Source organism: Ranitomeya variabilis, chromosome 1 (assembly GCF_051348905.1).
Source record: "Ranitomeya variabilis isolate aRanVar5 chromosome 1, aRanVar5.hap1, whole genome shotgun sequence".
NCBI lineage: Eukaryota > Metazoa > Chordata > Amphibia > Anura > Dendrobatidae > Ranitomeya > Ranitomeya variabilis.
In genome coordinates, this window is record NC_135232.1 from 969,770,175 (window position 1) to 970,058,532 (window position 288,358).

At 45.5% G+C, this 288,358-nt stretch overlaps 3 protein-coding genes and 2 long non-coding RNA genes across 12 annotated transcripts in view; 4 read left to right on the top strand and 1 right to left on the bottom strand.

The window, feature by feature from the left end:
- The window catches only part of ERCC8 (ERCC excision repair 8, CSA ubiquitin ligase complex subunit), a 2,104-nt gene extending 1,295 nt beyond the window's left edge, over positions 1-809 (top strand). The window contains exon 2 of the mRNA XM_077279336.1: positions 1-809. This exon is cut by the window's left edge and continues 617 nt beyond it. Coding sequence (XP_077135451.1) covers positions 1-681 — 681 coding nt within the window. The 3' untranslated portion in view covers positions 682-809.
- Positions 810-54,210: 53,401 nt separating this feature from the next.
- On the bottom strand, positions 54,211-135,827 carry TMEM154 (transmembrane protein 154). Its single transcript, XM_077279354.1, has 6 exons — positions 135,636-135,827; positions 116,435-116,702; positions 95,989-96,016; positions 89,935-90,017; positions 77,723-77,768; positions 54,211-56,587 (listed from the first exon to the last, which is right to left on the bottom strand). The coding sequence occupies exons 1-6, from the start codon at positions 135,648-135,650 to the stop codon at positions 56,575-56,577; spliced, it is 453 nt and encodes a 150-aa protein (XP_077135469.1). The 5' UTR covers positions 135,651-135,827; the 3' UTR covers positions 54,211-56,574.
- On the top strand, positions 130,685-227,624 carry LOC143792882 (uncharacterized). Its single transcript, XR_013219982.1, has 3 exons — positions 130,685-130,774; positions 208,958-209,047; positions 227,219-227,624. It is a non-coding gene; the product is annotated as an uncharacterized LOC143792882 (long non-coding RNA).
- On the top strand, positions 144,947-150,329 carry LOC143792866 (uncharacterized). 2 transcript variants are annotated; one of them, XR_013219965.1, is made up of 3 exons: positions 144,947-145,425; positions 146,494-146,737; positions 150,274-150,329. It is a non-coding gene; the product is annotated as an uncharacterized LOC143792866 (long non-coding RNA). The 2 variants fall into 2 exon arrangements; XR_013219971.1 differs by having other exon boundaries at positions 144,953-145,425; positions 146,591-146,737.
- A 5,614-nt stretch (positions 227,625-233,238) lies between the features above and the next one.
- The window catches only part of ARFIP1 (ARF interacting protein 1), a 145,486-nt gene continuing 90,366 nt past the window's right edge, over positions 233,239-288,358 (top strand). For 2 of the 7 annotated variants that reach the window (XM_077279321.1, XM_077279326.1), the window contains exons 1-3: positions 233,295-233,450; positions 262,262-262,341; positions 276,527-276,628. In XM_077279321.1, coding sequence (XP_077135436.1) covers positions 262,264-262,341; positions 276,527-276,628 — 180 coding nt within the window. In that variant the 5' untranslated portion in view covers positions 233,295-233,450; positions 262,262-262,263. Of the gene's footprint in view, positions 233,451-262,261; positions 262,342-276,526; positions 276,629-288,358 lie in introns of all 7 variants that reach the window. The other 5 variants (XM_077279323.1, XM_077279328.1, XM_077279325.1 and 2 more) reach the window with 4 other exon arrangements.

A 288,358-nucleotide genomic window follows, 5' to 3' on the forward strand; every position in this document is an offset into this window, starting at 1 on the left:
AAATCTGGCTCCAGTACACACATATTACAGGGTCATAGGGGGGAAGTCCTGTCAGTCTGCTGGTCTCCACGATATGATAATATCTTAGCCACTGCAAGCGCCGACAGCAAAGTTAAACTATGGGATGTCCGCAAGGCGACTGGCTGCCTCACAACGTTGGACCAACACAATGGAGAAAAGTCTAAATCTTCATCAGAAGCTACCAACACTGCCCACAATGGAAGAGTGAATGGGTTATGCTTTACAAGTGATGGTCTCCATCTCCTGACTGTTGGCACCGATGACAGGATGCGCCTCTGGAACAGCGCTACTGGGGAAAACACTTTGGTCAATTATGGCAAAGTTTCAAATGGCAGCAGAAAAGGTGTCAAGTTTACAGTTTCTTTAGGTTGTAGCCCAGAGTTTGTGTTTGTACCGTATGACAGTACAATTGTTGTGTATACCATTTTCTCTGGGGAAAAAATAAGTGTATTGAGGGGCCATTATAATGATGTGAGCTGTTGTGTTTTCCAGCCTCACTTCCAGGATCTTTACAGTGGCAGCAAAGACTGTAACATTTTAGCATGGGTTCCAGCAGTAAGGGAACCGCTGCCCAACGATGACAGTGAAAAGTTAAGGTCACAGGCACATCTGCATCCTGCCTTTCAAGATGCCTGGAGCAGTAGCGATGAGGATGCGTGAAGCAATCGTTTACATGAAAATAAAAGATGGAAAATGTTTTATGGTGAAATTTATTAGAAGGAAATATTATTTGTATTGATTAGAGTTGCCCTCTAAGAATAGTGATAGATCACACTTGCCTTACCCCCAGCACAGGACCTAAACACTCTTGCTGTATTTGTCTAAGGCCATGTTCACACAGTGCGTTTTTACTGCAGAACCGCAGCGGTTTAGCAGCTTTTTTCCATGCAGGGTACAGTACATTGTACCCTATGGAAAACAGGAACCGCTGTGCACACGATCCTGAATTAAAAAAAAAAAGCGGCGCTGAATAGCTGCGGGAAAAAAGAAGGAGCATGTCACTTCTTTGCCCGAAACAGCAGCGTTTCTGCACCCATAGACCTCCATTGTGAGGTCAAACCCGCAGTAAAACCCGCAGATCAAAAATATATCTGCGGGTTTTATTGCGGTTTGTGGTGCAGAACCGCTGCAGCCGGAAGTGCGGGGAAGCGGCCGGAAGTGCGGGGAAGCGGCCGGAAGTGCGTGGGCGGAAGTGCTTGGGCGGAGAGACATGGAGGCGTACCGTCGCATGGGGATCGTGATTGATTTGGTATGTGTGTGTGTGCGTGTGCGTGTCCCCATGCGACGCTAGTGCCACCATTGTGCTAAGTCGCCGTATGGGACTACTACTCCCATCCGGTATTAGGATGGGAGAGTTGTCCCTGTGTCCGGCGACTTAGCACAGTTGTAAAGTTACACAAAACACCTACACACAATACACATACATGACACACAGTACAGTACATACAATACATAACATAGAGTATATACTCACCAACAGCACACTTGTAGGCGAAGCCCTCGATCCTCCAGGAAAAAATCACAAAATAAAAAATCAAATTCATACTCCCTGTCCGCAGAATCCATAAAACGAGTGTCCCACGCCGATCGGCTGCTCTCCGGCGATACACTACCAGGAGCGAAAGCTCCTAGCAGTGTATCGCGTACTGTCCCGGAGTTCAATGACTCCGGCGTCTCGGTTAACAGCAGTACAGCTGCGTTGAACTTTCCCACGCAGCACTGCCGTTAAGCGAGAGTGCCGGGGTCAATGACCGCCGGTAAACTCGCTCGCGCATGCGCAGTGACACACCGACAGGAACTATGGCTCCTGTCAGTGTGTTGCTGCAGCCGTGGAGAGCAGACAAATCTCTGGATGTGTCTTCTCCATGGAAAATCTTCGTGGGATACGTGGCACTTAAATACGTGGCACTGAAATACGTGATACGTGGCACTTTGATACGTGGCACGTGTCACTTAAATACGTGGCACTGAAATACGTGGCACTGAAATACGTGATACGTGGCACTTTGATACGTGGCACTTAAATACGTGGCACTGAAATACGTTGCACGTGGCACTGAAATACGTGATACATGGCACTGAAATACGTGGCACTGAAATATGTGGCACTGAAATACGTGATACGTGGCACTTTGATACGTGGCACGTGGCACTGAAATACGTGGCACTGAAATACGTGATACGTGGCAAATACGTGGCACTTAAATACGTGGCACTTAAATACGTGGCACTTAAATACGTGGCACTTAAATACGTGATACGTGGCACTTAAATACGTGGCACTTAGGCTATGTTCACATTTGCGTTGTGCGCCGCATGCGTCCTTTTTTTGATTGATTTTGGACGCAGCAAAAATGCAACTTGCTGCGTCCTCTGCGCCCGGATGCGTGCGCTGCAGTGACGCTTGCGGCGCAAAACGCAAGTGCGATGCATGTCCATGCGCCCCCATGTTAAATATAGGGGCGCATGACGTAGACTTAAATAGCTGGATAGAGCTGGATCCACGGGCTGTGATTTGGCCTACGCTCAGCACTCTGCGGAGCGCTGTCATTCAAAACACGTCCACTCATTTTGGTGTTTAGTCCCAAAATGGAGGATGGAAGAAGAAAAGGGTTGGACAAGGAAATGACATCATTTCTTTTTTTTTTTTCCCCCACTGCAGTTAAAGCTTTATTTGTGTCAAACACAGACAATCTGCAGAGAAAACTGCATAAAAAACCGCATCAAAAAACGCACCAAAAACGCACCTGCGTTTTCTGCCAAGAGCTGCGGTTTTTGTCCTGAAAAAAAAGGATTGAAATCAGGATCGTGTGAACATACCCTAATAGTAGTTGCATTTTTTCTATTTCCCAAATAGCTAACTCTAATAACAGAGGTAATAGGATATGCTGGTATCCTGTGCTGCTGGTTGTAGAATCAAGAAAATCCCTGCGCATTTCAAAGTACTATTTACTCCTTCATCTGGAGAACCACAAAAAAATCTTTGGTTCTTCTGATGAAGAAGTCAAAGTACTTAGAAAAACAAAGGGATTAGACCGCACTGTACCTCATGTCATGTAGTGGATTTTCTTAATTCTACAACCAGCAGCACAGGATACCCTCATCCCCTGTTAACTCAATACTACCTAGGATCCTCCAACTTGGGGATCTGCAGCAGTTGGATATCATATCCTCAAACCCCATCAGTGTTGTCTCACAACCGCATCAGGTGAGCAGCACCACTTTACTCACCACATTGGTGTCTGGATAACACCCTATTGTGCAGATTTGTCCCCGCAGCCTCCTCAAAATTTTAATAAGCTGTTTGTTGCCACATTTTTTAGATCCCTTCTATATGTAAAAGGTAGTTTCCTTCTTTGTGATCAGCTCATTGAATGGAGATCCAGCTGACGAATCCCCATGAATCAGTAGTTACTTCTAGAGCAGGCTCCTGGCAAATGCTCATTTTCGCTGCATTAATCTTTTATTTCCAATATAGTATTACCTAACACCGTTTCAGTTTTAACACGCCACAATATAACAACTGGGCTGTTGAGAAAAATATCATATTAGCAGGTATTAAGAACATTAGTGCACATTAAGGCTTATATAATCCTAGTGCATTATGGTGGTGGTATTAAGTAAAGGACAACCATTAGTGTTGGGCCATGATAAAGACTTATGAGTTTGCCACAACTAAAGTTGAAAGAATTAAAAAGGTCATGAAGGAATTCTATATTGCTGGATCTGAGAATGGCCAGGAAGACATGACACAGTATTCTAGATATTCCAGTTAGCACTGCAACCTTTCAAAGGGGTTTCCCACTAACAAAGTACATTTTAATCAATAGATCTTGGAATAAGAAGAATTCCATAATTGGATGTGTTAATGTTCCTGTGCTGAAATAATCTTATAAATGTGCCCCTGCTGTGTACTGTGTAATAGCTGTGTCTGACAGTTCAGGGACATGGTCTGATCATACCACAGCTCCTGGGCAGGGGAGGAAGAATTAGGCCGGGATCACACATGCGAGAAATGCAGCTGAGTCTCACATGTTAATACCCGGCATTGCCGTCGCTCAGGAGCGGAGCGTGCGGCTACATGTATTGCTATGCGGCTGCACGTTCCGCTCCTGATATATATAATTTTTTTTTTATCTCATCCAGTTGTGGAATTTATTATTCCAAGATCTGTACTTTGTTCATGTGATAACCCCGTTTAGTATCCTGTCCTGCATTAATTAGCATATGATCACACCATAATTCTTGCTGGGCAGCGTATGCTTGCTTTGGCAAATGTACTTCCCAATGAGCAGAGGTGATTCCACGCCCTATGTCAGTTTGGGTGTGAGTACACCTGTACAACTCCTTTTAAGAGGCTTTTGAAAATAGGGCACTTGTCGTTTTTTCTGGATCAGCAGGGGTGCAGCTACTCTCTAGCAGTGCGCTGTGGAGAGGGTTGTTTTTGCATAGCTATGTCATGGATCACTCCCTGCTGCACCAAATTCTCCTCTATATTTTTTAGGGTTTTGATTTAATGAATTCAGATTGATGGATTCGCCTCAAAGCTTTCCCAATTTTTTCAAGTATTGTACACATTCAGAACAACAAGAAATTGCCTGTATAATAACACCATACTATTATTGTACGCATAAACTAATGCTGCAATATCTGAACCTTTTTTTTGTCTGTAATTTTATTTATTTTATATTTATTTTCCTAATTGTTTCTTCTTAAAGTGTACTTATTACTTAAAAAAAGCATGACGCACCCTTCAGCATTAAATCCATGGGGGTCTGGGTTCAGAGACCGCTACCAATTGCTTAAAAAACAGTACCTAACTCAGCAAGCAGAAGTCCTCAGTGCTTTAAGCCACTTCACCAACATCCCCTGCTGGGAAATGCACACATTTATATTATACCAATGTTTATTCTAACTTTCAGGTATAGCAATGTTAGTGATTCTACAAAATTGAATATTTTCAAATCGCCATCTACACCACTGTTCACATACATAGCTGGCAGGCTGCATTTCTAGCTACTTACATAAGGAAATAATTAATATGTAAGAGAATTAAAATAGTAGTGGTGTCAGTATAGTCACTGCAGCAGCTCCGATTTCACCAGTCAAACATTAAGGCCTCTTTGACATTTCCGTCGGTACGGGGCCGTCGCAAACCGTTGGCCCGACGGACGTTGTGCAAATAGTGCATAACGTGGGCAGCGGATGCAGTTTTCAGACGCATCCGCTGCCCATTATGAATTCCGGGGAGGAGGGGGCGGAGTTCCGGCCGCGCATGCGCGGTCGGAAATGGCGGTTCCGACGGACGAAAAAAGTTACATGGAACGTTTTTTCGTCACGACCGACCTCAAAAACACAATGCATCCGTTGCACGACGGATGCGACGTGTGGCCATACGTTGCAATGCGTCGCTAGTGCAAGTCTATGGAGAAAAAAAACGCATCCTGCGGGCAACTTTGCAGGATGCGATTTTTCTCCAAAGCGATGTTGTCCAAACGACGGAAGTGTGAAAGAGGCCTAAGTGAGCAGTAAAGGCCACCTCTTTTACTACCTATAGTACTAGGAGAATTTAAGGGGGTTGTCCAGGATTGGTCAGACATGGTGGATTTCTAAAGAAACCTGTCTACACATTGTGTGTGGTATTGAACTGAATAAGACTGAGCTGCAGCACCATACACAACCTGTGCATGGGTGAGGTAATGTTTTGGAAAGTTACCATGTTTTAATTCTGGTGATAAAATTGTTGCCAAGTTTAGAAACCTATGTTCACATACCTTATTGGGAAATTCTGAATATTGTATGGTGCTGGACCTGGCCTGTTCCACATTATATACACAGACATTTAATACAAATAGTCATGACATAATTTATTTCTGCAGTAAAATCTGCATCTATCTGATCTAAATTGATTTTGTGCTGATTTTGTCACTGCTAATTTTCCACTTTGGCATAAAAAGAGATGGACGTTTCTGCTGCTGGTAAAGTAGTTGTTCCACGCTATGGTAGTATTTAATTGCTTTATTACACGCTTTAAGTTCTTACTGAACGCTTTCAATAATACACGACAAGGGTTTTCTTTTACTTTCCAGTATATTTACTGCTCGATTCAGGAACTGAAGCAGTATCTCATTTATGTTCTCTGAGTCAGTCCAGGTCTTTGATGTATACTTAGTAAAATAGGAAATGTTCTCTGGCATATTGTTTTTTGTGTAGGCCTCTTAGGACTTTTCGTTACTGTTACTTTTTCAGTAAAAGTCACAAGGCTTCCATCCATGGAGTCTCTCTGTTTCTTAATCTGTTGACAATCAACATTTTGGGCAGCACCAACCACAGCCTCCCAGACGTTGGTTAAAGGTTCTCTGTCAGCACAGAATGATTGATCAAAAGCAAGTTCCACCACTTAGTGTTCCATTTCAGGGCCAATCATTTGAATACACCGTCCCACCTGCTTGGTTTTTATCAGCCCTTTTCTTGCTCTATGAAGCCATAGCTGTTAAAGAAGGAGGTGGCAATAGAGAGCAAGCAGATGAGAAGGTGTATTTTAAAATGATTGGCCCTGCAATGGTGCACCGAACGCCTGTACTTTGTTGAACAGTCATTTTGTGCTGACAGTCCCTTTAACCCTTTCCCGACATGTGCCATATATGTACGGCGGTGCAGGAGATACGTTCATGCAAACCGCCATATAGATAGGGCGCTGTGATCGTGCGGACTCACGTGGAGCGCGATCGTGTGGGTTCTATGTGAGAGCTGCGCACAATTAGTGTTAACACCGATCGCGGATGTTTAACCCTTGTGATGCCGCTGTCAATAGTGACAGTGACATCGTGGGGCATCGCAAAGTGAGTGAGCTTCCTCTGTGCTCCTATCAGCACATAACAATGTTATCGCCTTGGTCGATGGAAACCGTGTGCGCAAATATGGCCGCGAGGCTACCATCCCTGGGTGACCCACCAGCTCATGCTGAGAGCATGAGCTGACACTCCTCCTTCCTGCATGTCAGACGCTGCTCTAGTTAATAAAAAAGTTACCGAAAATTGTAAAAATATTTTTTCTACATCACAAAATGAAAAATATTAATCAAATTATTATTTATGAAAAAAAAGTACACATATTTGGTATTGCCACGTCCAGAATAACCCGACCTATAACACTGTTCCAGTAGATAACCCCCTTCAGTGAACACTGTTAAAGCCCTTTTTTTTGTCTTTTTTAGTCCGGTTTCACACGTCCTGATATTTCCAGTACCAGAGATGTCTGTGTGTGTACTACATGTGGCAACCGTGTGCCACCCGTATGCTGCATCAGTGCCACACGGACGGCTGCCGGGGAAGAAGCACTACAGTAAGCGCTGTTCCCCAGCGGCTGGTGCTGAAGATGACTGTCACAATTCGCCCCTGCTCTGCCGGCGATCATCGCAAGCAGAGGAGAATGATGAGTTATAATAAAGTCTGAAAGATGACAGAAGGTGGGGGCTTTTGGGACAATTACTCCCAGTATCCGACACCTGCTGCCGCTAATAACAGTGACAGCAGGAGCGGATGATCGGGTTATTCCACAGCTGCCGCCTGAGATCTAACGAAATGAATGAAAAACCCGACGTGGGTTCCCCCCTATTTTCTTGAATCAACCAGACAAAACTCACAGCTGGGAGCTACAACTCTCAGCTCCAGCAAGTTTGGTTATCAAGAATAGAGGGGTCCCTACACTGTTTTTTAAATGATATAAATACATTTTAAAAAATGGTGTGGGCTTCTCCCATTTTTGACAACCAGCTTTGCCAAAGGTCACAGCTGGGGGCTCCTATTCTCTGGCTGGTAAGGGGCTAGAAGAACCGAAGATAACTATACATAAATAAACACTAAATACAAAAATTAGATGATTTGTTTTTTGGAAGCGTCAGGATGTGTGCACACGTTGCGGATTTGCCTGTGGAATTTTCTGCGCAGATTCCTCTCTTGGCAAAAAACGCAGTTGAAAATACGCGCGGATTTGATTCGGGTTTTCATGCGGAATTGTATGCATTTTTGTAAGCTAAATAAAGATCTATTATTTAACAAAAAAACAAAAAAAAAAGAATTGTGATGTCATTTCTTTTTCCAACCTCTTCTTTTACATACTCCATTGAAGAATACTGTTTATACACACACAGATAGATAGATGGATGGATAGATAGATCTAAAGATAGATCTATAGATAGATAATACCAAGCACGATGTTTAGTAATGAACATAATAAAATGGTACATAAAGAGTTAAATACACACAAAATCTGCGTTAAGCCGGGGTCACACTTGCGAGAAACTCACACGAGTCTCGCACCTCAATTCCCGGCACTGCCGCCAGCACTTGGGACCGGAGCGTTCAGCTGCATAGAAATGCATGCAGCCGCACACTCCGGTCCCATGTGCAGACGGTAGTGCCAGGTATTGAGGTGCGAGACTCGAGCGAGTTTCTCGCAAGTGTAACCCCAGCCTTAAATGCAATATCTGTTTAATTTTAAAAAATGGGGGAAAAAAAATGACGTGGGCTCCCTCACAATTTTCAAAACCAGAGAGGGAAAGCCAGCGACTGGGGGCCGATGTTTATAGCCTTGGAAGGGGTTAATACCCATGGAGCTTCGCAGACTATTAATAGTTCACAGCTGTGTATGTAGCCTTTACTGGCTATTAAAATACCGGAGCCCCTTAAAAAATGTGGGGTCCCCTTATAATTAATAACCAGAAAAGGCTATGCATATAGCTGTGGGCTGATATCAATAGCCTAGGAAGGGGCCATGGATATTGCCCCCCCCAGGCTACAAACACCAGCCTCAGCCGCCCCAGAAATGGCGCATCTCTAACATGCGCCAAATCCGGCATTAGCCTCTCTCTTCCCACTTGCCCTGTAGTGGTGGCAAGTGGGGTAATAGTTGTGGGGTTGATGTCACTTTTTTATTGTAAAGTGACATCAAGGCGACTTAGTAATGGAGAGGTGTCTATAAGACACCTATCCATTACTAATCCTATAGTTGTTATAGGTTAAATAAAGACAAAGCCAGAATAAAATATTTTAATGAAATAAAACACACAGCTTCCCATATTTATTATACAGCTAATCCATGTGACGCCCTCGATCTGCAAAAAAAATAAAATGATAAACCAACACAAATACTCCCTATTCCGATGTAGTCCATTTAATAACAAGTGTCCCACGACGATCCCCCCCCCCCCCCCCATAGAACAGTGACATCGCGAGATTTCACTGTTCTACAGGACTTCCGGCGATGCACTGACAGGAGGTAATGGCTCCTGCAGTGCCTCACTGAAGAGGTCACCGGAGTTCATGCTCTCACTTTTCAGCTCTGCTGCGTGAGAATTTTCTCACACAGCATTGCCGGTGACAGAATGAACTCAAGTGACCTCTCTCCTGGCAGCGGAGGGATACGCCTCCTGTCAGTTAATCGCTGGAGGCCCTGCAGAACATTGACATCTCCCGATGTCACTGTTCTACACGGGAGATCGCCGTGGAACAATCGTTATTAAATGGATTACATCGAAACAGGGAGTATACTGTTGGTTTATTATTTTAATTTTTTTGCAGGCGATCGAGGTTTTCGGGGATTAGCTGTTTGGTGAGCATGTACTGTATGTGTATCTGTATGTACTGTATTTGTATATGTATGTACCGTTGTACATACCATAACAGTTGTTCAACACTTTTAACTCCCTCCTCTGCCCACCACTGCCCCCTCCGAGTTCCCTAATCTTTGCCGAGGACTGCCACGCTCTTCAAAAATAAGATAGACCAAACAAGGCAAGTCTTTGTTGACAAACCACAACAACCCCTTTGTATACCAGACCAATGCCCTAACCGCATAACTTCCCTCTCCAAAATCACTTAAGGGGAGCTTGCTCATCTTCTCTCCAAATCACACCTCACCACCTGACCCCATCCCATCTCCTCCCCAACCTCACCACCACACTAATCCCATCCCTAACCCATCTCTTCAACCTATCAATAACTTTTAGTACCTTCCCTTCTGCTTTCAAACATGTCAAAACCTGTCACCCCCGCCCATCATTTTTTTCTCAAAATTGAGTGATTCCACATTTTTTTCCCTATACTTGGTAAAAAAAGTAACCATTACTGACTACCAGATTTTTTGTTCTTGATTTGTTTGTGTTTCTTAAAGCCAGAAAGTTGCCATTTGAAATGACTTTAGTTTTGTGCCATGTCTGTGATCTGCCTTTTTTCTACAAAATTAAACAACTGAATGAACATCCTCCAAGGCCGGTGATTCAATAATTTTTGCCAGGGGTTGTATACACTTGGCCTTGGGCAACTTATAAAGTCCTATGGCTTCCAGTACCATCTATATGCTGATGACACTCAGATCTAACTCTCTGGCCCAGATGTCTCCTCTCTGCTCTCCAGAATCCCAGAGTGTCTATCAGCCATATGCTCCTCCTCTCGCTTCCTCAAGCTCAATGAGGACAAATGTGAACTAATTATCTTTCCTCCATCTCGCATATCTTCCCTACCTGATCTATCTATCAAAATAAATGAAATCACACTTTCCCCTGTCCCCAAAATCCGCTGCCTCGGAGTAACCCTTGACTCTGCACTGTTCTTCAAACCGCACATCCAAGCTCTCCCCACCTCCTGTCGCCTACAGCTCAAAAATATTTCCAGAATCCGTCCTTTCCTCAACCCTCACTCTACCAAAATGCTTGTGCATGCCCTAATCATCTCCTGCCTCGACTAGTGCAACATCCTCCTCTGTGGCCTACCTTCTAACACTCTCGCACCCCTGCAGTCCGTCCTTAACTCTGCTGCCCGACTAATTAAACTCTCCTCGCTACACTCCTGCTTCCCCTCTTTGCAAATCCCTTCACTGGCTCCCAATTTCCAAGCATATCCAGTTTAAACTACTAACACTGACCTACAAAGCATCCATAACTTTTCTCCTCCGTATATTTCCGAACTAATCTCTCAATATCTTCCCTCACGTAATCTCCGGTCCTCCCAAGACCTCCTCCTCTCCTCCACGCTTATTCGCTCCTCGCCCAATCGCCTCCAAGACTTCTCCCGAATATCCCCCATCCTCTGGAATTCTGTGCCCCAACAAGTCCGGTTATCCACCACATTTGGATCCTTCTAAAGAAACCTGAAAACCCACCTCTTCAAGAAAGCTTACAACCTGTAATGACCACACGGCCACCTCAACACCATCGGAGCTACTGCAACCCCCGACCTAATGTATTCTTCCCCACAATCCTGTAGAATGTAAGCCCGCAAGGGAAGGGTCCTCTCCCCTCTGTATCAGTCTGTAATTGTTAGTTTCGTTTACTGTAAGTGATATTTGTATTTTGATGTAACCACATCTAGTGTACAGCACCATGGAATTAATGGTGCTATATAAAAATAATACTGTATGTACTGTATGTGTATGTGTTTTTTTTTCTATTTCTATTCAACAGAGTAGCCGGATGATGGAACTACTACTGTCCCCTCATCGGCTAATGCTGTCACTGTAGCAGACATAGCCGGATGGGACTAGTAGTCCCATCGGACGATGCCTGCCTACACACAGACCCGCACACATACACACAGTCGCGCACACAGACACCCACAGACATACGCACATCTCCGCACACACACAGTCTCCGCCCACACACTCTTCCTCCTATCTACAGCGTTTTTTGCACGGAACTCCGCAGCAAAACCGCAAATCTTTTTACAATGGCGGTTTTGCTGCGGATTTGACTAACTCAATGGAAGTCAATGAGTGCAGAAACACTGCAGATCCGCAAAAAGAATTGATATGCACACCAGTTCTGGATTTCCCATTGACTAACATTGGTTGTGCACTACACTGTTGATTTGATGCAATTCTGCGAGTCCAAAAACGCTGCGGATCCACATCAAAATCCGCAACGTGTGCACATAGCCTCAAAATGACCACATGGCCCATGCGCCTGAGGATGACAGACCGTCTGCGTGTGCTGCCTTTGCAGGACTCTCAGGTTTGTAATGGGGCAAAGTCAGTATTAATGTCTAAGCATAGATATGAAAAACTGTTTAGGGACAAAACCGCGCACACAGAGCAGTATCACCTGGTAAGGATAGTGAAAGGTGGGAGAATGCACACACCTGGCAGTGTTGTGTGAAGACTGCTGCTGCGTCCCTGTGGCTGGAGGTGAAAAACTTCCATGTACAATAGTAGAGGAAAGCGATATCACATTGAACAAGCTGGCTGCAGAAAATGAGAAGCCCTTTGTGTTCCAAAATGGTTCTTTATCATCCCAAGAGTTTTGGCGCCTTTCTTAAGGTAAAAAATAATGCACAATAAGGTAACAACAGGATTTTAAAAATCAATGAAAAGCACCAATAAAGGGAGTAACGCTGGTGGGTGAGGACCCACTGTACCATGGGCTGTTCTCAACCTGTGTGGACGTGTTTACCGGGTCTTCAGTAAGGCCTCTGATGGTGAGGATAGGCTAGGATGTCAGTAGACACCAGGTACCACTCCAGGGCAGTCCACGGGAATGCAGCAGAGGCACACGTACGAGGTACACAGGGCGAGACAGAAGCATAATCAGATGGTCCGAGGTCAGGGCAAGCGGCATTGGTTCACAATTCAAAGCCGGAGTCAGGGATGGAGAAGAAATATTAATGTAATAATAAGGCAGGAGTCACACTAGCGAGGAATACGGAAGAGTGCTATGCAAGAAAAAAATCGCACAGCACTCGGACCGCTGTTAATCTATGGGGCAGCTCTCATCACCGTTATTTTTCTCGGCCATATTATACGTGCAAGTGTGCAATGTAAGACAATGGATGCAAGAAAAAAATGGCTCAGCACTCACACTATGCGAGTGCTGTCCGATTTTTACGAATCGGGGACCTTTGAAAAGCCGGTAATTCATGTGCGGTGTACAGTATAATCACACTAACAGGTTAGAATAGAGTAGATAGAATAGAAATATATACACATAGAATACATATATACATGTAATTAACACAAACATATATATATTGATATTGCACAGAGAGATAGAAGAAAAGCCGGTAATTCATCTGCCGACTTCTGTAAAATCTCTACAGGAGCCAACAGGGGCGAGAGGGGACAGCTTAACCACCCATAACTCTGCCGTCTACCATTTGATGTACTTGCTCCTCGGCAAGAGGTAATATAATGTATACCTGATGTGCAATAATGTTATACAGGGTTTACATCAAGGAATGTTATTATTCAAGGATGCCATAGGCACTAGTTATTACACTAATATATAATACCCTGTATGACTGTTTGCAAGTGCAATATAGCTTAATGCAATATGGTGTTTTTTTAGGCACCAGGTCCGTGTAAGTTTACATTGTAGGGAGCCATTATGTATTTATTTAATTAATTTTTCTTGGGGTTGGTTTGCTTGGTCCCCTCTGTGGGTATTTCTGTGTTATGATGTATTATGTCTTTTAACATCTATATATATATAATTGTCTAAGGGGTACTTCCGTCTTTCTGTTGGCAACTTCCGTCACGGAAATCCCGCGTCGCTGATTGGTCTCGCCAGCTGCCTGTCATGGCTGCCACGACCAATCAGCGACGGGCACAGTCCGATTAGTCCCTCCCTACTCCCCTGCAGTCAGTGCCCGCCGCCCACTCCATAATCCCCTCCAGTCACCGCTCACACAGGGTTAATGCCAGCAGTAACGGGCCGCGTTATGCTGCAGTGTAACGCACTCCGGTACCGCTGCTATTAACCCTGTGTGTCCCCAACTTTTTACTATTGATGCTGCCTATGCAGCATCAATAGTAAAAAGATGTAATGTTAAAAATAATAAAAAACAAAAAAACGGCTATTCTCACCTTCCGTCGTCCGACGATGCGCTCACGCCAGCCGCCATCTTCCATTCCCAGAGATGCATTGCGAAATTACCCAGAAGACTTAGCGGTCTCGCAAGACCGCTAAGTCATCTGGGTAATTTCGCAATGCATCCTGGGAACGGAAGATGGCTGCAACCACGCTCGCATCACCAGAGCTTTGCTGGATCCCAGCAGGTGAGTATATAACTATTTTTTATTTTAATTATTTTTTTTTAACAGGGATATGGTGCCCACACTGCTAAATACAGCGTGGGCTGTGTTATATACCACGTGCCTGCTATATACTACATGGGCAGTGTTATATACTGTGTGGCCTGTGTGATATACTGCGTGGGCTGTGCTATATACTATGTGCCTTGTGTTATATACTGCGTGGCCTGTGTTATATACTACGTCGCCTGTGTTATATACTGCGTGGCTGCTATATACTGCGTGGGCTGTTATATAGTACGTGGGCTGTGTTATATACTGCGTGGCCTGTATTAATGCATCGGGTATTTTACAATATGTATGTATGTATGTCTATAGCAGCCACATAGTATATAGCACAGGCCACATAGTATTTGTCTGCTATATACTACATGGCTCCTATATACTACGTGGCCTGTGCTATATACTATGTGGCTGCTATATACATACATGCATGAAATATCAGAGTACCCGAAAGCATAATAAGCCGGACCCGGGAACAAACACTAGTGTGATAAATAATAATAACCCGGGCGCTTAATTCATCGCTCCAACAATATATTAAAAGGAGAAACAGGAGCCTAGAGTACAAATATGACAAATACTTTATTTATGAAAAAGTTAAAATATGGGACAAGAACTGTGCAAAAATTGAGCGTACCACAACAATACATGGAGGGGAACAAAAGAAAGGACAACTCTACCTATCCGCCCCCCTGCACTGAAAGGAGTAGACATGAATTGGCACCAATAAGTGATGGGAAATAATGGGTGCCAATATGGTACATATTACTAGAGGGGTGGGAAGCACAAAACACATAATGTAAAGAGCTGCCGCGTGACTGTGCAGCGCATGGTCTCAGGGCCAGTGCCCTGTATATTTACATACAAAGACCTGACACACAGCAGCGGTGAGCAAATGTAATATGCTTACCTAAGTGAGGGGAGATGGACAGGAGAGGGTCCCACCGGTGGAGAGGCCCCAACGCACGTTTCGCAGCGCTCAAACGCTGCTTTTTCAAGGGGATGTAGTGTCTAAGGGTACAGGACCTGCCTTTAACCTCCCTAACCCCGATCACATGACCGGCGGCCACCAATCATGTTGGCGCTGTCGGCGCATGCGCACTGCGGCGGAACAGCGCCGCACAAGGACCTGGCGTCAAGCCAGATGCGCAGACCAGGAGAAGAATCTCCGGGCCCGCGTAGCAGGCCTGTAAGACACCCCTCCCAGCGCGGCAGCCGCCCGCACACAGGGCGACGCGCACGGCCACATGGGGGCCCACGCAATAGTGGGGGTGGTGAAAATGACTTTGTGTGATATATAAACCAAAACCCACATTATAATTGGAACAGAAGTGGTAAATACAAGACTGTAAATATAACTGGGCATCAAGAGAAAACTTATAATGGCAATCCCATACAGACATTGCTGGCGATAATATACAATAAAGTCCATCTTCGTGTGGTAATACACGTCAGCAGCAAAGGAGGAAACATGACTGTCTTCTTTTGTAGAGCAGATGTCCAAAGAGCCATACGGGAGTTCATAGATGTAGTGAGATCAGCGATCACACCAAGGTCAGATGACATAGGACGGGGAGGGAGGGACCAAGGCAGGGCCCAGAGAAGGGTACTAATAATGAAAGGAAAAAATTAAAAAAGGTTAAAAGCAATAAAAACACCAACACAAAAACCACCGGAGGGCATGGAGAAGACCACTAATGACAAAAAAGAAGAAGCGACAGAATACAGTCGCTTTCTGGGGGCCTCCGACCTGGACGGTCCTTTGTGTGGGCTGATCCTCGAGCTGGTGGGATACATCCTCTCCCACAATTTCTTTGTCTTCAAAGACAATTTTTACCTTCAGAAGCGCGGCACAGCCATGGGCGTGGCGTGTGCGCCCTCGTACGCCAACCTCTTCCTGGGCGCCTGGGAGAGGGAGCTTTTTGGCGACGGGGGCCCACCGCTTGCTGCCCATGTGCTGTGCTGGCATCGCTACATCGATGACATTCTGTTTTTGTGGGGTGGATCTGCCCGCCAGCTCGAGGAATTTATGAGGTATCTTAATGAAAACTCACTCAATATACGTTTTACCCATCAGTGCAGTATGACTGCGGTCGACTTCTTGGATGTCCGCCTGGAGGTCGATTCCGACCGGCGCATTCAGACGGACGTCTACCGGAAGCCGACCGCCGTCAACTCTCTACTGCATGCCTCATCTGCCCATTATCCAGCCACCATTAGGGCCGTCTCGGTCGGACAGTTCCTCAGGGTGCGGCGGATTTGCTCCACTTAGGCCAGTTTTGAGTCACAGGCCCTGGACCTAAAGGACAGATTTGCTGTCCGTGGGTACAGTCGTAGATCTATCAAGGCCGGGTACGATCGGGCACGTTTTACACAACGCAGTGATTTGTTGCATTCAAGGGCCCGTCGCCGTACTATGGGTGGAGATGGACATATCAGATTCATCTCCACAACCATGAATGGGAGAGTATGCGGTCCATCTTGAAAAAACACTGGCCGGTTCTTCAGGCCGAGCCATCCCTGTGTGCCACCCTGGGCACCTCTCCCCTCATGACTCCCAGAAGAGGCACTAATCTCAGTAATATGCTTGTGAGGAGTCACTATATTCCAGCTCCGGCACGGAATTTTTTCGGCACAGGTGGCCCCCGCGTGGGCTGCACCCCCTGTGGGCACTGTCTTGCCTGCGCCAATGTCCTGCGCTGCTCTGATTTTATTTCCAGTGATGGTACCAAAACATTCCAGATCAAAGAACGTATATCCTGTGGCACCACGAACGTGATATATTATGCCACCTGTCCGTGCTCCAGGATATACGTCGGTCTTACCACCCGAGAACTTAGGGTTCGGGTCAGGGAGCATGTGCGGGACATTGGCGCGGCCAGGACGGTTTCCCCGGGGGTAGACATTAATACAATCCCCCGTCACTTTAAGGCACACCATCATTGCGATGAGAGATTGCTTAAAGTGAGGGGGATTGATGTGCTTCATCTGGGGATCAGGGGTGGGGATAACAAAAAGCGATTAGCACAGATCGAAACTAAGTGGATCGTTTTGCTCGATACAATTACTCCCAAGGGCCTTAACGAATCCCTTAGTTTCGCTCCCTACCTCTGAATTGTTGGCCTTGCTGTATTCTGTCGCTTCTTCTTTTTTGTCATTAGTGGTCTTCTCCATGCCCTCCGGTGGTTTTTGTGTTGGTGTTTTTATTGCTTTTAACCTTTTTTAATTTTTTCCTTTCATTATTAGTACCCTTCTCTGGGCCCTGCCTTGGTCCCTCCCTCCCCGTCCTATGTCATCTGACCTTGGTGTGATCGCTGATCTCACTACATCTATGAACTCCCGTATGGCTCTTTGGACATCTGCTCTTTGGACATCTGCTCTACAAAAGAAGACAGTCATGTTTCCTCCTTTGCTGCTGACGTGTATTACCACACGAAGATGGACTTTATTGTATATTATCGCCAGCAATGTCTGTATGGGATTGCCATTATAAGTTTTCTCTTGATGCCCAGTTATATTTACAGTCTTGTATTTACCACTTCTGTTCCAATTATAATGTGGGTTTTGGTTTATATATCACACAAAGTCATTTTCACCACCCCCACTATTGCGTGGGCCCCCATGTGGCCGTGCGCGTCGCCCTGTGTGCGGGCGGCTGCCGCGCTGGGACGGGTGTCTTACAGGCCTGCTACGTGGGCCCGGAGATTCTTCTCCTGGTCTGCGCATCTGGCTTGACGCCAGGTCCTTGTGCGGCGCTGTTCCGCCGCAGTGCGCATGCGCCGACAGCGCCAACATGATTGGTGGCCGCCGGTCATGTGATCGGGGTTAGGGAGGTTAAAGGCAGGTCCTGTACCCTTAGACACCTATCCATTAATAATCCTATAGTTGTTACAAGTTAAATAATGACACAGCCAGAATAAAGTATTTTAGGTAAATAAAACACTACAGTTTCTCGTCTTTATTATACTCCTAATTCCTGCGACACCCTCATTCTCCTGTAATAAAAATAAAATAAAAAATATACCCATACCTGTCCGTCACTGTGTCCCACGCAGTAATCCATGTCTGGGGGATATACAGTTTACAACCAGGATGGTGCTAAGATGCGACCGCCCCGGCTGTAAACCACTGGTGAATGAGATGCTGCCAGCGCAGCATCAGTGACTGGCGGTGCCGTTACTGATGCTGCGTACCCTCACAGCCTGACCTGCGCTGAACTCTGGAGCGTGGGAAAATGCCAGTTAAGAGTCCTTGGTTTAAGTTTGCTGAGATTCCATCTGGTTTTTGGTCTTGGCTGCTGCTTATTGGTACACTCCAGCTTCACTATTTAGACTCATTTCTGGCTTCCTCCCATACCAGCATACCAGCAATAGGTTTTACTATCCTGAGCCTTACTAACCTAGAACAGCTGTAGTGTTCCTGTAGAAGTCAAAGTGTTCCTGGAGAAGTTGTGTTCCTTTCGATTCCTGTGGATGTCCTTTGTTGTGTGCTTTCCCCTCTCTGTCTCTTTCCCTGTGTTGTCTTATTGTAGGAGTAAGACTAGCATCTTGCTGCCCAGCTCACTAACTAGGGTTAAGACCCAGGGTCTGCCACGGCTTAGGCACATGACGGCGCATAAGGGGACAGATGATAATGTGTGCAAACTGTAAAGTGCTGCGGAATATGTTAGCGCTATATAAAAAATAAAGATTATTATTATCCTGCCCCATTATGTTTTCACATCCTGGCCCCTTATGTCTCCATCCTGCCCCCATATGTTCTCCCATCCTAGCCCGATGTGTCTCTTTCCTTGCCCCATGTGTCTTCATCCTGCCCCCATATGTCCGAACCACCTCTTCTTGCTCATCGGGCGCCATACACCAGTTATGGGCCCCTCTGACGGTCCTGATTCCGTGCATGGGCATGCCAGGTCTGTATATGTCAGAGTTGAGTCCTATCTGTACATATAGACAGAAGCAGGGCTGCTGCTGATTCTTTGACAATCCTCTCCTTTTTGCTACCATTTAGAGTATCATGTAATTTACTGATGCATTTATGGTAATCAGCTTCAAGGGAATGAGCTCCCATCTCCAATATGGCACCATTGGAGGATAGTGCAGCCTGCACAGTATTTCTGGAAACGTTGATCAGTCTTTTAAACTTGTCCGAACCCTGAGCCTATACCGGAATTGAATTCAAAAGAGAGAAGTAGAAGGGAAACGGATTCTTCAAATAACATAGTAAAACAACATCACATTGTGAGTTATGGCTAATTTAGTGACAAAACGTACAATTAGTGGAGAAACTTGACGGACCAAGGTCTTTTTTCACCTATGTAACAAGTATTTTAACCATGGTCTTCTATGGGATAGTTAGTGTGGCCTCCTGTTATACCACTGTCGGTCAGAGTAGTAATTGTGGTCAGTTATTCATTGTAGATGCAGGCATAGATGAATTTTACACTTCTACGGAGCCTAGAGCTGAAGCAGTGTGCCCTACTCAGAAATAGCAGAGGAGATGCTACGAGGTTACGTAACAAGAATTCTACAGAGAGTTCAACTTATTACACTTTCTAGAGATCATCTTACTCACCATCATCTGATTTACCGTCTTCTATTTATAGCCACATGCTTCATATTTATAGGTTTCATAGCAACTCGAACAAGTCATTCTCTGCTTGTAGAAGACAAATGGGCTTTCTAGTAGCGTACTACAAATGACAAACAAGAGAGGCCATTGATTGCTTTATGTAACGAGTCTTCAAATGGTTTAGGCCCAAACACGTGAACCTACTATAAAATTGTGCTTTGTAGCAATCTTCAAAAATTCAGAAATATACAGTATTAATTCTCATTTTTTTGTTGCTGCTTAGAATTGGCAACGTGAATCAGAGTCTGGCTGCTCGATTGCTTCCAGGTATATTTTTTTCTGGAATGTTCTGGCGTTTCAGAAAAACCATAGTTTTAAGCTTCCTGGACGACTCTTCCCAACGCTGCTTTCAGGTAATTTACATGTCTTTCCCATGTAGGGAGCCACCTGCCAACCACCTCTGGAAAAAGCCAGCCGGAGGCAGCGCTGGACTAGTCCTACAGCCCATGCTCCTCAGCTGGATCTTCAAACTATGTGTGAAAAGCGCCGGTAATCCTGCAGCCTGGCTCTGACTTATGCTGCCCTTGGTTTGGGCAGCATGAAGCCAGTGACAGGTTTCCTTTAGAAACGGATTAAAAATTAATGACATCCATTTTCCATTAGTTTTTAAGGGATCCAGTGACAATGAAAAAAATAAAGCTGCCACAAGGAGGGGCTCACTACATACATATTTATACAGCTGCCATAGTAGTCTGCATAGAATACATATATATTTGACAAGCACCCCTGATAATGGCCTAGTCTTACCCGATGTACTGCACTTTCCTAGATTTCTGCAGACTCCAGAACAATCCAGAGGGTGGGCTCCTCTGATACTATGTCACAATGCAACTGTCCATGACAGAGGCTCCGTACCTGGTTAGTAAGCATCACTGGCACACATGTCGCTGAGCTGTGAAATCTTTATATGCTGCTATTAATTATTAAACATATGACAAACGTTTAGTAATATTGTGAAAGAAGTGGTTGCTATGGTAACTGCCAGCAAAATGACCACCACAAAGAGAGGTAAAAGGCTGCTGGTGGGAATTCATCTACAACTGGTATGCAGCAGACCTGAATTATGTTAACCCCTTTACCCCCGAGGGTGGTTTGCACGTTAATGACAAAGCCAATTTTTGTAATTCTGACCACTGTCCCTTTCTGCGATTTTTTTCGTGACATATTGCACTTCATGACGGTGGTAAAATTTCTTTGATATGACTTGCGTTTATTTGTGAACAAAACGGAAATTTGGTGAAGATTTGGAAAATTTTGCCATTTTCATGCCCTTATATCACAGAGATATGTCACAGAAAATAGTTAATAAATAACATTTCCCACATGTCTACTTTACATCAGCACAATTTTGGAACCCAAATTATTATTTTTTTTTAGGAAGTTTAAAGGTTAAAAGTTGACCAGAGATTTTTAATTGATCCAGCAAAATTTACAAAACCATTTTTTTAGGAACCACCTCACATTTGAAGTCACTTTGAGGGGGTCTATATGAAAGAAGATAGCAAAAAGTGACACAATTGTAAAAACTGCTCCCCTCAAGGTGCTCAAAGCCACATTGAAGACGTATATTAACCATTCAGGTGCTTCACGGGACATTTTTTGGGGAAAAAAAGTTAACATTTAACTTTTTCACCAAAAAATTGACTTCAGATCAAATTTTTTATTTTTACAAGGGTAACAGGAAAAATTGGACCCCAAAATTTGTTGTTTAATTTCTCCTGATTATGCCGATACCACATATGAGGGAGAAAACCACTGTTTGGGCGCACGGCAGAGCTCGGAAGGGTTTGACTTTTTGAATGCAAAATTTCCTTGAACAATTGGATGCCATGTCGCATTTGGAGAGCCTCTGATGTGCCTAAACAGTGAAAATCCCCCACAAGTGACACCATTTTGAAAACTAGAGCCCTCAGGGAACTTATCTAGATGTGTGGTGAGCATATTGAACCATCAGGTGCTTCGTAGAAGTTTATAAAGTTGAACCGTAAAAATAAAAAAATATCTAATTTTCCTCACAAATATGTTTTTAACAGAAAATATTACAATTTCATAAGGGTAAGAGGAGAAATCGTACCATACAATTTGTTATGCAATTTCTCCTGAGTACGCCAATACCCCATATGTGGGATAATACAACTTTTGAGGCACAGTGCAAAGCTTAGAAGGGAAGAGGCGCCATATTCGGGCTCATACATACGAGAAACTCGGATGAGTCTCGCACGTCAATACCCGGCACTCAGAAGTAGAACGTGCGGCTGTAAATATTGCTATGCGGCCGGATGCTCCGATCTGAGTGCCGGGTGCAGTGCCGGGTATTGACGTGCGAGACTCATCCGAGTTTCTCGCATGTGAGTATGAGCCCTTAGAGTTCAGATTTTGCTGGAATGGTTTGAGGGTGCCATGTCACATTGGCAGAACCCCTGAGGTGCCAGAACAACAGAAACCCCCTATATGTGAACTCATTTTACAAGCTACACTCCCCAATGGATTAAATTAGGGATGCAGTGATGATATTCACACCATATGTGCTTCACAGAGTTTTATACTATTGAGCAGTGAAGAAAGAATAAATTACATTTTTACCACTAAAATGTTATTTAGCCCCAAGTTTTGAATTTTTCTAAGGGCTAATAGGAAACTCTTTTTAGAACAAACTGAGGTCCATTTTTTTCTGAGTGAGTCAATACCTTTCATGTAATCGGGAAATATTTTTCAGACACAGTGCAAAGCTCAGAAGGCAAGGAATGCCAGATTTTACTTTTATGGTTTGCAGGTGCCATGACCCACTGGGAGAGCCCATGAGGTGCCAGAACAGCAAAACCCCATAAGTGACCCCATTTTACAAACTAGACCTCTCAATGAATTCATCTAGGGGTGCAGTGATCATATTGACACCATGGGTGTGTCACAGAATTTTATACCATTGGGTAGTGAAGACAAAAGAACTACATTTTTACCACCAAAATTTAGTTTTAAACCAAGATTTTACATTTTCACACAAGAAGTAGGTAAAAATGACACCAAAATTAGTCCCACAATTTCTTCTGAACCTGGCAATACATCATATGTGGCTGTACAGTACTACTTAGCAGCGCTCTATGCCTCCTGGAGCTTAGATTTTCCTAGGACAGCTTGCAGACTTCATATACAGAGCCCCTAATTGCTAGAAGACCAGAATCCCCCCTGAAGTGACCCCATTTGGGAAACTATACCCCTTGGGGAATTTACCTACAGGTGTAGTGACGATTTTGACTCCATGGGTATTTTCCAGAAACAAGCAGCAATGAATATTGCCAAGTGAAAATCGCAAACTACTGTTGTAGTGACCAGTACGTTGCAGTCACCAGTACGTTATGTCCAGCCCGAGCTTCTGGAGGCATGCACCAATAAGTTAGGCGGGCTCTCATCGCTCATCATTTTGCTTTTTCAGAGCCTTTGTGCTACCAGTAAAGTGGAAGCCCCCTATATTTCCTTTAACAGATGACGGACCTGAGACAGGGCTTGCTTTGTTTGTGGATTGAGTTGAAGCTTTTATTGGGAACAATTTACATAATGATTGGGATCACATTTATCTGGCGCTCTATGCTGATGGCTTACTTTGGGGTTTCCATCTAAATCTCCGAGTGACATGATTCACATGAAACTCCCAAGGGATCCATTCACTATAATGAGGCAGCAGCATTACTCTGGACTCCGTCTGGCCTCTGTTCAGAGGTGTCCTTCTTTTCAGAAGTGCACAAAACTGTGGCTGACAGCACTTTTATGCAATATTAAAAAAACGGACACCGCCAGATCACAGGTCTTATAGCGCACACAGTGCCTCCATCTGTCTCATTATAGGGAATCTTCAGCCAGAGTTTTCATCTGAATCACGTATTTCAGAGATTTACATGGAAACTCCGGTGTAAGAGCTCAACGCAGTGCGCGGCATAAATGTGCTTCGAGCCTTACGGCGATCTTTGGGAGGCAGAATGAAAAAATCAACAGCATGTGAAGAATTGGTTTTATTTATTTTTAACGCCATTCCTCAAGTGGTATAAGTGATTAGGCGACTTTATTCTGCAGGTCGGTACAATTATAGCGATACAAGATTTATATCAGGTTTTTATGTTTAGCTGCCGTCACACACTAAAAGACGCTTTTTATTGCAAAAATAGTTTTTGCATCACTACATTTTCAGAGATAATTTTTCCATATTTTGGCCCACAGAGTCATATGTGGTCTTGTTTTTTGCGGGATGAGTTTTTATTGGTACCATTTTCAGGCACATGTCATTTTTGGATCTCTTTCGATTACGATTTTTGTGAGACACAGCAAACAAAAACCAGCAATTCAGGAATTCTTTTGGGGGAGAAGGGTTCATTACATTTCGCGTGTGGTAAAATTGATAAGGCAGTTTTATTCTTTGGGTCAGTACGATTACAGCGATACCTCATTTATAAAAAATTATGTTTTAACGCTTTTATACAATAAAAACAATTATATAGAAAAAAAATTATTTTGCAATGCTTTATTCTGAGAGCTATAACTCTTTTATTTTTCCGCTGATGGAACTTTATGATGGCTTGTTTTCTGTGGGACAAAATGACGTTTTCAGCGGTACCATGTTTATTTATAACCGTCTTTTTGATCGCGTTTTATTCCGCTTTTTGTTCGGCGGAATGATGATAAAGCATTGTTTTTTGCCTTGTCTTTTATTTATTTTTTAAGGTGTTCACTAAAGGGGTTAACTAGTGGGACAGTTTTATAGGTCGTGTCGTTGTGCACGTGGTGATACCAAATATGTGTACTTTTATTGTATTTTTTATCCAATTTTCTATTTAGACATACAATATCTTTTGATTTTTTTATTATTTTTTTTTGTATATTTTTAATTGTTTATTTTTTTTCACTTTTTTCTGACTTTTTTACTTTGTCCCAACATAGGACAATCATTTTTTGCATGCTGATCACTTCTACAGCATGGAGATGAGGAAGCATCTCCATGTTATAGAAACTGTCTGCTCTGCACTGGCAAGAGAGACTTGCTGATCATGCACTGGGCATGATCATCAGCAAGTTTGTTAAGTCTGGTAACCCAGATATCGTTGGAACGCCTGCCAGGGCCGTAGGGTACTCAGTACCGGGTCCGGTCGTTGTTAAAGGGGTGGTCACGGTGGCAGCGACCCGGTCCGTGGCCCTGGGCGCCCAAGTAAAAGGGATAGTCTTTAAAGGAATTTGTAAAGTAATAAAAAGTTTGTGACACCACCTGTAGTACTCGGTGAGGAGTGACCGACGCTGCTTAAAGGGGTTCTCTGGGAGTGATGGTACTGCAGCAAAGATGGTATCGCTTCCCACAGGTGAAGCAGGGTCCCCAGGGCTCCCAGTGTGTTTGGCTAGAGTGGTGTGGTGCCAGAATAAACAGAGGACACAGGGTTGAAGTCTCTTTCCCTGGTTTACTGAAGGGTTCAGGCAGCCACAGTCCAGGGTACCGAATCACAGGTGCAGGTATGGTCCGGCCGGCTTGGAAGCGAACCTGGAATGCTCTTTACCAGGTGGGGTTGGAATTCTTCCTACTAGCTCTGCGTTGTACTCCCTTGCTGCCTTAGGCCTCTCACAAGGTCCTCAAGTTTCTTCTCTGTCCCCCTTGTTGGTAGGCCACTAACCTGTACGACGGGTAGCTTGAACCTTTTTACAGGATCCAGAGGCGTAGCTAGGGTTTTGGTTCAGGGGGGGGTGAAACTTCTGAGTGGGCCCCTAACCAGGTAACCTTCATTACAACTGGGTGACGCACGCTAATAGTGGAGGAGAACCTCAGCAGATGACCGCGCTGTTACTGAAGATAATCTCTATATAAAGACCAACATGGATATTATTGCCATATGGTCAGTGGTAAATTACTAAATACAGTACCAGCCCTACAGAACATATAAAAGATCACTGCACAGTTACAGATAGTGACTTACCGCTGATGTTCTTTCTGATGGAATCATTCACTTTTCCCGCCTTTTCCATCTGGCCCAGACCGACATGACAACTTCTTCCAGCAACGACTCGGCTGCAGAGTTTACAACAAAGACACGTTTCATTTCTCATATTCCAGTCCCATCACCATCTATTCCCAACCTGCAACTCCTCATCCTGCCATACCCCAATGCTGAGCCGCTGCTGCCGTATGTGTCCCTATTACTGCACCTGATACCCCAATACTGAGCCGCTGCTGCCGTATGTGTCCCTATTACTGCACCTGATACCCCAATACTGAGCCGCTGCTGCCGTATGTGTCCCTATTACTGCACCTGATACCCCAATACTGAGCCGCTGCTGCCGTATGTGTCCCTATTACTGCACCTGATACCACAATACTGAGCCGCTGCTGCCGTATGAGTCCCTATTACTGCCCCTGATACCCCAATACTAAGCTGCTTCTGCCATATGTGACCCTATTACTCCACCTGATACCCCAATTCTGAGCTGCTGCTGCCGTATGTGACCCTATTACTGCCCCTGATACCCCAATACTGAGCCGCTGCTGCCGTATGTGTCCCTATTACTGCCCCTGATACCCCAATACTGAGCCGCTGCTGCCGTATGCGTCCCTATTACTGCCCCTGATACCCCAATACTGAGCCGCTGCTGCCGTATGTGTCCCTATTACTGAACCTGATACCCCAATACTGAGCCGCTGCTGCCGTATGTCCCTATTACTGCCCTGATACCCCAATACTGAGCCGCTGCTGCCATATGTGTTCCTATTACTGCCCCTGATACCCCAATACTGAGCCGCTGCTGATGTATGTGTCCCTATTACTGCCCGATACCCCAATACTGAGCCGCTGCTGCCATATGTGACACTATTACTGCACCTGATACCCCAATACTGAGCCGCTGCTGCCATATGTGTCCCTATTACTACCCCTGATACCACAATACTGAGCCGCTGCTGCCTTATGTGTCCCTATTACTGGCCCTAATACACCAATACTGAGCCACTGCAGCCGTATGTGTCCCAATTACTCCACCTGATACCCCAATACTGAGCCGCTGGCGCAGTATGTGTCCCTATTACTGCACCTGATACCCCAATACTGAGCCGCTGCTGCCGTATGTGTCCCAATTACTCCACCTGATACCCCAATACTGAGCCGCTGGCACAGTATGTGTCCCTATTACTGCACCTGATACCCCAATACTGAGCCGCTGCTGCCGTATGTGTCCCTATTACTGCCCCTGATACCCCAATACTGAGCCGCTTCTGCCGTATGTGTCCCTATTACTGCCCCTGATACCCCAATACTGAGCCGCTGCTGCCGTATGTGTCCCCATTACTGCACCTGATACCCCAATACTGAGCCGCTGCTGATGTATGTGTCCCTATTACTGCCCCTGATACCCCAATACTGAGCCGCTGCTGCCATATGTGACACTATTACTGCACCTGATACCCCAATACTGAGCCGCTGCAGCCATATGTGTCCCTATTACTACCCCTGATACCCCAATACTGAGCCGCTGCTGCCTTATGTGTCACTATTACTGCACCTGATACCCCAATACTGAGCTGCTGCTGCCGTATGTGTCCCAATTACTCCACCTGATACCCCAATACTGAGCCGCTGGTGCAGTATGTGTCCCTATTACTGCACCTGATACCCCAATACTGAGCCGCTGCTGCCGTATGTGTCCCTATTACTGCCCCTGATACCCCAATACTGAGCCGCTTCTGCCATATGTGTCCCTATTACTGGCCCTAATACACCAATACTGAGCCGCTGCTGCCGTATGTGTCCCAATTACTCCACCTGATACCCCAATACTGAGCCGCTGGCGCAGTATGTGTCCCTATTACTGCACCTGATACCCCAATACTGAGCCGCTGCTGCCGTATGTGTCCCTATTACTGCCCCTGATACCCCAATACTGAGCCGCTTCTGCCATATGTGTCCCTATTACTGGCCCTAATACACCAATACTGAGCCACTGCTGCCGTATGTGTCCCAATTACTCCACCTGATACCCCAATAATGAGCCACTGCTGCCTTATGTGTCCCTATTACTGCACCTGATACCTCAATACTGAGCCGCTGCTGCCGTATGTGTCCCCATTACTGCACCTGATACCCCAATACTGAGTCGATGCTGATGTATGTGTCCCTATTACTGCACCTGATACTCCAATACTGAGCTGCTGCTGCCGTATGTGTCCCTATTACTGCACCTGATACCCCAATACTGAGCCTCTGCTGCCGTATGTGTCCCAATTACTCCACCTGATACCCCAATACTGAGCCGCTGGCGCAGTATGTGTCCCTATTACTGCACCTGATACCACAATACTGAGCCGCTTCTGCCATATGTGTCCCTATTACTGGCTCTAATACACCAATACTGAGCCGCTGCTGCCTTATGTGTCCCAATTACTCCACCTGATACCCCAATACTGAGCCGCTGGCGCAGTATGTGACACTATTACTGCACCTGATACCCCAATACTGAGCTGCTGTTGCCGTATGTGTCCCTATTACTGCACCTGATACCCCAATACTGAGCTGCTGCTGCCGTATGTGTCCCAATTACTCCACCTGATACCCCAATACTGAGCCGCTGCTGATGTATGTGTCCCTATTACTGCCCCTGATACCCCAATACTGAGCCGCTGCTGCCATATGTGACACTATTACTGCACCTGATACCCCAATACTGAGCTGCTGCTGCTGCCGTATGTGTCCCTATTACTGCACCTGATACCCCATTACTGAGCCGCTGCTGCCGTATGTGTCCCTATTACTGCACCTGATACCCCAATACTGAGCCGCTGCTGCCGTATGTGTCCCTATTACTGCCCCTGATACTCCAATACTGAGCCGCTGCTGCCGTATGTGTCCCTATTACTACACCTGATACCCCAATACTGAGCCACTGCTGCCACATGTGTCCCTATTACTACACCTGATACCCCAATACTGAGCCGCTACTGCCGTATGTGTCCCTATTACGGCACCTGATACCCCAATACTGAGCCGCTGCTGCCGTATGTGTCCCTATTACTACCCCTGATACCCCAATACTGAGCCGCTGCTGCCTTATGTGTCACTATTACTGCACCTGATACCCCAATACTGAGCCGCTGCTGCCGTATGTGTCCCTATTACTGCCCCTGATACCCCAATACTGAGCCACTTCTGCCATATGTGTCCCTATTACTGGCCCTAATACACCAATACTGAGCCGCTGCTGCCGTATGTGTCCCAATTACTCCACCTGATACCCCAATACTGAGCCGCTGGCGCAGTATGTGTCCCTATTACTGCACCTGATACCCCAATTCTGAGCCGCTGCTGCCGTATGTGACCCTATTACTGCACCTGCTGTGTGATTCTCTGTGCCCTCTAAATTCTTAAGCACCCCTCTATAATACAGGTCCTTCTCAAAAAATTAGCATATAGTGTTAAATTTCATTATTTACCATAATGTAATGATTACAATTAAACTTTCATATATTATAGATTCATTATCCACCAACTGAAATTTGTCAGGTCTTTTATTGTTTTAATACTGATGATTTTGGCATACAACTCCTGATAACCCAAAAAACCTGTCTCAATAAATTAGCATATTTCACCCGTCCAATCAAATAAAAGTGTTTTTTAATAACAAACAAAAAAACCATCAAATAATAATGTTCAGTTATGCACTCAATACTTGGTCGGGAATCCTTTGGCAGAAATGACTGCTTCAATGCGGCGTGGCATAGAGGCAATCAGCCTGTGACACTGCTGAGATGTTATGGAGGCCCAGGATGCTTCAATAGCGGCCTTAAGCTCATCCAGAGTGTTGGGTCTTGCATCTCTCAACTTTCTCTTCACAATATCCCACAGATTCTCTATGGGGTTCAGGTCAGGAGAGTTGGCAGGCCAATTGAGCACAGTAATACCATGGTCAGTAAACCATTTACCAGTGGTTTTGGCACTGTGAGCAGGTGCCAGGTCGTGCTGAAAAATGAAATCTTCATCTCCATAAAGCATTTCAGCCGATGGAAGCATGAAGTGCTCCAAAATCTCATGATAGCTAGCTGCATTGACCCTGCCCTTGATGAAACACAGTGGACCAACACCAGCAGCTGACATGGCACCCCACACCATCACTGACTGTGGGTACTTGACACTGGACTTCAGGCATTTTGGCATTTCCTTCTCCCCAGTCTTCCTCCAGACTCTGGCACCTTGATTTCCGAATGACATGCAAAATTTGCTTTCATCAGAAAAAAGTACTTGGGACCACTTAGCAACAGTCCAGTGCTGCTTCTCTGTAGCCCAGGTCAGGCGCTTCTGCCGCTGTTTATGGTTCAAAAGTGGCTTTACCTGGGGAATGCGGCACCTGTAGCCCATTTCCTGCACACGCCTGTGCACGGTGGCTCTGGATGTTTCCACACCAGACTCAGTCCACTGCTTCCTTAGGTTCCCCAAGGTCTGGAATCGGTCCTTCTCCACAATCTTCCTCAGGGTCCGGTCACCTCTTCTCGTTGTACAGCGTTTTCTGCCACATTGTTTCCTTCCAACAGACTTACCATTGAGGTGCCTTGATACAGCACTCTGGGAACAGCCTATTTGTTGAGAAATTTCTTTCTGGGTCTTACCCTCTTGCTTGAGGGTGTCAATGATGGCCTTCTTGACATCTGTCAGGTCGCTAGTCTTACCCATGATGGGGGTTTTGAGTAATGAACCAGGCAGGGAGTTTTTAAAAGCCTCAGGTATCTTTTGCATGTGTTTAGAGTTAATTAGTTGATTCAGAAGATTAGGGTAATAGGTCATTTAGAGAACCTTTTCTTGATATGCTAATTTATTGAGACAGGTTTTTTGGGTTATCAGGATTTGTATGCCAAAATCATCAGTATTAAAACAATAAAAGACCTGACAAATTTCAGTTGGTGGATAATGAATCTATAATATATGAAAGTTTAATTGTAATCATTACATTATGGTAAATAATGAAATTTAACACTATATGCTAATTTTTTGAGAAGGACCTGTATAGTACCACCCACACAGTATACTGACCCCTTAGTAGCCTCCAAACTGTTTGATGGCTCCAGCACTGTATGATCGCCCCTTCACTGTAATCCCCACATTGTACGATGGCCTCCATATAGTATAATGCACCACATAGTTCTCAATATAGTATAATGCACTCCCCATAGGCAGACTCTATAGCACAAGGCAGCACACATAGGCAGACTCTCTAGTATAAGACAGCACCCCCATAGGCAGACCCTGTAGTATAAGACAGCACCCCATAGGCAGACCCTGTATTATAGGGCAGCACCCCATAGGCAGACCCTGTAGTATAACGAAGTACCCCATAGGCAGATCCTGTAGTGTAGTATAAGGCAGCACCCCCATAGGCAGATCCTGTAGTATAAGGCAGCACCCCCATAGGCAGATCCTGTAGTATAAGGCAGCACCCCATAGGAGGACCTTGTAGTATAAGACAGTACCCCTATAGGCAGACCCTGTAAGTAAAAGACACTACCCCATAGGCAGATCCTGTAGTATAAGACAGTACCCCCATAGGCAGACCCTGTAAGTATAAGACAGTACCCCCATAGGCAGATCCTGTAGTATAAGACAGTAATAATAATAATAATAATCTTTATTTTTATATAGCGGTAACATATTCCGCAGCGCTTTACAGTTTTTGCACACATTATCATTGCTGTCCCCAATGGGGCTCACAATCTAAATTCCCTATCAGTATGTCTTTGGAATGTGGCAGGAAACCGGAGTGCCTGGAGGAAACCCACGCAAACACGGAGAGAACATACAAACTCTTTGCAGATGTAGTCCTTGGTGGGGTTTGAACCCAGGACTCCAGGCTCTGCAAGGCTGCAGTGCTATCCACTGAGCCACCGTGCTGCCCAGTACCCCCATAGGCAGACCCTGTAACATAAGACAGTACCCCTATAGGCAGACCCTGTAGCATAAGACAGTTGCCCCATAGGCAGACCCTGTGGTATAAGACAGTACCCCTATAGGCAGACCCTGTAAGTATATGACAGTACCCCCATAGGCAGATCCTGTAGCATAAGACAGTACCCCCATAGGAAGACCCTGTAGCATAAGCAAGTCCCTCTGTAGGCAGACCCTGTATTATAGGGCAGCACCCCATAGGCAGACCCTGTAGTATAAGGAAGCACCCCATAGGCAGATCCTGTAGTATAAGGCAGCACCCCATAGGCAGATCCTGTAGTATAAGGCAGCACCCCATGGGCAGAACTTGTAGTATAAGACAGTACCCCTATAGGCAAACCCTGTAGTATAAGACAGTTGCCAGATAGGCAGACCCTGTGGTATAAGACAGTACCCCATAGGCAGATCCTGCAGTATAAGACAGTACCCCCATAGGCAGACCCTGTAGTATAAGACAGTTGCCCCATAGGCAGACCCTATCGTATAAGACAGTACCCCTATAGGCAGACCCTGTAAGTATAGGCAGACCCTGTAGTATAAGACATTTTCCCCATAGGCAGACCCTGTAGCATAAGACAGTACCCCTAGGCAGACCCTGTACTTTAAGACAGTACCCCTATAGGCAGACCCTGTAGCATAAGACAGTACCCCTAGGCAGACCCTGTACTATAAGACAGTACCCCAGTACCCCTATAGGCAGACCCTGTAACATAAGACAGTACCCCTATAGGCAGACCCTGTACTATAAGACAGTACCCCTATAGGCAGACCCTGTAAGTATAAGACAGTACCCCTATAGGCAGACCCTGTAAGTATAAGACAGTACCCCCATAGGCAGACCCAGTAGCATAAGACAGAAACCCCCATAGGCAGACCCTGTAGCATAAGACAGTACCCTCATAGGCAGATCCTGTAGTATAAGGCAGCCCCCATTAGAAAAACAAAACAATAAATACTCACCTCTCTTCCTTCTTGTTCCAGCGGTGCTCCGAGCTCCCGCTCATCTTCTAACAGCGGGTGCTGGGCAGTGACATCACCACGCCCACTGTCAGTGTCGTCCTGCGCACTCCTTCCCTCATCAATGCGGTCAGCTGTATCGGCTAAATGCCGATACAGCTGACCTTGTGGTGATGGGCGGGGGCCCCAGTGCTGGCACTGGGCCCCCCCGCCTGCCCAGGGGCCCGTAGCGGTCGGGCGGCATAGCAGGGAGACTGATTCTCCCTGCTCTGCCACAGAATGTAACTGTATCGGCGCGCTGTGCAGGCCGATACAGTTACATTAGCGTAGCTACGGGTGGGCCCCCTCTGAGCTCCGGGCCCGGGCTACTGACAGGATCTCTACCACGACCTGGGCTCTATTCTGCTACTGTGTCCTCAAGTGTCAATGGTGGACAGGTAACTTGCAATCTGCTGTCCACCGGTTTCTGCCGTGGGGCATAGAGTTATCCCCACAACCTCAGTCTTCCGGCTACCGGTATCTGCGCTCAGTGTGGAGGAAGCCCAGTCTCCAGCTCTTCACTCTCCTGCGCTCTACTTCCCCTCTCAGTCTCTTTACAGACTGCTCTGCTTTCTCTTTGCTCTTCCCAGGAGCTGTAGCACCTCTCATGGCTGCACGGCCCCAGTCTCCTTCCTTACTCTCCTCTCACTGACTGGCTAACTCCTCCTCCAGACCAGAATATATATCAATATCTAGGGAAGCTCCCCTAAAACTGGGTTCAGAGCTCCCCCTTCTGGCCATGAGTCAGAACAGTGGTGTATGTGCTGAATACCTGACAAAAGGGATCCTTCCTTGCTTCCAAATGTGACATCACTCTCCCCGTGAGGAAAGCAATACCACTGTAACAACCAGGAATCTGGGGTGTTACATCGTCATGATGACATCAGGTCACAATGGCAATGATTGTGACCCCGCGTCGTGACCGATCCAGAAGCAGAGGGGCTGCCAACACTCTGCCAGCTTCCAGAATGCTGCAATCATGTTCGATCTCAGGGTTAAAGTGCTGAGAGCCGTCTGGGTGTCAGCTATTTCTGACAGCTGACACCCAGCGGCGATCGCCCACATACTTCCCCCCCCCGTGTTTGCGGGCGATCGCTCGGACATAATATTCCATCCCTGGCCAAATAGGCCCAGGACACATGGACAGAATATTACATCCAATGTCAGAAAGGGGTTAAAAAGGACAACAAGTTAATTTTTTAAGCAAGAAAAGGAGTGATGTGATAAGTAGGTAAGTTTTCACTCTGAAGTTGGGGACATGCAAGTTTCAACAGCACCGCTGCCGAGCCTCCAATTGTACCAATCTGGGCTGCTACACAGGATGATTCACTCACTATTTTACCCAGAAACGTTACTGTAACTTCTAAAAGAGATCGTACTGAAATTTGGATTGTCCATACTTTGGTTCATGAGACGTGAGAGTCCAATGAACCTCAGCAACAGCGACGAGAAACATCATCTTGCCAAGTGGTCTCACAGCCCCGCCAGTGGTCTCCACTACGAGACAGATTTGCGGCATGCCTTTCTGAGCATCTGTAGGTTATGTGTGGTGATTGCATTTCACTCCTGCCAAATTCCTTCTTCATTTGTTAAAAATGTACAGATACAGTTTGGAGGAGCGTGTTTCCATTCTGAAAACTTATTGAAGCACTGAGTCCTTAAAGAGAAGGTGCCATCAAATAAAATAATTTTTCAACAATTGAAAAAATGTAAAGTACTGTAGCATAGCGACTGGTCATGTGAATGATGGATGGTATGTATCGCAGAGGTGGGTGGCCCTGAGATGGAAGCCTGGGTATGTTTTGCTCAAGCAGATCTACTGCTGAGGGGTTTGTTTACATTGGGAAGGCTTCCAGGTGATTGGAGAGATGGGTGGGTTCAGTCACCTACAAACCCAGCCAAAGAGGCGTGTCTGAACACGTAAGGCTACGTTCACATTTGCGTTGTGCGCCGCAGCGTCGGCGACGCAACGCACAACGCAAACAAAAACGCAGCAAAACGCATGCACAACGCTGCGTTTTGCGACGCATGCGTCCTTTTTTTGCTTGATTTTGGACGCACAAAAAATGCAACTTGTAGCGTCCTCTGCGCCATGACGCGTGCGCCGCAGGGACGCATGCGTCGCAAAACGGAAGTGTAACGCATGTCCATGCGCCCCCATGTTAAATATAGGGGCGCATGACGCATGCGGCGACGCTGCGGCTCAGAACGCTAATGTGAACGTAGACTTAGATGGTTTTGTGTGAAAGGACCTGTGGTGATGTCACGCTCACCTGACTAGCCATGTGACAGGTACCTGGGTGTGGTTACACCTATGTAAAGGAGGTGTGTGTAGCACATGGAGAAAAGAGAGAGAAGGGAGAGTGAGTGTGTGAGTGTCTGTCAGGGTGGACACACTTCCGTGTGTCCTGGCAGGACACTGCAGAATGGCCTGTGTGTTGGACGGTTCCAAGTGATCCTCAGACTTGTGGGAGGAGGGGGTTCCTCTACAGCTGGAGGATGGAAGTCTCATTACTGTTGCAGGGGCATACGTTAAGTCAGTAATGGGTCCCAAAATTGACGGGTCAGACATCGGGGTGACCAGTGTGAAGGGTTCGTCTGCCCAACTTACTGACATGATGTCACCAAATGTGTACACCGAAATGACTGACAGTGATCTGGTAAATAGAACCTGTGAAGCTGACACCGTGTTAGAAAGGAACTTGAGGGTTCACCGTACTGTGGGGTATGACACAGACTCCGGGGGGGTGACTGTGACGTGTCATTACCAGTAGCAACCCTAGAACTGAGTACGAGGTTGTGTGGCACTGACACAGGGGAAGGATAGTGCTCCCCAAGGTAAAGTCAGGATGGCAGGGGTAGCCATAACAGAAATTGTGACCTGTGTAAGGGGCTACTGCAGGTTACAGATTGACGATTGGGTGGTGGTGACTCCCATTCAGATGTTGACGCCAGATGGAAGAGTTAGAGGCAGTGACTCCTCCCTTGGCTCAGGGCTCAGTGACCTAAGCGGGAGATTCTTTAGCAGAAGAAATGACAAGGGGTCGTCCTTATCAAAGCGTGTGACGGAAATGGTTGACAAACGGTTTGACTGTCAGGGACGACAGAGAAGGGTCTCTGGTCGGGTAATAGAAAGTGCCAAAGCCCCACGGCTTTAGGCAGAGGGGGGGAATATGTAGCATAGCGACTGGTCATGTGAATGATGGATGGTATGTATCGCAGAGGTGGGTGGCCCTGTGATGGCCTGGGTATGTTTTGCTCAAGCAGATCTACTGCTGAGGGGTTTGTTTACATTGGGAAGGCTTCCAGGTGATTGGAGAGATGGGTGGGTTCAGTCACCTACAAACCCAGCCAAAGAGGCGTGTCTGAACACGTAAGATGGTTTTGTGTGAAAGGACCTGTGGTGATGTCACGCTCACCTGACTAGCCATGTGATAGGTACCTGGGTGTGGTTACACCTATGTAAAGGAGGTGTGTGTAGCACATGGAGAAAAGAGAGAGAAGGGAGAGTGAGTGTGTGAGTGTCTGTCAGGGTGGACACACTTCCGTGTGTCCTGACAGGACACTGCAGAATGGCCTGTGTGTTGGACGGTTCCAAGTGGGGACGTCCTGGAAGCACACAGAGACCATTCCAGGCTGGAGAGCCTGCGTGCTGGACATAGCACGGAGGGTTGGTTTTGGAGACTCCTGGGAGTGGAGTCGTCCTGGAAGCACCTGGAGACCGTAGACCTGGACGGTCTGTGTTGAGGACCTGGGACTGACCTGAAGTCAGTGTGAGGACTGGAAGTTCTGAGAGGTAACCCCGAACAACGGGATTATAATATACAGCAGAGAAGCTTATCTGCTACGTGAACTGTCTAATGTTTCATGGCTGTAATTAAACGGACTGTACCCTGTCTGGTTTATGCGGAGTTTGAATAAACCATATGGACTGATATGTGTGAGATATCGTGCCTGAAGTGTTTATCCTGCTGCCAAGCGAGTATCCCCAAGACCCGTAGCGGGTGAAACGCTACAGTATCAACATTTTATTTTTTGAAAAAAAAATTATGGTTTGTTTTTACTGAAGTAAAATATGAAAAATAATTTTAAAACATTTTGATATTTCTACTTTTGAACTCTAGGGGGAGCAGCTGCTGAAATTTGTCATGAAAACCTGGTGTACGACTAGCTCACATTACGACTGCAGTAAATGTGGGCGGGATCTGATCATATGTGTGTGATGTCACTAATCTCCTCCCCTTCTGGATGTTTGTAAAAAGATAAAGGATAAAGTTTAGGATCACAGTGCAGAGCCATTTCGCAGGTGACTTCCAGTGATACTGACAAGTAGACATATCACCAAGGACAGCGGTCTGCACTGATTCTGTTAGTAATGCTCTCTGTATCATAAGCTGGGGTTAGATACGTGGAGTGTACAGTATAATGTGCACGATTAGATACACTTAGAGTAACACGCTGGGATTAGATACAGGGCGTAGTGTAGTTTATCACATGATGGGATTAGATATTGAGCTCAGTGGAGTATATCATACAAGATGGGATTCGATACACAGTATCTAATGTATGTAATGTGTGAACCCTCTCTGTCCATTGTTATGGGAGCAGTGCTGCAATGTGTGACACCCAGTAGAGTAGCTACCAAGTGGGCAGAGGGGGCCCTGCGCTCTAAGGGGCCCACCCGGAGCTAAGCAACTGTAAACTGTATTGGTGTGCAGCGATACAGTTATACTCTGCTGCAGAGCAGGAAGGCATGATCTCCCTGTACTGCCACGTGGCTGCTCTGGCGCCTGTGAGCCAGGTGAGGAGAGGGGCCCAGCATCAGGCCACCGCCCGTCACCACAAGTTCAGCTGTATCTGTGGATGGATTCCGATGCTGTTGAAAGAAATGATGATTGTCACGGCGCAACCTGCCGCCGCTCCTGCCGCCGTGCCTGCAGCTCACTCTGCGCGCCAACATACTTACCCGTCCCGGCACGCTCCAGCGGTGTACGCACGCCTTCCGGTCTCTTCTCCTGACTCGCCGCCGGTCCCCGGTTCTTGTCGGGTGCTCGTGCACGCCTCTCACTGCGCACGCACACTTCCTCTCTCTGGTCTGCAGACGCTCCGTTCCTGCACTCTATGATTCTGAAGGATCTTGACCCGGAAGTTCTGCAGCACTCGGTCTATTTAAGGTAACTCCTTCCTCTGCTCCTTGCCTGATTGTCATTTGTCCTCATTTGACCTAGGTCCCTCTGTGCCTTGCTCTGTCCTGTGCGTCCGCCATATCCTGCCTGTCCTGTGTTTCTGCCATACCCTGCCTGTCCTGTGTTTCCGCCATACCCTGCCTGTCCTGTGTTTCTGCCATACCCTGCCTGTCCTGTGTTCCCGCCATATCCATTCTGTCCTGGGCATCTGCCATATCCTGCCCATTCTGTGTCTCAGTCATTGCCAGTCTGTTCTGTGTCTCCGCCATATCCAGTCTGTCCTGGGCGTCCGCCATATCCTGCCCTTTCTGTGTCTCAGTCATTGCCAGTCTGTCCTGTGTTTCCGCCATATCCAGTCTGTCCTGGGCGTCCGCCATATCCTGCCTATTCTTAGTCTCAGTCATTGCCAGTCTGTCCTATGTCTCCGTTATAGCCAGTTCTGCGTCTTTTCCGCTCCTACTTCCTGTCCCCGGGTATCAGCTTCTGCGGCAATAGTCTCCTTCGGGCCTGCCCCTAACACTTCCTGTATTGAGGGTGCTCCACCAGGCCAGCTCACCCTTGGGAGGTTCGTTATTGTGGTTCTGCAGGTTCACTTTAGGAGTTCCAAAAGATCTGACAGTGATGAGTGAGCAGGATGCATCAATTACCCTCTGCATCTGACGTCACTGACACAAACACTGAAAACGGGCGCAATGATGTCACTAGATGGATGGAGTCCGCTGTGCTGAGATGTGTAGGTGCCCACTTAAGAGAATGGAGAAGCGGAGGAACGAGAAGGAGAGGTGAGTATTGTATATATTTATTTATTTTTAATGGGGGAAGCATTATACTATTTGGAGGACTACGGACAGAGCATTATATTGGACTAGATGGTGGCCCGATCCTAACGTATTGTATTGTAGAATATGTAGGTAGTATATAGCACAGGCTACGTACTATATTTCACAGTGACGTAGTATATAACACAACCGACGTAGTATATAACATAGCTACATAGTATATAACAGAGCTACATAGTATATAACACAGCCACATAGTATATAACATAGCCACGCAGTGTATTGCACAGGTATGTAGTATATTGGTCAGCCACGTAGTATATAGCAGAGTCACGTAGTATATAACATAGCCACGTAGTATATTGTAGAGCCACGTAGTATATTGCACAGCCACGTAGTATATAACACAGTCACGCAGTGTATTGCACAGCTATGTAGTATATTGGTCAGCGACGTAGTATATAGCAGAGACACATAGTATATTGTAGGGGCACGTAGTATATTGCATAGCTACGTAGCATATTGCACAGTCGACGTAGTATATAAGAGAACCGACACAGCCACAAAGTATATTGCACAGCTATGTAGTATATAACACAGAGCACGTAGTATATTGCACAGCCAAGTAGTATATTGGACAGTCACATTGTATATTGCACAGTCACGTTGTATATTGCCCAGCCACATAGTATATAGCACAGAGATGTAGTATATAACAGAGCCCACGCAGTATGTAACACAGCCCACGTAGTATATAGCAATGTGAGCACTATATGCGTGGTAAAAAAAGACTTAAAATAAAAAATAAACATATACTCACCTTCCGAAGGCCCCTTGAAGTCCTGGCGCCTGTGTGCGGTGCACGCGGCAGCTTCCGGTCCCAGGGTTGGTATGAGCGCAGGACCTGTGATGACGTCGCGGTCATATAACCGTGATGTCATGGCAGGTCCTTCTCGCTTAGCATCCTTGGCACCGGAACCTACCGCTTGCACTGCCAAGGACAGCCGTGACGTCGGAAGGTGAGAATAACCTTTTTTTTTTATTATTATTATTTGCAACATTAGATCTTATTACTATTGATGCTGCATACGCAGCAACAATAGTAAAAAGTTGGAGACACACAGGGTTAATAGCAGCGTTAATGGAGTGCGTTACCTGCGGCATAACGTGGTCCGTTACCGCTGGCATTAACCCTGTGCGAGCGATGACTGGAGGGGAGTATGCGGTCGCCGGGCACTGACTGTAGGGGAGTAGGGAGGGACTAATCGGACTGTACCCATGACAGGCAGCTGGCAAGACCAATCAGCGACGAGGGATTTCCGTGACGGAAGTTGCAGACAGAAAGACAGAAGGGCAGACAGAAGTACCCCTTAGACAATTATATATATAGATGGAGGCTTATGAGGAATGCATTATACTATATGGAGGCCTATGGGGAGAGTGTTATACTATAAAGAGGCCTATGGGGAGTGCATTACACTATTTGGAGGCCTATAGGGAGTACATTATACTATATAGAGGCCTATGGGGAGTGCGTTACATTATTTGGAGGCCTATGGGGAGTGCATGATATTATATAGAGGCCTATGGGAAGTGCATTATATTATGTGCTAAGAGAGGAATGGCATTGTTAGGTCTTGGAAAAGATAAACGCCTTACCGTGGCTTCCAGGTACACATGAATTGGCCAATTTATGCACTAAGCTTTCTCAATTTTTCAAATTTCTAGTGCAGTAATGCAATTCAATTTTCATATTTCATATTTGCATGCTATGGCGCTACAGAGTACTGCCTTTTTGTTTGAGTGTTTATGAGTTGGTGACTCTAGGTTAGCACCTGTTCACACTTAGTTTATGTTTGGATGTGACAGTCAGTTTTTTGAAAATTATACTATATAGGGGCCTATGAGGAGTGCATTATACTACATAGAGGCCTATGAGGAGTGCATTATACTACAGTATATAGAGGCATTTGGGGTAGTGCATTGTACTATATGGAGGTATATGGGGAGTACATTATACTTTATGGAGGCCTATGGGGAGTTCATTATGCTATGTAGACGTCTATGGGGAATTCATTATACTATATGGAGGCTTATGGGGAGTGCATCTTACTAGATGGAGGCCTATGGGGAGTGCATTCTATTGTATAGAGGCTTATGTTAAGACCATCATATTGTACATAGGCCCATGGGGAGTGCATTATACTATATAGAAGCCTATGGGAGTGCATTATACTCTATGGAGGCCTATGGGGAGTGTATTATACTATACGGAGGCCTATGGGGAGTGCATTCTACTGTATAGAGGCTTATGTTGAGATCATTATACTGTACAGAGGCCTATGGGGAGTGTGTTATACTATAGAGAGGCCTATGGAGAGTGCATTATACTATATGGAGGCCCATGGGGAGTGCATTATACTATATAGAGGCCTATGGGGAGTGCATCATACTAGATGGAGGCCTATGGGGAGTGCATTCTATTGTATAGAGGCTTATGTTAAGACCATCATATTGTACATAGGCCCATGGGGAGTGCATTATAATATATAGAGGCCTATGGAGAGTGCATTATACTATATGGAGGCCTATGGGGAGTGCATTATACTATATGGAGGCCTATGGGGAGTGCATCTTACTAGATGGAGGCCTCTGGGGAGTGCATTCTATTGTATAGAGACTTATGTTAAGACCATCATATTGTGCATAGGCCATGGGGAGTGCATTATACTATATAGAGGCCTATGGGGAGTGCATTATACTATTTGGATGCCTATGGGGAGTGCATTATACCATATTAAAGCCTATGGGAGTGTATTATACTATATGGAGGCCTATGGGGAGTGCATTCTACTGTGTAGAGGCTTATGTTGAGATCATTACACTGTACAGAGGCCTATGGGGAGTGTGTTATACTATATAGAGGCCTATGGAGAGTACATTATACTATATGGAGGCCTATGGAGAGTGTATTATACTATATGGAGGCCTATAGGGAGTGCTTTATACTATATGGAGGCCTATGGGAGTTCATTATACTATATAGAGGCCTATGGAAAGTGCATTATACTATATGGAGGCCTATGGGTAGTGGATTATATTAAACAAATAGAGGTCTATGGGGAGTTCATTATACTATATTGAGGCCTATCGGTAGTGCTTTATACTATATATTGGCCTATTGGTATTGCATTAAACTATATAGAGGCCTATGGGGAGATCATTATACTATATGGAGGCCTATGGGGAGTGCATTATACTATGTGGAGGCCTATGTGGAGTGCATTATACTATATGGAAGCCTATGGGAGTGCATTATACTATATGGAGGCCTATGGGGAGTGCATTATACTATATGGAGGCCTATGGGGAGTGTGTTATGACCCCAATGGCGAGGGTCTCAGAGGAACGTGGAAGTCTGCAGAATACAAAAATCCAGCTCATAGGGCAGTGGTAACTGGGTTGACCATATATCTACTCCTAACGCCAACACTAGAAGTAGTCGGGGATCATTCCTACGTTGATTCTAGATGACACGCGCCAGCCGGAGAATCTAGCTACCCCTAGTAGAGGAAAACAAAGACCTTTCTTGCCTCCAGAGAAGGGGACCCCAAAGCTGGATAGAAGCCCCCCACAAATAATGACGGTGAGGTAAGAGGAAATGACAAACACAGAAATGAACCAGGTTTAGCACAGAGAGGCCCGCTTACTAATAGCAGAATAAAGAAAGGTAACTTATATGGTCAACAAAAACCCTATCAAAATCCACACTGGAAATTCAAGAACCCCCGAACCGTCTAACGGTCCGGGGGGAGAACACCAGCCCCCCTAGAGCTTCCAGCAAAGGTCAGGATATAGATTTGGAACAAGCTGGACAAAAATACAAAACCAAAACAAATAGCAAAAAGCAAAAGGCAGACTTAGCTGATATAACTGGAACCAGGATCAGTAGACAAGAGCACAGCAGACTAGCTCTGATAACTACGTTGCCAGGCATAGAACTGAAGGTCCAGGGAGCTTATATAGCAACACCCCTAACTAACGACCCAGGTGCGGATAAAAGGAATGACAGAAAAACCAGAGTCAAAAAACTAGTAACCACTAGAGGGAGCAAAAAGCAAATTCACAACAGTACCCCCCCCTTAGTGAGGGGTCACCGAACCCTCACCACGACCACCAGGGCGATCAGGATGAGCGGCATGAAAGGCACGAACTAAATCGGCCGCATGAACATCAGAGGCGACCACCCAGGAATTATCCTCCTGACCATAGCCCTTCCACTTGACCAGGTACTGAAGCCTCCGCCTGGAGAGGCGAGAATCCAAGATCTTCTCCACCACGTACTCCAACTCGCCCTCAACCAACACCGGAGCAGGAGGCTCAGCAGAAGGAACTACAGGCACAATGTACCGCCGCAACAAGGACCTATGAAATACATTGTGAATAGCAAACGACACAGGAAGATCCAGACGAAAAGATACAGGATTAAGGATTTCCAATATCTTGTAAGGCCCAATAAAACGAGGTTTAAATTTGGGAGAGGAGACCTTCATAGGAACAAAGCGGGAAGAAAGCCATACCAAATCCCCAACGCGTAGTCGGGGACCCACACCGCGGCGGCGGTTGGCAAAGCGCTGAGCCTTCTCCTGTGACAACTTCAAGTTGTCCACCACATGATTCCAGATCTGCTGCAACCTATCCACCACAGAATCCACCCCAGGACAGTCAGAAGGCTCCACATGACCCGAAGAAAAACGAGGATGGAAACCAGAGTTGCAGAAAAAAGGCGAAACCAAGGTGGCGGAACTAGCCCGATTATTAAGGGCAAACTCAGCCAACGGCAAGAATGTCACCCAATCGTCCTGATCAGCAGAGACAAAACACCTCAAATAAGCCTCCAAAGTCTGATTAGTTCGCTCCGTCTGTCCATTAGTCTGAGGATGGAAAGCAGACGAAAACGACAAATCAATGCCCATCCTACTACAAAAGGATCGCCAGAACCTGGAAACGAACTGGGATCCTCTGTCTGACACAATATTCTCAGGGATGCCGTGCAAACGAACCACGTTCTGAAAAAACACAGGAACCAGATCGGAAGAGGAAGGCAGCTTAGGCAAAGGAACCAAATGGACCATCTTGGAGAAGCGATCACATATCACCCAGATAACGGACATGCCCTGAGATAGCGGAAGATCAGAAATGAAATCCATGGAGATATGTGTCCAAGGTCTCTTCGGGACAGGCAAGGGCAAGAGCAAACCGCTGGCACGAGAACAGCAAGGCTTAGCTCGAGCACAAGTCCCACAGGACTGCACAAATGACCGCACATCCCTTGACAAGGAAGGCCACCAAAAGGACCTGGCCACCAGATCTCTGGTGCCAAAAATTCCCGGGTGACCTGCCAACACCGAGGAATGAACCTCGGAAATGACTCTGCTGGTCCACTTATCCGGGACAAACAGTCTGTCAGGTGGACAAGACTCAGGCCTATCAGCCTGAAATCTCTGCAACACACGTCGCAGATCCGGAGAAATAGCTGACAAGATAACTCCATCTTTAAGAATACCAACAGGATCAGCGACTCCAGGAGCATCAGGCACAAAGCTCCTAGAAAGAGCATCGGCCTTCACATTCTTTGAACCTGGTAAATACGAGACAACAAAATCAAAGCGGGAGAAAAACAATGACCAGCGGGCCTGTCTCGGATTAAGGCGTTTAGCAGACTCGAGATACATCAGATTTTTGTGATCAGTCAAGACCACCACACGATGCTTAGCACCCTCGAGCCAATGACGCCACTCCTCAAATGCCCATTTCATGGCCAACAACTCCCGATTGCCCACATCATAATTTCGCTCGGCAGGCGAAAACTTCCTAGAGAAAAAGGCACAAGGTTTCATAACAGAGCAACCAGGGCCTCTCTGCGACAAAACGGCCCCTGCCCCAATCTCCGAAGCATCCACCTCAACCTGAAAGGGAAGTGAGACGTCAGGCTGGCACAAAACAGGCGCCGAAGTAAACCGGCGTTTCAACTCCTGGAAAGCCTCCACGGCAGCAGGAGCCCAGTTAGCTACATCGGAGCCCTTCTTGGTCATATCCGTCAAAGGTTTCACAATGCTAGAAAAATTAGCGATAAAACGACGGTAGAAGTTAGCGAAGCCCAAGAACTTCTGAAGACTCTTAACTGACGAGGGCTGAGTCCAATCAAGAATAGCTCGGACCTTGACTGGGTCCATCTCCACAGCAGAAGGGGAAAAAATGAACCCCAAAAAGGGAACCTTCTGTACACCAAAGAGACACTTTGAGCCCTTGACAAACAAAGAATTTTCACGCAAAATTTTAAAGACCAACCTGACCTGCTCCACATGCGAATCCCAATTATCAGAAAAAACCAAAATATCATCCAGATAAACAATCAAAAATTTATCCAGATACTTCCGGAAAATGTCATGCATAAAGGACTGAAAAACTGAAGGCGCATTGGAGAGCCCAAAAGGCATCACCAAGTACTCAAAATGACCTTCGGGCGTATTGAATGCGGTTTTCCATTCATCACCTTGCTTAATGCGCACAAGGTTGTACGCACCACGAAGGTCTATCTTGGTGAACCACTTGGCACCCTTAATCCGGGCAAACAAGTCAGACAACAGCGGTAAAGGATACTGAAACTTGACAGTGATCTTATTTAAAAGCCGATAATCAATACAAGGTCTCAAAGATCCGTCCTTTTTTGCCACAAAAAAGAATCCCGCACCAAGAGGGGAAGAAGACGGACGAATATGTCCTTTCTCCAGAGACTCCTTGATATATGAACGCATAGCGGTATGTTCAGGTACCGACATATTAAACAGTCTTCCCTTAGGAAATTTACTGCCTGGGATCAAATCTATAGCACAGTCACAGTCCCTATGAGGAGGCAGTGCACTGGACTCAGACTCACTGAAGACATCCTGATAATCAGACAAATACTCCGGAACTTCCGAAGGCGTAGAGGAAGCAATAGACACAGGCAGGGAATCCCCATGAATACCACGACAGCCCCAACTTGAGACTGACATAGCCTTCCAGTCCAGGACTGGATTATGGGTCTGTAACCATGGCAGCCCTAAAACAACCAAATCATGCATTTTATGTAAAACCAGGAAACGTATCACCTCGCGGTGTTCAGGAGTCATGCACATGGTAACCTGTGTCCAATACTGCGGTTTATTTGCTGCCAATGGTGTAGCATCAATACCCCTAAGAGGAATAGGATTTTCTAATGGTTCAAGAGTAAAACCACAGCGCTTAGCAAATGAGAGATCCATGAGACTCAGGGCAGCACCTGAATCTACAAACGCCATGACAGGATAAGATGACAGTGAGCAAATCAAAGTTACAGACAGAATAAATTTAGGTTGCAAATTACCAACGGTGACAGGACTAACAACCTTAGCTATACGTTTAGAGCATGCTGAGATAACATGTGTAGAATCACCACAGTAGTAGCACAAGCCATTCCGGCGTCTATGAATTTTCCGCTCATTTCTAGTCAGGATTCTATCACATTGCATTAAATCAGGTGTCTGTTCAGACAACACCATGAGGGAATTTGCGGTTTTTCTATCACATTGCACCGAATTAGGTGTCTGTTCAGACAACACCATGAGGGAATTTGCGGTTTTGCGCTCCCGCAACCGCCGGTCAATTTGAATAGCCAGTGCCATAGTATCATTCAGACCTGTGGGAATGGGAAAACCCACCATAACATTCTTAATGGCTTCAGAAAGGCCATTTCTAAAATTAGCGGCCAGTGCACACTCGTTCCAATGTGTCAGCACGGACCATTTCCGAAATTTTTGGCAATACACTTCAGCCTCGTCCTGCCCCTGAGACATAGCCAGCAAGGCCTTTTCTGCCTGAATCTCAAGATTGGGTTCCTCATAAAGTAAACCGAGCGCCAGAAAAAACGCATCAAGATCAGCCAATGCCGGATCTCCTGGCGCCAGCGAAAAAGCCCAATCCTGAGGGTCGCCCCGTAAGAACGAAATAACAATTTTTACTTGCTGAGCAGAATCTCCAGATGAACAGGGTCTCAGGGACAAAAACAATTTACAATTATTCACGAAATTCCTAAACTTAAACCTGTCTCCGGAAAACAGTTCAGGAATCGGTATTTTAGGTTCTGACCTAGGATTTCTGATAACATAATCTTGTATGCCCTGCACACGAGTAGCCAGCTGGTCCACACTTGTAATCAAGGTCTGGACATTCATGTCTGCAGCAAGCATAGCCACTCTGAGGTAAAGGGGAAAAAGAAAAAAAAAACTCAGAATCTTCTTTCTTATAATCCCTCTTCTGCAATGCATTAAACATTTAATACTGGCCTGGCAAACTGTTATGACCCCAATGGCGAGGGTCTCAGAGGAACGTGGAAGTCTGCAGAATACAAAAATCCAGCTCATAGGGCAGTGGTAACTGGGTTGACCATATATCTACTCCTAACGCCAACACTAGAAGTAGCCGGGGATCATTCCTACGTTGATTCTAGATGACACGCGCCAGCCGGAGAATCTAGCTACCCCTAGTAGAGGAAAACAAAGACGTTTCTTGCCTCCAGAGAAGGGGACCCCAAAGCTGGATAGAAGCCCCCCACAAATAATGACGGTGAGGTAAGAGGAAATGACAAACACAGAAATGAACCAGGTTTAGCACAGAGAGGCCCGCTTACTAATAGCAGAATAAAGAAAGGTAACTTATATGGTCAACAAAAACCCTATCAAAATCCACACTGGAAATTCAAGAACCCCCGAACCGTCTAACGGTCCGGGGGGAGAACACCAGCCCCCCTAGAGCTTCCAGCAAAGGTCAGGATATAGATTTGGAACAAGCTGGACAAAAATACAAAACCAAAACAAATAGCAAAAAGCAAAAGGCAGACTTAGCTGATATAACTGGAACCAGGATCAGTAGACAAGAGCACAGCAGACTAGCTCTGATAACTACGTTGCCAGGCATAGAACTGAAGGTCCAGGGAGCTTATATAGCAACACCCCTAACTAACGACCCAGGTGCGGATAAAAGGAATGACAGAAAAACCAGAGTCAAAAAACTAGTAACCACTAGAGGGAGCAAAAAGCAAATTCACAACAGGAGTGCATTATACTATATGGAGGCCTATGGGGAGTGCATTATACTATATGGAGGCCTATGAGGAGTGCATTCTACTGTATAGAGGCCTATGTTGAGATCATTTTACTGTACAGAGGCCTGTGGGGAGTGCATTATACTATATGGAGGCCTATGGGGAATGCATTCTACTGTATAGAGGCCTATGTTGAGAACATTATACTGTGCAAAGGTCTATGGGAAGTGCGTTATACTATATAGAGGCCCATGAGGAGTGCATTATACTAAATGGAGGCCTATGGGGAGTGCATTATACTATATGGAGGCCTATGAGGAGTGCATTATAGTATTTGGAAGTTTGGAAGTGCATTGAACAGCAAGGTGGATTGCTGCTGAGGGAAAAAATCTCTTTAAATCTTCAGCTTAGTGAGTGTGAATGAGCTGAGAGTGAAGCATAAGTGCGAACGGCGGTAAGTGTGTGACTTGGGATTCAAAGAAGAGGTATTTGGAAAACCTTTAACAAATACCTGTGTGAGTTGCTGAATTGGGAATAGCTATATTCACAAGGGGTTAATTTAGGGTGGGGGCTCATAATTAAGGGTTTATAAGGGGCAGCTGGTTGGGGCTCCAGTCCTTTTGGAGGTGCATTGAACAGCAAGGTGGATTGCTGCTGAGGGGAAAAAAAAATCTCTTTAAATCTTCAGCTTAGCGAATGTGAATGAGCTGAGTGTGACCTGAGCGTAAGTGCAAACGGCGGTAAGTGTGTGACTTGGGATTCAGTGACTTGGGATTCAGTGACTTGGGATTCAGTGACTTGGGATTCAGGGAGTTTCCAAGGGAGGAATTACTAAATTGCTAGCTGTATTTTATTAGTACTTTGTATTTATTTTTGTTTAACGTTTCTGTGTGGTGCAATCCCCATTAGGAAATGTGCTCCACTATTGTTAATGCCATTCAGTGTACATCTTGCCACATGTATGCAATCCTTGAGCAGCCGGTCAAGGGGGCATACCGATGTGCGAGATGTGAGCACGTTGTGCATTTGGAAGCCCAGATTCTGGATCTAAATGTGCAGCTGGCAACACTGAGATCCATAGACAATATGGAAAGGAGTCTTCTGCTCACTGAGCCGATGCTCAATGGGATAGATGGGGGGGGAAGGTAGGATGGAGCTGCAGGACAGTGAGGCAGCAAGCTGGGTGACAGTTAGAAGGCCGGGTAGAGGGAAGAGTGCCAGGGAGGCTAGTCCTGATCTGGCACACCCCAATAAGTTTGCTAAGTTGGCAGATGAGGGGGGTGTCAGTGCAGGGGTAGCACTGCTGCAGCCAGGCATGTCCTCTGAAAGCCGGAGGAGTGACTGCTACAGTAAGGAGAGAAATAGGAGAGCAGGGCAGGCCAGGCGGTGCTGGTAGTGGGGGATTCAAGTGCCTTACGCTACTGGTGGGTAAATTACATAATGAATAAAATATAAATAACATTAGCGTCGCCACGTGTTTGGTTTAGAGCTGCATAACCCAATACACCTTTTGCCTTGGTGCGCAATAGACTATGTTCACTAGAATAAACACAAAAATTGAGCTTGACCTAAGTTGGTGCACATGCAGCACATAAACGCATGTTCACATTGGCCATAAAACATACAAAAACCTACAAGAGAAAAAATGAGCAAAAACTCTGCTGTAAATAAGTAAAAAGCAAAAAGGGCATCTAAATAGCACTGAGTTTTTAGTAATACTGTTTTTGATCAAAAATAGCACAAAAGCCATCCCACCGTGACAAGGTAACTCTGACTGGGACAGTCCTACACTGTCTAATAGTAAAAACCTTACCATGTGTCAATGTTGACCTTAGTGTGAATAAGGGCAGACAACAGGACTGGGCCCAACCAATAGAACACCAGCCTGGGCGAGCTTTATATACAATCTCCAGCTCAGAATGTGGCCACACCCCAGCTTGCACAGAATGCAATAATACAAAGAAAAAACACAAAAAATGAACACAAATAAAATTGAACACAAAAATAACAGAGGAGCCAGAAGACTGCAGCGTCTGATTTCTCCTACTCCTGCACGGATTAGAATCACTTCACCTTCTTATTAAACTATGTAAATTTCTTTTGGCAGTGCAGGGGTTAATCTGCTCTGTTGGAGCATTTAGGCTATCAGCTGTGCACTGTTAGTCACTCCCATCTCCTATATAAACTAGACCCTGGCTAGCACCCATTGTCACAGTAGCTTATGCTGCAAGGCAGAAGGTTGTTGTTCGTTATTATAGGAGACAGCTTTTGGTGGGTTTATCTGTGACTTGTTAGGTTTTCAGAGTGTGGTAGTTCCCTATCTTCTCCTACTTTGGTTTAACCCCATCCTCCTCTCCCCAGTGCATTCTGAAGTTATATGTGTGAGTATATTTGTATGTTTGGTATTTTTCGCTACCCCTGTTCATATTACCTTGTTAGTGTGGTTGGTGTATTAAGGTTTACTACTACTCCCCCCTTTCCATGGGTGAGGGAAGGGTACAGACTGAGGGCGGATTCATGAACTAAGGCAAGATACGTGGCCCCAGTATCTTCACAGTCAGAAGTAATCCGGGGAACAGGGCAAGCTAGGGCGCCCCTAGCATTAGGGACAGGGAAGTAGCCCTGGTCCTGGGACACCCGGCAACAGAGTCGTGACCCCCACACTGGCCCTCTTATGGTATATGGCCTTCTCCCTGTCCTCGCTTATAAAATATTTCCTCCACACTGTCCACCCTTACGAATTATAACCACCAGTGTTCGTCATTAATGCTAGACCTGCAACATTGTCCGACTATAAGTATAGCCTCCTCATTGTCTGCCCTGATTAGCTATAGCCACCATACTGTGAACATCTTAACTATTCAAAAACTGGCCTTTTTGATGAAGATGAACTGGTTGTAGGTGTCTCTTCAAAAGAAAAATAGATTTCAAGATTTTTGTTAAGCTGATCCTCTAAGTCTCAGGTCCATTGATGGGCGTTGATGAAGCAAGCAGGAAGGCACATGGGAAGCGATGACTTTGCACATTTTGGAATTTCAGGAACAACAGAACGGATGAAGTGGAAACTAGCAAGGATGGAACTAAGTTAAAGCACAGTATGAATAGAAGGTGGAGCACACCAAGCATACAAGTGTAGAGTCTCAATTCTAAGACACACATGTGTGTCTTAATAAGCCTTAAAGGTAGTCTGTCATGTAAAATAACTCTATTAACCTGCAGATTTTGGGTTAGTCTGCAGGTTAATAGCGTGCTGAGACTGCCCAGAGCCCACACAAAAAATAACTTTATTCCCCTGGCAGCGTTCAGCTTCCTGTCATAGGGGTGGTGCCAACACGGTTTCAGTGTATACAGAACGGAGGCTGTAACCACACTCCTAGCACTGACTGACAACAGGCTCTCCATTAGGGCCAGCTGTCAGTCAGTGTCAGGTGCCTGGTTACAGTTGCCCCTCCCTATACACAGAGTGGGGACTGAATCTGTGCTGGCGCCACCCTTATGACAAGACCGATGCTGCCAGGGGCTCTCAGTTCTGGCACCGCATGGTGTCAGAGCGCTATTAACCTGCAGATTAAACCCATATATGTAAGTTAATATCATTATTTTACATGATAGGTTTCCTTTAAGTTGGTCTAGACCAGTGGTCCCCAACTCCGGTCCTCAAGAGCCACCAACAGGTCTTGTTTTCAGGATTTCCTTAGTATTGCCCAGGTGATGGAATTATTGCCTGTGCAGGTGATGCAAATATCACCTGAAAACATGACCTGTTGGTGGCTTTTGAGGACCGGAGTTGGGGAACACTGGTCTAGACAGATGATGTCATTGATCCATGCTGGGAAACTTTGAAAACTCAATGTGGGGCACAGAGGGTAGAGGACCCAGGGGAAGGATACTCAGGACAGGTATGTAACAATTTCTTTGACATTTGGGAGAGTTTTATAGAACTTCTATCTTATTACATTCATTACTCCTAGCAAGATGGTTTCAACAAAGGCTGTTTGATGGCAGCTTCTCCAATAATGTTATCTTAGTTTTCCACTATAAGTTATATCTGTGGTATGGAAATACAAAGCCATGAGGATGAGGTCCCCTGCTACTATTTCCCTTACAATCACTACAATTTTCAATGATGGGAGAGATGAGAAAACATGGGTAATTGTTGTTTTTGTTTTTTATTTGATGCTACCGTTAAAGCTTATTTTATAGTTAGCTGAAGAGCTCGGCGTTGCCTGGGCATAGTAACTAACTGTGGTTAGTTATAACAAATTATAATGATTATCCTCCATCCCATAGTCCAGTGCCCATATACCCATCATACACATCCTCCATCCCATAGTCCCGTGCCCATATACCCATCATACACATCCTCCATCCCATAGTCCCATGCCCATATACCCATCATACACATCCTCCATCCCATAGTCCTTGCCCATATACCCATCATACATATCATGAGTAAGACTTCATAGTTGAAACGCGTTGATCCTCCTCACTGGTGTGCCAGGTGTTTGCTATGCAAAGATTTTTTTGAAGAACGATGTATCGTTTTAGTTGTTAAATAAAGTCTCACAAAGTCACAACTGCCTCCACCTCCAGCTGGATCATTTTTTTTTTTTTTTTTTCTTTCATCATACATATCCTCCATCCCATAGTCCCGCGCCCACATACCCATCACACATCCTCCATCCCATAGTCCCGTGCCCATATTCCCATCATACATATCCTCCATCCCATAGTCCCGTGCCCATATTCACATCATACATATCCTCCATCCCATAGTCCCGTGCCCATATACCCATCACACATCCTTCATCCCATAGTTCTATGCCCATATACCCATTATGACATCATCTTCGCCAAGGCAATCATTCTGACATCATTGTCGCCATGGCAACCTATTATGACATAATCGTCACCATGGCAACCATTATGACATAACCGTCACCATTGCAACCTATTATTACATCATCATTGCCATGGCAACCATTATGACATAACCGTCACCATTGCAACCTAATATGACATCATCATTGCCATGGCAACCATTATGACATCATCTTCGCCATGGCAACCTTTATGACATCATCGTCGCCATGGAAACCATTATGACATCATCATCGATACACACATACATACACAAATACACTTGTTGTTATATATATATATATATATATATATATATATAGAAGATTAACCTATTGCACAGCAATTTATATTGCTACATTGACTTATATCGGAAATATTATATATAGAATGGTTTCTTTTTTAGTCAAATCATCCATTTATTACTCTATTTCATTGGCTTGTATACTTTACAGGTTTTTGTAATCCTAAAAATGTTAAAATAAACATTCTTTAAAAAATAAATGATAGTTAAGATTTTTTACGGACACACTTCCTAACGTTAAGGAACCATAAAGATTATAAGTGATACATATCTAGAGCTCACACACGTCATATTAATATATTCTTAGAATTTACTGTGGGCTGTATGGTAATAAATGCAGTCCCAATAACCTGTACACGTTTCTTTAGCTTCCAAAATATCACTCACATTTTCAATTTTTTTTTTCAAGTGAAGGCTGTCTTTGCAATTCAGAACAGGATAAGTGCCCAAATTCCTCAGTAGGGTAAATGAAATTGGGCTTTCTAACATACCCTTGAACCATCATGAAGCTGTGATGAACTCTCACCCACGAAATAAACTGTTTCCAGTACAATTATTTGTTGGTAAATCCATTGATGGTGGAAATCATCTTGCCGGGCCCTCAGTAGTTGACTTCAAGTTCTCCATCATACTTAACCTAATATGGTGATTAGGGTCTGTATCTTATAACCCCTTGCCTATCCCTTTCTGTTATCAGAAGCTCCATTTAGGACCTAAGCACCATCAAAACCTGATAAAATAGATCCAATTTATCACACCGCCATTTATGCCATTTATTATAATATTGTTCTCATTCTATGTGCGATGAGACGAAATGTTTTGAGGAAGACACTGTGACATCTTCATGATGACTCGAATGGAAGCATGGGGGTGAATCTGACAAAGACATTTATCAGATAATACTTTTTTTCCCTTGTTATAAACAAGCACATTATCAACATCCTGGAACAGGGAAATTCATGTACTGCATCAAAGGAGCAATGGATCATACCATAAGTGGATGACGTGTGTAGGCCTGTAGCATATGGGATGTCATTTATCACTGCCAGCGTGGAAGGAATGAGCCAAACACATTTTCTACCTAATTTGTCAACCCATAATACTGTAATGAGATAGATCCTTGTAGCAGTGTCAGCCGAAGCTTCAGAACAGCAGCTTTCAGATTTTCTTTTTGTGTCACATCATATAATTTTTCTTTGTCTTGTTGAGAGGTGTAACTTTTTTTCAGCTAGTATTAATTGCAAATAAAAACTATACAGTAATATGTTAAAATAAACATCAATTTGCACTATAAAAATGTAGAAATTTTATTACTTTCCATCAATTTTCCAACACTTACAAACTGGCCTGTTTTTTTTTCCAGAACTAAAAAAAAAAAAAAAACTTTGTCCCACAGGTTTATTAAAGCTGTATAAAATGATTGTAAGTTATGTAAAAAGTTTATCATGTATGTTTCACTAGTTGTAATGAAATATCTTTATTTATTACTTTTATTACTCTTATTTTATGTCTCAAACTTTTGGTTTTGTGATCTCCAATTTTAATAGCTATATATTATTATATAAAAGCCATACACATATGATAGCTGAAGGCAAAGTGTCCATTCAGCCATTGGCTATATGTCACAACTCGCCATACACACTGTCATTCAGCTTGGTGGAGAAAGCCGCTGCCGAGCAACACTGGCTGCAGCTTATGTCATGACAAAAGAGTCAGGCATTAAAATTCAAAATGGCCAACCCTTTTCTCTCTCAACATCATCTCAACATCATGTGTCTGGCGAGATTTGGGAGGCTGCTATAAACATTAGGCCATCTAACCCTACCGAGATAGGCTTGTTTGGCTGACTTTAGTTTAATGTGTATGGGGACCTTTAAAGAGAACCTGTCATGTAAAATAACCCGCCTTGCTGCTGGAAGGAAATAAACTTTAAACACCCTCGGCAGCATTTGCCGGGAGGAAATTTACTTTATTCCCCCAAGCAGGCTCACTCTTTCAGTCATAGTGGTGGCATCGGCACGGTTTCAGTCACCATTCTGTATATAGAGAGCAGTGGCTGTAACCGCACCCCAGCACTGACTGACAGCCGGGCCTAATGATGAGCTGCTGTCAGTCAGTGCTGGGGGTGTGAATACAGACGTCGCTCTCTATGCACAGAATGGCAACTGAAACCGTGCCCATGCCACCACTATGACTGAAAGAATGAGCCTGTTGGGGGAAATAAAGTTAATTTCCTCTTGGCAGTGGGGCTCTCGGTGCTGGCACCGCACAGTGTCAGAATGCCATTATCTGCAGATTAACCCTATATCTGCAGGTTAATCAAATTATTTTACAAGAAAGTTCCCTTTAAACTCAGTGTTTCTCATTAATTTTAATCCTACTTTAATATTTTACATTTTGAAGATTATAATGGCAGTGTCCATGATCAGCTATTGAAGAACCTACATATTGTCTTTGCCTGGGGGTCTTCAGATGTCTCTGACTACCCCAGGTGCCAGTCAATTTGGGTGCATGAGTGTGGGGAAGGTCTAAAAGGAGTTGGTTCACAGAAAGTAACGATAGTCCTAACACATAATGTTCTATTAAATATTCCTGGTTGACAATGTAAGTATAAGCATGTCATCAGTGCACTAGGTTATGCAGTGGTGAACATTGGCATAAGACTACAGGGTAGATTATGTGAGTAGCACTTGGCACTGGAACATCGGTGACCACGTACATGACTACTGAAGTGTGTTGCCTTGTAAGTGCTTTGGTTTGACATATTACAGAATGGATAGATATACTGGTAGGTGGGACTGGAAATCAGTGACCGATAACTTTACCAAAGGCGCAGATGGAATGTTCTCCAGACATGTTGAAGCTTTCCTTTACCTAGGGAAAAGATTCATTTAGCTGCTCTAACATCTAAATTATCTTCACATTGGCTCGTTTGTAGGCCCTTGGCATCGGGCACTCTGGGCAACTAATGCATCTTTACAGCTCCATAACTTCATTGTAAAGTTTGTGAGAGACCGGAGTGGGTTGAAAGATGAGTAAATTGTGACAGACAACACTGTACAGTCTATAACATCATTGTACAGGATTTATATACAGGGGACAAGAGACTGCATTATTATAGTATGTGGCCTGTGGCCAGAGTAGACAACTCCAAGCAGAAGTCATCACCCGCGGAGAAATAGATTTATGATCTGTAGCTGAAATTAAAGGTAAAGCTCTGACTATTAAACACTATTTATCATTTCCTCTGTCACTCATATAATTCCTGCAAGATTATTGTCCACAGTGGTTACTTAACTCTTTTCCCTTTTATACTTTCTTGTTCATTTTTCATAAAGGGATGATGTACGACAGCTCATGATATATGAATTGTTTCTAGAGACATTCCTTGATCGTTCTAGCTGGAGCGGAGTCAGTTTTCCATGAAGAACTGTATTTTTCTTTTCTTTCGTACATCTGTTTTGGAGATTCTCAGTCTTTTTTCTGAATTGTCAAATTCATGTGGCATGATTTGTACAAATATTACAAAAGTTATTTTTTTTTTAAAAATGTAAAACGTTGTACTGATATTTTCTGAGGTTTCATATCGTGAGATAATATCCACTTGCAGGATGGAGAGATGAAGGCTAGGCTCTATAAATAAGCATCATGTATCCGTTCTGCAAAACAAATAGACATACATTGATTGGTAACAGTAATGCAAATGTTTGTTAGATGTGGTCAGATCTATTGCAAAGACACAACACAGGTGTACTTAGAAAACTAGAGAAATGTCAGTCCAAACTATGTAACATGGAACATCAAACCTAAATTTTACATACAGTTGTGTGAAAAAGTGTCTGCCCCCTTCCTGATTTCCCATTCTTTTGCATGTTTGTCACATTTAAATGTTTCAGATCATCACAAACAAATTTAAATATTAGACAAATATAACACAAGTAACCACAAAATGCAGTTTTTAAATGAAGACCTTTATTATTAAGGGAAAATTAAATCCAAACCTACAGGGCCCTGCAAAGATGAGTGGGCCACAATTCCTCCAGAGCGTTGGTAAAGACTCCTTGCCAGTTATCGTAAATGTTTGATTGCAGTTGTTGCTCCTCAGGGTGACCCAACCAGGTATTAGATTTAGAGGGAAATCACTTTTTCACACAGGACCCTCTAGGTTTGGATTTTTTTTCTCTTAATAATAAAGACCTTCATTTAAAAACTTCCTTTTGTGTTTACTTGTGTTATCTTTGTCTAATATTTATATTTGTTTGGTGATCTGAAAGTGTGTCAAACATGCAAAAGAATAGGAAATCAGGAAGGGGGCAAACACTTTTTCACACAACTGTAGTTATTACTTTATTTGAAGAACATTTCTCTCTTTGAATAGAATTATAAGGCCACGTGCACACGCTTAGTATCTTACCTCAGCATTTGTAAGCCAAAACCAGGAGGGGAACAATCAGAAGAAAAGTAACACATCGCCAGAAGAAAAGAAACACGTCACCACTCCTGCATTTTTCACCCACTTTTGGTTTTGGCTTACAAATATTGACCAAATACTGAACATGTCCTAATAATTCTATTAACTGCCAATTTTTGGAATTTGTTAAATGGGTTGTCCAGTCCAAATTGATAAGTCTGCAGTCACTCTTGTCTGTGTGACTGCACACTTATGAATCCCCCCCAGCACATGAACGGTGCGTTGCGAGGATTCGCCGGTGTCTGAACAGGGACAGGAGGGTATGTGTGAGTTATACATTATCCCGGCCAGAGCCCATCTACTGTGCGCAGCCTTGCGTGGTCGACTGGAGGCATACTCTCAGAAGCATATTCAACTGAAGTGGATTGCGGTGCACAGACCCGTCGGGTTCGTCCTCGGCAATACACGCTGCGGTCAATCAGAAGCCATCAGCTGACATCAGCGTGCACGTAACTGGGGGCACATGGCAGTAACATCATTCGCTCCTGTCGATTGCACTCTGAAGTCAGCTGCTGGCTTTAGAAGAAGACATCGTGTGGCGCGGGAACAGAGGGAAGGTGAGTATAATGTTTTTTTTTTCTATACATTAAAGAACAGTGGCAGAACAGGGTACATATACCAGGATGGAGGATATATTCGGGTTCTTCTCACAAAATTAGAATATCATCAAAAAGTTAATTTATTTCAGTTCTTCAATGCAAAAAGTGAAACTCATTTATTATATAGAGTCATTATAAACAGAGTGATCTATTTCATGTGTTTATTTCTGTTAATGTTGATGATTATGGCTTACAGCCAATGAAAGCTCAAAAGTCATTATCTAAGTAAATTAGAATACTTGATAACATCAGCTTGAAAAATTATTTTAAAATCCAAAATATTGGCCTACTGAAATGTATGTTCAGGAAATGCACTTGGTCGGGGCTCCTTTTGCATCAATTAGGCCTTTTTCACATATCAGTAATTTTGCAGTCAGTCACAATCCGTTGGCTTGACAGATCGACGGATCCGTTGCATATTGTGAAAAACTGATGCGACCGATCCGTTTTTTGGACGGCTCCGACTAGCAGATCAGGCTAATCGGATCGGAGCATGCTCAGTTAAAAAAATGGAATCCGTCAATGGATTCCGTCATTTGGCTTCCATTTTAGAAAACGACGTACACAAAAAAGGTTACTTTGTCTGTTGTCTCCGGCCACCGGACAAACAATTGTCGACGTATCCGGCAAACTACAGATGAAACGTGAGGCCAAATTTATTACAAAATTCAACGGATTGAGACTGATGGCAAAAAACTGATGTGTGAAAGGGGCCTTAGTGCAACAATGTGGCGTGGCATGAAGGCAATCAGCCTGTGGCACTGCTGAGGTGTTATGGAAGCCCAGGTTGCTTTGATAGCAGCCTTCAGCTCGTCTGCATTGTTGGGTCTGGTGTCTCTTATCTTCCTCTTGACAATACCCTATAGATTCTCTATGGGGGTAAGGTCAGGTGAGTTTGCTGGCCAATCAAGCACAGTGATACTGTTGTTTTTAAACCATTTCAATCTGGCAATGACAACCACAGAGGTCTGCTGCAGACCCCTGGTTGTCATGCCGACCTGCAATCATGTGATGGTGTTACCGATGGGCGGAGCAAGTGACACGCTTCCTGTAAGCACGAGTTAAATACTGCTGTCAGAGATTGACAGCAGCATTTAACTAGTTAACAGCAGCGGATGTATCGCGGGTGTATCACGATTCCACCCGTGGCTGTTGCAGGTACATATTAGCTGTATAGATCTGCTGTTATGTGCCCAGAAAGGTACGGGCTCAGCGCCGGAGCCCACACCAAACGGGGAATTCGACATGTGTGTGCACTGCTAGAATTTGTATGTAGGGAGCCAGATGTGATTGGGGGAAGCTTTCTCAGCTCTGCTACATGCTATATCTAAGAGCTCTGATTGTGTCAAGCCCCCGTCTCACATAGCGAGATCGCTGCTGAGTCACAAGTTTTGTGACGCAACAGCGACCTCAGTAGCGATCTCGCTATGTTTGACACGTACCAGCGATCAGGCCCCTGCTGTGAGATCGCTGGTCGTGTCGGAATGGCCTGGACCTTTTTTTGGTCGTTGAGGTCCCGCTGACATCGCTGAATCGGTGTGTGTGACACGGATTCAGCGATGTCTTCGCTGGTAACCAGGGTAAACATCGGGTTACTAAGCGCAGGGCCGCGCTTAGTAACCTGATGTTTACCCTGGTTACCATCGTAAATGTAAAAAAAACAAACAGTACATACTCACCATCTGATGTCCGTCAGGTCCCTCGCCGTCCGCTTCCCGCACTGACTGAGTGCCGCCGTACAGTGAGAGCAGAGCGCAGCGGTGACGTCACCGCTGCGCTCTGCTCTCACTGTACGGCGGCACTCAGTCAGAGCGGGAAGCAGACGGCAAGGGACCTGACGGACATCAGATGGTGAATATGTACTGTTTGTTTTTTTTGGTAACCAGGGTAAATATCGGGTTACTAAGCGCGGCCCTGCGCTTAGTAACCCGATGTTTACCCTGGTTAACCGGGTGCTGCAGGGGGACTTCGGCAACGTTGAAGACAGTTTCAACGATGCCGAAGTCGTTCGCCTGATCGTTGGTTGCTGGAGAGAGCTGTCTGTGTGACAGCTCCCCAGCGACCACACAACGACTTACCAACGATCACGGCCAGGTCGTATCGCTGGTCGTGATCATTGGTAAATCGTTTTGTGAGACGGTACCTTCAGAACGGCTGCACCCAGTAATTTAAGTGATACATCGTTGGATTCAGCTACTCTTTGCCTATCAGGCTGCTCTCAGATGAGGTAGTAAAAACCTGCTGACAGATTTCCCTACCCTTTCTTGTAATAATCATGCCGGCATCTACATCATTAATGTTTATATTAATATATTTTTTTATTAAAGAGAATCTTTAAATCGATGGTCTGTTATGCACCACTATCATTTATCTTTCCTTTACCTTTGCTCAAACTCCAATACAGTAAAAAATACATCTGTGCTATTCTTATCTGTTCCTTGGCTTTCTTGTAAGCTAATCTATTTCCATCAGCACAATGACCTTGCGGCTAGACAACAAGGTTATATATGTATATCTTTTTTATGGGCAAGTTTGAATTTGATGTTCGTGCCTGTGTTTGCATCCTGTGTAATACATGTGTCGATCACTCTGGAGAAAGAAGCTAGTACATCAGAAATGCTGAACTAATAGTGCAAGTAAAAGAATTGTGTTACTGACTCATGTTTGAGACTGGAGTAGTAAATATGTCTCCAAATCCAGAAGCAAGATTTAAATTAAAGCTTGACACTAAAGATGCACTGATTGAACTTCTTTTTAGGTTTAATGATCCTTACGATGATTGTATCAGTTACATTTCAAAGAGAAATTGAAGATAAGCTGATAAATACTAAGTGTTCAAATCGATGACAAATGTCGATGTCACACCATAATGGGTCCATAGGGTATAAAAAAAAGAACCTGACCAGTGAGACCCACACTGCTACAGAGATTGGAACATTTTTATTTTCCTTCTTCACTGCTGTCACTTTCCCTAGCTGCCATAGTTTTGAAAAAAGCCAAGTGCAGCAGCTTTCACTCATCTGGTGGCCAAGATAAATTTGGGATTGTGAGCGTCACAAGCATGAGACCTAAAGCAATGAGATGCCCTCTGGACTAGAATCAGTATTATGGGGAGGAAGAATCAGTGGCCACCCAGTGCACCATTGAGAGGGGGAGTAATTTAGGATTTTATTCTGCCACTTTTTACCAATGTAAAATTATGCTGCATGACCACCTTACTGAAAGTGTGGCTCCTGTGAGAAAATGAAGTTATCTCCTCCCATGAGCCGCCGACTTTCAGTCATGTAGCGGTGCAGGAGTGATTACAGTCATGTCGTACAGCACTGATCACTATACTGTGAGCTGTAGATGTAAGTATAGTGAGTGCTGCTGCAAGCTGTGAATGTGGCCGAACAGTTCATGCCCTCAAGACTGAAAGCTAGCATCTCTTGGTAGCTTTGCAATGCTATTTGCCCGCCGGTTAACCTTATACTTACAGGAAAATAGCATTTTCCAATGTGACAATCAGTTAAGCTATGCCATAACAAGTGGGGTTAATTCCAGTACGCTGCTGTGAGCTGTTGTGTGACATCTCAAGTGGGATAGCGTGAGGTAAACTTCTGTATTATTACAAATGGGTTTCTGTCAATTTTACTTCTGTGACCAGTCAAGTAATATTTAGTCATGGGGCTGCTGTGACATCATAAGTGAGGAAGGTATACTATTGTGAAAGACATTACTACTAGGGTAGCCTTGGACCCAGTAGATAGCTCTGGAGAGAAAATAAACTTTATTCCCCAGGCAGCTTTCTGATTTCAGTCAGAGGGGCGGTGCCGGCGCTGGTTCAGTCAGCGCTCTGAATATAAAGAGCCGAGTATAAACAGCCCTGACTGATAGCCGGCCGCAATGCAGAGCCAGTGTCAGTCAGGGCCTGGGGTGCGACAGGTTCCCTAAAAAAAAACACATCACTTTCCATAAATATGATATGAACCCTCTTCCTATTTGCACATTGTATGTAAATCTATTTTTTTTTTTACCCAGTTGGCTAAAAGAAAAAAAAAAATTAGATTTTTTTATATAGGGAAGAAGATGTCACATCTTAGGAACAAATAATAACGTCACATTCAGGAGAATAGTGGCAATTACTGTATATTTTAATATAATACAGTATATGGCAAGTGATGGCCAGGCTTGCTACTAAGGTTTACTACCCTTCTTTAGTTATTAATCTGTAAGATGACTTTAATTCACCATATCACAAGAGATGAGCACATTTTTGGGGAGATTTCACCAATTTGCGTGTTGCCAGGATGTATTGGATAAATCCGATTACCAGGCGTGGGATTCGTATGGTCGAACACATCTGCTTACTAGGCGATTTTGGTGGGAGGAATGGGCTAAAAGTCCGCGAAGCCGATGTGCAGGATTAATCAACAATGACCAGAAATGTTTAGATGCAATTATTGCTGCACAAAGGGGTCACCCCAGATTCAGGAAACAAAGGGTCACATATTTTTGCTATTCACAGATGTGTGATTAATTTTTTTACTTTAATAATCCAATAATAAAGTGTAATATTTTTTACACAATTGTGACATTCGGTTCTCTTTCTACTTTTAGGACTTCTGTGAAAATCTGATCTAATTTTAGGTCAAATTTATACAGAATTGTGAAAAATGATGACGGTTTCACATACCGTACTTCAAAGCACTGTTGTATGTTTGTACAGTTGTTTTTTTAATTTAGTTTTTTTTTTTTAGATTTTACTGTATTTCTCTTATTCTAATTGAGCACGAAGGTTCTAGATAAAAATGGAAATTTAAGGACACGGACAAGCAGGTAGTGCAGCATTAGTGACAGATGACCTTCATGCCCCAGATGGATTATGTACAGTATTACCTATGTAACACATCAATCAGGAGTTCCTATTAATGTATTGATTTGAGTGAACCAAACCGTAGAATAGACTAGAGATCTATCTGGGCCATTAAACCGTCCTAACAGAACTGCCGAGTGTGGATTGCATCTTCCTGCATAAGATATATGGCTGAGGAGGCTGCCAGGACGGGGGATTTTACTACAGAAATATTCTGTGCGTGCAGGGTGTTTGTGACTGATGTGGAAAACAAACCTAAACGCTGCATGTATGCGAGACGCTGTGCCCTTATTGGCATCTCTGGCCAGACCAGAGACAGCCGCACAATGCTAATGGAAGGATGCTATACAGGATGCAATTGACCCTGCGCCAGCAATCTTTATAAAATAATTGCCTAGCAACAGGGGTGAGCGCTAGATGGAAGGATTGATTTTGTCTTTAATGAATCCCATGGAGGAGGCAGGAGGTTTGAAAATTGGCTGGAAATACGTTGTGGGTGCCAGTCTCTGGCTGCTGTTTTTCACACACATGATAAGGCCTTTTACCGACACCTTTGAAAGCGGCCTTAAAAATATTGGCTGAGACATTGTTTTCCTTCACACGTTAAACATTTGGAAGGATACTAAAGATATTATCATCCATCTCCACTTTTTGCTCAAAAAAGAGATAGTAAAGGACATTCATGAGCGGAAAGAATACGGGTTCAAGCGGGCAAACTTGCATGTATGCAGAAATGTCGAAGAGATCTGCAGCGCTAAAGCAATTCCCTTATCTATAGCCGGGAGTGGATTGATGCTGTGGCAATAAGGAGACCAGAAGAACGCCATCGTCTATAGTCTATAATCATCCTTTTTTACTGAGGCAGTAAGACTGGAATGGTGTAAATACATATATATTTTAGACACGTGTTCATGGCAGAAAGAATGAATTTTTGCAATTGGAGAAGTCATGATGTGCTAATGTAGGGAGCATTAAAAGTTCTCTGTTTCTAACATTTACATCTGAAGATTATTATTGCTCTGGATTATAATATAGAGATAATAAAGTTACCAGTTTGCCACATTATTTTGTAATATAACAGAAATTACAGAGGATCTGTCACTTGTCATAAATGTGTAATTTTTGTTTACTTGGTGTAACTGCCTGAAAGGGACAGTCATTATTTTTTTTGTTCCTGCACCTCTCTGTTCCTCAGATATGGCCCCCGCTTCCCTGTATGTGTAACCAGGCACAGTAGATGTGTAACACTATGGCCAGCGTCCCTACATGGTTCCCCTTCACCCTACATGCAGGGATGCTGACATACTCACCGCGCCAGCCATGCAAAATGGTCTCCTGCATGCTTCTTGTCTTCCTGGTGTAGTGCACGCTGCACTTACCAGCGGCTCCCCTGCATGCTCCCCTGCTCTTGAAGGTACAGCGGGCGCACATATTAAAATGCCACTAGCCAGTGATTGGAAGGCATTTAGCATAGCGTACACCTGCAAGATAGCTCCCTGGCAATAGCTGGGAGGTATCTTGTTTAAAAGGCACCCTCCTCAATTGGGAGGTGCTAAGCAACACCTGTCACCAGGATTTTGCTAAGTAATCTACAGTCATTGTCAGGTTGGTGTTGTTATACTGATTAAAATGATACCTGGGGGGAAGAAATCCATCTTGTAGTTGTTGTGCAATCAGTGTTTGAAGTTTTCAGTTAATGAGATCCCCATGCTGCAGGGCAGGACTGTAGGCAGAGTCTTATCTTCCTGCTCTAGGCCAGAGAAACCAAGAAGAGACCTTCCCACAGGCCTCCCCGAAGCACAGTCTTTCGCTCTTTGTCTCTATGATGAGGAAGATGTTTGTGCTTCGGGGCGGGCCTGTGGGCAAGTCTCTTCTTGGTTTCTCTGGCTTAGCTATGTCTTTCCTAGGTTAGCCCGACCCTGTAGCACCATGGGTCCTCGAACAACCTGCGTGCGTAACAAGATGGTAGCATGGAGAGGCTTTGCACAAGACATTCAACTTAGCAAGTCCGAGGGGAAACCTGGCCTTCACCCTTTAAGCTCTATACATGTATCTGGACTTATGAAGGGTTCCCAAAAGTTACACCCAAAGAGTGGTTGAAGGCCGGTGGAGATGGCTGGCAGAGAATTGTCCTGATGCCATATCTAAACCAGGAGGTCAAAGTTAAGGGCACAATAGTAAGAGAGTTAGCTTGTCAAATACTAAAAAGGTCAGAAACTAAACAGGAAATTTGTGACTATAACTGATAATCTCCAACCTGCAATAAGACACAGACACTCTGTTTGGCCAGGATCACAAGTCCCAGCCGGAATAATGTATAACAGGATCGTGCCAATGTCACCAACGTCATCAGAAGGGCAAGCACGGCACTACCCAGCAGCAGAAGCAATTCTTGTCTTATTATCCAATTGGGTGTGCTCCTCAAGAAGATGTCTGCAGAGATGAGTTAAGTACTATGCCCATTTGGCTAAAAAGGCTAGAGTTACATAGAGGGAAGAAGGGCATATCTCAGAAATCAGAAAGGTGCAGTAACAAAACAAAAATAACTATAATAAAACAAAAATAGGTATTAAGCTTACCGTTAATTATGTTTCCAGGAGTCCATCCTGACAGCACTATGGAGGACGTCCTCCTCCCCCTTGCTGGGACAGGAAACACACGAGAGTTCAAAAGGTCCGGTCCCACCCCCATTCCTCAGTGTTGTAACAAGAACCGCCTCAAGGGAGATGCAAAAAAATAATATTTAATGGTAAAGAACATAACACCATATATTAGGAACATATTACATCATATGTTATAAACATACTACAGACATGTCAGGTTCATATTACAAAGCATAATTATATTAACAGGGAGGGAATTACCCGTGCTGTCAGGATGGACTCCTGGAAACATAATTAACGGTAAGCTTAATACCTATTTTCCAGGACGTCATCCTGACAGCACTATGGACAGTACCAAAGCACCTCCTCAGGGTGGGATTACCGCTTGGAGAACCTTTCTCCCAAATGCAGTCTGCTTACCGGACAGGACATCTAGTTTATAATGCCTACAAAATGTATTTGCACTAGCCCATGTAGCGGCCTTACAAATCTGCTCTAGAGAGGCGCCTGCCCTCTCAGCCCAAGAAGTAGCCATCCCTCTAGTAGAGTGTGCACTAAGACCCTTTGGAGGAGGGATGCCCTCTGACTGATAGACCTCGGAGATCGCAGATGTGATCCATCGAGCAATGGAGGCCTTAGAGGCCTTTTTTCCTTTATTTTTACCGCCAAACAAAATAAACAGATTTGGGTCAATGCGCCATGAGTTGGTGGCTGACAGGCAGTCGATGACTGCCTGTCTGACATCAAGGGAATGCAGAGCTTCCTCTTTAGAATTAGAAGGGTTACAGCAAAAAGATGGTAACACTATCTCCTGGTTTCTATTTTTTAGAGTTCCCACTTTTGGAATGAACGAGGGATCTAGTTTAAGGATCATGCTATCGTCTCTAATCTGGAGGTACGGGTCCCTTGTACACAGGGCTTGGATTTCCCCCACCCTTTTAGCCGTGGTGATCGCCACTAGGAATGCCGTTTTACGTGTCAGGGCCGAAATGGACATGTTATCTGCCGATGCGTAGTTATTTTTGCAGAGGAATCTCAGGACAAGGTTAAGGTCCCAGGGAGGAGATAACTGTCTAATGGTGGGGCGCAATCTTTGGGTGGCTCTGACAAATCTAACTATCCAAGGGTGTGTTGCCAGGGGATAGTCTAGGAAGGAGCTAAGTGCCGAGATCTGCACCTTCAAGGTGCTCGGCCTAAGCCCTTTATGGAACCCAGCCTGCAGAAAATCCAGAATTCTGGGTAAGTCGGGAGTGCCTGCCGCAACCTCAGACCTGCCACCCTCCAGACAGAAACGCCTCCAGATCTTCAGGTAGATTGTTGACGTGACCGGCTTCCTGCTAGCCTTGATAGTGGTTACGACTTGGTCAGACAGGCCTCTTGCCTTCAGAATGTTCCTTTCAGGATCCAGGCTGAGAGATGTAGTTTCTCTGGGTCCGGATGGAACACTGGGCCCTGGTGGATTACATCTGGTCTGTGAGGGAGCTCCACTGGACTCTCTATCGCCAGGTCTACCAGAAGGGAGAACCAACTCCTTCTTGGCCAGTATGGAACTACCAAAATTACTCAAGCCTGTTCTTCCTTGATCTTCCTGAGAACAGCCGGGATTAATGCTAGAGGAGGGAATGCATATGAGAGGGGCTCCGTCCATCTTTGACTTAGACCATCTATCCCTTCCGGCAGATCCTGAGGGTTCAGCGAGAAGAACCTTGAGACCTTCGAGTTTCTCCTGTTTGCGAAGAGGTCTATGCTGGGAGTGCCCCAACGCCGGCACAGCTCCTGGAAGATGTCCTGGTTGAGCTCCCACTCTGTTGCAAACACTCTTCTTCTGCTCAAGTAGTCTGCTACGACATTCTGGGAGCCTTCAAGATGGACTGCAGAGATGGAAAGGACCGACCTTTCTGCCCAGCGAAATATTCTCCCCGCCAGCTCCTGGAGAAGATGGTGCCTTGGGCCTCCTTGGTGTTTTAGGAATGAAACAGTTGTCACGTTGTCGGACAATATCCTGACATGACGATTCTCCAGAGTGCGACGATTTCTTCTCAGGGCTTCCCAGACAGCATACAGCTCTCTGAAGTTGGATGAGTTGCTTGCTACGTCTGGAGGCCATCGTCCCTGGAGGATCCTTCCTTCTAAGTGAGCTCCCCAGCCCCAGGCGCTGGCGTCTGTAGTAACCACTACGTAGGGATCGGTAGCCCATAGTACCCCGATTCTTAGATTCTTTGGGTCTGTCCACGAAAGGAGAGATCTTCGTACTGGATCTGGTAGATATAAAATACTGTCCAGAGAAGACTGACGACGGTCCCACCTGTAGAGGATTAAGCTCTGTAGAGGTCTTGAATGGAACTGTGCCCATCTTACGCATGGTATGCATGCCGTCATTAGGCCTAGCACTCTCATGGCCATCCTTATTGAAACTCTGCGTTCTAGTAGGAGTCTGATCTGAGTCTGTATTGTCTCCAGCTTGGATTCGGGCAGTAGGGATATTCTGTTTGCAGAATCCAGACAGACACCCAGGAAGACCTTTTTGTGTTCTGGAATCAGGTCTGATTTCTGCCAGTTGACGATCCATCCTAAGTGTTCCATTACCGCGATGGTCCGGTTCCTGTGATCCGATAGGATCTCTGGTGTTCTTGCTATCAGAAGGAAGTCGTCGAGATAAGGGACTATTGTAATCCCCTGGTTTCTCAGGAAAGCCACTATCTCTGACACCAGCTTTGTAAACACACGAGGTGCTGAGGCGAGTCCAAACGGCAGGCACTGGAACTGGTAGTGACAGGTCCCGGATGGCAGAACTACTGCGAACCTCAGAAGCCTCTGAGATAGATGATGGACAGGGACCTGATAATAGGCACTCTTCAAATCGAGAGTGCACATTACCGCGTTCTGATCTATGAGAAGGATTGCAGAACGGATGGACTCCATGCGAAACCTCTTGTACCTGACCCAGACATTCAGGGGTTTCAAATTTACGATTGTACGTGAGTCGCCTGACGGTTTTGTTATGGAGAACAGGGAGGAGTACTAACCCTGGCCTACTTCTAGCGGTGGTACTGGTATTATGACTCTTGAGGAAAGCATGTCCATTAAGTCTTTTAACATGGGAGAGTCCTGCATAACCACCGTGGGTACGATGTACCTGCCTGGTGGAGGGGAGTAGAACTCTATACTGTAGCCGTCTGACACAGTGCGAAGGACCCATTGATTCTGTGTGACTCTGCTCCAGTTTACCGCGAAATGGCGAAGCCTTCCCCCTATAAGAGTGGCGTCATTGTGATTTAGACTTAGAGGAGGGGCTGAAGAAGAAACTTCTGTTCTTACTGCCGTGGCCACGGGAACCCCTATTAAAGCCTCTATTGGGCCTTCCTCCTCGGAAGTCGGACCTGTAGTCGGACTGTTTTCTAAAGGGGAACCCCCTCCGAAAGGACTGAGGCCTCTTAGGCTTGTCCTCTGGGAACCCTTTTTTCTTGTCCGAAGCCGACTCTAATATAGTGTCGAGGGAAGGACCAAACACTCTCGCGCCTGAGAAGGGGATTGAGCATAATTTAGTTTTGGACGCGTTATCGCCGGACCAAGACCTCAGCCAGACCGCTCTTCTAGCCGCGTTGGACAATGATCCATTTCTGGCTGAAAATCTGACTGACTCAGCCGTCATGTCAGATAGAAAAGCGGTAGCTGACTTCATTATGGGGAGAGAATTTAGGATCTCTGCCCTAGGGGTCTAATTAGAGAGATGCTCCTCTAATTGACCCATCCAGAGGTGCATAGACCGGGCTACCGAGGTAGCTGCAATATTAGTTTTAATTAGAGCTGCGGATGACTCCCAGGCTCTTTTTAGCAATATGTCTGCTTTACGATCCATTGGATCGCGCAAGGTCGATGAGTCCTCAAATGGGATAGCTGTCTTTTTGGCGACCTTCGCCACCGGGACATCCACTTTGGGAATCTCGTCCCACAGCTTAACGTCATCAGGCTCGGAGGGTATGATTAGATTACCGTGTGCACAACCGAGTTTGGTGCACGGGTAGGTTCCCAGACCGTGATCAATTAATAATACAAAACCCGGCACTCAACTTAATGGTGTGAAGAAACAACAGATTTATTGTGTCCCAAATCCAACAAAACGTTTCGGTCTCACAACGGGACCTTCATCAGTAACTGAAACAAGTGTATATATACAATCAAAAATTGGGAAAATACAAGACATATAAGTAACAACAAAACCAAAGTATATACAACATATGCAATGCACATGATTATGGCAGTTTATGGTAATAAGTGAGGTCTATTAGTGTGGAAGAGTGACCTATATCGTGGCACAGTGGTAGTACAGTGATGGAAAAATACATACCGTAATTTGGGATGATGTTAGGAGAAGGTGACTATATGACCTGTCTGGGAGTAGATGTGGACCGGGGTGAAAAGATGTAACAGAAGGTATCCCACAAAGGGGTAAGAACATGTTTTAGTACCTACCAGTAAGCTAGGACAATATAGTGCGGAATCCCCAATAAAGGGAGAGAGGTTTTGGCCTAAAAAAAGGAGAGGGGAAAAGGGAAATCTATTGCACTGGCCCTGGAAAATAGTTTACAGATGGAGGAAGATAAAAGTAGTATAAAAAGTAATTACCTATACGCAGGCCCTCGTCGCGGCGTCCACCGCTGTATGGTTGGTGTAAAGGGGAGGGCCCGGAGGCTCAATTTATAGTGGATGCGCTAGGGGGGCATAAAAGGTATGGGCTAGTAAAGCGCATTGCCGCTCTGTGTGCGGGCGAGGATGGGCGGAAGTGACGCTCCGGAAGTAGCCGGTCACATGAGTGGTGGCCTGAAATCGCCATCTTGGAGGTGGAAGAGTAGTGATAAATGTCGTACTGCGCATGTCAGTGGGCGCAAGTATGTGAGCTGCATCAATATACTAAAAGCGCATGACGGTTGTCATGGTTTTGATATAGACTAATGAATACGGCCCTGGTGCACATGACTATAGTGATGTTATAATGTGAGCGGTTGTAGTGTATACAACATGAAGGTCCTCTATAATATGAAGGGTAATGTGTGTGCTAACCAGGGAGGGACATCTGGAGGGAGGATAGTTGGAAAGTAGTTTGAACAGATACTTAATAAGTGTTCGTTTGATTTGATAACACTCACCCTAGAACACCTCCACAAAGCCATTGAAAAGAACGCGGCAAATATCAGGAGCATCGAAACTCAACTAACTGCCACTGGTACCACAGAGGAACTGAACACCTTAAGGACCCAGATCCAGGAACGCGTGGACCTACATAAAAGAGACACGGAAAATCGGAAACGCAGCAAATTTTCCCGTGATACCATCGACTACGAGACAAACCAAGTATATCGATGGCACGACAACTCGACATTCAGACGACAATCCTCACGCAACCAGAGATCCACTACAGACTATTCCACCTCTGGTTCGGATCAAGAGAGGAATTCCCTCCCTTCTACTTCAGTTCCTTTTTTATGGCAGCGAAGACGTTTTCCAAAAAGAAAACAAGACACACAGAGCGGCAATGCGCTTTACTAGCCCATACCTTTTACGCCCCCCTAGCGCATCCACTATAAATTGAGCCTCCGGGCCCTCCCCTTTACACCAACCATACAGCGGTGGACGCCGCGATGAGGGCCTGCGTATAGGTAATTACTTTTTATACTACTTTTATCTTCCTCCATCTGTAAACTATTTTCCAGGGCCAGTGCAATAGATTTCCCTTTTCCCCTCTCCTTTTTTTAGGCCAAAACCTCTCTCCCTTTATTGGGGATTCCGCACTATATTGTCCTAGCTTACTGGTAGGTACTAAAACATGTTCTTACCCCTTTGTGGGATACCTTCTGTTACATCTTTTCACCCCGGTCCACATCTACTCCCAGACAGGTCATATAGTCACCTTCTCCTAACATCATCCCAAATTACGGTATGTATTTTTCCATCACTGTACTACCACTGTGCCACGATATAGGTCACTCTTCCACACTAATAGACCTCACTTATTACCATAAACTGCCATAATCATGTGCATTGCATATGTTGTACAGTATATACTTTGGTTTTGTTGTTACTTATATGTCTTGTATTTTCCCAATTTTTGATTGTATATATACACTTGTTTCAGTTACTGATGAAGGTCCGTTGTGAGACCGAAACGTTTTGTTGGATTTGGGACACAATAAATCTGTTGTTTCTTCACACCATTAAGTTGAGTGCCGGGTTTTGTATTATTAACAGGCTCGAAGGGTAGGCGCGCCTTAAAGTCTTTAGACAGTGTCAGCCAACGTTCCGCCTCCTTCCACTCTTCGAGTACCATGGCCTTGATATGCTCACTAACCGGGAAGACTGTCTGCCGACGTGACATAAGTCCCCCAAACATCAGGTCCTGCCTGGATTGCGGCTTGGATGTTTCTTCTACTTGCATGGTGCATCGCACCGCTTGCACCAGCTCATTTGTGTCCTCCGCCTGGAAAAGGTACTTTCTCTGACGGTCCTGGCTTCCGGAAGGAAGCTCTCCCTCTTCCTCAGAGACGAGGTCTTCAGAGTCAGACCTGTCATCGGAAGTATACTCCAACTCCCGCCTGGCCCTTTTGCGACTGGGCATAGGGCTGGGCTTTTCCACCATGGTAGCTAGGGAAGCCTGGACCTCTTCTCTGATTAAGGACCTCATCTCAGATAATAAGGTGGGCTGCTCCTCTCTCATAACCTTGGATGTGCAATCTGCACATAAGGTTTTGCCATGGGTGTCCGGGAGTTTTGCATTACATAGTGGACATCTGCTGGACTTCCCAGAGGCCTTTCCAGATCTCTTAGCTTGACCAGGGGGGACGGCTGGGGTTCCCTTATCCTTAAACGATATAAGATAGGGAAGGTAACAGGGTGGCTTCTTTCCAAGGGGTGCTAGGGGAGTTTGCGCTCTGCGCACTTACCCCATCCTCAGGTGGCATGCTCTCCATGATTTCCAAAGTGTCACCGCTGCAGCGACTGCCAAAGCGCCACGATACCAGAGACACCTGCTGGAACGCACGCCTTCCCTGTACATCCAGTGTTACCGGAAGTGACGGTAACAGATGCCGCAAACCGGAAGTGACGCGGTCCCCGGAACTTCCGCCGGAAGAGTCAGAGCCCGGCGTTCACGCTGCTGGATGCTGCTGACCTCGGGAACCGCGTCCGCAGCCGAGAGCCCCCCCGCCGGGAGGAGCGGCTGCTGGTCTTTGGAGCAGAGGGACCCCCCTCTGGAGGGTTTCTGCCCTGAGCGTCTTGACAGGGGGAAGGATCTGGCAAGCCGCACGATCCCCCTGAGCTCCGGTAAGCTGCGCAGCTTCTCTCATGTGTCCCTTGCAGGGACAGGAAAAACACTGAGGAATGGGGGTGGGACCGGACCTTTTGAACTCTCGTGTGTTTCCTGTCCCAGCAAGGGGGAGGAGGACGTCCTCCATAGTGCTGTCAGGATGACGTCCTGGAAAATAACTATAGATTTCGGAGAACAGCAGCATTTACACCAGGTAAAAAAATGATATGTTTATGGAACGTGATAGGTCTTCTTTAACTAATTTCGGGCTGCCTATAGAATTTAATTCTCCAGGCGGTCTGTATTTTATTGTGCTATGACATTCTAAACGTTATTGCACAGCAAGCAGCGATCAGGCTATCGTCGGGTGCCAGAAAGAACTGCTAGGATCTAGAAAACCCAGATTAGTGCTGCTGTTCAAGCAGGCGGTTGAATTTGCCCTGTAAGGGGGCTATTATACTAGCCCCATCTACAGATAAAATCAGAAATGTAAGAATGTATTTCAATGTTAAAATTCCTCAACATGTAAAATAAATAAATAAAAATAAATAAATAAAACAAAATTAAGAAACCAAAGCCACAGCCAGTTCAAATTTCTATTTCTAATTAACTGATAGCATTTTATAGAACAATTAAAACTACATTTATGAAACAAACAAATCTGAAAATGTGTCCGGTCATAAAAAGGTAGAAATGGCCAAATCCTGAACTGGTAAAGAATATATATCTTTATGACAGAAGTTAGTAAATTAAAGCAACCTATAATATGAACTAATAGATTAGTAAGCTGCAGCTTGCAGGTAACCAAACAGCAAGAATGTGGAATTCATGTACAGTTGTGCTCAAAAGTTTACATACCCCGACAGAATTTTTGCTTTCTTGGCCTCAAGGCTTATGATGAAAATAATACCATTCCTACTGTAAAGCATGGTGGTGGATCACTCATGTTTTGGGGATATGTGAGCTATAGAGGCACAAGAAACTTGGTCAAAGTTGAAGGACAGATGAATGCACCATGTTATCAACAAATACTGGAGGCATATTTACAATTATCAGCCCATAAGCTGCGCATGGGACGTACTTGGACATTCCAACATGACAACAATCCAAAACACAAGGCTAAGTCGACCTGTCATCGGCTACAGAAGAACAAATTAAAGGTTCTGGAGTGGCCATCTCAGTCTCCTGACCTCAACATCATTGAGTCACTCTGGGGAGATCTCAAGTGCACCGTTCATGCTAGACAGCCCAGGAATTTACAGGAACTGGAGGCTTTTTGCCAAGAAGAGTGGGCAGCTTTACCATCTGAGAAAATAAAGAACCTCATCCACAACTACCACAAAAGACTTCAAGCTGTCATTGATGTTAGAGGGGGCAATACACAGTATTAAGAAATGGGTTATGTGAACTTTTGATCAGGGTCATTTGGATGTTTTGAGTTGTCATTATGATTTAAAAAGAGAAAACCCAGTGGCTTGACAATAAATGGCTTCACCTAACCACTAACCATGAGTGGAGAAAAAGTTTTGGTGTTATCATTCATACTCTCTGAATCAAAAGCCAAGAAAGCAAAAATTCTGCCAGGGTATGTAAACTTTTGAGCACAAATGTATGAAAAAAAAAAAGCCAAATTAGTTCTCCTGCTTTGCGCTTCAGCTTTTTATCATGTCACTTGGTAATGCTTGTTAAAGAGTCGATATTGACTTTTTGGGATGCTACCTCCAATATGTGGCACTAGAGTTGTAGTTCTCTTCTGAAGAGTCGATTTACATATTTAAATTCCCAAGGAAGCTTTGCATGGTCTATAATTATGCCAACTTGATCTTTTTTTATTGACAATGAGCAATATCCATATTTCAATCGCCAGTAAAATAGCAAAATATTTTTTAGCTCATATAAAAAAGAGGACAGGGCCCGTTCACATGTTCTCCTTCCTATCAGTTAGTTTCATGCATTCGTGAGGCTACGTTCACATTTGCGTTGCGTCGGGCGCAGGTTCGGCGACCCATAGCGATGTATGCGTCATGCGCCCCTATATTTAACATGGGGGCGCATGGACATGCGTTGTCTAGCGTTTTGTGACACATGCGTCATTTTTGGCGCAAGCGTCAGGGCGCAGAGGACGCTGCATGATGCAGTTTTTTTGCGCCGAAAATCATGCCAAAATTGGATGCATGCGTCACAAAAAGCTGCGTTGTGCATGTGTTTTGCATGCGTTTTGCGTTGCGGCGCCGACGCTGCGCCCAACAACGCAAATGTGAACGTAGCCTGAGTCAAACGCATAAAACTGAGATGAAGAAACAAGAGGAGATGTAGGTGTTAGGGTATGTTTCCACGGTCAGGAAACGCTGCTTGTTTGACGCTGCGCAGAGCTGCAGCGTCAAACAAGCAGCGTCCAGATGTTCCAGCATAGTGGAGGGGATTTTATGAAATCCCGTCTCCACTATGCGTGGAAACCCGCATCAGTCTTCCCTGCGACCCCGGACATGCTGCGCGTCTTTTCAGATCGCAGCATGTCCGTACACCTTGCGGGGACGCAGCGTCCCCGCAAGGCATATCACAGGGCCCTATGGGACAGAGCGATCATCCCGGATGTGAAGAGTTAACACATCCGGCATGATCGCGTCCCAGAAAGGGGGCGGGGCTTAGCGCCGAGCGGCTTCGCCGCTGCGGCGATACCGCCGGCCATCCTGAACGTGGAGACATAGCCTTAGGTGGAAGCCAATGGGGAAAATTGTGTGTATTGTGAATGGGATTGGTGGGAAAACCTGGGGTAAAGTAAGGTCGGAACAGAGAGCAATTACTGGAATGATTGTCTAGTTGACAGATATCATACCGTGGAGAGGCGTGCATTGTGAAACCCTTGTCCCAAGCACCAAGAGATTTTATTCTTTTATTCACAGCCACTTGGTTAAAATCAGTCTATTGTCTGACAATATTTGCTTTAATGTTAAAAATCAGGAAAAAGAACTATTACAGACTTCATGTGTATTCTTCATTCCTATGTTGGCAATAGGAGAGTTAGTAATTATACAATGTAGGACTATTTGCCCTTCTCTATAGTGTCCACAATCTAACCATACTAATCTGTGACTATGATCGCTGCCGCCTGTGAGGGTATCTTTCCACGGTAAGTAAACGCTGCTTGTTTGACGCTGCAGCGTCAAACAAGCAGCGTCCAGATGTTCCAGCATAGTGGAGGGGATTTTATGAAATCCCGTCTCCACTATGCGTGGAAACCCGCACGCGGCGGCCCTGCGACTCCGGACATGCTGCGCGTCTTTTCAGATCGCAGCATGTCCGTACACCTTGCGGGGATGCAGCGTCCCCGCAAGGCATATCACAGGGCCCTATGGCGAGGGGTGCGATGATCCCGGATGTGTACTGTACACATCCGGCACCATCGCGTCCCAGAAAGGGGGCGGGGCTTAGCGCCGAGCGGCTTCGCCGCTGCGGCGATACCGCCGCCCCTCCGGACCGTGGAGCCATACCCTAAGGGTATGTGTCCACGTTCAGGATTACATCAGGATTTGGTCAGGATTTTTCATCAGTATTTGTAAGCCAAAACCAGGAGTGGGTGATAAATGCAGAAGTGGTGCATATGTTTCTATTATACTTTTTCTCTAATTGTTCCACTCCTGGTTTTAGCTTACAAATACTGATGAAAAATCCTGACCAAATCCTGATGCAATCCTGAACGTGGACACATACCCTTAGGCCTTGTTCACACCATCCTTTTTTGTCTGCGGATTTTTCAGGTCCTGATTTGAGAAAACCCGCAGTGCAAAACTGCGGTGGATTTCCCTGCGGTTTTCTGCGCGGTTTCTACTGCGGATTCCACTGCGGGTTTCCAACTGCACTTTCCTATTGGTGCAGGTGGAAAACAGTTGCGGAATCCGCAGAAAGAAGTGACATGCTACTTCTTTTTTTCCGCAGAAAATCAGCGCGGATTTTCAGGCGGAAAAAAGGAAAGTGGGCACAGCGGATTTGGTTTTCCATAGGGAAACCCTGCATGGAAAACGTCTGCGGATCCGCAGCTGCAAATCCGCTGCGGATCCGCAGCAAAAACCGCAGCGTGTGAACATAGCCTTAGGCCACGTTCACACTCTGCGGGTTAATCCCGCAGCGGAATTGAAAATCTGCAGGGCAAAACCGCTGCGGTTATCCCTGCAGATTTATCGCGGTTTGTTCTGCGGTTTCCGCTGCGGGATTACTCCTGTACTATTGATGCTGCATATGCAGCAATATGCAGCATCAATAGTAATGTAAAAAATAATAAAAATTGGCTATACTCACCCTCTGACGTCGCGATCTCCCCGGCGCTGCAAGCGGCTGTGCCGACAAGGACCTTCGTGACGTCACGGTCATGTGACTGCGACGTCACCACAGGTCCTGTTCGGCACAGCAACTGAGACCGGACGCCGCGGGCAGCGCTGAGAGGTGAGTATAGCATTATTTTTTTATTTTAATTCTTTTTTTTTACACCCAAATATGGTTCCCAGGGCCTGGAGGAGAGTCTCCTCTCCTCCACCCCGGGTACCATCGGCACATTATCCGCTTAACTTCCCGCAACGTGGGCACAGCCCCATGCGGGAAGTTAGCGGTTCAATGCATTCCTATGGGTGCAGAATCGCTGCGATTCTGCACCAAGAAGTGACATGGTCCTTCTTTTTTTCTGCAGAAAATCCGCGCGGATTTTCCACAGAAAAAAAGGATCGTCGGCACAGCGGGTTTTGTTTTCCATTAGGTTACATTGTACTGTAACCTACATGGAAAAAGGATGCGGACCCGCAGCTGCAAAACAGCTGCGGGTCCGCAGCAAAACCCGCAGCGTGTGAACATAGCCTTAAGCAGTTTTATGCTCATCACACTTTCTCCTGGTCAGTATATGAATGAATTACTTGCTAGCTGAAATCTTCTTTCAGTTGGAGCCACCTAGTGGCTACATGATGAAAGTGTCTCTTACCTTGTGTGAAATTTGTTCTCTTCTTCCAGGGTTGACAAGCGACAACCTGCAAATGCAGAGCAATGTATAAAGTAATTCAGTAAGGTCTTTATGTAGAGATACAGCGAGGAGTAAATATTGCATGTCACAATGCAAGCAGAGAACTGATAAATTCATAGAACAGTTTCTTCTATAGTTGAAATCTGTCTTGTAGACCGTGTTTTTGTGGTGTACTATACAATTCCTTCAAAAGGTGTTTATATGGATATCTTTGTATTTGCAGAGAATACAGTAGGAAAAACGTATTTGAAATGATTATCAGTTTGACATACAATTTTTCACATATCCAGCATGCAAAAAATACAGTCAACTGCGCTTTATGCTTTAAACAGAATCTGTCACATTTGAGTGATCTAACCTATTACTATGGACATACAGGTAGTAGATTCCTGAAAAAAGTCATCCCTGTAGGTCTCATGTCAGATGCCTTGTTGTTGAGAAATCCTCTTTTATCCAATTAAGTAAATGACGTCTTCCAGGCAATGGGGCCGATGTTTCTCCACCTCCGCACTCTATAATGCTATGTATCGCCTCCCATAGTGTCACTCTGTTTCTGTGACGTTGGGTACTCAGCTGGAAATCTCACACCTAAGCATTCCCAGTGCTGTCGTTTCTCTTTAGTGTTCCACCCTCCTACGGGCAGGGACAGAACCATAGCAGATGTTGCGACCAGGCCCATGCGGGTGAGCAGTCCGCCATTGCCAAAAAACCCTACTGGAAGTGTGTCCTCAAACGCACATCCAGATGAGGTGTATTGCGGCACGCAGACCCATCGCGTCCACTGGCGGCAATACATGCTGTCGGCCAATCCAATTCCAGCAGCTGGCATCGGCGTACATGTAACTGGGGCGCATGGCAGTGATGTCATACACTCTCATCGCTTGCAGGCTGAAGTCAGCTGCCGGCTTCAGAAGAGTACGCCGTGCAGTGGGGGAGCGAAGGGTATAATGTTTTGGCTTCTTTTTTTTCCATACATTAAAAAACAGTGGCAGAATGGGGACATATTACCAGCATGGAGGATATATACACGATGATGGGGCCCAGGATAAGGAACATTTACCAGTATAAGGGACATATTACCAGCATAGGGGCCAGGATAAGGGATATATACCAGGATAAGGGACATTACCAGGACAAGGGACATACAGTGGGTACGGAAAGTATTAGATTTAGTAAGATTTTAAATTTTACATTTTTCACTCTTTGTTTCATTGCAGCCATTTGGTAAATTCAAAAAAGTTCATTTTTTTCAAATTAACCCCTTTCTGACATTAGACGTACTATCTCGTCAAGGTGGGCCCGTATGACCACCGACGGGATAGTACGTCATATGCGATCGGCCGTGCTCACGGGGGGAGCGCGGCCGATCATGGCTGGGTGTCAGCTGACTATCGCAGCTGACATCCGGCACTATGTGCCAGGAGCGGTCACGGACCGCCCCAGGCACATTAACCCCCCGGCACACTGCGATCAAACATGATCGCAGTGTTCCGGCGGTATAGGTAAGCATCGCGCAGGTAGGGGGCTCCCTGCGGGCTTCCCTGAGACCCTCGGAGCAACGCGATGTGATCGCGTTGCTCCGAGGGTCTCCTACTGTCTTCTCCCTGCAGGCCCCGGATCCAAAATGGCCACGGGGCTGCATCCGGGTCCTGCAGGGAGGTGACTTAACAGCGCCTGCTCAGAGCAGGTGCGGGAAGCCTCCAGGAGTGCACGTCAGATCACTGATCTGACACAGAGCACAGCAAAGTTATAGTGTAAAAAAATATATATATATTTACATGTGTAAAAAAAAATGTAAAAAAAATTGATTTAAAAAAAAATTAAAAAATTGTTCCCATAAATACATTTCTTTATCTAAATAAAAAAAAAACAATAAAAGTACACATATTTAGTATCGCCGAGTCCGTAACGACCCAACCTATAAAACTCTCCCACTAGTTAACCCCTTCAGTGAACACCCTAAAAAAAAAAAAAAAAACGAGGCAAAAAGCAACGCTTTATTATCATCCCACGAACAAAAAGTGGAATAACACTCGATCAAAAAAACATATAAATAACCATGGTACTGCTGAAAACGTCATCTTGTCCCGCAAAAAACGAGCCATGATACAGCATCATCAGCGAAAAAATAAAAATGTTATAGTCCTCAGAATAAAGCGAAGCAAAAATAATTATTTTTTCTATAAAATAGTTTTTATCGTATAAAAGCTCCAAAACATAAAAAAAATTATATAAATGAGGTATTGCTGTAATCGTACTGACCCGAAGAATAAAACTGCTTTATCTGTTTTACCAAACGCGGAACGGTATAAACACCCCCCCCAAAAGAAATTCATGAATAGCTGGTTTTCAGTCATTCTGCCTCACAAAAATCGGAATAAAAAGCGATCAAAAAATCACGTGCCCGAAAATGTTACCAATAAAAACGTCAACTCGTCCCGCAAAAAACAAGACCTCACATGACTCTGTGGACCAAAATATGGAAAAATTATAGCTCTCAAAATGTGGTAACGCAAAAAATATTTTTTGCAATAAAAAGCGTCTTTTAGTGTGTGACAGCTGCCAATCATAAAAATCTGCTAGAAAACCCACTATAAAAGTAAATCAAATAATTTTTTTTTATTTATTTCCATTTTCCCACTAGGGTTAGGGTTACATTTACGGTTGGGATTAGGGTTAGGGGTGTTAGGAGTCGAGTTCCCGCTGCTTCACAGGAGGAATTTCGAGCCATGTCTGCTGCGGTCTCCCATTCTGCATAGGCCGCAGTGGAGTATGCTCAGCGGAGACGTCAGTCCCAGTGTCTCACTGGGTCTGATACTGTGCAAAGGGTTACTGCTGTCTCTCCAGGCTCTGCTATTGTACCCTGCACCGATCTGCGGCGAGCAGGCTTTTCTGGGACTAAGTCCTGCTTTGCACACACTGAGCATGCCCAGGGTAAGATCTCTCAGTGGAGATCAAGGGTCACATGCTCAGGTACTGCAGCAACTTCCATTGGTCCTCCAGGAAGGTCCTATACCTGATCAAGTTCTGTGGCAGCCTTCCATTGGTCCTTCTTGGAAGGTCCTGTAGGTGCTGCAGCTATATAAGGTTCTCATGACCGCACGGCCATGCGCTAGTGTCAAATATGTACGAGCTCAGCGCCAGTGTGGTCGTGTGTGTGGTCAGGGACCCAGCTGAAATAAGCCCCTAGAATGCTGGCACCTCCGGCGAGGAGTTTTGTGTATGCAGTCAGGGACCCGGCTGAAATAAGCTCCTAGAATGCTGGCACCTCCGGTGAGGAGTTTATGTGTGAATTCAGGGCTGGCTAATAGCCGATAGAATTCCGGCTCCACCGGAGAGGAGCTGCATGTTGGTTGGACTGCATGACCACTGTCAGCTCTACACAGTAGCTGTGTCCCCTGTGAGCTAAACAGGGCACAGCGTTCTCTTTACTACGGGCTCTGTGAAGTAACAGAGTTTGTTTATTCTAATTTGCTTCGCTGCCTTACTGGGTTCTTCTTCGTACAGAAGAAGAGTGGAGACTTACGTCCATGCACAGACTACAGGGGTCTTAACGCCATCACCGTTAAGAACAAGTACCCATTACCCCTGATATCTGAGCTTTTTGATAGGCTACGGGGAGCAAGGGTATTTACAAAATTAGATCTGCGGGGTGCTTACAACCTGATTCGCATCCGTGAGGGGGACGAATGGAAGACGGCTTTTAACACCAGGGATGGGCACTATGAATATCTGGTGATGCCCTTCGGGCTCTGTAATGCCCCAGCCGTTTTCCAAGACTTTGTGAACGACATCTTCCGGGATATGCTCACCACCTCGGTCGTAGTCTATCTGGATGATATTCTCATCTACTCTCTAGACTCCCATCGGAGAGATGTTCGCAAAGTCTTTGACCTCTTACGGGCAAACTCCCTCTACGCCAAGTTGGAGAAGTGTGTGTTTGAGCAGGAGTCCTTGCCTTTCCTTGGTTATATCATCTCTGCCCAGGGTTTGGCTATGGATCCTGCCAAGCTACAGGCTATGATGGACTGGCAGGAACCCCATTCACTTAAAGCGGTGCAGCGCTTTATGGGGTTCATTAATTACTATCGTCAGTTCATCCCACACTTCTCAACTTTGGTAGCTCCCTTGGTTGCCCTCACCAAGAAGGGAGCAAATCCCAAGTTGTGGTCAGAGGATGTCTCCAAGGCCTTCCTCTCGGTTAAGTCACACTTCGCTAGCGCTCCCATTCTACATCGCCCCGATGTAGATAAACCATTTATCATGGAGGTGGATGCCTCATCCATTGGTGCTGGAGCAGTCCTTTTCCAAAAGGATGCTCAAGGTCGGAAGCATCCATGCTTCTTCTTCTCCAAGACCTTCACACCGGCGGAGAGGAATTATTCCATCGGGGACAGGGAGTTGCTAGCCATGAAGTTGGCTTTCTCAGAGTGGAGACATTTCTTGGAGGGAGCTCGCTTTCCCTTCCAGGTTTTCACTGACCACAAAAACTTGGTATATCTACAGACGGCCCAGCGGCTGAATTCTCGCCAGGCTAGATGGTCCCTGTTCTTCTCCCGGTTTCATTTTACTCTTCATTTTCTCTCCGGGGAGAAGAACATTCGCGCCGATGCTCTCTCCCGCTCTGTAGTGTCATCTGAGGAGGAGGAGGAGGAGCCTCGGCTTATTGTCCCTTCTGAGAGCCTGAAAACTGTAGCTCCGGTTTCGCTAAAGTCTGTGCCCCCGGGCAAGACTTTCGTGCCAGCGATTTTGCGACCGGAGGTTCTCTCTTGGGCTCACTCGTCCAGAGTGGGTGGGCATTTTGGGACCAAAATGACATCCAAGCTTTTGGCGAGAACGTACTGGTGGCCTCATATGGCCCGTGATGTCGGGGACTATATTTGGGCGTGCGTTTCCTGCGCCCAGAATCGGTCTCCTTGGCAACGGACTGCTGGGTTGCTTTACCCCCTACTGATGGCAGACAGGCCTTGGGAAATGGTCGGGATGGACTTCGTGGTGGGCTTACCCAAGTCGCGTAGCTGCACCGTTATCTGGGTTGTCACCGATCATTTCTCTAAGATGGTGCTCTTGGTGCCGCTTCCACGGTTACCTTCTGCACGGGCCTTGGCGGCGTTATTCATAAAGCACATTTTCCGTTTAGATGGAATGCATGATAAAATTGTCAGCGACCGGGGTCCCCAGTTCGCGTCTCGGTTTTGGAGAGAGCTCTGCCGTTTACTCAGCATAGAGTTGAATCTCTCCTCTGCATACCATCCCGAGACGAATGGGTTGGTAGAGAGGACCAACCAGACTCTGGTGACATACTTGCGACATTTTGTCTCTGCTAGGCAGGATGATTGGGCATCTTTGCTACCCTGGGCGGAATTTGCCTTGAACAACGCCGTAGCCAATTCCACTGGGCAGACTCCTTTTCTCCTTAATTACGGCCAGCATCCGCGTGTCCCTGTGCCCATGCCCGTGTCATCCACCGATTCTAGGGTGGCAACCTGGGCGGTGGAGGCATGTGACATCTGGGACCGCACACAGGATGCCATCCGGGCCTCCAAGGAGAGAATGAGGGTTTCTGCTGATACACACCGGCGCCCCGCTCTGACCTTTGCTCCTGGCGACTTAGTGTGGCTCTCCGCCCGTAACATCAGGCTGCGAGTTGAGTCCACTAAGTTTGTGCCTCGCTACATTGGCCCGTTCAAGGTTCTGGAACAGGTCAACCCTGTGGTCTACCGTTTGGCTGTGCCTCCACGCCTTGGTATCACCGACACTTTTCACGTTTCCCTCTTAAAGCCCGTTCATTTGTCTCGGTTTTCTGAGTCATCTGCCGGGACATCGGGTTCATCCTTGGATAAGTTTGAGGTGAATGCTATCGTGGGGTGCAAGGTGGTACGTGGCAAGAAATTTTATCTGGTGGACTGGAAGGGTCACGGTCCAGAAGATAGAACCTGGGAACCTGTGGAGCACATTCGGGCTCTGCTGCTCATTGCAGCTTTTGAGCGTAGCGAGGCTCAAGGAGGGGGGGCCCTATGAGGGGGGGTAATGTTAGGAGTCGAGTTCCCGCTGCTGCTTAGAGGGAATCTCGAGCCGTGTCTGCTGCGGTCTCCCATTCTGCATAGGCCGCAGTGGAGCCTGCTCAGCGGAGACGTCGGTCCCAGCGTCTGACTGGGTCTGATACTGTGCAAAGGGTTACTGCTGTCTCTCCAGGCTCCTATTGTACCCTGCACTGATCTGTGGCGAGCAGGCTTTTCTGGGACTAAGTCCTGCTTTGCACACACTGAGCATGCCCAGGGTAAGATCTCTCAGTGGAGATCAAGGGTCACATGCTCAGGTACTGCAGCAACTTCCATTGGTCCTCCAGGAAGGTCCTATACCTGATCAAGTTCTGTGGCAGCCTTCCATTGGTCCTTCTTGGAAGGCCCTGTAGGTGCTGCAGCTATATAAGGTTCTCATGACCGCACGGCCATGCGCTAGTGTCAAATATGTACGAGCTCAGCGCCAGTGTGGTCTTGTGTGTGGTCAGGGACCCGGCTGAAATAAGCCCCTAGAATGCTGGCACCTCCGGCGAGGAGTTTATGTGTGAATTCAGGGCTGGCTAATAGCCGATAGAATTCCGGTTCCACCGGAGAGGAGCTGCGTGTTGGTTGGACTGCGTGACCACTGTCGGCTCTACACAATAGCTGTGTCCCCTGTGAGCTAAACAGGGCACAGAGTTCTCTTTACTACGGGCTCTGTGAAGTAACAGAGTTCGTTTATTCTAATTTGCTTCGCCGCCTTACTTAGCAGCAGGTTCTTTCCTGCACGGTGGATCCCGGGTTGCGAATGCACCTATCCCATCTAATAAATATATTCGGTGCGTTCCGCCAACCCTAACAAGGGGTGTGTCAGGGTTAAGGGTGTGGTTAGGGTTATGGTTGGGATTAGGGTTAGGGGTGTGGTTAGGGTTGGAATTAGGGTTAGGGGAGTATTGGGGTTAGGGGTGTGGTTGGGGTTAGGGGTGTGTTTGGGATTAGGGTTAGGGGTGTGTTTGGGTTAGGGTTTCAGTTAGAATTGGGGGTTTCCACTGTTTAGGCACATCAGGGGCTCTCCAAATGCAACATGGTGTCCCATCTCAATTCCAGTCAATTTTGCATTGAAAAGTCAAACGGCGCTCCTTCCCTTCCGAGCTCTGACATGCGCCCAAACAGTGGTTTACCCCCACGTATGGGGTATCAGCGTACTCAGGGCAAATTGCACAACAACTTTTGGGGTCCAATTTCTTCTCTTACCCTTGGGAAAATAAAAAATTGGGGGCAAAAAGATCATTTTTGTGAAAAAATATGATTTTTTATTTTTACGGCTCTGCATTATAAACTTCTGTGAAGCACTTGGTGGGTCAAAGTGCTCACTACACATCTAGATAAGTTCCTTAGGGGGTCTAGTTTCCAAAATGGTGTCACTTGTGGGGGGTTTCAATGTTTAGGCACATCAGGGGCTTTCCAAACGCAACATGGCGTCTCATCTCAATTGCAGTCAGTTTTGCATTGAAAAAGTCAAATGGCACTCCTTCCTTTCCGAGCTCTGCCATGCGCCCAAACAGTGGTTTACCCCCACATATGGGGTATCGGCGTACTCAGGACAAATTTTACAACAACTTTTGGGGTTCAATTTCTCCTGTTACGCTTGGTAAAATAAAACAAATTGGAGCTGAAGTAAATTTTTTGTGAAAAAAAGTTAAATTTTTTTTAAATACTCCAAAAATTCCTGTGAAACACCTGAAGGGTTAATAAACTTCTTGAATGTGGTTTTGAGCACCTTGAGGAGTGCAGTTTTTAGAATGGTGTCACACTTGGTTATTTTCTATCATATAGACCCCTCACAATGACTTCAAATGTGATGTGGTCCCTAAGAAAAAAATTATATTGTAAAATTGAGAAATTGCTGGTCAACTTTTAACCCTTAATACTAACAAAAAAAAATTTTGCTCCAAAATTGTGCTGATGTAAAGTAGACATGTGGGAAATGTTACTTATTAAGTATTTTGTGTGACATATCTCTGTGATTTAAGGGCATAAAAATTCAAATTTGGAAAATTGCAAAATTTTCAAAATTTTCGCCAAATTTCCATTTTTTCACAAATAAACACAAGTAATATAAAATAAATTTTACCACTATCATGAAGTACAATATGTCTCAAGAAAACAGTGTCAGAATTACCAGGATCCGTTGAAGCGTTCCAGAGTTATAACCTCATAAAGGGACAGTGGTCAGAATTGTAAAAATTGGCCCGGTCATTAACGTGCAAACCACCCTTGGGGGTAAAGGGGTTAATGTACACTCTGCACCCAATCTTGACAGGAAGAAAAAAAATGTAGAAATTTTTGCAAATTTATTAAAAAAGAAAAACTGAAATATCACATGGTCAGAAGTATCCAGATCCTTTGCTCAGACACATTTAAGTCACATGCTATCCATTTCCTTGTGATCCTCCTTGAGATGGTTCTACTCCTTCATTGGAGTCCAGCTATGTTTAATTAAACTGATAGGACTTGATTTGGAAAGGCAGACACAGTGCATGTCAGACCAAATCAGAATCATGAGGTCAAAGGAACTTGCCAAAGAGCTCAGAGACAAAACTGTGGCAAGGCACAGTTCTGGCCAAGGTTAGAGAGAGATAAAGAAGAACCCCCAGATCACTGTGGCTGAGCTCTAGAGATGTAGTAGGGAGTTGGGAGAAAGCTCCACAAAGTCAACTATCACTGATCTCATAGGGACAGAGTGATGCTGTGGGAGGCGATGCATAGCATAATGAAGTGAGGAGGCAGAATTATTTTCCGGGTACCGTCCTCCCCAGAGCCTGAAAGATGTCATTTACATGAACAGATAAAAGACGATTTCTCCACAGCAAGACATCTGATATGAGACATACAGGTAGGCCTTTTTCAGCAACCTGTATGCCCATATTAATAGGTTAGATAGCTCAAATGTGGTGACAAATTCCCTTTAAAAAAGGATGAAAAAATGTATCCGTTTTTATAACACTGCAGACAATGAAAGACATGCTGTCATACATTTGCATCCATTTCTCAGCTGTTTTTTGTTGTTGTTATGGGACATCTACACTCACCGGCCACTTTATTAGGTACACCATGCTAGTAACAGGTTGGACCCCCTTTTGCCTTCAGAACTGCCTCAATTCTTCGTGGCATAGATTCAACAAGGTGCTGGAAGCATTCCTCAGAGATTTTGGTCCATATTGACATGATGGCATCACACAGTTGCCGCAGATTTGTCGGCTGCACATCCCAAAGATGCTCCATACAAGGCAGGATGGATCCATGCTTTCATGTTGTTTACGCCAAATTCTGACCCTACCATCCGAATGTCGCAGCAGAAATCGAGACTCATCAGACCAAGCAACGTTTTTCCAATCTTCTACTGTCCAATTTCGATGAGCTTGTACAAATTGTAGCCTCAGTTTCCTGTTCTTAGCTGAAAGGAGTGGTACCCGGTGTGGTCTTCTGCTGCTGTAGCCCATCTGCCTCAAAGTTCGACGCACTGTGCGTTCAGAGATGCTCTTAGGCCTACCTTGGTTGTAACGGGTGGCGATTTGAGTCACTGTTGCCTTTCTATCAGCTCGAACCAGTCTGCCCATTCTCCTCTGACCTCTGGCATCAACAAGGCATTTCCGCCCACAGAACTGCCGCTCACTGGATTTTTTTTCTTTTTCGGACCATTCTCTGTAAACCCTAGAGATGGTTGTGCGTGAAAATCCCAGTAGATCAGCAGTTTCTGAAATACTCAGACCAGCCCTTCTGGCACCAACAACCATGCCACGTTCAAAGGCACTCAAATCACCTTTCTTCCCCATACTGATGCTCAGTTTGAACTGCAGGAGATTGTCTTGACCATGTCTACATGCCTAAATGCACTGAGTTACCGCCATGTGATTGGCTGATTAGAAATTAAGTGTTAACAAGAAGTTGGACAGGTGTACCTAATAAAGTGGCCGGTGAGTGTATATTGACTACTAATGCCCATATTTTATGCTTGATATACTCGGTATCCATTTTTTGGAGAAATTTCTCTTGTTTTATGTGGGTAGGTTTGACACAGCATGGAGGGTTTATCTTTTTATGGATTTCCCCTTGTTTTTTCATGCTTTCTTGTGTTTTTTATTTTTTGGTATTTTGGGGCATTTGATATAAATAAAAGTATTTATTCACCCCATATATGCTCCCACTGTTGCTAGCTTTTCTCTGTATATGTATTGCATGCATATATGCGCATGTGGTGGGCTAATCCTTCAACTTTGGTAATGCCCACTCATCCATTTTTTCTTAACACATTCATAGCCACAAGGAATAGATCCTAATCTTATCTTTTGTACTGAAACATCTAATGGTTATTGTGAAGGGAGCGGGAACAGGGTCAGCTGTAACATTGCCTATTAAACTTGGATCAGTTTTATTAGTTGTGTATAGAGCTGTGACCTAAGGGTATGTGCACACGTCCGGATTTCTTGCAGAAATTTCCTGAAGAAAACCGGAAATTTTCTGCAAGAAATCCGCATTTTTTTTTTTTGCGTTTTTTTTGCGTTTTTTTCGCGTTTTTTTTAGCATTCTGCAAGCGTAATTAGCTTGCAGAATGCTAAAGTTTTCCAAGCGATCTGTAGCATCGCTTGGAAAACTGACTGACAGGTTGGTCACACTTGTCAAACATAGCGTTTGACAAGTGTGACCAACTTTTTACTATAGATGCTGCTTTTGCAGCATCTATAGTAAAAGATAGAATGTTTAAAAATAATAAAAAAAAATAAAAAAAATGCTTATACTCACCCGCAGACAGCTGATCTCCTCACCGGCGTCCGTTCCGTATAGCTGGTGTGTGCGCGCAGGACCTTCCATGACGTCGCGGTCACGTGAGCGGTCACATGACCGGTCTCGACCAATCACAAGACGGCGACATCATCGGCAGGTCCTTCACCGCACACCAGCTACAGGAACCGAAGCGACAGCGTGCAGTGGAGAGGCGGGAAGACATTGAAGGTGAGTATAGGACTATTTTTTATTTTAATTCTTTTTTTTTGACCACTTATATGGTGCCCAGTCCGTGGAGGAGAGTCTCCTCTCCTCCACCCTGGGTACCAACCGCACATAATCTGCTTACTTCCCGCATGGTGGGCACAGCCCCGTGCGGGAAGTAAGCAGATCAATGGACTCCTAGGTGTGCGGAATCCCCTGCAATTCCGCATTTTAATGAACATGTTGCTTTTTTTTTTCCGCGATGCGATTTTTTCGCGGAAAAAAAGGCTACATTTGCACAAAAAATGCGGAATACACTGTAAATAATAGGAGGCATAGGTTAGCGTTTTTTTCGCGTTTTTATCACGTTTTTATAGCGAAAAAACGCGAAAAATACGCGAAAAATACTGAACGTGTGCACATGGCCTATCATTCTGATCCTGCCTCTGCTGATAAGAAGCCTGCTGAAAGCTCTTCCTGAAAAGGACAGGCAGTATGAGGCTAAAATAGCTCCAGTGGTCAATGTGAGAATTGCAAGATTACCAATTTAGTTTTTAATAGATATTTTCTTAAATACATGTAACACAAAATCATGATTTAAATAATAAGTAAGATGATAGCTTCCCTTTAACTGTACAAAATGTACCTGCAATATGGACATAAATTCTGCAGATTGTCAGTTTATGACAATGAATTTGTAGAATTCACCAGTCACAATGCAAGGTTGAAAGTCATGGTGCATCTGCAACAGTTCCACAACAAAATATGCTAGATCTGGTGCATATATTGTCATTTTGGATTTTGCTGCAGATTAAACCTGTGTGGTTGTAACCAAAATGTGATGATATATTGTAAAAAAAAAAAAAAAGTAAAAACTATCAATGTTGGAAGCTTTTGTCTATTTTTGTGATAAATATCACATTTTTCTGAATGTGAACTAGTCAATATGTTGTCTCCAGTAAGAGGATACATTAATATTTTTAGCTTATATGGTAAGAGTCAGAATTATCCTTCAACAAGTGATCATTTGGGAACACAATAAAGACGAGTTCCTTCTCACAGCATAGTAATCTACTATCTAACAAAAGCAAAATTACGGGTGCCTATAGAAATAAGTGATATAAAAACATGAAGCAAACACAGACATAATGTATCATACAGAAATGTGTATGAAGTGCTTACTGTTCTTCATGTCGTTCATCCATTTGTCAAGATCATCCATCTCAATCTCCATTACTGATGGAGTGTCCTCTTCAAAGATAGGACTGGAAAAGATGCAGAGAACAGCTGCTCATTAATAGTAAGAACTGAGAATTAGGAAGTCAGATCTTATCGGCTGGTATTCTCTAGGAATGGGAATATGATAGAGAGCCACACACTTAAGGCCTCATGCACACTGTGTTAAAGCACGTGTGTGAAAACAATGGTGCCGGTGTCATAAATGTCTTGCATCAGTGTTTGATCCGTGTGTGTCCTGAGAATGTTACGTCCCCTTGGAAGACTTAAAGTTAGAAGGTCACGTCGGGTAATAAATCTCAGGTCATCTTTAGAGATGGTGTGAATTGTGTCCCATATTAAAAGGAGTCTGTCACCCGATTTTTCGCCTGTAAGCTAAAGCCACCGCCATTAGGGGCTTATCTACAGCATTCTGTAATGCTGTAGATGAGCCCCCGATGTAACCTGAAAGATAAGAAAAAAAAGTTAGATTATACTAACCCAAGGGTGGTCCCGGTTCGGGTCCAACGCCTCTTATCTTCATGCGATGACGTCCTCTTTGCTTCCTGTCGCGGCTCTTGCGAAGGAGTACTGATTTGCCCTGTTGAGGGCAGAGCAAAGTACTGCAGTGTGCAGGCGCTGGGAAAGGTCAGAGAGGCCCGGCGCCTGCGCACTGCAGTACTTTACGCTGCCCTCAACAGGGCAAATCAGTATGCCTGCGCAGGACCCGCGACAGGAAGCAAAGAAGTGGACGTCATCACATGAAGATGGGAGGCACTGGACCCGGACCACGACGCCCATCGGACCCGAACCGGGACCACCCTTGGGTTAGTATAATCTAAATCGTTTTTCTTATCTTTCAGGTTACATCGGGGGCTTATCTACAGCATTACAGAATGCTGCTGTAGATAAGCCCCTGATGGTGGTGGCCTTAAGGTACCTTCACACATAACGATTTCGTTAACGATATCGTTGCAACGTCACGCTTTTTTGTGACGTAGCAACGATCCCGCTAACGATCTCGTTATGTGTGACAGCGACCAACGATCAGGCCCCTGCTGGGAGATCGTTGGTCGTAGGGAATGATCAGGACCTTTATTTGGTCGCTGATCACCCGCTGTCACCGCTGGATCGGCTGGATCAGCTGGATCGCAGGGCCGCGCTTAGTAACCCGATATTTACCCTGGTTACCATTGTAAAAGTAAAAAAAAACAAAACACTACATACTCACATTCCGATGTCTGTCACGTCCCCCGCCGTCAGCTTCCAGCGGCCGGGATCCAGACGGGACCTTCATTCCAATCCACATGGGTAATTAAATTTTTGTATTTTGCATTGTGCACATTGGCTTATGGCTATTATGATAGCACGAATTCATGCGCTGATATTATTAAGCCAGGCCGTTTTGATGCCAGCAAATATTCTCATGTGCACGTGTTGACAGCACATTTGCTGCATGTTCATGAGTTAACAATCTATTGTGTTACTGTCCCGGACTGTGTTTTCAGGTCACCATTGTACCAATGGATTTAGTCACAAATTTGTCACTTCTTCTTATATGGTAATACTATGTATATGCAAATTATGTGTTTTCAATAAATTTTGTACTCTTGATTTACTCTTTCGGCTATTTTCTGACTCATGGTTCTCTTATTCTTATAATGGGTACGTGTTGTATCTGTTAAAAAACGGATACAGGGGTTTGCCAAAAAGAGCCATGGTCTAACATGTGGCACCCCGGCTCCAATTCAGGACTGGATTCTTTCACACCAATCTTTATGAGGAGGCAGGGTATATTGCGAGGCGCCTGATTCACTAATGTGGCACACACCACTTAATAAATCAGGTTAGGGACCAAGTGTCTGGCACCTCCATGTGTGCTTCCCAACAAATCTTACTCCAGTCAGGGACTGGACTAAGATTTGTGATGTAAGGAATGTCACTGCTTGTCATGAACTTGACGAAAGGCAGGTCAATTCGCCCTATCACACCTTTTTTGGAGCTGGGCAAAAATGTCGTGAACACTCTCAATCAAGGCCAATGCTCATTCCGAGCATTCCCACAACAATATGGTCCACAACCTGGTGTGTATAGGTAGGGCAATATTCCACACATGCCAGAATATTAGTCACCTTAACGTGAAATTGATTGACAGCAGCCCTAGACCAGTACGGTGACTGCAGGCAGGGAGAGCAGGGACAATCAATGTTAGCTTTTAAACAGAAAGGAGAAGAAGGAGGAGAAGAAATGAGAAAAATAAATTAATACATATAAAAAACAAAAAGAGGACATTAAAATCAAAGCTACCAAGTTCACTTCACATCAACACTATGAGGATAAGTATTAAGAGACAATTTGCACAATTTTGAAAAATTTATCATGCAAGTTAAAAAAAAAAGGAAATTTCAGACTGATACTTTTCATTATAAAAATAATAAAGCATATGAGTAGAAAATAGCATTTGGAAGGAGAAATGTATCAAAATCAAGTTTTTAGAAATCAAAAAAGAAACCAAGGACAAGGTCAAGATTCTTCTAAAAGCAGGAAAAGTTATGTCTACAATGATAATGAGCCATTCAAAAATGGAAAAGGAAGAGGGGACGAAAGAATGGAAAAACGGATGGAAAAAGAAACTGGAAAGGATGACTTTAATATGGACAAAAATGTAGTGGTTCTTAATCCTACCATGTTATCTAAGGAACAATATGAGGCACTTTCCAAAGGGCTAAATTTTGTTCCAGATCAAACTTTTGACTTATTTCAGATTTATTTGATGTTAACAAATTTTCAAGAAATTTTACAACCAAGAGACATTTTTTTCAGAGAACAACAATTGTGTTACAAGAATTAGAATAGTAAAATAATGGTGAAGGAAATAGGATTTGATTAGTGTCAATTTAAAAAATCCCTATTATTAACCGCTCTAAAAAAAAATCAAGGAGTACTGCAATTGATATACTACAAATGATAGTTGAAAAGTAACATTAATTTATACAGTAAAGTTAATAAAAAAACAAAACTAGTAGTGATCATGAATAAAGAAATGTGTGCAAGACAGGTATATAAAATTCTTGATAATAACAGGACATACAAAAAGTTAACTGAAAATCCTACATGTAAAAAAACTCTTCACAACCTAATAGAAAAAGGAGGGAAATTACATATCTTTAGTATACAAGAAAAATAATTGATTATAACGGAATATCCAGCAACTTCCTGTCTTCCATGGACAACCCAAAATTCACAAATAGATGTTTCCTCCACCACCACATCCCATTATAGCATGGATTGGGTCCCTTAATGAAGGGTTAAGCTCGTGGGTAGGTGATCACTTGTGTTTGTTGGTACAAATAACTCCCAGTTTCATAAAAGATACAACTGTGTTGAGAACTATGAACCACATCAAGTGGGATAAATAATGTGTATTTATAGCCTGTGACGTCATTAATCTGTACTCGTGTATGCCTCACCATCTTGCACTGCAGGCAGTGGAGTATCATTTAAACAGTTTTAGTACTTATAAGATTTAAAATATTTTATTGTAATGGCAGTGGGGTATTTATTGACACCCATTTTCTTTTAGTCTGATAGGGAATATTTTTTACAAACAAAGGGAGCCCCAGTGAGGTCTATAGTCACGCCTTCCTTAGCTAAATTGTTTCCTGGTGGGAAAAATGTCATGTTTATTCTGATGTAAACCCATTTGGAGATCAGTTGATGTGGCATGGCCGCTATGTTGATGACATCCTTTTTATATGGAGAGGGACATAGTGGCCATACCTAAATTCATTAATTATCTGAATATGAATTATGTTAATTTTAAATTCACTGCTTCCTACTCTGATAAAACTATGCTACTTCTAGACATTGAATTGTCAGGAGATGTAGATTTGGGAGTTGTTCATACATCCATGTTCAGAAAATCAGTCAGTGGTAACTTCCTGCTGCAAGCAGACATCGGCCACCCAGCTCATACAATGAGAGCAATCCCCGATAGGAAATTTTTGTGAGCAAAATGGATTTGTTCAGGGAAGAAACATTTTGGAAAGGAAAGTGTCCTCCGGTCACTGAAGCTGCGTCCCTGCAGGGCTAAACTACCTGACCTCAGCACCATGGGAAAATGTCAGTGATGAGGTCAGTGCAGGTCAAGCTCAGTAACTTCACCACCGATCACGGTGAGAAATTCTCACGGCAGCAGCTCATTCACCAGTGGTTCTCAGCCTCTGGTGCATCTTGGCACCGTCCAGGTTGAAAATTATTAATCCTCCAGACATGGATTGTGGCGTGGGACAGAACGACCGACAGGTGAGGGATATTTTTGTTTTTTTATTTTAGTTTTATTACAGGAGAACGAGGTGAGTATAACTGTGTTTGTTATTTTTAATTAAAATGGAAAACTGTGTTTAGTCTTCTTTCTACTAAAGGACTTTATTCTGGCTGTGTATTTACCATATAACTATAGGATTAGTAATCGATAGGTGTCTTATAGACGCCTCTCCATTAGTAATCTGTGGTCTTTCTTGATGTCACCTGACAATACAAAGGTGACATCAACCCTACAAATATGAACCCCATCTGCCAGCGATACAGGGCAAGGAGGAAGATCTGGGTAAGGCACCAGATGCGCATTTTCTGGGCTATATCCATGGCCCCTTACTAGCCTAAGAACACCAGCCCTCAGCTGTCTGCTTTAGCAAGGCTGGTTGTCAAAAATGGGGGTGACCCCACACCGTTTTTTTAAAGGATTAATTTAAATAATTAAAAATAAGGTGTGGGGACCCCTCTATTCTTAATAACCAGCCTTGCTGAAGCTGACGGTTGCAGCCCCCAGCTGTGAGTTTTGCCTGGCTGGTTATCAAAAATACAGGGCAACACAGGCAGGTTTTTTTAATTATTTATTTACAGCTCAGGAGAGGCTGATGAATACTCCCATACGCAGCTCCTGCTCTCACTGTTATTAGCGGCAGCAGGTGTCAGTTGATGGGAGCTGTAGTCCCATCAAGCCGACACCAGTGACCGGAGGTAAGCTTCATACCTCCGGTCACAGCTGAGCGCTCACGCTGCCTTTTGACAGCGTGGGAACCGCGGCTCTCTGACTGGTGGGGATAATTTCTCCGCCGATCAGAAGCGCTATGCAGGTGGTTCCCACACTGTCACACAGGGTGGGAAACACAGGCTTTTGTGCTGTGTGTGTTCGGCTATATTCGGCAATTAAATGGGCAAATATTGCAAATTTGGCAATCGTGAGCTGAACTCAATATCGAAATATTCGCTCATCTCTAGTCATAAATAAAAAGATCAAAAAGAATTGGTCCCAACACAGGTCACTGATGTCACATCGACAGCCCTGCAGACAATGACAGACACCAGGTGCAGTGGCGGAGACTCAGCACTGGACCCGGGGAGGGTGAATAAAGGTTAGTTTGTTTTTTAAGGTTGAGGTTTTTTGTAACTAGAAAACCCGTTTAAGTAATTCTGAAAGATTCATGAGAAATAGGACAGTAAAGTAATAACAGTAGCAGTAGGCAGTGACAGACCACTCATGTGCTATGGGGCCTGAGAGGTGAAGAGCCCATTATCCTACCTTAGCTTTTGTTTTCTCTTACACCATTGATTACATATTTTTTCAAAAAACATTAAAAGCTAAACTACAAGGTTAGATTTGTATCCTTTTTTGGAACATTGCTTTGTCTATGATATTTATTTTTATGTTTATTCGCTTGCTTTAATTTACAGCATACATTTATGGTTTATGTTCTGATTATATTAGCTACAATCATTGTTTTTAATTTTTTGGGGGGTGGAGAGGTTACAATTGAAACTTTTGCAATGGGACCCTATAATGTCTATGTCCTCCCCTGAACAATGCTACTACAAAAATGTGAACTCTGCAGCCCAACATAAGTCTCCTGGCCATGGGATCAATTCCAGTTCTGTCTTATAGAATATATGCGGGTGGATTACACAATGCGGCAGTGCAGACAATCACTACATCCTCCAGAGTTGTTTATAAAAGCTTACCTTTTTACATCTTCATCTCCTGGCAAATCTAAAAATGTTAACAAAGAAAATTAATAATTAAAGGGAGACCAAAAAGATACATTTGAAAATGTACATATTTATATTGTGTATATATATCTTAATTGAACTTATACAGAAAAGCAGCAGAAGGGGAAAAAAAACAACTTAGAATGAAACAATGAAGTAAATGGCGACAGTGAGCATTAGGCCGGAGTCACACGAGTGTCATGTGAGTACAATCCGATTTTTTGCACTCCTAGCATTGACATCCGAATGCAGTGCGATTGCTATCCAATTACAATGCGATTTTAACATACAGCAATTCTCTATGTCATTTACACATAGTTTTCAAAGGAAATATTCATCAAAACACATACACACATAAACTCTTAGGCTTGGCGGATTGCACTAAATAAAATAAATAATAAAGTGCAATCGCAACCCGGGGTCCACTGTGCAGAGATGTTAAACTGCTGCTACTGAGGAATGACGGAACACACGGCGAGCGATTACTTGTATACACTGGGTTAACGCCACTCAGTGTGAACAGGAAGCTGAGTTCCAAGCTCTGTTACTCCACAGGAAGGAATACCACAAACGAGGACTAAGTGCTCTGTCCTGTTAAACGTCACAAGACAAGCACATGAACTGAACTCGCACTGCACCTGAGCTGTGTCAATCGCACACAGAATCAAAACAGATGCTGAGCTTAATACCCTGACTAGTGTTGAGCTTGTTCTGAAACTCTACTGTGCTAACCGCACACATGTAGGTAAATGCTAAGCCAAGCGGCTAATTGCCCCCACTGATGCTAGCTGCCTGCCGACGTGTACAGTCCCAAAGCTAGACAGACATACGACACTTGTATACAGAGTGGTAGGGTCTATACTCACATAGCCACACACAAAAGATACTAGGGTGCCATTGGGGGTCTTTTATGCAAAAGGCTCCACCCCAAACACTCACGCCCAGTCGGCTGAGTCATCGACCGCGGACCAATCCGAACCTGCCACAGCACCAGAGCCGGAGACGTCCAACCACCAATAGGAAGACGCCCCACCTCAGACATGCTCAGTAAGGTGATTTCTGGATTTATAATCCAGACCGTCAGGTCACCGCTGCCTATCACTGGTTATGCAATGGGAATGTGGGAAACCACATAAGAAACGACCAAACTGGGTATTAATGCAACAAAATCTTTATTGAAAATAACCACAAATAAGTAAAACGCTTAATAAGGCTCAGGACAGAGAATGGAACAAGGTGCTAAAATGGTGGCTGTACACCTATAGAATGGCCACCATGTATAGAAACCGTGCGGACCCGAGCCCAACAGCTACCCACTCCAATTACCATCCAGTCAATATCCTATACATTATAACCCCATGGTCATCTAAGACCGTGCAACTCCAACTATCTATGCCTGGAAACCAGGACTAATCACCGCAATAGCGGTCGGGAGTGTACCTGTAAGCAGGGGGATGTGGAGGAGGAAGCCAGGACCGGTCACCGCACGGACACCCGACGCGCGTTTCGGAGCGGAAGCTCCTTCGTCAGGGGGCGTGTCGGCTCACTCCGGAAGCGGGGTTTAAATATGTGTGTCTCCTTGATTGCCGGGACGAAGGCCGGATGTGACGCAGGCGTCGCCATGGACACGGCGGCGCCGGGCGGCGGCGGCGTCATGTGGGAGGCCGCCACACCATGGCAACCATCACAACATGGAGACGCCGCAAGCCGCCCAGAGCAGCCGAAGCCAGGCGCGCACGCGTGCAGACCACGCCAGGGCAATCAAGGGGCACCTTCATAAGATATACAGTAACAATACTTAAAGGGACCTCCCTATCTTTAGATGTATGCATGTAGCCTCAGAAAACAGAAAGAAAAGGGAAAATAAATGTGGGGAAGAAGAAGCTAAAACCTAGTGGCCTGCACCATTAGGAATGTATATATAAATACAAAAGAAAAAAATATAAAACAAAGAACCATACCACATAAATACCCATGCTAAAAGTGACTCTAGACTGATGACACATATGTATGCTAACTCTAATAGTATAACCGTTTACAATTATATATTGTGAAACATTACAAAATATGTGTCAAACACGAGGCAAAAAAATACAAAACAAACCCCATAACAGAGAAATGCAACATATATAAATATATACATATATATAAGAGATACTATAGCACTATTTCTTAAGGCCACTGTTTCCATCAAATAGCGGTCTTCATTCGCTTGACTCTCAAATTCAACGAAGACCAAGGACGCAACGTCCCTTTGCAGCGACATCACGCATGGCCAAATGCTAACGTATCTAAATAATAAAAAATTAAAAAGTTAAAATCAAACATAGTGGCCATAAAACAGGGGACAAACCACCCCAATTAGAGTACTGATTAAATGAGAGATCACAGAAAAGGTGCAAAGCTGATAGTTTCATTTAACCCATGGGGGTGGATGGTATTCAAGGTCCACATCCATCGTGTTTCGAGTTGTGCCAAACGTTGGGAGATGTTGCCCCCCCTGATGCCCGGTTCAAGCATGTCTATCCCTTTCACCCGTAGGCCCTTACTGTCACAACCGTGATGGGACCTAAAGTGCCTGGGTATTGTTTTTAATGTGCTAGGATCAAGTGCAGTAACAGCTGCTTCTATACCAAGCACATGTTCCCGCACCCTTATTTTAAGCTGACGAGTTGTCAGCCCCACATATATCAGGGGACAGGGGCAAACCGCGTAATAGATCACATTTTTGGATACACAGGTAATAGACTTCGTAATTTTAAAGCTCTTTTGTCCTGATGAATCGGTGAACGTGTCGTCTCGAGAGATATTGCAGCATGCAACACAATGCCCACACGTTCGACAGCCACCCCTGGGTAAATGACGTGGATCATTCAAAAATGTCCTTGGAGAATACTCAACAAAGTGGCTGCGGACTAAGTGGTCACGCATGTTTTTAGACCTCCTAAATGTAATGGACGGTCGGCTGGGCAATAGTTTTAACAGTGTTGCATCTGTTCTAAGTATCTTTCTAGACAAGAGAGACAGTGGCTAAAACAGCTTCGGGACCTTCCTGGGGTTGTGATCAAGCCGGCGGACAAGGGGGGTAACATTGTATTATGGCCGCAAGCCATGTATGTGAAAGAGGCTATGCGTCAGCTACTGAACCCTACGTGCTACAAAAAATTGACGTTCAACCCCTTGTCCGCCTACTGCTCACAACTCAGGGGGATACTTGATAAAGGTGTAGAGGATCGTGTCATTTCTAGAGAATTATACACAGCACTTGTGGTGACTGAACCAACAGTACCAACTTTTTATCTACTTCCTAAGACACATAAGGATATGGTTACACCACCAGGACGCCCCATTGTGTCAGGTAATGGTAGTTACTTAGAAAGGGTAAACAAGTGGATTGACTCGGTCTTACAACCGTTGGTGGAGGAGCTCCCCTCGTTTTTGAAGGACACAAATCAATTATTAAAAAGGGTGGATGATCTACACTTGGGGGCGGACACGGTGATGGGGGCGATAGATGTGGAATCATTGTACACGAGTATCCGCCACTGTGATGGTCTGGCTGCCACCCGGTTCTTTCTGTCCACATCTAGTTTGTCCCCTGATTTTGTTTCCTTTTTTTTAGAGGTACTCAGTTTCGCTCTTACGCACAATTTTTTCACCTTTAGGGGGTCCTTCTTCCTGCAGCTCCAGGGAGCAGCCATGGGGGCGGCCTTTGCGCCCTCCTATGCCAATCTGTTCCTGGGGCTGTGGGAGAGGGACCTCCTTTTGTCAGAGGGTCTGTCGTCTATGGAGCGCGTCCTTCTATGGGCGCGCTACATCGACGACATTCTCATTATCTGGCAGGGTGACAGTCAGTCCTTTTTTGAATTGGTGACCACTTTAAATAAGAATTCTTGTAATATAAGGCTGACAGCGACATGTGATAGATCAAACATTGAGTTCCTAGATGTGAAATTACAAAGAGATAGTTCGGATACAGTGCAAACTACTATCTATCGAAAACCTACTGCTTCAAATATGCTGCTCCATGCGACCTCTTCACACCCCACTCATATGGTACGTGCTGTCCCTATTGGGCAGTTTTTACGCCTACGCCGTTTATGTTCTACTGATTCGGATTTTGAATCACAGGCAAGGGACCTTTGGTCACGTTTCAAAGACAGGGGTTACAGCAATCGGTCCATTAAGCGAGCATATTTAAGGGCTAAACATAGCAAAAGGAGTGTCTTGCTTTATGGTGGCCAGATTTGTGGTAGCACTTCTGAAGCAGTAAGATTTGTCACCAAATACAATTCAAGGGCGGGAGCAATTAGACAGGCATTGGAACGAGCATGGCCGATACTTAGAACAGATGCAACACTGTTAAAACTATTGCCCAGCCGACCGTCCATTACATTTAGGAGGTCTAAAAACATGCGTGACCACTTAGTCCGCAGCCACTTTGTTGAGTATTCTCCAAGGACATTTTTGAATGATCCACGTCATTTACCCAGGGGTGGCTGTCGAACGTGTGGGCATTGTGTTGCATGCTGCAATATCTCTCGAGACGACACGTTCACCGATTCATCAGGACAAAAGAGCTTTAAAATTACGAAGTCTATTACCTGTGTATCCAAAAATGTGATCTATTACGCGGTTTGCCCCTGTCCCCTGATATATGTGGGGCTGACAACTCGTCAGCTTAAAATAAGGGTGCGGGAACATGTGCTTGGTATAGAAGCAGCTGTTACTGCACTTGATCCTAGCACATTAAAAACAATACCCAGGCACTTTAGGTCCCATCACGGTTGTGACAGTAAGGGCCTACGGGTGAAAGGGATAGACATGCTTGAACCGGGCATCAGGGGGGGCAACATCTCCCAACGTTTGGCACAACTCGAAACACGATGGATGTGGACCTTGAATACCATCCACCCCCATTGGGTTAAATGAAACTATCAGCTTTGCACCTTTTCTGTGATCTCTCATTTAATCAGTACTCTAATTGGGGTGGTTTGTCCCCTGTTTTATGGCCACTATGTTTGATTTTAACTTTTTAATTTTTTATTATTTAGATACGTTAGCATTTGGCCATGCGTGATGTCGCTGCAAAGGGACGTTGCGTCCTTGGTCTTCGTTGAATTTGAGAGTCAAGCGAATGAAGACCGCTATTTGATGGAAACAGTGGCCTTAAGAAATAGTGCTATAGTATCTCTTATATATATGTATATATTTATATATGTTGCATTTCTCTGTTATGGGGTTTGTTTTGTATTTTTTTGCCTCGTGTTTGACACATATTTTGTAATGTTTCACAATATATAATTGTAAACGGTTATACTATTAGAGTTAGCATACATATGTGTCATCAGTCTAGAGTCACTTTTAGCATGGGTATTTATGTGGTATGGTTCTTTGTTTTATATTTTTTTCTTTTGTATTTATATATACATTCCTAATGGTGCAGGCCACTAGGTTTTAGCTTCTTCTTCCCCACATTTATTTTCCCTTTTCTTTCTGTTTTCTGAGGCTACATGCATACATCTAAAGATAGGGAGGTCCCTTTAAGTATTGTTACTGTATATCTTATGAAGGTGCCCCTTGATTGCCCTGGCGTGGTCTGCACGCGTGCGCGCCTGGCTTCGGCTGCTCTGGGCGGCTTGCGGCGTCTCCATGTTGTGATGGTTGCCATGGTGTGGCGGCCTCCCACATGACGCCGCCGCCGCCCGGCGCCGCCGTGTCCATGGCGACGCCTGCGTCACATCCGGCCTTCGTCCCGGCAATCAAGGAGACACACATATTTAAACCCCGCTTCCGGAGTGAGCCGACACGCCCCCTGACGAAGGAGCTTCCGCTCCGAAACGCGCGTCGGGTGTCCGTGCGGTGACCGGTCCTGGCTTCCTCCTCCACATCCCCCTGCTTACAGGTACACTCCCGACCGCTATTGCGGTGATTAGTCCTGGTTTCCAGGCATAGATAGTTGGAGTTGCACGGTCTTAGATGACCATGGGGTTATAATGTATAGGATATTGACTGGATGGTAATTGGAGTGGGTAGCTGTTGGGCTCGGGTCCGCACGGTTTCTATACATGGTGGCCATTCTATAGGTGTACAGCCACCATTTTAGCACCTTGTTCCATTCTCTGTCCTGAGCCTTATTAAGCGTTTTACTTATTTGTGGTTATTTTCAATAAAGATTTTGTTGCATTAATACCCAGTTTGGTCGTTTCTTATGTGGTTTCCCACATTCCCATTGCATTCAAAGTTTTACGGCTGGGCGTATATATATCCAGTATAGGCAATGTTAATATCTATGGAATTTTGACAATGTTGCTATGTAATACCTTTATTTCTTTACTATCACTGGTTACCATAGACTTGGCTGGATGGCCAGCAGTAACCAAACGAACACCACAAGCCTGAGTAAGACGCTGGGACCGACGTCTATGCTCAGCAGCACCCGCAGCGGCCGAACCTGAACGGGAGATCGCAGAGGCAGATAAGGCTTGGGATCTATCCCGTGCAGCAGGAGAATCCCAACACCTAACACACACATTACTTATATATATATATATATATATATATTAGATAGATAGATAGATAGATAGATAGATAGATAGATAGATAGATAGATAGATAGATAGATAGAATAAAAGCCGGAAATTCATGTGCCATATACAGTAAAATCACAGAGTGACAAGTTAGGATAGAATAGATACACAGTATATACACAGGATAGGTAGATATATAGATGTCAGTGTCATATATATATATATACAGTACAGACCAAAAGTTTGGATACACCTCATTTAAAGATTTTTCTGTATTTTCATGACTATGAAACTGGTACATTCACACTGAAGGCATCAAACCTATGAATTAACACATGTGAAATTATATACTTAACAAAAAAGTGTGAAACAGCTGAAATTATGTCTTATATTCTAGGTTCTTCAAAGTAGCCACCTTTTGCTTTGATTACTGTTTTGCACACTCTTGGCATTCTCTTGATGAGCTTCAAGAGGTAGTCACCGGGAATGGTTTTCACTTCACAGGTGTGCTGGGTCAGGTTTAATAAGTGGGATTTCTTGCCTTATAAATGGTGTTGGGACCATCAGTTGTGTTGTGCAGAAGTCTGGTGGATACACAGCTGATAGTCCTACTGAATAGACTGTTAGAATTTGCATTATGGCAAGAAAAAAGCAGCTAAGTAAAGAGTAGCCATCATTACTTTAAGAAATGAAGGTCAGTCAGTCCAAAAAATTGGGACAAATTTGAAAGTGTCCCCAAGTGCAGAGGCAAAAACCATCAAGCGCTACAAAGAAACTGGCTCACATGAGGACCGCCCCAGGAAAGGAAGACCAAGAGTCACCTCTGCTTCTGAGGATAAGTTTATCCAAGTCACCAGCCTCAGAAATCGCAGGTTAACAGCAGCTCAGATTAGAGACCAGGTCAATGCCACACAGAGTTCTAGCAGCAGACACATCTCTACAACAACTGTTAAGAGGAGACTTTGTGCAGCAGGCCTTCATGGTAAAATAACTGCTAGGAAACCACTGCAACGGACAGGCAACAAGCAGAAGAGACTTGTTTCGGCTAAAGAACACAAGGAATGGACATGCTTTGGTTTGATGAGTCCAAATTTGAGATCTTTGGTTCCAACCACCGTGTCTTTGTGCGATGCAGAAAAGGTGAACAGATGGACTCTACATGCCTGGTTCCCACCGTGAAGCATGGAGGTGGAGGTGTGATGGTTTGGGGGTGCTTTTCTGGTGACACTGTTGGGGAATTATTCAAAATTGAAGGCATACTGAACCAGCATGGCTACCACAGTATTTTGCAGCGGCATGCTATTCCATCCAGTTTGCGTTTAGTTGGACCATCATTTATTTTTCAACAGGACAATGACCCCAAACACACCTCCAGGCTGTGTAAGGGCTATTTGACAAAGAAGGAGAGTGATAGGGTGCTATGCCAGATGACCTGGCCTCCACAGTCACCAGACCTGAACCCAATTGAGATGGTTTGGGGTGAGCTGGACCGCAGAGTGAAGGCAAAAGGGCCAACAAGTGCTAATCATCTCTGGGAACTCCTCCAAGATTGTTGGAAGACCATTCCCGGTGACTACCTCTTGAAGCTCATCAAGAGAATGCCAAAAGTGTGCAAAGCAGTCATCAAAGCAAAATGTAAGGATTCTGGACTTTCCTGTTGTCTGTTCGCACTGATCCAAGATGGAGTCTTGGATCTCGCCCTGTCATGGAACTTCCTGTCTGTCCTGATTATTTAAGTTCGAGTCTTGTGTTGAGTATTTTGTGCTGCTGGCTCCTGAGCATCTGCCTGTTTGCTGGTTAACTCCCTGCTTCTGCTGCTCACTACTCGGTGGTCTGCCTCACTCCATTCAGCTACCTCTCTTCTCTGGAACTGCTGCAACAGGCTGCGCAGCAGTGGAAGGATCTCCTTTGTTTACAAAACTTTTCCCAGTGTTGTGCCTCTTTGCACAACCACACCAGTTGAGCAAGATTCAAGCTGTGCTTTTCTCTCCAAGAAAAATCTACACATCTACTACGCTTAGATAGCGCTCTCCCTCTTTCTCCCCTCGTCCTCTCTTTTCCAGGACATCATTCACATAACGCACCATCTGTGAACTATTGGACTCCTACTAACAAGTACTGTGCGCACGTGTGAGCAAGTTTTGCTGGACTTCATCATTGAAGTACTGTGTGCATTTGCACTAATAATCTTATTGGACTTCCTCGTTTAAGTGTCTTGTTTGCTTCCACATCATTTCCTTGCTGGACTGGTTCACATTAGCGGTCGTGTTACTCAGTTTGTTGTGATTTTCTATATAGAGCTGAGGACCTCGTTACTATTGCAGGAATATGATATGTACTATGTTTTGTTCGCTATCCTGTTGGCTATTTTTTATATAGAGCTGAGGACCTCGTTTTAATTGCAGAAATATCTGTTAGTTCTGTCTACATTACTGTTTTTGAGTAAATACATCTTTTGCTGCAACTTCGCTCTCAGACTGGCTTTGTCCCATGCTATCAGATTCCGTAGTACCCATATAATTATTACACAAAAGGTGGCTACTTTGAAGAACCTAGAATATAAGACATAATTTCAGTTGTTTCACACTTTTTTGTTAAGTATATAATTCCACATGTGTTAATTCATAGTTTTGATGCCTTCAGTGTGAATGTACAATTTTCATAGTCATGAAAACACAGAAAAATCTTTAAATGAGAAGGTGTGTCCAAACTTTTGGTCTGTACTATATATATAATAGATAGATGGATGAAAAGCTGGCAATTCAGCAGCTGTGTAGTGTAAAATCACAGCAGGAGCCGACAGCATGGAATAGATGGATTACATACAGTAAATACAAATAGAATAGGTAGTGCCAATTCCTGCACTTATCCTTGTTCTTCCCATTTGCCCTATACGGGTGGCAAGTGGAGTGGTGGAGTGAGAGTTGGGGGGGTTGATGTCACCTTTGTAGTGTCAGGTGACATCAAGCCCCGAGGTTAGTAATGGAGAGGCATCAATAAGACGCCCCATTACTAACCCCCATAGTTACACTGTATGAAAACACACACATCCAGAATAAAGTCCTTTAATTGAGTTAATGACACAGACTCCTTTAAGAAATCTTAATTAAACCATACAAACTTGCCCATTCCATCATTCATGGTTGCCATTAATTTAGTGCATTTTTTTTTCTTTTCATTTACAAAATGTGAAATAAAAAATGTAGAAAGCTTTTCCATCTTAAAACTCATCCTACAATGCAGAGAGGAGGAGTTGTTACAGCTCTCCAGAGTTGGGACAAATGTCTGCAGTTACTTTATGTGACTGCTGACTGCAAGCACATGCACTGTCACAATTTTTCAGTATTGCCAATGCGAGCAGGCAGTCAAATCAGCCGACAGTCATTTGTATAATCGGCCAATTCTCTCACATGAGAGAACACATGGCCATCTGACTGCAGCCTTATACCTCACCAGTATCTCCCCTTTTTGCTGTTTCAGCTACAGAACTATCGCCCTGTGATCAGCTGGTGTGGGCTGAAAGCAACCTCTGCTTTGAAGAGATCTTACTTCTTGGGAGGGTATTTTGACAATAAGTTGATCAAATAGTGTCCCCTGTTGGGACTGCTAGGATTCAGCTGTAATTTTTAAGAAAGAGATCAATTTTTAAGTGTCACTAGAGGGATATTGAAGCATTACATGATACCCATTCAAATTCTAGGGGTTATCCCAATATATATTATTTTTTCAACCTCTATGCAGTCTAATAACCGCTCTCACGTACCCTAACAATGCCTTCAGATGGTCCCAGCTCAGTGATGCCCATGTGACCACTGTAATCTCCATGCACAGTTACCTAGTTACTCTTCACCTGCTCGGTGAACTACTAGAGGTCTCCAGAGCAGAGCTGAGAAGGAGAGACACGTCTGGGCTCACTTCAAAGTATGGTGAGGATACCCATTATAAAGGGTTAGCAGGAGTCTACTGAGCATGTGCAGCTTGCAATGAAAAAACTGCCTGGACAGCGAGGCAGGCAGCAGCCTCTGCCATGCGTGTTGTCAGGGAATGATAGCAGGTGCCAGCAATTTTGGAAACTGATTGTATTTCACTATTTTATTTCTTTTAGTATTTTAAGACACTGACCTCTGATTAATATTGTAGGAATAACTCATAAGCTGTCTGTGATTACAGGACAGGTCTTACCCAGGGGGAGGTTCTATTTGTCACCACTCTCTACCATGGTGGATGATGAAGAGCCACAAAGGGAGACCATGTCTATTAAAGGAATTTTCCACTTTTAGAAAATTGGACTCCATACCTATTATGTAAAATAACAAACTCAGATAATACTCCCTCTCCCTGAATCCAGCTTAGGCTCTCTGGTTCTGCTCCCATCTCAGTGTTTTGGTTATAGTGGCGATGTCACATCGACCACTCACATCATCACTGTGGTTCACAACATCTACGTCAGCATGAGCTGCTGAGTTCAGTGACTGGCTGCAGCGGTGATGTGAGCAGTTGATATGACTCTGAAAACACTGAAGCCAAAGCTGTAATGGAGACTCAGAGAGTACTGGACCTGGGGAGGGGAAATTCTGTCTGAAATTGTCATTTTATATAATAGGCTACATTTCAGGTCCACTTTTCTAAACACATAACTCCTAAATGGGGCCCAGAATTTAAAATATGAACAGTCAGCACTGAATGTTATTTTTAGCCTTCTTTGGTGATTGTATTGCTCTTTAAAGGGAATCTCTCACCCCAAAAATTGTATATGAGCTAAGGCCACCGTCATCAGGGGCTTATCTACAGCATTCTGTAATGCTGTAGATAAGCCCCTGATGTAACCTGAAAGATGAGAAAAAGAGGTTATATTATACTCACCCAGGGGGGCGGTCCCGTTGCGGTCCAGGGCCTCCCATCTTCATATGATGACGTCCTCATCTTGTCTTCTTGCCGCAGCTCCGGCACAGGCGTACTTTGTCTGTCCTGTTGAGGGCAGAGCAAAGTACTGCAGTGCGCAGGTGGCGGGAAAAGTCAGAGAGGCCCAGCACCTGAGCACTGCAGTACTTTGCTCTGCCCTCAACAGGACAGACAAAGTACGCCTGCGCCAGAGCCACAGCGTGAAGACAAGAAGAGGACGTCATCGTATGAAGATAGGAGGCCCCGGACTGGACCGCGACACCCATCGGACCGGACCGCCCCTGGTTGAGTATAATCTAACCTGTTTTTTTTACCTTTCAGGTTACATCGGGGGCTTATCTACAGCATTACAGAATGCTGTAGATAAGCCCCTGATGCCGGTGGGCTTAGCTCATATACGATTTTTGGGGTGACACACTCCCTTTAACATAGACCATAAACATTTAGTTACTATTGTGCCATTACTCCTCCTGAAAATCTTAGACTAAATGCAGGAAAAGACAACACACACTGGTGCTCACCACGGAAGGGGGCAGAAGGGTGGTGACAGGAAGAATAGACGGTAGATTGGGCACCCCTAGCTGCTGGAAACACAAAACAGGATCTGTGCCTATCCTGGGAAGGAAATATATACTAAATTGACAGGGTGAGACCGCGCTCAGGGGTGAATACTGCATGGTGATGGGCGGCAAGTTGCTGATATCTAGGTTCGGGGGGTCACCACACCCACAACTGCAACTTTATACCCTGCACGACTGCTGTTAAATGATTATTAGGAATAACGTCAAGAATGCATGTGTGTGTATGCATAAAAACTGTAATACAGAATGGTGCTTACCAAATGTATAGCTGCACTTGTGGTTCCACTGCGGAGCCCAAAGGATTGCCCTAACCGGCGACCGCTGTATCGCCTGTTGCGGCGTTGGTGGGGAGTTCGGGAGCAGGAGGGAGAGTGGCAGCTTGCGCGATACCTGGGAGCCCCGGCCGAAGGCGTCCCTGGTAACCGCGAGGAAAAAGATGGTTGCTAGCGCCGGCTCGCAGGTGCCTATACAGTGGCGTCACTAGAGGTACGGAGCGGCGTTGGGGCCAAAAAAGAACAACTAACCAAGGGATATACCGAGAGACTCATTAATAGATGGGAGTAGATCCAAAGTGGGGGAGATGACTAGCATTCCAGAACAAATAAAAACCCTACCAATTGTTACACAATTTCACACAGGATATAAGAAATTCCAGAGCATCATACGTAAACACTGGGCAATCTTATTAAGGGATAAGGTGGTGGGAGAATTTCTACCACCGCACCCTAAGTTCGTCTACAAGAAAGCCCAAAATTTGGGCAATCTTCTTGCCCCAACAAGTAAACTGGCCCTTAATAAACCAACACTGAACATTAGAGTTCCCCCAAGTTCCAATGTGGGGTTTACACCTTGCGGCAGATGTTTTAGTTGTATCAATACAACGTTCAAGAAAACCCGCCAAGTCCATTTCATGGACAGTAATAATACTAAGACCTTCAGTATTAAAAACAAAATCTCCTGCTTCTCAACGGGGGTTATATATATTATTATTTGCCCTTGCAGGAAATTGTATGTCGGTCGAACCAAGAGGGAACTCAGGATACGAATCAAAGAGCACCTCACCAACATCCAGAAGGGATATATGGGACACCCCTTATCGCGACATTTTGTGGAGCACCATGGGAGGAAAGTAAAAGACATACATTTCTGTGGTATTCAGAAAATCCAACCGAACGCAAGGAAAGGGGACTTCCTCAAGCAGATGTCAAGAATCGAGTCCCAATGGATATTTCTACTGGATAGCCTAGCTCCAAAGGGTCTCAACCAGGAGTTGGAATTGTATGCCCTCTAAAATGGATGTCTAAACGTTAATCTCTACATATTCAACACATGGTGGCGACCCCTTCCCTTAAGTCTCCCTGTTCCTCTCTCCCCTCTCTCTCCCCCCCCCTTTACATCAGATACATAATTTATCTACCAACCCCTGTCCCATTCCCATAAGAGGGATACGCAATAGAAATCAGGGGTTCCTAATCCGTCCCATTCTCATAATGGGGATGGATATGAATCAGGGGGTTCTATTTAATTTCGGGTGTATGGAGGGACAGACACCACCCCAGGTATCCCAATGGGTAGCTGTCATGATCTCTGCACTGTCATGATCTCTGCAGGCAGAGATCATAGCAAGCCTATAGAGGGACAAGCTCTCGGAAGATGGAACTATACTGACCATGAACTAAGCCTGCCGCGCAACTAGAAATAGCCAGGTAGCATTTCCTATTTATCGCTAGATGCCCAGCTCTGGCCTAAGACCTAAATAGCTAGCAGAGGGAAATATAAGACCTGGCTCACCTCTAGAGAAATATTCCCAAGAAGACAGTAGCCCCCCACATATAATGACGGTGAGTTCAGATGAAACAACAAACGCAGCAGGAAAATAGTCTTAGCAAATTTGAGGTCCGCTTACTAGATAGCAGAAGACAGATAGTATACTTTCATGGTCAGCAGAAAAACACTAACAAAACACCATCCAGAGATTACCTTAAACTCTGGCATTAACTCATAACGCCAGAGTAGCAATCCCTGATCAACGAGAGCTTTCCAGACACAGTAACAAAACTTCAGCTGTGAACTGGAACAAATAGGCAAAACAAAACAAGGACAAAAGTCCAACTTATCTAGTAGTAGTCTAGAAGCAGGAACAAGCACTGAGAGGCATCAGATAACATTGTTGACCGGCAAGAAACCACCAGAGAAATGAGCTTAAATAGCGACACCCACTACTGATGGAACCAGGTGAAACAGGAAAGAGGATGACAAGTCCAATTCCACAAGCGGCCACCGGGGGAGCCCAGAATCCAAATTCACAACAGTACCCCCCCCTCAAGGAGGGGGCACCGAACCCTCACCAGATCCACCAGGGCGACCAGGATGAGCCCTATGGAAGGCACGAACAAGATCAGAAGCATGAACATCAGATGCATTGACCCAAGAATTATCCTCCTGGCCGTAACCCTTCCAGTTAACCAGATACTGGAGTTTCCGTCTGGAAACACGAGAGTCCAAAATTTTCTCCACAACGTACTCCAACTCACCCTCAACCAACACCGGAGCAGGAGGCTCAACTGAAGGTACAACAGGTACCTCATACCTGCGCAATAACGACCGATGAAAAACGTTATGAATGGAAAAGGACGCAGGGAGGTCCAAACGGAAAGAAACAGGATTAAGAATCTCCAATATTCTATAAGGGCCGATGAACCGAGGTTTAAACTTAGGAGAAGAGACCCTCATAGGGACAAAACGAGAAGACAACCACACTAAATCTCCAACACAAAGCCGAGAACCAACACGACGATGACGGTTGGCAAAACGCTGAGTCTTCTCCTGGGACAACTTCAAATTGTCCATAACCTGCCCCCAGATGTGATGCAATCTCTCCACCACCGCATCCACTCCAGGACAATCCGAGGATTCCACCTGACCGGAGGAAAATCGAGGGTGAAACCCCGAATTACAGAAAAACGGGGACACCAAGGTGGAAGAACAGGCCCGATTATTGAGGGCGAACTCTGCCAATGGCAAAAAAGCAACCCAATCATCCTGGTCAGCAGAGACAAAACACCTCAGATATGTCTCAAGGGTCTGATTAGTCCGCTCGGTCTGGCCATTAGTCTGAGGGTGAAAAGCAGATGAAAAAGACAAATCTATGCCCATCCTAGCACAGAATGCCCGCCAAAATCTAGACACAAATTGGGTACCTCTGTCAGAAACAATATTCTCAGGAATACCGTGCAATCGGACAACATTCTGAAAAAACAGAGGAACCAACTCAGAAGAAGAAGGCAACTTGGGCAGAGGAACCAAATGGACCATTTTAGAGAAACGGTCACAGACCACCCAGATGACAGACATCTTCTGGGAAACAGGCAGATCTGAAATAAAATCCATCGAGATGTGTGTCCAAGGCCTCTTAGGAATAGGCAAGGGCAACAGCAGTCCGCTAGCCCGAGAACTACAAGACTTGGCCCGAGCACAAACGTCACATGACTGCACAAAGACTCGCACATCTCGTGACAGGGAAGGCCACCAGAAGGATCTTGCCACCAAATCCCTGGTACCAAAAATTCCGGGATGACCTGCCAATGCAGAAGAATGTACCTCAGAGATGACTCTGCTGGTCCAATCATCCGGAACAAACAGTCTATCAGGCGGACAACGATCCGGTCTATCCGCCTGAAACTCTTGCAAGGACCGCCGCAGATCAGGAGAAACGGCCGACAAAATTACTCCCTCCCTAAGGATACCTGTGGGTTCAGAATTACCAGGAGAGTCCGGGTCAAAACTCCTAGAAAGGGCATCTGCCTTAACATTCTTAGAACCCGGTAGGTATGACACCACAAAATTAAAGCGAGAAAAAAATAAAGACCAGCGCGCCTGTCTAGGATTCAGGCGTCTGGCAGTCTCAAGATAAATCAAATTTTTGTGGTCAGTCAATACCACCACCTGATGCCTAGCCCCCTCGAGCCAATGGCGCCACTCCTCAAACGCCCACTTCATGGCCAAAAGCTCCCGATTCCCAACATCATAATTCCGCTCTGCGGGCGAAAATTTGCGAGAAAAGAAGGCACAAGGCCTAATGACGGAGCAGTCGGAACCTTTCTGCGACAACACTGCCCCAGCTCCGATCTCCGAAGCGTCAACCTCAACCTGAAAAGGCAGATTCACATCAGGCTGACGCAACACAGGGGCAGAGGCAAAACGGCGCTTAAGCTCCTGAAAGGCCTCTACAGCATGAGGGGACCAATTAGCAACATCAGCGCCTTGTCTGGTCAAATCAGTCAGTGGTTTAACGACATCCGAAAAACCAGCAATAAATCGGCGGTAAAAGTTGGCAAAGCCCAAAAATCTCTGAAGACCCTTAAGAGAGGAGGGCTGAGTCCAGTCACAAATAGCTTGCACCTTGACGGGATCCATCTCAATGGAAGAGGGAGAAAAAATATACCCCAAAAAGGAAATTTTCTGGACCCCAAAAACGCACTTAGACCCCTTCACACATAAAGAATTAGACCGCAGAACCTGAAAAACTCTCCTGACCTGCTGGACATGAGAGTCCCAGTCATCAGAAAAAATCAGAATATCATCCAGATATATTATCATAAATTTATCCAGAAAATCGCGGAAAATATCATGCATAAAAGACTGGAAAACTGAAGGGGCATTAGAAAGACCAAAAGGCATGACCAAATACTCAAAGTGGCCCTCGGGCGTATTAAATGCGGTCTTCCACTCATCCCCCTGCCTGATCCGCACCAAATTATACGCCCCACGAAGATCAATTTTAGAGAACCACTTAGCACCCTCTATACGAGCAAACAAATCAGTAAGCAATGGCAATGGGTATTGATACTTAACAGTGATCTTATTCAGAAGCCGATAATCAATACATGGTCTCAAAGAGCCGTCTTTTTTTGAGACAAAGAAAAACCCAGCTCCCAAGGGAGAAGAAGATGGACGAATATGTCCCTTTTCCAAAGACTCCTTTATATATTCCCGCATAGCAGCATGTTCCGGCACAGACAAATTAAACAAACGACCCTTTGGATATTTACAACCCGGTATCAAATCTATGGCACAATCGCACTCACGGTGCGGAGGTAACGACCCAAGCTTGGGTTCGTCAAAGACGTCTTGATAATCAGAGAGGAACTCAGGGACTTCAGAGGGAATGGACGACGAAATAGAAACCAAAGGTACGTCCCCATGAATACCCTTACATCCCCAGCTCAACACAGACATTGCTCTCCAGTCCAAGACTGGGTTGTGAGACTGCAACCATGGCAATCCCAGTACCAAATCGTCATGTAAATTATACAGCACCAGGAAACGAATAATCTCCTGGTGATCCGGATTGATACGCATGGTTACTTGTGTCCAGTATTGTGGTTTATTATTAGCCAATGGGGTGGAGTCAATCCCCTTCAGAGGAATAAGAGTCTCCAAAGGCTCTAAATCAAAACCACAACGATTGGCAAAGGACCAATCCATAAGACTCAGAGCGGCGCCAGAGTCAACATAGGCGTCCGTGGCAATGGATGACAAAGAGCAAATCAGGGTTACAGACAAAATAAACTTAGACTGAATGGTGCCAATGGAAACAGACTTATCAAGCTTCTTTGTACGCCTAGAGCATGCCGATATAACATGAGTAGAATCCCCACAATAGAAACACAATCCATTCTTCCGTCTAAAATTCTGTCGCTCGCTCCTGGACAGAATTCTATCACACTGCATACTTTCTGGCGTCTTTTCCATAGACACCGCCAGATGGTGCACCGGTTTGCGCTCCCGCAGACGCCTATCAATCTGAATAGCCATTGTCATGGACTCATTCAGACCTGCAGGCAAAGGGAACCCCACCATAACATCCTTAATGGCATCAGAGAGACCTTCTCTGAAAGTTGCCGCCAAGGCGCACTCATTCCACTGAGTAAGCACAGACCATTTACGGAATTTTTGGCAGAAAACCTCAGCTTCGTCTTGCCCCTGAGATAGTGCCATCAAAGTTTTTTCTGCCTGAAGTTCCAAATGAGGTTCCTCATAAAGCAAGCCCAAGGCCAGAAAAAACGCATCCACATCGCGTAACGCAGGATCCCCTGCTGGCAATGAGAAGGCCCAATCTTGAGGGTCACCCCTGAGCAAGGAAATCACAATCCTAACCTGCTGAGCAGGGTCTCCAGCTGAACGAGACTTCAGGGACAAATAAAGCTTACAATTATTTCGGAAATTCTGGAAGCTAGCTCTATTCCCTGTGAAGAACTCCGGCCAAGGAATTCTCGGCTCAGATACCGGAGCATGTACCACAAAATCTTGTAAATTTTGTACTTTCGTGATGAGATTATTCAAACCCGCAGTTACACTCTGGAGATCCATTATTGTCAGGTGCACACAGAGCATACAGAGATTAGGAGGAGAGAGAGAAAAAAGACTGCAGCAAGGCAGACTGGAGGAAAAAAAAAAAAATTCCAGCAGACTTCTTATAACTCTCCTTTCTAAACCTGGGTCTTTAACACTTTAGGGGCCGGTCAAACTGTCATGATCTCTGCACTGTCATGATCTCTGCAGGCAGAGATCATAGCAAGCCTATAGAGGGACAAGCTCTCGGAAGATGGAACTATACTGACCATGAACTAAGCCTGCCGCGCAACTAGAAATAGCCAGGTAGCATTTCCTATTTATCGCTAGATGCCCAGCTCTGGCCTAAGACCTAAATAGCTAGCAGAGGGAAATATAAGACCTGGCTCACCTCTAGAGAAATATTCCCAAGAAGACAGTAGCCCCCCACATATAATGACGGTGAGTTCAGATGAAACAACAAACGCAGCAGGAAAATAGTCTTAGCAAATTTGAGGTCCGCTTACTAGATAGCAGAAGACAGATAGTATACTTTCATGGTCAGCAGAAAAACACTAACAAAACACCATCCAGAGATTACCTTAAACTCTGGCATTAACTCATAACGCCAGAGTAGCAATCCCTGATCAACGAGAGCTTTCCAGACACAGTAACAAAACTTCAGCTGTGAACTGGAACAAATAGGCAAAACAAAACAAGGACAAAAGTCCAACTTATCTAGTAGTAGTCTAGAAGCAGGAACAAGCACTGAGAGGCATCAGATAACATTGTTGACCGGCAAGAAACCACCAGAGAAATGAGCTTAAATAGCGACACCCACTACTGATGGAACCAGGTGAAACAGGAAAGAGGATGACAAGTCCAATTCCACAAGCGGCCACCGGGGGAGCCCAGAATCCAAATTCACAACAGGTAGCTATATCAGCAAGCATAAGGATAGGGCCACATCCCTGTTTCAGTTGCCTCTACTGATCTAAATTAATATGTTTCACACAGCAGTTTTAAATATTTTTATCCTAAGTAAGTCAGAGTTCTTTTAATTTTTAGTTTTTATAACTGTCCAAGTGCAATATTCTTGTAACATATATTGTCCAGGTTTTAATCATGTAGTTTTAATAAAGTATTTAATTTTAATTGCAAACACTTAGCCACTTATTAATGTGGAAGTCAATTTCTAGAGACCTAAATTAGTCATATCCCAGATGTAGTAAAGAACACACATTTGGGGCGCAGAGCCTAGCCCACTTTAACATCAAAAGAATACACGCAACATGCCCAAATGAGTTTTGTGGGGAGGCGGGCTGTGGGCGGGGTGGTAACCTAACTGTAGCGTATAAAGGGAGAAGATGGAATGACATACGGTAACCCTGATGAAGAAGGCCGAGCACCTTCGAAACGCGTTGGTTAGTTGTTCTTTTTTGGCCCCAACGCCGCTCCGTACCTCTAGTGACGCCACTGTATAGGCACCTGCGAGCCGGCGCTAGCAACCATCTTTTTCCTCGCGGTTACCAGGGATGCCTTCGGCCGGGGCTCCCAGGTATCGCGCAAGCTGCCACTCTCCCTCCTGCTCCCAAACTCCCCACCGACGCCGCAACAGGCGATACAGCGGTCGCCGGTTAGGGCAATCCTTTGGGCTCCGCAGTGGAACCACAAGTGCAGCTATACATTTGGTAAGCACCATTCTGTATTACAGTTTTTATGCATACACACACATGCATTCTTGACGTTATTCCTAATAATCATTTAACAGCAGTCGTGCAGGGTATAAAGTTGCAGTTGTGGCTGTGGTGACCCCCCGAACCTAGATATCAGCAACTTGCCGCCCATCACCACGCAGTATTCACCCCTGAGCGCGGTCTCACCCTGTCATCTTGTGACAATTTAGTATATACCTCTTGAAAATCTACTTTTATACTGATAATAAAGAAAGAATATGTATACTTCACATACTGCCATCCATATCAAAAATTAGCTATAACGGTAAAATACTCATTCCCTTTAATGTCCCAGAAGACAGATTCAGAAAATCATATAAAAAATTACATATTTTACCTTCTTGAAGTTTTTTTTGTCTTTTGCGCTTTACAATGAAAATAACGAAGGGTATCATCAGCAGCACTAGAATGATGGCAGGGGCAGCATATGTCAGGATAGTGATCACTTCTGAATCCGAGCCATCAGGTGCTTCAGTGACTTCAGTGTTTGAGTCACTGATTACATCAGATGTGATTGAAGATGGGGTCTGGTCTCCATCGGCTGTAACTACACTGTATGTCTGGCTGGTTGGTGTGAGCGCTTCCTCTGTGGTAGTCTCCTCCATCTGTAAGTAAGCACTAAGATTGTACACATTTACAACAACCAGCCTAATACACCCATAATGGAAGATTTATTTCATCACAACAATTTTGGTGGTCTCGTGACTTTACCCCTTTTAATGCTGTAGTGGCTCATTACGGTTTTATATATGGAATTAGTTGCCTAGCTTTATAGGTGCTTATATCTTTTTGTAGAGACCTGATGTGCCAGTAATTAAAAATCTAGTGCAGAAATGTGTTAAAGGGGTTGTCCAGTTTGGGATGAAAGATTGTAGCCACACCATGTAACTGCAAACTTTTGTATCAACACTCGCACGTACCACATGTGTAAGCATACTCCGGTGCCAGAAACGAGAGTGGGCGGTCAAGTGCCCACAAGTATGTGATTTGCACACATGCAGGCACGTGCCGACTAGACGTGCTCATTCTCACTCAGTTCACTTGTATCCAGCAAGGCAGCAAACGTCTAGTTGGAATGTGGCCAGAAGTAAGCAAAACACATTCTTGCAGTTAAGTGACTGTCCTCTCTTGCCGCAGGTACCGGAGAACACTGACAACGTCGGATGCACGTGCAGTTAGGATTCAGAAGTCGGCAGCGGCTGTAATGTGATCCAGCAGCAAAGACAGATTTGAGCAGTGAATGATTACTGCAGGAAACAGGAATGAGGAGAAGAAGTGCTGATGTGAATGTTGTTGTGAAATTACCGCAGAACCTTTATTTTAATGCTGCAAACTTCCTTTTACGAAATATGTATTGGTAATCATTCTGCAGTATCATCGCCCTTGACTTTTGATATTACAACATCTTGCTGCCTCCTTTCACTATTATTGTGTTTTGATTAGAAGTATACCTCTAAACTGCTATCTATGTACATTTATCTCAGACATCTTACTTCCCCTTCATGAACACGGTATAAAAAAGATTAATAGATTAATTTAGAGTATACTGTAACTACTGCCAATATCACAGCTAGAGCTACTATGCTTTTATTTTGACATTTAAAACTTCTCCATTTTGCTATGTGCCATTTTATGCTATATTTTATCTATTTCCTGGCAACAGTATTGTATTTTCCGCTTTTATTTTAACATGCTGTATACTGTTTGAGCTAAAAAAAAAAAATTGAGACCAGAAATACACACTGTGCTGCTCCTGCAATACTTGTTGCTGACAATTTGTACTGTATTGACAAACCCAAAAAAGACTGAATCATAAGTCCATGTTTACATGATGCATTTTAGCAACAACTTTCCTTTAACTCTAAGCATATTTACCACTTTTTTTTTTTTTAAATTGAGGCAAAATATCTATCACTAATTTGTTGTGTTGAACTGTTCCAACGTTTAAAGAAAAACACTATAGTCCTATACCCATGTACTGATCAAACATAACTGACACATTGTTCAAATACTAGAACTTTCAAGACATAACAGATTTTAAAAAAGCATACAAATGTATGTTTGTTGCTAAAAGTTGTACCTAAAGAAAGCCTGAGCTGTGCAAAACCTTCCAAAAATAAAAACACAAATATGTAGAGTTCATACATGTCACTTATTACTACTATTGTATTTTTTTTAAAAAACTGATGTGTGTATGGCTCAATGAAATTCTATGTGTCGATGTGCGGTCTGAGAAAAAATCGGACAGCACTAGGACGTACCACATGGATGTGTGAATAAAGTATTTTTTCTTTCCATGGATTCAAAGTCTTAATTGACTGTGTTGGATGTCTGTAAATATATACTCCATAACAAAGATTATATGATCACTTCTCAATACTCTTGTGTGTACTTGGATTTTTTTAATTTTACTTTTTGTGGTGCCAATTGTTCTTATTTATTAAACTGAGATTCCATAGACAGTTGATTTTAAAGGGGTTGTCTACTACCTAGGCAACTTTTTTAAATTATAAAATTTATTATTATATTATATTATATTATATATATATATATATATATATATATAATATATATAATATGTATATATAATATATAATATATATATATATAATATATTATATATATAATATATTATATTATTATAAAATTATTATAAAATTAAAATAACATATACTCATCAGTGCCGTTCCAGCAATGTCAGCATGGGGCCCGCATTACACAACAATCAGCGGCCGCTATTGAGTTCTTTGCACTCACAGTACTTCCCTTGGATGAACCTCAAGCAGATGCATATAGTGAGATTGCAACAGCAGATTGATTGCAGAGTTCATGTGACAGAACTATCTCATACAAGCCCTGGGAGGTGAGTATCTGGTTCTTTTTTTCCAAGGAGGAATATTATAGTTAAAAAAAGGGGTTGTCCTGGTAGCAGACAATTTTTAAGGAGAGTGAGTCTCACCCGAATCCTTATACAGTTGTGCTCAAAAGTTTACATACCCCTGCAGAATCTTTGCTTTCTTGGCCTTTTTTCAGAGAATATGAATGATAACACCAAAACTGCACATGGGACGTACTTGGACATTCCAACATGACAACAATCCAAAACACAAGGCTAAGTCAGCCTGTCTTTGGCTACAGCAGAAGAAAGTGAAGGTTCTGGAGTGGCCATCTCAGTCTCCTGACCCCAATATCATTGGGTCACTCTGGGGAGACCTCAAGCATGCAGTTCATGCTAGACAGCAAAGGAATTTACAGGAACTGGAAGCTTTTTGCCAAGAAGAGTGGGCAGCTTTACCGTCTGAGAAAATAAAGAACCTCATGCACAACTACCACAAAAGACTTCAAGCTGTCATTGATGTTAGTGGGGCCAATACACCGTATTAAGAAATGGGGTATGTGAACTTTTGATCAGAGTCATTTGGATGTTTTGGGTTGTCATTATGATTTAAAAAGAGAAAACACAGTAGTTTAACAATAAATGGCTTCACCCAACCACTAACCATGAGTGGAGAAAAAGTTTTGGTGTTATCATTCATATTCTCTGAAAAAAGGCCAAGAAAGCAAAAATTCTGTCAGGGAATGTAAACTTTTGAGCACAACTGTATCTACACAAGATCATCAAACTTGAAGAGAGGGAGAGAGATTAGATAGATATTCAGATCAATAGATCTATTGGTCAATTTATACAAAAAGATTATTATAAATATGTTAGATATAAAATCAGTGTTGCGTGTGTGGGTAGTTGTTATGACCCCAATGGCGAGGGTCTCAGAGGAACGTGGAAGTCTGCAGAATACAAAAATCCAGCTCATAGGGCAGTGGTAACTGGGTTGACCATATATCTACTCCTAACGCCAACACTAGAAGTAGCCGGGGATCATTCCTACGTTGATTCTAGATGACACGCGCCAGCCGGAGAATCTAGCTACCCCTAGTAGAGGAAAACAAAGACCTTTCTTGCCTCCAGAGAAGGGGACCCCAAAGCTGGATAGAAGCCCCCCACAAATAATGACGGTGAGGTAAGAGGAAATGACAAACACAGAAATGAACCAGGTTTAGCACAGAGAGGCCCGCTTACTGATAGCAGAATAAAGAAAGGTAACTTATATGGTCAACAAAAACCCTATCAAAATCCACACTGGAAATTCAAGAACCCCCGAACCGTCTAACGGTCCGGGGGGAGAACACCAGCCCCCTAGAGCTTCCAGCAAAGGTCAGGATATAGATTTGGAACAAGCTGGACAAAAATACAAAACCAAAACAAATAGCAAAAAGCAAAAGGCAGACTTAGCTGATATAACTGGAACCAGGATCAGTAGACAAGAGCACAGCAGACTAGCTCTGATAACTACGTTGCCAGGCATTGAACTGAAGGTCCAGGGAGCTTATATAGCAACACCCCTAACTAACGACCCAGGTGCGGATAAAAGGAATGACAGAAAAACCAGAGTCAAAAAACTAGTAACCACTAGAGGGAGCAAAAAGCAAATTCACAACAGTACCCCCCCCTTAGTGAGGGGTCACCGAACCCTCACCACGACCACCAGGGCGATCAGGATGAGCGGCATGAAAGGCACGAACTAAATCGGCCGCATGAACATCAGAGGCGACCACCCAGGAATTATCCTCCTGACCATAGCCCTTCCACTTGACCAGGTACTGAAGCCTCCGCCTGGAGAGGCGAGAATCCAAGATCTTCTCCACCACGTACTCCAACTCGCCCTCAACCAACACCGGAGCAGGAGGCTCAGCAGAAGGAACTACAGGCACAATGTACCGCCGCAACAAGGACCTATGAAATACATTGTGAATAGCAAACGACACAGGAAGATCCAGACGAAAAGATACAGGATTAAGGATTTCCAATATCTTGTAAGGCCCAATAAAACGAGGTTTAAATTTGGGAGAGGAGACCTTCATAGGAACAAAGCGGGAAGAAAGCCACACCAAATCCCCAACGCGTAGTCGGGGACCCACACCGCGGCGGCGGTTGGCAAAGCGCTGAGCCTTCTCCTGTGACAACTTCAAGTTGTCCACCACATGATTCCAGATCTGCTGCAACCTATCCACCACAGAATCCACCCCAGGACAGTCAGAAGGCTCCACATGACCCGAAGAAAAGCGAGGATGGAAACCAGAGTTGCAGAAAAAAGGCGAAACCAAGGTGGCGGAACTAGCCCGATTATTAAGGGCAAACTCAGCCAACGGCAAGAATGTCACCCAATCGTCCTGATCAGCAGAGACAAAACACCTCAAATAAGCCTCCAAAGTCTGATTGGTTCGCTCCGTCTGTCCATTAGTCTGAGGATGGAAAGCAGACGAAAACGACAAATCAATGCCCATCCTACTACAAAAGGATCGCCAGAACCTGGAAACGAACTGGGATCCTCTGTCTGACACAATATTCTCAGGGATGCCGTGCAAACGAACCACGTTCTGGAAAAACACAGGAACCAGATCGGAAGAGGAAGGCAGCTTAGGCAAAGGAACCAAATGGACCATCTTGGAGAAGCGATCACATATCACCCAGATAACGGACATGCCCTGAGATAGCGGGAGATCAGAAATGAAATCCATGGAGATATGTGTCCAAGGTCTCTTCGGGACAGGCAAGGGCAAGAGCAAACCGCTGGCACGAGAACAGCAAGGCTTAGCTCGAGCACAAGTCCCACAGGACTGCACAAATGACCGCACATCCCTTGACAAGGAAGGCCACCAAAAGGACCTGGCCACCAGATCTCTGGTGCCAAAAATTCCCGGGTGACCTGCCAACACCGAGGAATGAACCTCGGAAATGACTCTGCTGGTCCACTTATCCGGGACAAACAGTCTGTCAGGTGGACAAGACTCAGGCCTATCAGCCTGAAATCTCTGCAACACACGTCGCAGATCCGGAGAAATAGCTGACAAGATAACTCCATCTTTAAGAATACCAACAGGATCAGCGACTCCAGGAGCATCAGGCACAAAGCTCCTAGAAAGAGCATCGGCCTTCACATTCTTTGAACCTGGTAAATACGAGACAACAAAATCAAAGCGGGAGAAAAACAATGACCAGCGGGCCTGTCTCGGATTAAGGCGTTTAGCAGACTCGAGATACATCAGATTTTTGTGATCAGTCAAGACCACCACACGATGCTTAGCACCCTCGAGCCAATGACGCCACTCCTCAAATGCCCATTTCATGGCCAACAACTCCCGATTGCCCACATCATAATTTCGCTCGGCAGGCGAAAATTTCCTAGAGAAAAAGGCACAAGGCTTCATAACAGAGCAACCAGGGCCTCTCTGCGACAAAACGGCCCCTGCCCCAATCTCCGAAGCATCCACCTCAACCTGAAAGGGAAGTGAGACGTCAGGCTGGCACAAAACAGGCGCCGAAGTAAACCGGCGTTTCAACTCCTGGAAAGCCTCCACGGCAGCAGGAGCCCAGTTAGCTACATCGGAGCCCTTCTTGGTCATATCCGTCAAAGGTTTCACAATGCTAGAAAAATTAGCGATAAAACGACGGTAGAAGTTAGCGAAGCCCAAGAACTTCTGAAGACTCTTAACTGACGAGGGCTGAGTCCAATCAAGAATAGCTCGGACCTTGACTGGGTCCATCTCCACTGCAGAAGGGGAAAAAATGAACCCCAAAAAGGGAACCTTCTGTACACCAAAGAGACACTTTGAGCCCTTGACAAACAAAGAATTTTCACGCAAAATTTTAAAGACCAACCTGACCTGCTCCACATGCGAATCCCAATTATCAGAAAAAACCAAAATATCATCCAGATAAACAATCAAAAATTTATCCAGATACTTCCGGAAAATGTCATGCATAAAGGACTGAAAAACTGAAGGCGCATTGGAGAGCCCAAAAGGCATCACCAAGTACTCAAAATGACCTTCGGGCGTATTGAATGCGGTTTTCCATTCATCACCTTGCTTAATGCGCACAAGGTTGTACGCACCACGAAGGTCTATCTTGGTGAACCACTTGGCACCCTTAATCCGGGCAAACAAGTCAGACAACAGCGGTAAAGGATACTGAAATTTGACAGTGATCTTATTTAAAAGCCGATAATCAATACAAGGTCTCAAAGATCCGTCCTTTTTTGCCACAAAAAAGAATCCCGCACCAAGAGGGGAAGAAGACGGACGAATATGTCCTTTTTCCAGAGACTCCTTGATATATGAACGCATAGCGGTATGTTCAGGTACCGACAGATTAAACAGTCTTCCCTTAGGAAATTTACTGCCTGGGATCAAATCTATAGCACAGTCACAGTCCCTATGAGGAGGCAGTGCACTGGACTCAGACTCACTGAAGACATCCTGATAATCAGACAAATACTCCGGAACTTCCGAAGGCGTAGAAGAAGCAATAGACACAGGCAGGGAATCCTCATGAATACCACGACAGCCCCAACTTGAGACTGACATAGCCTTCCAGTCCAGGACTGGATTATGGGTCTGTAACCATGGCAGCCCTAAAACGACCAAATCATGCATTTTATGTAAAACCAGGAAACGTATCACCTCGCGGTGTTCAGGAGTCATGCACATGGTAACCTGAGTCCAATACTGCGGTTTATTTGCTGCCAATGGTGTAGCATCAATACCCCTAAGAGGAATAGGATTTTCTAATGGTTCAAGAGTAAATCCACAGCGCTTAGCAAATGAGAGATCCATGAGACTCAGGGCAGCACCTGAATCTACAAACGCCATGACAGGATAAGATGACAGTGAGCAAATCAAAGTTACAGACAGAATAAATTTAGGTTGCAAATTACCAACGGTGACAGGACTAACAACCTTAGCTATACGTTTAGAGCATGCTGAGATAACATGTGTAGAATCACCACAGTAGTAGCACAAGCCATTCCGGCGTCTATGAATTTTCCGCTCATTTCTAGTCAGGATTCTATCACATTGCATTAAATCAGGTGTCTGTTCAGACAACACCATGAGGGAATTTGCGGTTTTTCTATCACATTGCACCGAATTAGGTGTCTGTTCAGACAACACCATGAGGGAATTTGCGGTTTTGCGCTCCCGCAACCGCCGGTCAATTTGAATAGCCAGTGCCATAGTATCATTCAGACCTGTGGGAATGGGAAAACCCACCATAACATTCTTAATGGCTTCAGAAAGGCCATTTCTAAAATTAGCGGCCAGTGCACACTCGTTCCAATGTGTCAGCACGGACCATTTCCGAAATTTTTGGCAATACACTTCAGCCTCGTCCTGCCCCTGAGACATAGACAGCAAGGCCTTTTCTGCCTGAATCTCAAGATTGGGTTCCTCATAAAGTAAACCGAGCGCCAGAAAAAACGCATCAAGATCAGCCAATGCCGGATCTCCTGGCGCCAGCGAAAAAGCCCAATCCTGAGGGTCGCCCCGTAAGAACGAAATAACAATTTTTACTTGCTGAGCAGAATCTCCTGATGAACAGGGTCTCAGGGACAAAAACAATTTACAATTATTCACGAAATTCCTAAACTTAAACCTGTCTCCGGAAAACAGTTCAGGAATCGGTATTTTAGGTTCTGACCTAGGATTTCTGATAACATAGTCTTGTATGCCCTGCACACGAGTAGCCAGCTGGTCCACACTTGTAATCAAGGTCTGGACATTCATGTCTGCAGCAAGCATAGCCACTCTGAGGTAAAGGGGAAGGAGAAAAAAAAAACTCAGAATCTTCTTTCTTATAATCCCTCTTCTGCAATGCATTAAACATTTAATACTGGCCTGGCAAACTGTTATGACCCCAATGGCGAGGGTCTCAGAGGAACGTGGAAGTCTGCAGAATACAAAAATCCAGCTCATAGGGCAGTGGTAACTGGGTTGACCATATATCTACTCCTAACGCCAACACTAGAAGTAGCCGGGGATCATTCCTACGTTGATTCTAGATGACACGCGCCAGCCGGAGAATCTAGCTACCCCTAGTAGAGGAAAACAAAGACCTTTCTTGCCTCCAGAGAAGGGGACCCCAAAGCTGGATAGAAGCCCCCCACAAATAATGACGGTGAGGTAAGAGGAAATGACAAACACAGAAATGAACCAGGTTTAGCACAGAGAGGCCCGCTTACTGATAGCAGAATAAAGAAAGGTAACTTATATGGTCAACAAAAACCCTATCAAAATCCACACTGGAAATTCAAGAACCCCCGAACCGTCTAACGGTCCGGGGGGAGAACACCAGCCCCCTAGAGCTTCCAGCAAAGGTCAGGATATAGATTTGGAACAAGCTGGACAAAAATACAAAACCAAAACAAATAGCAAAAAGCAAAAGGCAGACTTAGCTGATATAACTGGAACCAGGATCAGTAGACAAGAGCACAGCAGACTAGCTCTGATAACTACGTTGCCAGGCATTGAACTGAAGGTCCAGGGAGCTTATATAGCAACACCCCTAACTAACGACCCAGGTGCGGATAAAAGGAATGACAGAAAAACCAGAGTCAAAAAACTAGTAACCACTAGAGGGAGCAAAAAGCAAATTCACAACAGGTAGTTTACTGAACTTTTTTTTAGTAAATAAATTGCTATTGGGGGAAAAAAGGATCCCCAAACATTTTATTAAATAGCAGAGGGAAATGGGACAGATGGGGGCAGGTATTTATAGCCAGGGAAGGGGGTAATACACATGGAGCTTCTCAGGTTATTAATATCAGCTCACAGATGTATATTTAGCCTTTCCTCATTATTAAAATGGGGGACCCCCCCAAAAAATGACAAAGGTTCAGCCTATAATTAGTAACCAGCAATGGCTAAGCACACAGCTGCAGGCTGATATTAATAGCCTAGGAAGGGGCCATGGATATTAGCCCCCTCTCAGACTAAGGCTGCCGTCACACTAGCAGTATTTGGTCAGTATTTTACATCAGTATTTGAAAGCCAAAACCAGGAGTGGAACAATTAGAGGAAAAGTATGATAGAAACATATGCACAACTTCTGCATTTATCACCCACTCCTGGTTTTGGCTTACAAATACTGATGTAAAATACTGACCAAATACTGCTAGTGTGATGGCAGCCTAAGACTTTCATCTCTTAGCTGCTCCAGAAATGGTACATAAATAAGATTTGCCAATTATGGCACTTAGCCTCGCTCTTCCCACTTGCTCTGGTGTGATGGCAAGTGGGGTGATAGTATTGGGGTTGATGTCACCATTGTATCATCAGTTGGCATCCACATTATTAACCCCATAGTGATATTATAAAAAATACACACCGTGAATAAAATCAATTTATTTAAATAATCACACAGACTCCTTTAATGAACCTACATTTACCAAAAACATGTATACTCAAGTCAATGCTCAATCCGCTGAAGCCAATGTCTCCTGTAACAGAATTAAAATAATAAGCAACCATATCCATCACTTGTCAGCCGAGAAGATAATCATTTGTCCCGCAACACATCTAGCTCTACTACATCTGGCTGACAGGCTGCATTGTTCCATAATGAGATTATACATGTAATATATAGACATAGAATGTAAGTCCGCAAGGACAGGGTCCTCTCCCCTCTGTACCAGTCTGTCATTGTAAATTTGTTTACTGTAAATGATATCTATAACTCTGTACGTAACCCCTTTCTCATGTAGAGTATCATGGAATTAATGGTGCTATATAAATAAATAATAATAATAATACAGCCTGCCATCCAGCAGAGACACTAAGCTGACTCGCGGTGTATGCCTTTCACCTTTCTGACGGCACCACGAGCATGAGACCTTTGTCACGCTCATGGTGACGTCAGTGAGGTGAAAGGAGTTCATTGGATATGATCTGCGCTCAACTTTACCAAGTCATCGCGAGTCGCTGAGCAAGCACATGCAGCTCAGTGTCTCTGCTGGATGACATGTTGGATACTTAAATCATGCAACAATTCAGCCTGCCATCTAGATGCAGCAGTGCTTGACGTGTCGCAGGACAATTGGATTATCTTCTTGTCAGACAGGTAAGGAATATAGTTGTTTATTATTTTAATTATTTTACAGGGGACATTGTCTTTAGTGGATTTGGGATTGAGGTGAGTATAGCTGGTTTGGTTTAATTTAGAGTCATTAAAGAAGTCTGTGTCACTATTTCAATTAAAGGACTTTGTTCTGGGTGTGTGCTTCTATACAATATCACTATAGGGCTAATAATAGGGGAATTTTATAGACGCCTCTCCATTACTAACCTCTTGGTTTGATGTCACCTGACATCAGGCTGGTCCTGCTTTCTGTCCCTTAAGGGGTCAGCTGCCATGACTCTGGGATCCGATCTTGAGTAGCACCTGGTAACCACCTGGGTTCAAGTCTAACCACATCATCATGGGCTCTAGTGAAGAACCATGTGTTTGTTTAGAGCCCTCCGAGCTCTTACTGGACCGTGGCACAGTGGTTCCACAAACACATGCGTAACAGTGTCATTATGGTAAGCACTCTAAAGGAGCTGAAGAAACTGGAGTTTTAATGTCATGCTAACTCTTGAGAGGGAACAGTTTGAGGGGATATAAGGAGACTATATGGGTAGGGGAATTGTGTGGAGAGACAGTATGGGAAAGGGACATGTGTGAGGAGACAGTATGGGGAGAGGGAAAATGTGTGAGGAAAATGGAGCTGGGTTCAATTTGTGAGGAAACAGTATGAGGAGCAGAGCTGGAGGATTATGTAAGGAGGCATATGGGGAGGCGGAAATGTGTGAGGAGACAGTATGGGTAGTGTAGTGGTGGAATGTGTGATGAGACGGTTTGAGAAGTGGGGGTGGTGAAATGTGTGAGGAGACAGTATGGTGAGGGAGAACTGTGTGAAGAAACAGTATGGGAATGTGGAAATGTGTGACACAGTATGCAGTGCGTGCACTGTGAAAATTAAGAAGTCTGCAGTCACAAACCTGGACAAAGCCTTTAAATATAAATTTCAGGATTGTAGCATGCCCAATCCTGTGTGCAATATACTCACTGTCAGGGTTTAGGCCTGCTTGCTAGTTCCAGTGGACATCACATGACCTCACATAGGCGATTTTCATACTTATGGTCACGTGCCAACTAGCTTCTTTCCTGCTTCCTTTAATGAAGAAGGGGTTGTAGTTTTTAACTGAACATTCAGAGAATTAGGAATTGTAGCTTTATGGCATGTGACTGTAAGTGTGCAAAACTCATATGAGCGGTCACACTACAATTACTCAGACCGCTTAAGCCATGTATAAGATGAGGCAACAAACATTTTTTTTTTTCAGTCTGGGAACCAGAATACCTAGGTTTGCTTTTCTTGTCTGCAGTTTTCCTTTTTTTCTTGCAACTCCTCCATGTGGTGCTAATGTAGGGGTATAGGCAGAGCTGCCATCAGGGCATGACTGCCCTTACTGCTGTATGGGGCCCAATGAGCAGTGGCACACATGGGTGCCCGCAGAGCCCCACCTCTTGGGCTTCTGCTTACCGGCGCACACATCGGTGTCGGGCCCGGGAGCTTTCTCGGAGCTGTGCATGGCGATCTTACTTTGACGGCTGCGCAGCTCCAACTCCCTCCTCCCTTCGTGGACTTCTGGTCAGGTGTTGGTGCATATGCGATGACGTCATCGCGTACGCACCAACATGTACGAGGACACTGTGACCATAAGCGGAGCTGTGCCTGCTGGGGATCGCTTATAAGATAAATATGTAAAAGGTTGTTTTTTTCTTTACAAAATGAATTAAATGCGTGAGGAGGGGATGAGGGGGGACTGCACATGATAAAGGGGGATGCACATGATGAAGTGGGGCTGCACATGATGGAGGGGCTGCAAATGGTGAAGGGGGCTGCAAATGATGGAGAGGGCTGCAAATGATCAAGGGGGCTGCAAATGATGGAATGGGGCTGCAAATGATGGAGGGGCTGAAAATGACGAAGGGGGTTTCAAATGATAAAGGGGTTGAAAATAATGGAAGAGCCTGCAAATGATGGTGGGGGCTGCAAATGATGGAGAGGGCTGCAAATGATGAAGGGGGCTGCAAATGATGGAATGGGGCTGCAAATGATGGAGGGGCTGAAAATGATGAAGGGGGTTTCAAATGATAAAGGGGTTGCAAATAATGGAAGAGCCTGCAAATGATGGTGGTGGGCTACAAATTATGGAGGGGGGCTGCAAATGATGGAGGGGGGCTGCAAATGATGAAGGGGACTGCAAATGATGGAGGGGTGCTGCAAATGATGGAGGGGGCTGCAAATGATGAAGGGGACTGCAAATAATGGAGGGGTGCTGCAAATGATGAAGGGGCTGCAAATGATGGAGGGGTGCTGCAAATGATGGAGGGGGGCTGTGCAAATGATGGAGGGGGCTGCAAATGATGGAGGGGGCTGCAAATGGTGGAAGGGGGCTGCAAATGAAAGAGGGGGTGCTACAAATGACGGAGGGGCGGAAAATGATGATGTGAGGGAGGGGATGGGGACTGCACGTGATGAAGTGGGAGGAGGGGGACTGCACATGATGAACAGAGGGGAACTGTACATGATGAAGTGGGGTAGATCAGGGGACTGCAAATGATGAAGTTAGGGGGATAGGAACAGTGAATGATGAAGTGAGGGTGGAAGGGGGACTGCAATTGATGAAGAGAGGGGGAAGGAGGACAGCAAATGATGAAGTGAGGGGGAGGGCGACTCCAAAAGATAAAGTGAGGTGCGGATGGGGGACTGCAAATGATGATTTGTGTGTGAGGGATAGGGGACAGCAATTTAAATGAAGGTGGGGGATGGGGAGAGCAAATGAGGTCCTGGGGGAGAGCAAATAATGCTGAATTTTGAGGGTGGTGGGGGTAAATGGTGTATTGAATATGGGGGGAGAGCAGTTGATAATGAATAGAGGGTGGGGTGGGAGAGACAGAAGACATGACAATGAATTGGGGTAGAAGGGGCATGTAAATATAATGAATCAGTGGAGCGGGAGGCACATAGTGGGGGCATTGAGGATGTAGTGACTGGTAGTGAATTGAGGGAACAAGTACAGGGCTAATTAAGGTATATAGTGGGTGGGAAAATGGCTATTTATAGTTGGTGGGGGCGCAGTGGTGGATTATAATTTATATTTGGAATGGTGGATTGCATAATAACTAATTATATATTAACTAGATTGTGGCCCGATTCTAACGCATCGGGTATTCTAGAACATGCATGTCCCCGTAGTATATGGACAATGATGATTCCAGAATTCGCGGCAGACTGTGCCCGTCGCTGATTGGTCGAGGCAACCTTTATGACATCATCGTCGCCATGGCAACCATTATGACATCTATGTCGATACTGTGCCCGTTGCTGATTGGTCGAGGCCTGGCGGCCTCGACCAATCAGAGACGTGGGATTTCCATTATGACATCATCGTCGCCATGCTGTGCCATGCTGTGCCCGTCGCTGATTGGTCGAGGCCTGGCGGCCTTGACCAATCAGAGACGCGGGATTTCCAGGACAGACAGACAGAAAGACAGACAGACAGACAGACGGAAAAACCCTTAGACAATTATATATATAGATGGTGGGTGCACGTCTGTGTTCAGCTGTGTAGTGTAGAATAAAGAGAAAAAGTGGGGGATGTGCTCTGGAAGCAGTGCTCTAAGTAACTATATTACTTTATGCAGAGATGAGTCCTGGCTGGAGGAAATGATGGCGCTCTGTGTTGCATGAAAAAGAAAAGCAAAGATGAAGGACTTCAGCTAGAGACGTCACTGGTGAGTCAGTGTGTTACCTGTACGCTGACACTATATACTTTATACAGAGCTCCTGTGTATATTGTCACTGGTGATCACTGAATTATCTGTACACTGACACTATATACAGAGCTCCTGTGTATAATGTCACTGGTGATCACTGTATTACCTGTTCACTATATATGTGGCGCCCCAGGGTCCTGGTCATCACAGTAATGTCGCTTTCCTCATGGGGAGAGTGAGGTTACATTTGGAGGCAAGAAAGGATAACTGTCGCCAGGTACCACAAGCATGCAACATATTCACACTCCAGGCCACCAGGGGGAGCTTTTGATCCTATTTACTAGGTGACTCCCCATATATATATAACTGGTAGTCTGTAGGGAGAGGTAGTCAGTTCCAGACAGCCGTCTAAGGAGGATAGAGGGTTCACGGAGCTGTGCATGCCCTAAGAGCTGCAGCTCCCAGAAAAAAACACATAGAAAGCTGAATACATTGCAGTGAGCATGCAGGAAAGCAAAGCACAGGAGAGAATACCAGAAGGGGACCAGCCCCGATCAGGCTGCCTCCTTCTGAGGCGCAGAATACCGGTAGCCGGAACACTGAGGTTGTAAGGACCTCTACGCCTTACATCCGAGACCGGCAGGACAGCTGAACTGCAAGTTCCCTGTCCGACCTAATATCCAGGAGGCACGGTGACACCCCACAGAGCCGGGTCATCTAAGAGACCCTATAAACAGGCTCAAGTCACCAGTCATATGGGTTTTGTCCTATCCTATACGGGGGGCAGAGAGAGAGACACCACATCTGTGAGGACCTTACGAGAGGCTTAGCAGTAAGGGACTACACCACTACAGCGCAAAGTAAGGCTATTGATTTCCACCTGGACGAGGGGACTCTGGACTTGCCACCAAACCGGCCGGACCCTACCTGCCCTGTGATCCAGTGCCCTGGACTGTGGCTGCTGAAGTCTTCAGTAAACGAGGTAAAGAGACTGCAAACCTGTGTCCTCGTTCCTTACCGCACCTCTCACCATTCTTCCATCTACACATTGGGAAACCCTGGGGATATACTTCACCTGTGGGAAGGTATACCATCTAGCTGCCATAACATCACCCCAGCGGACCCTTTAAAGCAGCGTCAGTCACCCTGACCGAATACCACAGGTGGCGTCACGAACATAAACTTTATTCCCTTTAAAGACCTTTCCCTTTTACATGGGCGCCCAGGACCACGGACCGGGTCGCAGCCACCGTGACATTCCCCTGTGAACACCACCGGACCCAGTACCGAGTACCCCACGGCCCTGGCGGGCGACTCATCTACATACAAAGCTCCTGTGTATATTGTCACTGGTGATCACTGATTCACCTGTACACTGACACTAAATACAGAGCTCCTGTGTATAATGTCACTGGTAATCCCTGTATTACCTGTAAACTGACACTATATACAGAGCTCCTGTGTATAATCTCACTGGTGATCACTGTACTACCTGTACACTATATACAGAGCTTCTGTGTATAATGTCATTGGTGATCACTGTACAGCTCTGGCAAAAATTAAAAGACCACTGCAAAATGTTAAGTTTGTCTGATTTCTCTTTATAGGTATATTTTTGAGTAAAATATAAATTGTTCTTTTAGTCAATAAACTTCTGACAACATGTCTCCGAATTTCCAAGCAATAAAGTTTGTATTTTTTTTCTGAAAGGGAGAAATGGTCAAAATTAAAAGAAAAACAGCATTTTCAGACCTCAAATAATTCAAAGAAAAGAAGTTCATAATCATTTAGAAACAACAATGCTAATGTTTTAACTCAGGAAGAGTTCAGAAATCAATATTTTGTGGAATAACCATGATTTTTAATCACAGCTTTCATGCATCTTGGCATTCTTTCCGCCAGTCTTTCACACTGCTTCTGGTACAAAAATTTAAGCTGTTCTTCTTTGTCTGGTGGCTTGTGGCTATCCATCATCCTCTTGATTACATTCCAGAGGTTTTCAATGGGGTTCAGATCTGGAGATAGGGCTGCCCATGACAGGGTTTGATGTTGTGGTCTCTTAATTTTTGCCAGAGCTGTATTATCTGTTCACTGACACTATATACAGAGCTCCTGTGTATAATGGCATTAGTATTGTATTTATTTTTTATTAATGATAAGTATTATAGTATTCAGTCACTATGTGGTGGTAATATATGGTCTGGTCATGGTGTGGTGGTATTTGCTCCCTGAATGTGGTATTATTCAGTCACTATGCCATGGTAATATGTGGTCTGGTCCTGGTGTGGAGGTGTTTTTTCTTTGGATGGGGTAGTATTCGGTCCCTATGCCATGGTAATATGTGGTCTGGGATTGGTGTGACGGTATTTGTTCTTTTTATGTGGTATTAATGGTTATTCTAACAAATATATGTGACTCCGCTGCGCCCCAGGGTCCTGGTCGTTGCAGTAATGTCATTCTTCCACCAGGGGGAGTGATGTTACGTCCGAAGGCAATAAAGGAGATCTCTTTACCAGGTATCACAAACCATACAACACACTTCACAGTCCAGTCCACCAGGGGAAGCTATGCTTTTATTTATTAGGGCACTCTTCACAATTAGGTAAAACTGGTGGTCTGGATAGGAAGTTAGTCAGAAGCTGGCTGGGCTTCACTCAGTCAGTACCTGTCAGGCAGACAGAGAGGAAGGAGGGACATCAAGCAGTTGCCGACAGAGTGGTCCCTGACAGGGGGGGATCCTGTCAGAGGCCTAGACAAAAGGCCACGGAGCTGCGCCTGCCCCATGTGCGGCAGCATCCTAAGAAAGAGACACGAACAGCGAATTGTATTGTAGGGGGTGAGAAACGAAGTCATAGCGAAAGGAGAGGAAACCAGAAGTAGTTCTGCCCTACACAGGCTGCCTCCTTCTGAGGCGCAGGACTCGGTAGCCGGAACACCGAGGGAGCAACCGTCTCTATGCCTTGCTCCAGAGACCGGCAGGACACCTAATTCCACGTTACCTGCCCGACCTATACCCAAGAGGCACGGTGGCAACTTTTGGGGGCTGGGGCGTGCTAGAGTCCCTGTAAAAAGCCTCAGGCCATCAGTCATACGGGTTTGTTCCTATCTATCTGGGGGACAGAGAGAGAGACATAACATCTACAACAGTTGTGAGGACCTTATGAGAAGCTCAGCAGTAAGGTACTACAACATCCAGGCGCTAGAGGAAGGCTACTGATTTCCACCTGGACTCTGCCTGCCCCGTGATCTGGTGCTCTGGACTGCGGATTCTAAAGCCTTCAGTAAAAAGGTAAAGAGACTGCAACCTTGTGTCCTCGTTCTTCACTGCGCCTCGCACCATCCACCATCCACACACTGGGAAGCCCTGGGGACCCACTTCACCTGTGGGAAGGTATACTATCTAGCTGCCATAACATCACCCCAGCGGACCCCTAAGCAGCGTCGGTCACCCTGACCGAATACCACAGGTGGCGTCATGAACATTTCCCCTTTAAAGTCCTTTCCCTTTTACAACGGACCTCCCGAGGGCCACGGACCGGGTCAGCCACCGTGACATTCCCCTTGAGAACCGAAGGGCCCGGTACCGAGTTCCCCTAGCCCTTGGGGGCAATCCAACCTAACCTAAGAAATGTTTAATAGGTTAGAGTAGAGTAGGGCCTGTCCAAAAGAGTCTATGTTGTCGTGGTGGTGGATTAAAAATTCTTTAGGCCAAAACAAAAGCTGCTGGCTATATATGTGATCTGGTGTTTGATAGGAACTGTTAATATCAGATTGGTAAGGACGTGGCAAAGATGAGTTTTTCTAAGAGTGGCAGCCCTGGGTATAGGAAAAATATTTTCCTGTAACTTCAATGACTGCACAGAGTTTCGTGCATCACTATTTTTGCATGTTTTTCTAAGAGTGTTTTCCAGTCCTGTAAAATTACTGAAGAAGGCATATGGAGATGGCCACACTGTCCTCAGGAGGTCGTGGGGAGGATGGTCCGACCTAGTAGTGCTATTGTGGAGGTTACAGGAAATCCGATTAAGGGTGAGCATAATTATCTTTCCCAATTATGGATCTCAGCTGTTCTCAGAATATGTCATCACTTGCTTGTGTTGAAGAAAAATATTTCAATCTTACATTTTGTTTAAAGGTCAGAGACCATTTTATGACTAATTAGCAATAATAGCGAAAATATGTGAGTTATACGTAACCTGTGATATTAGCAATTCATATACAGTTTACATATTATCAGCATTAGTTTGGGAAACTTTTTTTTTTTGTTACCCGTAAACCTTTTTAATCAGTCTATCAAAGTATTGCCTTACTCTGGGATTAATGGATTCGCAACAAACCTTGTCACCAAGTTGGATGATCTACGGTATTTGTTCCTTGCAAGAAAGTAAATGGGCGGCAGTTGCCTGCACTGCTCATATCATCAGAAAAGTCATTTCAGGAGTCAGGACGTAATGCACATTTAGTAATGTGGGCCAGAAATTACTATTCTGTTCTAGGAGTTAAAATTGAGAATGTCAAAAGATCATAGTAATGTGAGGTCTTTTCCTGTTATAAAGAGTAACATATTAAGGTAGTTTTAGTCTCCCCTTCTTCCAGTACCTCTCAGTATCAGCTGTCTGTCTGACAAGAGACATATCCTGAAAATGTAAAATGAAAACCAGATAGATTTGTAGTAACACTGTGGCTGCTGTGCACAGGAAACATGAATTCCACATGTGAATGCACCGTCTCGAGGGCGAGTCACTGTGCACATAGGATCCTACATTGCACACAAGTTAAGTTGCCAGTGTAAACCATGAGAATATACAAAAACTTACCGTAATGCGGGACCGTGCAGATAAAGGACCATCTGCCGATGTTTGTATATTATTTTTCTTACCTGGTCTCTGATCATCTCGACTTTTTTCTATTTTTCTTTACTCTTTTTATCAAAGGAACTTCAACATTTCCTGTTTCCTTTAAATTTATCTGTGAACTATTTCTCATCAGAGCTAAGGAGATATATTCAAGTGTGTACTTAGGAAGTGATGTAACTCAGCCTGGGCTTGTTGAAACAGCTACTTGCTAGAGAAAAAGTTTCAGACCAGCACCTGGATGACACACACTGGTTATGAATACTTGTGGACTTTTATGGCATGTTTTCCTTTGTTTTGCTGACACACCGGAATCTTTAGCATTTTATAGCACCTTTCATAATTTCCAGTCCTTTTCACAGAGGGAAATATTTACTAACCTACAGCTCTGGCAAAAATTAAGAGACCACTGTAAAATGTTCAGTTTGTCTGATTTTTCTCTTTATAGGTATATTTTTGAGTAAAATGTAAATTGTTCTTTTATACTATAAACTACTAACAACATGTCTCTGAGGTTCCTAGCAATACATTTTGCATTTATTTTCTGAAAATGAGAAATGATCAAAATAACAAAAAAATGCATTGCTTGCAGACCTCAAATAATGGAAAAAAAAACAAGTTCATAATCATTTAGAAACAACAATACTAATGTTTTAACTCAGGAAGAGTTCAGAAATCAATATTTTGTGGAATAACCATGATTTTTAATCACAGCTTTCATGCGTCTTGGCAGGCTTTCCACCAGTCTTACACACTGCTTTTGGGTGACCTTATGCCACTCCTGTAAGGGTATGTGTCCACGTTCAGGATTGCATCAGGATTTGGTCAGGATTTTTCATCAGTATTTGTAAGCCAAAACCAGGAGTGGGTGATAAATGCAAAAGTGGTGCATATGTTTCTATTATACTTTTCCTCTAATTGTTCCACTCCTGGTTTTGGCTTACAAATACTGATGAAAAATCCTGACCAAATCCTGATGCAATCCTGAACGTGGACACATACCCTAACAAAAACTTAAGCAGTTCTTCTTTGATGACTTGTGACTATCCATCTTCCTCTTGATTACATTCCATAGTTTTTCAATGGGGTTCAGCTCTGGAGATTGGGCTGGCCATTACAGGATTTGATGTGGTGGTCCTTCATCCACACCTTGATTGACCTAGCTGTTGGGCATGGCGCATTGTCCTGCTGGAAAAACCAGTCCTCAGAGTTGGGGAACATTACCTGAGCAGAAGGAATCAACTGTTTTTCCAGGATAACCTTGTATGTAGCTTGATTCATACATCCTTCGCAAAGGTAAACCTGCCCAATTCCAGCCTTGCTGAAGCATCCCCAGATCATCACAGATCCTCCACCAAATTTCACAGTGGGTGCAAGACACTGTGGCTTGTACGCCTTTCCAGGTCTCCGTCTAACCATTAGACGACCAGGTGTTGGGCAAAGCTAAAAATTAGACTCATCAGAGAAGATTACCTTACTCCAGTCCTATGGTCCAATCCTTATGGTCTTTGGCAAACTTCAACCTGGCTCTCCTTTGCTTCTCATTGATGAAAGGCTTTTTTCTAGCTTTACATGACTTGAGTCCTGCCTCTAGGAGCCTGTTACGAACTGTTCTTGCCAAGCACTTCACCCCAGCTGCCATTTGCCATTCCTTTTGTAGGTCACTTGATGTCATACTGCTGTTGCTGAGTGACATTCGAATAAGTTGACGGTCATCCCGGTCAGTGGAGAGTCGTTTTCGCCCTCTGCCGATCTGTAGCTTTGTTATCCCCAATGTCTGCTGCTTGACCTTGTTGCAATGTACTGCCTTCTTAGAAATTTTAAGGTTGGAGGCAACATGACGCTCACTGTGTCCCTCTGCCAGTAAAGCCAGAATTGAGCCCTTCGTTTCCTCACTCAAGACATTTCTTTTCAACTCCTTTGGCATGTTAAAAAGCAATTTTTTCATTCCTATTACTTTAGGGATATTACTAGCACTTGTTTTGCCATCCAGCTTGTCCTATTGCAAGAGGATTGTGAACACCACAGCACGGTTTTTTAGTTTTTTAAACTTTCTTTCGTTAAATAAGATTTGGTTCAGGTGATCACCTAATCAGAAGCACATTAAGTAGAATGACGTGTACACTGGTTGGAATTCAACTGAACCTGGACTGGAATGGCTGTCAGACATGTAGAGAAGCTGATTTTTATAAAACTGTGCAGTGGTCTCTTAATTTTCGCCAAAGCTGTATATGCTTTGGTACCCTGTTGGTACCCTTCCCTTAAAGTGAACCCGACAGCTGATACATGCTGCCCAATCCACAGGCAGTATGAATCAGGCGCTGGCTGTTTTATCTCAGTCGGTTATGTTTGTCTTTGTACTTAAGCCCCCGTCTCACTAAGCGAGATCGCTAGCGAGATCGCTGCTGAGTCACAAGTTTTGTGACGCAACAGCGACCTCAATAGCGATCTCGCTATGTGTGACACGTAGCAGCGACCCGGCCCCTGCTGTGAGATCGCTGGTCGTGTCGGAATGGCCTGGACCTTTTTTTGATCGTTGAGGTCCCGCTGGGTAGCACACATCGCTGTGTTTGACACCTTACCAACGACCTCGTTGACGACTCAGACACTGAATCGTCATAATAGCTCCCATGTGACATCGTTGTACAGGTCGCTACAGGTCGCTGGTGAGATGTCAAACAGTGAGATCGCAGCAGCGATCGTTGGGAAGATCTCACTGTTTGACATCTCACCAGCGACCACATAGCGACGCAGCAACGATCCCTGACAGGTCGTATCGTTGTCGGGATCGCTTTAGCGTCGCTAAGTGAGACGGGGCCTTTACAGTCAGACAGAGACCTGTCACTCCTGGGCAGCGAGCGGGGAAGTCGCCAGTGTCCAGTCTGTCCAACTAGTCTCCAGCACTGCTCGGTCCCAAGCAGCTTTTGTAGTATTTTTTCTCTGAAACACCTTAGGCTTCTTTCACACTTCAGTTGTTTGGCATCAGTCACTTCCGACATAGTGACGGATCGACGGATCCGTCACAATTGTTGAGAAAACTGTTCCAACGGATCCGTTTTTTTGACAGATCCGTTACTTAGGGGTTGTCTGGGAAAAGTATCTACTTTTTGGAGCATGCGCAATTGAAAAAGCGGATTGGGGCGACGGATCCGCTGAAATGACTGTCGCGACGGATCCGCCGCGAACCGTCATTTCGGCGTTGACAAAAAACGTTTCAATGTCCGTCTATGTCTAGATGACGTCAGCCAAATTTCGACGGATCCGTCGCATGACGGATGGAACGGACGACCATCCGTCACAATCCGTCGCCAATGCAAGTCTATGGGAAAATAACGGATCTCCAAAAAAAAAATGACGGATCCGTTATTTGAGGAAACTGGCGGTTTTAGACTGACGCCAAACAACTGAAGTGTGAAAGAGGCCTTAGCATTCCAGAGTCAAACATACCGGGCTAAGATCATGCACTCAGAACCTGATACAGGCTGCTTGTGGATGCGGCAGTATGCCGCAGTTTGTATCAACTGTCAGGTCCACTTTAACCTCTTCACCACCGGAGCTTTTTTCGGTTTTGCATTTTCGTTTTTTGCTCCCCTCCTTTCCAAAGCCATAACTTTTTAAATTTTCTGTCAATATGGCCATGTGAGGGCTTATTTTTTTGCAGGAGGAGTTGTACTTTTGAAGAACACCATTGGTTTTACCATGTTGTGTACTAGAAAGTGGTACAAACATTCCAAATGCAGTGGAATTGCAAAAAAGTGCTTTCTTTTTCTAGGTACACAAATTGCTAAAACGGACATGCAATTATCATTATCCAGGTAATTACGAGTTCATAGACACCAAACATGTCTAGGTTCTTTTTTATCTAAGTGGTGAAAAAAAATTCCAAACTTTACTAAAAAAAAATAAAAATGCGCAATTTTCCAATACCCGTAGCGTCTCCATTTTTGTCATCTCAGGTTGGTTGAGGACTTATTTTTTGCATGCCGAGCTGATGCTTTTAATGATACCATTTTGGTGTATATACGTACTTTTGATTGCCCGTTATTGCATTTTAATACAATATTGCAGCAACTTAAAAAAACCTTAATTCTGGGGTTTTAACTTTTTTTTATCACTGTGTCATTTAATTATCAGGTTAATCCTTTTTTTATTGATAGATCGGGTGATTCTGAACTTGGCGATACCAAATATGTGTATATTTGATTTTTTTTTATTGTTTTATTTTAAATGGGGCAAAAGGGGGGTGATTTGAACCTTTATATATATATATATATATATATATATATATATATATATATATATATATATTTTAACATTTTTCTTTAACTTTTGGCATGCTTCAATAGTCTCCAGGGGTGCACCTATAATGAGGCAAGTTGAGCATGTTAGAAAACCTACATAGAAAAGAAATACCAAATATACTAATAAGTGCAAAAAATAGGATACAGAAAACAATCCAAAACCAAAAACAAGAAAAAAGTATCCACAAGAAACACAAATAATAATATAATACATTTTATTACATAATCAAAATAAAACAACATGATCATGCACAAGGATAATTAAAAAAGCATGCTTAGCATGCTAAAACATGATAAAACCAATAATGAGATGAGGGGACATAGTATGCCACATAACCAGTACAATAAATCAATAGAATAGGGTCAATAAGTTATTAAATAACTACATCCGTCATTGGCAAAGCTGTCTACAGTAACTCATACAATTTATATCCATATGTATATATACAATGAAAAGTGCATAGTGCTTAATATACAATATTACCAATACGATGAATGAACATAGGCAGCATTAGCCAAGAGACAACTGAAGTCAAAAAATGGTGATGACATGTAAGAATACTGACCAGATGGCACACACCACCCCCTCACTGCACTCCAACGCGCGTTTCGCTACCGCTTCGTCAGGGAGTGAGGAGGACGGGGTGTGTAGGGCTTTATATAATACCATAGCAGCTGCAAACACTAACAATTAAGGGCGTCATGTTATATGGCGCCGCACTCACCCACGAGCCCGCCGCGTCCCGGCAACAAGGAGCAGGAAGTGCGTCACCGAGTGCGAGAGAAGTCAGTCAGCGGCGCATTCCCCAACAACTGAAGAAGGGACGAAGTGGGCGCATGCGCAAAGCGGCGCACAATGCCCTCGCAGCCATTTTGGAAGATGGAAAGGATGCCAATAGTATGCATTAGAAAACAAAGAAAATAATGCGTGCAGGATCAAAAAAATAAATAAATAAAAGAAAAAAGATGTGTAAAGGGCTCAGGGATGTATATAAGAATAGTAATTATGATTAAGGAACCGAAGAAAAAGAGAGTAAAATGAAAAAATCATATATACATGCATATGCAAATAACATGCATATACAAACTTAAGTATAAAAACTAAATAAAAAGTAAAGAGGAGAATGATGGAAACATAGAAAAAACTATAGCAGCACTATTTTTATTAATTAAAAAAATACAAAATGCACATATGCACATAATACGAATAATAATTTAAGGCATCCTGCAAAATATTTAAAGATACAAAACCCATACAATTGAAAAAAGGGGGATAATGGGTTAAAAGACAAAAATAGATAATAGTCAAAAAAAGAGGGGAGAAGGAAGGGGAAAACGCAAAAAAGGGAGGTGGAGGGAAAAGGGAAGAAAAAAAGAGGAATATATGAATGGAACAAATGAGAGAAGGCTAGATATGTAGTCAAGATGTGGTCAAAGGAGATCAACTTGTATATAATATATTTATAAAATGTTTATAAAAAGCTCGAGAAACCCCACTGTTCGTTCAAGCCATGGGGAGTCATGCTTTTAAGGAGTGTGATCCATCTACATTCTTTTTGCGCTAATTTCTTACTCAAATCACCTCTTCTGTTACCTGGATATAATCGATCAATCCCCCTCACTTGTAACAAATGGGATTGACCGGTATGAAACTTACGAAAGTGTCTGGCCAATGGTTTAAGTTTCGAAATAGCTTCTCCATCATCCATATTAACCTTTTCTGCAGCTTTCATGTCTTTAACATCTTCCAATGTTCGAACGCGTAACTCACGTCTCATCATCCCAACATATATCAAATTGCATAGGCAAGAGGCAAGATATATAACCATAGAAGTCCGACAGTTAATGAAATGCAGAATCTTATATTCACGTACACAAGCAGCGTCTTTGAAAGTGTTTGTCCTGATTATATGCCTGCAGGCCTTACAGGTACCACAATTATAGGAGCCCCATTTGGGACACTAAGGGTACTGTCACACTCTGCAACTTTCCAACGATCACGACCAGCGATACAACCTGGCCGTGATCATTGGTAAGTCGTTGTGTGGTCGCTGGGGAGCTGTCACACAGACAGCTCTCCAGCAACCAACGATGCCGAAGGCCCCGGGTAACCAGGGTAAACAGGGCCGCGCTTAGTAACCCGATGTTTACCCTGGTTACCATCGTAAAAGTTAAAAAAAAAAACAAACAGTACATACTCACATTCCGGTGTCCGTCAGGTCCCTTGCAGTCTGCTTCCTGCTCTGACTGAGTGCCGCCGTAAAGTGAAAGCACAGCGCAGCGGTGACGTCACCGCTGTGCTCTGCTCTTACTTTCCGGCCGGCTGTGACTTCTCTCGCACTCGGTGACGCACTTCCTGCTCCTTGTTGCCAGGACGCGGCGGGCTCGTGGGTGAGTGCGGCGCCATATAACATGACGCCCTTAATTGTTAGTGTTTGCAGCTGCTATGGTATTATATAAAGCCCTACACACCCCGTCCTCCTCACTCCCTGACGAAGCGGTAGCGAAACGCGCATTGGAGTGCAGTGAGGGGGTGGTGTGTGCCATCTGGTCAGTATTCTTACATGTCATCACCATTTTTTGACTTCAGTTGTCTCTTGGCTAATGCTGCCTATGTTCATTCAGCGCATTGGTAATATTGTATATTGAGCATTATGCACTTTTCATTGTATATATACATATGGATATAAATTGTATGAGTTACTGTAGACAGCTTTGCCAATGACGGATGTAGTTATTTAATAACTTATTGACCCTATTCTATTGATTTATTGTACTGGCTATGTGGCATACTGTGCCCCCTCATCTTATTATTGGTTTTATCATGTTTTAGCATGCTAAGCATGCTTTTTTAATTATGCTTGTGCACAATCATGTTGTTTTCTTTTGATTATGTAATAAAATGTATTATATTATTATTTGGGTTTCTTGTGGATATTTTTTTGTGTTTTTGGTTTTAAGTTGAGCATGTTGCCTCAGGCAACTCACACTAGTCTGTCGGTACGGGCCGTCGCAAACCGTCGGCCCGACGTACAGTGTGTTAATGTAGCACAACGTGGGCAGCGGATGCAGTTTTACAACGCATCGGCTGCCCATTGTGAGTTCCGGGGGCATGCGCGGTCGAAAATGGCGGACATGACGCACAAAAAAACGTTACATGGAACTTTTTTTGTGCCGACGGTCCACCAAAACACGACGCATCCATCGCACGACGGATGCGACGTGTGGCAATCCGTCGCAATGCGTCGCTAATGAAAGTCTATGGAGAAAAAACGCATCCTGCGGGCAACTTTGCAGGATGCGTTTTTTCTCCAAAACGACGCATTGCGAGCCTAATGCTCACTGGGCCAGTCCATGAGCAGCTATTTAGGGCCTCCTGACCACTTGCTGCTTTAGCAACGCACTGTTGTGAATTCCGTTCTCAGGCTCCCTCCTGTGGTCATGAGTGGTATTGTGTGAGTTCTGTTCTTGGGCTCCCTCTGGTGGCCTTTAGTGCTTACTGCGGGTTTGTAGCTGGAATCCAGCTGCCTCGTTTTCTGCTAGTCTGGCCTCTATTTAACTCCACCTGGACCTTCACTTTTTGCCTGCTGTCGTTGTATTCAGTACTGGTTCTGATCTCTCTGGACTTTCCTTGTGACCTTTCTCCTCCTGAGAAGCTAAGTCTTGCTAGTTCATGTTTGCTCATTATTTCCTGTAATCTCTGCGTGGATTATTTTTGATAGCATTTTATACTGACCGCACAGATCCCTTGCTGTCTTCTGTCTATTTAGTGTTAGCGGGCCTCATTTGCTAAAAAACCTGTTTTCATTTCTACGTTTGTGTTTTCCCCTTAACTCACCGTTATTATTTGTGGGGGGCTGTCTAAAACTTTGGGGTGATTTCTCTGAGGCAAGTGAGGCTTGCTTTCTCTCTAGGGGTAGCTAGTTTCTCAGGCTGTGACGAGGCGTCTAGGATTTTAGGTAATGCTCCACGGCTGCCTATAGTGTGTATTGATAGAATCAGGGTTGCGGTCAGTATAGCTCCCACATCCCCAGAGCTTGTCCTAAGGATTTCTGTTACTTAGCAGGTCAGTTTGCGATCCTTACCACCAGGATCATAACACCGCACCTTTGAATAATGCAGCTAGGACGCTGGCACCTCTTATCAGGCAGCGGCTGGTGAGGAGGATTCCCGATATCCTTCTCTTCCCTGCATCCAGGACATGTGCAGTCCTCAGTGCTGGCTCTGCCTCCTACTGGGCTGCCATCAGGTCTTCTCTCCTCCTGCTGCACACAGCAGCCCCTGTACAGGAAATAATGGTAAGATGCAAATAGCATCTAATAGTCTGTGTACAGTGAGGAAAGGTGGTGTGTTACTGTGTGGTAACAGGTGTCTGTGTGTGCATTGCTGTGTGCTGTGGTGTGCTGGGCGAGGGGCTATAATAAGGGTCTGCTCACATATATGCAATGAGTGATGGGTGTATGTTACCATCTATATATATAATTGTCTAAGGGTTTTTCTGTCTGTCTGTCTGTCTGTCCTGGAAATCCCGCGTCTGATTGGTCGAGGGCTCCAGGAGCTGTGTGAAGTTGGCACCCCATGTTCTCAAAAGATGAATAAAAATACACCATTCGTTTGTGCTGCGTTTGTGCTGGTTTGTGCCGCAAAAATGAACGTTTGCGCCGCTTTGGTTCCAGAGATATTGCGCGTTATGTTTTTATGAAGCTCCGCCCACTTTCCACCCCATGTTCTTAAATTTTAAAAATGAATACACCATTCGTTTGTGCTGCGTTTGTGCTGGTTTGTGCTGCAAAAATAAACGTTTGCACCGCTTTGGTTTCCGAGATATTGTGCGCTCAATTTGCTGAAAAACCACCCACTTTCCACCCCATGTTCTTAAATTTTAAAAATGAATACACCATTCGTTTGTGCTGCGTTTGTGCTGGTTTGTGCCGCAAAAATCAATGTTTGTGTTGCTTTGGTTCCCGAGACATTGAGTGCTATCTTTGCTAATGCCCCATTTTAGTTGCATCGAAAAACATAGTGGTCATCAGAGAAGTTAATTTAGCATTAAGGAATTACAGTAGCATACATGGTTTATTATGACATACACAGGGTTAATACTTCATACACCGTGACTGGTCAGTGATGGGAAGAGGTTATACCTGGCAGAGGAGGTAATGTCTGTATGTACATCTCTGCTACCTGAGTTGTAACTCCGCCTCCAGCGATGTCATAGTGATGTCATAAGCCAGGGGTCGGCATTCTGTGGGGGCTAATGTCTGTATATACATCTCTGCTACCTCCAGCGATGTCATAGTGATGTCATAAGCCAGGGGTCGGCATTCTGTGGGGGCTAATGTCTGTTTACATTTCATTATGCAGAGTCGAGGTTATTGCCTGAGCAGTATTAGTTGACACTCTCACCTATTGAGTGGGGATAGTTTCGGCTTCCACCATATTCGTGACACCAGACCATTCACCCTGGAGGGAACCGCAGACTAGTAAAGAGTTTGCACCATCACTGAGGAACAAGGTCAGGTTACTCCTGGATTTATAACCTCTACAGCTAAGCACGAGTGTCATTGGTTGTAGTCATTCATTTATTTTCACCCCAGTAGTAAGGCAGGGCGTGTTAATGGGTGGAGGCTGGAGCCAATGGGCGGGGTCAAGGGGGCAGCAAAATTAGCTTTCACCTAGGGTGGCAAAAACCCTTGCACCAGCCCTGAAGCCCATTATACCTAGCAAACATTGTTTAGCCAAATTACTTTGCACTATAAAAAGAATTCCAGGGAAAAAAAAGATTGTGATTACTTTTGACGTTGGCCAGTTTATGTAAAGTGACTGTCATCTTCTATGAAAATCTTTGCATAAATATGCAATGACCGTAGACATCACCACTTTGTGTGTGATGGCTTTGGATTGCAGTGTGAATATGGCTGGGTTAACATTACATTTGGACATCCTGGGCATACGCTCCATTCATTTCTATGATCTGGCTGGGGTCCGCAAGTGACTCTAGTTGGCTAATTTTTGCTCCACATGCAGTTTTCTTGCTGGACTCAAAACCGTGGTAGACCATGATTTTGTGTCTGGCTCAAAACAAAAGTATTGTTATTTTAATATAGCTGTCCAACTAAACAGGACCTTCAGAGCTTAATAAATCTTTGCAAATCAAACACAGATAAAAATGGAATTACCAATAACAGATGAAACTTTGTAGACAGCAGAACTGTTTAAAGAACGATGAAACGGTTTAATCATAATGGGAAATCCACATTAACAAAATGTTAACAGAATAAAAAAATATTGGTAAGGCATATTTTAGGTTATTTTAAACATACACTTTAAGCACCAAAACAACCTTAGAGGAAAGCATTACTAACACTTTGTTTGGGGCCAGGATACTTTTAAACTTTCCACAACAGTCTTGCAGCCTGTGACTTGCCACGGGACTCATGATGAGACAGATTCTCCACATATTCACTCCTCCTTTGTAAATATTACAACATGGGGTTGTATCTTGGTCTTTGCAGAGGCTGTTGTAATAAAGTCACACAGGTCATCATATTTCTCCCAGCCATTAAATTTTCTTCTACAATAGGCAACATAATGACCAAGAGACATATTGCCAGTTCCTGGAATGAAGGCAACAACCCCTCGTAGCACAAATGAATGACTGTCCAGATGTATGTTCACAGGTATTTCGGACAGTGTATACTGTGTTTCTGCACTTATTTCAATACAAAGTACTTGTCCAGTGGTGCAGCTGTGCGTGACCGAACCACTGCAAAGGAATTTCAATGAAGATGCATCCTGAATTTTCAAGCCATCTGGACACTCTTGAGGTGACTTTAATGGCTTTAGACATTTTGAAACATTTAGGTGTAGCCCATCTTCCAATGCGAGCTGAAGTTTACTAAGTCCATTAGTTTCTAAAATATGTATATTGATTGGCAGAAGAGGGATTGCTCTTGAATTAGCTATATTTCTATTGCAGTACACAGAAGAACACTGTGTTTTAATTATTACACTTGGTACCTGTCTCATTGTCATTGAGATTAAGTGTGCAACATTACATTCAGCATTGACCTGCCTCACACCTGACTTCAGTTGAACATATTCAAATATTCCAGACAGTATTTTAGCCCTCATTGTATAAACTTCCTTTCCAACTCCCTTTGTCACAATTGTCTGCACCAATTCAAAAATTTCAACGGTGTTCTCTTTGTTGACATAATTGCAAAATAATCCACTGTCCCAGAATGCACAACAAAGACACTGGCAAAATTAATCAAATGCACAGGTATTAATGATACTTATAAGCTTTTTGTTTACTTGTATTGGTTTTTTAGCTAGATGGTTACCATTTTTCAAAATGCTCACCTTTTTTTTTTCTTTTAAATTTTGTGTCCATGTGCAGCAACTCGGAACATGGGGTTAGGTAGGACAATCTCTTTTTTGGAGGAATACTGAGACCTTTCCAATTTTCAACAGGCTGCTCCTGCAAGCTACTTTCATCACCCAATTTTATGTGAACTTGTGAATCCTCCTCACAGTTGCTGTTTTTTGGCCCATTCTCTTGGCTCATATTTTCACTGCTTTCGGTTTTCTTTATGAGAACTGAGGAAAGTCTCATTTTGCCTTCCATAAATTCAAGGTGACGAATTACAAATCGGTCGGTTCTAATAGGGAGACATTCATGTTTAAAGAGTCCATTTTTTATGTTCTTAAATTCAGCCTCAACATTTGCAGAACTTGCTGTCATGTTCACACTTTTAAAGTGTGGAACCATTATGGCTGTCCAAAGTGGAAGGTAACATGCCATTCTTAAAAGATTTGGAACAAGTTCTGGAAGGAAATGTAAATTGTCTCGGTCACCATGATTTGCTGCAAGCATCTTACTCCTTTCACAAATTTCTGTTGCCCATATTTTCTGGTCTGTTTGGCATGGTTGAATTGGCTCATCCTCTTGTTCTTTCATCTCTACTCCATAGTCATCTTCAGTGACAGTGGGTAAAACACGTCCCTCTGCAATCCGTCTCTTCAGTTGAACTTTGCTAGTCTCTGATAAAACTGGTGTGCCTCTGTCATCATTCCCTTCTGATTCACTAAAAGCAACAACTGAAATTGAATGAATGAGTTCTCTCGCATCATCAAGTGATGTAGACTGTAGAAGTTGTGCCATTGCTCTGAGATAGAATTCCCTTACTCTGTTTCCAGCTTGCCTCAGACATTCCCATCGGCTAATAAGCTTGATACAGTGCGCAACATCAATTCTAATAAAGCATGGTGGTAGTTTTGATGCAACATTCCTGGTCAACAGTCCAAAACACTGATTTATATATGTCTTCAAGTCGGGGTAAGGAGTGAAAGCCTTAACTAGAGCTCCAAGCAAAGCGAGGGAGAAATCACAAACTGCTTCCTTTGGAACAGTAGCACCTGCTTGTTTCCATTCTGTCAGCCATTGTGCTATAGAATTAATAGTATGGCTCTCAGAAAGCATCTGCACTACTGGGATATGATCTCCACTCGAACACAAAACCCCTTGGTACAAAAAGATGTGTCCAGAAATGCCAACAGGTCTTTTTAGTTTTCTCACTACTGAACCTGTTGCATCAAAACTTACATAGGAACCCAAGTTCTTTGACTTTATTTGGTACACTTGCATCTGAGACGGGGTCCAGTAATGGCAAAAAATTTTATCTAGACCAATGTTGTGTATGCTTCCAGTCTGAGGAACACTGTATTTCAGGAGATGTAATGAAAGAATTGGGTCCTTGTGCATTAACTCTCTTTCGCCAATCTCTTGCTTGGCTTTTCTTAACGTTGCTAGATTTGGTAGATGGCTAGGCTCAGGGTCACCAACATTCATAACTTTATAAGCCTCAGCTGCTCGACATACATGTGCTTGTTTTCGTCCTTCCCAGAGTTCTTTTGACAACCTTTTTCTTAAATCTCCTGATAATTTACGTTTTGATTTTCCTGTGTGGAGACTGTCATCAATATTGCAGATCATACACTTAAGCACTACTGGCTTAGCAATCTCTGGTATTTCTTCAACTTTTATGGATAGTTGTGCATCACACTCTGTGCAGCACCCTGTTATATCTATGTAGTTAGATACATTTGGATAAACCTTTGCCCTCCTGAATTTAAGTGTGCACGATCACTTGATATTTTTCCAGATCTCCTCATTCAATATGTGAGTCCATGTACCAGGTTTTAAGATTGTGTATTCTTTTATCAGCATACATAGATTTGTCATTGTAAATTACTTTTTCAGGCCAAATTTTGATCCAGCTCTGAAAAGTAAGACTGAACTCAAACTGAATGTCATAGCACTGAACTGATGAATGACTCTCTGTTCCTTCTGAGCTCTCACTGTTGGAAGGTTGTTTTGGGATATTTGTAACATCTTTGTACAGACCAAGGGCTTCCCATACATTGTGCCGATTTGTCTTTTACAAACGTGTAAAGGTTTTTTTGCTGAAATTTTGTTATTTAATTTTTGACACAAGTCTACCCATACTTTTTCTGAGGGGAATGCTATTGCCTGTCCTGTAATAATTTTTTCATGTGAAGAACAGATGACATTTATAATGTCATCATAGTCACAGGCTGGCTTCCTGGGCATCTGATCAAAACAAAAAATGTTTTTTTTAGTTTTACATGCAGTGTATTATATGGAAAATAATTGATTACATAATTTTTAATAGTTAAGATACAGTGGTCCCTCAACATACAATGGTAATTAGTTCCAGGTGAATCATCGTATGTTAAAACCATACTGGAGCAGCAGGTGATGCTGCATTCAACAGAGTCCTTCATATGTTGAAATGATCGTACTGTATGTTGGGGCCATTGTATGTGTTGTTGAGGGATCACTGTACTGAGATTAAATAATCCTATTCTTAGCACGCTCACTTCTCTCTACTTTTACAGATGAAAAATGTATTGTGTATCTCTGCCTCTCCCATAGTAATAAATGGTGGGGGCGTGCCTGCCAGAGCAAAGCCCTGTGGTTGGCAGTCACTCTGCACAGGGCGGTGATTGCTCCATGCAGGGGAGCACTGAGGGCCACTGCAGGAGATTGCAGGGGGTCCCAGTGGTCAGTACCAACCCCCCCCCCCCCCGGGGGGGGTGGGATAGGGGATAAGTTTTGCAGCAGAGTACTCTTTTAATGGGTTAAAGCATTACTGTAATTACAAACAACTTGATGTGTTGGAGAACTACAACCCCCAGCATACCAGGACAGCCTTTGACTGTCCGGTCATGCTGGGAGTTGTAGTTTTGCAACACCTGCAGGCACCCTGCTTGGTAAACACTGTTGTAGACAGATAAAAGTACAACTCCATGATTGAACTAAAGTTTCTTTGCTCAGGTAATAGCTTTGCAGAAATCTACCAAGACAGTTTAGCACATTTTCAGTTCAAATAAGTAAGTACACTTGATTTACCCTAGGAGTCTCTCAGCTAGTAGTCAGATTGTTAGGCATACATTTGCTTAGGCCTTTCCCCAAGTTACAGTGTGTGGGGGAGGAGCATCACAAGCAGGAAATCGAAATGAAGTATGGGGTCTAGTAAGGAACAATTTATACATTTTTTTTATTATAAAATTGCTATGGCTAGCCGGTGTTTTTCATTTCTTTTTATCTCCCTTTATCCATACATCAGTTACAGTGATTTGAGGCACAAACTCAGTGCGAGATTTCAAAAACCAAAGCAGCACAAACCAGCACAAATACAGCACCAATGAATGGTGTATTCATTTTTAAAATTTAAGAACATGGGGTGGAAAGTGGGTGGAGTTTCAGCAAATTGAGCGCACAATATCTCGGAAACCAAAGCGGTGCAAACGTTTATTTTTGCAGCACAAACCAGCACAAACGCAGCACAAACGAATGGTGTATTCATTTTTAAAATTTAAGAACATGGGGTGGAAAGTGGGCGGAGCTTCATAAAAATATAACGTGCAATATCTCTGGAACCAAAGCGGCGCAAACGTTCATTTTTGCGGCACAAACCAGCACAAACGCAGCACAAACGAATGGTGTATTTTTATTCATCTTTTGAGAACATGGGGTGCCAACTTCACACAGCTGCCGCCAGGCCTCGACCAATCAGCGACGGGCACAGCATGGCGACGATGATGTCATAAAGGTTGCCTCGACCAATCAGCGACGGGCACAGTCTGCCGCGAATTATGGAATCATCATTGTCCATATACTACGGGGACATGCATATTCTAGAATACCTGATGCATTAGAATCGGGCCACAGTCTAGTGTATGTTATAAGGGGCTGGGGGTCTACTACACTGTGTCTGGGGATGTGAGACTGTACTGTTATGGCCTGGGGCAGTGTACACGTTGTGGTGTGATGGGCTAGGGGTGTTACACTGTACACTGTGTGTCAGGAGCTCTGTGGATTTTCCCTGAGCAAATGAGAAGTTTGTGGATCTGGCCTTAGGTTACAAGTCTGCAGTCACTCTATGTGACTGCAGACTTGTGAATCCTCACATCGCATGCTCTGCATGCTGTGAGGATTCTCCAGAGCCAGGAACCAGGTACGGACTGGGACTGAAATTCAGCCCTGGCATTTGAAATCACACAGGCCCATACTGTCCCTGTCCCCAAGCACCACATGGGATATATTACTAATATTACCCTGGATGGAGGAAAGGAAGATTTTCTACAAGACCAATATTTCTAATGATAACCATGGCCTGCTTGGGTAAGTGACGGAGCCAGTGACTTTGTGCTTCGTCACAGCTCTTAACAGTATGGGCGTCTTGAGAACACCGATTCTGTGAACAACTTGGCAGACAATGCAGCCCACAACCAGACAGGCCCTTCTGGCATTTGCCAGAATTGCCAGATGGCCAGTCCGGCCCTGCCAGGAACTGTGGGCGCATGGCTGACAGTATGTATCATTTTCATACATGTAGTCACATGCCGACTAGATGGTCAGTTGAAACACACTAGTTATACCCAGATATCCTAATAAAATATATACAAATATAGCATAAAATTATATGATCATACAATCAAGATGCCCGGGGTCACCAAAATGTGTCAAATGTTGTAGTATAACACTACAAAGAAGTTGAAAAGATCGTGCTTATAGCATGGAAGGGCCAAGAACAATACACAACAAAGAATATGAGCAATTAAAGATTTATTTATTATACGGTATACAACAATATATAAAAATATTAAAACCATCATTTCATATACATGTATGTAATATTCGTGCCCATACCTATTTGGCTGCCATTATATTTATTATACATATATCCATAAGGACTCAAAATTACTAAGACACTATAAAAAATATATAAAAAAATACTAGTGCAAAAATTATTATATGTAAGAGTTCCTAATATAATAAAATGCAATAATGTGCATATAAGAAGGGGAACAAGATAAAAGTGCTATAAGTGAAAAAAAGTGCTAGGTGCAAAGAGAGCTTATAATTATAAAGTGGAATAATTGACTCCACAATTGAGATCACTTACTTCAGGATATAAAAATCAAGAAATGGACCGCCACTAGGGTATGGAGCACCCCGACGCGCGTTTTGGACGCACAGCTCCTTCGTCAGGGGGTGTATGAGCCTAATCAGTATCTGGGGGGGGGGGTTTATACTGCCATGATTATGTCTCTTATGAGCTCTTACATATAATAATTTTTGCACTAGTATTTTTTTATATATTTTTTATAGTGTCTTAGTAATTTTGAGTCCTTATGGATATATGTATAATAAATATAATGGCAGCCAAATAGGTATGGGCACGAATATTACATACATGTATATGAAATGATGGTTTTAATATTTTTATATATTGTTGTATACCGTATAATAAATAAATCTTTAATTGCTCATATTCTCTGTTGTGTATTGTTCTTGGCCCTTCCATGCTATAAGCACGATCTTTTCGACTAGATGGTCGCAGCTTCACTCAATGCCAGTGTACTGAGCGAGGCCGGAAACAGGCTAATTGCAATGTGGACGGAAGTATGTAAATCACTTACTTGCAGACATGTGTCTGCCGCTTTTGGCTCTGGAGAATCCTCAGTGTGTTGTGCACCCAATGTGAAGATTCACAAGTCTGCAGTCTCATAGAGTGGCTGCAGACTTGTAGCCTAAGACTGGATAACCCCTTTAATTTAATAATTAGAATAATTTTTCTAATATACTTTAATTAAAAATTTCCTAGTGACCGCAGCCGTTCCCCCTGATAACATCCATTGGAGTATCCCAGCATGCTCTAAGGGCTATGTGCACACGTTGCGTATTTTGTTGAGGATCCATAGTGTTTTTTCCAAAGAGTGCTCAGGCAATGTTAATTAAAGAGAATCCAGAATTGTGCACATGCTGTGGAAAATTCCGCACTGAGTCTCAGTGTTTTATTTTCTGCAGCATGTAAATTCTTTTTGCGGATCTGTAGCGTTTCTACACCCATTGACTTCCACTGAGTCAGTCAAATCTGCTGCAAAACCGCAGGTGTAAAAAGGTCTGCAAATTTGTTGTGGAGTTACATGCCAAAAACGCTGTAGATAGGGAGGAGGAAGAGTGTATGGGCGGAGACTGTGTGTGAGCGGAGACCAGGGCCGGACTGGCCATCTGGCAATACTGGCAAATGCCAGAAGGGCCTGTCTGGTCATGGCTGCCTTGTCTGCTACGTTGTTAACAGAATCAGTGTTCTCAAGATATCCATACTGTTAAGGCTATGAGCACACGTTCAGGAATCTCTGCAGAATTTTCCTGAACAAAACCGGACTTTTTCTGCAAGAAATCCGTTCGCGTTTTTTCGCGTTTTTACTACGTTTTTTTCCGGAGCTTAACCAATGCAATAATATAGCGGCAAAAACGTGAAAAATCCGCAAAATTAATGAACATGCTGTGTTTTTTACCACGATTCGTTTTTTTGCTGAAAAAAACACACCATATGCACAGAAATTACGGAATGCATTAAAAATGATGGGATGCTTATGTAAGCGTTTTTTTTAGTGTTTTTTTTCTTTGGAAAACGGCCAAAAAAACGTGAAAAATCCTGAACGTGTGCACAAAGCCTTTGAGTTGTGATGGAGCACAAAGTCGCTGACTCCATCACTTACCCCAGAAGGCCATGGGTATCATTAGAAATATTGGTCTTGTAGAAAATTTTGCTTTCCTCCATCCAGGGTAATATTAGTAATATATCCCATCTGGTTCTTGGGGACGAGGACAGCATGGGCCTCTGTGATTTCAAATGCCAAGGCTGAATTTCAGCCCCAGTCCATACCTGGCGGAGACTATATGTGTGAGCGGAGAATATGTGCTTGTCTGTGTGTCCGTGTTTGTGTGTGCGTGCAGCTGTCTGTGTGTGTCTGTCTCTGTGCATGGATGTCTGTGTGTGTCTCTGTGTGTGTGTGCAAGTGTCTGCGGGCGTCTGTTTGCGGGTGTCTGTGTGTCAGGACACTGAACATTTTTTACCTTTTGTGCATTACTGCCCTTTTCCAAGATGGCGTCTTTGGTCTCATGTGCACTGTGTCTCCTGCTATAAAACTCCACCCCAGCCTTCAGCCTGTGCTAGAGTATTCTGCCTTGCATCCAGCTCCTGACCTCTGATTACTCTCTGGCTATACACCTGCTCCTGTGAACCTGTGTGGTGATCCTGCTACTCTGCTCTGAGTTCCTGCTGCATACACAAGTTTCCAGTAATCTTCCTTCATCTGCTGTTCGTGTTTACTTCCATCTGCATTTGCTGGACATGCAAGCTGTTTCTGCTTTGCAATAACCTGAGACTATTAACCAGGCCTCCCTGGTTGAGCTAAGATATGATTTGAACTGCCTAATAAGCATATCTATCTGTGCCTGGACTAAGACAAGGATTTATTCGTGTCAAGTATCCTCAAGAATAACTGTGCTTCATAGACTTTCTGCTTGATTGCATTTCCCTCTGAAGTTTCCTATAGACTGCTAAGCTGCATTTATTATTTGCACCTGTGGACTTGAGTTTCTCTCTGCACCTGTTTGAATCACCGTGTGATAATATAGACTTTACCACTCATAAAACTGTGTCCTGTAGTTGTCTTGTTCCACACAAAGAGTCTCCTGAGTTATCCCCTATAATTATTACACTGTGTGTGTAGCCCGGCATTCTTTGATGATGAGACTACTGCTCCCATCCGGCTATGTCTGCTGTCACATATAACAGTGACAGCATGAGCTGATGATGGGGCAGTAGTTCCATTATACAGCGCCTGTGTTCAATTGTAAAAAAAAAACAACAAAAAACACATTTACATATTCACATACATATTCATACTCACCAAACACCCCATGAAACCCTCGTTCTCCTGCAAGAAAAATAAAATAATAAACCACCATAAATACTCCCTGGTCTGCCGTAGTCCATTTAATAACGAGTGTCCCACTACGATCTCCCGTTTAGAACAGTCACTTCGGGAGATGTGACCGTTCTACAGGGCCTCCGGTGATACAGTGAGGGAGGATCACCTCCTGTCAGTGTATCACTGCGCTGCTGTGAGAGAGTTCACCGGAGTTCATGCTGTCACTTGCGGCAGTGCTGCATGAGAAAATTCCCATGCAGCGGTGCCGTAAAGTGAGAGCAGGAACTTCGGTGAACTCTCAGTGATGCACTGCAGGACTGTTCTACACGGGATATCGTTGTGGGACATTCGTTATGAACTAGATTACATCGGATAGGGAGTATTTATTTTGGTTTATTCTTTTAATTTTGCTGTAGGAGAACAAGGGTGTCGGGGATGAGTGATGTAAGTATGGTAAATTAAGAATAATAAAGGACTTTATTCTGGTTGTGTGTTTATTGACAATACAAATATAGGATTAGTAATAGATAGGTATCTTATAGACCCCTCTCCATTACTAAGCTGTGGGCTTGATGTCACCTGTCAATACGAAGGTGACATCAACCACACAAATATTACCCCACTTGCCACCGCTCCAGGGCAAGTGGGAAGAGCAAAGCTAAGTGCCAGAATTGGCACATCTATACAATGAGCCATTTTTGGGGCGGCTGAGAGCTGATGTTTTTAGCCTTGGGGGTGCCAATATACATAGCCCCTTCCCAGGCTTTTAATATCAGCCCACAGCTGTCTGCTTAACCTTTGCTGGTTCGATTTTATAGGGGGACCGCATGTCAATTTTTTTCTGGGGTTCCCCTGTAAACTAGCCAGTAATGGCTAAGCAAACATCTGTGATCTGATATTAATAGCCTGGGAACCTTTATGGCTATTGGTGCTGTAAGAATCATGTCGGTCTGGTAGTCGGGGGCAGGTATATCTCGCCCAGGTATTTGTCCTATGTGAATTAGGCCGCTCAGTATTTTCAGGATAATGATGGGTTAATGAGTGCGGGAATAAAGGATGACCAGCTGAGGGTTTCCAGCGTCAGCCTGGGGCACACAGATTGCCTGTCTGTGTGAGACAAACGTGAGTGAGAGCTGTGCTCATGGACTGTGTGTTGTTAGCTGGGAGGGAGAAGCCCTCCAGTTGTTGAGATAGCAACGTATCTGTTAGTTAGTGCCGGACAGGCTAGGATTTATTTTTATGCTTTGTTTTTTCTATGTTACTTTCTCGTTAATAAACCTGACCTAAAGTCAGCCTGCTAAAGAAACCTGCTGTACGCCTCAGATTCAATGCACAAACCACGTGACCTTTGACCCCAGCAAAGGCGATCCCGGAGTGTTTTGTCACATTGTGGTGGAGAACGCGGGCAATTACGTGGCACAGGCGACAGTATGGAAGACGTGGTGAAAGCCCTAGTACAGTCCACTGCCGTACAGCAGCAGGCCACTGCCGCACAGCATGAAGCTAATCGCTTGATGGCCGCACAGCTGAAGGAGTTAATGGACATGACGGTTGCAGACCGCCAGCTTCTCCAACAGGTGGCGCAGCGCCTGGTGAGCATGCCTGAGGCAGACCCGGAAGCAGAGTCCAGAAGGATTCATGTGAGTCGATACTGGCAAAAGTTGACTGCAGAAGATGAAGTTGAGGCATACTTGACAACGTTTGAGCGGACGGCATTGAGGGAGAAGTGGCCGAAGGCACGATGGGCCGATTTGATTGCTCCGTTTCTCTCCGGCGAGGCCCAAAAAGCTTACCATGGCTTGGACCCGGAAGTCGCTCAGGACTTCGAGAAGTTGAAAGTTGAGATCCTGGCCCGGCTGGGTGTAACGACGGCTGTCCGTGCACAGAGGGTACACCAGCGGACATACCAGCAAGATAAACCGGCGCGGTCTCAGATGTTCGACCTGTTCTGCTTGACAAAGAAATGGCTGCAACCCGAGGTACTGACAACACCCGAAATAATCCAGCGGTTTGTCTTGGACAAGTACCTGAGAGTACTACCACCAGCGCTGAAAAGGTGGGTAAGCCAAGGAAATCCCACGACAGCGGATCAACTTGTGGAGTTGGTCGAGCGTTATTCCGTGGCAGAAGGACTTCCCGACGAAACCACTGACACCCGGTCCGTGCCTCCTCCTCGTGGAACCGGCAAGACTGTTCCAGTGACTACGGGTGAAGGAAAATTGCCAAAAACTATGGGGGAGGAACACGGGACTGCTCGCACTCCGAGACCGAGAGTGTTGGACGGTGGTCTCAGTAGGGGGCCTGTTAGGTGTTTCCGCTGCCGTGAGAAGGGCCATATTTATGCGAACTGTCCTGTTACCACTGAACCCATGCAGTGCGATGTTACAGACTCTAAGAAACGCATGTCTTTGGTTACTCGGCTAGTGAATGTGAATGCGGGTCAAAATGATATAGCGAAACACCTGTGTGAATTATCTGTGGATGGAAAAAATGTTGTGGCATTACTAGACTCTGGAAGTGTGGTGACTCTGGTGAAAGCTAGTCTGGTGGCACTTCCATCTGGTTCGTCTGACAAATTTTCTGTAACGTGTGTGCATGGTGACACCTGCTCGTACCTAACAGCGGTCATATCGATTTCCACTCTCTATGGGTCTGTGCAACACAAAGTGGGACTCGTTCCCGCATTGTTACAGGATGTAATCCTGGGCAGGGATTTTCCCCATTTCTGGCAGTTGTGGGAGAATCAGTTGCTCCTTCACGGTAGCTGTAAGTCTTTTCCCATGCCATCTGGGGGTCCCGAACTCCTAGAGGAGGTCCCACAAGAAGACGTTGCTGGGGAGATTATTGAAACTAACCTTCAGTTCCCCTTCACAGTTCTGGCGGGGGAAACTGAGGAAACTCAGCGAGAGGTGGAGGCAGACAGCCACCTTGCCTGCCAGATTTGGGAGTCCAGTTGGATGACTTCCACAGCGAACAAATGAAAGATCCTACCCTGATTCCGGCTAGGAAAAATGTAAAAATGATAGATGGGGTACCCGTAGAACCTGACACTAGGCTAGCGTACCCGTACATGGTTCTTGAAAATGATTTACTCTACCAGGTAGAGAAAAAAGGAGAAGACACTGTGCAACAGTTAGTGGTACCCAAACCTTATCGGCAGAAGGTACTGGACCTGGCCCACGGGCATATAATGGGCGGACATCTGGGGGTACAGAAAACCATAGAAAGGATATCGCATTGTTTTGTGTGGCCCGAAATACATAGTGATGTACGTAACTATTGTGAGTCCTGTCCAGAGTGCCAAATCTCTGCGCCTAAAACTCGGTTCTGTAGCCCTTTGGTACCCCTCCCTATCATTGGAGTCCCTTTTGAGAGAATTGGGATGGATCTGGTTGGGCCCCTTCCCCGGTCCACACGTGGGCACCAACATATCCTCGTCATCATGGACTATGCCACTTGTTACCCAGAAGCCATCCCTTTGCGTAACACTGCTACCAAAACGATCGCCAAAGAGTTGGTACAAGTGTTTAGTCGGGTGGGAATTCCAAAACAGATACTCACCGACCAGGGGACTCCCTTTATGTCAAGGGTGATGAAGGAGCTCTGCAGACTCTTACAGATAGACCAGTTGCGTACGTCTGTCTATCACCCTCAAACAGATGGCCTGGTTGAGCGGTTCAACAAAACCTTAAAACAGATGCTCCGGAAGGCGATAGACAAAGATGGGAAGAACTGGGATTACTTGCTACCCTATTTGCTGTTTGCCATTAGGGAAGTTCCCCAGTCTTCCACAGGGTTTTCGCCTTTCGAACTGTTGTACGCCCGCCGTCCCCGGGGACTGTTGGACGTCGCAAAAGAAACCTGGGAAGGTTAAGTCACTCCCTTTAAAACGGTGATCGACCATGTAACACAAATGCAGGACCGTATTGCCGCTGTCATGCCCGTTGTTAGGGACCATATGTTACAGGCCCAGGGAGCCCAGAGGCAAAGTTATGATAGAGGTGCTAAGGTCCGTACGTTTGCATCCGGGGATAGGGTGTTGGTCCTAATCCCTACAGTAGATAGTAAATTTCTGGCGAAATGGCAGGGCCCCTTTGAGGTCATGGAAAGAGTTGGTGAAGTGAACTATAAAGTGTACCAGCCCGGTAAGAGAAAACCAGAACAGATTTATCATGTGAATCTGATAAAACCCTAATGGCGGAGCTGCCCCGTCCGGTTTGCGCACCTACCGTACCGGAGGTGCAGATTGCCGATACTCTCTCGGAACAACAAAAATCTGAGGTTAAGCAGTTTTTGTTACAGAACCGACAGTTTTTCTCGGAAAACCTGGCCGGACTAAGCTGGTGAAACATGAGATTGTTACAGAGCCTGGTGTCACAGTTCATGTGAAGCCATACCGGATTCCGGAAGCACGCCGTGAAGCCGTCTCCCGGGAGGTGGTGGCAATGTTGGACTTAGGAGTCATTGAGGAGTCACACAGCGCCTGGTCCAGTCCAATCGTGTTGATACCTAAGCCGGATGGCTCCATACGGTTTTGTAATGACTTTAGGAAACTGAATGCGGCTTCTAAATTTGATGCGTACCCTATGCCTCGGGTCGATGAGTTAATCGACCGGCTGGGTAAAGCCCGATACATTACGACCCTGGATCTAACAAAGGGGTACTGGCAGATCCCTCTGGCCGAGGCGGCTAGGGAGAAGACGGCATTTGCTACACCGGAAGGTCTGTTCCAGTATGTCTACATGCCGTTTGGACTTCACGGAGCTCCCGCAACGTTTCAGAGGTTGATGGATCGAGTCTTGAGGCCCCACAGGCAGTACGCTTCGGCCTACCTGGATGACATCGTAATTTACAGCTTGGACTGGGGAACTCACCTCCGGAAGGTACAGGCGGTGATTGATGACCTGCAAGACGCAGGCTTAACGGCAAACCCCAAGAAATGTCACATCGGGCTTGAAGAAGCCCGATACTTGGGTTACGTGATTGGCAGAGGAGTGGTTAAACCACAGATCGACAAAATACAGGCAATTCAGGGCTGGCCGCAACCAGTGAACAAGAAACAAGTACAAGCTTTCCTGGGGATCGCCGGCTATTATCGCCGGTTCATACCTAATTTTGCAGCCATGGCTACCCCCTTGATGGATCTTACCAAAGGGAAGGGTTCCGTCATGGTAAAATGGACCTCAGCGGCTGGAGAGGCCTTCCACGGTCTGAAACGAGCTTTGTGCTCTCAGCCCGTACTAGTGACTCCTGATTTCAGCAGCGAGTTTGTGGTCCAAACTGATGCTTCTGATACTGGGGTCGGAGCTGTACTTTCCCAGGTGAGGGACGGAGTTGAACACCCGGTCCTCTACCTCAGCCGAAAACTGAATGTACATGAGCAGAGGTATGCCGTGGTTGAAAAAGAGTGCCTAGCCATTAAATGGGCTCTCGACTCCCTCAAGTATTACCTGGCAGGTAGGAAGTTTAAGCTGGTCACGAACCATGCCCCTCTCAAGTGGATGCACCTCCACAAAGACCGTAATAGTCGGGTAACCCGGTGGTTCCTTGCCCTGCAGGCTTACTCTTTCACGGTGGAGCACCGCCCCGGGGTGCAGATGGGGAACGCTGATGCCCTGTCCCGAGTGCACTGTTTCGAGAGTGTTCTTGCTCGACCTGAGTGGTCTGAGCAGGGGGGGAGGATATGTAAGAATCATGTTGGTCTGGTAGTCGGGGGCAGGTATATCTCGCCCAGGTATTTGTCCTATGTGAATTAGGCCGCTCAGTATTTTCAGGATAATGATGGGTTAATGAGTGCGGGAATAAAGGATGACCAGCTGAGGGTTTCCAGCGTCAGCCTGGGGCACACAGATTGCCTGTCTGTGTGAGACAAACGTGAGTGAGAGCTGTGCTCATGGACTGTGTGTTGTTAGCTGCGAGAGAGAAGCCCCCCAGTTGTTGAGATAGCAACGTATCTGTTAGTTAGTGCCGGACAGGCTAGGATTTATTTTTATGCTTTGTTTTTTCTATGTTACTTTCTCGTTAATAAACCTGACCTAAAGTCAGCCTGCTAAAGAAACCTGCTGTACGCCTCAGATTCAATGCACAAACCACGTGACCGTTGACCCCAGCAAAGGCGATCCCGGAGTGTTTTGTCACAGTGCCTTCCCAGAATATTAACATCAGCCCTAAGCCATTGGCTTTCCCTCTGCTGGTTTAGAAAATTACGTGGGAGCGTAGCTTTTGGTCTGTACTGTATATATGGGTGAGGATGAATTTATGGTGGGGCAGGACAAGGGACCAGGATGCATATATATGGGGGGCCAGGATGCATATATATGGGGGAGCCAGGATGGATATATATGGGGGGCAGCCAGGATGCATATATATGGGGAACCAGGATTGTTATATATGGGAGAGCCAGGATGCATATACACAGTTAGGTCCATATATATTTGGACAGAGACAACATTTTTCTAATTTTGGTTATAGACATTACCACAATGAATTTTAAACAAAACAATTCAGATGCAGTTGAAGTTCAGACTTTCAGCTTTCATTTGAGGGTATCCACAATAAAATTGGATGAAGGGTTTAGGAGTTTCAGCTCCTTAACATGTGCGACCCTGTTTTTAAAGGGACCAAAAGTAATTGGACAATTGACTCCAAGGCTATTTCATGAACAGGTGTGGGCAATCCCTTCGTTATGTCATTCTCAATTAAGCAGATAAAAGGCCTGGAGTTGATTTGAGATGTGGTGCTAGCATTTGGAAGGTTTTGCTGTGAAGTAAACATGCGGTCAAAGGAGCTCTCCATGCAAGTGAAACAAGCCATCCTTAAGCTGCGAAAACAGAAAAAAACAAGCCGAGAAATTGCTACAATATTAGGAGTGGCAAAATCTACAGTTTGGTACATCCTGAGAAAGAAAGAAAGCACTGGTGAACTCATCAATGCAAAAAGACCTGGGCGTCCACGGAAGACAACAGTGGTGGAGGATAGAAGAATAATCTCCATGGTGAAGAGAAACCCCTTCACAACAGCCAACCAAGTGAACAACACTCTCCAGGAGGTAGGCGTATCAATATCCAAATCTACCATAAAGAGAAGACTGCATGAAAGTAAATACAGAGGGTTCACTGCACGGTGCAAGCCACTCATAAGAATCAAGAATAAAAAGGCTAGACTGGACTTTGCTATAAAACATCTAAAAAAGCCAGCACAGTTCTGGAAGAACATTCTTTGGACAGATGAAACCATGATCAACCTCTACCAGAATGATGGAAAGAGAAATGTATGGCGAAGGCGTGGTACAGCTCATGATTAGTGTTGAGCGATACCTTCCGATATCGGAAAGTATCGGTATCGGAAAGTATCGGCCGATACCGTCAAAGTATCGGATCTAATCCGATACCGATACCCGATCCCAATGCAAGTCAATGGGACGAAAATATCGGAATTAAAATAAACCCTTTTTTTCCTTGTAGGTTCATTCTACATGAAGGAAAACAACTAAGAATAATGTAGGATGTATTGGGGGAGGTGGCGGAGACATTAAAGGCACAGAGGTTTAGCCCAAACAAATAGAATAGCAGGTTTTTTTGTTTTTTTTTATGACGTTCGGCGTTAGAAAGATTTTGACTATGTTATTTTTTATTTTTATTTTTTCAGATATTGATGTTTCACTACTTCCACGTCCTTCACCTTCTTTTTTACTTCTCCCACACTTTCTTCTTCATTATCCTCATCATCAGCTTCTTCGACATCAACTATCTTCACCTTATTCATCTTCTTCTTCTTCTACCTATATATTTTTTTTTTACATTGTTCATATTCTTTTTATTTAACTATTATCTTTTTCATATTCAACTTCTTCATCATATTCTTATTTGTGACAGGCATTCCCGTAGTTGTTATCTATAAAAGTTTGAAGATTACACCTTCCGTTCTGCCTGTCACAAAAGAGTTACATTTGTCCGCGTTCAGTTTGGCCTGCAGCATCAGGCTTTATCCAGGGGCACCACGAGGAGGAACGGACTCACCCCCATACACTGCTTAGTCTTCTTCTGCTTATAATTTAGATAATATCTTTTGCTCTGATATTTAGTCTTATGCTTAATGTTCTTCTGCTCTTTGTTCTGCAGCCTCTTGTTCTTCTGCTTCTCGGTCTCCCATGTCGTCGTCGTCTCCAGGGTCGTCGTCTCCGGGGTCGTCGTCATCGGGGTGGTCTTCAGGGTCATCGTCTCCAGGGTCGTCGTCATCTCAGTGGTCGTCGTCTCTGGTGTCGTCGTCATCTTAGGGGTGGTCTTCAGGGTCGTCGTCTTTAGGGTCTTGAACTTGGAAATGTAGCAGAAGGTACAAGAAGGCTGAGAAAATGCCGAGAAACAGCTGATGGAACTGGAACTCGGATGGCTACCCGAAGGTCCCGGACGGTACTGGAACCAGGATGGGGAGCAGAAGGTACAAGAGCAAAAGACACTGCCGAGAACCAGCTGACGGTACTGGAACCCGGATGGGTAGCCGAAGGTCCAAGAGCCAATGGAACTACCGAGGACCAGCTGACGTTACTGGAACCCGGTTACTAAGCAGGAGGTACCCGTGCCTGAAAGCACTACCAAGGACCACCTGACGTTGGTGGAACTCGGATACCCAGAGGGAGGCACCTAAGCCAAAGGCTCTGCCCGGAACCAGCTGACGGTGCTGGAACCAGGATGGGGACCTATTCAAGCTTGTCTTCCTAGAGCCCCAACTAGCGGTGTTGGAGCAAAGGGTCAGCAGGGGGAGAAGAGTGTAGGCCGAAGCCTGCACTGGAGGCATTTGTAGGTCTGTTGTGTCTGCGTGGCTGTTGCAGGACACGTTGCCGGCTACACAGCAGGGGAACAGCTGGCGGTGCTGAACCCCACTGACACATTGGCTGGTGTTTATCTCTGTGCAGCTAGCAGTAGCGGGCCCCAACTGGCGGTGTTAGAGCCCAGGGTCAGCAGGAGGAGGAGAGGGAGCAGAGTGTAGGCCGAAGCCTGCACTGGCGGCAGCTTTGTGTCTGCGTGGCTGTTGCAGGACACGTTGCCGGCTACACAGCAGGGGAACAGCTGGCGGTGCTGAACCCCACTGACACATTGGCTGGTGTTTTTCTCTGTGCAGCTAGCAGTACCGGGCCCCAACTGGCGGTGTTAGAGCCCAGGCTCTGCAGGGTGAGCAGAGTGTAGGCCGAAACCTAATTGAACCAATTTTAAAGGTAACCTTTAACCCCCCCTCAGGGGTTACAAACTAGAAGAGCCACACCTTATGCAGCAGTAGTGCTGCACAAGTCAAAGGTTGCTCTTTTAATTTTTCTCCTTGCACACGCTGAATGAAACACGTATAACATTTAGCCCTTTATACAGTCAAACTGTGTTGGAGGCGAGAGTTCCCTTCGTAATGAGACGCAGCACAGATGTCAAAAATCCCACCTTGGTGCTTGGCGCGGCCTCCTGAGCATCGCATTTTGCTGTACAGGAGTCTGTGTCGTTGCGTTATCCCTTGGCCATGCGCTGCCCGTCTTCTGACATCATTTCATGTCGGCTGGTGCTGTTCGCGATGCCCATGAATCCCAGCCCCGCAGTGTCTTTACAGTGTTTCACACTGCGGGGCTGGGATTCATGGCCTGGCGCAGTACATATGTTCGCCTCTCGCTCGTGTCCTTACACCTGCTACAGACTGTGCGGCGTCAGCTGATCCCTTATCGCATGCCGCGGCCATGAAGCCGCACCGTCTGAAGAAGGCGGAAGGAGATGAGTGACAGCCTGGCGAAGATATGCACTGCTCATGCCCGTCAATCACACCCTCGCAGTCAAAATAAATAAGACACCGAGGGGCGTTGTGTCGGGCAGGGCGGCCGCAGAGGCGCAGCCAGCCAAACAATGATGTCAGAAGAAGGGCTGTGCTACCAAGGGGGTTGTTGCGTGTCATTACAAAGTAAAGTCACACCTCAGGGACGTTTTAATGGTCTCAGGGGACACATTGTAGACGTGTTCTGTTCCACGTGTGCAAGGAGAATAAGTTTATGAGCCAACTTGCACACATGCAGCATTACCGCTGTACAAGGTGGCTGTAAAACATACAAACGCCTGGGGGAAGGGGGACAGGTTCCCTTCAATTTTAGTTCTTGTGTCTGCGTGGCTGTTGCAGGACACGTTGCCGGCTGCACAGCAGGGGAACAGCTGGCGGTGCTGAACCCCACTGACACATTGGCTGTTTTTCTCTGTGCAGCTAGCAGTACCGGGCACCAACTGGCGGTGTTAGAGCCCAGGGTCAGCAGGAGGAGGAGAGGGAGCAGAGTGTAGGCCGAAGCCTGCACTGGTGGCAGCTTTGTGTCTGCGTGGCTGTTGCAGGACACGATGCCGGCTACACAGCAGGGGAACAGCTGGCGGTGCTGAACCCCACTGACACATTGGCTGGTGTTTTGCTCTGTGCAGCCAGCACTTCGGGGCACCAACTGGCGGTGTTAGAGCCCAGGATCTGCAGGGGGAGCAGAGTGTAGGCCGAAGCCTAATTGAACCAATTTTAAAGGTAACCTTTAACCCCCCCTCAGGTGTTACAAAGTAGAAGAGCCACGCCTTATGCAGCAGTAGTGCTGCACAAGTCAAAGGTTGCTCTTTTAATTTTGTTCCTTGCACAAGCTGAATGAAACACGTACAACATTTTGGCCCTTATACAGTCAATCTGTCTTGGAGGCGGGAGCTCCCTTCATAATGAGACGCAGCACAGCTGGCAAAAACACCACCTTGGTGCGTGGTACGGCCTCCTGAGCATCGCATTTTGCTGTACAGGAGTCTGCGTTGTTGCGTTATCCCTTGGCCATGCGCTGCCCATCTTCTGACATCATTTCATGTCGGCTGGTGCGGTTCGCGATGCCCATGAATGCCAGCCCCGCAGTGTCTTTATGTAGCGCCCCCACTGCCGCAGGGCCGAGGGGTACCCGGTACCGGGCCTGTGAGTCTCTGCTCTGGGGTTGTCACGGTGGCTAGGCCCGGTCCGTGACCCTGCTGAGGGGCTTACAGTGATAGGTATGATGGATGATGATGATGATGGTGACGCTGTAGTGATGTGGTGCAGTAAATAACGAGGACACCAAGTTTGCAGTCTCTTTACCTCTTTACTGAAGATCTCTGGGTCCTCAGTCCGGAATCTGGATAACCAGGCTGCGCAAGTCCGGCCGGCCCAATGGCACCTCCAGAGTTCTCTTAGCAGGTGGAAATCTGTGCCTTCCTTCTAGCGCTATGTGTTGCGGTCCTTCCCTGCTGTGCTTACGGAAGGTCCCCACAACTGTTGTGTCTGTTTCTTAAGTTCCCTCACAACTCGATTAGATGATGTTCTGCTAATCCTCCGTCCCTCCCTGATGTTACGGTTAGGACGGCACCCGTTTGACGGGTAGGCTCAGAGCTCTTCCGGGACCCTAGAGTCGCCCCTCTCCACAAGTTGCCCCCCAAGACTGCATAGGTGATTTAAGTGAGACAGCCCGCCTTAGACTGACTGTCCTGCCGCTGTTTAGAGTATTGCTTGAAGCTGAATATTGTAATACTCCCTCGGCGTTCCGGCCACCGGTTGTGCGCCTCAGTAGGATGTTGCCTCGGTCTTACAGCACGACTCCTACTGGTGTTCTCCTTATTGCTTTGATCTCGTTTCTCACTCAGCACAATCTATCTCGCTTCTGATCCTTCCTTGGGCACCGCCGCTATCCTGTGCAGGCACGGTCCCGTTACATTCGCTCAAGTCGCCAAGCCTCTGTCAGGATCCCACCCCTGACAGAGACCCTACTGTATCTTCCCCCCACAACACCCTCTGCCACAAGGTGTTGCCTGGTTCCAACCCAGTCAGCTTTCTCCCTAACTTCCTGCCTGACCCCCAGTTTTACCAGTGTGTGAGGAGTGTTGTGAATCTGCTTTTGGGCTCCTTCTGGTGGTGGCTAGTGGTACTGGTGACTCGGGTGTGTTTTCTTTCTCAGTTCACCTGTTTTCATCAGTAGTGGGGAGTTCCTATTTATTCCTGCTCTTCAGTCATTGCCTTGCCGGCCATCAATGTAACTAGAGCCTTTCTGTTGCATGTTCCTGCTCCTAGACTACTGATCAGCTAAGTTGGACTCTTAGTCCTAAGTTTGTTTGCATTTTTGTTCCAGTTTACAGTTAAGTCTTTCTCTGTAGCTGGAAGCTCTTGTGGGCTGAAATTACCACTCCGGTGTCATGAGTTGACACATGAGTTTTAAAGTAATTTCAGGATGGTATTTTAAAAGGGTTTTCAGCTGACCGTGCAGTTCCCTTTTGTATCTTTCTACTATCTAGTAAGCGGACCTCGCTTTGCTGAACCTACCTTCATACTGCGTATGTCTTTTCCTCTGAACTCACCGTCAATATATGTGGGGGGCTTCTGTCTCCTTTTTGGGGGAATTTCCCTAGAGGTAAGCCAGGTCTGTTTTTTCCTCTACTAGGGTAAGTTAGTTCTCCGGCTGGCGAGAGACGTCTAGGGATAAAACGTAGGCACGCCCCCCGGCCACTGTTAGTTGTGTTGTAGGTTTAGCTCACGGTCAGCTCGAGATTCCATCACCCAAGAGCTCGTTCGTTATTTATGTGTCCTGACGTTCCCCTGCCATTGGGAACCATGACAGTATGGCCGGCCAAGTGTTAAAACTGTTGGCAGAAGAAAGGAGAGAAAAAGAAGTCTGCAAATTTTTATTTTTTTTTTTCCCCCTTGGTGCTTGCTCTATAGTTGAATCAGTTGCATTTCAGCTCTAATTGCAGTCTTTGTCTCCCTCTCCTTCTAACCCTTGAATGGCTCTGATCTCACCTGCTTAAAATGGATCCTCAGAGTTTGGCTACAGGTTTGAATAATCTTGCCACAAAAGTTCAAGATTTACAGGATTTTGTTATACATGCTCCTATATCTGAACCTAGAATTCCTATACCAGAATTTTTCTCCGGAGATAGATCTCGTTTTTTGAATTTCAAATATAATTGTAAATTATTTCTTTCTCTGAGACCTCGCTCCGCTGGAGATCCCGCACAGCAGGTTAAGATTGTAATTTCCTTGCTGCGAGGTGACCCTCAAGATTGGGCATTTGCATTGGCACCAGGGGATCCTGCGTTGCTCAATGTGGATGCGTTTTTTCTGGCTTTGGGGTTGCTTTATGAGGAACCTAATTTAGAGATTCAGGCTGAAAAAGCCTTGATGGCCCTGTCTCAAGGGCAAGATGAAGCTGAAATATACTGCCAAAAATTTCGTAAATGGTCTGTGCTTACTCAGTGGAATGAGTGCGCTTTGGCGGCGAATTTCAGAGAGGGTCTCTCTGATGCCATTAAGGATGTTATGGTGGGGTTCCCTGCGCCTACAGGTCTGAATGAGTCCATGACAATGGCTATTCAGATTGATCGGCGTTTGCGGGAGCGTAAACCTGTGCACCATTTGGCGGTGTCTTCTGAGAAGGCGCCAGAGAATATGCAATGTGATAGAATTCTGTCCAGAAGCGAATGGCAGAATTTTAGGCGAAAAAATGGGTTGTGCTTCTATTGTGGTGATTCAACTCATGTTATATCAGCATGCTCTAGACGCACAAAGAAGGTTGATAAGTCTGTTTCAATTGGCACTTTACAGTCTAAGTTTATTCTATCTGTGACCTTGATTTGTTCATTATCGTCAATTACCGCGGACGCCTATGTCGACTCTGGCGCCGCTTTGAGTCTTATGGATTGGTCCTTTGCCAGGCACTGTGGGTTTAATCTAGAGCCTCTGGAAGTCCCTATACCTCTGAAGGGTATTGATTCTACGCCATTGGCTAGTAATAAACCACAATACTGGACACAAGTGACTATGCGTATGACTCCAGACCATCAGGAGGTGATTCGCTTCCTTGTGTTGTACAATCTACATGATGTTTTGGTGCTCAGATTGCCATGGTTACAATCTCATAATCCAGTCCTTGACTGGAAAGCAATGTCTGTGTTAAGCTGGGGATGTCAGGGGGCTCATGGGGACGTACCTTTGGTTTCCATTTCATCATCTATTCCCTCTGAGATTCCGGCATTTTTGTCTGATTATCGTGATGTTTTTGTGGAGCCTAAGCTTGGTTCACTCCCTCCTCACAGAGATTGCGATTGTACCATAGATCTGATTCCAGGCAGTAAATTTCCAAAGGGTCGTTTGTTTAATTTATCCGTACCTGAACATGTTGCTATGCGAGAGTATATTAAGGAGTCCCTGGAAAAGGGACATATTCGTCCTTCTTCATCTCCCTTAGGAGCCGGTTTTTTCTTTGTGTCTAAAAAAGATGGCTCTTTGAGGCCGTGTATTGATTATCGACTCTTGAATAAAATTACAGTCAAATATCAGTATCCTTTGCCACTGCTGACTGATTTGTTTGCTCGAATAGAGGGGGCTAAGTGGTTCTCTAAGATTGATCTTCGTGGGGCGTATAATTTGGTGCGAATTAAGCAGGGGGATGAGTGGAAAACCGCATTTAATACGCCCGAGGGCCATTTTGAGTATTTAGTAATGCCTTTTGGTCTTTCAAATGCCCCTTCAGTCTTTCAGTCCTTTATGCATAACATTTTCCGTGAATATTTGGATAAATTTATGATTGTGTATCTGGATGATATTTTGATTTTTTCGGATGACTGGGACTCTCATGTCCAACAAGTCAGGAGGGTTTTTCAGGTTTTGCGGGCTAATTCCTTGTGTGTGAAGGGTTCTAAGTGTATTTTTGGGGTTCAAAAGATTTCTTTTTTGGGGTACATTTTTTCCCCTTCTTCCATTGAGATGGATACTGTCAAGGTTCGGGCTATTTGTGATTGGACGCAACCTACTTCTCTTAAGAGCCTTCAGAAATTCTTGGGCTTTGCTAATTTTTATCGTCGATTTATAACTGGTTTTTCGGATGTTGCTAAACCTTTGACTGATTTGACTAAAAAGGGTGCTGATGTTGCTGATTGGTCCCCTGCTGCTGTGGAGGCCTTTCGGGAGCTTAAGCACCGCTTTTCTTCTGCCCCTGTGTTGCGTCAGCCTGATGTTGCTCTTCCTTTTCAGGTTGAGGTCGACGCTTCCGAGATCGGAGCTGGGGCGGTTTTGTCGCAGAAAAGTTCCGACTGCTCCGTGATGAGACCTTGTGCGTTCTTTTCTCGAAAATTTTCGCCCGCCGAGCGAAACTATGATATTGGTAATCGGGAGCTTTTGGCTATGAAGTGGGCTTTTGAGGAGTGGCGTCATTGGCTTGAGGGGGCTAGACATCAGGTGGTGGTATTGACCGATCACAAGAATCTGATTTATCTTGAGTCTGCCAAGCGCCTGAATCCTAGACAGGCGCGCTGGTCGTTGTTTTTCTCTCGGTTTAATTTTGTGGTCTCATACTTACCAGGTTCTAAAAATGTGAGGGCAGATGCCCTTTCTAGGAGTTTTGAGCCTGATTCCCCTGGTGATTCTGAACCTACAGGTATCCTTAAGGATGGGGTGATATTATCTGCTGTTTCCCCAGACCTGCGACGGGCTTTGCAGGAGTTTCAGGCGGATAGACCTGATCGTTGCCCGCCTGGTAGACTGTTTGTTCCTGATGATTGGACCAGTAGAGTCATCTCGGAGGTTCATTCTTCTGCATTGGCAGGTCATCCTGGAATCTTTGGTACTAGGGATTTGGTGGCTAGGTCCTTCTGGTGGCCTTCCCTGTCTCGAGACGTACGAGTTTTTGTGCAGTCTTGTGATGTTTGTGCTCGGGCCAAGCCTTGTTGTTCTCGGGCTAGCGGATTGTTGTTATCTTTGCCTATTCCGAAGAGGCCTTGGACTCACATCTCTATGGATTTTATTTCTGATCTCCCTGCTTCTCAGAAAATGTCTGTCATCTGGGTGGTGTGTGACCGTTTTTCAAAGATGGTTCATTTGGTACCTTTGCCTAAGTTGCCTTCCTCATCCGAATTGGTTCCTCTGTTTTTTCAAAATGTGGTTCGCTTGCATGGTATTCCGGAAAATATCGTTTCTGACAGGGGGACCCAGTTCGTGTCTAGATTTTGGCGGGCATTCTGTGCTAGGATGGGCATTGATTTGTCTTTTTCGTCTGCGTTCCATCCTCAGACTAATGGCCAGACGGAGCGAACTAATCAGACCTTGGAGACTTATTTGAGGTGTTTTGTGTCTGCAGATCAGGATGACTGGGTTGCCTTTTTGCCGTTGGCAGAGTTTGCCCTCAATAATCGGGCTAGTTCTGCCACTTTGGTTTCTCCTTTCTTTTGCAATTCGGGGTTTCACCCTCGTTTTTCTTCCGGTCAGGTGGAGTCTTCGGATTGTCCTGGAGTGGATACTATGGTGGATAGGTTGCATCGGATTTGGGGACAGGTGGTGGACAATTTGAAGTTGTCCCAGGAGAAGACTCAGCATTTTGCCAACCGCCGTCGTCGTGTTGGTCCTCGTCTTCGTGTTGGGGACTTGGTGTGGTTGTCTTCCCGTTTTGTCCCTATGAGGGTTTCTTCTCCTAAGTTTAAGCCTCGGTTCATCGGTCCTTATAGGATTTTGGAGATTCTTAACCCTGTATCCTTTCGTTTAGACCTTCCGGCATCTTTCGCTATCCATAATGTCTTCCATCGGTCGTTGTTGCGGAGGTATGAGTGTTGTGATTTTGCTTTTTGCTCCCTTTAGTGGTCATTAGTGATTTGACTCTGGAGCGTCTGTCTTTTCCTATATCCTCACCTGGGCCGTTAGTTCAGGGGCGTTGCTATATAAGCTCCCTGGACCTTCAGTTCAATGCCTGGCATCGTTGAAATCAGAGCTAATCTGTTGTGCTCTTGTCCTCTGATCCTGGTTCCTGTTTTTCAAGCTAAGTCTGCTTCTTTGCTTTTTGCTTTTGTTTTGTTTGGTATTTTTGTCCAGCTTGTTCCTATCTGTATCCTGACCTTTGCTGGAAGCTCTAGGGGGCTGGTGTTCTCCCCCCGGACCATTAGACGGTTCGGGGGTTCTTGAATCTCCAGCGTGGATTTTTATAGGGTTTTTGTTGACCAGATAAGTTATCTTGCTTTATTCTGCTATTAGTAAGCTGGCCTCTCTTTGCTGAACCTGGTTCATTTCTGTGTTTGTCATTTCCTCTTACCTCACCGTTATTATTTGTGGGGGGCTTGTATCTTGCTTTGGGGTCCCTTTCTCTGGAGGCAAGAGAGGTCTTTGTTTTCTTCTCCTAGGGGTAGTTAGATTCTCCGGCTGGCGCGAGTCATCTAGCGATCACCGTAGGCATGATCCCCGGCTACTTCTAGTGTTGGCGTTAGGAGTAGCTATTTGGTCAACCCAGTTACCACAGCCCTATGAGCTGGATTTTTGTATCTTGCAGACTTACACGTTCCTCTGAGACCCTGTCCACTGGGGTCATAACAGTATGCCAGGCCAGTATTAAATGTTTAATGCATTGCAGAAGTGGGATTATAAGAAAGAAAACTTTGAGGTTTTTTTTTCCCTCTCTCATTTTTTTTTTTCTTTTCCCCTTTACCTCAGAGTGGCTTAAGCTTGCTGCAGACATGAATGTCCAGACCTTGATTACAAGTGTGGACCAGCTTGCCGCTCGTGTGCAGGGTATACAAGATTATGTTACCAGAAATCCTAGGTCTGAACCCAAGATTCCGATTCCTGAACTGTTTTCAGGAGACCGATTTAAGTTTAGGAATTTCAGGAATAATTGTAAATTATTTTTGTCCCTGAAACCTTGTTCGTCTGGAGACTCTGCTCAACAAGTAAAAATTGTTATTTCATTCTTACGGGGTGACCCTCAGGATTGGGCTTTTTCGTTGGCGCCAGGAGATCCGGCATTGGCTGATATTGATGCGTTTTTTCTGGCGCTCGGTTTACTTTATGAGGAACCCAATCTTGAGATTCAGGCAGAGAAAGCCTTGCTGGCTATGTCTCAGGGCCAGGACGAGGAAGAGGTGTATTGCCAAAAATGTCCCTGGCTATTCAAATTGACCGGCGGTTGCGGGAGCGCAAAACCGCAAATTCCCTCATGTTGTTGTCTGAACAGACACCTGATGTGATGCAATGTGATAGAAAAACCGCAAATTCCCTCATGGTGTTGTCTGAACGGACACCTGATTTGATGCAATGTGATAGAATCCTGACTAGAAATGAGAGGAAAATTCATAGACGCCGGAATGGCTTGTGCTACTACTGTGGTGATTCTACACATGTTATCTCAGCATGATCTAAACGTATATCTAAGGTTGTTAGTCCTGTCACCGTTGGTAATTTGCATCCTAAGTTTATTCTGTCTGTAACTTTGATTTGCTCACTGTCATCTTATCCTGTCATGGCGTTTGTAGATTCAGGTGCTGCCCTGAGTCTTATGGATCTCTCATTTGCTAAGCGCTGTGGTTTTATTCTTGAACCATTAGAAAATCCTATCCCTCTTAGGGGTATTGATGCTACGCCATTGGCAGAAAATAAGCCGCAGTATTGGACACAGGTTACCATGTGCATGACTCCTGAACACCGCGAGGTGATACGTTTTCTCGTTCTACATAAAATGCATGATTTGGTTGTTTTGGGGCTGCCATGGTTACAGACCCATAATCCAGTCCTTGACTGGAAGGCTATGTCAGTGTCTAGTTGGGGCTGTCGTGGTATTCATGAGGATTCCCTGCCTGTGTCTATTGCTTCTTCTACGCCTTCGGAAGTTCCGGAGTACTTGTCTGATTATCAGGATGTCTTTAGCGAGTCCAGGTCCAGTGCATTGCCTCCTCATAGGGAATGTGACTGTGCAATAGATTTGATTCCAGGCAGTAAGTTTCCTAAGGGAAGACTGTTTAATCTGTCGATACCTGAACATACCGCTATGCGTTCATATATCAAGGAGTCTCTGGAGAAAGGACACATCCGTCCGTCTTCTTCCCCTCTTGGTGCGGGATTCTTTTTTGTGGCTAAAAAGGACGGATCTTTGAGGCCTTGTATTGACTATCGGCTTTTAAATAAGATCACTGTCAAATTTCAGTATCCTTTGCCGCTGTTGTCTGACTTGTTTGCCCGGATTAAAGGTGCCAAGTGGTTTACCAAGATAGACCTTCGTGGTGCGTACAACCTTGTGCGCATTAAGCAAGGGGATGAATGGAAAACCGCATTCAATACGCCCGAAGGTCATTTTGAGTACTTGGTGATGCCTTTTGGGCTCTCTAATGCCCCTTCAGTTTTTCAGTCCTTTATGCATGACATTTTCCAGAACTATCTGGATAAATTTCTGATCGTTTATCTGGATGATATTCTGGTTTTTTCTGATAATTGGGACTCGCATGTGGAGCAGGTCAGGATGGTCTTTAAAATTTTGCGTGAAAATTCTTTGTTTGTCAAGGGCTCAAAGTGTCTTTTTGGTGTACAGAAGGTTCCCTTTTTGGGGTTCATTTTTTCCCCTTCTGCTGTGGAGATGGACCCAGTCAAGGTCCGAGCTATTCTTGATTGGACTCAGCCCTCGTCAGTTAAGAGTCTTCAGAAGTTCTTGGGTTTCGCTAACTTCTACCGTCGTTTTATCGCTAACTTTTCTAGCATTGTGAAACCTTTGACGGATATGACCAAGAAGGGCTCCGATGTGGTTAATTGGGCTCCTGCTGCCGTGGAGGCTTTCCAGGAGTTGAAACGTCGGTTTACTTCGGCGCCTGTTTTGTGCCAGCCTGATGTCTCGCTTCCCTTTCAAGTTGAGGTGGATGCTTCAGAGATTGGAGCAGGGGCCGTTTTGTCGCAGAGAGGCCCTGGTTGCTCTGTTATGAGACCTTGCGCCTTTTTCTCTAGGAAGTTTTCGCCTGCGGAGCGAAATTATGATGTGGGCAATCGGGAGTTGTTGGCCATGAAATGGGCATTTGAGGAGTGGCGTCATTGGCTCGAGGGTGCTAAGCATCGTGTGGTGGTCTTGACTGATCACAAAAATCTGATGTATCTCGAGTCTGCTAAACGCCGATGCTCTTTCCAGGAGCTTTGTGCCTGATGCTCCTGGAGTCGCTGAACCTGTTGGTATTCTTAAGGATGGTATTATCTTGTCAGCTATTTCTCCAGATCTGCGACGTGTGTTGCAGAGATTTCAGGCTGATAGGCCTGATTCTTGTCCACCTGACAGACTGTTTGTGCCTGATAAGTGGACCAGCAGAGTCGTTTCCGAGGTTCATTCCTCGGTGTTGGCAGGTCACCCAGGAATTTTTGGCACCAGAGATCTGGTGGCCAGATCCTTTTGGTGGCCTTCCTTGTCTAGGGATGTGCGGTCATTTGTACAGTCCTGTGGGACTTGTGCTCGAGCTAAGCCTTGCTGTTCTCGTGCCAGCGGGTTGCTCTTGCCCTTGCCTGTCCCTAAGAGACCTTGGACACATATCTCCATGGATTTCATTTCTGATCTTCCGGTGTCTCAGGGCATGTCTGTTATCTGGGTGATATGTGATCGCTTCTCCAAGATGGTCCATTTGGTTCCTTTGCCTAAACTGCCTTCCTCTTCCGATCTAGTTCCTGTGTTTTTCCAGAACGTGGTTCGTTTGCACGGCATCCCTGAGAATATTGTGTCAGACAGAGGATCCCAGTTCGTTTCCAGATTCTGGCGATCCTTTTGTAGTAGGATGGGCATTGACTTGTCGTTTTCGTCTGCTTTCCATCCTCAGACTAATGGACAGACGGAGCGAACTAATCAGACTTTGGAGGCTTATTTGAGGTGTTTTGTCTCTGCTGATCAGGACGATTGGGTGACCTTCTTGCCGTTAGCTGAGTTTGCCCTTAATAATCGGGCTAGTTCCGCCACCTTGGTTTCGCCGTTTTTCTGCAACTCTGGTTTCCACCCTCGTTTTTCTTCGGGTCATGTGGAACCTTCTGACTGCCCTGGGGTGGATTCTGTGGTGGATAGGTTGCAGCGGATCTGGAATCTTGTGGTGGACAACTTGAAGTTGTCACAGGAGAGGGCTCAGCGCTTTGCCAACCGCCGCCGCGGTGTGGGTCCCCGACTACGTGTTGGGGATTTGGTGTGGCTTTCTTCCCGCTTTGTTCCTATGAAGGTTTCCTCTCCCAAATTTAAACCTCATTTTATTGGTCCTTACAAGATATTGGAAATTCTTAATCCTGTGTCCTTTCGCCTGGATCTTCCTGTGTCGTTTGCTATCCACAACGTGTTTCATAGGTCCTTGTTGCGGCGGTACGTTGTGCCTGTGGTTCCTTCTGCTGAGCCTCCTGCTCCGGTGTTGGTTGAGGGCGAGTTGGAGTACGTGGTGGAGAAGATCTTGGATTCTCGTCTCTCCAGGCGGAGGCTTCAGTACCTGGTCAAGTGGAAGGGCTATGGTCAGGAAGATAATTCCTGGGTGGTCGCCTCTGATGTTCATGCGGCCGATTTAGTTTGTGCCTTTCACGCCGCTCATCCTGATCGCCCTGGTGGTCGTGGTGAGGGTTCGGTGACCCCTCACTAAGGGGGGGGTACTGTTGTGATTTTGCTTTTTGCTCCCTCTAGTGGTCATTAGTGATTTGACTCTGGAGCGTCTGTCTTTTCCTATATCCTCACCTGGGCCGTTAGTTCAGGGGCGTTGCTATATAAGCTCCCTGGACCTTCAGTTCAATGCCTGGCATCGTTGAAATCAGAGCTAATCTGTTGTGCTCTTGTCCTCTGATCCTGGTTCCTGTTTTTCAAGCTAAGTCTGCTTCTTTGCTTTTTGCTTTTGTTTTGTTTGGTATTTTTGTCCAGCTTGTTCCTATCTGTATCCTGACCTTTGCTGGAAGCTCTAGGGGGCTGGTGTTCTCCCCCCGGACCGTTAGACGGTTCGGGGGTTCTTGAATCTCCAGCGTGGATTTTTATAGGGTTTTTGTTGACCAGATAAGTTATCTTGCTTTATTCTGCTATTAGTAAGCTGGCCTCTCTTTGCTGAACCTGGTTCATTTCTGTGTTTGTCATTTCCTCTTACCTCACCGTTATTATTTGTGGGGGGCTTGTATCTTGCTTTGGGGTCCCTTTCTCTGGAGGCAAGAGAGGTCTTTGTTTTCTTCTCCTAGGGGTAGTTAGATTCTCCGGCTGGCGCGAGTCATCTAGCGATCACCGTAGGCATGATCCCCGGCTACTTCTAGTGTTGGCGTTAGGAGTAGCTATTTGGTCAACCCAGTTACCACAGCCCTATGAGCTGGATTTTTGTATCTTGCAGACTTACACGTTCCTCTGAGACCCTGTCCACTGGGGTCATAACAATGAGGTGCCGGTTGTTCCTTCTACCGAGCCTCCTGCTCCTGTGCTGGTTGAGGGTGAATTGGAGTATGTTGTGGAGAAGATTTTGGACTCCCGTATTTCCAGACGGAGACTACAATATCTGGTTAAGTGGAAGGGTTATGGTCAAGAAGATAATTCTTGGGTAACTGCTTCTGATGTTCACGCCTCTGATTTGGTTCGTGCCTTTCATAGGGCTCATCCGGATCGCCCTGGTGGTTCTTGTGAGGGTTCGGTGCCCCCTCCTTGAGGGGGGGGTACTGTTGTGAATCTGCTTTTGGGCTCCTTCTGGTGGTGGCTAGTGGTACTGGTGACTCGGGTGTGTTTTCTTTCTCAGTTCACCTGTTTTCATCAGTAGTGGGGAGTTCCTATTTATTCCTGCTCTTCAGTCATTGCCTTGCCGGCCATCAATGTAACTAGAGCCTTTCTGTTGCATGTTCCTGCTCCTAGACTACTGATCAGCTAAGTTGGACTCTTAGTCCTAAGTTTGTTTGCATTTTTGTTCCAGTTTACAGTTAAGTCTTTCTCTGTAGCTGGAAGCTCTTGTGGGCTGAAATTACCACTCCGGTGTCATGAGTTGACACATGAGTTTTAAAGTAATTTCAGGATGGTATTTTAAAAGGGTTTTCAGCTGACCGTGCAGTTCCCTTTTGTATCTTTCTACTATCTAGTAAGCGGACCTCGCTTTGCTGAACCTACCTTCATACTGCGTATGTCTTTTCCTCTGAACTCACCGTCAATATATGTGGGGGGCTTCTGTCTCCTTTTTGGGGGAATTTCTCTAGAGGTAAGCCAGGTCTGTTTTTTCCTCTACTAGGGTAAGTTAGTTCTCCGGCTGGCGAGAGACGTCTAGGGATAAAACGTAGGCACGCCCCCCGGCCACTGTTAGTTGTGTTGTAGGTTTAGCTCACGGTCAGCTCGAGATTCCATCACCCAAGAGCTCGTTCGTTATTTATGTGTCCTGACGTTCCCCTGCCATTGGGAACCATGACAGAGGAGTGGCCTAATGAATAGAACCCTTAGCTCCCCCTGGAGGCCCGGCAGTGAAATGTATTGGTGTCTGTGATACCTGATCAGATGAACTCCTTCAGTGCCATCAGACGTACCACAGCTCCCCTTAGTGGCGGAGCCACAGTACTGCAACGACCAGGACTCTGGGGCGCTGCACTCCCCCCTGGTTAAACACAGTACTCCGGGACTGGGAAGAAAACAACAATACAAGTTAGCAAAAAGACATACAGTTTTGTTGAGTGCAATAACAATAAGTAAGCTTGAACAGAGCTTCCCTTTATGGGAGGTGAGGACACTTGAACGTTACAAACATGGTTAAACATTATAAATTACAGGCTATAAATAACTCCTGTTACCCAACCGGGTATTCTACTTAGTGCAAACTTTTGAGTATTAAGTTAACATTGCCTTTAAGGACGTATACTCCCTGTCCACTAAAGACTTTACTTATAAAACATTATAATATTAATTAACTCTTTCTCTTTCATTCTCCTTCATTAAATCTGCAGGACCGCCTGTCCTAACGGCACCAGACCTACTGCCTCTCCTTCCTTACAGGACCGCTCCTTTCAGCCCGAGCCTTCTGTCTTTTCAACTACTATACTGTTATGACCCCAATGGCAGAGGGTCTCAAAAGTACATACCAAGTCTGCAAACACAAAAAAACAGCTCATAGGGCAGTGGTAACTGGGCTGACCGTATATCTAATCCTAGCACTACAAATAGCAGCAGCCGGGGAACGTGCCTACGTTGGTTCTAGACGTCTCACGCCAGCCAGAGAACTAACTAACCCTAGAAGGGAAAAGATAGACCTTTCTTGCCTCCAGAGAAAAGACACCAAAAGTTGGATACAAGCCCCCAACAAATAATAACGGTGAGGTAAGGAGAAAAGACAAACGTAAGAATGAACTAGATATTTAGCAAAGAGAGGCCCACTGACTAATAGCAGAATATAGTAAGATGACTTATACGGTCAGCAAAAACCCTATCAAAATTTCCACGCTGGAAATTCAAGAACCCCCGAACCATCTAACGGCCCGGGGGGAGAACACCAGCCCCCTAGAGCTTCCAGCAAAATCAGGAATCACATTTAGTACAAGCTGGACAAAAATAGGAGCAATGCAAATAACCAAAAAACAAAGAAGCAGGACTTAGCTTAATTTTGCAAGAACCAGGACCAGCAGACAGGAGCAAACAGAAAGGAACTGATTACAACGATGCCAGGCACTGGACTGAGAATCCAGGAAGTTTATATAGCAACACCCCTGGACTAACGACCCAGGTGGGTGCCAAACTGAGGAAAGACAATCCCAAAGTCATATCACTAGTGACCACAAGAGGGAGCCAAAAAAGTCTAATTCACAACAGTACCCCCCCCTTTAAGGAGGGGTCACCGAACCCTCACCAAGACCACCAGGGCGATCAGGATGAGCAGCATGAAAGGCACGAACTAAATCGACCGCATGCACATCAGAGGCAACCACCCAGGAATTATCCTCCTGACCATAGCCCTTCCACTTGACCAGATACTGAAGCCTCCGCCTGGAGAGACGAGAATCCAAGATCTTCTCCACCACGTACTCCAACTCGCCCTCAACCAACACCGGAGCAGGAGGCTCAACGGAAGGAACCACAGGTACAACGTATCGCCGCAACAAAGACCTATGGAACACGTTGTGAATGGCAAACGACACCGGAAGATCCAAGCGAAAGGACACAGGATTAAGGATTTCCAATATCTTGTAAGGACCGATGAAGCGAGGCTTAAATTTTGTAGAGGAGACCTTCATAGGAACAAATCGAGAAGACAGCCATACCAAATCCCCAACACGAAGTCGGGGACCCACACCGCGGCTGCGGTTGGCAAAACGCTGAGCCTTCTCCTGTGACAACTTTAAGTTGTCCACCACATGATTCCAAATCCGCTGAAACCTATCCACCACGGAATCTACCCCAGGACAGTCAGAAGGCTCCACATGTCCCGAGGAAAAATGAGGATGGAAACCAGAGTTGCAAAAAAAAGGCGAAACCAAGGTAGCGAAACTAGCCCGATTATTAAGGGCAAACTCAGCCAACGGCAAGAAGGTCACCCAATCATCCTGATCTGCAGAAACAAAGCACCTCAAATAAGCCTCCAGAGTCTGATTAGTTCGCTCCGTTTGTCCATTAGTCTGAGGATGAAAGGCAGACGAAAACGACAAATCAATGCCCATCTTAGCACAAAAGGATCGCCAGAACCTGGAAACAAACTGGGATCCTCTGTCAGACACAATATTCTCAGGAATGCCGTGTAAACGAACCACATTCTGAAAGAACAAAGGAACCAGATCGGAAGAGGAAGGCAGCTTAGGCAAAGATACCAAATGGACCATCTTGGAAAAGCGATCACATACCACCCAGATGACAGACATGCCCTGAGACACCGGAAGATCTGAATTGAAATCCATGGAAATGTGCATCCAAGGCCTCTTCGGGACAGGCAAGGGCAAGAGCAACCCGCTGGCACGAGAACAGCAAGGCTTAGCTCGAGCACAAGTCCCACAGGACTGCACAAATGACCGCACATCCCGTGACAAGAAAGGCCACCAAAAGGACCTAGCCACCAAATCTCTGGTGCCAAAAGTTCCCGGATGCCCTGCCAACACCGAGGAATGAACCTCGGAAATGACTCTGCTGGTCCACTTATCAGGAACAAATAGTCTGTCAGGTGGACAAGAGTCAGGTCTACCAGCCTGAAATCTCTGCAACACACGTTGCAAATCCGGAGAAATGGCCGACAAGATAACTCGCTCTTTAAGAATAGCAACTGGTTCTGCGACTCCAGGAGAGTCAGGCACAAAGCTCCTTGAAAGAGCATCAGCCTTCACATTCTTTGAACCTGGTAAATACGAGACCACAAAGTCAAAACGGGAGAAAAACAATGACCAGCGGGCCTGTCTAGGATTCAGGCGTTTAGCAGACTCGAGATACATCAGATTTTTGTGATCAGTCAAGACCACCACACGATGCTTAGCACCCTCGAGCCAATGACGCCACTCCTCAAATGCCCACTTCATGGCCAACAACTCCCGATTGCCAACATCATAATTCCGCTCAGCAGGCGAAAACTTCCTAGAGAAAAAAGCACATGGTCTCATTACAGAGCAACCAGGGCCTCTCTGCGACAAAACGGCCCCTGCCCCAATCTCAGAAGCATCCACTTCAACCTGAAAGGGAAGTGAGACATCAGGCTGGAACAAAACAGGCGCCGAAGTAAACCGGCGCTTCAACTCTTGGAAAGCTTCCACGGCCGCAGGAGCCCAGTTAGCAACATCAGAACCTTTCTTGGTCATATCCGTCAAAGGTTTAACAACGCTAGAAAAATTAGCGATAAAACGACGGTAGAAGTTAGCAAAACCCAATAACTTCTGAAGACTCTTAACTGACGTGGGTTGAGTCCAATCATGAATAGCTCGGACCTTGACTGGGTCCATCTCCACCGCAGAAGGGGAAAAAATAAAACCCAAAAAGGGAACCTTCTGTACTCCAAAGAGACACTTTGAGCCCTTAACAAACAAAGCATTCTCACGCAAAACCTGAAACACCATCCTGACCTGCTCTACATGCGAGTCCCAATCGTCAGAAAAAACTAGAATATCATCCAGATAAACAATCATAAATTTATCCAGATACTTCCGGAAAATATCATGCATAAAGGACTGAAACACTGAAGGAGCATTAGAGAGCCCAAAAGGCATCACCAAGTACTCAAAATGACCTTCGGGCGTATTAAATGCAGTTTTCCATTCATCTCCTTGCTTGATGCGCACAAGGTTGTACGCACCACGGAGATCTATCTTGGTGAACCACTTGGCACCTTTAATCCGGGCAAACAAGTCCGACAACAGAGGCAAAGGATACTGAAATTTAACAGTGATTTTATTCAGAAGCCGATAGTCAATACAAGGTCTCAAAGATCCGTCCTTCTTGGCCACAAAAAAGAATCCCGCACCAAGAGGGGAAGAGGATGGATGGATATGCCCCTTCTCCAGAGATTCCTTGATATACGAACGCATTGCGGTATGCTCAGGTACAGACAGATTAAATAATCTTCCCTTAGGAAATTTACTACCTGGAATCAAATCTATAGCGCAGTCACAGTCCCTATGAGGAGGAAGAGCACTGGACCTGGACTCGCTGAATACATCCTGATAATCAGACAAATACTCAGGAACTTCCGAAGGAGTAGAGGAAGCAATAGACACCGGCGGGGAATCACCATGAATTCCCTGACAGCCCCAACTTGACACAGACATTGCCTTCCAATCCAAGACTGGATTATGGGTCTGTAACCATGGCAGACCCAAAACGACCAAATCATGCATTTTATGCAGAACAAGAAAACGAATCACCTCCCGATGTTCAGGAGTCATGCACATGGTTACCTGTGTCCAAAACTGCGGTTTATTTTCCGCCAATGGCGTAGCATCAATACCTCTAAGAGGAATAGGATTTACCAACGGCTCAAGAACAAAACCACAGCGCTTGGCAAATGACAGATCCATAAGACTCAGGGCAGCACCTGAATCCACAAACGCCATAACAGGGTAGGAGGACAATGAGCAAATTAAAGTCACAGACAAAATAAATTTAGGTTGCAAATTACCAATGGCGACAGGACTAACAACCCTAGTTAGGCGTTTAGAGCATGCTGATATAACATGTGTAGAATCACCACAGTAAAAACACAACCCATTCTGACGTCTATGATTTTTCCGTTCATTTCTAGTCTGAATTCTACCACATTGCTTTAAATCAGGTGTTTGTTCAGACAACACCACCAGAGGATTCGCGGCTTTGCGCTCCCGCAAACGCCGGTCAATTTGAATAGCCAGCGCCATGGAATCATTCAGACTTGTAGGAATAGAGAACCCCACCATCACATTCTTAATGGCTTCAGAAAGGCCATTTCTGAAATTTGCGGCCAGAGCACACTCATTCCACTGAGTAAGCACGGACCATTTCCGAAATTTTTGGCAATACACTTCAGCTTCATCCTGACCCTGAGAAATAGCCAGCAAGGCTTTTTCTGCCTGAATTTCAAGATTGGGTTCCTCGTAAAGCAATCCGAGCGCCAGAAAAAACGCATCAATATTTGCCAATGCCGGATCTCCTGGCGCTAGCGAGAAGGCCCAATCCTGAGGGTCGCCCCGTAAGAAAGAGATAACAATTTTAACTTGCTGAGCTGAGTCTCCAGATGAACGGGGTCTCAGAGATAGAAACAATTTACAATTATTCCTGAAATTCCTAAACTTAAATCGGTCTCCAGAGAACAGTTCAGGAATAGGTATTTTAGGTTCAGACATTGGACTACTGGTAACAAAATCTTGTATGCCCTGCACACGAGCAGCAAGCTGATCCACACTTGTAATCAAGGTCTGGACATTCATGTCTGCAGCAAGCACAAGCCACTCAGAGGTAAAGGGGAGGAACAAAGAGAGGAAAAAAAAAAACCTCAGAATTTCCTTTCTTATTATCCCACTTCTGCAATGCATTAAACATTCAACTTGGGCCTGGCATACTGTTATGACCCCAATGGCAGAGGGTCTCAAAAGTACATACCAAGTCTGCAAACACAAAAAACCAGCTCATAGGGCAGTGGTAACTGGGCTGACCGTATATCTAATCCTAGCACCACAAATAGCAGCAGCCGGGGAACGTGCCTACGTTGGTTCTAGATGTCTCGCGCCAGCCGGAGAACTAACTAACCCTAGAAGGGAAAAGATAGACCTTTCTTGCCTCCAGAGAAAAGACCCCAAAAGTTGGATACAAGCCCCCAACAAATAATAACGGTGAGGTAAGGAGAAAAGACAAACGTAAGAATGAACTAGATATTTAGCAAAGAGAGGCCCACTGACTAATAGCAGAATATAGTAAGATGACTTATACGGTCAGCAAAAACCCTATCAAAATTTCCACGCTGGAAATTCAAGAACCCCCGAACCGTCTAACGGCCCGGGGGGAGAACACCAGCCCCCTAGAGCTTCCAGCAAAATCAGGAATCACATTTAGTACAAGCTGGACAAAAATAGGAGCAATGCAAATAACCAAAAAACAAAGAAGCAGGACTTAGCTTAATTTTGCAAGAACCAGGACCAGCAGACAGGAGCAAACAGAAAGGAACTGATTACAACGATGCCAGGCACTGGACTGAGAATCCAGGAAGTTTATATAGCAACACCCCTGGACTAACGACCCAGGTGGGTGCCAAACTGAGGAAAGACAATCCCAAAGTCATATCACTAGTGACCACAAGAGGGAGCCAAAAAAGTCTAATTCACAACACTATACACAGTATAGAACATAACACTACTTTCAGTTTAAGAGCACTGAGCCATCTCTATATGGCTCCTAGGAGGACTCAGGGTTCACCTTCTGTCCTCGTTGTCTATCAACATTATCAAACATTTTCTATATAACATTAAACCTTCTCATTACTTTCTTACTAACACGTATGCGGGACACTACGTCTACCCCTACGGGCTCACTGCATCCTTCTTCTAGCTTTCACTTTCAGGGAACATTATCAGCATTTCTTTACAAGTAACTAGTTGGATACATATAACTTTCTCATACAAACATTATCATCACTTTCTTTTCGTCAAAACATTATTGCTACCTGTCTTAAAGCAATATCACCATTTAAGTGCAACAAATGAACATCCCCTTTAAGAGGGGACCAAGTCTCTATGAGGTAGCATATCTTCTCAAGCTACCAGTCCGTATTCAGCAAAGGTTCCAGTGTGGTATCTTCACAAAGAGTTCTTTTTGAAGTAAAACCAGTAGGGAGCACCTTTAAAAAGGTGCAAACTATTTACAAGCAGTTTGTATCATGCACTGTTCATGATTCCAGCAGTTCTTTCAGTAATGAATAAACAGGAAACAAAACAAAAAGCAGAAGAAGGGATCCCGGGTAAACAAAGGGATCCCTTTAAGAATAACCCAGGTCGGGTTTAAAGTAGCAAAAAGCAGGGAAACAAACAGTTAACTATGTACAGTTTCAGGTTTCCGAGGTTTAGTTGGACGGCTTCCAGGGCTGCACCTGGCACTTAACCCTTCCTGGCCTGGGAAAAGTGAGGTCCAGGGTTGCACCCAGTGCCGGACAAACGCCGTTAATCCGTCTTGCATGTACGGTTAAATCATGCGCAACGATGGAGGTCTGCGCAGCTTGAGTAGGGGCATTTGCTGCAGCAGAGGTAGCGGCTGCTGCAAGATCAGTCACTGGGATGGAGTCAGCAGTTGCGGCACTAGCAGTCACTGGAGTGGTGTCGGTCGTCAGGGCAGGGTCGTCCTTCATACCTGCTTCAGATGTGGTCCCTCTGGTGCCGATCTGCTCCGTCTCCGCTGGGGTCTGGAACGCTGGTTGCGGGGCCTTGTGCTGCGACGTTGTCATCTCTGCTCGCAGCATCTCGCTTTCCGGCAGGGCCTTGCTTTCCAGCTTTGGAGCGCTGGGACTTCTTTCCTGCTCCGGACCAGATGAGGCTGCCGACAGATGTCCGGTGAGGCTCCTGATGATGGCCTTCTTCCACCCGGCCTCAGTGCTCAGCTGCGTCCGCGGGAGTTGGTGGATCAGCTCGTCCGCTCCGGTCTGCAGGAGGTCAGCGTCAACTATGGAGGTCTGGCTGCGGTGCCTCTCCGGGTAGCTGGGGGAGTCCTCGGCTCCGACCCCACGCTCCGGCTCCAGGCGGCTGGCCATGGCGTCCTCCATGTCGCTGAATTCTTCTTCCTGGTCCTTTTCCCGCTCTCTCCTTCGTGGGCGGTTTCGCTTTCGTTGTCTCCGCCCCCCATTGAGGATCAGTAGGCGGATCTCGGCTGCTGACGGACACGTCCTCAAGGGGCTGAAATATTTAGACTGGGCGGCCATTGTCTTTCGCGCTCTCCAGCTTGTCTACGCCCACTCCACGCCCTTCTTCTTCTCCTGCGCTCTCCTTAGCGCTGTAATGGCGGCGGTTTTGGCGGGAACTTCTGGCGGCAAGTGGCGATACACAGTCTTTGCAATAAGTCACAGTCCAAGCACAATAAATCACAGTTCCAAGGCACACATGACCTGATTCTTCAGGCTTAAGTAGATCCTGTTCGTGACGCCAAGTTTGTAGCGCCCTCACTGCCGCAGGGCCGAGGGGTACCCGGTACCGGGCCTGTGAGTCTCTGCTCTGGGGTTGTCACGGTGGCTAGGCCCGGTCCGTGACCCTGCTGAGGGGCGTACAGTGATAGGTATGATGGATGATGATGATGATGGTGACGCTGTAGTGATGTGGTGCAGTAAATAACGAGGACACCAAGTTTGCAGTCTCTTTACCTCTTTACTGAAGATCTCTGGGTCCTCAGTCCGGAATCTGGATAACCAGGCTGCGCAAGTCCGGCCGGCCCAATGGCACCTCCAGAGTTCTCTTAGCAGGTGGAAATCTGTGCCTTCCTTCTAGCGCTATGTGTTGCGGTCCTTCCCTGCTGTGCTTACGGAAAGTCCCCACAACTGTTGTGTCTGTTTCTTAAGTTCCCTCACAACTCGATTAGATGATGTTCTGCTAATCCTCCGTCCCTCCCTGATGTTACGGTTAGGACGGCACCCGTTTGACGGGTAGGCTCGGAGCTCTTCCGGGACCCTAGAGTCGCCCCTCTCCACAAGTTGCCCCCCAAGACTGCATAGGTGATTTAAGTGAGACAGCCCGCCTTAGACTGACTGTCCTGCCGCTGTTTAGAGTATTGCTTGAAGCTGAATATTGTAATACTCCCTCGGCGTTCCGGCCACCGGTTGTGCGCCTCAGTAGGATGTTGCCTCGGTCTTACAGCACGACTCCTACTGGTGTTCTCCTTATTGCTTTGATCTCGTTTCTCACTCAGCACAATCTATCTCGCTTCTGATCCTTCCTTTGGCACCGCCGTTATCCTGAGCAGGCACGGTCCCGTTACGTTCGCTCAAGTCGCCAAGCCTCTGTCAGGATCCCACCCCTGACAGAGACCCTACTGTATCTTCCCCCCACAACACCCTCTGCCACAAGGTGTTGCCTGGTTCCAACCCAGTCAGCTTTCTCCCTAACTTCCTGCCTGACCCCCAGTTTTACCAGAGTGTGAGGAGTGGCCTAATGAATAGAACCCTTAGCTCCCCCTGGAGGCCCGGCGGTGAAATGTATTGGTGTCTGTGATACCTGATCAGATGAACTCCTTCAGTGCCATCAGACGTACCATAGCTCCCCTTAGTGGCGGAGCCACAGTACTGCAATGACCAGGACTCTGGGGCGCTGCATTTACATAGTTAAAACACTGCGGGGCTGGGATTCATGGCCTGGCGCAGTACATAGGTTCGTCTCTCGCTCGTGTCCTTACACCTGCTACAGACTGTGCGGCGTCAGCTGATCCCTTATCGCATGCCACGGCCATGAAGCCGCACAGTCTGAAGAAGGCGGAAGGAGATGAGGGACAGGTGAACATATGCACTGCTCATGCCCATCAATCACACCCTCGCAGTCCAAATAAATAAGACACCGAGGGGCGTTGTGTGGGTCAGGGAGGCCGCAGAGGCGCAGCCAGCCAAACAATGATGCCAGAAGACGGGCAGCGCTACCAAGGGGGTTGCAGCGTGTCATTACAAAGGAAAGTCACACCTCCGGGACGGTTAAATGGTCACAGAGGACACATTTTTGACGTGTTCAGTTCCACATGTGCAAGGAGAATAAGTTTATGAGCCACCTTGCACACATGCAGCATTACCGCTGTACAAGGTGGCTGTAAAACATACAAACACCTGGGGGTGGGGCGACAGGATCCCTTCAATTTCAGTTCTTGTGTCTGCGTGGCTTTTGCAGGACACGATGCCGGCTACACAGCAGGGGAACAGCTGGCGGTGCTGAACCCCACTGACACATTGGCTGGTGTTTTTCTCTGTGCAGCTAGCAGTACCGGGCACCAACTGGCGGTGTTAGAGCCCAGGGTCAGCAGGAGGAGGAGAGGGAGCAGAGTGTAGGCCGAAGCCTGCACTGGTGGCAGCTTTGTGTCTGCGTGGCTGTTGCAGGACACGATGCCGGCTACACAGCAGGGGAACAGCTGGCGGTGCTGTACCCCACTGACTCATTGGCTGGTGTTTTTCTCTGTGCAGCTAGCAGTACCGGGCCCCAACTGGCGGTGTTAGAGCCCAGGGTCAGCAGGAGGAGGAGAGGGAGCAGAGTGTAGGCCGAAGCCTGCACTGGTGGCAGCTTTGTGTCTGTGTGGCTGTTGCAGGACACGATGCCGGCTACACAGCAGGGGAACAGCTGGCGGTGCTGAACCCCACTGACTCATTGGCTGGTGTTTTTCTCTGTGCAGCTAGCAGTACCGGGCCCCAACTGGCGGTGTTAGAGCCCAGGCTCTGCAGGGTGAGCAGAGTGTAGGCCGAAGCCTAATTGAACCAATTTTAAAGGTAACCTTTAACCCCCCCTCAGGGGTTACAAACTAGAAGAGCCACACCTTATGCAGCAGTAGTGCTGCACAAGTCAAAGGTTGCTCTTTTAATTTTTCTCCTTGCACACGCAGAATGAAACACGTATAACATTTAGCCCTTTATACAGTCAAACTGTGTTGGAGGCGAGAGTTCCCTTCGTAATGAGACGCAGCACAGATGTCAAAAATCCCACCTTGTTGCTGGGTGCAGCCTCCTGAGCGTTGTTATTTGCTGTACAGGAGTCTGCGCTGTCGTGTTATCCCTTGGCCTTGCGCTGTTAGCGCTGCCAGTCTCCTGACATCATTTAATGTCGGCCGGTGCGGTTCACGATGACCATGAATCCCAGCCCCGCAGTGCCTTTACAGTGTTTCACACTGCGGGGCTGGGATTCATGGCCTGGCGCAGTACATATGTTCGCCTCTCGCTCGGGTCCTTACACCTGCTACAGACTGTGCGGCGTCAGCTGATCCCTTATCGCATGCCACGGCCATGAAGCCGCACAGTCTGAAGAAGACGGAAGGAGATGAGTGACAACAGGCGAAGATATGCACTGCTCATGCCCGTCAATCACACCCTCGCAGTCAAAATAAATAAGACACCGAGGGGCGTTGTGTCGGGCAGGGCGGCCGCAGAGGCGCAGCCAGCCAAACAATGATGTCAGAAGACAGGCAGCGCTACCAAGGGGGTTGCAGCGTGTCATTACAAAGGAAAGTCACACCTCAGGGATGGTTTAATGGTCTCAGGGGACACATTGTAGACGTGTTACGTTCGGCGTGTGCAAGGAGAATAAGTTTATGAGCCACCTTGCACACATGCAGCATTACCGCTGTACAAGGTGGCTGTAAAACATACAAACGCCTGGGGGAGGGGGGACAGGTTCCCTTCAATTTCAGTTCTTGTGTCTGCGTGGCTGTTGCAGGACACGTTGCCGGCTGCACAGCAGGGGAACAGCTGGCGGTGCTGAACCCCACTGACACATTGGCTGGTGTTTTTCTCTGTGCAGCTAGCAGTACCGGGCCCCAACTGGCGGTGTTAGAGCCCAGGGTCAGCAGGAGGAGGAGCGGGAGCAGAGTGTAGGCCGAAGCCTGCACTGGTGGCAGCTTTATGTCTGCGTGGCTGTTGCAGGACACGATGCCGGCTACACAGCAGGGGAACAGCTGGCGGTGCTGAACCCCACTGACACATTGGCTGGTGTTTTGCTCTGTGCAGCCAGCACTTCGGGGCACCAACTGGCGGTGTTAGAGCCCAGGATCTGCAGGGGGAGCAGAGTGTAGGCCGAAGCCTAATTGAACCAATTTTAAAGGTAACCTTTAACCCCCCCTCAGGTGTTACAAAGTAGAAGAGCCACGCCTTATGCAGCAGTAGTGCTGCACAAGTCAAAGGTTGCTCTTTTAATTTTGTTCCTTGCACAAGCTGAATGAAACACGTACAACATTTTGGCCCTTATACAGTCAATCTGTCTTGGAGGCGGGAGTTCCCTTCGTAATGAGACACAGCACAGATGTCAAGAATCCCACCTTGGTGCTGGGCGCAGCCTCCTGAGCGTTGTTATTTGCTGTACAGGAGTCTGCGCTGTCGTGTTATCCCTTGGCCTTGCGCTGTTAGCGCTGCCCATCTTCTGACATCATTTCATGTCGGCTGTTGCGGTTTGCGATGACCATGAATCCGAGCCACGCAGTGTCTTTACATAGTTAAAACACTGCGGGGCTGGGATTCATGGCCTGGCGCAGCACATAGGTTCGCCTCTCACACTCGGGTCCTTACACCCGCTTCAGACTGTGCGGCGTCAGCTGATCCCTTATCGCATGCCACGGCCATGAAGCCGCACAGTCTGAAGAAGGCGGAAGGAGATGAGGGACAGGCGAACTTATGCACTGCTCATGCCCATCAATCACACCCTCGCAGTCCAAATAAATAAGACACCGAGGGGCGTTGTGTGGGTCAGGGCGGCTGCAGAGGCGCAGGCAGCCAAACAATGATGCCAGAAGACGGGCAGCGCTACCAAGGGGGTTGCAGAGTGTCATTACAAAGGAAAGTCACACCTCCGGGACGGTTAAATGGTCACACAGAGGACACATTTTAGACGTGTTTTCAGTTCCACATGTGCGAGGAGAATAAGTTTATGAGCCACCTTGCACACATGCAGCATTACTGCCGTACAAGGTGGCTGTAAAACATACAAACGCCTGGGGGAGGGGGGACAGGTTCCCTTCAATTTCAGTTCTTGTGTCTGCGTGGCTGTTGCAGGACACAATGCCGGCTGCACATCAGGGGAACAGCTGGCGGTGCTGAACCCCACTGACACATTGGCTGGTGTTTTTCTCTGTGCAGCTAGCACATCTGGGCCCCAACTGGCGGTGTTAGAGCCCAGGGTCAGCAGGAGGAGGAGAGGGAGCAGAGTGTAGGCCGAAGCCTGCACTGGCGGCAGCTTTGGGTCTGTTGTGTCTGCGTGGCAGTTGCAGGACACGTTGCCGGCTACACAGCAGGGGAACAGCTGGCGGTGCTGAACCCCACTGACACATTGGCGAGGTGTTTGGCTCTGTGCAGCCAGCACATCTGGGCCCCAACTGGCGGTGTTAGAGCCCAGGGTCAGCAGGAGGAGGAGAGGGAGCGGAGTATAGGCCGAAGCCTAATTGAACCAATTTCAAAGGTAACCTTTAACCCCCCCTCAGGTGTTACAAACTAGAAGAGCCACAGCTTATGCAGCAGTAATGCTGCACAAGTCAAAGGTTGCTCTTTTAATTTTGCTCCTTGCACACGCTGAAAGGAACACGTATAACATTTAGGCCCTTACACAGTCAAACTGATTTTGAGGCGTGAGTTCCCTTCGTAAAGAGACGCAGTACAGCTGGCAAAAATGCCACCTTGGTGCTTTGCGCGGCCTCCTGAGCATCGTTATTTGTTGCACAGGAGTCTGCGCTTTCCTGTTATCCCTTGGCCTTGAGCTGTTAGCGCTGCCCATCCTCTGACATCATGTAATGTCGGCCGTTGCGGTTTGCGATGACCATGAATCCCAGCCCCGCAGTGTCTTAACATTGTTAAAACACTGCGGGGCTGGGATTCATGGCCTGGCGCAGTAAATATGTTCGCCTCTCGCTTGGGTTCTTACACCCGCTTCAGACTATGCGGCGTCAGCTGATCCCTTATCGCATGCCACGGCCATGAAAACGCACAGTCCGAAGAAGGCGGAAGGAGATGAGGGACAGGCGAAGAAATGCACCGTTCATGCCCATCAATCACACCCTCGCACTCCAAATAAATAAGACACCAAGGGGCGTTGTGTGGGGCAAGGCGGCCGCAGAGGCGCAGGCAGCCAAACAATAATGCCAGAAGATGGGCAGCGCTACCAAGGAGCTTGTTGCGTGTCAATACAAAGGAAAATCACACCTGAGGGACGTTTTAATGGTCGCAGAGGACTCATTTTAGACGTGTTCAGTTCAACATGGGCAAGGAGAATAAGTTTCTGAGCCACCTTGCACACATGCAGCATTACTGTCGTACAAGGTGGCTGTAAAACGTAGAAACGCCTGGGGGAGGGGGGACAGGTTTCCTTCAATTTCAGTTCTTGTGTCTGCGTGGCTGTTGCAGGACACGTTGCCGGCTACACAGCAGGGGAACAGCTGGCGGTGCTGAACCCCACTGACACATTGGCTGGTGTTTGGCTCTGTGCAGCTAGCACATCTGGGCCCCAACTGGCGGTGTTAGAGCCCAGGGTCAGCAGGAGGAGGAGATGGAGCAGAGTGTAGGCCGAAGCCTGCACTGGAGCAAGTTGAAAGGGAAACTTTAACCCTCCCCCCGGGCGTTTGTAGCTGAAAGAGCCATCGTGTACAGCACTAATGCTGGAAAAGGTAAACTTAGCTCTTTTAATTATGGTCCTTGCACATGCTGAACCTAACACTTATGAAAAGTGTCCCCTCCTACCGTGATACCGTCCGGTTGGTGGAACTTTCCTTTGTGATGTGACACAGCACAGCCGTCATTCTTACCCCCTTGGTGCCGTGCGCCGCCTCCTCAGCGTTGTTTGAATCAGTCCCGGAGCCTGCGCTGTTAGGTTAGCCCTTGGCCATGCACACATTTTGCGCTGCCCGTCTTCTGACATCATTTGGTGTCAGACTGGCTGCGCCTGTGCGGCTGCGCTGGCCGAGATCCCGCCTCGCAGTGTCGTCTAATGTAATCCCACCGCGGGCCTGGGATCCGTGGCCATGCGCAGTGCATATCCTCACCTCTCACTCCCCTCCCTACGGCTTCTTCAGACTGTGCGGTGTCACGGCCGTGGCATGCTATTAGGGATCAGCTGACACCGCACAGTCTGAAGAAGCCATAGGGAGATGAGTGAGAGGTGGAGGTTCAGATATGCACTGCGCATGTCCATGGATCTCAGGCCCCCAGTGGGATTAAATCAGAAGACACTACGAGGCGGGATCTCGTCCAGCGCGGCCGCACAGGCGCAGCCAGCCTGACACCAAATGATGTCAGAAGACGGGCAGCGCAAAATGTGTGCATGGCCAAGGGCTAACCTAACAGCGCAGGCTCCGGGACTGATTCAAACAACGCTGAGGAGGCGGCGCACGGCGCCAAGGGGGTAAGAATGATGGCTGTACTGCGTTACATCACAAAGGAAAGTTCCACCTACCGGACGGTATCACGGTAGGAGGGGACACATTTCATAAGTGTTAGGTTCAGCATGTGCAAGGAGCACCACGAAAAGAGGCACTTTTTCCCTTTGCATCATTACTGCTGCACAAGGTGGCTCCTTCAGTAACAAACGCCTGGGGGGGGGGGGCCAGGTTCCCTTAAATTTAACTTGTTGCCTGCGTGGCGGTCGCAGTACACGTTGCCGTATACACAGCAGGGGAACAGCTGGCGGTGCTGAACCCCACTAACACATTGGCGAGGTGTTTGGCTCTGTGCGGACAGCACTTCTGGACAGCAACTAGCGGTGTTGGAGCCCAGGGCCTGGAGGAGGAGGAGATTGGAGGGATTGCCACACACACAGCTGGGGAACAGCTGACGTTACTGAACCCCAATAACAGAGGAGGGACTGTTGACTGTGCGGGCAGCACTTCTGGACGGCAACTAGCGGTGTTGGAGCCCAGGGCCTGGAGGAGGAGGAGATTGGAGGGATTGCCACACACACAGCTGGGGAACAGCTGACGTTACTGAACCCCAATAACAGAGGAGGGACTGTTGACTGTGCGTACGGCACTACCAGGCAACAACTAGCGGTGTTGGAGCCCAGGGACAGGAGGAGGAGGAGGAGGTGGTGGAGGAGATAGGAGGGATTGCCACACACACAGTAGGGGAACAGCTGACGTTACTGAACCCCAATAACAGAGGAGGGACTGTTGGGACTGTGCGTACAGCACTACCAGGCAACAACTAGCGGTGTTGGAGCCCAGGGACAGGAGGAGGAGGAGGAGGTGGTGGAGGAGATAGGAGGGATTGCCACACACACAGCAGGGGAACAGCTGACATTACTGAACCCCAATAACAGAGGAGGGACTGTTGGGACTGTGCGTACAGCACTACCAGGCAACAACTAGCGGTGTTGGAGCCCAGGGACAGGAGGAGGAGGAGGAGGTGGTGGAGGAGATAGGAGGGATTGCCACACACACAGCAGGGGAACAGCTGACGTTACTGAACCCCAATAACAGAGGAGGGACTGTTGACTGTGCGTACAGCACTACCAGGCAACAACTAGCGGTGTTGGAGCCCAGGGACAGGAGGAGGAGGAGGAGGTGGTGGAGGAGATAGGAGGGATTGCCACACACACAGCTGGGGAACAGCTGACGTTACTGAACCCCAATAACAGAGGAGGGACTGTTGGGACTGTGCGTACAGCACTACCAGGCAACAACTAGCGGTGTTGGAGCCCAGGGACAGGAGGAGGAGGAGGAGGTGGTGGAGGAGATAGGAGGGATTGCCACACACACAGCAGGGGAACAGCTGACGTTACTGAACCCCAATAACAGAGGAGGGACTGTTGGGACTGTGCATACAGCACTACCAGGCAACAACTAGCGGTGTTGGAGCCCAGGGACAGGAGGAGGAGGAGGAGGAGGAGGTGGTGGAGGAGATAGGAGGGATTGCCACACACACAGCAGGGGAACAGCTGACGTTACCGAACCCCAATAACAGAGGAGCGACTGTTGACTGTGCGTACAGCACTACCAGGCAACAACTAGCGGTGTTGGAGCCCAGGGACAGGAGGAGGAGGAGGAGGTGGAGGAGATAGGAGGGATTGCCACACAAACAGCTGGGGCACAGCTGACGTTACTGAACCCCAATAACAGAGGAGGGACTGTTGGGACTGTGCGGGCAGCACTTCTGGACGGCAACTAGCGGTGTTGGAGCCCAGGGCCTGGAGGAGGAGGAGGTGGAGGAGATTGGAGGGATTGCCACACACACAGCTGGGGAACAGCTGACGTTACTGAACCCCAATAACAGAGGAGCGACTGTTGACTGTGTGTACAGCACTACCAGGCAACAACTAGCGGTGTTGGAGCCCAGGGACAGGAGGAGGAGGAGGTGGAGGAGATAGGAGGGATTGCCACACACACAGCAGGGGAACAGCTGACGTTACTGAACCCCAATAACAGAGGAGCGACTGTTGACTGTGCGTACAGCACTACCAGGCAACAACTAGCGGTGTTGGAGCCCAGGGACAGGAGGAGGAGGAGAGGAACACAGTGTAGGCCGAAGCCTGATTGGAGAAAGTCTAAAGGGAACCTTTAACCCCCCCCCCAAGGCGTTTGTAGCTGAAAGAGCCAGCTTGTGCAGCACAAAGGATGCAAAAGGAAAAGGTGGCTCTTTTCATTATGCTCCTTGCAAACACAGAACTGAACACTTATAAAATGTGTCCCCTGATACCGTGAGACCGTCCCGGAGGTGGGACTTTCCTTCGTAATATGACGCAGCACAGCCGTCATTCCTACCCCCTTGGCGCCGTGCCCCGGCTCCTCAGCGTTGTTTGATTCCTTCCCGGAGCCTGCGCTGTTATGTTATCCCTTGGCCAGGCACACTTAGCGCTGCCCATCTTCTGGCATCATTTGGTGTCAGGCTGGCTGCGCCTGTGCGGACGTGCTGGCCGAGAGCCCGCCTTGCAGTGTCGTCTAATGTAATCCCACCGCGGGCCTGAGATCCATGGCCATGCGCAGTGCATATCCTCGCCTCTCACTCCCCTCCCTACGGCTTCTTCAGACTGTGCGGTGTCACGGCCATGGCATGCTATTAGGGACCAGCTGACACCGCACAGTCTGAAGAAGCCGTAGGGAGATGAGTGAGAGGTGGAGGTTCAGATATGCACTGCGCATGTCCATGGATCTCAGGCCCCCAGTGGGATTAAATCAGAAGACACTGCGAGGCGGGCTCTCGGCCAGCGCGGCCGCACAGGCGCAGCCATCCTGACACCAAATGATGTCAGAAGTGTGCCTGGCCAAGGGATAACATAACAGCGCAGGCTCTGGGACGGAATCAAACAATGCTGAGCAGCCGGCGCACCGCGCCGGGGGGGTAAGAATGACGGCTGTGCTGCGTCACATTACGAAGGAAAGTCCCACCTCCGGGACAGTTTTACGGTATCAGTGGACACATTTTATAAGTGTTAAGTTCTGCGTGTGCAAGGAGCTAAACAAAAATAGCTACCTTTTCCTTGTGCAGCATTACTGCTGCACAAGGTGGCTCCTTCAGTAACAAACGCCTTGGGGGGGGGACAGGTTCCCTTACATTTCAGTTGTTGTGTCAGCGTGGCGGTCGCAGGACACATTGCCGGCTACACAGCTGGGGATCAGCTGACGTTACTGAAACCCAATAACACTGGGTCGTATGTTTTGACTGTGCAGACGGCACTTCTGAGCCTCAACTGGCGGTGTTGGAGCCCAGGAATTTTAGTTCAGGTGGTAGAAAGATGAACACAACAGGAGACCTGGATAACGTAGACAGTCACCTAATTATTTAATCAGGAAGAGGAGTGGCAAATTCCGGCGAGATCCAGGCCTTGTTCATTTTCAGGAAAGTAAGCCGGTCAACGTTATCGGAGGATAGTCGCATGCGACGGTCAGTTAGTACACCACCTGCAGCACTAAAGACGCGTACCGATAATACACTAGCCGCAGGGCAAGCCAGCACCTCCAATGCATACTGGCTTAGCTCTGGCCATGTACCCAGCTTTGAGACCCAAAACTTGAAAGGTGAAGAGCCGTCTGGGAGTACAGCAAGAGGGCAAGACATGTAGTCTGTCACCATCTGACGGAACCGTTGCCTCCTGCTGACTGGAGCCGTCTGTGATGGTGTTGACTTTTGTGGCGGGCACAGAAAACTGTGCCACAGTTGGGCCATACTGCTCTTGCCTTGGGCAGAGGCACTGCTTCTGCTCCCTCTTTGTGCAGAGCCTCCACCACTGCCTGGACGCACTGAGCTGCTTTATAATGCACTAGCAGCACTTCTCTCAGTTGGAATGGAGAAGATGATGGAATTCACCAGTGTGTCTTGTTACTCCCGCATTTTTCGCTCCCGGTTCAACAGTGTGATGAGGCTTTCTACGTTGTCCCAGTAGCGAGGATCGAGGAGGGTGAACACCCAATATTCAGACATGTTGAGAATGTGGGCGATGCGGCGGTCGTTTCTCAGGCACTGCAGCATGTAATCCACCATGTGCTGCAGACTGCCAACTGCCCAAGAAACGCTGTCTCCTGCTGGAGGCGTGATCTCTGCCCGCTCATCATCACCCCACCCTCGCTGTACACACTGAGGTACTGGACAATTGTGTAACTCCCTCCTCTGGACGGATGTCTTCCTCCTCCTCATCCTCCTCACAAACTGTCCCCTGCCTACGCGTTTGTGAGGAACCACGTGGCGCTGACTGTCCAGAAGATGATGGAAATGTTGAATCCTCATCCTCCACCTCTTCCACAACATCATCCCTTAGCGCTTGCAGTGATTTTTCAAGCAGGCAGATAAGGGGGACAGTCATGCTGACTAGTGCATCATCTGCACTCGCCATCCGCGTGGAATAATCGAAGGGACGCAAAACCTGGCAGACGTCATTCATAGTGGCCCACTCTGTGGTTGTGAAGTCTGAACGGCGCGGAGTGCGACTTCTTTGCGCCTGATGCAGCTGGTACTCCATTACAGCTTGCTGCTGCTCACACAACCGCTCCAACATATGTAACGTGGAATTCCACCTGGTAGGTAGGTCACATATGATGCGATGTTCCGGCAGGTGGTGTCGGCGCTGCAGAGCCGCAATGTGCGCTTTTGCCGTGCTGGAACGCCGCAAGTGAGCACACTCTAGGCGGACCTTGTGCAGCAGTGCATCAAGATCTGGATAGTCCCTCAAAAAACTCTGCACGACCAAATTGAGCACATGTGCCAGACATGGGATGTGAGTGAGGTTGCCAAGGCCCAGAGCTGCCACCAGATTTCGGCCATAATCACACACTACCATGCCTGGCTGGAGATTCGCTGGCACAAACCACACATCGCTCTCCTGCTTGATGGCATTCCAGAGCTCCTGCGCTGTGTGGCTTCGATTCCCCAAAGAAATTAATTTCAAGACGGCCTGTTGACGTTTGGCCACGGCTGTGCTCATGTCGGTCGTAACAGGTAAACGTTCATCACGGGTCCATGTGGAGGTGGACTGTGACGGCTCCTGCAGCGATGATTCTGAGGAACTGGTGTAAGAGGAGGAGTCAATGCGTACAGAATGGATTCCTGCAATCCTTGGAGTGGGCAGGACACGTCCTGCGCCACTCGCACGATCTGTACCCGGCTCAACGACATTAACCCAATGGGCAGTGAGGGAAAGGTATCGCCCCTGTCCATGTTGACTGGTCTGTTGTGGATTCTGTTTGTGGGCTCCCTCTGGTGGTTACTGCTGGTACTGGGTGACTTTGGTGGGTTGCGGCCTTTGGTTTCCACCTGTCCATCAGAGGCTGGGTGTTTCCTATTTTACCTGGCCTTTCTGTCATTCCCTTGCCGGCTATCAATGTATTCAGATGTGCTCTGTTTGGTTCCTGCCTACCTGCTCCCAGATCTTTCAGGATAAGCTAAGTGCTGATTTTCAGTTGTTTGGTTTTTTGTCCAGCTTGCTTATTATGTCTCTATGCTAGCTGGTAGCTCTAGTGGACTGAGGTTCTCCCCATGTGCCATGAGTTGGCACATGGGTTCTTGTAATCTCAGGATGGTTTTTTTGATTAGGGTTTTTTGCTGACCGCTCAGTCCCCTTTTGTATCTTTCTGCTTTCTAGTTTACAGCGGGCCTCAATTTGCTAAAGCTATATATATCATCTCTATGTGTGTGCCTTCCTCTCATTTCACCGTCAATACATGTGAGGGGGCAACTATATCTTTTGGGGTTCATTCCTCTGGAGGCAAGTGAGATCTTATTTTCTCTGCAGTACTAGTTAGCTCTTAGGCTGGTGCGTGGCGTCTAGAACCAACGTAGGCACGCTCCCTGGCTATCTCTAGTTGCGTTTGTCAGGCGTAGGGCAGCGGTCAGCCCAGGTTCCATCACCCTAGAGCTCGTCCGTTATTTATTTGTACTTTGCTTGTCCTGTGCTATCCCTAGCCATTGGGGATTCATGACAGTATAGCCGGCCCACAAAGTGTTAATTGTTTGGGCTGAAGCAGGAGAAAAAGAAGTGTTTAAGGGAAATTTTTTATTTTTTTTTTTTCCTTCAGAGTTTTGCTGCCTAGCCCTTAATTGCTGTCTAGCTGCTTCTTACCTCCTCTTAACCCTTGAATGGCTCTGATCTTAGCTGTTTAACATGGATGTCCAGAGTTTGGCTTCCAGCCTGAGTAATCTCGCGGCAAAAGTTCAAAACATACAGGATTTTGTTGTTCACACTCCCATGTCTGAACCTAGAATTCCTATTCCAGAGTTCTTTTCTGGAGATAGATCTACCTTCCTGAATTTCAGGAACAATTGTAAATTGTTTCTTTCTTTAAAATCTCGCTCCTCTGGAGACCCTGCTCAACAGGTCAAGATTGTAATATCTTTCCTGCGGGGCGACCCTCAGAATTGGGCATTTGCATTGGCACCAGGGGATCCTGCATTGCTCAGTGTGGATGCGTTTTTTCTGGCATTGGGATTGCTCTATGAGGAACCTAACCTGGAGATTCAGGCTGAAAAGGCTTTATTAGCCCTCTCTCAGGGGCATGATGAAGCGGAAATATATTGTCAAAGATTTCGGAAATGGTCGGTGCTTACTCAGTGGAATGAGTGCGCCCTGGCTGCAAACTTCAGAAATGGTCTTTCTGAGGCCATTAAGGATATTATGGTGGGGTTCCCTACGCCTACAGGTCTGAATGAGTCTATGGCTATGGCCATTCAGATTGATCGGCGTTTACGGGAGCGCAAACCCGTGCACCAGTTGGCGGTGTCTTCTGAACAGGCACCTGAGACTATGCAATGTGATAGAATTCAGTCCAGAAGTGAACGGCAAAATTATAGGCGGAAAAATGGATTGTGTTTTTATTGTGGTGATTCAGCTCATGTTATATCAGCATGCTCTAAACGCACAAAAAGGGTTGATAAATCTTTTGCCATTGGTACTCTGCAGCCTAAGTTCATTTTGTCTGTGACTCTGATTTTTTCACTGTCTTCCATTTCCGTCGATGCCTATGTGGATTCGGGCGCTGCCCTGAGTCTTATGGATTGGTCATTTGCTAAACGCTGCGGTTTTAGTCTGGAGCCTCTGGAAGTTCCTATTCCTCTGAAGGGAATTGACTCTACACCATTGGCTATGAATAAACCGCAGTACTGGACACAAGTGACCATGCGCATGACTCCCATTCATCAGGAGGTGATTCGCTTCCTTGTACTGTATAATTTACATGATGTACTAGTGCTTGGTCTGCCATGGTTACAAACTCATAATCCTGTCCTGGACTGGAAAACAATGTCTGTGTTAAGCTGGGGATGTCAGGGGGTTCATGGTGATGCACCTCCGATTTCAATCGCTTCATCTACTCCTTCTGAGATCCCTGCGTTTTTGTCTGACTATAGGGATGTTTTTGAGGAGCCTAAGCTCAATTCGCTCCCTCCTCATAGAGAGTGTGACTGTGCTATAGAATTGATTCCTGGCAGTAAGTTCCCTAAGGGTCGTTTATTTAATCTGTCACTACCAGAGCATACTGCTATGCGGAATTATATTAAGGAGTCCTAGGAAAAGGGACATATTCGTCCATCTTCGTCCCCTCTGGGAGCAGGTTTTTTTTTCGTGGCAAAAAAAGATGGTTCCCTGAGGCATTGTATAGATTATCGCCTTCTAAATAAGATTACAGTCAAATATCAGTATCCATTGCCATTATTAACTGATTTGTTTGCTCGCATTAAGGGGGCCAGGTGGTTCACTAAGATAGATCTTCGCGGTGCGTATAATCTGGTGCGGATAAAACAGGGTGATGAGTGGAAAACCGCATTTAATACGCCTGAGGGCCATTTTGAGTATTTGGTAATGCCTTTTGGACTCTCCAATGCTCCGTCAGTCTTTCAGTCCTTTATGCACAATATTTTCCGTGAATATCTGGATAAGTTTATGATTGTGTATTTGGATGATATTTTGGTGTTTTCTGATGACTGGGAGTCTCATGTTCTACAGGTCAGGAAGGTGTTTCAGGTTCTGCGGGCCAATTCTCTGTTTGTGAAGGGCTCAAAGTGTCTCTTCGGAGTCCAGAAGATTTCTTTTTTGGGGTACATTTTTTCTCCTTCTACTATTGAGATAGATCCCGTCAAGGTTCAGGCTATTTGTGACTGGACACAACCTACATCTGTTAAGAGCCTTCAGAAGTTCTTGGGGTTTGCTAATTTTTATCGTCGGTTCATTGCTAATTTTTCCAGTATTGTTAAACCTTTGACTGATTTGACTAAAAAGGGTGCTGATGTTGCTGATTGGTCTCCTGCGGCTGTGGAGGCCTTTCAGGAACTTAAGCGCCGGTTTTCTTCTGCTCCTGTGTTGTGTCAACCAGATGTTTCACTTCCTTTTCAGGTTGAGGTTGATGCTTCCGAGATTGGAGCGGGGGCGGTTTTGTCACAGAGAAGTTCTAATGGCTCGGTGATGAAGCCATGTGCATTCTTCTCTAGAAAATTCTCGCCCGCCGAGCGCAATTATGATGTGGGTAATCGGGAGCTTTTGGCCATGAAGTGGGCATTTGAGGAGTGGCGTCATTGGCTTGAGGGTGCTAAACATCGTGTGGTGGTCTTGACTGATCACAAGAATCTCATTTACCTTGAGTCTGCCAGGCGTTTGAATCCTAGACAGGCTCGTTGGTCGTTGTTTTTTTCTCGTTTCAATTTCGTGGTTTCATACCTGCCAGGTTCAAAGAATGTGAAGGCAGATGCTCTTTCCAGGAGTTTTGTGCCTGACTCTCCTGGAGACTCTGGGCCTACTGGTATCCTTAGGGATGGGGTAATATTGTCCGCCGTATCCCCAGACTTGCGACGTGCATTGCAGGAGTTTCAGGTGGATAAACCGGATCGTTGTCCCCCAGAAAGACTGTTTGTCCCGGATGATTGGACCAGTAGAGTCATCTCCGAGGTCCATTCTTCTGTGTTGGCTGGTCATCCTGGAATATTTGGTACTAGAGACTTGGTGGCCAGGTCTTTTTGGTGGCCTTCCTTGTCTAGGGATGTGCGTACCTTTGTGCAGTCTTGTGAAGTGTGTGCTCGAGCTAAGCCTTGCTGTTCTCGGGCCAGTGGGTTGTTGTTATCTTTGCCCATTCCGAAGAGGCCTTGGACGCACATTTCCATGAATTTTATTTCTGATCTCCCGGTTTCACAGAAAATGTCCGTTATCTGAGTTGTGTGTGACCGCTTTTCCAAGATGGTTCATTTGGTGCCCTTGCCTAAGTTGCCCTCCTCCTCTGAGTTGGTCCCTTTATTTTTTCAGAACGTGGTTCGTTTGCATGGGATTCCGGAGAATATCGTTTCTGACAGGGGATCCCAGTTTGTGTCTAGATTTTGGCGGACGTTTTGTGCCAAGATGGGCATTGATTTGTCTTTCTCGTCTGCATTCCATCCTCAGACGAATGGCCAGACGGAGCGAACTAATCAGACCTTGGAAACTTATTTGAGGTGTTTTGTTTCTGCTGATCAAGATGACTGGGTTGCTTTTTTGCCACTGGCCGAATTTGCTCTTAATAATCGGGCTAGTTCTGCCACGTTGGTCTCTCCTTTTTTTTGTAATTCGGGGTTTCATCCTCGTTTTTCCTCTGGTCAGGTGGAGTCTTCGGATTGTCCTGGAGTGGACGTGGTGGTGGACAGGCTACATCAGATTTGGAATCAGGTGGTGGACAATTTGAAGCTATCTCAGGAGAAGACTCAGCAGTTTGCTAATCGCCGTCGCCGCGTGGGTCCCCGACTTCTTGTTGGGGATTTGGTGTGGTTGTCTTCTCGTTTTGTCCCTATGAAGGTCTCTTCTCCTAAGTTCAAGCCTCGGTTCATCGGTCCTTATAGGATCTCGGAGATTCTTAACCCTGTATCTTTTCGTTTGGATCTCCCAGCATCGTTTGCTATTCATAATGTGTTCCATCGGTCGTTGTTGCGGAGGTATGAGGTGCCCGTTGTTCCTTCGGTTGAGCCTCCTGCTCCGGTGCTGGTGGAGGGAGAATTGGAGTATGTTGTTGAGATGATCTTGGATTCTCGTGTTTCCAGACGCAAACTTCAGTATTTGGTTAAGTGGAAGGGTTATGGTCAGGAGGATAATTCCTGGGTGGTCGCCTCCGATGTTCATGCGACTGATTTGGTCCGCGCCTTCCATAGAGCTCACCCTGATCGCCCTGGGGGTTCTCGTGAGGGTTCGGTGACCCCTCCTCAAGGGGGGGGTACTGTTGTGGATTCTGTTTGTGGGCTCCCTCTGGTGGTTACTGCTGGTACTGGGTGACTTTGGTGGGTTGCGGCCTTTGGTTTCCACCTGTCCATCAGAGGCTGGGTGTTTCCTATTTTACCTGGCCTTTCTGTCATTCCCTTGCCGGCTATCAATGTATTCAGATGTGCTCTGTTTGGTTCCTGCCTACCTGCTCCCAGATCTTTCAGGATAAGCTAAGTGCTGATTTTCAGTTGTTTGTTTTTTTGTCCAGCTTGCTTATTATGTCTCTATGCTAGCTGGTAGCTCTAGTGGACTGAGGTTCTCCCCATGTGCCATGAGTTGGCACATGGGTTCTTGTAATCTCAGGATGGTTTTTTTGATTAGGGTATTTTGCTGACCGCTCAGTCCCCTTTTGTATCTTTCTGCTTTCTAGTTTACAGCGGGCCTCAATTTGCTAAAGCTATATATATCATCTCTATGTGTGTGCCTTCCTCTCATTTCACCGTCAATACATGTGAGGGGGCAACTATATCTTTTGGGGTTCATTCCTCTGGAGGCAAGTGAGGTCTTATTTTCTCTGCAGTACTAGTTAGCTCTTAGGCTGGTGCGTGGCGTCTAGAACCAACGTAGGCACGCTCCCTGGCTATCTCTAGTTGCGTTTGTCAGGCGTAGGGCAGCGGTCAGCCCAGGTTCCATCACCCTAGAGCTCGTCCGTTATTTATTTGTACTTTGCTTGTCCTGTGCTATCCCTAGCCATTGGGGATTCATGACACTGGTCCACGCATCGGTGGTGAGGTGGACCTTGCTACTGACGGCATTCAGTAGCGCGTGTTTTATGTGTCCCTCCACATGCTTGTGCAGGGCAGGGACGGCTTGCCTGCTGAAGTAAAAGCGGCTGGGCACATTGTACTGTGGGACTGCCAATGACATCAAGTCACGGAAGCTGTCAGTCTCCACCAGCCTGAATGACAGCATTTCCAGTGACAGAAGTTTGGCAATGCCTGCAGTCAGAGCTTGTGCTCGTGGGTGGTTTGACGAGAAAGGCCGCCTTTTCTCCCATGCCTGTACTACCGATGGCTGTACACTGGGCTGGGAGTGTGTGGATGACTGGGAATGTGGTGCTGCGGGTGGAAATAAAGCGGGTCTCTGGACAACAGGGCCAGAGGTTCTTCCACGGCGATCCTGGGAGGAAGCCGAACCAGCTGCGTGTGAGCTGGAGGAAGAGGCAACACGAGCTGAAGAGGTGGTAGCTGCCACTGTTGTTTGGCCTAGCTCTTCAGTGTGTTTTTGTAACTCCGCCGCGTGCCTGTTGCGCACATGTTTCCACATGTTGGAGGTATTGAGGTTGCTGACATTTCGACCTCTTTTTACTTTGTGATGACACACCTTGCATTTGACATAGCAAATGTCATCTGCAACTATGTCAAAAAAGGACCAGGCACTGCAAGTCTTGGGAGCGCCCTTTTTGGCTTTTGGAAGAGACATGCTCCTAACGGGTGCCAAAGCGGAGGCTGCAGGATCCGCAGTCTTCCCCCTCCCTCTCCCTCTTTGGGCCGTACGGGGAATGTCATGATTCCCAATGGCAGGGAAACATCAGAACACAAAAATAACGGACGAGCTCTGGGTGATGGAATCTCGAGCTGACCGTGAGCTAAATCTACCACACAACTAATAGTAGCCAGGGAGCATACCTGATTAACCCTAGATGCCACGCGCCAGCCGGAGGACTAACTACGCCTAGTAGAGGAAGGAACAGACCTGGCTTACCTCTAGGGAAATACCCCAAAAGATGATAGCAGCCCCCCACATGTAATAACGGTGAGTTAAGAGGAAAAGACATACACAGTATGAAAGTAGATTTAGCAAAGAGAGGTCCACTTACTAGATAGCAGAAAGATACAAAAGAGGACTTCACGGTCAAACTGAAAACCCTTTCAAAAAACCATCCTGAAATTACTTTAAGACTCCTGTGTCAACTCATGATACAGGAGTGGCAATTTCAGCCCACAAGAGCTTCCAGCTACAGAGAAAAACCAAAACTGCAAACTGGACAAAAGATACAAAACAAAAGGACAAAGTCCACTTAGCTGATCAGCAGACTAGTAGCAGGAACATGCAACCGAAGGCTCTGGTTACAATGTTGACCGGCAAGGAAATGACTGGAGAGCAAGGCTAAATAGGAAACTCCCAAACACTGATGGGAGCAGGTGAACTGAGACAGCAAAGACACACAAGTCACCAGTACCACCAGCAACCACCAGGGGAGCCCAAAAGCAGATTCACAACAGGGGAATCTCTTCCTCAGAGCTGCTCCCACCACCTTCCTGTCCCTCACGCCAAGATGGGTCAAGGACCTCATCATCTACACTACCCTCTGCCCCCAACTGCTCCTCCTGGGTAGTCTCAGCAGCAGAGCACGCACCAGAAAGTGGCACCTGAGTGTCATCATCAGCGGATGCGGCCTGCGATGTGGTGACCGGAAGCACTGGCCCACCCGCCTCTTCAGAGGAAGAGAGAAAAAGCTGTTGGGCATCACTGCACCCTGCCTCTTCTTCCATTTCTCCAATGCTGCTTGGCTGGCCCCCTGTTTCCAAGCCAAGAGATTCAGAGAACAGAAGTAGAGACGGCTCCTGTCCTGGGCTCTCTGTCTGCCTGGGCAATTTGGCAGGTGGTGAAGAGACAGATGGCTGCTCTCCAGTGCTCTGTGTCTGAGAGGATGTGGCACTAATTGAAGTTGATGCATTAGCTGCCATCCATCCGACAACGGCTTCAATTTGTTCTTCACGCAGCAGCGGTGTACGGCACTCTGCGACAAAGCTGCGCATGAAGGACTGTTCCCTGGTGAAAGTGGGTGCTGATGAGTCACCGGTGCCCGCAGCAGGCACAGAATCCCCACGTCCTCTCCCTGCTCCGCGCCCACGCCCACGTGCCTTACTCACTGCCTTCTTCATCTTGGTTGACTGATAAAGATAAGCAGAAAAGTACTAACGGCTTTGTGTGCTTATTCCTGAACAACTCCTAACAGGTATAAGAAACACTAATTTTCTAAAGTGTGGACTAGACTTTAATATGAGCTAATGTGGCCTACACAAATGTTAAGTGGTGTCACTGGTGTGTTTGGTGAACTTTATTATTTATTTATTTTTTGGGGACTGAACTGACAACAGAGAGAGCTGCAGTCACACGGAGACCGTGCAGACAGCCGTAAACGGCGCTGCAAGGCCCAAAAACCCTCCTCTACTTTATCCTATGTAGTGTTTTTCCACAAGTTAGCTGGAGACGGGTGGAAAGACACTAATAGGAATTTTTTGAAAAAATGAGCAGCAGACTACACTACTTGAAAAAAAAAAAAAAAAAAACAGTATGAGGCAATGAACCACCCTCCCTGAACTGAATACAACCAGCTATGGATGGCCTATGGCTGCACTCAGACTAGAGAGTGGGCTGCACTCACACACACAGACCTTGCAGATCGCTGTGAAAACAGCGCTACAAGGCAAAAGCAAGGTGAATAGTAGGTGAACACAGCGGTTGCTAAATTAGCCTTTGAAAAGCACAAAGAAGCAAATCGCTATCTCTAAACTGGCCCTCAGTCAGCAAACAGCGTCCTGTCACTAACTGAATTCACAGCAGAGTGAGCGCAAAATGGCGCCAGCGACTTTTAAACTGCATCATGACATCATTTCAGCAGCCAATCACAGCCATGCCAGTAGTTTCATGCCCTCCATGCTGAACAGGATGTGCCCACACTTGGAATCATTCTCATTGGCTGAATTTGTGCAGTTTGAATCTGGGAACTTCCGATTCCGGTATCCGATACGCGGCAAGTATCGGAATCCCGGTATCGGAATTCCGATACCGCAAGTATCGGCCGATACCCGATACTTGCGGTATCGGAATGCTCAACACTACTCATGATCCAAAGCATACCACATCATCTGTAAAACACGGCGGAGGCAGTGTGATGGCTTGGGCATGCATGGCTGCCAGTGGCACTGGGTCACTAGTGTTTATTGATGATGTGACACAGGACAGAAGCAGCCGAATGAATTCTGAGGTATTCAGAGCCACACTGTGTGCTCAGATCCAGCCAAATGCAGCCAAACTGGTTGGTCGTCGTTTCATCCTACAGATAGACAATGACCCAAAACATGAAGCCAAAGCAACCCAGGAGTTAATTAAATCAAAGAAGTGGAATATTCTTGAATGGCCAAGTCAGTCACCTGATCTCAACCAAATTGAGCATGCATTTCACTTGTTAAAGACTAAACTTCAGACAGAAAGGCCCACAAACAAACAGCAACTGAAAACCACCGCAGTGAAGGCCTGACAGAGCATCAAAAAGGAGGAAACACAGCGTCTGGTGATGTCCATGAGTTCAAGACTTCAGGCAGTCATTGCCAGCCAAGGGTTTTCAACCAAGTACTAAAAATGAACATTTTATTTAAAATTATTGAATCTGTCCAATTACTTTTGGTCCTTTTAAAAACAGGGTGGCACATGTTAAGGAGCTGAAACTCTTAAACCCTTCATCCGATTTTAATGTGGATACCCTCAAATGAAAGCTGAAAGTCTGAACTTCAACTGCATCTGAATTGTTTTGTTTAAAATTCATTGTGGTATTGTCTATAACCAAAACTAGAAAAATGTTGTCTCTGTCCAAATATATATGGACCTAACTGTATGAGGGGCTAGGATGCATATATACTGGGAGCCAAGATGGATATATGGGGGAGCCAGGATGCATATATAAGTGGGATGGATTTATGTGGGGAGGCCCGGACAATGGACCAGGATGGATATATTGGGGTCCAGGACAGAAGTATTGGGGGGGCAGGACAAGGGACATATGGGGGCCAGTATGGATAGCTTGGGGGGCAGGATGGATATATGGGGGCCAGGCTGCACAAAGGACATAGGGGGGCAGGCTGGGGCATATTATAAAATAAAGGAGGCCAGGCTGGGCGAGATTATTAAATAAAGGGGGCCAGGATGAGGGACTTAATTACTGTTTGAGGGCCAGAATGAGGAACATGCCATATTAGTTTATGGTGACAAGTGGGGAAGATAATTTATTTAGGGTCCAATTAGGGATATTATTACTACTGTACTGCAATATAGTTTACTTTTTAGGAAACTTTTTCATGGAGGGAACAAAAGGGGGGTCCTGTTATTGTGCAGGGTGGCACTACGTTGCTTTTTTTCTTCATCTGACATAGTGTAGAAGTCAGGGAAAAAGTGGGTAAAGTGCTCTGGAAGTGATCAGCTATTGATGACTGTGTTATTTTTTGCAGAGATGAGTCCTGGCTGGAGGAAGTGATGGTGGTCTGTGTTGGCTGAAGAAGAAAAGCGAAGAAGGAGGACTTCAACTAGAGACGTCACCAGTGAGTGAGTGTATTACATGTACACGCACACTATACACTATATACTGTGTACAGAGCTCCTGTGTATAATGTCACTGGTGATCACTGTATTACAGGTACACTGACACTATGTACAGAGCTCCTGTGTATAATGTCACTGGTGGTCACTGTATCACCTGTACACTGACACTATATACAGAGCTCCTGTGTATGTCACCGGTGATAACTGTATTACCTGTAAGCTGACACTATATACAGAGCTCCTGTGTATAATGTCACTGGTGGTCACTGTATTACCTGTACACTGACACTATATACAGAGCTCCTGTGTATAATGTCACTGGTGATCACTGTATTACCTGTAAGCTGACACTATATACAGAGCTCCTGTGTATAATGTCACTGGTGGTCACTGTATTACCTGTACACTGACACTATATACAGAGCTCCTGTGTATAATGTCACTGGTGATCACTGTATTACCTGTAAGTTGACACTATATACAGAGCTTCTGTGTATAATGTCACTGGGGGTCACTGTTACCTATACACTGACACTATATACAGAGCTCCTGTGTATAATGTCACTGGTGATCCTGTTATGGTTCTCAATGGCAAGAGAACATAGCCCAGCAAACATACGAACTAGCTCTTGGAAGGATGGAAACTAAACTGACCATGAACTAAACCTGCCGCACAACTAACAGTAGCCGGGTAGCGTAGCCTGCGTTTTATCCCTAGACGCCCAGCGCCGGCCGGAGGACTAACTAATCCTGGCAGAGGAAAATATAGTCCTGGCTCACCTCTAGAGAAATTTCCCCGAAAGGCAGACAGAGGCCCCCACAAATATTGGCGGTGATTTTAGATGAAATGACAAACGTAGTATGAAAATAGGTTTAGCAAAATTGAGGTCCGCTTACTAGATAGCAGGAAGACAGAAAGGGCACTTTCATGGTCAGCTGAAAACCCTATCAAAATACCATCCTGAAATTACTTTAAGACTCTAGTATTAACTCATAACATCAGAGTGGCAATTTCAGATCACAAGAGCTTTCCAGACACAGAAACGAAACTACAGCTGTGAACTGGAACAAAATGCAAAAACAAACAAGGACTAAGTCCAACTTAGCTGGGAGTTGTCTAGCAGCAGGAACATGCACAGAAAGGCTTCTGATTACAATGTTGACCGGCATGGAAGTGACAGAGGAGCAAGGCTAAATAGCGACTCCCACATCCTGATGGAAACAGGTGAACAGAGAGGATGATGCACACCAGTTCAATTCCACCAGTGGCCACCGGGGGAGCCCAAAATCCAATTTCACAACAGTACCCCCCCCTCAAGGAGGGGGCACCGAACCCTCACCAGAACCACCAGGGCGATCAGGATGAGCCCTATGAAAGGCACGGACCAAATCGGAGGCATGAACATCAGAGGCAGTCACCCAAGAATTATCCTCCTGACCGTATCCCTTCCATTTGACCAGATACTGGAGTTTCCGTCTGGAAACACGGGAGTCCAAGATTTTTTCCACAACGTACTCCAACTCGCCCTCAACCAACACCGGAGCAGGAGGCTCAACGGAAGGCACAACCGGTACCTCATACCTGCGCAATAATGACCGATGAAAAACATTATGAATAGAAAAAGATGCAGGGAGGTCCAAACGGAAGGACACAGGGTTAAGAATCTCCAATATCTTGTACGGGCCGATGAACCGAGGCTTAAACTTGGGAGAAGAAACCCTCATAGGGACAAAACGAGAAGACAACCACACCAAGTCCCCAACACAAAGCCGAGGACCAACCCGACGCCGGCGGTTGGCAAAAAGCTGAGTCTTCTCCTGGGACAACTTCAAATTGTCCACTACCTGCCCCCAAATCTGATGCAACCTCTCCACCACAGCATCCACTCCAGGACAATCCGAAGATTCCACCTGACCAGAAGAAAATCGAGGATGAAACCCCGAATTACAGAAAAAGGGAGACACCAAGGTGGCAGAACTGGCCCGATTATTGAGGGCAAACTCCGCTAAAGGCAAAAAAGCAACCCAATCATCCTGATCTGCAGACACAAAACACCTCAAATATGTCTCCAAGGTCTGATTCGTCCGCTCGGTCTGGCCATTAGTCTGAGGATGGAAAGCAGACGAGAAAGACAAATCCATGCCCATCCTAGCACAGAATGCTCGCCAAAATCTAGACACGAATTGGGTACCTCTGTCAGAAACGATATTCTCCGGAATACCATGCAAACGGACCACATTTTGAAAAAACAGAGGAACCAACTCGGAAGAAGAAGGCAACTTAGGCAGGGGAACCAAATGGACCATCTTAGAGAAACGATCACACACCACCCAGATGACAGACATCTTCTGAGAAACAGGAAGATCCGAAATAAAATCCATCGAGATGTGCGTCCAGGGCCTCTTCGGGATAGGCAAGGGCAACAACAATCCACTAGCCCGAGAACAACAAGGCTTGGCCCGAGCACAAACGTCACAAGACTGCACGAAGCCTCGCACATCTCGAGACAGGGAAGGCCACCAGAAGGACCTTGCCACCAAATCCCTGGTACCAAAGATTCCAGGATGACCAGCCAACGCAGAAGAATGAACCTCAGAAATGACTTTACTGGTCCAATCATCAGGAACAAACAGTCTACCAGGTGGGCAACGATCAGGTCTATCCGCCTGAAACTCCTGCAAGGCCCGCCGCAGGTCTGGAGAAACGGCAGACAATATCACTCCATCCTTAAGGATACCTGTAGGTTCAGAATTACCAGGGGAGTCAGGCTCAAAACTCCTAGAAAGGGCATCCGCCTTAACATTCTTAGAACCCGGCAGGTAGGACACCACAAAATTAAACCGAGAGAAAAACAACGACCAGCGCGCCTGTCTAGGATTCAGGCGTCTGGCGGACTCAAGATAAATTAGATTTTTGTGGTCAGTCAATACCACCACCTGATGTCTAGCCCCCTCAAGCCAATGACGCCACTCCTCAAAAGCCCACTTCATGGCCAAAAGCTCCCGATTCCCAACATCATAATTCCGCTTGGCGGGCGAAAATTTACGCGAGAAAAAAGCACAAGGTCTCATCACGGAGCAATCGGAACTTCTCTGCGACAAAACCGCCCCAGCTCCGATTTCAGAAGCGTCGACCTCAACCTGAAAAGGAAGAGCAACATCAGGCTGACGCAACACAGGGGCGGAAGAAAAGCGGCGCTTAAGCTCCCGAAAGGCCTCCACAGCAGCAGGGGACCAATCAGCAACATCAGCACCCTTCTTAGTCAAATCAGTCAATGGTTTAACAACATCAGAAAAACCAGCAATAAATCGACGATAAAAGTTAGCAAAGCCCAAAAATTTCTGAAGACTCTTAAGAGAAGAGGGTTGCGTCCAATCACAAATAGCCTGAACCTTGACAGGATCCATCTCGATGGAAGAGGGGGAAAAAATATATCCCAAAAAGGAAATCTTTTGAACCCCAAAAACGCACTTAGAACCCTTCACACACAAGGAATTAGACCGCAAAACCTGAAAAACCCTCCTGACCTGCTGGACATGAGAGTCCCAGTCATCCGAAAAAATCAAAATATCATCCAGATACACAATCATAAATTTATCCAAATAATCACGGAAAATGTCATGCATAAAGGACTGAAAGACTGAAGGGGCATTTGAAAGACCAAAAGGCATCACCAAATACTCAAAGTGGCCCTCGGGCGTATTAAATGCGGTTTTCCACTCATCCCCCTGCTTAATTCGCACCAAATTATACGCCCCACGAAGATCTATCTTAGAGAACCACTTGGCCCCCTTTATGCGAGCAAACAAATCAGTCAGCAGTGGCAACGGATATAGATATTTAACCGTGATTTTATTCAAAAGCCGATAATCAATGCACGGCCTCAAAGAGCCATCTTTCTTAGCCACAAAGAAAAAACCGGCTCCTAAGGGAGATGACGAAGGACGAATATGTCCCTTTTCCAAGGACTCCTTTATATATTCTCGCATAGCAGCATGTTCAGGCACAGACAGATTAAATAAACGACCCTTAGGGTATTTACTACCCGGAATCAAATCTATGGCACAATCGCACTCCCGGTGCGGAGGTAATGAACCAAGCTTAGGTTCTTCAAAAACGTCACAATATTCAGTCAAGAATTCAGGAATCTCAGAGGGAATAGATGATGAAATGGAAACCACAGGTACGTCCCCATGCGTCCCCTTACATCCCCAGCTTAACACAGACATAGCTTTCCAGTCAAGGACTGGGTTATGAGATTGCAGCCATGGCAATCCAAGCACCAACACATCATGTAGGTTATACAGCACAAGAAAGCGAATAATCTCCTGGTGATCCGGATTAATCCGCATAGTTACTTGTGTCCAGTATTGTGGTTTATTGCTAGCCAATGGGGTGGAGTCAATCCCCTTCAGGGGTATAGGAGTTTCAAGAGGCTCCAAATCATACCCACAGCGTTTGGCAAAGGACCAATCCATCAGACTCAAAGCGGCGCCAGAGTCGACATAGGCATCCGCGGTAATAGATGATAAAGAACAAATCAGGGTCACAGATAGAATAAACTTAGACTGTAAAGTGCCAATTGAAACAGACTTATCAAGCTTCTTAGTACGCTTAGAGCATGCTGATATAACATGAGTTGAATCACCGCAATAGAAGCACAACCCATTTTTTCGTCTAAAATTCTGCCGTTCACTTCTGGACAGAATTCTATCACATTGCATATTCTCTGGCGTCTTCTCAGTAGACACCGCCAAATGGTGCACAGGTTTGCGCTCCCGCAGACGCCTATCGATCTGGATAGCCATTGTCATGGACTCATTCAGACCCGCAGGCACAGGGAACCCCACCATAACATCCTTAATGGCATCAGAGAGACCCTCTCTGAAATTCGCCGCCAGGGCGCACTCATTCCACTGAGTAAGCACAGCCCATTTACGGAATTTCTGGCAGTATATTTCAGCTTCGTCTTGCCCCTGAGATAGGGACATCAAGGCCTTTTCCGCCTGAAGTTCTAACTGAGGTTCCTCATAAAGCAACCCCAAGGCCAGAAAAAACGCATCCACATTGAGCAACGCAGGATCCCCTGGAGCCAATGCAAAAGCCCAATCCTGAGGGTCGCCCCGGAGCAAAGAAATCACAATCCTGACCTGCTGAGCAGGATCTCCAGCAGAGCGAGATTTCAGGGACAAAAACAACTTGCAATTATTTTTGAAATTTTGAAAGCAAGATCTATTCCCCGAGAAAAATTCAGGCAAAGGAATTCTAGGTTCAGATATAGGAACATGAACAACAAAATCTTGTAAGTTTTGAACTTTCGTGGTGAGATTATTCAAACCTGCAGCTAAACTCTGAATATCCATTTTAAACAGGTGAACACAGAGCCATTCCAGGATTAGAAGGAGAGAGAGAGAGAAAGGCTGCAATATAGGCAGACTTGCAAGAGATTCAATTACAAGCACACTCAGAACTGAGAAAGAAAAAAAAAAAAAAAAAAAAATCTTCAGCAGACTTCTCTTTTCTCTCCTTTCTCTGTCAATTAATTTAACCCTTTAGCGTCCGGTCAAACTGTTATGGTTCTCAATGGCAAGAGAACATAGCCCAGCAAACATACGAACTAGCTCTTGGAAGGATGGAAACTAAACTGACCATGAACTAAACCTGCCGCACAACTAACAGTAGCCGGGTAGCGTAGCCTGCGTTTTATCCCTAGACGCCCAGCGCCGGCCGGAGGACTAACTAATCCTGGCAGAGGAAAATATAGTCCTGGCTCACCTCTAGAGAAATTTCCCCGAAAGGCAGACAGAGGCCCCCACAAATATTGGCGGTGATTTTAGATGAAATGACAAACGTAGTATGAAAATAGGTTTAGCAAAATTGAGGTCCGCTTACTAGATAGCAGGAAGACAGAAAGGGCACTTTCATGGTCAGCTGAAAACCCTATCAAAATACCATCCTGAAATTACTTTAAGACTCTAGTATTAACTCATAACATCAGAGTGGCAATTTCAGATCACAAGAGCTTTCCAGACACAGAAACGAAACTACAGCTGTGAACTGGAACAAAATGCAAAAACAAACAAGGACTAAGTCCAACTTAGCTGGGAGTTGTCTAGCAGCAGGAACATGCACAGAAAGGCTTCTGATTACAATGTTGACCGGCATGGAAGTGACAGAGGAGCAAGGCTAAATAGCGACTCCCACATCCTGATGGAAACAGGTGAACAGAGAGGATGATGCACACCAGTTCAATTCCACCAGTGGCCACCGGGGGAGCCCAAAATCCAATTTCACAACATGATCCCTGTATTACCTGTACACTGACAGTATGTACAGAGCTCTTGTGCATAATGTCAGTTGTGTCAATGTGAGTTGTTAGCATTGTGGTTTGTATTCATGATCAGTATTGTAGTATTCAGTCACTATGTGATGGTAATATGTGGTCTGGTCACGATGTGGTGGTATTTATCCCCTATTATTCGGTCACTATGTGGTGGAATGTGTAGTCTAGTTATGGTGGTATTTCTCCTTCGATATGGTATTATTTGGTCCCTATATCCTGGTAATATGTGGTTTTATTCGGTCACTATGTGGTCTGGTCATGGTGTGGTAGTATTTCTTCCTGTATGTGGTGTTATTGGTCTTGGTATAGTGGATTGTGTTGTATATGCAGTCATTTATTCTCTCTGACATTAATTAGAAGATTCTTTATTTCCATTAGAGATTAGATACTTGGATCACAGCGTCAGAGATGCACTTACATGGGTTCTCCTGTGAAAAAAGTAATCACCTCTCCACAGGATTAGTGATAACGTATTGAGTGGTGGTGGTGGGGGTCTGACTGCTGGGACCCAGTCAGCAGAATACAGAACTTTTATCCCCATTAGACTGGAGCGGTATGTCCGACTTGACCACCGATCCATTCATTCACTCTGTGGCTGCGAGCGCTGCTCTTATTTTTTTTGGGAAACCCCCAAAGAGAATGAATGGAGCTGTGGTAAGACATCTGAACTGCTGCATTTCAAAATGGGGATAAGTGTCCTGTCATGGATAAAACTTCCCCATTCTTCCGATCGGTGCCCGATGGAGCCCATGGATTGGTGATAACTTGTTTTAACCATAGAACCTTTCATGTAAAATACCGTAATTGTACATCCCAGTTATGGGGGCGCACAGTAGATGTGCAGCAGCCGCCTGTGTTTTACAGTTGATGCTCCACTATAATGGGGATAACGACTGACAGATATTTGCATATGGCTGTAGGGTGGGCCCCTACAGTCCATTCCCCTGGTGGGCCCCAGACACCACAGTCTGACCCTGATTACTGCTGTTCCAAGTTGTAAGCACATGGTTCTCTTATAGAGACAGACCCTTGTTTAAGCCCACTTAGACTTGAATTGTAAATGCCGCTGGTCCGGAACAGGACTCTGGTTGTGTATGGTGATGGTGGCATACATAGTTTGTACCTACATGTCTGTGCATACTCAGGAAAGAATTTCAGTAGTGACCTAATTACTGCAAGGACAGACGGAGGTGTTGGACAAATGTAAAGTTGCTGCAGAACGGTTGGTCAATGTGGGCCATTCTATGGGAATAGTGGCCACTGATGACTGAGGCCTCCCTCCTGGTTTGGTCCTGGAGTCCCCCGGGTACTTGTTGAACATCTTTCCTCTGTTTTTTACTTTTACATAAGACCCTATGTCTTCTGTATTCTGCGGCTCTGTGTCCCGGTCTTCTCTCTGTAGTATGTTGTGTAAGAAGTACTGTATATAATGTTAGTGCCCCCACCACAGACTGAGCCCTATAAGAATTGTAATGTATTTTGGTACCGGAGCTGACATTATGACATCTGCTCTCTGTGTATGGAGCCCCCTATACTTCCAAGTCTAGTTGTGGAATATTCAGGGTAGTAGTGATCACTCCCATCCTGTCACAGTGTAAAATGAAATCCAGGAGAAAACACACAACACGGTATATTTATATATAATTTTTTTTTATTGGAATAACAATATGCAACATTGTAATGAAAATATTACTGGCCCTTTAAGAAATTAAACTATGGTCACAGTGACTCTCAAATTGGCCCCTATGGAGACCACAGAACGAGCTGCAGTCATTGGGGACCACCTGAGAGCCACTGGGACCCAAAGATCCAGAGGAAGGCAAAGAAAACCCCCCAAAGAGTTCTGCTTCAGGGGGAAAAAAAATTCCTTCCTGACCCCATTGCTGGCGATCGGATATTTCCCTGCTGCATATTGCTGTAAATAACATTGGGTTACGTCATGTGAACAATTGCCAAATAGCTGTTGGCTGAGCACTCGACCTATATGATAAAATCTGTGATGGAGGCTCCTAATAGGGCTTCCAATGAAGAGGTGAAATCAGCCAAATGTGTATAAAGGTACCGTCTCACAGTGGCACTTTGGTCGCTACGACGGCACGATCCGTGACGTTCCAGCGATATCCATACGATATCGCTGTGTCTGACACGCAGCAGCGATCAGGGACCCCGCTGAGAATCGTACATCGTAGCAGATCGTTTGGAACTTTCTTTCGTCGCTGGATCTCCCGCTGTCATCGTTGGATCGGTGTGTGTGACAGCGATCCAGCGATGTGTTCGCTTGTAACCAGGGTAAACATCGGGTTACTAAGTGCAGGGCCGCGCTTAGTAACCCGATGTTTACCCTGGTTACCGTCGTAAATGTAAAAAAAAAAAAACAGTACATACTCACATTCCGGTGTCCGTCAGGTCCCTTGCCGTCTGCTTCCCGCTCTGACTGACTCCCGGCAGTAAAGTGAAAGCACAGCACAGCGGTGACGTCACCGCTGTGCTCTGCTCTTACATTCCGGCCGGCAGTCAGTCAGAGCGGGAAGCAGACTGCAAGGGACCTGACGGACACCGGAATGTGAGTATGTACTGTTTTCTTTTTTTTAACATTTACGACGGTAACCAGGGTAAGCGCGGCCCTGCGCTTAGTAACCCGATGTTTACCCTGGTTACCCGGGGACTTCGGCATCGTTGGTCGCTGGAGAGCGGTCTGTGTGACAGCTCTCCAGCGACCACACAACGACTTACCAACGATCACGGCCAGGTCGTATCGCTGGTCGTGATCGTTGGTAAATCGTTTTGTGAGACGGTACCCTAAGAGCTAGCAGTAATAAAGGAGACAACGGCTGGTAGGTAATAAATCATTATCTGACTTTACTGGAAGGTTTTGTTTAACGATATAGGAGGTTAACATTGGTGAGATAAACAACACAGAGCTTTACTTTCTCCCTGCTGCTCCAGCTCTGGATCTTCAGCACTTCCTGGGGTCTAGTTTGACAGGCTGCAGCGGTGATGGGTCAACTACAGCACAAATCACTGCTGCAGCCAATCACTGAGCTTAGAAGCTCTGCCGGCATGGGCCACTGAGCTAAGTGATTGGCTGCAGAACTGCAGTCATGATGTCACCCCTGAAGGCAGTGACTAAAGATGAGAGGCAGCAGTGAAGAGTCAGAACTGGCGAGGCAGGAGGTAGGAAAGCTTCATGTGCTACTATCACACATTGCGGTAAAACCCCTTTAACCCCTTAAGGACAGGGCGATTTTTCATTTTTACGCTTCCGTTTTTTCCTTTCCAAGAGGTGTAAGGGTATGTGTCCACGCTCAGGAAACGCTGCGTGTTTGACGCTGCGCAGAGCCGCAGCGTCAAACACGCAGCGTCCAGATGTTACAGCGTAGTGGAGGGGATTTTATGAAATCCCGTCTCCACTATGCGTGGTAATACGCACCCGGCGGCCCTGCGATTCCGGACATGCTGCGCGTCTTTTTAGATCGCAGCATGTCCGTGTACCTGGTATATCACAGGGCCCCATGTGTGTGGGGTGCGATGATGCCGGATGTGTGCAATGAACACATCCGGCATCATCGCGTCACAGAAGGGGGAGGAGCTTAGGGCGGAGCGGGTTTGCCGCTCCGTCCATACCGCCGGCCATCCTGAACGTGGACACGTACCCTAACACTTTACATTTTCAGGAATGGGGTTGTGTGAGATCTTGTTTTTTGCACCCGAACCGATGTTTATATTCATACTAGCTGTACTACCCGGCTTCGCCCGGGTTAATGACTGCTGTTAGCAAAATAGAATGTGTTAACAAAAATTTATTCTGCACACAAAAACCACAAAACAAATAGATAGAAATGTAATTATTAAAAGGCAAAAACTAAGCAAATAGAAGCATTTCACAACATATATTAGCTTTGTTATACTGAGAATGTCTTTGTTGCCTATATTAACCAATCAGAGCTCAGGTTAATTAACTGTAGCAAAATAGAAGCTGAGCTGTGATTGGTTGCTATTGGCAGCCTGATAAATCCCCAGCCAACAGGAAGCCCTCCCCCCTGGCAGTATATATTAGCTCACACATACACATAATAGACAGGTCATGTGACTGACAGCTGCCGTATTTCCTATATGGTACATTTGTTGCTCTTGTAGTTTGCTTATTAATCAGATTTTTATTTTTGAAGGACAATACCAGACTTGTGTGTGTTTTAGGGCGAGTTTTATGTGTCAAGTTGTGTGTGTTGAGTTGCGTGTGGCGACATGCATGTAGCGACTTTTGTGAGATGAGTTTTGTGTGGCGACATGCGTGTAGCAACATTTTGTGTGTTGAGTTGCATGTGACAGGTTAGTGTAGCAAGTTGTGTGCAGCAAGATTTGTGCATGGCGAGTTTTGCGCGTGGCGAGTTTTATGTGTGGTGCATTTTGAGTATGTGCAAGTTTTGTGTGAGGCAACTTTTGCATGTGGTGCAACTTTTGTACATGTGGCAATTTTTCTGTGTGTGCAAGTTTTGCATGAGGTGAGTTTTCCATGAGGTGAGTTTTGCACGTGTGGCGAGTTTTGCGTGAGCCTAGTTTTGCATATGGCGAGTTTTGCATGTAGCGAGTTTTGAGTGGTGACTTTTGTGTTTCGACTTTTATGTGGCGAGGTTGGTGTGTGTGTGTGGTGAAATGTGTGCTGAGGGTGGTATATGTGTTCAAGCACGTGGTAGTGTGTGGCGCATTTTGTGTTTGTGTTCATATCCCCGTGTGTGGTGAGTATCCCATGTCGGGGCCCCACCTTAGCAACTGTACGGTATATACTCTTTGTCGCCATCGCTCTCATTCTTTAAGTCCTCATTGTTCACATCTGGCAGCTGTCAATTTTCCTCCAACACTTTTCCCTTCACTTTTTCCCCATTATGTAGATAGGAGCAAAATTGTTTGGTGAATTGGAACGCGCGGGGTTAAAATTTCACCTCACAACATAGCCTATGACGCTCTCGGGGTCCAGACGTGTGACTGTGCAAAATTTTGTGGCTGTAGCTGCGACGGTACAGATGCCAATCCCGGACATACACACATACATACATACACACATTCAGCTTTATATATTAGATATACCTGTATGTAATCTCCTGTATATAGTATATACCTGTGTGTCATCTCACCTATATATAGTATATATCTGTGTGTCATCTCCTGTATATAGTATATACCTGTATGTCATCTCCTCCTATACATAGCATATACTTGTGTCATCTCCTCCTGTATATACTATATACCTGTAGGTAATCTGCTCCTGTATATAGTATATACCTGTGTGTCATCTCCTCCTGTATATAGTATATACCTGTATGTCATCTCCTCCTGTATGTAGTATGTACCTGTATGTCATCTCCTCCTCTATATAGTATATACCTGTGTGTCATCTCTCCTGTATATAGTATATATCTGTGTGTCATCTCCTCCTGTATATAGTATATACCTGTGTGTCATCTCCCCTGTAAATAGTATATACCTGTGTGTCATCTCCTGTATATAGTATATAGCTGTATGCCATCTCCTCCTGTATTAGCCCTCGTTCACACGTTATTTGGTCAGTATTTTTACCTCAGTATTTGTAAGCTAAAATGGCAGCCTGATAAATCCCCAGCCAACAGTAAGCCCACCCCCTGGCAGTATATATTAGCTCACACATACACATAATAGACTGGTCATGTGACTGACAGCTGCCGGATTCCTATATGGTACATTTGTTGCTCTTGTAGTTTGTCTGCTTATTAATCAGATTTTTATTTTTGAAGGATACCAGACTTGTGTGTGTTTTAGGGCGAGTTTCGTGTGTCAAGTTGTGTGTGTTGAGTTGCGTGTGGCGACATGCATGTAGGGACTTTTGTGAGATGAGTTTTGTGTGGCGACATGCGTGTAGCAACTTTTTGTGTGTCGAGTTGCATGTGACAGGTTAGTGTAGCAAGTTGTGTGCAGCAAGTTTTGCGCATGGCGAGTTTTGCGCGTGGCGAGTTTTATGTGTGGTGCCTTTTGAGTATGTGCAAGTTTTGTGTGAGGCAACTTTTGCATGTGTTGCAACTTTTGTGCATGTGGCAATTTTTCTGCGTGTGGCAATTTTTCTGCGTGTGCAAGTTTTGCGTGTGGCGAGTTTTGCACGTGTGGCGAGTTTTGCATGTGGAGAGTTTTGCGCGTGGCGAGTTTTGAGCGGCGACTTTTGTGTTTCTACTTTTATGTGGCGAGGTTGGTGTATGTGTGGTGAAATGTGCGCTGAGGGTGGTATATGTGTTCGAGCACGTGGTAGTGTGTGGCGCATTTTGTGTGTGTGTTCATATCCCCGTGGTGGTGTGATTATCCCATGTTGGGGCCCCACCTTAGCAACTGTACAGTATATACTCTTTGGTGCCATCGCTGTCATTCTTTAAGTCCCCCTTGTTCACATCTGGCAGCTGTTAATTTGCCTCCAACACTTTTCCTTTCATTTTTTCCCCATTATGTAGATAGGGGCAAAATTGTTTGGTGACTTGGAAAGCGCGGGGTTAAAATTTCACCTCACAATATAGCTTTGACGCTCTCAGGGTCCAGACGTGTGACTGTGCAAAATTTTGTGCCTGTAGCTGCGACGCCTCCAACACTTTTCCTTTCACTTTTTCCCCATTATGTAGATAGGGGCAAAATTGTTTGGTGAATTGGAAAGCGCGGGGTTAAAATTTCACCTCACAACATAGCCTATGACGCTCTCGGGGTCCAGACGTGTGACTGTGCAAAATTTTGTGGCTGTAGCTGCGACGGTACAGATGCCAATCCCGGACATACACACATACATACATACACACATTCAGCTTTATATATTAGATATACCTGTATGTAATCTCCTGTATATAGTATATACCTGTGTGTCATCTCACCTATATATAGTATATATCTGTGTGTCATCTCCTGTATATAGTATATACCTGTATGTCATCTCCTCCTATACATAGCATATACCTGTGTCATCTCCTCCTGTATATACTATATACCTGTAGGTAATCTGCTCCTGTATATAGTATATACCTGTGTGTCATCTCCTCCTGTATATAGTATATACCTGTATGTCATCTCCTCCTGTATGTAGTATGTACCTGTATGTCATCTCCTCCTCTATATAGTATATACCTGTGTGTCATCTCTCCTGTATATAGTATATATCTGTGTGTCATCTCCTCCTGTATATAGTATATACCTGTGTGTCATCTCCCCTGTAAATAGTATATACCTGTGTGTCATCTCCTGTATATAGTATATAGCTGTATGCCATCTCCTCCTGTATTAGCCCTCGTTCACACGTTATTTGGTCAGTATTTTTACCTCAGTATTTGTAAGCTAAAATGGCAGCCTGATAAATCCCCAGCCAACAGTAAGCCCACCCCCTGGCAGTATATATTAGCTCACACATACACATAATAGACTGGTCATGTGACTGACAGCTGCCGGATTCCTATATGGTACATTTGTTGCTCTTGTAGTTTGTCTGCTTATTAATCAGATTTTTATTTTTGAAGGATACCAGACTTGTGTGTGTTTTAGGGCGAGTTTCGTGTGTCAAGTTGTGTGTGTTGAGTTGCGTGTGGCGACATGCATGTAGGGACTTTTGTGAGATGAGTTTTGTGTGGCGACATGCGTGTAGCAACTTTTTGTGTGTCGAGTTGCATGTGACAGGTTAGTGTAGCAAGTTGTGTGCAGCAAGTTTTGCGCATGGCGAGTTTTGCGCGTGGCGAGTTTTATGTGTGGTGCCTTTTGAGTATGTGCAAGTTTTGTGTGAGGCAACTTTTGCATGTGTTGCAACTTTTGTGCATGTGGCAATTTTTCTGCGTGTGGCAATTTTTCTGCGTGTGCAAGTTTTGCGTGTGGCGAGTTTTGCACGTGTGGCGAGTTTTGCATGTGGAGAGTTTTGCGCGTGGCGAGTTTTGAGCGGCGACTTTTGTGTTTCTACTTTTATGTGGCGAGGTTGGTGTATGTGTGGTGAAATGTGCACTGAGGGTGGTATATGTGTTCGAGCACGTGGTAGTGTGTGGCGCATTTTGTGTGTGTGTTCATATCCCCGTGGTGGTGTGATTATCCCATGTTGGGGCCCCACCTTAGCAACTGTACAGTATATACTCTTTGGTGCCATCGCTGTCATTCTTTAAGTCCCCCTTGTTCACATCTGGCAGCTGTTAATTTGCCTCCAACACTTTTCCTTTCATTTTTTCCCCATTATGTAGATAGGGGCAAAATTGTTTGGTGACTTGGAAAGCGCGGGGTTAAAATTTCACCTCACAATATAGCTTTGACGCTCTCAGGGTCCAGACGTGTGACTGTGCAAAATTTTGTGCCTGTAGCTGCGACGCCTCCAACACTTTTCCTTTCACTTTTTCCCCATTATGTAGATAGGGGCAAAATTGTTTGGTGAATTGGAAAGCGCGGGGTTAAAATTTCACCTCACAACATAGCCTATGACGCTCTCGGGGTCCAGACGTGTGACTGTGCAAAATTTTGTGGCTGTAGCTGCTACGGTTCAGATGCCAATCCCGGACATACATACATACACACACACACACATTCAGCTTTATATATTAGATTATTTTGGGATATATCCGATGCTTTAATCACCTGTTATTATATTTTTTTTCTCTTTTTGCAACGACTGAAAGACTGTAGTTCTGGCATTTTATTTTCTAGTTAGGCCATTTACCGATCGGACTAATTTATTTTATATTTTGATAGATATGATTTTACGAACGCAGCAATATCACATGTGTATTTTTTTATACAGTATTTCTAAATTTTTAATGGAGGGAAAACAAGTGATTTGAACTTTTATTTTTGTCATATTTTTTAAAACATTTTTTACTTTTCACTGTATTTGTTAGTCCCCTTAGGGGACTTGAACCTGCGATAATCTGATTATGGAGGACATAGTCCAGCATAAGATGTTAGAGGATAAGATGCATTTCTTAGATAAAACGTGACTGTCACTAACTGTATTTTCTAGACTATATGAAGCACTTTTTAACAACAAAAATCTTGCAAAATATTGTGTGCATCTTATAGACCAGAGGCAGCGGCCGATAATGTATGCTTATCATGTATCTGCAACTGCTGCAGTAGATTTTAGCTGATCGTGGGGGTGCCAGGTGTCGGACCCCACCGATATCATATTGACAAACTATCTTACAGATAAGTCATCAATTCATGTCCCAAATAACCCCTTTAAGGGAACTGGGAATGACATTACCACCAAGGTGCTGGGAGATTGGGGGCCTGAAATGAAGTGACAGGTTACCTTTAATACATACATGAACACTCACACACATATACACACAAACTCACACACATGCAGACTCACCTCACACACAACATACATACATACACACAACATACACATAGACACACAAAACATACAACATACATACATACACACACACACACACAAAACATACATACACACAACATACACAAACACACACAGCACATACACACGCACAACATACACAGACACACAACACACATACATACACAGAGACGCACACAATACACATGCACACATAACATACAGACACACAAAATGCACAACATACATACACACACAACATACATAGAGACACACAACACATATACACACAACACAGAGACACACAACACACATACATACACAACATACAGACACACACAACACATACATGCACACACAACATACACAGAGACACACAACATACACAGACACACAACACACAGAGATACACAGCTCACATACATACACACAACATACACAGAGACACACACAACACACATACATACACACTCAACATATACAGCACACACAATACACACAACATACACAGAGACACACACAACACACATACAACATACAAAGAGACACACACAGCACACATACATACACACAACATGCACAGAAACACACACAACACACATACATACACAGAGACGCACACAACACACATAACATACACAGAGACACACACAACACACATACATACACACACACAACATACACACAACATACATGCATAAACACACACTCACCTCAACCCGTAAACACAAGTGCACAAACCCTTTCAGTGCTGCAGTGCTGGGCACACAAATACACACCCCATTAGTGCAGGGACACACAAACCATCACACAGCCACCCCTTTATTTCTGGGGTCACACACACACATCCCTTTTTTATTGCTGGGGTCACACAAACAGACATACACACACCCCTTCAGTGCAGGGGCCACACACACACAGCCCTTTACTGCTGCATTTCAGGGGACATGTACACCTCAGCACACACATACAAACATATACATGTATACTCACCTCCACACACATACAGAACACACAACATACACAAAACATTCATGCACACAACATACACACACAACATACACAGAAACACACACAACATACACAGACACACACAATATACATACACACACTCATCTCAACACATAAACACAAGTGCACACACCCCTTCAGTGTTGCAGTGCTGGGCACACAAATACACACCCCATTAGTGCAGGGACACACAAACCATCACACAGCCACCCCTTTATTTCTGGGGTCACACACACACATCCCTTTTTTTATTGCTGGGGTCACACAAGCAGACATACACACACCCCTTCAGTGCAGGGGCCACACACACAGCCCTTCACTGCTGCATTTCAGGGGACATGTACACCTCAGCACACACATACAAACATAGACATGTATACTAACCTCAATACACACAGACAGAACACACAACATACACAAAACACACAACATACATACACACAACATACACAGACACACACATACACACACAACATACACAGAAACACACACAACACACATACATACACACACAACATACACAGACACACGCAATATACATACATATACACACTCATCTCAACACATAAACACAAGTGCACACACCCCTTCAGTGCTGCAGTGCTGGGCACACAAACACACACCCCATTAGTGCAGGGACACACAAACCATCACACAGCCACCCCTTTATTTCTGGGGTCACACACACATCCCTTTTTTTATTGCTGGGGTCACACAAACACACATACACACACCCCTTCGGTGCGGGGCCACACACACAGCCCTTTACTGCTGCATTTCAGGGGACATGTACACCTCAGCACACACATATACATGTATACTCACCTCAACACACACACACTGACCTCAACACACACACACGTAAACACACGCGCATACACCCCTTCAATGCTGCCTTGTTGGAGACACAAACACACGCCCAATTAGTGTAGGGACACACAAACTGTCACATAGCCACACCTTTATTGCTGGGGACAGACACATAGCACTCTTTAGGCTATGTGCACACGTTCAGGATTTCTTGCAGAAAATTCCTGAGAAAATCCTGAGATTTTCTGCAAGAAATTCGCAAGAAATCTGCATGCGCTTTTTTTTGCGCGTTTTTACCGCGTTTTTGGTGCGTTTTTTTTTTTGCGGATTTTTCCAGACATTTCCCAATGCATTATATAGTGGGAAATCCGCGAACAATCCGCAAAATTAATGAACATGCTGTGTTTTTTACCGCGATGCGTTTTTTTCGCGGAAAAAAACACATCATGTGTACAAAAATTGCGGAATTCATTAAAAATGATGGGATGCATAATGTATGCAGATTTTTTGCGGTTTTATCAGGAAAAAACGCGAAAAAAACGTGAAAAATCTGCAAGGTGTGCACACAGCCTTAATGATGCATATCAGGGGACGTGCACACGCGTGCACACACAGGCACATACACGCACACCTGCCTTCTATGCTGGACCTCAAAAACTCTTCTCACTTGATACTTACAGGTCCTCTGATGGTTACTCCACCAGTCTCAGATCATCCTGGGGAAGGTAAGGAAGAAAATAATGCAGCTAATAATCATCTGGAGAAATCATGGTGATGATGAGGACGCCGTCCATACAGTGCACACTGCAGCTCGTTTCCTAGCCCTGCTGTGCTGTGCATGACGCTGTGCAGCGAGTCCTCCTCCCTCTCCGATGTGACCGATCCTCAGCGTTCAGTGAAGAGCTACCTACCCGGACTCGTCCTCTTCAAGCTGTGACACAAGATGGCTCAGGAACAGAATTTTGCACATTCTACAGCAATTCTGATGTCATGTGAGGTCTATGATGTCAAGTACTCTGACGTCATGCGCCTTGTGAGGTCATCAGAACTGACACTGCTGTTTTATGTATCAACTTTACAACTTCAATAAATTCATTGGGTTATAATTCATGACACCTATTTCAATGAACCTTTGTTTTAGTCCACATCACCTATGAGTTAAAGGAAAATAGCATTTTTTCCTCCACATTAATTGAAATGCTACTGAAAAATGGAGCCGCATGGATTTGTTCTAACTGCTCCACCCCTGTATATGCTGTATTAGAACATATAGATGGTCCTAAAGTAATGAAAAAACTAAGTTTGTCCCAATTTGAATAAACAATACATCACAAAAATGAGTACACCCCTCACTTTTATGAAAATATATTATTATATCTTTCCATGGGACAACACTGAAGATATGACACTGTTATAATGTAAAGCAGTCAGTGTACAGCTTGTATAACAGTGTAAATTTGCTGTGTCAATATTTTGTGTTGCCACCATTATTTTCAAGCACTGCCTTAACTCTCCTGGGCATGGAGTTCACTAGAACTTCACAGATTCCCACTGGAAAAATATTTTCAAATAAAGAAATTTATTCTAGGTGTGTGTTTTGTTTTTGTTTTTTTTACAATTTTACGATGGGGTTAGTAATGGGGGCGTGTTGTAGAATCCTCTCTATTACTAACCCCTGCGCTTGATGTGAGTTGCCAAAACAAAGCTAACATCAACCCCAATACTATTACCCCACTTGCCACAAGTGGGAAAGCGGAAGCTAAGCGTCAAAATTAGCGCATCTTATTGATGCGCCATATCTGGGGCGGATGAGAGCTGATGTCTTTAGTTTGGGAGGGGGCCAATATTCATGGCCCCTTCCTAGCCTATTATCAGTTCGCAGCTGTCTGCCTAGCCTTTGCTGGTCATTAATTATAGGGGTATCCCACTTCATTTTTTAGGTGGGGTCCTCCATTTTAATACCCAGTGAAGGCTAAGTATACAGCTGTGAGCTGATATTAATACCTGGAAGGATCCATATTTATTACGCACTTCCCAGGCCATAAACATCTGCCTCAGCTGTCTGCTTTTCCTCAGCTGGATATTGAAATGTTGGGGGACTACATTTTTTGCTTTAAGCTATTAAATTATTAGCTAAATACATGAACATTATACTACACGCACACTGCACTAAGAATATATGTCACTGACATCTTTCTATCTATATATTCTATGTATATATCTATTCTACTCTGACGGGTCACACAGTGAATATATTGTATTTGGCTGATGAAATGTCGTATTTTCTAGGAGACGGGGGAGTAAAAATTGGATGGCACATGCATTGTCAGTGTGCTATTCGACTTTTTTTTTCTTGATCCAATTGACTTGCATTGGCGAGTCTTGGCCAATATACAAGGACAATCGCAGCATTCTTTTCTCAGTCTGATCTGAGCTGAGAACGAAATCTCACATGACCAGTGACTCATAGAATAACATTAGTCAGAATGCAATCCATTTTTATATCGGATTGCACTCCTTCATTTTTTTACGCAGATGAGTATGCGCCCTAAGTTCGGGGTTAAACTGCCGTTGACTGTCTCATGCAAGAGAATCGAGCAGATTATGTTAATAACACTCGGCTCACACTCTGTCAGGCCGGTTTCACACGTCAGTGGCACCGGTACGTGAGGTGATAGTTTCCTCACGTACCGGAGACACTGATACACGTAGACCCATTAAAATCAATGCATCTGTGCAGATGTCATTGATTTTTTGCGGACCGTGTCTCCGTGTGCCAAACACGGAGACATGTCAGTGTTCGTGGGAGCGCACGTATTACACGGACCCATTAAAGTCAATGGGTCCGTGTAAAACACGGACCGCACACGGACGTTCTCCGTGTGCAGTCCCTGTGCCGTGCAGGAGACAGCGCTACAGTAAGCGCTGTCCCCCCCACATGGTGCTGAATTTACAGTCATGAATAGGCGGCTCCACCCCTATGGGAGGTGGAGCCGCATATTCATGACTGTAATCGGCGGCCCCACGTGACCGCATACAGTAGAAGGCGCGGTCAGGACAGGAAGCAGCGACAGCCAACGAGGGAGGCGGGTGAGTATTTTCAGAATAGCGGGGGGGCGCACAGGGGGCGGGAGGGCGGCGGACAGATAGATCTTTCTTTTAAACACTATTATTCATATCTTCTATGCAGCAAACGCTGCTGCACAGAAGATATGACTCGCGGCTTCAGCACGATGCAGGGGACAGCGCTAAACTTTAGCGCTGTCTCCTGCACGCTCCGTGTGGTACCCACTAGGCACACGTGCGGCACACGTGTGCCGCACGTATGGCCTACGTGAGCTCACGGGCACACGGACACAGATAACTCCGGTACCGATTTTTTCCGGTACCAGAATTATCTGGACGTGTGGGACAGCCCTCAGAGTTTGATCAGAGTGTCATCTGAGAGTGATCCCATTCTATCTCATGAAAGAATCGTATCACAGGTGCGGAGAAGACAGAGAACTTAAAGGGAACCTGTCACCTCAAATTGGCGGGTTTGGCACTCGCGCACTATGTCCCGGAAGTATTTCGCTGTGTTGTGGGACATAGTGCGCGGGCACATGCGCAGTAATGCTTTTCGGCTTTGCCCGCAGCTGGGCAAAGCATACTGCGCGTGTGCGACCGAGGATTGTATTGCACACGCTCCAACTATGGAGCACACGTACTCTAATTCACTAACATATTGTGGACAACAGGGACGGACGGGGTGGAGAAATGAAGATGAAATGCCTCCCATCGGACCGGTAAAAACTCATTTAAATATCCTGCTAATTTGAGGTGACAGGTTCCTTTTAATTGCTCCATCTTTCCATTGTCTCTGTGCCACGACATTGGACTGCACTTGGATGACTTCCGAGTGCAGTCCAATGTTTCACACAAACCCATAGACTTGAATGGGTGCACATGATCTGAATATCGGATGGACTTGCAGTATGCTGCCATTTTCTCATGCCGAATCAGAATGTGAAAAAAATCGCAGATCTGCACTGCCCCAAAGTATAACATTGGGCCATTGGATAAAACTCGGCCGTGTTCTAAGGTCGTGTCAGCGAGCCCTAAGAAGCTGAGAGCCCTAAGACGCATTATTATTATTATTACAGCACCATTTTTTCCATGGCGCTTTACATGTGAGGAGGGGTATACATAATAAAAACAGGTACAATAATCTTGAACAATACAAGTCACAACTGGTACAGGAGGAGAGAGGACCCTGCCCGCGAGGGCTCACAATCTACAGGGGATGGGTGAGGATACAGTAGGTGAGGATAGAGCTGGTCGTGCAGCGGTTTGGTCGATCGGTGGTTACTGCAGGTTGTAGGCTTGTCGGAAGAGGTGGGTCTTCAGGTTCTTTTTGAAGGTTTCGATGGTAGGCGAAAGTCTGATGTGTTGTGGTAGAGGGTTCCAGAGTAGGGGTGATACGCGAGAGAAATCTTGTATGCGATTGTGGGAAGAGGAGATAAGAGGGGAGTAGAGAAGGAGATCTTGTGAGGATCGGAGGTTGCGTGCAGGAAAGTACCGGGAGACGAGGTCACAGATGTAAGGAGGAGACAGGTTGTGGATGGCTTTGTACGTCATGGTTATGGTTTTGTACTGGAGTCTCTGGGTAATGGGGAGTCAGTGAAGGGATTGACAGAGGGGAGAGGCTGGGGAATAGCGGGGGACAGGTGGATTAGTCGGGCAGCTGAGTTTAGAATAGATTGGAGGGGTGCGAGAGTGTTAGAGGGGAGGCCACAGAGCAGGAGGTTACAGTAGTCGAGGCGGGAGATGATGAGGGCATGGACTAGGGTTTTTGCAGATTCTTGGTTTAGGAATGTACAGATCCGTGAAATATTTTTGAGTTGAAGGCGGCAGGAAGTGGAAAGGGCTTGGATATGCGGTTTGAAAGAGATATCAGTGTCAAGGATTACCCCGAGACAGCGAGCTTGTGGGACTGGGGAGAGTGGGCAGCCGTTTGCTGTAATGCATAGGTTCGTTGGGGGGTCGCGTGAGATGGGGGGAAAGACAATGAATTCTGTTTTGTCCATGATAAGTTTTAGAAACCTAGCAGAGAAGAAGGATGAAATAGTGGACAGACATTGAGGGATTCTGGTTAGTAGGGAGGTGATATCTGGTCCAGAGATGTAGATCTGCGTGTCATCAGCATAGAGGTGATACTGAAAGCCATGAGATTCTATGAGCTGTCCCAGACCAAAGGTGTAAATGGAGAAGAGCAGGGGCCCTAGGACTGAACCTTGCGGGACTCCGACAGATAGGGGGCGAGGTGAGGAGGTGGTGTGTGAGTGGGAGACGCTGAATGTCCGGTCTGTTAGGTATGATGAGATCCAGGATAGGGCCAAGTCTGTGATGCCAAGAGATGAGAGGGTCTGTAGTAATAGGGAATGGTCCACTGTGTCAAAGGCAGCCGACAGGTCGAGGAGGAGGAGGACAGAGTAGTGTCGCTTGGCCTTGGTGGTTAATAGGTTATTGGTGATTTTAGTCACGGCAGTTTCAGTGGAATGGTGTGACCGGAAGCCAGATTGTAAGCGGTCAAAGAGGGAGCAGGAAGGGAGATGGGAAGACAGTTCAAGATGGACGTGTTGTTCCAGTAGCTTGGAGGCATAGGGGAGAAGTGATATAGGGCGGTAGCTAGATACAGAAGATGGGTCAAGAGAGGGCTTTTTGAGGATAGGTGTGATGGAGGCATGTTTAAAGTTTGAGGGGAAAACACCGGTTGTTAGTGATAGATTGAAGAGATGGGTTAGGGTTGGGATGAAGACTGTGGCGAGGTTTGGGATGAAGTGGGAAGGGATCGGGTCAAGTGCACAGGTGGTGAGATGCGATCTTGAGAGTAGAGTGGAGAGTCGATCTTCTGTAATGGTGGGGAAGTTGGTTTTGGAGGTGGAGGGCTGGGAAGTTGTGAGGAAGGCCTCTGGGGGTTGTCAACCAAAACTGTCTCTGATGTTCTCAATCTTTTGCTTGAAAAATGAGGCAAAGTCTTCAGCTGAGATGAGTGGGGAGGGAGGAGGTGCTGGGGGACGGAGGAGAGAGTTGAAGGTGTTGAATAACTGTTTAGGGATGCTGTACTACAACCGGCATGTGACACGTATACAGTGGGCACAGGTCCTGTGCATCCTCCCGGCCACAGTCTAACTGGACGTACTTGATCTTTCTGACTACAAGTGACCTGAGCGAGGCTGAGCACGTCTAGTCGTCATGTGACCAAATCACATACCTGCAGTTGCGAGACCGCCTGCTCTCACTGACAACGGAGAATCCTGACAGCATGGGGTGGCTGCAGACTTATCAGAACACCGGACTACTCCTTTAAATAAATGGAAAATATATAAATAAAAAGAAGGAAAAGGTTTTTTTTTAAATTTATATGCAGCTGCCAATCCATATTGCTGTTACTTGTTTCTCTCCCATAAAGAAGCTAACAGAACGAAGAGCATATGTTCCATTTTAGTCGTCCTTTGTGGAGAAAAATATACATATATCATTCACCCCACACCAAGGGAAAAAAAGATGCTACCATTATTATGATATCTGAATAATAAAACAACAAGGTACAGAAATAATTGACACTTTACCGTCTTCATCCAGCCAAGCAATTCCTCCTCCAAGCAGCAGAGGGCGGCAACTCCTATCACTGTGCCTAACTCGCCGCCATCTTTGTAGAGGACGACACGCTTCATGCACTGACTTCAGCTGTAAATCCGGATCATAGAGCTGATAGCTGGTGGCTAGAGAGGCCCGCTAAGCGGCTACACTTCCGGGTGGTGTTGGAAGTTTTGGTGCGTGGGTCGGGTCATTCAGTTGGCCAAAGGAGGCCGGCGCGTAATAGCGGAGTCCGGTGCAGAGACGTGGAGGAGGGACAGACGGCATCATCAGGTATATGCAGGTGGCCATCACTGAACTTCTGTGTGTGCAGCAACAGGTAGGCGGGGAGCGTGCACCTGTATGGGAGGACCGCGGCACTAAGCAGGTGGCCACACCGGACTCCCTGTGCTCCCCACACTAATATCCACTGTCACCTGTGGGACTCTGCCCGGCCTACTCCCCATGGTTTCCCCGGCGCCCTGCCCGACCTCCTCCCCATGGACTCCCCGGCGCCCTGCCCGACCTCCTCCCCATGGACTCCCCGGCGCTCTGCCCGGCCTCCTCCCCATGGACTCCCCGGCGCCCTGCCCGACCTCCTCCCCATGGACTCCCCAGCGCCCTGCCCGGCCTCCTCTCCATGGGCTCCCCGGCGCCCTGCCCGACCTCCTCCCCATGGACTCCCCGGCGCTCTGCCCAGCCTCCTCCCCATGGACTCCCCGGCGCCCTGCCCGACCTCCTCCCCGTGGGCTCCCTGGCGCCCTGCCCAGCCTCCTCTCCGTGGGCTCCCCGGCACCCTGCCCAGCCTCCTCTCCGTGGGCTCCCCGGCGCCCTGCCCAGCCTCCTCTCCGTGGGCTCCCCGGCGCCCTGCCCAGCCTCCTCTCCGTGGGCTCCCCGGCGCTCTGCCCGACCTCCTCCCCGTGGGCTCCCCGGCGCCCTGCCCGGCCTTCTCTCCGTGGGCTCCCCGGCGCCCTGCCCAGCCTCCTCTCCGTGGGCTCCCCGGCGCTCTGCCCGACCTCCTCCCCGTGGGCTCCCCGGCGCCCTGCCCGGCCTTCTCTCCGTGGGCTCCCCGGCGCCCTGCCCAGCCTCCTCTCCGTGGGCTCCCCGGCGCTCTGCCCGACCTCCTCCCCGTGGGCTCCCCGGCGCTCTGCCCGACCTCCTCCCCGTGGACTCCCCGGCGCCCTGCCCGGCCTTCTCTCCGTGGGCTCCCCGGCGCTCTGCCCAGCCTCCTCCCCGTGGACTCCCCGGCGCCCTGCCCGGCCTCCTCTCCGTGGGCTCCCCGGCGCCCTGCCCGGCCTCCTCTCCGTGGGCTCCCCGGCGCCCTGCCCGGCCTCCTTTCCGTGGGCTCCCCGGCGCCCTGCCCGGCCTCCTCCCCGTGGGCTCCCCGGCGCCCTGCCCGGCCTCCTCCCCGTGGGCTCCCCGGCGCTCTGCCCGGCCTCCTCCCCGTGGGCTCCCCGGCGCTCTGCCCGGCCTCCTCCCCGTGGGCTCCCCGGCGCTCTGCCCGGCCTCCTCCCCGTGGGCTCCCCGGCGCTCTGCCCGGCCTCCTCCCCGTGGGCTCCCCGGCGCTCTGCCCGGCCTCCTCCCCGTGGGCTCCCCGGCGCTCTGCCCGGCCTCGGCCTCTTCCCCTTCATTTCTCTGAGGTACCTGGCCTCTGCCGCTGAGATCTCAGGCTCTGCCTATCCGAAGCTCTGACCCCTGAGGTGCCAAACGCAACACCAGACCAGCCGGGACCCAGGATCTCTAGTGCGCTGCCCTTCCTTTGCCTGCCCCTCAGGTACCACCCACCGCTGTGGAGTCTGGAGGCCTAAACCGTCATCCCCCACCCCCCCAATGTGCACAAGTGACGTCCTCGTAGACCTTTATCCTGGCTGCCGCACTGATCCTGTACAGGAGCCCCTTATATCACTTTTATTTGGGGACTTGATTTAAGGGCATTTGTGTTTTGATAGAGGTATATGGAGGTCTGTTATAGACACCCCCCTGTGTACTGACCCCCGGAGGTCCGTCTTCTGGGCGCACACCCGCTGTGCGGAGGACGTGCAGTGAATGTCACCTGCTCTGTGTGACCCTTCCTCATTTAGACATTGGGGATTTTACTTGTACGTGATAAAAGTGCTCTGATTCCATCAGTGTTTGGTCCGTGAGTCGCCTTTTACCATCAGTGATTTTTTTTTTTTTTTTTTCCGCTTTTGCCTTTACGACAAGGGCATGCGTTTGCTGCCCAGGATATTTATTTACCCATAGACTTCTGTGGGTAATTTTAATGTTTTGCAGACACATCTGATGCAAAAAAAAAGTCCAAAATGCGGCTGTGTGACGGCTCCACAGTCTAAAATGGCTCCGTATTCCAGATACTGCACACGTGAATGAGTCCTACGTGTGTTCTAGGTCATATGACGGAGTAGGGTGAGGAGTGAGTGAGCGGGCGGCTGCAGCCGGGGTCACGTTCTGCCGATAGCGCCACCCACAGGCTCAGATGGCAACAAGAGGTATTTACACAATGCTTCATTACAAGGTTTATATTGGTGGGGGTGTTATACCATGTAGTGGGCAGCCCCCTATAAATCGCCTCTCTGGGGATCTGTGTAGTGTGTTGGAGCAGCATGGTCCCCAGTGATGGCTCTACAATGCTTAGTGTGCTGCCACCATTCACAGCTGCCCATCAGGAGGTGACTATTGGCACAGTTATACATTAGTTATGTATAATGAAGTAGGAGATCACAGGACCCATGTTGGGTAATGCCGGGTATAATAGTGCTGTAATCCCGTGCTGAGCAGACAAGCGCTGCGCAATGTTTATCTGCAGGAAGAAGAGATTCCTGAAGCCGGAGGCTCCATGAGGTTTGTGTGAGGCCAGGAGGTATTGGCCGGGAGGAATGGACTTGGGTAGTGTAAGGGTTAATGTGCGCGCCATGTAGCTAGCATTTATGTGAGCCTCAGTTTATAGCCCCAGAGATCTTAACTATATGGCTGTTTTGCAAAAAAAAAAAGATAAGGAAAAGGAAGTTGCTGAAAGAACCAGGATATTGAGTGCGGACAAAGGGTCCTGCTGCCCGGAGCCCGATCACAGGGGCCCAGCGGGCATGTGTCTGTGGTCAGAACTAGCTCAGGGGGGCCTGAAATCTAGTGGAGGTGCATGTGGTTTTTTTTGCAGTTGGACAACATAGACTAAATGTTGTCACAGCAGTGACTAAAATCAGACTTTAGGGCAGGTTCACACTTGGTGTTTTTCCATATAAACCACATCTGCGTCTGTCATATTATATGTGACTCGTCTACTGTACATGTTAGCTTTATTCTCCATATAAACGCTGCAAAAATCTCAGTACAAACGCTATGCTGCGAATTTTCAGCATTTTTAGCATTTTTTTCACTTTCTTATTGTTTTCAGTAGGTAAAAATCATTGCAAAAATGCTGCCAGAATTGACATGCTGCAGATGGAAAAACTGCTGCCGTGCTCAAATTCCGGCAGGAAAAAAAATCTGCATGCTGAGTGTCTAGGGGGATGGGGACTGCTGGGTACGTGCCTCACACTGGTCGCTTGGGTTACACGGTACCTCACCAGCTCCCCAAAGTTTGTTTTCTCTGTAATTTCACATGGTTTTGGTGTAAAATGTCCACGGCCACAATTACGCAGTCAGTCTCTGATGTAGACACAGACTTTTTTTTTAGCACCATTGATTTTAATTATTGAGGTAACACAACAACATGTTGCCCGACAGTGAAATTGCAGCGACACAGTGCAGCATTGGGGGCAGTGATCTCACATGGAGTCGCATTGCGACCTACGACCTACAGCGGAACATCTGTTTCCAAATATATTGAGTTTAGTGGTGCTAGTTACAGGCGACACGCTTGCCATAGACTTCAGTGCAAGTCACCCTTCCAGTCTTGAAATGCGACTCGTGTGCAGCTTGTGTGCTTTTAGTTATAGCAAAGTCGGACCTCTAAAATAGTCACGGACCAGTTGTACAAATGTGTTTGGTTTTTTTTGTACGCACCATTTCAGAAAATACTGAGGTGCAACGCACATTACTGTAAAGCATTAGCTAGGGGAGATATGGGACTTACGGTAATATATAAAAAAAAAACTGTACCTAAGCACTGAAGGCAGGTGATTGCAGCTTACTTGCCTCTTGTGCACGGTCCATACAAGAAGTACAGAAGAAAATCTAGGAACTTGTGGACATGTGTGATCCTCTAGTTCTGAATGATGATCCAGTTGATAGACACTCGGGATCTGGAGGTAATGACCTGATCCACCTGATCCTTGGGTCAGACTTTCTCATGCATCATGGATGTTCCTTCCCTTTGTCCTCTCCCATCCCTCGAGTGAACTTGATGAACGTGTTTTGTATGTTTTTTTTCCAGCCATGCTATCTATATAACTGGCTTTGCATTTTGTGCAGGTTCCTCAGTAGTTCTGCAATTTGTGAACTTAGTCTCAGACTGACTTTTAATTTTTATAACTTCTTTTAGTCTTTCTTTCCAATAAAAAGTCCAAGTGCAGCATTTTATACAATGAGAGCGGTGATGTGATCCAAAAGCATGTGGTGTTTGGGAGGAAATGCACCCAGAAGTGAGCGCTCGTCCATGCTTTATCATAGCCCCGATTCCTGAATACTAGACCATGGCCGGACAGTTTCACCATTCATGTTCCTGGAAAGTCACACTGAGCTGAGGTAATGTGGGATTCTATCATTTTAGTAAACCTAGCTAGTAATAGGATTGCCAAACAACCTATTGGTTTCTGCACACAGCATCTTTTCAGGTCTTTTTTTCTGAAAAACGGCCAATTTTCTTATACCACCGTGTAACTTAGCCTTAAGGTATGTACAGGCAAACAGTTTTCCAGTCCATGTGATTAATGGACAGTACGCAGGCCTAGTGCTCGTCTATGTGCTAGTGTACACAGGCAGTTTTTCGCATTTACTTTGTTCTTATTACTGACCAGACTTGTGCTGTAAACAGCAGCCCACTACTACATGTATCCGCGATGAGGGTGGGCACAGGGCGCTTCACCCAGGGCCTGTCTGCCATCTGTATGGAGGAGACTGACTGCTTTTCTAGTATAGACAGTGCAGAAGTGATATTATTTTCTTTCAACTAATAGATGGAGAAAACAAACAATTAGAACCCACAAAGGGTTAAATTAGTAAATAATGTAGGGTACATGTCATATAAACACCAGAAAAAGTGTAATGCATGCAACAATTTGTGTTAGTTACTTCTGGGTCCCACAACCTCCATTGTCCCAGATAGGTACAGGCCATACATCGGTGACATTTTCTGGCATATGCTATGGACCTAACCTAAATGTTGGAGATAAAATACCCATTTAAAGAGGTGGTTCTCTATTGGGCAGATCATTAAGAGCTCCAACGTGCAATATTCAATAAAAAATTCTCTCATCACCTCCTGGACCAGCACTGCTCCATCACTCCGAGATGTGTCCTCTGCCGGTCACTTGACATAAGTAATGTCACATATCCGTTGCAGTCACTTAGCGCACCTTTGCCTCCTGCAGCCTTTACAGCTTTGTCCAGGCAGGAGGAATATTGTTTTTCCACCATTTTTAAAGGGGTTTTTGCGCTTTTAGCAAAGTGGACCATGAATTCTTGCAGTTATGTAAAATATACTCGCTGGTACCACTCCAGCGCCATGCTCCTCTACTGCTCACGTCTCTGTTTTGGCTGCTCATATTATGTTCATAGCGCGATTCCGCCCCCCCCCCCCCAATTTTTTTTATATCTATATATATATATATATCATTGTCTAAGGGGTACTTCCGTCTTTCTGTCTGTCTGTCGGCAACTTCCGTCACGGTTATTCATTCGCTGTCCATCATCCACAAACATTGGACTATACTTCAAGGGGACAAAATCATAGGGGAATTTTTGCCACCCCTACCAAGATTTGTATTTAAGAAGGCAAAATCCCTGGGCAGTATTATAGCCCCCACCACAAGACAAGCCTCCAAGTACAAACAAATATCGGAGGCTTCTGCTAACAACAAGACAGGGTTTACACCATGCGGATTTTGTCACGGTTGTCGGCATACATCCTTCCAGAAAACATGCCGCTCCACTTTTACAGATTCGGATGATAGGAACGAATATACCATCAGAGACAACATTACGTGTGCTACTTCAAGGGTTATATACGCTATTGAGTGCCCGTGTAAAAAAAACTCTACGTTGGCCGCACCAAGAGGCCCATGATGGTCCGGATAAAGGAACATTTCACCAATATCCATAAAGGCTTCTTGGGCCACCCACTTTCCCGGCACTTTAGTGAGAGGCATGGTAAATCCACCAGGGGCATTGTATTTTGGGGTATTCAAAAAGTAAAACAAAATTTAAGAGGAGGCAACCTGATAAAAGCCATGTCCAGGGCCGAATCCCAGTGGATCTTCTCCCTGAACAGCCTTGCACCTAAAGGCCTCAATCACGGGCTTGAAATATTTGCTTTTTAGGCCAGAACTTTCTTTTCCTTTTTTCTTTGGGGCCTCGGCGTACTTAGGAGAGTGTATTATCACTCAGTCCACCTCCCTAGTCCTTGATTGGTTTTATTTCATATCCTCTGTTTCTCCCTTCTTTATTTTACTCATTTTATTGGTTTTAATCAGTGTTCATGTAGTCTAATCATTTTTAACTTAGTATTTATTAAAGATTTGTTTTTATCTATTTTACCAAATTTCACTTTATTTATTGCAGCAGCATTGTCCCATTAACTTAACTACAAATGTAACACATTAAGGTTGTTCCTACACACGCTTTAACTTCTATGAGGTTTATATTACTCCCTTATTACATGGTTTTGTGGACCATGCTTCTCATATTTCTGATTACACCTTATATTGCCAGCACTTCCATTGGACACCATCTTAGTTGCGGGTTTATTGGGCAGGCCGGGCAGTTTGTGACACCTTGGGGGGGTTAAATAACGGGGCATTCTCAGTGATCAGTAACCCTGATGAAGAAGGACGCCGCTCCTTCGAAACGCGTCGGTTTGATTCCTGTGGCACCCCGTACTTTCTCTAAGCTCAGTGACGTCACACGCTGAGCCTTGCACCAGCGAGCTCCTCCCTCGGTTGGTTCCCGCTCGTATCCAGGGACGCTACCGTCCGGAGTTGTCCCTGGCTCTACGCAGCTTCCGCACGGCACGCTGCTCGTTCGTCCATCTGCCCGCACACCAGCCCGACGGACACCATCTCCTACTGGACCTACATCCATCATCACTTACTGGGTACTGGATTACAACGGTTAGTGCGGCATTTTCTCACTGACTCTCCAGGCACATCTCTGATCCTGGTTCTAGGTCGCAGCCCTGACCAGCGGGTCTTGGTACATGTACATACTTGGTATCCTGTGTGGTGCTGGGCAGTACAGCATTCATCCTTCTGTTGTTTATTCTGCTGTGCATTATCTAAGCGAAGTATTGAGTGCATATTCCTAGTTGTTTTTATAGCACTGTAGCGCGGACCCAGTTTCTTCCCATAATGTCACATATCCGTTGCAGTCACTTAGCGCACCTTTGCCTCCTGCAGCCTTTACAGCTTTGTCCAGGCAGGAGGAATATTGTTTTTCCACCATTTTTAAAGGGGTTTTTGCGCTTTCAGCAAAGTGGACCATGAATTCTTGCAGTCATGTAAAATATACTCGCTGGTACCACTCCAGCGCCATGCTCCTCTACTGCTCACGTCTCTGTTTTGGCTGCTCATATTATGTTCATAGCGCGATTCCGCCCCCCCAAATTTTTTTTATATCTATATATATCATTGTCTAAGGGGTACTTCCGTCTTTCTGTCTGTCCTTCTGTCTGTCTGTCGGCAACTTCCGTCACGGTTATTCATTCGCTGATTGGTCTCGCCAGCTGCCTGTCATGGCTTCAGCGACGGGCACAGTCCGATTAGTCCCTCCCTACTGCCCTGCAATCACTGCCCGGCGCCCGCTCCATACTCCCCACAGTCACGGCTCACACAGGGTTAATGCCAGCGGTAACGGACCGTGTTATGCCGTGGGTAACTCACTCCGTTACCACCGCTATTAACCCTGTGTGACCAAGTTTTTACTATTGAGGCTGCCTATGCAGCCTCATTAGTAAAAACATCTAATGTGAAAAATAATTTAAAAAAAAAAAAAATCAAATCATTATATACTCACCTTCTGCCGCCTTTCCGACGCTCCGGTGACCGGTCCATGGAAGCGGCAGGTTCCGGTGCTAAGTTTGGTGTGCGACAAGGACCTGCCATGACGTCACGGTCATGTGACCGCGATGTCACCACAGGCCCTGCGCGAAGAAGCTGCGGTACCATGACAGGCAGGGACAGCCTCAGGAGCGCCAGGAGCAGGTGAGTATTTCATATTCACCTGTCCACATTCCATCCGCCGGGCGCCGCTCTGTCTCCCCGTCCTCTTGCAGTGACTGTGCAGGTCAGAGGGCGCGATGACGTATTAGTGTGCGCGCCGCCCTCTGCCTGAACAGTCAGTGCGGAGAGACGGGACGCTGAGGAGCAGTGACGAGAGGTGAGTATGTGATTTTTTTTTATTGCAGCAGCAGCATTACATGTGGCACAATGCTGTATGGAGCGTCTATGGGGCCATAAAGAACTGCATGGAGCATTATATGGGGCATCTATGGGGCCATAACTGCATGGAGCATTATATGGGGCCATAACTGCATGGAGCATTATATGGGGCCATAACTGCATGGAGCAGTATATGGGGCATCTATGGGGCCATAACTGCATGGAGCAGTATATGGGGCATCTATGGGGCCATAACTGCATGGAGCATTATATGGGGCCATAACTGCATGGAGCAGTATATGGGGCATCTATGGGGCCATAACTGCATGGAGCAGTATATGGGGCATCTATGGGGCCATAACTGCATGGAGCATTATATGGGGCATCTATGGGGCCATAACTGCATGGAGCATTATACTACGTGACTGGGCAAAATACTACGTGACTGGGCAAAATACTACGTGACTGGGCAAAATACTACGTGACTGGGCAACATAGTACGTGGACATGCATATTCTAGAATACCCGATGCGATAGAATCGGGCCACCATCTAGTGTGTGTGTATATATATATATATATATATATATATAATTTTTTTTTTTTTCATTTTAAAATTACAAAAAGGAAAATGGTCCGTTGTAAAAGTTTGGACACCCTTGTGAGATATTTGTTCACTATTATCGTTAGGAAAAGCCAGGTGATGCAAATTTCCCAGCTTTATTAAAACCCATCCTCTAACCTTGTGCCAAAAAACAGCAGCCCATGGGTTCTTCTAGACAGCTTCCTAGCACTCTTAAATGGAGGAGGCCCACAAAGCAGGAGACGGGTATAAAAAGATAGCGAAGCGTTTTCAAGTTGCCCTTTCTTCATTTGGAAATGTACCATAATTAAGAAATGGCAGTTGAGTGACAGTCAACATAAGGTCTGGAAGACCAAGCAAAATTTCTTTGAGCGCTGCTCGTAGTATTCCTAGAGAAGCAACTCCGAACCCCTGCTTGACTGCAAAAGACCTTCAGAAACATTTAGCAGACTCTGGAGTTTACGGTACAGTTCTACTGTTCAGAGACACCTGCACAAATATGGCCTTCATGGAAGAGTCTTCAGAAGAAAACCTGATGACAGCATGAAAATATATGGGGATTCCCTAGCAACTAAGCAACCCCCACATGTACTCAGGCTGGCTAGCATCCATAAATCATGCAGCTGAGGCAACGAAAACTAAATTTCCGAGCACTTACAAATACTCAGAGACCACCCGAGCGTGCTCTGGAAAACCCGAGCAACGAGTACACTCGCCCATCACTAATAATGATTCTAAACACATGTCAAAATCCACAATAGACTTCCTCAAAAGGCGCAAGCTGTAGGTTTTACAATGGCCCTCACAGTCCCCTGATCTAAACACCATTGAAAATCTGTGGCTAGACTTCAAAATAGTAGTGCATGCAAGACAACCCTGGAATCTCACAGAAATGGAAGAATTTTCCAAGGAAGAATGGGTGAAAATTCATCAAACAAGACTTGACTCTTTGCTGCCTACAAAAAGCGTTTACAAGCTGTGATACTTGCAAAACAGGGTGCCCACATTTTTGCATTGGCCCTTTTTCATTCTGAAAATCTAAAAGATGATCTTTGTTTTTTTTTTTTGTTTTCCTAAAATATGAAATAAATGTGTCATCTTTAAAGGGAACCTGTCACCACGTTTTTGGAAGATGGGATAAAAATAGCGTTAAATAGGGGCAGAGGTGGGCATTACATTAGTGTGTTTGTTATGCGTTTATTACCCACCTAAGTTGCCGAAATACCTTTGCAAAGTCTCCGTTTTCGCCTGTCAATCAGGCTGGTCTGGTCAAAAGGGCGTTGTCTTCCCCCAGATTTTGCGTAGTTTTCCGTTGGTGGCGTAGTGGTGTGCGCATGCCCAAGGTCCCGAATCCTCTGCCAGGGGATTTAAAAGAGCGCGCTGTTCGTTTTCATTGGTGATCGGTGGGCGCGGCCATCTTCCTTTGGCCGCGCGTGCGCAGAAGCGGCGCTCTGCTGGCCGCGGCTTCAGGAAAATGGCCGCCGCGATATCCATCTGCGCACGCGCGGCATCCCGCGGCCATTTTCCTGAAGCCGCGGCCAGCAGAGCGCCGCTTCTGCGCACGCGCGGCCAAAGGAAGATGGCCGCGCCCACCGATCACCAATGAAAACGAACAGCGCGCTCTTTTAAATCCCCTGGCAGAGGATTCAGGACTTTGGGCATGCGCACACCACTACGCCACCAACGGAAAACTACGCAAAATCTGGGGGAAGACAAGACGCCCTTTTGACCAGACCAGCCTGATTGACAGGCGAAAACGGAGACTTTGCAAAGGTATTTCGGCAACTTAGGTGGGTAATAAACGCATAACAAACACACTAATGTAATGCCCACCTCTGCCCCTATTTAACGCTATTTTTATCCCATCTTCCAAAAACGTGGTGACAGGTTCCCTTTAACATTAGCCCTTAGATCCTTTCATCTTCAACTTGCTTAACTGCTCGCAATAACAGTAATTTTGACCAGGGGTGCCCAAACTTGTACATGTCACTGTATCTAACATTTATCACTGATCCAGTAGAAAGGTGATGTATAGAGATGACTGAATTTGAGTCAGATTTTATGAAATTTGCAGGTCCCGACGAATTCAAACAATGTATGATTCGATCCCCGTAACTGTATGTGCACACAATCTTTTTTTAGGCAGCTTTCTACTGCAGTCCAGCTGAAAAAGTGCTCAGAAAACACTGAAAGGAATGAAGATATGCATTTCTGTATATAATCGACTTCAAGCATATGTTCAGTTTTCTGAGTGTCCTTTTTGAGTTCTTCAGGTTTCAAAAGATGCCAAGCACCACCTAAAAGAAGTGACCTGACCATTCTGCAAGAATCTTCCCATCAGGAGTGCTCTATGCTTTCCAGTGCAAGAAAATGGGAAGGCTCAGAAGATGTCGGGCATCTTTTTGAATGTTTTGACTGTTTTCACATCAGAAATCTCTAACGATTTCTTAATTATTGACTGGAAAATGCCAGTAAAAAGACAACCAAACAAAAAACTGTCAAAAATGAAAATAAGCAAGGGCTCAGGAAATGACCAAAAAGTCACTTCAGGAAAAAAATTACTGACATGTGCCTTCCTTTTGGAAAACTCGGCGGGTTCACCCAAGTTTAAAAGACTGTGCGCACAAACCCATACAAGACACTGTAAATTTGTGTCAGCATTGCACATGACGGTTTACCTGATCACAAATGAGGGATAATTTTTGGACCTTCGTTTTTTTTTTTTACACTTAAAAAATAAATAAATAAAACAAAAGTCTGTCAATGCACTGTTACTAATTGGGCTGTTGGTTACCCCTGGGTCCCTATCTATTTTTATGGTGGGGACACTTTGATGGTGCTAAGTCTGTGTTTGTGCTTTTGTGATAAATGCTACAGACCTCTTTTCAGAGCAGTTAAGGTACCTTCACACTAAGCGACGCTGCAGCGATACAGACAACGATGCCGATCACTGCAGCGTCGCTGTTTAGTTGCTGTGTGGTCGCTGGAGAGCTGTCACATAGACAGCTCTCCAGCGACCAACGATGCCGAAGTCCCCTGGTAACCAGGGTTAACATCGGGTTACTAAGCGCAGGGCCGCGCTTAGTAACCCGATGTTTACCCTGGTTACCAGCATAAATGTAAAAAAAAAAAACATACTCACATTCCTGTGCCCGGCGTCCGCTTCCCTGCACTCCTCCTGCATCCTGTGTCTGCACTGTGTGAGCGCCGGCAGTACAGAGCACAGCGGTGACGTCACCGCTGTGCTCTGCTTTCACTTTACGGCCGGCACTCACAGTCAGTGCGGGAAGCAGACGGCGAGGGACGTGTGACAGACAGCAGAGGGTGAGTATGTACTGTTTGGTTTTTTTACTTTTACAATGGTAACCAGGGTAAATATTGGGTTACTAAGCGCGGCCCTGCGCTTTGTAACCCGATATTTACCCTGGTTACCATTGTAAAACATTGCTGGCATCGTTGCTTTTGCTGTCAAACACGACGATACACGCCGATCTGACGACCAAATAAAGTTCTGGACTTTCAGCAACGACCAGCGATATCACAGCAGGATCCAGATCGCTGCTGCGTGTCAAACACAACGATATCGCTATCCAGGACGCTGCAACGTCACGGATCGCTATCGTCATCGTTGCAAAGTCGCTTAATGTGAAGGTACCTTTAGAGTATTTGCAGTTCATGGCAAACTTATTTGGTGCAAATTTAATTTAAAAACAAAACTTGCCAAACCTGACGAATTTGATTGTCAATAGATTCAATCATTTCTAGCAATAAATATTTCAGGGTGGGGTAACCCTTTTAAAGTCTATAGTCTCTTGTCGGTCCTGATTGATTACTTGCCCTGCTGTGAAGAGATGGATATTTTTCATGGCGTCTAGAAATAAGGGATTATCGGGAAGTTTCCGCTTTTGGACGTGTTTAGGAAGTCAAAACAACTTTGAAAAAATAGGTGATGATCTCCCAAAAGAGCTATTGCCAGTATATATTGTGTGCAGATCGGGACATACGTTTTAGATTTGGGGGGTTAGGCTTTATTGTCCCCCTGGTTGGGTACATGTCAGCTAGCTGTGCTCTGTAGCCTCAGATGATGCATTGTCTTTTCTGTGAATACAGTGAATGTGCAGCTGGCGGGATGTGGAGCTGTGACACATGTGCAGCTACATCACTGCCGTGTACGTGTCCAGCACACCCAGCCTAGGAGTGACTGTGGGAGGAGGCCGAGAGGAGTCACATGTCGGATTCTACACGCTGCTGTGTAAAACCATTTGTGTTTGGTACAATAATCCTTTTTCTAATGTTTTGAAGGTTATTAATATGTGATGTGATGCAGCCCCTGAAGGTGGCGTATGCTAAGTGTGTTCATTCACACTGGAAAAATGAAATGTGTATTTTCTGTGGAATCCATGCCATAAACCTGAGGCTGTCCCTCGGGAGTCTGCTGCACATTCACACTACACGTGTCCGCACAGTTCAGTGGCCGTGTGAATGTGGTCTGCTATTGTATCCAGCCGGGAGGCCGTTTGGGGGCCATGTTCTTTTCAGTTTCTGCACCCAGAAAACACTGACATTTGTGATCGCAGAATGATCTGTGGATGTTCATATGGTACAAATTTCTTTAGGAATTTCCTCCAAATTGTGCAGATGTAGCTTCTGTTTCGGTAGTTAAAATCCTACATCAGACTTAGACTTGACGTGTACATCAGGAGGACTTTCTGACATGTATCCTGGTATAGACCTGCTGATCCGCCTGATGGAGGGTAAAAAGCATCTTTGCTCCTCATCAGTTTAAAGAGCTATTTATTTATTTTACTCATATAGTTCCATTAATTCCCCAGCACTTTAGACATTATCATCGCTGTCCCCATTGGGGCTCACAATCTACATTCACTATCAGTATGTCTTTGGAGTTGAGGATGAAACTGGAAAACCCGGAGGAAACCCACACAAACAGTGGAAGATCACAAACTCCTTGCAGATATTGTCCTTGGTGGGATTTGTACCCAGGAGCCCAGCGCTGCAAATCAACAGTGCTAGCCACTGAGCCACCTTGTTGAGTTGTAAGTGAATCTGTCAGCTGGTTTTTGCTATTTAATCGGAGAGCACCATGATTTAGGGACATAGTGTCTGATTCCACCTTTGTGTCACTGGCCTGCTGTACATGAAACTGGTCAGAATGCTGAGCTGTGTACATCTTCGCCCACACCTCTGACCGGCAGCTTCCTCTGTACATTGTCAGCCAGCGGACAATCGGTGGGGACGAGGTTACACAGATGATAGTCCCCTGTTGATACAACACTTACTGTATTTAACAACTACAGCACACAGCCTAAGTGACACATCCCTGGAATCAGGTTCTCTGCCCCTCCATAGCCAACCTATGCAAAACAGGAGTTTTAGATGACTTCCTGCAGCTCTGGCAGTAGCTCAGTATGAAGTGTACGGTGGGCCTACAGTTGCAATCAAGACTTTCCAATTTCCATTGCAAATCTGCAAAAAGATAAGACATTTAATGTTTCTGGAAGCTTAATCCATAGTTAGAAAAAAAAGCCTGACTGCATTACCTGGGGGAGGCAGAAAAAGGAAACTATCATTGGCTTCTGCCAGATTCCCGAGGAGGCAAATGGTCAAAAACTCTTGAGTGACAGCAAAAGACTAAAGGTACCGTCACACTCAGCGACGCTGCAGCGATATAGACAACGAGCCGATCGCTGCAGCATCGCTGTTTAGGTCGCTGGGGAGCTGTCACACAGACAGCTCTCTCCAGCAACCAACGATCAGGGGAACGACTTCGGCATCGTTGAAACTGTCTTCAACAATGCCGAAGTCCCCCTGCAGCACCCCGGTAACCAGGGTAAACATCGGGTTACTAAGTGCAGGGCCGCGCTTAGTAACCCGATATTTACCCTGGTTACCACTGTAAAAGTAAAAAAAAAAAACAGTACATACTCACCTCTTCTTGGCATTTGCCACAGAATACCAGGATTGGCGTATTCGCCACTGGCGCCCTGTGCTCTTCACAGATGAAAGTAGGTTCACACTGAGCACATGTGACAGAGTCTGGAGATGTCGTGGAGAGCGATCTGCTGCCTGCAACATCCTTCAGCGTGACTGGTTTGGCAGTGGGTCAGTAATGGTGTGGGGTGGCATTTCTTTGGAGGGCCGCACAGCCCTCCATGTGCTCACCAGAGGTAGCCTGACTGCCATTAGGTACTGAGATGAGATCCTCAGACCCCTTGTGATACCATATGCTGGTGCGTTGGTCCCTGGGTTCCTCCTAATGCAGGACAATGCCAGACCTTATGTGGCTGGAGTGTGTCAGCAGTTCCTGCAAGATGAAGGCATTGAAGCTATGGACTGGCCCTCCCGTTCCCCGGACCTGAATCCGATTGAACACATCTGGGACATCATGTCTCGCACCATCTACCAACATCACGTTGCACCACAGACTGTCCAGGAGTTGGCAGATGCTTTAGTCCAGGTCTAGGAGGAGATGCCTCAGGAGACCATCCGCCGCCTCATCAGGAGCATGCCCAGGCGTTGTAGGGAGATCATACAGGCGCGTGGAGGCCACACACACTACTGAGCATCATTTCCTTGTCTTGAGGCATTTCCACTGAAGTTGGATCAGCCTGTAACTTCATTTTCCACTTTGATTTTGAGCATCATTCCAACTCCAGACCTCCGTGGGATATTAGTTGTGATTTACGTTGATCATTTTTAGGTTTTATTGTTTTCAACACTTTCCACTATGTAATGAATAAAGATTTACAACTGGAATATTTCATTCAGTGATATCTTGGATGTGGGATTTGTGTTCCCTTCATTTTTTTGAGCAGTGTATATTGCTCACCCATAGGCTTTTACATATTCTTTGATAGATTTCGTTGCTATATAAACCTCCAAAAACCCGTTCAAAATTTTAGGCTGTGTGCACAGATTGTAGATTGGGTGTTTTTTTTTCGGTGCAGGTTTGTGACAAAACCTGAAGCAAAACCTGATGACAGCAAAGTCAATGAGAAACCTGAAGTGTGATGCACACGTATTTTTGACTTGCTGATTTGGTGCAGAAAATAATCTGCTGCATGTCACTTCTCTGTTTTTGCCCCGCGTTTTTCTCCATTGACTTCACGCAAATCAACAAAAAATCACAGGGAAAAAAGCACCAAAAGCGCACATTTTTGCAGCTGCATTTTTGCAAACTAGAAATGTGCACTTACCCTTAGGCTACTTTCACACTAGCGTCGTACGACGCACGACGAATTGCGTCGTTGCGACGTACCGACGCTAGCAGTGAAAGCGCCGCACAACGGGGGCAGCGGATGCTGTTTTCCAACGCATCCGCTGCCCCATTGTGAGGTGCGGGGAGGCGGGGGCGGAGTTCCGGCCGCGCATGCGCGGTCGGAAAAGACGGGCACGACGCACCAAAAAACGTTACATGCAACGTTTTTTGGTGGCGACGGTCCGACGCAACACAACGCAACCTTCGCACGACGGTTGTGACGTGTGGCAATGCGTCGCTAATGTTAGTCTATGGAGAAAAAACGCATCCTGCAAGCACTTTTGCAGGATGCTTTTTTTCTACAAAACATCGCATAGCGACGTGCAGTGCACGACGCTAGTGTGAAAGTAGCCTTATTGGTATTATACTGCTCACCCATAGACTATTCTGTGATCTGGAGCAACAATACATGACCGTTTGAACAGAATGTGTATGAGGCCCTCCTTTATGTTTAATACAGGGTGTATCTGAGCCCCTTATTTTTGTTACTTCTTGCTTCTTTCATAAATGAAATATCCTATTTTTAATTTAAAAAAATCTATTTTGGTTAACTTAAATTATATATTTTTTTAAAATTCTTCCCTTATATACAGCATTATACAGGAAAAATTGGTGAACCTTTTTCTTCCCTGCAAAATGCAATTTCTTGTCTGTTTGGAATGTTTTATTGTCATTCCTTAATGTGGAGTAAAACCATTGTTCTCAGCAGCAATCTGGGAGTCGGAGATTCTTCCAGGAGTCTTCCCCATACTATTCTCCTTCCATTCATTACTTTTCCCATCCATTTGAACATTTTCACTGCCCCCCAGACCTCTTTGTAGGGGAAATAAGCTCAGCTCTCCCATTGACTCCCATTATGCTAGTTATTCAAAACGAGCGTGCGAGTATTAGGAATTGCTTGTGCGAGTATTAGGAATTGCTTGTGCGAGTATTAGGAATTGCTTGTGCGAGTATTAGGAATTGCTTGTGCGAGTATTAGGAATTGCTTGTGCAAGTATTAGGAATTGCTCGTTTTGAGTAACGAGCACCCGACATTTTAGTGCTCGCTCATCGCTAGTGAAAACGTTTTAGACTGATGTTGTAGAATTTCTGCACCTATTAGGTTTTTTCATTGTGTGATTTGATTTTTTTTTTTATTATTTTTTTAGTTTTTGGCCCTTCAGTTTTTTGCGTCTTTAGTGTGCTGTTTTAAATAAAATTTTCTTTTTGATTCTTCCTGGTACTTCTCTTTGACAACTTTGATAGTCATGTTTGAATTGCATACATTCTGCCTGCGTCTCTTTAGCAGAAATGCAGTAAAACGCATGTGTGTTTTTTTACTCGCAGATTTTCTGCATTTAATGCAATTTTATGGGGCAAATCTGCACTTAACACTCAGCGTACCTGAATGAGAAATTGTTGTTGCAGATTTAATACATCCATCATGGGTCAGTTAAGGCTACTTTCACACATCAGGTTTTTTTGCATCAGGCACAATCCGGCGAATGTTGGAAAAGCCGGATCCAGCGCAGATTGTGAAAAACTGATGCAACGGATCCGGCTAGCATATCTAGATTATTGGATAAAATTTGGAGCATGCTCAGTTTAAAAAACCAGAATCCGGCGCCGGAATCCGTCATTTTCCAGATCCGGCTCCCATAGGCTTCCATTCTAGCAAAGAGCCGGATCCGGCGCTTCCGACTTTTTCGCCGGGGACAAAAAACGTTGCTATGGACGTTTTTTCCAGAAACCGGAAACAGCAGATTTCCAGATCTGACGAAAAACGGACGAAACGCAATGTCATCCGGGGCAATCCGGCACTAATACAAGTCTGTGGGGAAAAAAAATGGATCCGTTTTATTTTTTAAATTTAGCCGGATTGAGCCTGACGCCGAAAACCTGATGTGTGAAAGTAGCCTAAGACTGCTTAAGAAAAAAACAAAAAACTTCCAATCCGCAGTGTCCAGATGTTAACAGCATAGTGGAGGGGATTTTTATGAAATCCTGTCTCCACTATGTGTGCACGGACGCTTCCGGTGGCCCTGCCTAATCGGACATGTGGCTTGTCTTTCCAGACCGCAGCATGTCTTTTTATCTTGTGAAGACGCTCCGCCGTCTTCGCAAGATAAATAACCCAGTCTATAAATACGATGCGGTGATTCCGCTTATGTTCAGTGAACACATCCGGAATCACCGCGTGTACAACAGGGGGCGGCTTTTTGGGAGGAGCAGGGTATCTGCTGCATCCAAAGCGCAGGCAATCCTGAAGGTGGAAACATACCCTAAGTGCTAGTACACGCGTTGCCGACATGCTGTGTTTTTATCCTTGCAGATTTACTAGCAAAACCTGAAGCAATCCTTATTTGTGACTGGCAGATTTGGTGCAGAAAATAATCTGCTTCATGTCAATTCTCTGTGCGTTTTTGCAGCGTTTTTCAGCATTAGCTTCACTCAAATCAGTCAAAAGCACATGCAAAAACGCCTCTTTGCAGCTGCATGTTTCCTGTCGAAATGCAGAAATGGTGAGACTACGTTCTCGCGATGAGTGTTTGGTGAGTTTTCAATGTGGCACCCATTACTTAATAGGCGCAAAAAATCTGCAACATAATAAACTCACCAAAAACCTAATTTTGGGAACGTAGCCTAAGGCTGCTTTCACACATCAGGCTCAATCCAGCGAATTGTGAAAAAAAAACGATCTGTCACATATTGTGGAAAACTGATGCGACGGATACGCTTTTTCGCCGGATCCGACTAGCTGAGAGTGAGACACCAGAATGGAAAACGCATGCTCAGTTTAAAAAAACAAAAAAACCAAAACTGAATCAGTCACCGGATTCTGTCATTTGACGAATCCGGCGCCATAGGCTTCCTTTCTAGCAATAGCCGGATCCGTTGATGTCTGTTTTTACGACGGACAAAAAGACGTTCCTCTGTGCGTTGCCGCCGGACCAACAATTTTTGACGGATTTGGCGAACGACGGACGAATGTGAGGCCATCCGTCGCTAATACAAGTCTGAGAAAAAACTGATCCGACGTCATCATCCGCTGGATCCGTTTTTTAAAAAATTCGACAGATTGAGCCTGTCGGCAAAAAACTGATGTGTGAAAGGGGCCTAAGACATTGCATTTTTGGTGCAGCACAAATACGCAGTGTCAAAAACTCGTTGTGTGAACTTCACACCACTTACTGGCTTACTTTCGGCCATAAATTTGTGTACAAAGTTTGGCACATGGTGCCACATCCCAGGCCACACAATTCTCCTGTGAAGCCATGCTGTCTCATCAAAGAAGTCGGTTAAAGGCTAGGTTAAGTCATAATAATGGTAATAATGGTACAAGCCATTTAAGGTGGTGGTTAAATTTTTTTCCTAACGTTTTTACTTTTTAGTACATCCTACAGTTCACATCAAACAGATCCTGTAGAGCATTGGTCCCCGACCTTTCTGACCTTGAGCGTCATATTCAACTTTGAGAGAGGGTTGCAAGTCACATTCAGCCCTTAGAAAAGGCCGCGAGCGACATCCAGCTCTTGCTCCCTCAGTCATGACACCAAGAGAGCCCCCATTACTAGTGTTATGACATCCAAAGATTTTCTACAGAAAGCCCACCGAGGCAGTATACCAAGATCCAGAGGTCCCCACAATACCTCCGTTCAGTGTTCCTTCATCAGCACTCCCACCACACTGTGGCATCCAGCTTCAAGCGCCTCCTCTGACGGTTACCATGATTCCATCTCCAGCTTATCAAACCTAAATTATCTCAAAGGCCTGAATGTGCTCCTCCAGATCTGCTCTTCTGTATGGAGCTACTCACAAAGTTCACCATCTAGAGAGCTGCTCTTCACAGCTGTTTGCTAGAACCAGTCGTAATGCACCAATCTGGCAGACCACCTGAGCCACATTTTGGGGACTCCTTTTGTAGAGGATGAAGAATTGATGAACAAAGAGGAAGGTTTGTTAAACTTTTTGGCAGGCTTCTGATGGAAAAAAAAAAAAGCAGCATTTTGTTTTGTTGCACAACTCTTTTGCAGGAAAAAATATACCGTATATATTTTTTTACTTTATATCAATCTCAACCCTTTTCTAGAAATAAAGTGGTATAGTGGAGGAGACAAGGTAGCGAGAACTCGACATATTTATTATAACCTGTGCTCAAAATGTTGTAAATAAGCTATAGCTGAAGTAGAAGCACGTTTAGAACTGGTTTAGGTTTCCACTTGTGGCGCGCACAGCCCAGATACGTCGCATTCAGATTAGAGCTTGCACCTCTGATTTAGCCCTTCTTTCTCTCCTGCACTTCTATTAAAGACTGGTGCAAATCCCCAACACTGGCGAATTACCCCCAAATTCTCAGCAGCGCAAACTGGGAGAATCCGCATAGGAAACATTACTTTTCACTGACTTTCCTTCAAGAGCATGTGCACACAATGTCTATTAGATGTCCGCATATCCGCTGAGTTTCTGAAACTGATGGTACTTTAGGACAGCGCTGGTGGTATTTTTCTTGAGGCATCTTCTTTAGTGTCCTCTTGTTCGTTTTTGCTGTGAAGAAGGCACCTGAAGAATGTCCAGGTATCTCCTTTTAGCCGCTTCCCAGCTTCTGAAGCCTATAGTGGCAAGTTGTTTTTACATTGCTGTGCAGATGTTCATTATTTTATAGTATTTTTTAGTGTGTTCTTATAGGCAGAATCCGCCTGAAAAGACGTAGTGTACATGTACCCTTGAACTGACATCCAATGTTCTGTGATGTTCAATGTTGCCCTTTGTCATCGGAACAATAGATCCTACAAGATGTAACTAACCGCAGCTGGCCGAGCAAGAAAATCTACTTTCTCCAGTAGAAAAACTGATAATGTTGTGTAATTATGAACAGAAGGTAACTTTAACAGTGACGATTTATAAGGGGGTGATGGGTAGAATATGGGGGGTTCAGTTTGGAGCCTCGATCAGCAGATCTAACAGCAAGAATACCTCGATCTGTATCATCCGTAACTGTTCGTCGTGTCTGGAAGCTACAATGTCCAGATTTACTGCTGCCATATAGTGCGTACTCACTCACCGTCTCAGGACCGCCATTAGTTTTCTTGCACTTATTTGTGTAATAAATGTCTTCATTAAAAAGGTTCAGATGTAGAATAATTCCGTCTCAATTTCAATTCTCCATCCCCCAGAACTGCACCAGCATAGTCTGGGCTCACTCTCGCCGTATGTTCACATGGGATGGCGTTGCTGCCTGTCTTCCTTGCGGATTTGCTCCCAGTCATTGCACAGCGAATATTTCCAACAGCAAAGAGGATTTCATTGGAATATGTTTTATCTGCTGAAGGTTTTCCGCACACCAATCGGTTGCAAAGTTCTCAGTATGTCCATTCCTTCTGTGGATTGTTGGGGCCTGTGCACACATTGCAGATTTGTCGCTTTTTTTTTTTCTTTTTTCTGGGCAGATTTGTCACAAAACTTGAAGGGTATCCTGAAGCCTCATACACAGGTTTATTTTTTCTGCGCAGATAGAAATCTGCAGCATGTCAATTCTTTCAGCAGTTTTAACTCGTACTAATGTGGGGGAAAAATCTGAACCAAAAATGCGGAAATGTCTGCACCAAGTACTTAGTGTGCACATTCCCTTACTACGGATTTCTCCCCTTCAGTGAGGGCCACAGTAAAATCCGCATGTTCCTTGTTGCTTCCTCTGTGGACGGATGACCACATGTAGAGGATTTGACATTGACATCAGCTTGGACTTTGTCCCATGTAGGTGAGTGGGTTTTTCACAACATTACAAGCGCAGCGCAGATTACCCTCTATATTAGTAAAGGTACCTTCACACTAAGCGACGCTGCAGCGATATCGACAACGATGCCGATCGCTGCAGGGTCGCTGGAGAGCTGTCACACAGACCGCTCTCCAGCGACCAACGATGCCAAAGTCCCCGGGTAACCAGGGTAAACATCGGGTTGCTAAGCGCAGGGCCGCGCTTAGTAACCCGATGTTTACCCTGGTTACCAGTGTAAATGTAAAAAAACAAACAGTACATACTTACATTCGCGTCCCCCGACGTCCGCTTCCCTGCACTGTGTGAGCGCCGGCCCTAAGAGCAGAACGGTGACGTCACCGCTGTGCTTTGCTTTACGGCCGGCACTGACACACTCAGTGCAGGAAGCTCTGAGCAGCAGCGCGGACGCCGGGGGACGTGACAGACATCAGAGGGTGAGTATGTAGTGTTTTTTTTTTTTTTACTTTTACAATGGTAACCAGGGTAAATATTGGGTTACTAAGCGCGGCCCTGCGCTTAGTAACCCGATATTTACCCTGGTTACCATTGTAAATCATCGCTGGCATCGTTGCTTTTGCTGTCAAACACAACGATACACGGCGATCTGACGACCAAATGAAGTTCTGAACTTTCAGCAACGACCAGCGATATCACAGCAGGATCCAGATCGCTGCTGTGTGTCAAACACAACGATATCGCTATCCAGGACGCTGCAACAACACGGATCGCTATCGTTATCGTTGTAAAGTCGCCTAGTGTGAAGGTACCTTAAGCAACTTTACAACGATATCGCTAGCGATCCGTGACGTTGCAGCATCCTGGATAGCGATATCGTTGTGTTTGACACGCAGCAGCGATCAGGATCCCGCTGTGAGATCGCTGGTCGTTGCTGAAAGTCCAGAACTTTATTTCGTCGCTGGATCTCCCGCTGACATCGCTGAATCGGTGTGTGTGACACCGATCCAGCGATGTCTTCACTGGTAACCAGGGTAAACATCGGGTTACTAAGCGCAGGGCCGCGCTTAGTAACCCGATGTTTACCCTGGTTACCATTGTAATAGTAAAAAAAAAAAAAACACATACTCACATTCCGGTGCCCGGCGTCCGCTTCCCTGCACTCCTCCTGCATCCTGTGTAAGTGCCGGCCGTAAAGCAGAGCGGTGACGTCACCGCTGTGCTCTGTGGGAGATGCCGGAGATGTTCGGCGCTGACACAGGATGCAGGAGGAGTGCAGGGAAGCGGACGCCGGGCACCGGAATGTGAGTATGTGTTTTTTTTTTTTTTTTACATTTACACTGGTAACCAGGGTAAACATCAGGTTACTAAGCGCGGCCCTGCGCTTAGTAACCCGATGTTTACCCTGGTTACCAAGGGACTTCCGCATCGTTGGTTGCTGGAGAGAGGTCTGTGTGACAGCTCTCCAGCGACCACACAACGACTAAACAGCGACGCTGCAGCGATCGGCATCGTTGTCTGTATCGCTGCAGCGTCGCTAATTGTGAAGGTACCTTAAGGGTTCATTTCAATGCTGACCAACATCTGTGCAGTTCTCAACCGAAATCAGCAATGTAAGTGTATGGCCCTGTGAATATAATCAGACCGCACTCGGATGCCACCCATGGACTGTGAGGAAAACTCCAAAAATGATGTTTCTTTCTCACTTTTCATATGAGAACTGGTGAATCCCTGTGTCTTTGATCTTCCGTGTACAATCTGCAGTACATAGGATTCTGTGTCGGGAACGCGGGCGCTTTTCTTTCTTGGCGGCACTGACAGATTGGTGATCGTGTTGCTTCTAGTGTTCAGCTTTTTCCTATGTGTGTATTAGCAGTCAAAAAATGATTTTCCAATTTGTTATGCATTTTTGTGCAATGGACTTCTTCGCCTTATACAGCACTTTTTGACCCAATAAATTAATATTAGCATTTCATACAGCAGTCTGATTGAAGGGAGTGAGTACTTAATGAATTTGGTGTATCTTATCACTAGCGTGTGCCGTAAGTGACTGGAGTAGCAATGCTGGCATAAGAAACGCTACCACTTTCCATTAATTTGACTGGCGAGCATAGGCACACCTTGTCACTCACCTGTTCTTTACAATCTCTGCCTATTTTGGCATAGCTGCTTAACAAATTGCACATTTTTTATGTATCCCTGTGTTGCTCAAAAATGTTGCAATGATTCAAAGTATATTACAACATTTTTGTGCCATAAACACTGTGATGTATCTTCTCCACAGTGTTAGGGTAGGTGCACACGGACAGTAAACGCTGCGTCCATCCCGCAGCGTCCAGATGTTACAGCATAGTGGATGGGATTTCCTAAACTCCCATATCTTCTATGCGTGCACAGACGTCCGCGGCTCAGCCACAGAGACGGACAAGAAGGCGCGTTTTCCAGACCGCAGAATGTCAATTTATCTTGTGGAGATGCGAGTCTGCAAGAGAAATGTCACCCTTACAGTGTATTGGACGCAGTGAGTCCACGCGGTTCAGTGATCACATGCGGAATCACCTGCGGTCAATAGACGGCTGCGCTTTGGACACAATTAGTTTGGCTATTTTCTTGCTGAAGGGGGCAAGTTTACCTTTCAAATGGTGCATCATTTGTGTGTGTGGGTGTAGTATGAACGGAGATACAAAGGAATCACTGAAAACGAGTGTTTTGAAATAATATGGAAGGATTAACTGATCACAATTCCAGGACTACCATATTGGTAATCTGTAATAGGGAAGTGTACATGATAGGCCTAAATGACCTTATATGGTTGTTTTATAATTTAGGCCTCAAACACCCGGCAGTGCTTTCTGCCGGTTTAGGGCTCGCCCACATGAGCAATGATTCTCTCGCTCCGTGGTGGAGACATGGCAGCCGGACGCCAGCTGAGAGAGACTGGACTAACAGAATAACAAGACCATATTATGATTTTTGGAAATTGCCCTTTATGGAGGGCAAATAATACATTTGTTCTGATGAACTTCATTAAAGGGCATTCCAGCTGGGGAAAAATATCTGATAAAATGGAAAGTAATAAAATATACATTTGTATCTCTAAAACCGGAAATTTTCTGCAAGAAATCCGCATTTTTTTTTTGGCGTTTTTTTTTCCGTTTTTTTCGCGTTTTTTTTTTTAGCATTCTGCAAGCGTAATTAGCTTGCAGAATGCTGAAATGCTGAAGTTTTCCAAGCGATCTGTAGCATCGCTTGGAAAACTGACTGACAGGTTGGTCACACTTGTCAAACATACTGTTTGACAAGTGTGACCAACTTGTTACTATAGATGCTGCTTATGCAGCATCTATAGTAAAAGATAGAATGTTTAAAAATAATAAAAAAAAATAAAAAAAATGGTTATACTCACCCAGACATCTCCTCAGCGGTGTCCGTTCCTGTTCCTATAGCTGGTCTGTGCGCACAGGACCTTCCGTGACGTCACGGTCACGTGAGCGGTCACGTGGGCGGTCACATGACCGCTCACGACCAATCACAAGACAGTGACGTCATCACAGGTCCTTCACCGCATAGCAGCTATAGGAACCAAAGCGGCAGCATGCAGCGGTGAGGTGGGAACACTTCGGGGGCCATCAGAGGGTGAGTATAGGACTATTTTTTATTTTAATACTTTTTTTTTTACCAATTATAAGGTGCCCAGTCCGTGGAGGAGTCTCCTCTCCTCCACCCTGGGTACCAACCGCACATGATCTGCTTACTTCCCGCATGGTGTGCACAGCCCCGTGCGGGAAGTAAGCAGATCAATGGACTCCTAGGTGTGCGGAATCCCCGCAATTCCGCATTTTTAATGAACATGTTGCTTTTTTTTCCGCGATGCGATTTTTTTCGCGGAAAAAATCGCAACATTTGCACAAAAAATGCGGAATACACTGTAAATAATAGGAGGCATATGTAAGCGTTTTTTTTTTTACGTTTTTATAGCAGAAAAAATGCGACAAAAACGCAAAAAATCCTGACGTGTGCACATACCCTAATACTTCTATAACATTTTGCCCTCTTCACTGTGTAGTCTTTTGCCAAAGCTATCAGCCATGTGATTTGGGGGAGCTGGAACAAGAAGTGTGAATTTCCAGTGTTTGGGGTGGGACGAAGCTTTACAAGGCTGTTGCCCACTGCCTCATAATTAATCCAACCATTACCTTGACCATTTGAAATATAAAAAAATTTGAGAGAATGGAAAGTTTTCAGAAATGTTAATTCAAGCTGAAATATTTTTATATTTTTGTTTTTCTCTTTTTTAAAAAAAATATCTGAATAAGCAGCCCCTTGTTAGTTCTGATTTTGGTTTTGAGAGTCTGATCGTCCCGCTTCTGATAAGTCTGTGGACACAGGATGTTTACAATGAGGCCATCCTTAAATGATGCCTTTAATGTAAAGGCATATACTGTGTGTTGTAATGTGAAGTGACTGTTCCTTTAATTGGACAATAGTCATTCAGTCATGTAGAAGTTTCCATAATGTCATCTCAGAAGGGTCCATTTAAATAAATCTTGAGTAACTTTGTCTGGGGGCTTACTATGATCTGAGAATAGGTTACATGGAGTCGGTCAGCATAGAATGGCCATTTAAACCAAGCATAGGTGCTCCATTGGCGTAGCCCAGCTGTGCAGTGCACCGTCCCACCTACTTGTTTTGCATGGATCTCCAGCCCCCCTTGATTGCCAGTTCTGGTATTACAGAAGCCCGTAGGCGTGACAGTGCATTGAGCGGTGTTGCTGAGCCAGGGGTGCAGCAAGCGCCTCAGCTTGGGTTGGGCCGCCACTGCTTTTAAATTGGGTCAACAATACTGTAATAATCTTCTTCCTTGGTTGGTGTAGTGGGCATGACACGATGGGCCTTAGAGTCTAAGAACTGACTACGGAGCTCGTAATGTTTGATATAAATAATGTACTTATGAACCAAGATATATATATATATATATATATATATATATATATATATATATATATAATTTTTTTTTTTTTTCTGTCTTCCTGAAAGTACTGCCTTATTTGTATAAATGAATAAAGATGTGCAGGTTGTCATTTGTGCTGGTTTCTGAGTGACAGCTGCCTGACAGTCTCCACTTTTCTTTCTTTTTCTCTTCACACACTTCAGATTTATATCTGAACACTGATCTGCTAAATATAGGGTTAATTTCTGTGTCTGGATTATATTGTAATAATTGGAATTGTTTCCGTTTTTTGCCATCTGTAGAACAATGACCAGTTCTTTTCTGCAGTCAATAAAGCAGCTGTTGTCACCTCCCTACTTTCCTGCGGCTGACGTCTGTTACGGTTCTATTTCTTACCGCCGTGGTTTGTATTATATTTCTAATTTCCTCTCTGCAATTTTGCTCACTTCTTCTTCAGTAAATCGAACCCATGACATCCCCTCCGGCCTCACTCCTGTGTGGTTCTGCCTGATCCGTGGAGACAATCACAGTGAATAACAGATCTTGAATTATCAGAGCGCCGACCTGACTCCTGATCTGTATCTGTGCTCCTAACCTCCGCTGTAATTGACCTGCCACTAGGACGCCGCTGCAGGGGCTGGCACCCAATCATCGCCAAGAAGCAATTATTGATTAAGCCTCCATTCGCCAGCTTGTCTCATTTAATATACTCCCACTTTCCAGTGTTTTACACGGACTGTTCCTAGCATTAGCATCCTCAGATGTAACCATGTTATGCTGTCAAGCTAAACTTGTTTTATTTTTTTCTGTTTTCTATATAAAACATATGACATTTTATTTGTCTTAATATTTGTCACAAACTTAGAGATATCAAATGCTTTTTGCTTCAAATGTTCTTTGCCCCCCAAATTAGTAAGTGATTGTTCTCCACTCACTGGGGGGGTAGAGGATGTTTCCAACAGTTGTGCCCCCAGAAGTCCTATTTTGTCATTTTGGAAATAACCCTTTAGATGCCTCTTTATTATTTTGACTCCTGCACTTTTTACAACAAGCCCTTTCTAATTTTCCCTTTTATGCCCCTATTTTTTCCTTATAGATTGTGAGCAGGGCCCTCGCTCCTCTTTGTATCTGCTGTTTTATGTGTTGTCCTGTAATGTCTGCTATTGTCTGTATATGTCCTTTCTGACTTGTACAGTGCTGTGGAATATGTTGGCGCTATAAAAATGATAATATATTTAATAGGATTGTAGTAAGGGAGAAATAACTGCTATACTGAGACTTCATGCTATATAAAGAATTATATGGAGTGGCACACATGTTTTTTGCACTTATTCCATATGTATCTATGAAGAAAAAGTGTAATCCAGCATGGATGTCATTGTAGATATTCTTGATTACGGTAGTATTGTCTCTGCCACGTAAAGTGTTTTTTATAGTACAGTGTGCCGCTACACTGGGTCCATACACGTGACCGCAGAGGGATGGATGGATGGCCCTTACACCAATGGATGTTTCACATCTGCAGAAAACAATGTGATCACTAGTCTCTTTGGGGTATGGAAGTACTTCAACATTTAGGGAATGTTCACACATCATTTTTTTGGGTAGAAAAAAACGCAGCGCGATGGCAGAAATAACACTGTAAAATACGTGCGTTTGTCCCATATTTACATGTACTTTATCGTGCGTTTTCACTTGCTGTTTTCATCCATTTATATGAATGGTGAAACGCACTGCATAACATTGAGAGAATTGGTATGCTGCATCAAATATACTTTTTTTTTTTAAAAAAAAAAAAAAAAAAAAGGAAGCAAAACCGCCACGTGTGAAGATAACCGCGTTGATAAATCATCATTTGCCTTCCACAATGCAATATTTAGAGGATTTGAAGTTAAATTGCTGCACAATCTGGATTAGGAACATCGTGGGTGGATGGAGGCGGTAGATGGGTGTAGTCTTGGCACTGGTACCATCAGGCGCTGGTAGCCCCCCGCACTGTTATATGGGATCGCACAGTTCACACAATGCATGCTGATTCTGTCTATTTTACTTTCAGATATGTCTGACACCACAAGTGACACATCTCCTAATGATGCCACATTATCCGATCCTGACGATGTTGTTTCTGACCCTGAGGTCTGTTATTAAGATAAATAGAACCTAGAAATTATTAGCCATCTTTATAAAGCTGTAAGATCTCCGCAAGGAATTGGAAGGCAATATATCGCCGGCTGGATGATGGGGGCAATCCATCCCCATAACGCTGTGGGCGCAGCGCCGCCATTGGTGTCATTCTTGTCAGTGCTCTTAGTGATGGCAATGATGAGAACTGGCTAGCTGGCTGTCTGTATCCACAATCCTTTATATATAGCATTTTCCAGATCAAATGTGATTTATTTACTTAATTATTTTGTTAAAGTAGAATCTAAGTATGTTGTTCACACCAATTGATTTCAGATTTTCATTTTACGTTTGGGTTATGTGAAGGAAAGCGCCTGATACATGTGCACTTTGTATCCATAGGTAGTCATTTACCCCGCATATACCTAGAAAGCGTTCTTTTTGCATACTTTTCTTCTTTTATCCACGTTTTAGAAAAGGCTGATCTGCACCGCTTCCTATACAAAAGGAAAATAGAAAAAAAAAACACAAATTTGCATTTCTGACTTAAGTGGAAAACAGACAGCACACAGTCAATTACAGTTTAAGCTACTGTTCACACATCCAACATTTTGCATAGACTGATGGCTGGCATGAGAAATTCATGGACATGTCCTACACTATTTGCAGACTGAGCTCTCGCCCATTCAGGCGATGCCTTCCTTTTCCGTAGCCTTTTGTCCCAGCTCAGTTACTTGGAGACACTTGGGAAACCCCCCGGGGTCTGTAACGTATTCAAAATACAGATGACACACGGATGGTGAGACACAGCCACATGGAACACTATTGGATAAAAACAGACAGATGAACAATATTTGTGGATGCGATACTGCCACACGTGTGAATAAGTAAAGTGGGATTTAGAACTGCACATGCTGCGTTTTTATTTCCAGGTATACAGTACAGACCTAAAGTTTGGACACACCTTCTCATTTAAAGATTTTTCTGTATTTCCTTGACTATGAAAATTGTAAATTCACACTGAAGGCATCAAAACTATGAATTAACACATGTGGAATTATATACTTAACAAAAAAGTGTGAAACAACTGAAATTATGTCTTAGGCCGGGGTCACACATGCGAGTTTTACGGACGTAAGAGCGCAGAAACTACGTCCGTAAAACTCGCATAACATACGGCACAATTATTCTCAATAGGGCTGCTCCTATTAGCCAGATATTACGGTTCAGTATTATACGGCTTTCTACGGCCGTACAAAATCGCAGCATGCTGCGTTTGTCAGCGTATTGCGCAAAAAAATAGCCAATAAAAGTCTATGGAGGCGAGAAAAATACGGATTCCACACGGACCAGCAGTGTGACTTGCGAGAAATACGCAGCGGTGTTAGTGAAAAGTCGGTAATTCAATTGCCGGCTTTTCATTTCTCCTGCACAAACCCGACAGGATATGGGACATGGTTTACATACAGTAAACCATCTCATATCCCCTTTTTTTTTGCATATTCCACACTACTAATGTTAGTAGTGTGTATGTGCAAAATTTCAGCGCTGTAGCTGCTGAAATAAAGGGTTAAATGGCGGAAACAATTGTCGTGGGCTCCCGCGCAATTTTCTCCGCCAGAATGGTAAAGCCAGTGACTGAGGGCAGATATTACTAGCCAGGAGAGGGTCCATGGTTATTGGCCCCCCCGTGGCTACAAACATCTGCCCCCAGCCACCCCAGAAAAGGCACATCTGGAAGATGCGCCTATTCTGGCACTTGGCCACTCTCTTCCCACTCCCTGTAGCGGTGGGATATGGGGTAATGAAGGGTTAATGTCACCTTGCTATTGTAAGGTGACATTAAGCCAGATTAATAATGGAGAGGCGTCAGTTATGACACCTATCCATTATTAATCCAATTGTTTGAAAGGGTTAATAAACACACACACATGATTTAAAAGTATTTTAATGAAATAAACACAGCGGTTGTTGTAATAATTTATTGTTCTCTCAATCCATTTCCAGGCCCTCGCTTGGCAAAATAATAAACGCACAAGATACATACCTTCTGATGTCAGATCACTTCCCACGATGTAATCCATCTGAAGGGGTTAATTATTTTACAGGCACGAGCCCTGCTAATGCACTCGCTTGTGCCTGTAATTCCCCGGCGAATGAATGAAATGTAGGTCATTGACCTACATTTCCTTCAGTCGCGGTGATGCGCCCCCTGGTGGATGTCCTCATATGACCTGGAGCGTGGGAAAAAGTTCCCAGGCTGCAGTTCATGAGAACATCCAGCAGGGGCGCATCACCGCGACTCAATGTAAGTACAGATCCAGCTTTCCTTTCAGCACCCGGGGATTACAGGCACGAGCGAGTGGTTTATCGCAGCTCCTGCCTGTAATATTAGTTAACCCCTTCAGATGGATTACCTCGTTGGACGTGATCTGACATCAGAAGGTATGTATCTTGTGCGTTTATTATTTTGCCAAGCGAGGGCCTGGAAATGGATTGAGAGAACAATAAATTATTACAACAACCGCTGTGTTTATTTCATTAAAATACTTTTAAATCATGTGTGTGTGTTTATTAACCATTTAGTACTATTGGATTAATAATGGATAGGTGTCATAATTGACGCTTCTCCGTTATTAATCTGGCTTAATGTCACCTTACAATAGCAAGGTGGCATTAACCCTTCATTACCCCATATCCCACCGCTACAGGGAGTGGGAAGAGAGTGGCTAAGTGCCAGAATAGGCGCATCTTCCAGATGTGCCTTTTCTGGGGTGGCTGGGGGCAGATGTTTTTAGCCACGGGGGGGCCAATAACCATGGACCCTCTCCTGGCTATTAATATCTGCCCTCAGTCACTGGCTTTACCATTCTGGCGGAGAAAATTGCGCGGGAGCCCACGCCAATTTTTTCCGCCATTTAACCCTTTATTTCAGCAGCTACAGCACTGAAATTTTGCACATACACAATACTAACATTAGTAGTGTGGAATATGCAAAAAAAAAGGGGATATGAAATGGTTTACTGTATGTAAACCATGTCTCATATCCTGTCGGGTTTGTGCAGGAGAAATGAAAAGCCGGCAATTGAATTACCGGCTGTTCACAGATATCGCGCTGAATGAAATCTAAATACAGAATATATATATATGTGTCTCAATGACGGTTTTGCAAGCCTGCGAGAAAATATCGCAGTACGGATGCCATACGGATTACATACGGAGGATGCCATGCGCAAAATACGCTGAAACACCCTTACTACGGATCAATATTTTGGGAACATTTCTCCGTATTACGGCCGTAGTACTGACGTATAATACGTGACGTATTGTCTTACGCCAAGTGTGACCCCAGCCTTATATTCTAGGTTCTTCAAAGTAGCCACCTTTTGCTTTGATGACTGCTTTGCACACTCTTTTGGAATTCTCTTGATGAGCTTCAAGAGGTAGTCACTGGGAATGGTCTTCACTTCACAGGTGTGCCCGGTCAGGTTTAATAAGAGGGATTTCTTGCCTTATAAATTGGGTTGGGACCATCAGTTGTGCAGAAGTCTGGTGGATACACAGCTGATGGTCCTACTGAATAGACTGTTAGAGTTTGTATTATGGCAAGAAAAAAGCAGCTAAGTAAAGAAAAACGAGTGGCCATCATTACTTTAAGAAATGAAGGTCAGTCAGTCAGAAAAATTGGGAAAACTTTGAAAGTGTCCCCAAGTGCAGTGGCAAAAACCATTAAGCGCTACAAAGAAACTGGTTCACATGAGGACCACCCCAGGAAAGGAAGACCAAGAGTCACCTCTGCTTCTGAGGATAAGTTTATCCGAGTCACCAGCCTCAGATATTGCAGGTTAACAGCAGCTCAGATTAGAGACCAAGTCAATGCCACACAGAGTTCTAGCAGCAGACACATCTCTACAACAACTGTTAAGAGGAGACTTTGTGCAGCAGGCCTTCATGGTAAAATAGCTGCTAGGAAACCACTGCTAACGACAGGCAACAAGCAGAAGACACTTGTTTGGGCTAAAGAACACAAAGAATGGACATTAGACAAGTGGAAATCTGTGCTTTGGTCTGATGAGTCCAAATTTGAGATCTTTGGTTCCAACCACCGTGTCTTTGTGCGACGCAGAAAAGGTGAACAGATGGACTCTACATGCCTGGTTCCCACCGTGAAGCATGGAGGAGGAGGTGTGATGGTGTGGGGGTGCTTTGCTGGTGACACTGTTGGGGATTTATTCAAAATTGAAGGCATACTAAACCAGCATGGCTACCACAGCATCTTGCAGCGGCATACTGTTCCATCTGGTTTGCGCTTAGTTGGACCATAATTTATTTTTCAACAGGACAATGACCCCAAACACACCTCCAGGCAGTGTAAGGGCTATTTGACCAAGAAGGAGAGTGATGGGGTGCTACGCCAGATGCCCTGGCCTCCACAGTCACCAGACCTGAACCCAATCGAGATGGTTTGGGGTGAGTTGGACTGCAGAGTGAAGGCAAAAGGGCCAACAAGTGCTAAGCATCTCTGGGAACTCCTTCAACATTGTTGGAAAACCATTCCCGGTGACTACCTCTTGAAGCTCATCAAGAGAATGCCAAGAGTGTGCAAAGCAGTCATCAAAGCAAAAGGTGGCTACTTTGAAGAACCTAGAATATAAGACATAATTTCAGTTTTCACACTTTTTTGTTAAGTATATAATTCCACATGTGTTAATTCATAGTTTTGATGCCTTCAGTGTGAATGTACAGTTTTCATAGTCATGAAAATACAGAAAAACCTTTAAATGAGAAGGTGTGTCCAAACTTTTGGTCTGTACTGTACATCGCAGGATTTCAGCCACAAACTATTTATGTATTTTTTACACTGATGCATAAGGCTATGTGCACACGTAGGAAATGTGGTGCAGAATTTTCTGCACTAAATCTGCATCTGCAGATTTGATGCAGTTTCTGTGCAGTTTCTATGCAGTTTCTATGCAGTTTCTATGCAGTTTCTATGCAGTTTCTGTGCAGTTTCTATGCAGATTCTATGCAGATTCTATGCAGTTTCTGCGCAGATTCTATGCAGTTTCTGCGCAGATTCTATGCAGTTTCTGTGCAGTTTCTGTGCAGTTTCTATACAGTTTCTGTGCAGTACAATGTAAATCAATGGGGAAAAAAAAAAGCTGTGCACATGGTGCAGAAAAATCTGCAGCAGAAACGCTGCAGAACTGCACAAAAGAAGCGACGTGCACTTCTTTGAAATCTGCAGCGTTTCTGCGCAGATTTTTCTGCACCATGTGCACAGCTTTTTTTTTTTCCCATTGATTTACATTGTACTGTAAATCACAGTGCAGTTCTGCAGCGTTTCTGCAGCAGAAAAATCTGCTGCAGTTCTGCACCAATTCTGCACTAAATCTGCATCGTGTGCACATACCCTAATAGTAAAATGACGCATTTTTAGTAGTTGCTTGGTTTGGCAAAATATATTTTTAGTTATCGTTTGTGTTCTCCAAAGTGTGCAAATAATCCTAGCAGTGAAAGTCTCTGGTAGGTGTCCGGTGCTCTATAATCCAAAAATGTGAGTGTAAAATGTATAGAACCCTCCTCTTCCATTACCAGAAATTCTGGCAAAATGCTTACCCTGTTAGAACTGTGAAATGTTGAGACCATAAACGTATATGTAAGTTGGTCGACTGCCTCATAAAGACAACTACTGGCCAAAGATTTTGAAGAGCTACCTCTAGAAGACTTGTCATGGGCCGTAGAGAAGAGCAGCACGCCATGCGAATCCTCGCTATCCTGGTGCATGTCCCATTGTCCACTTGAGCCTCCAGTAAAAGTGTAAGGAAGAGACCGCACTTCCACCTTTAGTCATGTGTGTTTGTAGTCCTATGCCCAGTGCGCGATGTTACGGCTTATGTTCCAGCCTCTTTGACGCATGCTGCCACCGATTGGGAGCCGAAACAAAGAACAATATTCACTTATACTTAAAATAGTTCAGTGCAATAATGTAACTGTCAATCCTGCTTGTCCAGAACTGATAATTGACAGCTATATTGATGTGCATTTCCCCACTTATTCACATCTGGGAACATAAGAACATGTATTCTTGCAGCTTTATGCCATGTAAAATTTTATCTTAAATATTTTCTGTTGACGCTAACGGTTTTCTATTCTATGGAAAAACCTGCCACCCGTCAGTGAAATAAAATCTGTTCCTCCCCATTAGCCAGGAGAACACTGCGGAGAATGCCCACATAGAAAGCTGAGCCCGCTCCCTGGCCACGCTCCATTGTGCGCCTCCTGCAGCTGGGCGAGATCTCCTTGTAAATAAACCATGACCCATGAAATGTATCCCTTGTGCCGTCCTAGTTTATTAGCTGCTAAATGGAGACAAGGGATCTAGATGATGCACGGTCTCTGCTGGTTTCATGTCTGTGTATGCAAAATAGTGGAAGTAAAGGAATATATTGCATTATTGATGGCAGCTTGTTCCCTTTTATTTCAATGAGTAAAGTCAGTCTGCAAGGTGTGTGCAGGCCCCCATGTTATTCTATGTTCTATCACAGTGTTCATTATGGTCCCAGGGCAAGCAACCAGAACGGAGTTCTAAGGTGGTAAAAGGGTGTGATAACTTGGATTTGTAGATGACATTTAGTGGACATTTTCTGGACTATCTGTTGGTTATCCCTATAAAGAAGAGTACAGTGGACGTAGCCAAGAGAAGAATACATTACTTTCTATAATCTAGCAAAGAAAGACAATGTGAACCTCATGCTGTTCCCATCAGCCAAGTGCTTCTAAGGATGAGCAAAATGGCAATTTACTTATTACAATTTTGCTGCATTTTCTCTAAATCTTTAGTTTATTGCTCATTGTAGGGGGCACCTGTTGCCACTGTCAGTGTTGTCCAGACATATATAGTTCTTAAAAAATCTCTTCCCGTGAGCTTGTACTGAGGCTGGCTGGGATTGCTATAGCGCGCTCCTAGTCCCAGCCAGATATAGTCCCACAGCTATAGAGGCAAATCTGCTGCATATAACACTGCGAGGATACAGCAGCTCTCTGTAAGTGCTAAGATCTACACAAACCTTGAATGTGTCCTAGAAACTGCATTATGTCTATATAGACTCTTATACTGTGAAAGTATCAAGCACGCAAATTGGCCAATTCATATGACGGGACCTTGATCTAATATTTATCAGACAGTTGAAACCAGAAGTTTACATACACTATATAAAAAGACACATATGCATGTTTTTCTCAATATCTGACATGAAATCTGAATAAACCTTTCTTTAGGTTTTGCTTTAGGTCAATTAGGATTACCATAATTATTATTTGCCAAATGCCAAAATGAGAGAATGTTGTAAGGCATTTTTATTACTTACTGTAAAGTCAAAAGTTTATATACATTTCATTAGTATTTGGTGCCATTGCCCTTAATCTGAGTGAGTTGGGTCAAACATTTGGGATATCCTTCCACAAGCTTCTCACAATAGTTGGTCAGAATTTGGGCCTGTTCCTCCTGATAAAACTGGTGTAACTGATCAGGTTTGTAGGTCGCCTTGCTCACACCTGACTTTGCAGCTTTGCCCACAAATTTTCAATAGGATTGAGATCCTTGTTATAGAATGCTTTGGGTCATTGTCCATTTTTCAGACCCATTTCCACCCAAGCTTTAACTTCCTGGCTGATGTGTTGAGATGTTGCTTCAGTATTGCCACATAACCACCTTCTCTCATGATGCCATCTATTTTGTGAAGTGCACCAGTCCCTCCTGCAGCAAATCAACCACACAACATGATGCTGCCATCCCCCGTGTTTCACAGTTGGGATAGTGTTCTTAGGCTTCCAAGCTTCTCCCTTTTTCCTCCAAACGTAACGAAGGTCATTATGCCCAAGAAGTTCAATTTTTGTTCCATCAGACCACAGGACATGTCTCCAAAAATTAAGGTCTGTGTGCATTTGCAACATTGATCTGGCTTTTTTATGTTTCTTTTGCGGTAATGGCTTCTTCCTGGCAGAGTGGCCTTTCAGCCCATGTTGATACACAATACTCGTTTCACTGTGAATATTGACACAATCTTACCAGGTTCCGCCATCATCTTCACCAGGTCTTTTGCTTTTTGCTTGGGTTGATGTGTACATGGCGGACCATAGCATGTTTATCTCTGGGACACAGAACCCGTCTCCTTCCTGAGCGGTATGATGGCTGGACATTCCCATCTTGTTTGTACTTGCGTATAATTGTACAGATGAATGAGGCGCCTTCAGTTATCTTGAATTTGTACCCAAGGATGAGCCAGACTTGTGCAAGTCCACAATTCTCTTCCTGATATCTTGGCTGATTTCTTGAGACTTTCCCATGATGCTACACAAAGAAGCAGTGTGTCTCAGGTGTATATTAAAATACATCCACAGTTGTATCTCTAACTCGGATGTTGCCAAAAAACCTATGAGAAGCTTCCAAACACATGACATCATCATATGGGCAGTCCAGAATTGTTTTAAAGCATAGTAATCTTAGTGTATGTAACCTTTTGACTTTGTAGTAAGTAATAAAAATGCCTTAAAACATTCTCTCTCAGTATTCTGGCATTTGATAAATATTAATAATTATGGTAATCCTAATTGACCTTAAACAAGAAAAGTTGAATCTGATTTCATGTCAGATACTGAGAAAAACATACATACAGGTGCTTCTCACTAAATTAGAATATCATCAAAAAGTTAATTTATTTCAGTCTTCAATACAAAAAGTGAAACTCATATTATATAGAGTGACTACAGAGTGATCTATTTCAAGTGTTTATTTCTGTTAATGTTGATGATTATGACTTACAGCCAATGTAAACCCAAAAGTCATTATCTCAGTAAATTAGAATAATAAAAAACACCTGCAAAGGCTTTCTAAGCATTTAAAAAGGTCCCTTAGTCTGTTTCGGTAGGCTCCACAATCATGGGGGAAGACTGCTGACTTTACAGATGTCCAAGCAGTCACTGACACACTCCACAAGGAGGGTAAGCCACAAAAGGTCATCGCTAAAGAAGCTGGCTGTTCACAGAGTGCTATATCCAAGCATATTAATGGAAAGTTCAGTGGAAGGAAAAAGGTGCACAAGCAACTGGGATAACTGTAGCCTTGAAAGGATTGTTAAGAAAAGGCCATTTGGGGAGATTCACAAGGAGTGGACTGCTCCTGGAGTCATTGCTTCAAGAGCCACCACACACAGACGTATCCAGGACATGGGCTACAGGTGTCACATTCCTTGTGTCAAGCCACTCATGTCATGACCAATAGACAATGCCAGTTGCATCTTACCTGGGCAAAGGGGAAAAAGAACTGGACTGTTGCTCAGTAGTCCAATGTGGTGTTTTCAGATGAAAGTAAATTTTGCATTTCATTTGAAATCAAGGTCCCAGAGTCTGGAGGAAGAGTGGAGAGGTCACAATCCAAGCTACTTGAGGTCTAGTGTGAAGTTTCCACAATCAGTGTTGGTTTGGGGAGCCATGTCATCTGCTGGTGTAGGTCCACTGTGGTTTATCAAGACCAAAGTCAGTGCAGCAGTCTACCAGGTAATTTTAGAGCACTTCATGCTTCCCTCTGCCGACAAACTTTTGGAGATGGAAATTGCGTTCTCCAGCAGGACTTGGCACCTGTCCACACTACCAAAAGTACCAATACCTGGTTTAAAAACAACAGTATCACTGTGCTTGATTGGCCAGCAAACTTGCCTGACCTTAACCCCCTAGAGAATCTATGGGGTATTGTCAAGAGGAAGATGAGACACCAGGCCCAACAATGCAGACGAGCTGAAGGCTGCTATCAAAGCAACCTGGGCTTCCATAACACCTCAGCAGTGCCACAGGCTGATCGCCTTCATGCCACGCCGCATTGATGCAAAAGAGACCCGACCAAGTATTGAGTAAATTTACTGAATATAATGACTTTTGGGTTTTCATTGGCTGTAAGCAATAATCATCAACATTAACAGAAATAAACACTTGAAATAGATCACTCTGTTTGTAATGACTCTATATAATATGAGTTTCATTTTTTGTATGTATTTTAGTGTATGTAGACTTCTGGTTTCAACTGTAAGTGCTTCTCCTGTGGCCAAAAAGGACAGGTAGGTTCCAGCGCTAATTAAACACTTTGATGGCAGGTGGCGTGCGCCCACATATTCAGTGTTTGCATACAGTGTGATGCTGTACTCTTCGGTTTGTGTGTGTATGTGTATATAGAATATACTGTATAGTCTGACAATTATCCCAAATGCTTCTATCTAAACTTTGATCTTTTTTTCTATCTTTCCCATTGTCATTAGCCTTACAATGGAGAATCATATTGGTATCCATGTAGTCGCACTGCCGTTGAATAGAAACTACAGTCAGTCGTTGGCCTCATAAATAAAGAGAAGCTGCATTATTACATATAAAAGTAATTATAGCTCTTCTGCCACTACTGCTAGGTGATGCCTCATGATATGGCTCCACAAGCTGGGCACTGTACCCCCTGTTATTGATGTTCGTGATGCACGTCATTATAGGCTGAACATACAGAGCAGATCCAGCATGCAAATCCTCTAAAAATGCATGAGCTTTGTCTGAAACACGTCTGTCTTTACATTGGTGCTGGACTTGGATGATGTGGCTTTTAATATATCTTAATAAATCTGTTTTTAGATTTTTCATATGCTAGATGTGTTGCATTTTTTTTCTGTCTGGGACTGGCATTACTATAAGTTTTCTGTGCATTATGAATCTCCTGCCATGTAGGTGACACTTTTTTTTTATCTACTATATAATTGTCTAAGGGTCACTTCCGTCTTTCTGTCTGTCCTTCTGTCTGTCACGGATATTCATTGGTCGCGGCCTCTGTCATAGAATGCAAGTCGCTGATTGGTCTCGCCAGCTGCCTGTCATGGCTGCCGCGAACAATCAGCGACGGGCACAGTCCGATTAGTCCCTCCCTACTCCCCTGCAGTCAGTGCCCGGCGCCCGCTCCATACTCCCTGCAGTCACCGCTAACACAGGGTTAATGCTAGCGGTAATGGACCGCGTTATGCCGCGGGTAACTCACTCCGTTACCGCCGCTATTAACCCTGTGTGACCAAGTTTTTACTATTGAGGCTGCCTATGCAGCGTCAATAGTAAAAAAAATCTACTGTTAAAAATAAAAAAAATCATTATGTAATCACCTTCTGCCGGCAGGTTTTGGTGGCGAGGATGGTATGTGCGAAGGACCTGCCATGACGTCACGGTCATGTGACCGCGACGTCATCACAGGCCCTGCGCGCCTGCGTGAGAAGGACCTGTCATGCCGTCACGGTCATGTGACCACGACGTCATCACAGGGCCTGCGCGAGAAGGACCTGCCATGACGTCACGGTCATGTGACCGTGACGTCATGGCAGATCCTTCTCGCGCAGGCGCGAAGAAGCTGCGGTACCATGGGACAGGCAGGGACAGCGTCGGGAGCGCCCGGAGCAGGTGAGTATTTCATATTCACCTGTCCGCGTTCCATCCGCCGGGCGCCGCACCCTCTTCCCGTCCTCTTGCACTGACTGTGCAGGTCAGAGGGCGCGATGACGTATTAGTGTGCGCGCCGCCCTCTGCCTGAACAGTCAGTGCGGAGAGACGGGACGCTGAGGAGCAGCGGCGAGAGGTGAGTATGTGATTTTTTTTTTTTTTTTTTATTGCAGCAGCAGCAGCATTTCATGTGGCACAATGCTGTATGGAGCGTCTATGGGGCCATAAAGAACTGCATGGAGCATTATATGGGGCATCTATGGGGCCATAACTGCATGGAGCATTATATGGGGCATCTATAGGGCCATAACTGCATGGAGCATTATATGGGGCATCTATAGGGCCATAACTGCATGGAGCATTATATGGGGCATCTATGGGGCCATAAAGAACTGCATGGAGCATTATATGGGGCATCTATGGGGCCATAACTGCATGGAGCATTATATGGGGCATCTATAGGGCCATAACTGCATGGAGCATTATATGGGGCATCTATGGGGCCATAACTGCGTGGAGCATTATATGGGGCATCTATAGGGCCATAACTGCATGGAGCATTATATGGGGCATCTATGGGGCCATAACTGCATGGAGTATTATACTACGTGACCGGGCAATATACTTGTTGGACATGCATATTCTAGAATACCCGATGCGTTGGAATCGGGCCACTATCTATCTAGTTCTTTATAAGCAGTTTAAACTGTTAAGTGTAGTGTTATTCCACTGCTGTTCAGTAGATGGTGCTGTTTGACTAGTAAATAAGTAAAGGGCTGTTACTGTCATGTAGAGGCTTAGGTGCCCTTTATATACCGTATTACTCACCAGGGTCACACTGTTAATGAGGTGCTGAAAGCAGAACATACAATCTACCTGAACTCTCCCTATAGCATGGGATAGAAAGTAAGTCTCGCCAACATACCTGCCTAATAAGTGTTGATGACAAGAGGCCCATGACGGTCACAGTCCTTACTCCTACTGGTACAACACTGAGGCCATATACAGTGTGTACAAAGTTTGCCTGAGTTTTATTGCAGAACTGCACCAGGCCAAAGGTGTTACGTAGTGAGGAATAGGAGATCCAGGGTATGATACAAGAACTGCCGCATTTTTTTTTTATTTGAATACAGCTGTAGATGTTTCTAGAAGAAATTGTAAGGCTATGTGCACACGCTGTGGATTTTGCTGCGGATCCGCAGTGGATAGGCCGCTGAGGATCCGCAGCAGTTTTCCATGCGTTTACAGTACCATGTAAACCTATGGAAAACAAAATCCGCAGTGCACATGCTGCGGAAAAACAGGCACGGAAATGTAGCGTTGTTTATTCCGCAGCATGTCAATTCTTTGTGCAGAATCCGCTGCAGTTTACACCTGCTCCATAATAGGAATCCGCAGGTGTAAAACCGCAGGTGGAATCCGCACAAATTCTGCATAAAAACCACGGTAAATCCTTTGTAATTCCGCAGGTAATCTGCAGTGCGGTTTACCTGCGGATTTACAAGAACTGGTGCGGAAAAATCCGCAGCTGTTCCATCTACGTGTGCACATACCCTAAAAGTGAGGTGGTGGGAGTGGAGTCTCGCCTTGGGAGAGGGTGGGCGCTTCTCCCTAGCTTTGGTGAAAGCGTCATATAAAATATAAAGTCACTCTCCAGAATGTAGTGTAGGTGGGGGACAGCTTGACTGAGCGTACATGTCTATGGAGATGTTTACCCGTAATTATCAGGTTAAAGTTGCCACCTTGCGAAAATACTGCCCATTTTCTGCCATGTTTTCTCTTATTAAAGTGCATGAGATTTTTAAGGTCATCTGTTAGCAAGATTTCGCCCACAAAACTATTCTATTTAGCCAAAGACATGGCCAGACCTTTCCACTGTTACTGAGAAAATCGGCTTTTGAATTATTTGCAAATGAGTGTGTAGATCTGAAGTCTGTCACTCCAGCTCTATTGCTCGCCCAGCGCTGCTGCTTAATGTTTGGCTCACGCCTCTATGCTGTATGATTTCAGATAAAGGAGCCGTTGTCAGTGTGTCAGTGCACCCTTATCATTGTATTTGGGTATAGAGATAAATGTGCCTTTGTATAAACGGCAGCGATTATGAGAACTGCTCTAGAAAATGTCAGTGCTGGAGCTGGTGATCTTGTAGGACTGATAAAAGCAGCTCAGGAGCTGACAGAGGGAGGTAAGCCGCTAACGGCTGTATAGAAATCAGTGGACTGGAGACAGCGATGCTCTTCAGCCTGGAATGGAACTATTGTGGAGACTTGCTCAAGCTCTGGTGGTCGGTCTCCTTGGCTCCTATAAGCTCTCATTGCAGGAGAATGACAGCGGATAGAAAATGCAAGTCAGTTGCAAACTTTCTTATTTTCTTGCTTTCTAACTATATGAACTCGGTAATATGAGAATACCCCTGTAGTAGAGAGAATTTTATAAATCTTATATTCTACATTCTAACGTCTGGCCTCTGTAGCTATAAACCATCTTAATATGGGCCCTCTCTCCTCTCCTCCTGTACCAGTTGTGACTTGTATCGTTTAAGATTATTGTACTTGGTTTTATTATGTACACCTCTCCTCACATGTAAAGCGCTGTGGAATAAATGGCGCTATAATAATATTCTGGTCATCTGCTTGTAAAAGAGGTTGATTTCCACTGAACTTAGCCCATATATTTTTTTTCCTAGGAGCTCACCATGGCGTATGATTCACCAAGAAGCGCAGCAGCTGAAATATCTGTAACCAGCAATGGAGACTTTGATGAAGCTGTAGAGCACAACTTTAACATGGTATTTATTTGTATTCTTGGCATAGAGTAATTGAAAGTATTTGGGTTCGAGTATATTAACTTCATTTTCAAAGTCCGTATTGGTTTAGAAGTCACCTTGTAATGACTTGTCTCTTGTGTTCAGATGTAATACCAGACTAAAGAAAAAAAAAAAAGAAAAAAAAAAAAAAAGTAAAAGCCATCTCACCTCCACAAGGTGTAGCCAACCAGGACAGTCCTATCCTACCTCTAGTATTGAAATGAACCTTTCCAAACTAATCTGCCTTAGCATCCCAGTCAATTGAAGTCTGTTTCTGAAGGATCATCTACAGTACGGATGGTCAAATCAAGAGCTCAATCTCCTCTGCTAGAATTGACATTTTTGACTGTTTATATGCAAGTCTTCTGCTGATTATGAAGAATCCTTTCTGCGTCGCCATTCTCTTTACGAGAACTCAATTGATTCAAATATATCAAAAAAAGGAAAAATGGAAGTTGTAGACCATAAAAAAAACAAGAGTTCATTGGAATATATTAAAAATAACATGAACATCTGAATAAAAGTATTTTAAAAGGGGGATAGAAGTACAAAAAATACAAAGAAGGAAACGGTGCCAAAATAGTGCATCGATATACTAGTTATACGATGAATCCCAGAGTATAATAAGAAATGGCAAATGTTCTTAACAAGTGCATACATTAATGATAAGGAGCCTAGTGCTTCTAAGCAACCATGCATTCCTTGTTTGCCAAGTAAACAATGTACCGTATATACTCGAGTATAAGCCGACCCCCCTGATTTTGCCACAAAAAACTGGGAAAACTTAATGACTCGAGTATAAGCCTAGGGTGGAAAATGCAGCAGCTACCGGTAAATGTCAAAAGTAAAAATAGATACCAATAAAAGTAAAATTAATTGAGACATCAGTAGGTTAAGTGTTTTTGAATATCCATATTGAATCAGGAGCCCCATATAATGCTCCATACAGTTCATGATGGGCCCATAAGATGTTCCATATTAGAATATGCCCCATATAATCCTGCATAAAGGTTAATAAAGGCCCCATAAGATGCTCCATAGACACATTTGCCCAATATACTGCTGCACAAATGCTGATTATAGCCCCATAAGATGCTCTATAAAGATATTTGCCCCATATAGTGCTGCACAAACCTTGATTATGGCCCTATAAGATGCTCCATACATACACTTGCCCCATATACTGTAGTGCCCTACAAACGTTAATTATGGCCCCATACAGACACTTGCCCCATATAGTGCTGCACAAACGTTATGGCCCCATATAGTGCTGCACAAACGTTATGGCCCCATATAGTGCTGCACAAACGTTATGGCCCCATATAGTGCTGCACAAACGTTATGGCCCCATACAGTGCTGCACAAACGTTATGGCCCCATATAGTGCTGCGCAAACATTATGGCCCCATATAGTGCTGCACAAACGTTATGGCCCCATATAGTGCTGCACAAATGTTATGGCCCCATATAGTGCTGCACAAACGATATGGCCCCATATAGTGCTGCACAAACATTATTGCCCCATATAGTGCTGCACAAACGATATGGCCCCATATAGTGCTGCACAAACTTTATGGCCCCATATAGTGCTGCACAAACTTTATGGCCCCCATATAGTGCTGCACAAACGTTATGGCCCCCATATAGTGCTGCACAAATGTTATGGCCCCATATAGTGCTGCACAAATGTTATGGCCCCATATAGTGCTGCACAAACTTTATGGCCCCATATAGTGCTGCACAAACGTTATGGCCCCCATATAGTGCTGCACAAACGTTATGGCCCCCATATAGTGCTGCACAAACGTTATGACCCCATAGATGCCCCATACAGATATTTGCCCCATTTGCTGCGATAAAAAAAAATAAATCACATACTCACCTCTCCATCGGTCAGGCCCCCGGCACTTTCAATAGTCACCCGCACCTCGTTCCGGTGCCACTCCATGTTCAGCACCGACGTTCAGCAGAGGGCGCGCACTAACTACGTCACCGCGCCCTCTGACCTGAGCGTCACTGCTGAAGACAGCGGCGCCCGGAACGAGGAAAGGTGACAATCGCGCTGCGCTCCCCTCCCCGTATACTCACCTGGTCCTGGCGCTGTGCAGTCCCTGCTTCCCCGACGCCGCAGCTTCTAACTGTACTGAGCGGTCACATGGTACCGCTCAATACAGTAATGAATATGCGGCTTCACCCCTATGGGAGGTGGAGCCGCATATTCATTTACTGTAATGAGCGGTACCATGTGACCGCTCAGTACAGGAAGAAGCTGAAGCTCAAGCTGCTGCTGCCGGCGCCGGGGAAGCCAGGGACCTGCAGGGACCGCGCCTGGACTAGGTGAGTATTTTTAGACAGCCCCAGCTCCCCCTCCCCTGCCGACCTCTGGGTATGACTCGAGTATAAGCCGAGGGGGGGGACTTTCAGCCCAAAAAAGTGGGCTGAAAATCTCGGCTTATACTCGAGTATATACGGTATATGTATATCATCTAAGCCCGTCTGTATAGTTTACTTTGGGTAATGTGGACAATGTGCAGCTATCCATTGACCCATGGCTATAACGATAAACACAATGAAGTTTAGTAAGATATATGAATATATTATAATGGTGAGTACAATATTATGTAAAAAGAAACAGTGGAGCAAAGATGGGTAGGAAAAATATATGGGACTCTGTACCTTTTAAGCAGCGAGAAAACACCCCGACGCGCGTTTTGCGTGTAGCTTTTTCCAGGGGAGATGTTGGTGCTGCTGTCATCTAGCTACGTTTAAATATCATGCCTTAATCATTGGTGGCAGTGGCTTGATTGCAGCTGCAGCCCTCATCGTTCAGGGCCTAGTGGTAAGAAATCAGTTGCGCACACTTGGGGTACGTGCACATTGCTCTTTTTCAGGTGGATTCTCCTTGTAGCCCGCATGAAAAATGAAAAGGCTCTCCATAAACATTAAAAATTATACCCACAGGCACAAGAACGTTGAAACGACTTGCTGTGTATATGTTCCGCCTTTTTTATTTTGTTTTTACTTTTTTCCAACCTTTTCAGGCTTTTATATCGCAGCTAAAAGTGACCTGACATCTCTTCAGGTGTATTCCCACTATTTTAGACAAAAAAAAGTTAAAAATAGGAGCAAAGACACCGTACACATGACAAAGATAACGGCAGACATTATGCCAGTATGCATCGTTTTTGAAGTGTATGTCGTGTGCACATACCCATAGTTTTCACCATTCTTGCGGTTTACTCAATTGTTAGATGAGACATACTAGATTATCCATGCAGGAACATTTGTGATGTTTTCGGGGTTGGAAGGCTTGTAAACATAATTTAAACATTTCGAATATGTGAGGCCATATTCATTGGCGGTCCGAGAACAGACCGTACTACATTGATCAGCCCCTGGCATGTGCTGGACAGTCTGATATGCTTATGAGGCTGCCCCGTTCAGGTCCGGGGGTCCGCGTGTGACAGTCCGTTATATACAGTCATCTGCCTAAGGCAGCACAATGATCACTTGGCACCAGGACATGATCTCCATGGAGTTTGTGTAGTCGTTCAGGTTCCTTCCTGTGCTTTGGTTTCCTCCCATTACTAGATATTAGATTGTAATCTTTACGAGGGCAAGCCGGGACTGATGTGAATGACTCCATGCTCTGTACGCAGCTGGGGCACATGTCAGCACTGTGTAATTCATGATGATAGCTTCCCCACTATAAAATGATTTGTTGAATGTTATCTGCTGCCACATTTCCCCGATTATTCACGGAGCGGTTATGTAGCTGTTTCCTCCACAGTGCTGTCATTCAGGTGTGGATAGTAGTCGCACATATAACATCCACTAAACATTTGTAAGTGTTTAGAGAAGATGACTGCTAGAGCAAAATATTTCTCAGGTGTGTTCAAAGTGAAAATATATGTAACAATATATGTTCCACTAATGGTGTCCCAATCTGACTATATCGGCCGAGTCCCAGCAGATAAAGTTCTGACTTGTTTTTCACAAGCCACCAGTGACCTGTATGAAGGGGTCTGATTTCCGTACATAAGCCAGCACCCCTGTCCGTTTTTGCCCTGGGCCGTGACAGAAGGATGCAGGCTTAGCCATTTCATTGGGATAGCCTGCCAGCTCCTAAATTCATCTAATTGATGAAGTGCCATTTGTTTTATTTTAAAGACGCCTAAAGGTATTTTCTGCAAGTGAGTAATCTGTTTCTTTAATATGCACTGTCCCAAACCAAGTATGCCTGGTCTGTATGGTAAGGAACCTCTGTTGCAGAGGACACACTAGTTATTTGTTTGTGGCATTAATATTTTGCCTTTTCTTAGTCTGATCTGTTTCTGGGAAAGCTGGGTGACAGCAAATATGTCCAAGCTTAAAGCCCCCATTTATATGAGAATAACATCGACCAATCCTGAAGTCAGCAGTCTGTATGGAGGCCCCCGACAGATGATGTTGGGGGAGATAAGGATCTGGTATGTCCGATTTCAAACTGCTGATCCTTTTATTCTAGAAGACCTGAGCCGACGGCAGAAATGTCTGATAGACTCTGTCATAGAGACCACAGGAGTGTTTAGCAAGGGTGAGTGCTCCTGTGTATGATCGGTGTACGATACGGCCCCACTGTCATAGTAGAAAAACAAACAAAAAAAGAAACTAATTTTAAAGCCCCATGTTGACTACTTCTCAGGTTATTGTTATTCACCCAATTACTGGTATTTATTAAAGGGAATCTGTCAGTGGGATCAACTTGTCTGTCGGTGCAGCGCTGACCGTTTGTAAAGCATAGCAAAGTTTCTGGTTTGCTATACTTTACAAGAAATCAGACAGCAAAAAATACTAGCCCAATAGTGGGACAAGGTTAACCCCCCCCCCCCCCCCCCAAAAAAAAAAACATGGAATTTTGCGCTTTGCTTAGTTTTTTGGAGCATGTCACTTCTTTCAGTGTTTTTTCACCCACTAAAATGAATGGATGGTGAAAAAACGCTGGTATCAGGTTTTACTGCGTTTTGGGGGGCAAAATAGAATCGACTTTTTTTTCTTTTGTCTTCTTTTTCCAACACTAAACTTTATCAACATGCACAAAAGACAAATCTAGCATGCCTAAACTGCACAAAAAAACAAGCAAAACATGCTTTTTTCTGCAGTTTCTTTCCTGCCAAGAGATCAGGTTTTGCTACAGAAAAAAAAAACGCTGAAAAAAATGCCTAGTGTGAACTTACCCTAAGCGTTTCAGAGTTGTTACCGCATATAGTGACACTGGTCAGAAAACAGGCTTGGGGCAGTATGGGTTAACTCCACTTATCGGTACCTGATATTTACATAGCAGAACCTGACGTGTAGACACAAGTATGTGCGAACAGTTGGTATCATCTGATTGTTACTCCTCCATTAGACCACTGCCATGGTCTATGAATGTTACATTGGGTAGTGCTGATTTAATGCCGTTGTCTGCTTACACTGGATTTAGTGGTGTAGCCTGAGATGACATGTGTCCCACCATGGTGTAAACTGATCCTGTGAGCTGTAGATCCCATGTAACACCCGCTAATCCTGTTTGTGCACCTCGCCGCTGCTTCTCCGTTCAGACTTTCAGACTCCAGATCGCGTAATTAACCACTCAGATTTCACTTCAGTGCATAAATGGCTTACTGTCAGTCACAGAAGAGCCAACTAAACCTCCCGGCCCTATCCTCACTAGTGCGCTTCATTAGAATGCCAGTGTGGCACAGCTTTATAGGCCCCAGGGCGCGGCTCAGTGGGTGCAGCGGAGCTGGCAGTGAGGCAATGGCTGGGACCTGTCCTGTATCGGAGGCCGCCGGCTACACTACCCTGCGCCCCCATATCTTATCAAGCTTTTTACAGCTTGTTTGAGCTGTTTTCTCAGGTGTGGAAAACCAGTTTTCTGTCTGGCAGGGAAATATATTCACCTTGTACTGGTGTTTTTATTAGACCCCTGCATCATTTTTATACTACCACTGTTTGTTTTCTTCTAGGGAATGTTACCATGTACAATTCTACTAGTATTACATTTTAGTGTATTTTATCCAGTCTGTATTATTTAGTTAGGCGGCTTCTATTCCCAGAATGCATGTCTTGCAAGGGCTGTAATAAAACCTGAATATTGAGATTTCCTTTTGAAACATATCAGGGGGTTCTTTGTCTTCAGACTTGGTTGTGTGAAGAATGGTGGTCCTTGGCTTTTTGTTTGGCATTTTGCAAGGCAGGCGGCCATACATATGTGCGGTTCGCTCTTCATTGTAGTTTGTAGGAGTGACAGCAAACACCTGAACGTTGGGCGAGATACCCTAGATAGGTAGGCATTTGAGATTTATCCCATATCGTGTAAAAAAAAATAAAAAATGCCAGAGATGTCTCAGCTGAAAATACTTCTGTAAAACCTGGTCAACTGTGTATTAGGCCTAGTTCTGGTCCCGAGAAGGCAGCGCCTGACACAGGGGTGCAAAGGCCACCAAGGAGCGAAGGATGTAGTACCCACTCAGGCCTGCGCTAGGCATAACACAGCAAGGGTTAATATACACAGGTGTAATATGCAGCATATTTTCCATATGGAATTTCTGAAATCCTTTTTTTATTTATAAATTGGTGGTGCCATGGATTCGACATCCACAACTTTTCAATTTATGCTCTGGATTGTGCAGTCTTCCTATATCTCTTGCTTTTCCTAAATAAGCTGCTAATTTGATGTTTTGCCATTGGGCCCTGTTCACATAGTATTTCTGCATCATCCCTATGGGTCTGCATCATCCCTATGGGTCTCGTCTGAATCTCTGAAATTGGATTCAAGCAGTAACTACACAGGCAGCCTGTATCAGGCACTGGCTGTGGGATCTCCTGCCGTGTTTCCGAAAAAAACTTACTGGAAAAGATGCTGGCGGTTGAGCCACATGGGAGATTAGTCAGACATGCTGGCTTTTCCCCACCTGCTACCTGGATTGTAAGGACACTCCCTGCGTGTGCACATAGGGAGAGAACTATCATGTGGAGCAGGCGTTGAGAAGCTGCCGGGGGACCACCTGTCCAGCTAGTCTCCCATGTGGCTCCTCACCTGCGACTTTAAAAGTACAGTTGTGCTCAAAAGTTTACCTACCCCAGCAGAATTTTTGCTTTCTTGGCCTTTTTTCAGAGAATGTGAATGATCACGCCAAAACTTTTTCTCCACTCATCGTTAGTGGTTGAGTGAAGCCATTTATTGTCAAACTACTGTGTTTTCTCTTTTAAATCATAATGACAACCCAAAACATCCAAATGACCCTGATCAAAAATTCACATACCCCATTTCTTAATACCATGTATTGCCCCCACTAACATCAATGACAGCTTGAAGCCTTTTGTGGTAGTTGTGGATGAGATTCTTTATTTTCTCAGATGGTAAAGCTGCCCACTCTTCTTTGCAAAAAGCCTCCAGTTCCTGTAAATTCCTCAGCTGTCTAGCATGAACCTCATGCTTGAGATCTCCCCAGAGTGACTCAATGATATTGAGGTCAGGAGACTGAGATGCCCACTCCAGAACCTTCACTTTATTCTGCTGTAACCAATGACAGGTCGACTTGGCCTTATGTTTTGGATCGTTGTCATGTTGAAACATCCAAGTACATCCCATGCGCAGCTTCCTGGCTGATGAGTGCAAATTTGCCTTTTTTATACAGTTCAACTACCATTTCCCGTAGATCCATTGACAATTCTTTTGCTTTCCCCATGATTCACTATCCAGAAACGTCAGTGGCTAGATGAAAGATGCATGAGTCTGTCTGGATCCCAGAAACTCACTCAGCTTTTATGCACACACTGATTACAAGCAAACAGGTCACAGGTGAGGATGTTGCCTTAAGTAGCCATTCAAACCCATTTGTGTCAACTTATGTGAAAAATCACCAGGTTATGTGAACTTTTGATCAGGGTCATTTGGATGTTTTTGGTTGTCATTATGATTTAAAAAGAGAAAACACAATAAATTGGCGATAAATGGCTTCACCCAACCACTAACCATGAGTGGAGAGTTTTTGGTGTTATCATTCATATTCTCTGAAAAAATGACAAGAAAGCAAAACTTCTGCCGGGGTATGTAAACTTTTGAACACAACTGTATGTTTTTCACTGAACACTGCAGCGTTTCAGAGTTCTAAATGCCTGACTGAGACCATACATCTTAAGGGAACCTTTAAGCACTTACGGGTACAGAAACCTTGAGGCGTGTATAAGTAGCAGCATGTTCATTTTTAGGGCGACTTGTCCTAGGAAGCCACTCGTCATTATGGAAAGTACAGGCGGTGGAGCCCTCACATAAAAACTGCAATCCCGCCAGTGAAGCAGTTTCAGGAAGAAGACCATTTTTCTGAAGCCGCTTTGCATAGAAAAACTCAGCGGTTCTGCCTCTGAAAAGTGGACATCGTGGGCACAAACCATAAAACAGCATTTTTTTGCAGAAAAAAATACACATCTGAACTATATCTAGATTCCCTCTTCTAAGCTTAACATTTAAAGCTCCACTCCAGCTGTAAAATAAAACCAAACACTGGAATGGTGCTTCTAACCTAAGGTCCCTGTCCCTACTCTCATACTTACCACTGATCCTGTCGGTTTCCTGTAGTTTTTGACCTGCCGAATCTCTCCGGGGTTTGCTGGAGCGAGCCAGTGTTCTTTGTTCAATGAAGGTCTATGAGAGCCTTCTTCTGACCTCGTTCAGGCTTTCATAAAATTACATTGAGAGCTTGTGACCATTACTTCTGACTTCCGGTCACTGACGTTGCGATCACAAGATGACACCGCAGGACCGGAGTGGCGCCTATAGAGATGAAGACGGCGTGGTTGAGTATAAGACTACCATGAGGTTCCTCGGATTAGAAGCACCACTCCAGCGCTGGGGGAAAAAAAATGAAACCGCTGCAGTGGTGCTTTAAAAAAATATAAAATAAAATCAGAAACATTAACTACTACCATAATGATTATAATTACATCTATATAACAAGTGAACACAAGCTGTCATCCGAATGAACGCACTTTCACTCATGATGGCTACATTTTGTGTACAGCACTTTTGCTCTATGTTCACACACTGCAGCTAAATTGTCCAAGGCCTTTCGTTTTTTGTGCACTGTGTTTGCACCAATGTAATGGAGAAAATGATCTGGGTTCAAGGTAGGTATAAAAATGTTTTCTTTATTTGGAAAAAGTTAAACTACAAAAATATGCACACCAACAATTTAAAGGTGGGGGGTGGGACTTGAATTTTTCATAGCCTTAACCAGACGCGTTTCAAGAGCTTCCTGTGCTATTACTTGGTTGGACTCAGAGCGCAGGAAGCTCTAGAAACGCGTCTGTTATGGACTGGAGGCTGGATGATTTTCTCCTTTTCTGCATTGCACGCCGAGTTGTGGCGTTGATCTCGGGCTTCCATGTGCAGTGAATCAACTGGAGGCTCAGCTGGCAATTTTCTCCTTTTCCAGATGCAAGGTGACAATTCTTGTAACCCTGCCGCACCAGTGGTTGATGGCCTGTCTTGTGTGTCCTTGGGAAAATAGTGCAATAGACTACAGCAATGAATAATTGTCATTGTTGCATCTAGATGTTTGCAGAAGGAAATCCATTAAGACTGCTGTGTATTTTATACTGTTAATTGCTGGTCTTAAAGATCCGTGCATCTAAACCTTGCAGAATAGTGTGGGAAATGTCAATTCATGACACTTTAATGCTCCTTCTCTTCAGTTAGGAGCCGAGGAGGACTTAAATAGTCAGCTCTACTAGACTGAAGTGTATGTTGTAAATGACTTCATATGACAGACGGTTTCAAGTATTTGACCAAATTGTGTAAATGTTTTGTCAATGTTCCTTTGTCTAAACTGGTTTTCAAGCTTTACTATATTATCTATACAAAAAAAATAAAATATATAACTGAGATACTCAAATGTCATAAATACACAAAGGTAGATCTTCTTTGCAGTATATCTGCACAATCTTTGACCAAGCAAAGGAAGTGTCAGATTTCATGTTTTGGTGAAGGTGAAACTTTTCTCTTGTGACCAAGATATTGTGCTGATCTGTATCCCTTTTAGTTAATTTTCTTCCATACAGTAGTATAGATGATAATTAGGTGTTTTAAAAATCTGTTGCTGGGATTATCTTGATGAAATAATGCTGAATATTACATTTATGGTAAACTAATGTGGGTACATCCTAGTTTTAGGGTGTGTTAGGCTACTTTCACACTAGCGTTAACTGCAATACGTCGCAAATGCGTCGTTTTGCCGAAAAAACGCATCCTGCAAAAGTGCTTGCAGGATGCGTTTTTTTCAGCATTGACTAACATTAGCGACGCATTGCCACACGTCGCAACCGTCGTGCGACGGTTGCGCCATGCTGTGGCGGACCATCGGGACAAAAAAAGTTACATGTAACGTTTTTTGCTCCCGACGGTCCGCTTTTTCCGACCGTGCATGCGCGGCCGGAACTCCGCCCCCACCTCCCCGCACTTCCCCGCACCTCACAATGGGGCAGCGGATGCGCTGGAAAAATGCATCCGCTGCACCCGTTGTGCGGCGGAGACAACGCTAGCGTCGGTGACCTCGGCCCGACGCACTGCGACGGACCGAGCCCGACGCTAGTGTGAAAGAAGCCTTAACATGTGCCAGATTGTCTGACTGAGAGCTGTTGTAAACTGATATGGATAGCACCATGCGTAAATCTGATATAGATAGATAAACCCTATAGAGACATATTGCACCAAAGAGGGATATTATCAAAAAAATCTTTATTAGAGAAAACACATAATAAAAATAGCAACAGTACTAAATGGGATACTCTGAAAGGTGACAACTGCACCGGAGCCGCAGGCAAGAGGATAAAAACATGCTTGATCAATGAAAAAGCCAACCCTGTAATAGTTATAGATGTGCTAGTGATCCACAAAGTGTATACCACTAAGCTGGTAAAGAACGTCCAGCCAACAATATCTAAACAGAACAGGGACACTAGATAAAGTTATAGGAGCATAAATTACCTCAAAATATAGATATATAAATATAATTATTCACACCGTATATTCTCCTGTATAGGCCGAGGCACCCAATTTTGCGTCGAAATACTGGGAAAACTTGACTCAAGTATAAGCCAGGTATGCATGGTCCCCTAATCCCTATTCTGGTATGTATGGTTCCTCATCCTCTTCCTTGTCTGAATGGCTCCTTATTCCCATCCTTGTATGCGTGTCTCCTTATTCCCATCCTTGAATGCGTGTCTCCTTATTCCCATCCTTGAATGTGTGGCTCCTTATTCCCATCCTTGTATGCGTGTCTCCTTATTCCCATCCTTGAATGTGTGGCTCCTTATTCCCATCCTTGTATGTGTGGCTCCTTATTCCCATCATTGTATGCAGGGCCGGACTGGGACTAAAATTCAGCCCTGACAATTGAAGTTACACAGGCCCACTTGTCACATGGTGACTGCATAATATCTTTGTACTCTTGTAGGCAGGGCCGGTTTTAGGCAAAGTGGGGCCCTAGGCAAAGTTTAAAATGGGGCCCCAAATGCTAACATATTGCACATCACACAAAAGCATTTTGGTTGTATTTACATGCGCTGATCTCAGGACGCTAAATGAGTTTGATCGACAATACTGAAGTTGTTCAACGCTTGTTTCCCGGCCTCTTTCCACCGTCTGAGAAAGAATAATGGGGACAGAACCATCACTAATAGATCACT

Bases quoted from the DNA above. Each gene is read 5' to 3' on its own strand.
- TMEM154 (XM_077279354.1), bottom strand. The intron at 96,017-116,434 runs GTAAAATATGTA...TAACATTTTTAG, and splicing joins ACAAAAAAAACTTCAAGAAG to ATTTGCCAGGAGATGAAGAT. The intron at 77,769-89,934 runs GTAAGCACTTCA...CTGCATTTGCAG, and splicing joins GATGAACGACATGAAGAACA to GTTGTCGCTTGTCAACCCTG.